This window comes from Coregonus clupeaformis, unplaced genomic scaffold (assembly GCF_020615455.1).
Source record: "Coregonus clupeaformis isolate EN_2021a unplaced genomic scaffold, ASM2061545v1 scaf0403, whole genome shotgun sequence".
Classification (NCBI taxonomy): Eukaryota; Metazoa; Chordata; class Actinopteri; order Salmoniformes; family Salmonidae; genus Coregonus; species Coregonus clupeaformis.
Window position 1 is genome coordinate 126240 of NW_025533858.1, and position 261052 is coordinate 387291.

The 261052-nt window shown below is 42.3% G+C and overlaps 5 protein-coding genes, 4 long non-coding RNA genes and 4 pseudogenes across 11 annotated transcripts; 7 read left to right on the plus strand and 6 right to left on the minus strand.

Moving 5' to 3' along the window:
• Nucleotides 1-4867: 4867 nt before the first annotated feature.
• Nucleotides 4868-162830, plus strand: LOC121576322 (annotated as a pseudogene).
• LOC121559702 lies at nucleotides 11170-16513 on the plus strand. Its single transcript, XM_041872820.2, has 6 exons — nucleotides 11170-11483; nucleotides 13766-14020; nucleotides 14421-14762; nucleotides 14866-15202; nucleotides 15328-15391; nucleotides 15511-16513. The coding sequence occupies exons 1-6, from the start codon at nucleotides 11429-11431 to the stop codon at nucleotides 15736-15738; spliced, it is 1281 nt and encodes a 426-aa protein (XP_041728754.1). The 5' UTR covers nucleotides 11170-11428; the 3' UTR covers nucleotides 15739-16513.
• On the minus strand, nucleotides 53890-58568 carry LOC121577389 (zinc finger protein 345-like). Its single transcript, XM_045215248.1, has 3 exons — nucleotides 58482-58568; nucleotides 57354-57525; nucleotides 53890-56131 (listed from the first exon to the last, which is right to left on the minus strand). Exons 1-3 carry the CDS (start codon nucleotides 58518-58520, stop codon nucleotides 54609-54611), a joined length of 1734 nt encoding a protein of 577 aa, XP_045071183.1. The 5' UTR covers nucleotides 58521-58568; the 3' UTR covers nucleotides 53890-54608.
• Nucleotides 155862-158861, minus strand: LOC123484685. 2 transcript variants are annotated; one of them, XR_006658632.1, is made up of 3 exons: nucleotides 158306-158861; nucleotides 157861-157920; nucleotides 155862-156192 (listed from the first exon to the last, which is right to left on the minus strand). It is a non-coding gene; the product is annotated as an uncharacterized LOC123484685 (long non-coding RNA). The 2 variants fall into 2 exon arrangements; XR_006658633.1 differs by lacking the exon at nucleotides 158306-158861 and adding an exon at nucleotides 158041-158297.
• A 10197-nt stretch (nucleotides 162831-173027) lies between the features above and the next one.
• On the minus strand, nucleotides 173028-174245 carry LOC123484689. Its single transcript, XR_006658641.1, has 3 exons — nucleotides 174168-174245; nucleotides 173371-173427; nucleotides 173028-173083 (listed from the first exon to the last, which is right to left on the minus strand). It is a non-coding gene; the product is annotated as an uncharacterized LOC123484689 (long non-coding RNA).
• Nucleotides 174246-184244: 9999 nt separating this feature from the next.
• Nucleotides 184245-202677, plus strand: LOC121576319 (zinc finger protein 271-like). The gene is made up of 4 exons (XM_045215247.1): nucleotides 184245-184694; nucleotides 197132-197306; nucleotides 200324-200788; nucleotides 200873-202677. The coding sequence occupies exons 1-4, from the start codon at nucleotides 184686-184688 to the stop codon at nucleotides 202396-202398; spliced, it is 2175 nt and encodes a 724-aa protein (XP_045071182.1). The 5' UTR covers nucleotides 184245-184685; the 3' UTR covers nucleotides 202399-202677.
• Nucleotides 202678-211573: 8896 nt separating this feature from the next.
• LOC121576316 lies at nucleotides 211574-216100 on the plus strand (annotated as a pseudogene).
• A 33-nt stretch (nucleotides 216101-216133) lies between these two features.
• Nucleotides 216134-220268, plus strand: LOC123484681 (annotated as a pseudogene).
• Nucleotides 220269-228448: 8180 nt separating this feature from the next.
• On the plus strand, nucleotides 228449-232360 carry LOC123484683 (zinc finger protein 91-like). The gene is made up of 3 exons (XM_045215246.1): nucleotides 228449-228533; nucleotides 229338-229491; nucleotides 229844-232360. The coding sequence occupies exons 1-3, from the start codon at nucleotides 228495-228497 to the stop codon at nucleotides 232201-232203; spliced, it is 2553 nt and encodes an 850-aa protein (XP_045071181.1). The 5' UTR covers nucleotides 228449-228494; the 3' UTR covers nucleotides 232204-232360.
• LOC123484686 lies at nucleotides 229400-238155 on the minus strand. 2 transcript variants are annotated; one of them, XR_006658636.1, is made up of 4 exons: nucleotides 238074-238155; nucleotides 237171-237294; nucleotides 236970-237078; nucleotides 229400-229449 (listed from the first exon to the last, which is right to left on the minus strand). It is a non-coding gene; the product is annotated as an uncharacterized LOC123484686 (long non-coding RNA). The 2 variants fall into 2 exon arrangements; XR_006658637.1 differs by lacking the exon at nucleotides 229400-229449 and adding an exon at nucleotides 236412-236540.
• A 250-nt stretch (nucleotides 238156-238405) lies between these two features.
• LOC123484688 lies at nucleotides 238406-239310 on the minus strand. Its single transcript, XR_006658640.1, has 3 exons — nucleotides 239279-239310; nucleotides 238684-238851; nucleotides 238406-238497 (listed from the first exon to the last, which is right to left on the minus strand). It is a non-coding gene; the product is annotated as an uncharacterized LOC123484688 (long non-coding RNA).
• Nucleotides 239311-239354: 44 nt separating this feature from the next.
• On the minus strand, nucleotides 239355-241078 carry LOC123484682 (vascular endothelial growth factor receptor 2-like). Its single transcript, XM_045215245.1, has 4 exons — nucleotides 240887-241078; nucleotides 240506-240741; nucleotides 239402-239454; nucleotides 239355-239361 (listed from the first exon to the last, which is right to left on the minus strand). Exons 1-4 carry the CDS (start codon nucleotides 240957-240959, stop codon nucleotides 239355-239357), a joined length of 369 nt encoding a protein of 122 aa, XP_045071180.1. The 5' UTR covers nucleotides 240960-241078.
• Nucleotides 241079-255952: 14874 nt separating this feature from the next.
• On the plus strand, nucleotides 255953-259879 carry LOC123484684 (annotated as a pseudogene).
• Nucleotides 259880-261052: the final 1173 nt, after the last annotated feature.

A 261052-nucleotide genomic window follows, 5' to 3' on the forward strand; every position in this document is an offset into this window, starting at 1 on the left:
ACTTAAGGAAAGCTTTGACTATGTACAGACTCAGTGAGCATAGCCTTGCTATTGAGAAAGGCCGCCATAGGCAGACCTGGCTCTCAAGAGAAGACAGGCTATGTGCCCACTGCCCACAAAATGAGGTGGAAACTGAGCTGCACTTCCTAACCTCCTGCCAAATGTATGACCATATTAGAGGCACATATTTCCCTCAGATTACACAGATCCACAAAGAATTTGAAAACAAACCCAAATTTCATTAACTCTCATTTCTACTGGGTGAAATACCAGTGTGCCATCACAGCAGCAATATTTACAAATTGCATGACCCTCCCCTGGAATATTTTCTTCAGGGGATGTAGTATTTAAAGACGTATTTCGTTTCCTTAGGGAGACAAGAACATTGGGCAGGATTTAGATCTTCACTATCTCTGGTCCACACTCCAGTCCAGTTGGTGGCGGTATTGCACCTTAAAGTTGGTTGCCAACAACTAAATAAAATGCACAGAAGATAAAACCCATATTTATGTTTATTTATTTTCCGTTTTGTACTTCAACTATTTGCACATAATATGACATTTTAAATGTCTTTATTCTTTTGGAACTTTTCTCATTTTAATGTTTACTGTTCATTTTCTTAATGTTTAATTCACTTTTGTTCATTATCTATTTCACTTGCTTTGGCAATGTAAACACATGTTTCCAATGCCAATAAAGCCCTTGAATTGAAATTTAATTGAGAGGAAGAGATAGAGTGATCTTCTGCACAGATTGTGCCAGACCTGGGCCCTGACAGTTAATCTCAGTAAGACCAAAATGATGGTGTTCCAAAAAAGGTCCAGTCTCCAGGACCACAAATACAAATTCCACCTAGACACCGTTGCCCTAGAGCACACAAAAAATGATACATACCTCGGCCTAAACATCAGTGCCACAGGTAACTTCCACAAAGCTGTGAACGTTCTGAGAGACAAGGCAAGAAGGGCCTTCTATGTGTAGTAGTGTGATGTTGTTCCCCTAGATTATGCACCAAGTTGCACACAAGGACCAGTTCAAGTAGGCCAGATCAAGAGGGGATGTTAATAATTTAGTAATAATAATAATTCAATGTGTTTTCTTTATTTAATTACAGCTGCATAGCTAATGTTATTTTTCGGTGTACAATATTTTTTTTGATATCTATATTGTAAATACACCTAATTGTAAAAGTTTGGTATATTTTGGTTTGGTCCATCGCGGGTTATCTGTACTTACGTACCCTCTTATTATTCTCTTTTGCCTGACCTTCAACTAGCAAGGTATGCTGTCCTTGGCTCCGTAATTGGTCAATATAAAACTGTGGTAAAGTTACACAAAGTGCTGTTACGCAACTATAGGTTTTGTTACTATGTGGACAATATAAACGATTTATGTTAACAACTTTCACAGAGCTTGCTAATTAGGGTACCTATTGTAACTCGTGAGTATTTGGGACAGTGTTTGAGTGAGTTTCTATGTGCTCACGCAGGTGCCTGAGAGCTGTGACTGTACCAAGGGCTAACATATTGTGTGTTGTCTCTTTGTGTGCAGGTCGAATAAAAATGATCCAACCATCAGAAGTAAAAGTACACAACGCAGAACGAACCACGCTACAAATGCCATCAAAAGGAACATCAAATTCGACATACCAATTAGGATCTGGTAAAAAATACTTGAATCAGTTATAGAACCCATTGCCCTTTATGGTTAAGAGGTCTGGGGTCCGCTCACCAACCAAGAATTCACAATATGGGACAAACACCAAATTGAGATTCTGCATGCAGAATTCTGCAAAAATATCCTCAGTTTACAATGTAAAACACCAAATAATGCATGCAGAGCAGAATTAGGCCGTTACCCGCTAATTATCAAAATCCAGAAAAGAGCCGTTAAATTCTACAACCACCTAAAAGGAAGCGATTCCCAAACCTTCCATAACAAACCCATCACCTACAGAAAGATGAACCTGGAGAAAAGTCCCCTAAGCAAGCTGGTCCTGGGGCACTGTTCACAAACACAAACAGACCCCACAGAGCCCCAGGACAGCAACACAATTAGACACAACCAAATCATGAAAAAACAAAAAGATAATTACTTGACATATTGGAAAGAATTAACAAAAACACAGAGCAAACTAGAATGCTATTTGGCCCTAAACAGAGAATACACAGTGGCAGAATACCTGACCACTGTGACTGACCCAAACTTAAGGAAAGCTTTGACTATGTACAGACTCAGTGAGCATAGCCTTGCTATTGAGAAAGGCCGCCATAGGCAGACCTGGCTCTCAAGAGAAGACAGGCTATGTGCCCACTGCCCACAAAATGAGGTGGAAACTGAGCTGCACTTCCTAACCTCCTGCCAAATGTATGACCATATTAGAGGCACATATTTCCCTCAGATTACACAGATCCACAAAGAATTTGAAAACAAACCCAAATTTCATTAACTCTCATTTCTACTGGGTGAAATACCAGTGTGCCATCACAGCAGCAATATTTACAAATTGCATGACCCTCCCCTGGAATATTATTTTTTTTTTACAAAAATCTCCCCCTGACTGAAATTGAAAAAGCATGACCCTACCCCGGGAAACACAGTAATTGCATACATTTCTGCCTGTCCCTAAAGTATAATGGATTTATACTATAGTCCAGTTGGAGGCGGTAATGCAAGATATTGGATGCTAACCACCATTAAAGTCCACTGAAGAAGAAGAGGAAGGAGGAGGGAAGAAGAAGAAGAAGAAGATCTGGATGTGTTGTAGGTTGTTGTGGGCCAAATGGGAGAGCCTCGTAAATGGCGTTCCTTGATAAAGCAAGAAACAGATGTATGTCAGGAGAAGTGCAGTATTATCATAAGGAGACTTATATTGGAGGGAAAAGGAGAGGCAGAGGAGGTCTAAGAGAGAGAGGGAGGAAGATTGTAAGGTTGAGTCGGTTAAAAATGGCGGAAAAAAGGGAGAAGGTTTGTTAAAGAAGAATGGTAGAAAATGTAAGCAGAGTGAGCTGAAGACAGGAGAAGAAATGGAAGTGAATGAGGGTGAAGTATCGGAGGTAGTTGGTGTGGTGAAGTACTCGGAGGCCGAGGCTTGCACAGAGGGTCAGGATAAAGATGACAGTAGGAGTGAAGTTTTTGGAAAAAGTGGACCCTTGCCTTTTGGCTGATCCATTTGTGGTTTCAAGATGGGTGAAAAAAGCTTTGTGTATAGTGGAATCGGTGAGGGTAACCAGAAGTGGTCTAGTGATAATTGTTTGTGTTTCGTTGGTCAGAGGGAGAAGGCGCTCAGATTTACACAAATGGGGGAAACAATAAGAAAAGGCCACCATTGAAAGGAGTGATTACTGGGGTAGCAGTAAATGTAAAAGTGGACCAACTGAAGGGGAAGATTCCCGGTGTTTTTGATGCTCGTCGTTTGGTGCGACGCAAACAGGGTGGTGAGAGTGGGGAAACAGAAGAGTCATTGTCTGTTCTTTTTAGTTTTGAAGTTGAGTCTTTGCCTGACAAAGTGAAGTTAGGATATATCAGTTATCCTGTACGAGCTTATGTGCCAAATACATTACAATGTTACAGGTGTCAAACTTATGGGCATGTGGCAGCAGTATGCAGGAGGGAGGTTCCAAGGTGTGAGTATTGTGCAGAAGGGCATGAGACAAAGGAATGTGGAGCATTGGGGAAAGTAGTGGTATGTGCCAAATGTAGGGGTGCCCATGGGGTTGGGGTTCAGAAATGTCCCGTGCGAGAGAGGCAGGTTGAGGTTTCCAGGGTAAGAGTAGTGAAAAAGTTGTCGTATGCTGAGGCAGTGAAGAAAGTAGAGGAAGATGGGTCAAGTGGGAGGAGTGGTGAGTAGTAGATATGGTCCTCTGTAGCTCAGCTGGTAGAGCACGGCGCTTTAGAGCACGGCGCTTGTAACGCCAAGGTAGTGTGTTCGATCCCTGGGACCACCCATACACAAAAATGTATGCATGCCTGACTGTAAGTCGCTTCTGCTAAATGGCATATTATTATTATTATTATATGTACCAATACAGAGGGATAGTCCAACAAGTGATTATATGTTTCAGTAAGATTAGATTTTTAGCATTTATAACAATGATTATTAATTGTACTGCAGGGATGGAACGTAAATTGAAGAAAATTGAGGTTGTGGTGGCAGCTGCAGAGAGGTATTTGGGTGTGCGAGACTTGACATCAGAAGACTTACAGGGAGGGTTAAGTGGTGATGTCCTATCATTTCAGGTTGAGGGCATGAGGTAGGAATTAATATATTTAAATAGTGGAGTAGGGTGGTGTTAATTATTAATAATATTTTTGAATTTGTGATTATAGTGTTAGACGGTAGGGTATTTCTTTACTTCATTTCATTTTTCAAACAGAATATAAGGGAGTTGTACTCCAGTCTAGTAGGTGGCGGTAATGCAACCGCCGTTAAACATCAACGAAGAAGAAGGAGACTAATTTCGTCATTGCAAATCTTTTCCTATACGTGAGATAATTTACTTGTTCTCTGTAATATCGTATAGCGTTGGAATGCAGGGATGGAACGTAAGTCACAGAAAATTGAGATTGTGGTGGCAGCTGCAGAGAGGGATTTGGGTGTGTGAGACTTGACATCAGAAGAGTTAACATGGAGTGTTAAGTGGTGATGTCCTATCATTTCAGGTTGAGGGCATGAGGTAGGAATGAATATATTTAAATAGTGGAGAAGGGTGGTGTTAATTATTAATAATATTTTTGAATTTGTGAGTGTAGTGTTAGATGGTAGGGTATTTCTTTACTTTATTTTAATTTTCAAACAAAATATAAGGGAGTTGTACTCCAGTCTACTAGGTGGCGGTAATGCAACAAATTGGATGCCAACCGCCGTTAAACCTCATCGAAGAAGGAGACGAATTTCTTCATTGCAAATCATTTCCTATATGTGAGATAATTTACTTGTTCTCTGTCATATCGTATAGCTTTGGAATCGTGACATGACCTACTGTGGAGGAAAATATGCAGGTTTCTGGACTCATACCCTGACTCTGAGAAGGGATTGCGTTACGATTAGTTTAGGAACCGCGTGACCTAACATGACAACGTGAACGCGATTGTTCTACAGTCTGCTGGGTGAGGCGTTATACGTTCCTCCATTCATTGCCGAATGGGATTCCTAGATCCTCCTTTCTCTAATATCTCTGCAACGAGCTCTTAAATCGAGATAGCTGTGTATTTTGCTATTGCATGACCAGTGTGAGCCAGAATGTCTGATGAAGAAACAATAGCTTTCCCAATGGATCCGGTAGGTCGGGTTTCCTTTTAACAGTATAGGCCTGCTGTATAAAATGTACAGGCCTAGTTTTTATCATATTTGTCCCCTGTAGCTCAGTTGGTAGAGCATGGCGCTTGCAACGCCAGGGCTGTGGGTTCGTTTCCCACCGGGGGGCCAGTATGAAAATGTATGCACTCACTAACTGTAAGTCGCTCTGGATAAGAGCGTCTGCTAAATGACTAAAATGTAAATGTAATCCTCCACATTCATCTGTTTCGAGTTAATGGCTGGACAAAAAAAAGACTGTAAAACTTGTTGGGATTTTTTTTCCTTCAGCAAGGTAACCTACTACTATATCATGGGTAGGAATCTGTGTCTAGTACTTAATGATCTCTCCCTCCTCCCAAAGTGTGCACTTGTTCACCTCCACTGATTTGAAAATCAGATTATCCATTATATGACCAGATACTCGGAAGTGGCCACTCGCAATGAAAATACACCATCTTCTGTGGGGTGTATCGGCGGTTGTCATCGAAAGTTATGGTGCATTATGCCACCTACTGTAATGGAGTGTGGGCCAGAGACAAGGATCGAGGAACTAAATCCTATATGACAGCCTTGTTTCTCTTAAAAAATATAAATATTTGAGACTGTATCTAACGATGTTCTACACAGTATGCTTATCAAACTCAATTCCTGTACCCCAATGTCCCTCATACAGTTTCAGTCTCTCTCTTTCCCTATCATACTGCCCACACTGTATCAGTACATGCTCCACTGTCTCTGTTTCCTGACTGTTATAATAAATATGGTGGAAACTCTGACTAGCCCATGCCTCCACCAACCCAATGCTATTAGATTTGTGGGAAGTAGTGAATGATTGAACATTTCAGGAAAAATGAGATATTCTAGGGATAGACCCAAATCAATCAGAGGTGTAGACTAAATTAATCAAATGTTTGGTTTAATGATAAACTGTTTAATATTTATTGTGGCCAACAGGACAAAGCTAGCCCGTTCCCCTCCACCCTCCCGGAGTCCCCAGGTCAAACACCTCCTGGTACCGCTTTACTGCTGGGTCTGGTCGACTACAGGAAAACACCGGGGCAGAGTGGAACTGAGAGAGGAGGAGGAGAAGAGAAGGAAGATGGAGATTTGATTTCATTAAGTAAGAACCATGGTGTGTAGATTAGACTACAGTCTGCTTCTGTAACAATAGTGGAAGTGCATAAAGATGGCGGCCCGCATGTACTTACCACAAATTCCTTGTTTTGCTAAGTTCACTGTATTGTACATTGCTCTCCTTTACTGTTTTTTTGGGATGGTCATTAGCACAGTAAACATAATCCCAATTTTAGCTTCAAGACAACGGACATTTGAAAAACGGAAAAAGTAGATTGTGTTGATTTATTGGAACATTGTTCAATGTTGCACACCGTAGTTTCATAACTCAGTGGATAGTGCTAAAACAATGATGTCATATCAGAATTCTAACATATTTATGCACTTTAGTCATTCATTGATTAATTATATATTGATGAAAATATCTGGGTAGTTCCACCCATTTTTAAAAGTGTAACTTGGTCCCAAAATTTTTTTTGCCTAAATGTAACATTCTCTCGTAAAGATGTTCAACTTAATAAAAAACATATTTTACCATCTCAAGACATAGAATAAAAAAAATATTGTAGTAAGTGCCTATATAACAAATAAAGTAACAGGGGACTACTGAAAACTAAAAAAACACTGGATTACATGGATAAAATAGTCCTTTAAATCAGCCATAAAACAGCTTGTGACAGGGGGAATGGAAGCTTGTTTTGTGTAACAGGGAGTGTCAATTTAATGCAATCTTCACAGAAAATCGTAATAGTTGAAACATGTCTAGCATATCTACGTATGGGTAAAAGGGTTGACATGCTCAGTTTTCCACCACAAAACAGCAGTAAATTGACAAAAAGAGTAGAACCAGCTTATTTGTTTTATAATTTTTTTTAATAGAAAAAATGCCAAGGGGGTGAATACTTTTGCAAGCCACTGTAATAAAGCAGAACAGGTGTATATATACTGAGATCATGTGACACTTAGATTGCACACAGGTGGACTTTATTTAACGATTATGTGACTTCTGAAGGTAATTGGTTGCACCAGATCTTATTTAGGGGCTTCATAGCAAAGGGGGTGAATACATATGCATGCACCACTTTTCCATTATTTATTTTTTGGAATACTTTGAAACAAGTTATTTTTTTCATTTCACTTCACCAATTTGGACTATTTTGTGTATGTCCATTAAATGAAATCCAAATAAAAATCCATTTAAATTACAGGTTGTAATGCAACAAAATAGGAACAACTTCAAGGGGGATGAATACTTTTGCAAGGCACTGTATTCAGGAACATGTTAAGACCCTCAGAACCTACCTTCAATTACCGCTGTTGACTCATCAGTAGTAAAGATTTGTTTGTCTTTTTGTCCATTCAATAACAATAGAGCTATACACGTGCCTTGTGTCAACAGGATGTTGTATCTATATACCTTATGTCATGCCTTATGTCTGCAGATGAAGAGGTGCCAGTGAATGTCCCAAGAGACTGCTGGCAAATCCTTGTATGCCATGGGTTGTATGTGTACTTATGTTAGCAAATGTTGTATACAACAATAAAGTTAAAAGTCACACACAATGTAGGCTACAAACGTATTACAACGGTATCAGGCCAATCCGTCTCCTGGAGGTATGCTGGGTGTGCAGACTTCTGTTCCAGCCCTGCACTAACATACACTACATTACCAAAAGTATGTTGACACCTGCTTGTCGAACGTCTCATTCCAAAATCATGGGCATTAATATCAAGTTGGTCCCCCCTTTGCTGTTATAACAGCCTCCACTCTTCTGGGAAGGCTTTCCACTGGAACATTGCTGCAGGGACTTGCTTCCATTCAGCCACAAGAGCATTAGTGAGGTCGGGCACTGATGTTGGGCGATTAGGCCTGGCTCGCAGTCGGCCAGTCAAGTTCTTCCACACCGATCTTAACAAACCATTTCTGTATGGACCGCGCTTTGTGCATGGGGGCATTGTCATGCTGAAACAGGAAAGGGCCTTCCCCAAACTGTTGCCACAAAATTGGAAGCACAGAATCGTCTAGAATGTAATTGTATGCTGTAGAATTAAGATTTCCCTTCACTGGAACTAAGGGGCCTAGTCCGAAGCATAATAAACAGCCCCAGACCATTATTCCTCCTCCACCAAACTTTACAGTTGGCACTGTGAATTTGGGCGGGTATTGTTCTCCTGGAATCCGCCAAACCCAGATTCGTCCGTCAGACTGCCAGATGGTGAAGCGTGATCAGAGAACGCATTTCCACTGCTCCAGAGTAAAATGGCGGCGAGCTTTAGACCACTACAGCCAACACTTGGCATTGCACATGGTGATCTTAGGCTTGTGTGCGGCTGCTCGGCCATGGAAACCCATTTCATGAAGCTTCCGATGAACAGTTCTTGAGCTGACTTTGCTTCTAGAGGCAGTTTGGAACTCGGTAGGGAGTGTAGCAACCGAGGACAGAGCTCTAAGACGTTTCCACTTCACAATAACAGCACTTACAGTTGACCGGGGCAGCTCTAGCAGGGCAGAAATTAGCCAAACTTACTTTTTTGAAAGACACTGAGCTCTTCAGTAAGGCCATTCTACTGCCAGTGTTGTCTATGGAGATTGCATGGCGGTGTGCTCGATTGTATACACCTGTCAGCAACGGATGTGGCTAAAATAGCCGAATCCACTAATTTGAAGGGGTGTCCAATACTGTTGTATATATAGTGTATCTGTGACCAACAGATACATATCTGTATTTCCAGTCATGTGAAATCCAGACATTAGGGCCTAAATAATTTATTTCAATTGACTGATTTCCTTATATGAACTGTAAGTCAGTAAAATCTTTGAAATTGTTGCATGGTGCGTTGATATTTTTGTTCAGTATATATAAATGCATATCAAACAAGAATATATATTCAATTAAATGAATACAGCATTGTAATATTATTGATGCCTTTCTCTCTCCTATTGATGCCCAAGCCTCAAAACGAGAAACACATGAAGACATAATTTGGAATTTGGAATAAATGTTAAACTTTGTATTGGTTTTCCTGTACCTGTGCATGAGTCCTTAAAACACAGTACATTGTACAAAATAAGTCAGTCCCAAGTGAGGGACATCTCAAGGAGATTAACTTCCAACATTTAGAAGCTTGATCAGTACATGAGGGCACATTTTGTCATGACCGCCACAGTGTTTTTTATACACAGGACAGGAGTTTACACATTTTTGTTCTAGCCCTTGACAAACACCTCCTTTAACTAATTGTGGTCTAAATTGAAGACTTGCACACAGTGCAATTCACTGGGACAGAAAAACATGTCTGTATTTAAGAATGAGCTTACAATGTTCAGACATATCTGCATGATAAACAATAACCGGGGTGAATCTACTTCTGTTTAACATTCTTGCGGCGAATACAACAGGTGTAAACCTTACAGTGAAATGCTTACTTACAAGCCCTTAACCAACAATGCAGTAAAAAATAAAATAAAATAAAGTGTTAAGTACAAAATAAAAAATAGCAAATAATTGGTGATTATCCTGGTGGCTGGGAGGTTCACAATAAGGGTGAGGTGTCCTTCAAGGTGGAACAAGCAGAGACAAGGGGGGAGAAATTAACCTCACTGTCGGGACTGATGTGTTATCATGTGTGCACCTGCGATTTCCATGAATCTGATTGGTCAAGACATGTAAAGAGCCTGCAGCAGCACTCCTATGTGAAGGACAGAGATATTTTGTGTGAGTTGACAAATCATGAGGCAAATCGGTCTAAAAAACAGCACTTTGTCCCCTTTGCAACTATATATTCTATTAAACAAAATTGAATGCTGTGGCAAATGCCGCCTCGTCACACGTTTTCTGGCAGCCCTGATGCAACGTCTTCAATGTATTCTGCCTGGAACCCGACCAATAATAGATGTCTTCTTGCATCAAAAGGAAGGAAATTACAGCAACTTGTGTCGTGTCAACCACTCACTTACTTCTCCTTTCCATACTGCCAGTGAGTTGTCTTACAAAACCTCTCCACTTCCCTCTGTAAGTACACTTGAAGATATCTTATAATATAGTGTTTTATAGTATGTTTTTAGTGATAAACCATATTCTCCTGGGTAATGATAATGAAAGGGACCCATGTCTGAATGCTATAGGATTGTAAGAATAAAGCAATAAATTGATTATTATGTGTAAACAGTGCTACAGACAGATCTGATGAATAAGTAATTGTTCCCCTCTCAATTGATTTATAAGGTGTAGTTATTCACCAGCTATAGAGTGAGTTGTTGTTTATGTTTCTAAGACTGCAGGGTGGGTGTGATGTGGAAAATGATCACTATACTTATTAAAAATCAAAGTTCTTCCAGAATCTTTGTAGAATCAAGATAGACTTTATTACATATAGCAACGAAAGCCGAGCTGGTCTGCAGAGCAACTCTCGTCTACCTCTCAGCTCTCCGTTTATATAGTCATATTCACATACATCTTAGCTTAAAGCCCCTCCCTCTTGGGTTCCCCCACCACCATCCTCAGTTTCCCCGTCTCTACCGCTCCGGCCACTTCCTTAGTCTATGATAGCGGCTAAATTTGACTTTTATTCAGTTTATAATCAATAGTAGTACCATCAATCAAGCCCTTGTCATGCACAAATAATCATGTTCAGTTTAAACTCTGTTCAACCCCAGCTCACCCTGGCTTGACCTGAAGATTGATTGTTGGACATGACAGGTCCACACTCAATCTCTCAAACATACCCAAACCCAACTCCTCTCTCCCCTCCGGTTATGCTGTAATTACTCAGGATTAGTCTGAACTCTATTCAACTCTGGCTCCGCTCTCAGGACTTTGTTTGAGGAGAGAGGCATTAGGCAACAGTCTGTTTTCAGTCTCTGATAAGGTAGGACAGCCATGGATTAAGTAAGAGCGAGGAATTCAACCCGAGGTCAGATCCCCATTTCACACACACACAAACCCAGTGAAAGGAACCAATTAAGTTCTTGCCTAGCAACAGAGAATTCTGACTATATGTTCGTCATGTCTGTGATTAACTTTGTTTATCCAATCTTCATCAGGTGATGCAACAATGGCCTTGAGAACAGCAGGAAGTGTGTTTGTGGTCTTTCTCTTGTCAGTGGCAGGTACTGTATGGTCACGTTCTTAGATTTTTAATATTCCTCTTATGATAGTTATCCTTGTTGCTATTCAATGTACAGACAATTATAAAATGCCATGAAAAAGTTCATGGCATTACAGTGGGGGAAAAAAGTATTTAGTCAGCCACCAATTGTGCAAGTTCTCCCACTTAAAAAGATGAGAGAGGCCTGTAATTTTCATCATAGGTACACGTCAACTATGACAGACAAATTGAGGAAAAAAATTCCAGAAAATCACATTGTAGGATTCTTAATGAATTTATTTGCAAATTATGGTGGAAAATAAGTATTTGGTCACCTACAAACAAGCAAGATTTATGGCTCTCACAGACCTGTAACTTCTTCTTTAAGAGGCTCCTCTGTCCTCCACTCGTTACCTGTATTAATGGCACCTGTTTGAACTTGTTATCAGTATAAAAGACACCTGTCCACAACCTCAAACAGTCACACTCCAAACTCCACTATGGCCAAGACCAAAGAGCTGTCAAAGGACACCAGAAACAAAATTGTAGACCTGCACCAGGCTGGGAAGACTGAATCTGCAATAGGTAAGCAGCTTGGTTTGAAGAAATCAACTGTGGGAGCAATTATTAGGAAATGGAAGACATACAAGACCACTGATAATCTCCCTCGATCTGGGGCTCCACGCAAGATCTCACCCCGTGGGGTCAAAATGATCACAAGAACGGTGAGCAAAAATCCCAGACCCACACGGGGGGACCTAGTGAATGACCTGCAGAGAGCTGGGACCAAAGTAACAAAGCCTACCATCAGTAACACACTACGCCGCCAGGGACTCAAATCCTGCAGTGCCAGACGTGTCCCCCTGCTTAAGCCAGTACATGTCCAGGCCCGTCTGAAGTTTGCTAGAGTACATTTGGATGATCCAGAAGAGGATTGGGAGAATGTCATATGGTCAGATGAAACCAAAATATAACTTTTTGGTAAAAACTCAACTCGTCGTGTTTGGAGGACAAAGAATGCTGAGTTGCATCCAAAGAACACCATACCTACTGTGAAGCATGGGGGATGAAACATCATGCTTTGGGGCTGTTTTTCTGCAAAGGGACCAGGACGACTGATCCGTGTAAAGGAAAGAATGAATGGGGCCATGTATCGTGAGATTTTGAGTGAAAACCTCCTTCCATCAGCAAGGGCATTGAAGATGAAACGTGGCTGGGTCTTTCAGCATGACAATGATCCCAAACACACCGCCCGGGCAACGAAGGAGTGGCTTCGTAAGAAGCATTTCAAGGTCCTGGAGTGGCCTAGCCAGTCTCCAGATCTCAACCCCATAGAAAATCTTTGGAGGGAGTTGAAAGTCCGTGTTGCCCAGCGACAGCCCCAAAACATCACTGCTCTAGAGGAGATCTGCATGGAGGAATGGGCCAAAATACCAGCAACAGTGTGTGAAAACCTTGTGAAGACTTACAGAAAACGTTTGACCTGTGTCATTGCCAACAAAGGGTATATAACAAAGTATTGAGAAACTTTTGTTATTGACCAAATACTTATTTTCCACCATAATTTGCAAATAAATTCATTAAAAATCCTACAATGTGATTTTCTGGATTTTTCTTCCTCATTTTGTATGTCATAGTTGACGTGTACCTATGATGAAAATTACAGGCCTCTCTCATCTTTTTAAGTGGGAGAACTTGCACAATTGGTGGCTGACTAAATACTTTTTTCCCCACTGTATATGAACTATAACTCAATAAACTCTTTGAAATTGTTGCATGTTGCGTTTATATTTTTGTTGAGTGCAATAATAATTGAATAAACCAATTTAATAAATGAATGGGTCTACTACTGTTTTAGATGTTCTGGGTCAGAACTGTTTCAATGAGACTTACACGCATCAGAGTATCTGCATTGAAGGGCTCAACAGTGGAACTGCCCTGCACATATAAACATCCAAGTTATCATGTTGTCTCAGAACCAAACTGGTATATCCAAGAGAAATGTAATGCGGCGCCTAAAATCCTGAGCTCAGTGCCAGAGTATGCAGGTCATGCTGAGTACCTTGGGACTAAAGAGAAAGAATGCAACCTTAGAATCACAGACCTAAGAGAGAGCGATTCAGCTGACTACAAGTTCAGATTTAAAACACAGTATGCAGAATGGGGGAACTGTCACAGATAACATATAATATCTACTACTTCTACTACTACAACTACTATTACAAATATATTAATTGTAATCCAATACAATATCATATTGCAAGTTATAATAATTAAAAATACATTCACTTTTCGTTTTTCTAGTCCCCTTTCATTCAGACCTGCAGGTGAAGGTGTCTTCCTCCACAGAGGAAAAGAAGAGAACACTGACCTGTAGCACCACCTGTCTTCTGACCGACAACCCCAAACCCACCTACATCTGGTTCAAGAACGGACAACATCTCCATGACCCTACTTCCCAACAATACTCTTTGAACACTCTAGTGGTCTGGCGTTACTCTGCAGACAGTTACTCCTGTACTGTAAAAAGCCATGAGGATTTTCTCGCTCCTACAGTGTGTGAGTCTGGACTCCCCTATAATAATCATCTTAAGTATCAACTATTAAGGCCTGTGGACAAATAGTAGAACATGTGGGGAAAAACAGACAAATCTGTGAACTCTTGGATAGTAACATTAGTAAAAATTATACCGTATAATATACAAGGTAGAAAATGGCTGATGGTATGTTATCTTGTTATACCGTTTTAGAATTCTATATTTTTTAATCCATTTTAGAATAAGGCTGAAACGTAACAAAATGTGGAAAAAGTCAAGGGGTCTGAATACTTTCCGAATGCATTGTATGTGTCTATATTTTGTATTTATTTTAAATGAACCAGTCCAATGCATCTAAAACACTTGAAAATAGTCTCATTATCGTTTCAGGAATTGATACATTTTGATACATTTTGTTTCAGGTGTTCATGGTCAGAGATGTATGAATGTGACTTACACCCATCAGAGTATCTGTGCCTTGAAGGGGTCAACAGTGGACATTACCTGTACATATAGACATCCCAGCTGGCATAACGTCACAGAAGTATCCTGGTTCAACAAATGGGATTCTGGAGTTACTGCAGATCTAAGCCAGGACCCAGAGTATGCAGGTCGTGTGAAGTACCTTCCAACTACAGACAAACACTCCACCCTGAGAATCACAGACCTGAGAGAGAGTGACTCTGCTGAATACAAGTTTAGATTTACAACAACTGAGGTAAAATGGGGATACAGCTTCCCTGGAATAACTCTGAATGTCACAGGTAATTCTGCCATTACAGTATTATATAATCTAGTCTAAGTCATTATATTATTGGTGGAAATGAAGATGATTGAGCTCTTTTGTCTTCATTTACCCCTTTTCAGACTTGCAGGTGAAGGAGACTCCTGCCACAGAGGAAGGGAAGGTGACACTGACCTGTAGCACCACCTGTATGCTAACTGACAACTCCAACCCCACCTACATCTGGTACAAGAACAGACAACGTCTCACCAACACAAACACACAAGATAACTACCTCTCCCTAGACCAAATCAGCAGTGAGGATGCAGGCAGCTACTCCTGTGCTGTAAAAGGCTACGAGAATCTCCGTTCTCCTGTTACATTTGTTGGGGAACCAAAGTCTTTGAAGAATCCAGTTGTAGGAATCATAGTGGTTTTTCTGTTTCTCATCATCTGTCTCTTTGGGTTCATGTGGTTCAGGTGAGTGAGAAGAATTTACCCTTTTTCACATTCTGTTTTGTACTCGATCAAATATTGCTTGATTGATTGATTGTTGATTGATTTATTAATTGATTGATTCATGCATTCATTAATTCACAAAACAGGATGAAGGACTCCAAATCCATATTTGACACACAAGACAGGAGAGACACAGTAGAGAATGGACAGGTGAGTCTGTTGGAATCAGCTGACTGAGAACTACATTGATCTGTGTATAGATGGACTCAACGACTGTGGTAATATTTAATTTTTCACCCCTCATGTTGTCTGTCTTCTCTCCCCATCAGAGAGACTCTAATCCAGTGTATGACAACATCTCAGGCATGGCCATGGCCCCTACTGCAGCACAGAGACCGTTCACAGACGAGCAGGATGACGTTACCTACGCCAGCATCCAACACAGAAACCAGGAAGTGCCTCTGTACTCCACCGTCCCACCTTCCCATCCCCAGAAACAGGACCAGGATTTCCAATACGCTACTGTGAAATTCAACAGCCCCAGTGCTGCTCAATAGACATTGGGTTGGATTCAATCCAATTATGGATTATAGGCATTGCAGCTTTTAATGTAATGCTTTTTTTTTTTTTTATGCTTTTTGAAAATGCTATATAATTACTCAATTAGAATTACTTAGATTTTGGCTTGAACTATCCCTTTAAATTTAAGTATATGCAAAACTGTGCAGTCCATATTCTAATGTTCTATTATGGTGCAGTGATGTAGGAGGGGGAAAAAATTGTTCATTTTTTACATTAACTTCTTTGTTGTTGTAATATCCCAAACGGACAGTTTCAGCATTAAGGGTTCCAGCTTTAAATAACACAATATAACCAACTTTATTCATGAGGTGTCTCCTCCCGTTGCTCCCCTCCGGCGCTCTGATTCGCCGGTCTACTGAGCCACCGGTCTGAGCGCACCACCTCGGCGTCAGCTCTGCATCACCCTTCAGTCCCTCAGTACATCTAGATAGTGAACCACAGACCTCACACTCTTCTGTTTCACACAGCCAGTAAGGTCCCCTACCAAACCTCTCTCTCTTCACCAGGTAAGTACACTTGATAAGACATTATACCTCACCATTCTAGTTTTTATTGGGGATTTCTTCTGCAGAACACATGCTTGAATGTGAATGGTATTGTAAAATGTACTGGAGTGTGGTTTCATATATTTTGTTTTGTTTAGCATTGTTTTTTAAACACTTTATTTTTGTAATGTTTATTTGTATTGTGTAGAGGAGACCAGGATATGTTGTTGCCCTGTGTCCCAACACTCAATGTTATAGTCATGGTCCTGAGAATAAAACAGGTTTAAAACAAACAAACATGTGTCTTACAGTGCTACAGGTCTGTTATAATAAGTGCTTTTTCCTGCTTAATTGGAGTATAAGGTTTAGTTATTCACCTGTTATAAAGTATATTTTAGTTGTTTACCTTCATGTTTCTAAGACTGCAGGGAGGGAGATGCAACAATGGGCTTGAGAACAGCAGGAATGGATACATAGGCCTGTGGTTTACACACATCTCTCAGCAACTGTGTAACAAACTGCATCAGAGTTAGCCTAACCATTCCCGGTACGCTATCCTATAATAACCACAATATAGTTAGCTTAACCATTCCCAGTACGCTAGCCTATAATAACCACGATATAGTTAGCCTCACCATTCCCGGTACGCTAGCCTATAACATTTACATTTACGTCATTTAGCAGACGCTCTTATCCAGAGCGACTTACAAATAGGTGCATTCACCTTATAGCCAGTGGGATAACCACTTTCCAAATTTTTTGTTTTTTTAAATATTTTTTTTAAAATATAATTTGTACATTTTTCTTTTATTAATTATTATTATTATTATTATTTTTTTTTGGGGGGGTTGGAGTAAAGGGGGGGGTAGAAGGATTACTTTATCCTATCCCAGGTATTCCTTAAAGAGGTGGGGTTTCAAATGTCTCTGGAAGGTGGTGAGTGACTCCGCTGTCCTGGCGTCGTGAGGGAGCTTGTTCCACCATTGGGGTGCCAGAGCAGCGAACAGTTTTGACTGGGCTGAGCGGGAACTATGCTTCCGCAGAGGTAGGGAAGCCAGCAGGCCAGAGGTGGATGAACGCAGTGCCCTCGTTTGGGTGTAGGGACTGATCAGAGCCTGAAGGTACAGGGGTGCCGTTCCCCTCACAGCTCCGTAGGCAAGCACCATGGTCTTGTAGCAGATGCGAGCTTCAACTGGAAGCCAGTGGAGTGTGCGGAGGAGCGGGGTGACGTGAGAGAACTTGGGAAGGTTGAACACCAGACGGGCTATAATAACCGCGATACAGGCCCAATACACCGGTACAGGACTAATGATGATACTAGTCTATAATAACCACGATACAGGCCCTATACACCGGTACAGGACTAATGATGATACTAGTCTATAATAACCACGATACAGGCCCTATACACCGGTACAGGACTAATGATGATACTAGTCTATAATAACCACGATACAGGCCCTATACACCGGTACAGGACTAATGATGATACTAGTCTATAATAACCACGATACAGGCCCTATACACCGGTACAGGTCTAACGATGATACTAGTCTATAATAACCACGATACAGGCCCTATAGACAGGTACAAATATCAAAAAGCTTTATAAAAGCAAACTCAGACGTCAGCTTCAGGTGGTCCTCTAACGAATTGGATGGTCTCACTTCCCTTGGTCAAGGCCTCATCCCTCTCTTGCACAGCCTCAGGATCGGCACTTGGCAAGTAGGTCGCCAGTGGGATGACAGGGATTGAAGCCCTCAACGTCACCAGCCGCTCCATCGTCAGCCGTCTCCTAACTGCATCTAAAGCCTGTCTCCTCTGTGCTCTGTTGAGCTCTATGTGTGAGTCCATGTGCCGGTCCAGCCTGCTGAAATGGGTGGAGCATCCTGTCACTGGACACAGCTCCTGCCTGATATTGACATGGCCCGACTGCCAATGACAAAGGAGCACCCTCTCCTCCGTGTTCCTCACATTGTGTACCAGCCATGTATCCATGTATCAATTGTGGTTGGAGTCCTGGGTCTCTTCAAGGGTTGCCTGGGTCTCCTCAAGGGAGGCCCGAGTCCTCTGGAGGGTGGCCCCATGTGGGCAAAATGAACCATACGCTACAGGTTAGCTATACTCACACCCCTGTGAACGTGTGCCAAATTCCATCACTCTGAGTCAAACGGATCAAGAGATATAAATATGTGCTTGTTGTAGCGCCACCGTGTGGTCGATCTGAATGTGCTAAGATATGTTGAGTCTTGACAGTGTTAGGAACATGTGTATCAATATCCATGTCTGATTTATATGCATTTATATTTTGTTTAGCATTGTTTTTTAAACACTTAATTTTTGTAATGTGTAGTAGTATTGTGTAGAGGAGACCGGGATATGTTGTTGCCCTGGGTCCCAATACTCAATGTTTTATTCATGGTCCTGAGAATAAAACAGGTGACAGTATCCCCCCTCTCCAGCCGCAGTACGACGCCGGCCAGAAGGATGGCCCCGATGGTGAGGAGCGGGCCGTTCTGGACGGCGAAGGTGGAACTGGGATGATGTTGTGATCTTGAATGTCGTCCACCGGAACCAAACACTGCTCCTCTGGACCGTACCCCTCTAGGTACTGGAGCCAACCCCCACGATGTTGGGAGTCCAGGAGGGATCTGACTGCATAGGCGGGGCTTCCCTCGATGTCCAGGGGAGGCAGAGGGGGACGGCATCAGCCAGGGGACCAGGAACCACCAGCCTGAGGAGGGAAATGAGAAAAGAGGTTGAGATACAGCAGTTAGTGGGGAGCTGTATTCAGTAAGTAGCCTCATTGACCCCCCCGGAGGACTTTGAATGGCCCCACAAACCGGGGGCTCAGCTTCCGGCAGGGCAGGCGGAGCGGAAGGTTACCGGGCCGCCCCTCTGCTCTAGTGGACCCTGGGTTAGGGCGCACCGGACACCTCTGAAGCTGGTGCCCCTCCTGGCCACAATAGGAACAGAGCCCCAGCTGTCTCCGGCGACTCGGAGAGGTGTGTGGCCACTACCTCCATTGGTTCAAGCTCTGCCTCAGGACAGCCAAAGTAGGGAGGCGAGTGGCGATAACCTTCTAACCTCCCGAAGAAGGTTATCCAAACAGATGGCCATCGAGATGAGAGCATCCAAGGATATGTTGTCATCCCGACATGCCAACTCCGTCTGGACCTTCTTGCGCAGACCACTACGGAATAGAGTGCAGAGAGCCGGCTCATTCCATCCGCTGGAGGCTGCCACAGTGCGAAAGGTGAAGGCGTACTCCGCGTCCTCCGGTCTGGGCACCCTACCGGAGCTGGAAAAGTCACTCACCTCCCTCTCTACCCTCTGGAGGATGGTCGAAGACCGCCCTGAACAGATACATTAACCTCTAATACGAACCCGGCTCCTCATCTCTCCCAGACGGCAGTAGCCCACTCCAACGGCTGTCCGGTCAGCAGGGAAATTACCGTGGCAACCTTGGACCCCTCTGTGGTGGGGACTCCCGTCTGATAGACGAAATAGAGGGAGCACTGGAGTAGGACGCCACAGCATTTCGATGGAGTACCGTCATATTTCTCCGGAAGGGACAGTCGGCCATCGCTGACCTGGGCGGACGACTGGGTAGTCTGGGGGGCTGGCTCACTGTGACAACCTGTGGTTGGAGGACCTCTGATAGGGGTATGGAGAACCTCGCTGGTGGTGTCGAGGCGGTGGAGAACGCGGAGGACCTCCTCCATGGCCGTACCCAGTCTTGCCAGCTGGTCGTGGTGTTGATGGAGTAGATGACCTTGTTCGTTAACTGTCTGGAAGAGGGTTGAATCTTCTGCTGCTTCCATATTGGGAGGTGTTATTCTGTAACGTGTACACCGGTAGTCAGAAATCAGGTGCAGAAAGTGAGTGTTAATACTGAACAGATACAAAAGCACAAACATGGGAAGTGTACTGAACGTGAGAGAAAAAGCAATAACACCTAAGGACTGATGACAACAGGGGCTAAATAAAGAGGAAGTAATCAGGGAAGTGATGAAGTCCAAGTGTGCCTAATGATGAGGCGCAGGTGTACGTAATGAAGGTTGCCAGGTGTGCGTAATGATGGGTTGCCAGGACTGGTGGTTAGTAGACCGGCGACGTTGAGTGTCGGAGAGGGGGAGCGGGATTAGACATGACAATCGTCAGATTGGGGGAGGAGAAGAGGTAGGGGGCCTACGTGGGTAACTGGGGGGCCATGTCTTTGATGGGTAACTGATTAATAAAAAATAAACTGCATAATAAATAAATGTGACTGGTCAATTTTGTGAGTCAGGGGCTGGGCCCAAGCCCAAGACACATTTTATATCCAACCATAGGAGGTCACGCTCAATGTTCAAAATACACCAGAGTGCATAATTTAGCCATAAAGGATCAATAATTTCAAAGAAATAACTGTGGATTAAGTTTAAGTTTTATCACAAGCACATACAGGTAACTGCCGAGCCCTTTCCCAACAATGCAGAGTTGAAATGTAAGAAAAAAATTAGCTAGGGAAAATAGTAACACATTAAAATAACAATAACGAGGCTATATACCGAGTCAATGTGCAGGGGTACAAGGTAGGTAATTTTGGAAATATGTACATGTAGGTAGGGGTAAAAGTGACTAGACAATCAGCACATGTGTAATGTTGAGATGGAATTGCCAATCAGTAAAGCAGAAGCCAATGGGTTAATAAGAACAGTGGTTAAAAACAAATGGTAAGACTTGTGGAACAAGGAGAGAAAGGGAAGACACCTGTATAAGGTGGGGGCAGGGAGGTCTTCAGGCCGAGAGAGAAGTGTAGACACAAGGCTGACACTGGGACACACATGGAAATTGGTGGGGAAACATCAGACTGGGAGGTATGATCATTGTCCGGAGGAGCTGGAGACAGTGGAACAGTGCCAGAAATATGTGAGGGAAAGGGAGCGATTGTTATTCGTTTTGAGGAGTAATGGGGTTGAAGAGCCAGGATTAAGTGAACTGCTGGGGAAAGCTTCAGGGGATGTAGTATTTAAAGACGTATTTCGTTTCCTAGGGAGACAAGAATATTGGGTAGGATTTAGACCTTCACTGTCTCTGGTCCACACTCCAGTCCAGTTAGTGGCGGTAATGCACCTTAAAGTTGGTTGCCAACCACCACATAAAATCCACAGAAGAAGAAGAGCGAGCGCAAGAGAGATAGAGACAGAGAGAGAGAGAGAGAGAGAGAGAGAGAGAGAGAGAGAGAGAGAGAGAGAGAGAGAGAGAGAGAGAGAGAGAGAGAGAGATAATTCACTCACCAAGAATTAACAAAATGGGACAAACACCAAATTGAGACTCTGCATGCTGAATTCTGCAAAAATATCATCTGTGTACAATGTAAAACACCAATAATGCATGCAGAGCAGAATCAGGCCAGAATTAGGCCAATACCCGCTAATTATCAAAATCCAGAAAAGAGTCGTTAAATTCTACAACCACCTAAAAGGAAGCGATTCCTAAACCTTCCATAACAAAGCCATCACCTACAGAGAGATTAACCTGGAGAAGAGCCCCCTAAGCAAGCTGGTCCTGGGGCTCTGTTCACTAACACAAACAGACCCCACAGAGACCCAGGACAGCAACACAATTAGACCCAACCAAATCATGAGAAACCAAAAAGATCATTACTTGACACATTGGAAAGAATTTACAAAAAAACTGAGCAATTTAGAATGCTATTTGGCCCTAAACAGAGAGTACACAGTGGCAGAATACCTGACCACTGTGACTGACCCAAAATTAAGGAAAGCTTGGACTATGTGCAGACTCAGTGAGCTTAGCCTTGCTATTGAGAAAGGTCGCCATAGGCAGACCTGGCTCTCAAGAGAAGACAGGCTATGTGCACACTGCCCACAAAATGAGGTGGAAACTGAGCTGCATTTCCCAACCTCCTGCCAATTGTATGACCATATTAGAGACACAGATTTCCCTCAGATTACACAGACCCACAAAGAATTTGAAAACAAATCCAATTTTGATAAACTCAAATCCAATTTTTGGAACATGCTTTTTTTTGCACCGAACAAGAGCACACAGCACAGAGCAGGAGATATGAAGTGCAGATAACAAACCCTTAGGAGACACCATGGAAAAATATTCAACAGGGATGAAAAGAAAGGCGGAGAGAGACGGAGATACTGAGACTAACGTAAGTCTCCCGAAAGCTAAGACGAGGAAATATGATGAAGCGTATGTAGCGCTTGGCTTCACTGTAACTACGGTGGGAGACGAGGAAAGACCGGTATGTTTACTGTGTCTAAAAAATGTTGGCAGCGGACAGCATGAAGCCAAATAAATTAAGGCGTCACTTAAAGACATTACACCCCAATCACGCAGATAAGCCGCTTGAGTTTTCAGCGAAAACGTGCCGAAAATTGCAAACAATCGTCCCGCTTTGTGAATGCTACTTCAGTAAACCAGCGAGCACTGTTAGCATCATATAAGGTGGCGTACCAAATTGCTCAGTGCAACAAAAAAAACACTCCATAGCAGAGGAGCTGATACTGCCTGCAGCATTAGACATGGTCTCTGTCATGCTGGATGACGCAAGTGCTGCAAAAATAAAAACTATCCCTCTGTCCAATGACACTGTCGCCAGACGTATAAATGACATTGCTAACGATCTTAAAGAACAGCTGGTAGATAAACTCAAAGACAAACGTTTTGCCTTACAGTTCGATGAAGCAACTGACAGCAACAAAGACTGTTTGTTTATCGCTAATGTACGTTTTGACATGACAAACTCCCTGTGTGAGGATCTACTTTTTCGTAAATATGTCAGAGACAGAGCCACAGCTGAAGAGCTATTCAAAATGCTGGACTGCTTCCTGACTGAGAATGGGCTAAAGTGGGAGAACTGCATTGGTGTTTGCAGTGATGGTGGACAGACCATGGCAGGGATGAGAAAAGGACTTAGGGCACTCATCAAGAAGGCCTCACTTAATGCTGAGTGGACACACTGTGTTATACACAGAGAAGCACTGGCATCAAGGCACCTTTTATCTGAATTAAGTGAGGTTATGACTGACATTGTAGGTGTAGTCAATTTTATAAAGACCAGACCACTAAAAACAAGAGTCTTCTCTGCTATCTGTGAGGGAGATGAGAGCTGAACATCAAGCTGTGCTGTTTCACAGTGAAGCAAGGTGGCTGTCACGAGGAAAAGTCTTGTCCCGAGTTTTTGAGCTCAGAGAGCAGATAAGAATGTTTTCGGAGCAGGAGCACAAGTATGACCTCGCAGAAAAATTTAGTGATGAGAACTTCCTGGCAAAACTGGCCTACCTGAGTGACATATTTGGAAAGCTAAATGAACTAAATCTACAGCTTCAAGGGAAAGATAAACACCTCCCTCAGGTCACAGACAAGATCAGCTCTTTCACTCGAAAGCTTGCAATGTGGGGTAGGCGACTTGATGAAGGAAATACTGATTCATTCGAGAACCTGCATGAATTTGTTGACACTACTGACTATGATGCCACCTCAGTGATTCCATATATTAAGGAGCATATTTCATCACTGATGGGATTCTTTAAAAAGTACTTCCCTGAAAACAGTTCCCAATATGACTGGGTGAGAGATCCTTTCAATGCAACATCTTATCTTTGTGAGACTGGCTTCTCTGCTGTTGCTGCACTGAAGACCAAGTACAGGTCCCAGCTAAACATTGAGCAGGAGCTGAGAATTGCAGTATCATGCTTCAAACCCCGCTTCGAAAAGCTGTGCACTGCAAAACGTGCTCATTGTAGCCATTAATCCTGACTTCCTCATTTTGATTTAAAAAATAATAATAATCAGCACAAATTGTTTTATTCATTTTTGTTTTATAGGTCAAAGTGTTTCATATATTGTGCTCCTGAGTTAATGTTGCTGATCAATTTGAATGTATTATTATTTATTGATTATATTTTATTTTATTTTTCAGTATCAAATGGTCAAAAAAAATTTACAGTTTAAATAAGGTTATAATTTTTTTTTACATTTCAGGCAAATTTATGCACTTTTAGTATTTTCTGTTACAGACTAAAAAACAATGTTAATAAAGTTATTCTTTGTTGTAAGTTGATCTATATTTTTCTTTTTACTTTTTTTGTTTTCTTTAATGTTAATAAGGATACAATGTTATGCAGAGGTGTACTTATAACAATTTTATAGACAAATTATACTATTTACAGTTGCGGCGGAGAGTTGGGGGGCGCGAAATGTTTACTTCTTCCTAGGGGGGGAGTAACAGAAAATAATTGAGAAGCACTGCTGTAAGTTAACCCAATAATTAATTGCCAGCGATTGCCTTCTAATATGTAATGACCATGAAAATAAATTTATTTAAAAATGTAAGGCAGTCAGGAAGAGCCAAGATCAGGTGGGATAATTCTAGCCAATGAGAGGGCAGATATGCATTTTAATAACATGGATAGCATGTGTTTGAAGTATTTGATACCATTCCACAAATTCCGCTCCAGCCATTAAAGGGTTCTTCTGCTGTCCCCATAGGAGAACCCTTTTCAGTTGCAGGTAGAACCTCTTTGGTTCCAGGTAGAACCCTTTACATTAGGAAAACTGTTTAATGAACACTTATGAGTATGGTGGGCTGAATTTTCTGGACTTTCCTACCTTAAATAATACTTTTAAGATCAATTGGATAAAACAATTCCTAAGAAGACCCACTTCTATGTGGAACTTTATTCCTCATCATCTCTTTTCTACTTTTTGTGGCCTTAACTTCACGTTGGTTTGCAATTATAATATTGACAAAGTTCCAGTGAAACTCCGCTTTTCATCAGCAGGTTTTCTTGTCATGGTCCTTAATTTAGAAGCATAATTTCTCCCCACATGTATATTATATCTGGAATAATCGGCACATATTGTATAAAAATACATCTTTATTTTTAGAAAATTGGTTCCGAAATAATATCCTATTGGTGAGCCAACTTGTAAATGCAGAGGGTCTTTTACTTATATAAGAATAATTTGTATCACTTTACAAGATCCCTGTAACGCCTAAAGATTTTGCAATTGTTTTAGATGCCATTCTCTCAGGTGTTGCTTTATTATTCAGGAACATGTTAACCTCTATGGGATCAGTGTCCCGTATACGGGCCGGTTGAGCTAACGTACGCTAATGTGATTATCATTACTGTTGTAAGTAACAGCAACATTTCCAGGACATAGACATGTCTTATATGGGCAGAAAACTTAAATTCTTGTAAATCTAATTGCATTGTCCAATTTACAGCAGCTATTACAGTGAAAAAATACCATGCTATTGTTTGAGGACAGTGCACAACAACAACAAAAACTTATCACGGCAACTGGTTTGATACATTCACCTCTGAAGGTAAATAATGTACTTACATTCAGTAATCTTGCTCTTATTTGTCATCCTAAGGGTCCCAGAGATAAAATGTAGCATAGTTTTGTTTGATAAAATCCATTTTTGTATTCAAATGTAGGAACTGGGTTCTACAGTTTGAACACCTGCTGTCTCTGGCTCCACACCCACCCTGCCCGGCTATCTAGATGTGTGAAAGTTAGTGTATAAGCTAATGATCCATCATGTATGACATTCCTGGGAGTGTGTAAACTTACATTTTGTATTACCATATCATTTTTGTATGTTCTCTATAGTTATGTACTTGAAAATGTATCAATTGACAAATTTGGCACATTTGGGCAGACTTGATACAAAATAGTCCAGTATTGCAATGTTTTACTGGATCAATCTGAAACTTTGAACACACACTGCTGCTGTCTAGTGGCCAAAATCTAAATTGCGCCTAAACTGCAATATTATATTGTGGCCTTTCTCTTAAGTTTCAAAGATGATAATTAAAAAAAAAAAATGTTTGTATTATCTTTTACCAGATCTAATGTGTTATATTCTCCTACATTCATTTCACATTTCCACAAACTTCAAAGTGTTTCCTTTCAAATGCTATCAAGAATATGCATATCCTTGCTTCAGGTCCAGAGCTACAGGCAGTTTGATTTGGGTATGTCATTTTAGGCGAAAATTGAAAAAAATAGGTTTTAAGACCTGACCCTCAGAACCTACCTTCAATTACCCCTGTTGACTTATCAGTAGGTAAGATTTTATTTAATTTTGGTCCATTCAACAACAATAGAGCCATACGTATATTCAAATTGTACAATTTGTAATGACCACCCAGAAACGGTGTTGCATCTTTTTTTGCATTGTATTCAAGTAAATAATCTGTGGCAAGACATCAGTAGATTTATGATGGAACATATTTATGAATATTTAACCCTATTATGGAGAGATGTACTGCTTGGATTCTTTACCTACCATATAAATCATTTGAACCAATTTTATGTAATTAATTTCAGTGTTCTTTTGGCCACATTTCATATTCACAAATGTACATTTACAAACAAAGTACCCCTTTTTCTTACCTTATAAAAAGACATTGAACAATATTTTAAGACAAATAAATACTGTACCAACAAAAAAGCTGTTAGAATTATAAATGTTTGAATGTCCTTCAAGGGCTTTGTGTAATGTGTTATTGTACCCCCTAGCCCCGCCCCTAGCCCAACTTGTCACACCCTGATCTGTTTCACCTGTCTTTGTACTTGTCTCCACCCCCCTCCAGGTGTCGCCCATCTTCCCCATTATCCCCAGTGCTCTTCTTCCTGGAGCAAGAGGCAGAGTTCAGCACACCTTCTGCCCAGTTGTTCGTCCGTCACTGTCACCGTACCTGGAAGAGAGCCCGGGCCGCTCTTCTCAAGACCACCTCCAGGTACCGACGACAGGCGGACCGCCACCGGACCCCTGCTCCCAGCTACCGTCTTGGGCAGAGGGTATGGCTCTCCACTCGGGATCTGCCCCTCTGGGTGGAGTCCCTCAAACTTTCCCCATGTTTTATTGGTCCTTTCCCCATCTCTAAAGTTGGTCCTCTGTAGCTCAGCTGGTAGAGCACGGCGCTTGTAACACCAAGGTAGTGGGTTCGATCCCCGGGACCACCCATACACAAAAAAATGTATGCACGCATGACTGTAAGTCGCTTTGGATAAAAGCGTCTGCTAAATGGCATATATAAAGTTCTTAGCCCCTCTGCTGTTCGTCTTCTGTTGCCCCGTACCCTCCGTATACATCCCACTTTTCCTGTGTCCAGAATTAAACCCATGTCTCATAGCCCTTTGTCTCCTGTTTCCAGGAAGGTTTTTTTTTGTTTAGGTCATATCCTGAGTCGTGATACAACTGTCATTTGTATATTCTTTATGTATACTTGTGTTCCCCGTGTACCTTTCGTATTGATTTCTTGTAGTTAATAAAATAAAATAAAAAGATATGCCTGTTGAGGTACTCCCTCTTTGCACATGTTCCAAGTGGCTGTCAGGTTAAACTAGATGATAGCAGACAACAGGATTTTTAGTGAAAGGGGTGTTGACAGTTGTTGTGCGTTTTTGACTTTACACGACTTTTATAGATCAGGTGAAACTTTTTGACATAAGATTAGCATACATGAATCGTGAGGCAATTATTTGTCCTAACTAAATTCAGTTTTGATATTTAAATATATGTTTTATTGCTCTGGTCTAGGGGCGCATCCGTTGCAGCCTTCAGAATGGAATTTTCCATTCTGAACACAACAAATTAGGGAAATATGAATTAAGTCTTTCTGGCATAAGATAATTGTTGCGGTTCGAACTAGGAAGCTAATGCAAAGTGAACATGGTGCCTGGCGACAGAGTACAGGGGGAAGATGGCGGAGGCGGATGTTTTGTTTGAAACTGATGGAGCGTCGAGTGGAGATGAGAAGGAATGGATTACAGTGGAGAATAAAAAGGAAACTACAAGTAAAGTGGTCATGGAGTGTTTAGTAAATCCAGGCGTAGTTCTGCATCATTTTTAGTCAGAGTGAGTGTTGGTAGTTGGATTAGAGACATCAGTAAATGTAACTCTCCAACAGGATCCTGACAGGTTGCATGTTAAAAAGGTGGACTTCCTATTGTTTATTGCAGGGGCGCAACTGTCACTGTGGATTGGGGGGCATGTCCCCCCCACATTCTGAAATTGCATTTTTGTGCTTTAGGACCATGTGGTCGGGTAGGCTGTTTGGAGTGTTTACCGGCTGGATTTAGGACCGTGCAGACACCACAGAGCGGGCTGACAGGCTGGCTGGACCAGCATGGGAGAGTTGAGAATAGTTCAGTGTGTACGTGTTGCGCTCTTTCGCCAAGTTGTAAAAGGAAGCAGAACAGAAACTGGTTGCTCTTTAGTTGACTGATGTAGCTGGTAAGGTAACTGCTGTTTAATTTAACAGAGAAAAACCTTAACTAGTGTTTATTCCCAGTGCTGAGCTAGTATTGTAACTGACATGTAACGTTAGGTAATGTTTTATCCCCTCTCTACTAAGGTGAATTAATAAGCTACGCTAGCGAGTTGCTACCACAACCAGGTCAGCTCTAGCCTCTAGTTATGTCAGATAGTAATAATAGCCACCTCATATCGCTATCTAACAGCTGTTGTTTGTATGGAAATGTTTTGTAGGCTTTGTTTTGTCCTGTTTCAAAAGTAAATGAACTTGGCAAGCTTTCACCAGTAGTGTTAGAGAGAGAGCTGGCCAAAAGTTGGCTAACATTAGCTATTATTTTTGCCTCAATCAAACTAGACCTTAATCAAATGATGAAACCATCGGCCAAACGATTGAAGATTGATATTCTGACATTTTTCAGTGCAATGAGAGTTTTATTGGACAGTATGGCAATGTAACGTTATTGATCTGTCAGTTTCCCTAGCTAATTCCCTACTTTTCACACTGACACAGTAATAAACAGCTCTAATGTTACAGGCTTCACTGTCATGGTGCGCACCGGTTTCTTCATCCCGCTCCCACACACACCTGCTGATTTTCTGTCCGACACCCGCCCGCTACTGCAAGAACTGGTCCAGAACCCAATCTCAGTCCCGCAATACTATTTTAGGCGTATGTGACGCAGCTCACATGCCAGCCATGGTCCCAGCAATTTTGCGGCCTATAGGCAGTATCAAATGCGAAAAAAATAACTTCAGAAATAGGTTAAATTACCAGAGATTCTCACATGGCCCTTATATTGTATACAGGGCTATGTCAGGCAATATGCTAAATGTAATTTGAAGAGAGCAGAGTTGGAGAGACTTGAACTTTATCTTGAGCTGTTTTTACAGCCTGCCTTTTAGGATAGGAGTGGGAAGATTTTCAGATGGAGAAATAATGGGTGATCAATATTTAGGCCTATTTCTAGGCAATTTAGTAAACTATAGCCTAATCATAGGCCTATTTAGGAAGTACATTTCCTTGGAAAGATAACTGCCCCGTGCTTCTTCGCAATGCTTGCTCACCATAGTAGCCTAACCTACAGTGCATACGGAAAGTATTCACACCCCCTGACTTTTTCCTTTTTATATTTGTTTTGCTATTTTTTATTTTTTAAACATCAGATATACCTTTAAATTAAAGATGGGAAGGAAATTGTGTTGGGAGAGAGTTTAGTTATTGACTAGACTGGTGTGGGTTGGGCGTGCAGGCGGCTCAAGCTGGCTGGTCAGTCTGGCTGAAATTTGATATAGAGGATGTCTTAATAAAGACAATCAAAGGTCTTTGTATTTTTTCAAGAGTTGTTCATTTGTTAGGCTATTGGTTAAAGGTGCAACACAATATTTATTATTGAATTACCTTTGATCTAGTTCAGTCTTATTAATTACTTAAAAACATTTTTTTATGATCTCTTACCTAGCTTGATGACTGTGGGCATTTTTGCTTCCTTTTTGTTCCTCTTGTGTAAAGATGTGGGAAATGACCTTTAGATGCCCATCAAAATTCTGGGGGAGAAAACCAAAGTGGCGCCTGTTGTTTATTGCATTGGTTTTAAAATGCACTGTGCAAACAAAGAAGAAATCTGAGAAAATAGGCATCAATTTTGAGTACAGCTGAACGTTTTTTGGGACTCAGGGATTTTACAGCAGAGACATTACAAGGAATCCTGTCGATATATGTTCCGTCCACACAGGCCCCTGAGCCTATGAAGGAATGTGATTTGTATTATCAAAGAAGGGGTGGGACATTTTGTGATTAAATGTTTGTATTGTATATGATGTTGGTACTGTATTTCCCCGCCCTCAGCCCCCCTTTCCCGCAATGGATATTTTTATTTTTCGTCCACTACCCGTACAGTATGTGGCAACAACACAAAATTAGGTGTAGTCTGCCGTAAACCTTAAAGAAGAAGAAGACAACAGCAAAGCAGACTAAGTGTACTGTTGTTGCCGACAACATTTCATGTCATACAGAGAAACAGTAGCTTCCACAATGGATCCGGTAAGTCTGGTTTTAACATCATAGGCCTGCTGTATTGTATAACATGTCTAGGCCTAATTTTCATCATCTTTGATCTTCCACATTCCTGTGATCGGTTTAATCGGCTGGACAAAAAAAATTACGGTAAACTTGTTTGGATTTTTTTAACTTCAACAAAGTTTAGGAATCTGTGACTATGACCTAATTATCTCTCCTTTCTCGCAAAGTGTGCACATGTTCCCATACCTTCATAATTTTGAACACATTCGACATTATTTGACCAGATACTCAAGTGCAGGTCTAACAAAGAAAATACATGTCTTCAAAAATGGAAGGCAATCGTGAAGTGGCAAGATCAGGTGGGACCATTATAGCCAAGGAGAGGGCAGATATGCGTGTTTCCACTAGTTGCCACAAAGTCAAACGTCTATATCGCAGTGCTTAATTTGTATTTCGGGAGGTCCCGGAACACATAGTGAGCGCGAGAGTGGTGGTTATCCGAGGGGCTCTGAGGTACCGGAACACATTGAGAAAAAGTGTCAAACACAACATAGCAGCAGACAGAGTAAACAGCTAAGTAGTGTCGTGTATTGGGATTATGCTTTTGTTAAATGTTTTTAAGTGGAACTGAAAGAATGTTGATTTTAGTATCAAGAGGGAATGTTTTAGTGTAACGCCACATACAACAGACAGGAAGTGTGTTGTAGACAGGGGAGACTGGTGATTGGCCAGAAGAGGGAGCCCATCTTTTTGCATTGTTTATAAGTAGGGGCTAAACGAAGGAGAAGGCAGAGCGGCCATTCTGAGGCGTCGCTCTCCGGATGTCATGTCATCTGTCACTTATGCTGAAGCTTTTGATATGAATAAACCTTATGATCAAAGTTCAGTATGAGCGGACTCCTTTGTTTATCAGCAATAATTGCCACCATTCACCCGATACGACAGTAGCCTACTATCTATGGTGGTGAAACTGACAGCACTCTCCAAGGTGCTGATTAATTCAAAGCATTTTAGATGTCACTGCAGTATGCCCACATACTTGAGTATAGCTGCGGGGCTTACACAAGTACGAATTTCTTAAATGCTAATTTTCTAGACATCAATGTACAGCAACATTTTTAGACGACACTTCAGAAAACCCGTCATATGCATATACACACATACTCAACTGTAGCGGGACTACCCATACGTAAATATGTATGCCCACATTACTGTAAGTCGATTTGAATAAAAGCGTCTGCTAAAAGGCATATTATTATGTACCCAAATTTCATATAATTTTCTAGACATCAATATAGCAGTAAAACAAATATCGGAATATAAATTCAAATAAAATATATCAATGTAGGCTACATTAGAACACACATCAGAATATATAGGCCTCCTGCCTATGTGATAATATGAAACATATATTCAGATTACCTTCACAGCACAGAACAAGTTTGTAAAGAAAAAATAAACGCCTACCTTAGTTTTCAAAACCTCCCACAATGACTCTCCCCATGTCAAGTCCATTTAACTCCTGAGAGTACATTTCTTGCTCAAAGCCATGAGCGGGCCTGTGGCTGTGACGTTTAGCCTCATTCTGAGGCTGTTCTGAAGACTCTGGCTGTAGTGTCTATTTTTTCATTTTGAGTGTTAACTATAACCTGGGTGTCCTCTTTAGCCTTGTCTACAAGGCTTGCTGCCATCAAATATGCCTTGGTTGGGGCATGTTCAAAAACCTATTTTCTGAGGGCTCTTTGTTGTTTTACATCTGGGGCAGAGGATGTTACTGTACATTCCATCCACTCTTTTGCTAGTTTAATCCCTCCAGTCTTTTCTAGACCCAAGCTCCCTACCTTTTTGCATGTTGTACAGGCCAACTTTGAATTATAAATGACAAGCCAGGGGTTTTACGTTTGCTTGTTCTTGACCTGCAAATTGCACCAGCTCCGAGCACTTAGTCGGTGGATGAACTATCCCCCTACCCCCAGCTCCCCGTCTCCCTCTCCCGCTGAGTCTGACTCGCTACTCTGCCTACTAGCTAGTGGAGGTGCCGGTGGTGATGCTGAACTGGTGGGATTAAAAGCGCTGCTAGCTAAGGCATCGCCACCAGGAACAGTTTGCCCCTCACTCCTCTCCTCAGGCACTGACAGTTCTCTGGCTCGTTTTGGGTTCGATTCACCATCTTTCTCTGGATTTCTGGACTTCAAAAATGTAATCAAACTCAATTGCCTTTTCTTATCCAGTTTTTTATTTGGCTTTCCCACGATTCAAATTCAGTAGGGAGACGACTAGCCTAGGCTACGTGACGTCAATACGTAGGGACCTCTTAACTAGCTGACCGCCACTACCAACACCTGTGTCAAGATCAGTTACTTACCCCACCGGCCCTCCCCATAACCTCTATGTACAATTAAGAGAGCAGGTCTGGGATCAGTGTGGCAGGATAGGATGATTACACAGAAAGATCACCGCGCTTTTACATGGTCTTTCTGGGGGGCGGGAGAAATAACGAGGAGGAAACTTGACTTAACAATTAATAAATCATGCTGCGAGAGGTACCACATCCTGGCAAATAGTGCCACCACCCCGCTGACCAGATGCTCTCGGGGTATGCAAGAACACATGGTCAGACGAGGAGAGAGCAGTAGGAGTAGCAGTGTTTTCTGTGGTAATCCATGTTTCCGTCAGCGCCAAGAAGTCGAGGGACTGGAGGGTAGCATAGGCTGAGATGAACTCTGCCTTGTTGGCCGCAGAACGGCAGTTCCAGAGGCTGCCGGAGACCTGGAACTCCACGTGGGTCGTGCGTGCAGGGACCACCAGGTTAGAGTGACAGCAGCCACGCGGTGTGAGGCGTTTGTATAGCCTGTGCGGAGAGGAGAGAACAGGGATAGACAGACTCATAGTTGACAGGCTACAGAAAATGGCTACAATAATGCAAAGGAGTTCGGAATGAAATGAACTAAACATCTGGGAAAGCGAGAGAGCGGGGTCTCCCTCACTTACGTTTCACTGAAACACTTAAATATAACTCTCCCAACTTCCACTTTAGAAATTATAATTGTTGTAAACTACAGCGGTTCAATGTTTTCTAGGAATAGACTAACTTAGTTTATTCAGCTAACTTGGTACAGTATTCTTCCGTGAAAACCGTCCAGGGCACCGAATCCTATGACACCATAGCCAACTAGCATGCCAACCTCCAATAACACGGTTTAGCACCAATACTCGGTTACAACAAACCACCAGTGTGTTAACACGCCAAGCAGATCATTCGTGTCCGTGTCTAACGTTGTGTAAAGTTTTGGGTTAGTTTTGACAGTTTGAGTGAGTCCGTCGTCAACTTATTCAGCCAGTTAGTTAGCTAGAATAGTTAGCATACTAGCTAGCCATTGCTCTCTGCCAACGAAAAAACCCTCCTCCCACGGCACGAACACATAGAGAGAGCCAAGCTAACGTTAACTAGTCACCCATGTCCCGAATTCCCTTGAACGACTCTGGTTACCAGTATGTAAAAACAAAACACAAATGTAGGTTATAACTTACCCTTAGTAGCTACTGTTAGCCAGTTAAGTGCAAAGCTAGCCACTGAATCGATTCAGCCAGTTTGCGTCTGTTCGCTAGGTCGTTCCAGCTATTGTTTAGTTAGCTATCCAGGTAGCAACAAGCTAGCTACATTTCGAGTACAGTAGCTACTAACTACCTAACGTTAACGCTTCAGATAATGAGGTTAGAAAAACAGCTGAATGGTAGACAGCTAGCTGGCATAATTACAGGTACTCTTAAGCATGAAATAACATTGGAAACAACTATCCACAGTTGCTAATAGTTACCAGTAGCTACCCGCTAGCTAGTCCAGGTAGTGAGTTAGCTAGCCTCGTGCTTCACCGGGCTCAGCCGAATACAATACTTACCTACAATAATTACCTGCAATAACCTACGATAACTACCTAGAATACCTAACTACAATCTAAATACATGGTTTAAGCTTTACTCGACACCATATAAGCCAAGCTTACCTCCCGCCAGAGAGAGACACAACCTCACCCGACGACTCCGATGAAAACCAATACACCTTAGCCAAATACATTTAAACTCAGTTTTTCACAATTCCTGACATTTAATCATAATAAAAATTCCCTGTCTTAGGTCAGTTAGGATCACCACTTTATTTTAAGAATGTGAAATGTCAGAATAATAGTAGAGAGTGATTTATTTCAGCTTTTATTTATTTCTTCACATTCCCAGTGGGTCAGAAGTTGACATGCACATAATTAGTATTTGGTAGCATTGCCTTTAAATTGTTTAACTTGGGTCAAAGGTTTTGGGTAGCCTTCCACAAGCTTCCCACAATAAGTTGGGTGAATTTTGGCCCATTCCTCCTGACAGAGCTGGTGTAACTGAGTCAGGTTTGTAGGCCTCTTTGGTCGCACACACTTTTTCAGTTCTGCCGACAAATTTTCTATAGGATTGAGGTCAGGTCTTTGTGATGGCCACTCCAATACCTTGACTATGTTGTCCTTAAGCCATTTTGCCACAACTTTGGAAGAATGCTTGGGGTCATTGTCCATTTGGAAGACCCATTTGCGACCAAGCTTTAACTTCCTGACTGATGTCTTGAGATGGTGCTTCAATATATCCACATCATTTTCCTTCCTCATGATGCCATCTATTTTGTGAAGTGCACCAGTCCCTCCTGCAGCAAAGCACCCCCACAGCATGATGCTGCCACCCCCGTGCTTCACGGTTGGGATGTTGTTCTTCGGCTTGCAAGCACCCCCTTTTCCTCCAAACATAATGATGGTCATTATGCCAAACAGTTCTATTTTTGTTTCATCAGACCAGAGGACATTTCTCCAAAAAGTGCGATCTTTGTCCCCATGTGCAGTTGCAAACCGTAGTCTGGCTTTTTTATGGCGGTTTTGGAGCAGTGGCTTCTTCCTTGCTGAGCGGCCTTTCAGGTTATGTCGATATAGGACTCGTTTTACTGTGGATATAGATACTTTTGTACCTGTTTCCTCCAGCATCTTCACAAGGTCCTTTGCTGTTGTTCTAGGATTGATTTGCACTTTTCACACCAAAGTATGTTCATCTCTAGGAGACAGAACGCATCTCCTTCCTGAGCAGAATGACGGCTGTGTGGTCCCATGGTGTTTATACTTGCATACTATTGTTTGTACAGATGAACGTGGTACCTTCAGGCGTTTGGAAATTGCTCCCAAGGATGAACCAGACTTGTGGAGGTCTACAACTTTTTTTCTTGGCATATTTCTTTTGATTTTCCCATGATGTCAAGCAAAGAGGCACTGAGTTTGAAGGTAGGCCTTGAAATAGATCCACAGGTACACCTCCAATTGACACAAATGATGTCAATTAGCCTATCAGAAGCTTCTAAAGCCATGACATCATTTTCTGGAATTATCCAAGCTTTTTAAAGGCACAGTCAACTTAGTGTATGTAAACTTCTGACCCACTTGAATTGTGACACAGTGAATTATAAGTGAAATCTGTCTGTAAACAATTGTTGGAAAAATTACTTGTGTCATGCACAAAGTAGATGTCCTAACCGACTTGCCAAAACTATAGTTTGTTAACAAGACATTTGTGGAGTGGTTGAAAAACGAGTTTTAATGACTCCAACTTAAGTGTTTGTAAACTTCCGACTTCAACTGTATATATTTATTTTGCCGTTAATGTATTGAAGACCTATTTCAGCAAGTAACCAAATTTTTGCTGGCTTTGCTAGCCATGTTAATGATGAGCTAACTAGCACCGTTGGTCACTGCACTACAAAGTCACGCTAGCTATTGCCAGCAGGTGATTTGCTAGCAGGTGACTTATTGAAATTAAGTGAATGTTTATTTTCTTACTACCTTAAAATGTTTATATAAAAGGGTTGTACTTGTGCTCTGTATTTATGGATTAATATTACTTCACATTGAGGGTATGTATCACTACTGTTGCTCCTATCTAAAATATATATTGTGTCCGACTCCTACCTAACCAGTGAACGTGTGGCTGTGACCGTCCTGTCAATGCCTGTCATCACTGTTTGCTATCTTTTACTGCAGATAAAAACTGAGTCAACCTGAAGTGTGGGTGTCCGTGTGCCTTTCTTCTGGGGGGATATGTGAAGTTGGTTACAGATGCTCCCAAATCAATCAGAGGTTTAGACTAAATTAATACAATATTTAGTTTAATATTAATCTATGTAGAATACTTCTTGCGGCCAACAGGACAAATCTAGCTCGTCCCCCTCCACCCTCCAGGAGTCCCCAGGTCGACCACCTCCCGGTACTTTACTGCTGGGTCTGTCGACTGCAGGAAAACACCGGGGCAGAGTGGAACTGAGAGGGGAGAAGGAGAAGAAGAACATGGAGATTTGATTTCATTAAGTAAGAAGCATGGTGTGTGGATTACACTACAGTCTGCTTCTGTAACAATTCATTGATTCATTATATTTTGATGAAAATATCTGGTAATTCCACCCAATGTTGAGAAGTGTATCTTGGTCAAAGAAACCGTTTGATTTCACCTAATTGTAACATTATTTCATAAAGAGCACCTGTTCAACTTCATAAAAACATGTTTTCCCATCTGAAGGGGTTCAATAAAAAAGAAATACTATAGGAAGTGCCTAAGTGCCAAATAAAGTAACAGGGTTGACCGTAACAGGGGACTGCTGAAAACAACAAAACCACCAGATTACATGGGTAAAATAGTCCTTTAAATCAGCCATAAAACCGCTTGTTACATTGGCTATAGGAGCTAGGTTTGTGCAATAGGGAGTGGCAATTGAATGCAATCTTCACAAAAAAAGTTATTGTTAAAACATTTCTAGCATGTCTATGAATGGGTAAGATGCTCAGTTGTCCACCACAAAACAGCAGAGAATTTACAAAAAGAGTAGAACCAGCTCACCTGCTTTTACTCTATGATTTGACTATTAGATGTTCAATGTTTATTTTGCAATTAAGAAACAGTTTCACCATATTAAAACAAGTGTTCAGTTCATGTAACAGGGTTGACCTTAAAATGAGGGACAGATGTAAATTAATCACTAATCACATGAAATAAATAATGTTCAGAAATGTCTGTCAAAGTAACCAAATAACTAGGGCTTTACATGCACACTAATCATTTCCTATTAAACTGATTATGGCAGTAGGCTGAGTATGGTATTAGTCATGTAAACACCTTACTCTGCTTATCTTAATTGCCGTGAGGTCATAACCGAAGTAAGCATACGCCTTAAAGACACCTGGTTTTCTGAGCAATCTTTAGAATTATTAGGACATGTAAACTCTTTAATCAGAGTTATAGTGGGGTATTTAATCTGTACATGTGCTAGCACAAGCGGCGCAAGCTAACTTCTTTTGATCGCGTGCAGCGAGTTAAGAAAAACTGAAAGTATGCAGCTTAAAAATAGTTTTCACATACTCACTTTATAGACTCATAATCAAATATGCTTTAAAAAAAATAACATGGGGTAGAACGTTTAATTTGATTGGCAATTTTTTGCATTTATCAAAGTCCCATCAGGTAGCCTGATTTCAGATGTGTCCATGTAAACAGGATTATTGGAGAAATTGTTCTTCTTTCAAAGCATGTCAGCGTTTAAATCAAACTCCTATACTAATTGACAATTCACAATAATCGTATTATTCTGCGCATGTAACCGTACTCAATGATGGTAAAACTTTGAGAAATTATTGTATTAGGTGGGTTAAAATCTTTCTAGAAGTTACACAGGGTTGACGGAGGGACCTGTCAAAATGCTGATTTGTGTCACTTTAGCAAGTCTTTATTCATATAAAAAATCTGATTAATCGAATTCTCCAAGTGTTCTGTATTAAAGGGCACTTTATTTAATAAAACAAAGATTTAATATTGAATATTGGTGCACAATTATTACTGGAAAAATAACAAAGGCATTCAATTCATGGAAAGACATCTGTTTATGGACCCATATTTGCAAAACTTAATTAACTTAATTATTCAATGTCTTTGTTTCACAGGGGAAAGCCCTCGGGAAAATCGTTGCTCTCTCAGTGGGAGGGGCTTATCTTTTGGTGAACCTCAACAACATCATGATGCTGACAAGAAAGAGAAGAGTCTCTCCAGATCAGAACACCTCAAGAAACACCAGCAGAGACGTATAAGGAAGAAACCTCACCACTGCGGTTCTGACTGTGGGAATAGTTTTGCTAAACAGAAGGAATTGATCATTCACGAACGGATTCACACCGGAGATAAACCGTACCACTGCTCTCAGTGTGGGAAGAGTTTAGCTGCATCTAAAACCTTAAAATCTCATCAGAGAGGGGAGAGGCCTTACATCTGCTTTGATTGTGGGAAATACTTAAATCAATCAGGAGCCCTGACTACACACAAACGTATACACACAGCAGAGAAACCTTATAGTTGTGATCAGTGTGGGAAGAAATGTGCTCTATCCGTAAACCTGACTACACACCAGCGAATACACACAGGAGAGAAGCCTTATAGCTGTGATCAGTGTGGGAAGAGCTTCAATCAATCAGGAGACCTGACTAGACACCAACGCATACACACAGGAGAGAAGCCTTATAGCTGTGATCAGTGTGGGAAGAGCTTCAGTCGGTCAGGACACCTGACTACACACCAACACATACACACAGAAGAGAAGCCTTATAGCTGTGATCAGTGTGGGAAGAGCTTCAGTCGATCAGGACACCTGACTATACACCAACGCATACACACAGGAGAGAAGCCTTATAGCTGTGATCAGGGTGGGAAGAATTTTAGGACGTCAGGATCCCTGATTACACACCAATGCATACACACAGGAGAGAAGCCTTATAGCTGTGATCAGTGTTGTATCTTATTTCATTAACTTATATTATCCATTAAATAATGTAAAATAATGTTTCAACAATAGTAACTGTAAGTCGCTCTGGATAAGAGCGTCTGCTAAATGACTAAAATGTAAATGTAAATGTAGGTGTATATTCATGTGTGAGGGAAATGGTGTTGTCTGAAGAGAGAGTCTTGATTTGTACATCTTGTGGGGGGGTGTTCAGAGCTGTATCAGCGTTGTATCTTATTTCATTAACTTATATTATCCATTAAATAATGTAAAATAATGTTTCAACAATAGTAGGTGTATATTCATGTGTGAGGGAAATGGTGTTGTCTGAAGAGAGAGTCTTGAATTGTACATCTTGTCTCAGACAATCATTGGTTCCTGTAGGTGCTGGTTAGAGATATGAGGGGGAGACGGTCAGACCTTTTGACAGAACGTGCAGAATATGTTCTATAAGTTAAGATAGGAGACGGTGCCAGTCACATGCAGGAACCAAACGTTAATTATGAATTCATTATGAATAATGTAAATCATGCAAATATAATTTCTGTGTAAGCAGTATATAATAGAACTAACGGGACTGCCCCGAACGAGCTCCCGACCGACATGTACTATGGGGCTCCCGAGTGGCGCAGTGGTCTAAGGCACTGCATCTCAGTGCTTGAGGCGTCACTACAGACCCCCTGGTTCGATTCCATGCTGTATCACAACCGGCCGTGATTGGGAGTCCCATAGGGCGGCGCACAATTGGCCCAGCGTCGTCCGGGTTTGGCCGGTGTAGGCCGTCATCGTAAATAAGAATTTGTTCTTAACTGACTTGCCTAGTTAAATAAAGGTAAAATTAAATTATGTTTGTTGGAACCTCTCCAGCTTGCTGATAATAAATAATTATTAATTTAATTTTGTCCCAGGTGGTAATTTCCACGACACGTATTCAACACAAAAATAAATTAAATCCATTATCTTATGTGAAGGAGATGTGTCGCACTGCATGAGGCAAATGGTGGTCATACCAGATACTGACTACCTTTTTTTAAGGTATCTGTGACCAACAGATGCATATCTGTATTCCCAATCATGTGAAATCCATAGATTAGGGCCTAATTCATTTATTTCAATTGACTGATTTCTTTATATGAACTGTAACTCAGTAAAATCTTAGAAATGGTTGCATGTTACGTTTATATTTTGGTTGAGTGCAAGAATAATTGAAGAAACTAATTAATAAATGAATGGGCCTACTATTGTTTTAGGTGTTCTTTGTCAGAACTGTTTCAACGTGACTTATATCCATCAGAGTATCTGTGCTATGAAAAGCTCAACAGTGGAACGGCCCTGCACATATCAACATCCAAGTTATCATGTACTATCAGAACCAAACTGGTATATCCAAGAGAAATGTAATGTAAAATCCTGAGCTCTGTGCCAGAGTATACAGGTCGTGCTGAGTACCTTGGGACTAAAGAGAAAGACTTCACCCTGAGAATCACAGACCTGAGAGAGAGCGATTCAACAAGTTCAGATTTAAAACACAGTATGCAGAATGTGGGTACAGCTTCCCTGGTACAACTGACTGTCACAGGTAATATATAATATATAATTGTAATAATTCATTAGAATCATTCAGACCTGCAGGTGAAGGTGTCTTCCTCCACAGAGGAAAAGTAGAGAACACTGACCTGTAGCACCACCTGTCTTCTGACCGACAACCCCAACCCCACCTACATCTGGTACAAGAACGGACAACATCTCCATGACCCTACTTCCCAACAATACTCCTGGAATAGAGAGAGAAGGGAGGAAAGTGTAGTCACAAGGCTGAGACTGGGACACAAAGAGAGAGAGAGAGCGAGAGAGAGACCACTGTGACTGACCCAAACTTAAGGAAAGCTTTGACTATGTACAGACTCAGTGAGCATAGCATTGCTATTGAGAAAGGCCACCGTAGGCAGACCTGGCTCTCAAGAGAAGACAGGCTATGTACACACTGCCCACAAAATGAGGTGGAAACTGAGCTGCAATTCCTAACCTTCTGCCAAATGTATGACCATACTAGAGACAATTGTTTCCCTCAGATTATGTCGAGTCTCATGAATATTCATGTCATTGCCCCCCTTCCTACTGAAAGAACATTTAGACTCCCGGCACACACCTTGTGAACACTTAAAACAAAGTAACTACTACTGTAGCCAACACATTTCTTGTCCAAGAGAAGTTGTCTGATGAAGAAACAATAGCTTCCACGATGGATCCAGTAAGTCTGGTTTCCTTTTAACAGTATAGGTCTACTGTGTTGTATAAAATGTCTAGGCCTAGTTTTAATCATATTTGATCCACCACATTCCTGTGTTCTGTGCTGATGGCTGGACCAAAAAAAACATGACAGTAAAAGTTTTTTTTTTTTTTCTTCAGTAAAGTAACCTACTACATTATCATGTGTAGGAATCTGTGCCTATTACTTAATTATCTCTCTTTCCTCCCAAAGTGTGCACTTGTTCACATCCACTGATTTGAAAGTCAGATGATCCATTATATGACCAGATACTCAAATGGCCACTCTAACATTGAAAATATGTATTCTTCTGTGGAGTTTATCAGTGGTTGTTATCCAACGTTATGGTGCATTACACCACCTATTGTAATGGAGTGTGGGCCAGAGACAAGGATCGAGGAACTAAATCCCACATGCCAGCCCCGTTTCTCTTTAAAAAGATACCAAAATATTTGCTACTGTATCTAACGATGTTCTACTCAGTATGCTTATCGAACTCAATTCCTGTACCCCCTTCTCCCTCATACTGTATCAGTCTCTCTCGTTCCCTATCATACTGCCCACACTGTATCAGTACATGCTCCACTGTCTCTGTTTCCTGGCAGTAATCACACCTTCCTGTTGGATGCTTTCCTATCACATTTAATGACTTATTCAGCTGGCTGTGTCCCACCCTTAACCTTGTAAGGATGGCCTCCTCTCTTCTGTCCATTCCTACCATCCTCCCCTACCTTACTCTGTACCTGGAATAGGGGCGGCAGGTAGCCTAGTGGTTTAGAGCGTTGGGCCAGTAACCTGAGCCGACAAGGTGAAAAATCTGTCAATGTGCCTTTGAGCAACTTAACCCTAATTGCTCATGTAAGTCGCTCTATAGATAGATGTCTGCTAAATTACTAAAATGTCAACAAATAATAGATGCCTGCCCTTAGTGTCACTGTTTCACTGCTCCTGCCATCTCTGCACCACCACTGTCCATATCATTCCCTTAGTCTCTGCCTTGCTCATTGGCACCTCCACCTCCTGTCTCCTAAGGGCCTGTTTAGCTAGCATATCTACTTCCTCATTCCCTTCCACCCCCATATGGGCCGGGACCTAAGCAAAGCTTATATGGACACCCATCTGTCCCTCCCGGGCATGAATTTGAATTCCCTCATATAGCAGGCCTTGTCTGCTATGTGAGCTAAATTATTGCAGACTCATCAACACTGCACATGAGTCAGAACATATAACTACTCTGTCTGGCTTGACTTCCTCCACCCACTGCATAGCCAACAGTACGGCCATCAGCTCTGCCATGTACATAGCCAGGTGTTCTGTAATAGGTCTCCTGACAGCCACCCAACTTTCCTGTTCAACAAAGGCTGATCCAGTCCTACCTGTCCATGGGTCTTTTGATCCATCTGTATATATGTCCAAAAAATACAGATTTACAGTTTCCAGTCACCTATTAAATAACAACAGATGGATCAACCCCCTCGCTGTCTTTCCGTACTCTCTCCAACACTTGTAAATCAACTACTGGAGGTGAGAGTAGACATGGTGGACTCACAGGGATAGGTACCGTGGGGCTAAAGTCCCTGCCATACAATCCCATCTGCCTTGCCTGCTTATCACCCACCCACAAAGCTTTTATTCTGTCCATGTTCATGCTCCCAACTTTTCTGTAGCACCCCTTTTGTGGGTGAGACCAGTGGTGGAAAAAGTACCCAATTGTCATACTTGAGTAAATGTAAAGATACCTTAATAGAAAATTAAGTAAAAGTGAAAGTAACACAGTAAAATACTACTTGAGTAAAAGTATTTGGTTTTATATATACTTAAGTATCAAAAGTAAATGTAATTGCTCAAATAAAGTTAAGTATTAAAAGTAAAAGTATAAAAAATGTAAAATTCCTTATATAAAGCAAACCAGACTTCATAATTGTCTTGTTTTTTTAAATTACGGATAGCCAGGGGCATGCTCCAACACTCAGACATCATTTACAAACAAAGCATGTGTTTAGTGAGTCTGCCAGATCAGGGGCAGTAGGGATGACCAGGGATGTTCTCTTGATAACTGTGTGAATTAGGACATATTCCTGTCCTGCTAAGCATTCAAAATGTAATGAGTACTTTTGGGTGTCAGGGAAAATGTATGGAGTAAAAAGTACATTATTTTATTTAGGAATGTAGTGAAGTAAAAGTAAAAGTTGTCAAAAATATAAATAGTAAACTACAGATACCCCAAAAAACTACTTAAGTAGTACTTTCAAGTATTTTTATTAAGTGCTTTACACCACTGGGTGAGACAACCCATGTTCCAATAATTAATTGCCTTCTAATATGTAACGGCAATGAAAATAAATGTCTTAAAAAATGAAAAGCAGTTGGGAGGAGCAAGATGAGATGGGACCATTCTAGCCAATGAGAGGGCAGATATGCATGTGAACAACAGGCACAACGTTTTTTTGGTATGTTCATTAGCACAGTAAACATGATCCCAATTTTAGCTTCAAGACACCGAACATTTGAAAAACTGAAAAAGTAGATTGTGTTGATTTATTGGAACATTGTTCAATGTCGCACACCGGATTTTCTAAACTCAGTGGATAGTGCTATAACAATGACGTCATTTCAGAATTCTGCACTTTATGCACTTTAGTCATTCATTGATTAATTATATATTGATGAAAATATCTGGGTAGTTCCACCCATTTTTAAAAGTGTAACTTGGTCCCAAAAATTGTTTAGCCTAATTGTAACATTCTCTCATAAAGACCACATTACCATCTCAAGACACAGAATACATTTTTTTTTGTAGTAAGTGCCTATATACCAAATAAAGTAACAGGGGACTACTGAAAACAAAAAAAACACTGGATTACATGGATAAAATAGTCCTTTAAATCAGCCATAAAACAGCTTGTGACAGGGGGAATGGAAGCTTGTTTTGTGTAACAATTAAATGCAATCTTCACAAAAAATCTTAATATTTGAAACATGTCTAGCATATCTAAGTATGGGTAAAAGGGTTGACATGCTCAGTTTTCCACCACAAAACAGCAGTAAATTGACAAAAATAGTAGAACCCGCTCACCTGCTTTTACTCTATGATTTGATTATTAAATGTTCAATGTTTCTTTTGAAACATATTTTTTTAAAGGAATAGTTTCGCCATATTAAAACGAGAGTTCAGTTCATGTAACAGGGTTGACCTTAAAATGAGGGACAGATGTAAATAAATCACTAATCACATTCTTAATAATCTTCAGAAATGACTTTGTCAAAGCAACAAAATAACTAGTGCTTTACAATGAGTATGTTTACATGCACACTCATAATTTGACTTTAAACTAGTTATGGCAGTAGGCTGAGTATGGCATTAGTCATGTAAACACCTTACTCTGCTTATCTTAATTGGCTTAAAGTGACAATCAAAGTAACGCTGTTAAAAACACCTGGTTTTCTGAGCAGTCTTTCGAATTATTAGGACACTTAAACGCCTTCATCAGATTCATATAGGCATACAGTGCCTTGTAAAAGTATTTATCCCCCTTGGCGTTTTTCCTATATTGTTGCATTACAACCTGTAATTTAAATGGATTTTTATTTGGATTTTATGTAATGGACATACACAAAATAGTCCAAATTGGTGAAGTGAAATGAAAAAAATTACTTATTTCAAAAAATTACAAATAAATAATAACGGAAAAGTGGTGCGTGCATATGTATTCACCCCCTTTGCCATGAAGCCCCTAAATAAGATCTGGTGCAACCAATTACCTTCAGAAGTCACATAATTAGTTAAATAAAGTCCACCTGTGTGCAATCTAAGTGTCACATGATCTCAGTATATATACACCTGTTCTGAAAGGCCCCAGAGTCTGCAACACTACTAAGCAAGGGGCACCACCAAGCAAGCGGCACCATGAAGACCAAGGAGCTCTCCAAACAGGTCAGGGACAAAGTTGTGGAGAAGTACAGATCAGGGTTGGGTTATAAAGAAATATCCGAAACTTTGAACATCCCACGGAGCACAATTAAATCCATTATTAAAAAATTGAAAGAATATGGCACCACAACAAACCTGCCAAGAGAGGGCCGCCCACCGAAACTCACGGACCAGTTAAGGAGGGCATTAATCACAGAGGCAACAAAGAGACCAAAGACAACCCTGAAGGAGCTGCAAAGCTCCACAGCGGAGATTGGAGTATCTGTCCATAGGACCACTTTAAGCCGTACACTCCACAGAGCTGGGCTTTACGGAAGAGTGGCCAGAAAAAAGCCATTGCTTAAAGAATAAAATAAGCAAACACGTTTAGTGTTCGCCAAAAGCCATGTGGGAGACTCCCCAAACATATGGAAGAAGGTACTCTGGTCAGATGAGACTAAAATTGAGCTTTTTAGCCATCAAGGAAAACGCTATGTCTGGCGCAAACCCAACACCTCTCATCACCCCGAGAACACCATCCCCACAGTGAAGCATGGTGGTGGCAGCATCATGCTGTGGGCATGTTTTTCATCGGCAGGGACTGGGAAACTGGCCAGAATTGAAGGAATGATGGATGGCGCTAAATACAGGGAAATTCTTGAGGGAAACCTGTTTCAGTCTTCCAGGGATTTGAGACTGTGACGGAGGTTCACCTTCCAGCAGGACAATGACCCTAAGCATACTGCTAAAGCAACACTCGTGTGGTTCAAGGGGAAATATTTAAATGTCTTGGAATGGCCAAGTCAAAGCCCAGACCTCAATCCAATTGAGAATCTGTGGTATGACTTAAAGATTGCTGTACACCAGCGGAACCCATCCAACTTGAAGGAGCTGGAGCAGTTTTGCCTTGAAGAATGGGCAAAAATCCCAGTGGCTAGATGTGCCAACCTTATCGAGACATACCACAAGAGACTTGCAGCTGTAATTGCTGCAAAAGGTGGCTCTACAAAGTATTGACTTTTGGGGGGTGAATAGTTATGCACGCTCAAGTTTTCAGTTTTTTTGTCTTATTTCTTGTTTGTTTCACAATCAAAAATATTTTGATTGTGAAACAAACAATGTTGTGTAAATCAAATTATGTGTAAATCAATTATGTGTAAATCAATGTTGTGTAAATCAAATGATACAAACTCCCCAAAAATCCATTTTAATTCCAGGTTGTAAGGCAACAAAGGGGGGCGAATACTTTCACAAGCCACTGTATTTAATCTGCGCATGTGCTAGCACGAGCAGCACAAGCTTCCTTCTTTGCGCGAGTGCAGTGAAAAACAAAGTATGCATCTTAGAAATAGTTTTCACATTCAAACTTTGTATTTCCGGAATCAAATATGCTTATCAAAAATAACATGGTAGGAATTTTCTGCATTCATCAAAGTCCCATCAGGTAGCCTGATTTCAGATGTCCATGCTATTCAATATCTTTGTTTCACAGGGGACAGCCCTAACCATTGCTCTCTCAGTGGAAGGGGCTTATCATCTGGGGAGCCTCAACAACAACATGATGCTGACAAGACGTCTCTCAAGAAGAGTCTCTCAAGATCAGAACGTCTTAATAAACACCAGCAGAGTACTTATAGGGAAGAAACCTGACAACTGCTGCTTTGACTGTGGGATGAGTTTTGCTAAACAGAAAGGATTGATAATTCACCAGCGGATTCACACTGGAGAGAAGCCTTATAGCTGTGATCAGTTTGGGAAGAGTTTTTCTCAATATTTCACCCTGACTACACACCAGATCACACACACTGGAGAGAAACCTTACTCCTGTCTATGTGGAAAGAGCTTTGCTCGTTCAGGGTCACTGATAAAACACCAGAAAGCACAAACATGTTCTTTCATCTCCCTCCTCTCCGGCATTGGTTCCAGATCTCTAAATAAAGTTTCAATAGAAAACATCTTGTAAAGAGTCATCTATCTCCTATTCTCTAAGAGTTTACTAAGTCTGATTAACATGTAGCATAAATGCAACTCTGGATGCTGTGTGTGTGGTGGGGTGGGGGTGTTCAGGGCTGTATCTTATTTCATTAACTCCTATTATCCATGAAATAATGTTATAATGTTTTTACAATACTAGGTGTGTATTCATGTATTCAATAAATCAATCAATTAAATCCATTATCTGCGCAACAATGTCTGCTTATCACATTGTTTCTTTAAACTGTAATAATAATCTAAATTTTATAAGGATCATAGGCCTCTTGTATAATTAGTTTGGTCCTAAAAGATGTTCACATATTTATTGTATATCCTGTGGTGGAGAAATTACAAGATTATGTTATAATACTGTTTATGCGTCGAATGGTTGTTTTATGCAGTAGAATAGGGTTCTTATTAATTATTATTATTATTATTATTATTTAATTTTTTTGGGGGGGGTGGTAGAATAGCTTTAATATTGCAGATAGATTGTAACTTCCATCAATGTAATTGTCTGCATCACTTTTAATCCGCCATGTTTTTTTCCCCTCGCAAATATACATATATATATATATATAATATAATATAATATAATATATATATATATATATATATATATATATATATATATATATATATATATATACACACACATACATATACACATACATACAGTGGGGGAAAAAAGTATTTAGTCAGCCACCAATTGTGCAAGTTCTCCCACTTAAAAAGATGAGAGAGGCCTGTAATTTTCATCATAGATTTTTTTTCCAGAAAATCACATTGTAGGATTTTTAATGAATTTATTTGCAAATTATGGTGGAAAATAAGTATTTGGTCACCTACAAACAAGCAAGATTTCTGGCTCTCACAGACCTGTAACTTCTTCTTTAAGAGGCTCCTCTGTCCTCCACTCGTTACCTGTATTAATGGCACCTGTTTGAAGTTGTTATCAGTATAAAAGACACCTGTCCACAACCTCAAACAGTCACACTCCAAACTCCACTATGGCCAAGACCAAAGAGCTGTCAAAGGACACCAGAAACAAAATTGTAGACCTGCACCAGGCTGGGAAGACTGAATCTGCAATAGGTAAGCAGCTTGGTTTGAAGAAATCAACTGTGGGAGCAATTATTAGGAAATGGAAGACATACAAGACCACTGATAATCTCCCTCGATCTGGGGCTCCACGCAAGATCTCACCCCGTGGGGTCAAAATGATCCCAGAACCACACGGGGGGACCTAGTGAATGACCTGCAGAGAGCTGGGACCAAAGTAACAAAGCCTACCATCAGTAACACACCATGCCGCCAGGGACTAAAATCCTGCAGTGCCAGACGTGTCCCCCTGCTTAAGCCAGTACATGTCCAGGCCCGTCTGAAGTTTGCTAGAGTGCATTTGGATGATCCAGAAGAGGATTGGGAGAATGTCATATGGTCAGATGAAACCAAAATAGAACTTTTTGTTAAAACTCAACTCGTCGTGTTTGGAGGACAAAGAATGCTGAGTTGCATCCAAAGAACACCATACCTACTGTGAAGCATGGGGTTGGAAACATCATGCTTTGGGGCTGTTTTTCTGCAAAGGGACCAGGACGACTGATCCGTGTAAAGGAAAGAATGAATGGGGCCATGTATCGTGAGATTTTGAGTGAAAACCTCCTTCCATCAGCAAGGGCATTGAAGACGAAACGTGGCTGGGTCTTTCAGCATGACAATGATCCCAAACACACCGCCCGGGCAACGAAGGAGTGGCTTCGTAAGAAGCATTTCAAGGTCCTGGAGTGGCCTAGCCAGTCTCCAGATCTCAACCCCATAGAAAATCTTTGGAGGGAGTTGAAAGTCCGTGTTGCCCAGCGACAGCCCCAAAACATCACTGCTCTAGAGGAGATCTGCATGGAGAAATGGGCCAAAATACCAGCAACAGTGTGTGAAAACCTTGTGAAGACTTACAGAAAACGTTTGACCTGTGTCATAGTTGACGTGTACCTATGATGAAAATTACAGGCCTCTCTCATCTTTTTAAGTGGGAGAACTTTCACAATTGGTGGCTGACTAAATACTTTTTTTCCCCACTGTACATATATAAACATATCCTTTAAAAAATATATATTTCCCTTTATTACTTTCCAACCCCACCACCCCTTCCCTAATTGGAGTAAACTAGTGAACAACAATGCTTAGGCCTCTACTTCCAGCTTATACATACTATATACATTTTATGGACACAGTCAATTTTACAATAATTATATTTTGTTAGTTTTTTCTCCTGAACTTCCTCTACCCTCAACCTCTCCGATCATTTTCATGATGTCCATCCGGTATGCTTCTTTATGCCATATCTTTCTAACTGTGCTCTTTCACAAAGCTCTCAACCTATAACCTACAGTGGGGAGAACAAGTATTTGATACACTGCCGATTTTGCAGGTTTTCCTACTTACAAAGCATGTAGAGGTCTGTAATTTTTATCATAGGTACACTTCAACTGTGAGAGGCAAAAATCCAGAAAATCACATTGTATGATTTTTAAGTAATTAATTTGCATTTTATTGCATGACATAAGTATTTGATCACCTACCAACCAGTAAGAATTCCGGCTCTCACAGACCTGTTAGTTTTTCTTTAAGAAGCCCTCCTGTTCTCCATTCATTACCTGTATTAACTGCACCTGTTTGAACTCGTTACCAGTATAAAAGACACCTGTCCACACACTCAATCAAACAGACTCCAACCTCTCCACAATGGCCAAGACCAGAGCACTGTGTAAGGACATCAGGGATAAGATTGTAGACCTGCACAAGGCTGGGATGGGCTACAGGACAATAGGCAAGCAGCTTGGTGAGAAGGCAACAACTGTTGGCGCAATTATTAGAAAATGGAAGAAGTTCAAGATGACGGTCAATCACCCTCGGTCTGGTGTTCCATGCAAGATCTCACCTCATGGGGCATCAATGATCATGAGGAAGGTGAGGGATCAGCCCAGAACTACACGGCAGGACCTGGTCAATGACCTGAAGAGAGCTGGGACCACAGTCTCAAAGAAAACCATTAGTAACACACTACGCCGTCATGGATTAAAATCCTGCAGCGCACGCAAGGTCCCCCTGCTCAAGCCAGCGCATGTCCAGGCCCGTCTGAAGTTTGCCAATGACCATCTGGATGATCCAGAGGAGGAATGGGAGAAGGTCATGTGGTCTGATGAGATAAAAATAGAGCTTTTTGGTCTAAACTCCACTCGCCGTGTTTGGAGGAAGAAGAAAGATGAGTACAACCCCAAGAACACCATCCCAACTGTGAAGCATGGAGGTGGAAACATCATTGTTTGGGGATGCTTTTCTGCAAAGGGGACAGGACGACTGCACCGTATTGAGGGGAGGATGGATGGGGCCATGTATCGCGAGATCTTGGCAAACAACCTCCTTCCCTCAGTAAGAGCATTGAAGATGGGTCGTGGCTGGGTCTTCCAGCATGACAACGACCCGAAACACACAGCCAGGGCAACTAAGGAGTGGCTCCGTAAGAAGCATCTCAAGATCCTGGAGTGGCCTAGCCAGTCTCCAGACCTGAACCCAATAGAAAATCTTTGGAGGGAGCTGAAAGTCCGTATTGCCCAGCGACAGCTCCGAAACCTGAAGGATCTGGAGAAGGTCTGTATGGAGGAGTGGGCCAAAATCCCTGCTGCAGTGTGTGCAAACCTGGTCAAGACCTACAGGGAAACGTATGATCTCTGTAATTGCAAACAAAGGTTTCTGTACCAAATATTAAGTTCTGCTTTTCTGATGTATCAAATACTTATGTCATGCAATAAAATGCAAATTAATTACTTAAAAATCATACAATGTGATTTTCTGGATTTTTGTTTTAGATTCCGTCTCGCACAGTTGAAGTGTACCTATGATAAAAATTACAGACCTCTACATGCTTTGTAAGTAGGAAAACCTGCAAAATCGGTAGTGTATCAAATACTTGTTCTCCCCACTGTATATACTTATTATGGACACAGTATGCTTTACATTAGTTATCTTTTTATTAGTTGTTAGTTGTTATTAGTCCCATCCTTCATCTCCATTCAACACCTCCCATCTATCTCTTAACACCGTCCATATTGGATTTCTATTTGCCATATATTTTTCAACTGTACTGTGATGTTTCACAAAGGTTCTGAACCCTTCTATTCTCATTGTTTCTACAGATTGTACATTGACTGTACACATTTTTGCTAAAAGTATTATTATATTATTGATCGATTGACTATGACTTTTCAGATCACCCAGTAGTGCTATCTGTAGGGTTAGATCCAAGTAAATATTGCAATCCTTCAGCCATTCCTGGACCTGTGTCCAAAAACAAATGATTTAATGATTCTGTCTCTTCTCAGTAAAATCTGCAGAGCTGGGAATATAGTATCCCCCATATAAATAACATTATATTGGTAGCAAGAATTTTGTATAATAATATAAATTGAAAAATTCTAAGTTTTGAATCCGTCGTCGTTTTGCGTATCAATTCATAAACACTATGCCATGGAATCGGTACATCAAAAATCTCTTCCCAACTATTTTGCAATCTACAGTTGAAGTCGGAAGTTTACATACATCTTAGCCAAATACATTTAAACTCAGTTTTTCACAATTCCTGACATTTAACCCTAGTAAAAATTCCCTGTCTTAGGTCAGTTAGGATCACCACTTTATTTTAACCATGTGAAATGTCAGAATAATAGTAGAGAGAATGATTTATTTCAGCTTTTATTTCTTTCATCACATTAACAGTGGGTCAGAAGTTTACATACACTCAATTAGTATTTGGTAGCATTGCCTTTAAATTGTTTTACTTGGGTCAAACGTGTCGGGTAGCCTTCCACAAGCTTCCCACAATAAGTTGGGTGAATTTTGGCCCATTCCACCTGACAGAGCTGGTGTAACTGAGTCAGGTTTGTAGGCCTCCTTGCTCGCACACGATTTTTCAGTTCTGCCCACAAATATTCTATAGGATTGAGGTCAAGCCATTTTGCCACAACTTTGGAAGTATGCTTGGGGTCATTGTCCATTTGGAAGACCCATTTGTGACCAAGCTTTAACTTTCTGACTGATGTCTTGAGATGTTGCTTCAATATATCCACATAATCTTCCTTCCTCATGATGCCATCTATTTTGTGAAGTACACCAGTCCCTCCTGCAGCAAAGCACCCCCACAGCATGATACTGACACCCCCGTACTTCACGGTTGGGATGGTGTTCTTTGGCTTGCAAGCTTCCCCCTTTTTCCTCCAAACGTGGACCAGAGACAGTGAAGGACTAAATCCTGCCCAATATTCTTGTCTCCTTAAGGAAACGAAATACATAATTAAATACCACATCCTCTGAAGATTTCCCCAGCAGTTCACTTAATCCTGACTCTTCAACCCCATTACTCCTTAAAATGAATAACAATCGCTCCCTTTCCCTCACATATTTCTGGCACTGTTCTACTGTCTCCAGCTGCTCCTGACAATGATCACACCTCCCAGTCGGATGTTTCACCACCAATTTCAATGTACTATTGAGCCTTGTGTGTCCCAGTCTCAGCCTTGTGACTACACTTTCCTCCCTTCTCTCTCTATTCCAGGAGTATTGTTGGGAAGTAGGGTCATGGAGATGTTGTCCGTTCTTGTACCAGATGTAGGTGGGGTTGGGGTTGTCGGTCAGAAGACAGGTGGTGCTACAGGTCAGTGTTCTCTTCTTTTCCTCTGTGGAGGAAGACACCTTCACCTGCAGGTCTAAATGATTCTAATGAATTATTACAATTAGATATGATATATTACCTGTGACAGTCAAGAGTTGCTCCAGGGAAGCTGTACCCCCATTCTGCATCCTGTGTTTTAAATCTGAACTTGTACTCTCAGGTACTGTGATTCTCAGGGTGCAGTCTCTCTTTAGTCCCAAGGTACTCAGCACGACCTGTATTCTCTGGCACCGAGCTCAGGATTTTAGCCACCTCATTACATTTCTCTTGGACATATGATATGTGCAGGGCAGTTCCACTGTTGAGATTTTTATAGCACAGATACTCTGATGGGTGTAAATCATGTTGAAACAGTTCACCTAAAACAGTAGTAGGCCCATTCATTTATTCAATTTGTTTCTTCAATAACTATTGCACTCAACAAAAATATAAATGCAACATGCAACAATTTCTAAGATTTTACTGAGTTACAGTTAATAAAAAGAACTGTCAATTGAAATAAATGAATTAGGCCCTAATCTATGGATTTCACATGATTGGGAATACAGATATGCATCTGTTGGTCACAGATACCTTTAAAAAAGGTAGTCAGTATCTGGTGTGACCACCATTTGCCTCATGCAGTGCGACACATCTCCTTCACGTAAGATAATGGATTTAATTTATTTTTGTATTGAATACATGTTTAGCGGAAGTTACCACCAGGGACTCAAAGTCAAAATTAAATGAATACATCTTTATTATCAGCAAGCTGGAGAAGTTCCAACAAACTTAATGCACCATAGTACACGTTGGTCGGGAGCTCTTTCGGGGCAGTCCCGTTAGTTCTCTTATAAACTGCTTACACAGAAATTATATATGCATGATTTACATTATACATTATTCATAATTAATTCATAATTAACATTTGGTTCCTGCACATTTCTCCTATCTTAACTTATAGAACATATTCTGGGCGTTCTGCCAAAAGTTCTGACCGCCTCCCCCTCATATCTTTACCCAGCACCTACAGGAACCAATGATTGTATGAGACAAGATGTACATTTCAAGGCTATTTCCCTCACACATTAATATACACCTACTATTGTTGAAACATTATTCTACATTATTTAATGGATAATAGAAGTTTTTGAAATAAGATACAGCTCTGAACACCCCCACCCCACAACACACACACAGCACTCCTACTCCGAGACGCTTGATATATATGGATCCAGATGGTAACCTGTATGCTACACAGGTTACCATGGTAATCAGACTTAGTAAACTGTTAGAGAATGGGATATAGATGACTCTTTACCAGATGTTTTCTATTGAAACTTTATTTAGGGATCTGGAACCGGTGCCGGGGAGGAGGGAGATGAAAGACAACATGTTTGTGCTTTCAGGTGTTTTTTCAGTGACACTGAAAGAGCAAAGCTCTTTCCACATAGACAGGAGTACGGTTTCTCTCCAGTGTGTGTGAGCCGGTGTTTGCTCAGGGTTCCTGATTGATTGAAGATCTTCCCACACTGATCACAGCTATAAGGCTTCTCTCCTGTGTGTATGCGTTGGTGTGTAGTAAGGTTTCCGGATAGAGCAAAGCTCTTCCCACACTGATCACAGCTATAAGGCTTCTCTCCTGTGTGTATGCGTTGGTGTGTAGTCAGGGCTCCTGATTGATTAAAGCTCTTCCCACACTGATCACAGCTATAAGGCTTCTCTCCTGTGTGTATGCGTTGGTGTGTAGTCAGGTGTCCTGACTTCCTGAAGCTCTTCCCACACTGATCACAGCTATAACCCTTCTCTCCTGTGTGTATGTGTTGGTGTGTAGTTAGGGTCCTTGATTGACTGAATCTTTTCCCACACTGATCACAGATATAAGGCTTCTCTCCTGTGTGTATGCGTTGGTGTGAAGTCAGGTCTCCTGATAGATTGAAGCTCTTCCCACACTGATCACAGCTATAAGGCTTCTCTCCTGTGTGTATGCGTTGGTGTGTAGTCAGGTGTCCTGACTTCCTGAAGCTCTTCCCACACTGATCACAGCTATAAGGCTTCTCTCCTGTGTGTATGTGTTGGTGTGTAGTCAGGGCTCCTGACTGATTGAAACTCTTCCCACACTGATCACAGCTATAAGGCTTCTCTCCTGTGTGTATGCGTTGGTGTGTAGTCAGGTGACCGGATAGAGCAAAGCTCTTCCCACACTGATCACAGCTATAAGGCTTCTCTCCTGTGTGTATGCGTTGGTGTTTAGTCAGGTCTCCTGATTGATTGAAGCTCTTCCCACACTGATCACAGCTATAAGGCTTCTCTCCTGTGTGTATGCGTTGGTGTTTAGTCAGGTTTCCGGATAGAGCAAAGCTCTTCCCACACTGATCACAGCTATAAGGCTTCTCTCCTGTGTGTATGCGCTGGTGTGTAGTCAGGTTTCCTGACTGATTGAAGATCTTCCCACACTGATCACAGCTATAAGGCTTCTCTCCTGTGTGTATGCGTTGGTGTTTAGTCAGGGCTCCTGATTGACTGAAGCTCTTCCCACAATCAAAGCAGGGGTAAGGCCTCTCCCCTGTATGAATTCTCTGAGATTTTAAGGTTTTAGATGCAGCGAAACGCTTCCCACACTGAGAGCAGCGGTACGGTTTCTTTCCAGTGTGAATCCGTTGGTAAATGATAAATTCCCTCTGTTTAGTAGAACTCTTCCCACAGTCAACGCAGCAGTGGTGAGGATTCTTCCCTATACATCTCTGCTGGTGTTTGAGACGTTCTGATCTGGAGAGACTCTTCTCTGTCTTGTCAGCATCATGATGTTGTCGAGGCTCCCCAGATGATAAGCCCCTCCCACTGAGAGAGCAACGGTTAGGGCTGTCCCCTGTGAAACAAAGATATTGAATAGCATGTACATCTGAAATCAGGCTACCTGATGGGACTTTGATAAATGCTGAAAATTGCGAATCTAAAAATGTTTACTACCACATGTTATTTTTGAGAAGCATATTTGATTCCAAATTCGGACATATAAAGTTTGTATGTGAAACCTATTTCTAAGATGCATACTTTCGCGCAAATAAAGGAAACTTGCGCTGCTCGTGCTAGCACATGTGCAGATTAAATATGCCTCTATGAATCTGATTAATTTGAAAAATGTCTCTGAAAAACAGGTGTTTTTAACAGCGTTACATCAATTGTCACCTTAAGCTGTTTTGTGGTGGAAAACTGAGCAAGTCAAACCATTTACCCATACATAGACATGCAATAAATCTTTTAACAAATACAAATGTTTGAAGATCGCATTAAATTGCCACTAACTGTTGCAAAAAACAAGCTTCCTGTCACAAGTGAATTGATGGTTGATTTAAAGGACTATTTTACCAATGAATCCAATGGTTTTTGTTGTTTTCAGTAGTCCCCTGTTACTGTCAACCCTGTTACTTTTTTGGCACATAGGCACTTAGTATAGTAATATTTGTGTTGAGATGGGAAAACATGTTTTTTATTAAATTGAACATGTTCTCTTTATGGGTAGGGGAGGGGAGGGAATGGCTGGCAGGGATGTAGCTCAGTTGATAGAGCATGGCGTTTGCAACGCCAGGGTTGTGGGTTCGATTCCCACGGGGGGCCAGTATAAAAAAATATGTATTCACTAACTGTAAGTCGCTCTGGATAAGAGCGTCTGCTAAATGACTAAAAAAAAACAAAAAAATTAAATAAAATAAAAATGACAGAATGTTAAAATTAGGTGAAATATATTTTTTGAATGACTAAAGTGTATAAAGATGGCAGAATTTTTATATAACATCATTGTTTTAGCACTATCCACTGAGTTATGAAACTACGGTGCATAACATGGTTCAGTGTTCCAATAAATGAGCACAATCTACTTTTTTGTTTTTTCATATTGCCGGCGTCTTGAAGCTAAAATTGGGATCATGTTTACTGTGTTAATGACCATACCAAAAAAAACAGTAAAGGAAAGCAATGTACAATACAGTGAACTTAGCAAAATGAGGAATTTATGGTAGGTACATGTGGGCCGCCATCTTTATGCACCTCCACTATTGTTACAGAAGAAGACTGTAGTCTAATCTACACACCATGGTTCTTACTTAATGAAATCAAATCTCCATGTTCCTTCTCTTCTCCTCCTCCTCTCTCAGTTCCACTCTGCCCCGGTGTTTTCCTGCAGTCGACCAGACCCAAAGCGGTACCAGGAGGCTTTTGACCTGGGGACTCCTGGAGGGTGGAGGGGAACGGGCTAGCTTTGTCCTGTTGGCCACAAGAAGTATTAAACAGTTCATCATTAAACCAAATATTGTATTAATTTAGTCTAAACCTCTGATTGATTTGGGTGCATCCCTTGAAAATCTCCTTTTACTTGAAATGTTCAATCATTCACTACAACCCACAAATCTAAGAGCATTATGTTGGTGGTGGCATGGGCTAGTTTCCACCATACTTCTTATTCCAGTCATTTCCTTTCAAACATCGAGGAAGAGGCGAAGAGAGAGGGATAACTGGGCCCAAAATCTGGCTTCTGGCTTATTTGATTGAATATAAATGTCGTAACGATTAGGTTGTTAGGAGTGTATTGGTAAAAGTAGGACACGTGACATCTCGGCAACTTTGAGAAAAAATTAACTTTGTATGGGAGCAGTGCCTGGTCGTCACTAGTTACCAAAAACAAAATCATAAACCACACCATTTCTACAATTGATCTTATTAAAATGTGATTTAAACCTTAACCACACTTCTAACTTTAAGCCTAACCCTAAATAAATAAAAATACGATATAGACGTTTGACTTTGTGATTGTGGTAACTAGTGGAAACACGCATATCTGCCCTCTCATTGGCTATAATGGTCCCATATGATCTTGCCTCTTCCCGATTGCCTTCCATTTTTGAAAACATTTGTTTTCTTTGTAAGAGCGGCCACTTGAGTATCTGGTCAAATAATGGATAATGTGTTCGAAATCAGTTAAGGGATGTGAACATGTGCACCCTTTGGGAGGAAGGAGAGATGTTTAGGTCATAGTCACAGATTCCTAAACATTATATAGTAGTAGGCTACTTTGTTGAAGTAAAAAAATACACATTTTTACCGTCTTGTTTTCTTTTATCCGGCCATTTAAACCGAACATAGGAATGTGGAGGATCAAAGATGACGAAAACTAGGCCTAGACATTTTATACAACACACCTATACTGTTAAAAGCAGACTTACCCGATCCATTGTGGAAGCTATTGTTTCTTTGTATGACATGAAATGTTGTCGCCCACAACAGTACAGTTAGGCTACTTTGTCTTCTTCTTCTTTAAGGTTTTATGGCAAACTACACATATTGGCATATTACCGCCACCTACTGTACCGGCAGTGAACGAAAAATTAAAATATCCATTGTGGGAAATGGAGGCGGTGGGCGTGGGTGGCACCATCATACACATACAAAAATGTTATTCATCCCAAAATGCCAAACCCCTTCAGTGATAATCCAAATCACTACCCTACATAGGCTCAGGGGCTTGTGTGGACAGAACATATATCGACAGGATTCCTTGTAATGCCTCTGCTGTAAAATCCCTGTGTCCCAAAAAAACTTTCAGTTGCACTCACAAGCATTCACAAGTCACAACAATGCCTATTTTCTCCAATTTCTTATTTGTTTGCACTGTGCAGTTTTTAACCAATCAATGCAATAAACGATACAAAGTCCACCTTTTTAACATGCAACATGTCAGGACCCTACGGAGCCCCTTAGGGGTCATGTTGGAGAGGGAAAAAACTGTCAGACTAATCCGTTCCCTCGTTTTTAAAAATCTGTTCTCTTCGATTTTTTTATCCATTCCCTCTGATTTTTGAATCAGTTCTCTTCTATTTTTTTTACCAATTCCCTCTGATTTTTTTCCCATTCCCTCTGATTTTTGAATCAGTTCTCTTATATTTTTTATCCATTCCCTCTGATTTGTTATCTGTTCCCTCAGATTTTTTATCCATTCCCTTGATTTTTTTTTATACGTTCCCTCAGATGTTTCATGTTTTCCATATGAATTCCAAGATCTAATTTGGGGCACACAAGCGTCCAACTTCAAGTTCAATCAATAGACCCCACCCCCGAGTATCAGTCACATAGGCCTATCAGTTTATTCTCTATGGCCTGTAGCAGAACCACAAGATCTGGAGCAGTAGTTGCAATAATCTATTATACAATCCTAAAGTTCAGGGGAATGGCAACAATATCATAGCAGTCTCTTGCCCATGAGGCCTTCCACATGCCAACACACTAGCAATGCCAATGCCAACCCCAACTAGCAACAGGTATAGAATCTTCTCATGAGCTCTGAGTTGAGCGGACATGCTGCCCCTGGTGACCCTTTGGATTTGTGTGTATTGCTAGGTATTACTGTACTGTTGGAGCTCGAAACACAAGCATTTCGCTGCACCTGCGATAACATCTGCAAAAACATGTAGGATAGGCTACTGGTAGTCCCTGTCACGATCGTCAGGGAGAGACCAATGCGCAGCGTTGAAGGTGAACATATTAATATTTATTTAATGATCACACGATCAAAACAACAAACGAAAACGTGACGTCTACGGTTTAAACACAAACCAACACGAACAAGAAACCACAAACACAAAGTGAAAGACAGACAGTAAAATATGGCTCCCAATCAGAGACAACCAGCTGACACTCGTTGCCTCTGATTGGGAGTCACTCAGGCCAACATAGATAGACAACGACTAGAACCTAAACAAAATAAACACCCTGGCTCAACATACGAGAGTCCCCAGAGCCAGGGCGTGACAGTACCCCCCCCCCAAAGGCGCGGACTCCGACCGCGCCAACCAACCACAACAGGGGAGGGACCGGGTGGGCACTCCGCCTCGGCGGCGGATCCGGCTCCGGACATGACCCAGGCACGGGTTGTGCTGGACTGACGACGCGCACCCCTGGCTTGGTGCGTGGAGGAGGAACGGGCCTTACCAGGCTGACGACGCACACCGTAGGCTTGGTGCGTGGAGCAGGGACAGGCCGGACTGGGCTGACGAAGCACACCACTGACTTGGTGCGGGGAGCAGGAACGGGCCGAGCCGGGCTGACGAAGCGCACCACTGCCTTGGTGCGGTGAGCAGGAAGGGGCCGGACCGAGCTGACGAAGCGCACCCCTGACTTGGTGCGGGGAGCAGGAATGGGCCAGACCGGGCTGACGAAGCGCACCCCTGACTTGGTGCGGGGAGCAGGAATGGGCCGGACCGGGCTGACGACGCGCACCCCTGACTTGGTGCGGGGAGCAGGAATGGGCCGGACCGGGCTGACGACGCGCACCACTGACTTGGTGCGGGGAGCAGGAATGGGCCGGACCGGGCTGACGACGCGCACCACTGACTTGGTGCGGGGAGCAGGAACGGGCCGCGCCGGGCTGACGAAACCCACCACTGACTTGATGGGAGTGGCAGGAACAGGCCGGACCGTACTGGGAACACACACCACTGGCCCTGCGTGGGGATCAGGAACAGGCCGGACCGGACTGGCAACACACGCCAGTACCTCTCGCCGTGCCTCTACAACCTCCTTCCCCCTGGTGACCAGTGACTCCCGTAACCTGGCGGCCTCCTCTGCCAACCCGCTGGACCGCTCTATCGCGGCCTCCTGCTGCCCCGACGTCGTGAGCCCCCCCCTAAAAATTTTCTGGGGGTCTCTCCTCCCCGTGGGCCAGGCCTCCATCGTTCTCGCCCAACTCTCGCTCCTCTGTCTCCAACTCCCGCCATTCAGCTCCTCAATGGGCTTGACCCAGTCGAAGCTCTTCCTCAACTGGTCCCAAGTCCACCCTCTCTGCTCCTCACTAGGCTTGACCCAGTCGAGGTTGCCACGGAGATCTGCTAGGGATTGCTCCTGGACACGCTGCTTGGTCTGGTTTTGGTGGTTTCTTCTGTCACGATCGTCAGGGAGAGACCAATGCGCAGCGTTGAAGGTGAACATATTAATATTTATTTAATGATCACACGATCAAAACAACAAACGAAAACGTGACATCTACGGTTTAAACACAAACCAACACGAACAAGAAACCACAAACACAAAGTGAAAGACAGACAGTAAAATATGGCTCCCAATCAGAGACAACCAGCTGACACTCGTTGCCTCTGATTGGGAGTCACTCAGGCCAACATAGATAGACAACGACTAGAACCTAAACAAAATAAACACCCTGGCTCAACATACGAGAGTCCCCAGAGCCAGGGCGTGACAGTCCCACATTATGGTGAAATAGAACTATATTTGTTTTCTTATTTTGGCACTTGTAGGGCTTGATATGTTCATGATACCTCATTATTATTATTTCTACCTCAAATGGATGAATTGGACGCTACAAAGAGACCTGGAAGAGTCACCTGATCCACCCCTCAAAGAACGAGAATGTCCCCCATGGTCGGCCCGATGTCATGCACACAGTTCCAGAGTTGCATGATACATTACTTGTGTGGTGTGTCACAAAAGGACATAACCAGCTGCGAGGACCAGTGTGACCACCGTCATGACATAGCTTGTGATTAGGATGTGCACACCCTGTACTCCTACATCATGGCAGAGAACAATCTTGCTGTTCCTGTGGATGCATACATGGCCATTGACCTCTACCTCGCGCTAAGGGAAGAGCTGTTAGTACTTTTAAACCCCTGAGAGTCCATGGTGGTATGCTTGACTGAGACTGTAGGCCAGGGGCGGTGTGTTCAATAGGGCGATATGGGCGACGCACTGCCAAACGGGAAAAGGAAGGGATTTTTTTTCTAATCAATTATATCACGGCAACAGTAGTTATCAGTGTTGTAATCTAGACGTCTGATCTGCCACAGTGCCACACTGCCACTAAATGTCCAATCAGGCTAAAGTCGTGCTTCAAATGGCTCCCCCCCCTTTTGGGGCGATTTCAGTCAGGTTGAAAATCGCCCAGAAGTCTGTCATAGACTCCCATGTAAAATCTATTTTTTTCAAATTTCAGAGCTTTCAATACAATCTCTATGGGTGTCTGAGGGCTTGCACTTACGCGCTTTCGTCATACGTAACGTAACCATGAACGTAACTAAGAAAAGAGCGGGTAGCAGCCTCAATCAATTCACTACTACTATCAAAATGGCTAGGCTTCAGTGCAACTCGATTGTGTCTTTGAAAGAAGTTCCTTTTTGTCGGCGAACAAATGAAGATAAATTGGCAACGAAACAATTAGGACCTCCCAGACCAAATTTAATAATTCAACAGGTTTCTACTAAAGGCGGAAAGTCCTACACCCGAGGATTTTCCAAAAATTGGTACGAACGAAAAAAGACATTGCCACTCAACTGGATGAGGGATACAGGCTAGCTGTCCGCCGCCACAACGATGAGGTTAGTGTTGATAATCACAAGTTTACTGGAGAACTGAGACCAAGTAGAGACTTTGGACAGGGTGGATATGGTATAATAAAGGCAGTTTATTCAGAGGTAAAGATATCTGGAATCGCGTGCACGGACCCGTTCGTCAAACTCTTAGGGAGCTATACATTAAGCCCCATTACTTACCATATCAGATAAGAGAAATTGCTGCAGCTACATATATTTTACATCCTGGCCCTACATAGTTCACTATTTGCATCACTTACCAAAATATTACATGTGGTCATATATGCTTGGAAAGTGGAGATGCCATAGAACGTCAAAAAAGTAAACATTGCTGGAGACACATTGCCGTTTTGGAGAAGACATCGCGTTTGCTAGCGAAGAGATTTGTTGTGGCAAATGAACTTGGGCTGGGAATTGCCAGGAACCTCACGATAAGATATATGCATTGCGAGTCTCATGATTCTATACGTATTGCGATTCGATACTGTGATTTTATTGCGCACCATATGTCTGTTGCAGAGGGATCAGAAAGCCATGAGAACGAGTTTTGATCAGTCATGGAAATAAAAGTGCTGAAAACAAATTGGCTCCCAATGTGAAAAGATTGAGAACAAGCTATGAAGGAACAATAATGGTGTTTTGGTGCAGGTACAGCCAACTAGCGCTAAAATATTGCGATATTGTCAATACAGTATATCGTAAAGTATCACTATGTAACTCGATTTCTTTCACCCCAATCCCTCAAATTAACGGTAAATAACTGAATTGTTTGCCCCACATTTAGCTAAGATGATTAGCTAGCCAGCTAAAATGTTTTATTTAGTTAGCAGTCGCATCTACAATAGTTTACTGTCAATAACGTCTCCAAAAATGACGTGGTGTCTCCAATTGTGTTGACATTTTACAATTGCGATGCGCATCCATGAGTATCCACTTTCTGTAGCTCAGCTGGTAGAGCACTGCGCTTGTAACGCCAAGGTAGTGGGTTCGATCCCGGGACCACCCATACACAAAAATGTATGCACGCATGACTGTAAGTCGCTTTGGATAAAAGCGTCTGCTAAATGGCATATTATTATTATTATTATTATTATTATTATTATTATTATTATTATTATTATTATCTGAAGAGAGCCCCGAAACATTGTGTGCAGACATTTTATGCAATAAATGAAGTAGGTTGAATCTAGTAGTTCTGATCTTCTGATTGGTCCTGATGAGTTGGGCGAGGTCCCCTCCAGGCTAGTGTCACTGTTGCATTGGCTCTGAGTCGGGTTCTCTGTCTTCAAATGTTCAGCCTAAGAGAGGGGATTTTTGTGTGTGTGTGTGTGTGTGTGTGTGTGTGTTTAACAGTGATGATGTGTGTGTGTGTGTGTGTGTGTGTGTGTTTAACAGTGATGATGTGTGTGTGTGTGTGTTTGTGTGTGTGTGTGTGTGTGTGTCCTCAGAGCAAGAACTCGTGAGTTGGAAGAACTGAGAGGCCTATGGCGTGGGTGTTGTCCTTGGCCACCTGCTGACAAGGCTGACAAGATAGGACCCTTTTGTCCATTGTTATTGGATAGGAACAGAACTTATAACCAGCTCCTGACCTAAATAGATCTTAGCACAACATTTTACTCAACATATCATATTCCATATTCACTATAACAAATATATTTACTACGACATTAGCAAGAACCGCCACATCCTCAGCCGGCTAATCCAGTGTGTGAAGTTTTGCGGAGTGTTTGAGTTAGCTTTGCGAGGCAAAGATGAAACTGAGGGCTCCACCAACCCTGGTAAGCCAACACTTTTGAGATCAGTCAATAAATGCTTCTGGTATTGACTTATATGCTGCCCCTGTCTTCATGTTGTTGCTGGACATATCTTTTTTAAAATGTGTGTAGGTCACCAAAACATCAGAAAAATTGCCCCCCCTGAGAATTTTTTCAGGAGCCGCCACTGCTGTACGCATATTTCATTCTCCCTCTACTCCCTTCACCACTCAGAAATATACTAGGGATTTACCAGTCATATTATTTGAGAATCAATGGATATGAATTGTGCCTTTAAGTAACAGTATATTTCTACATATTCCGAAAAAAATATTAGCAATGTTGACTTTTGTTGTCAATTGCCCTTTTAGTTTATGAAAATGTAAACCCATGAACAGAAACTTTGGACTAAAACACATTTTTTACACAGTTTTTACAAACTAGGCTACTCCTGAGTGGCGAGTGCTGTCACGAATTCCGCCGAGACTGCTCCTCCTCCTTGCTCGGGCAGGCTTCGGCGTTCATCGTCCCCGGAGTACTAGCTACTACCGCTTGATGTCTCGATGTTTGTTTGGTCTTGTCTTGTTAGTGCACCTGTTTCGTGTTATGTATTGATTAGGTCACCTATAAGTTTCCTTTAGTTTTGTTTGCAGTTGTGTGTGATTGTCCGCCTGTCCGTTGATGTTTATATTTGTTCTCGTGTTTATAGTGTATTTACGCACTGTATGCGTAATCGCTCGCCTCCAGTGTTTGAGGCCCGTTATTTTTGTATTGTCTGTTTGACTAGTAAAGTCGTTTTGACTGAGCTTCTGTGTCCTGCGCCTGACTCCAACACCGCATCCACATCAGCTTGTGACAGAATCACACACCTATACTATGGAGTCAGCAGGAGCAGCGGCGGCGACCGAGTCGCTGGAGGATCGGGTCAGCTGCCAGGACGCCAGGATCCAGCAACTCGGCTCCGCCATGCAAGAGGTGATGAACACCCTGCGCCGATGGGAAAGGGGAGGCGTGCCCACACCTCCTCCTACCTTACCACCACCATCGGCCAGCCCCACCAGAACAGCTCCGGAATCCAGTGGGATTCGGCTCTCGCTCCCGAGGGCGTATGATGGCACCGCAGCCGGGTGTCAGGGGTTCCTCCTTCAGGTGGAACTCTACCTGGCCACCATACACCCGGCGCCCTCGGGATACGAGAGCGTTTCCGCCCTCATCTCCTGTCTCTCCGGCAAGGCGTTGGAGTGGGCCAACGCCGAATGGAGTGGAATAGACGCCGCCACCATCAGCTACGCGGAGTTCTCCCGCCGCTTCAGGGCTGTGTTCGATCACCCTCCTGAGGGTAAAGCAGCGGGGGAGCGTCTGTTCCACCTCCGACAGGGAAAGAGGAGCGCACAGGAGTTCGCCCTGGATTTCCGGACTCTAGCGGCGGATGCGGGGTGGAATGAGAGGGCCCTCATCGACCACTATCGGTGTAGCCTACGTGAGGACGTTCGACGAGAGCTGGCCTGCAGGGACACCACTCTATCCTTTGACCAGCTGGTGGACATGTCCATCCGTCTGGATACCCTGCTGGCCACCCGCGGACGTCCCGAGTTGGGGCCGTCCATTCCATCCCCCAGCATTTCCGAGCCTAGCCCTATGGAGCTCGGGGTGCTGGCGCTAGAGAGAGGAGGAGAGAGAGCCCGAGGGGGGCCCTGCACCAACTGTGGCCGTGGAGGACACATTGCGGCTAGGTGCTGGGGAGGGTCTCCAGGGAGTCGGGGCAACAGGTCACGCACTGGGGAGTCATTCCAGGTGAGTAGGCGCCCCACTCACCCAGAGCTCTCTGTTGTTCACTTGTGTATACCTGTGGTATTTCCTCAGGTTGCATCTCATTCCCAGCATAAGGCGCTAGTCGATTCAGGCGCAGCTGGGAATTTTATTGATCGGAAATTTTGTATTAAGTTAGGGATTCCCCTCCTGCCCGTTGATGCACCCTTCCCTGTCCATGCCCTAGATAGCCGCCCGTTGGGATCTGGGTTGATTAGGGAGGTCACAGCGCCACTAAAGATGAAGACGCAGGGGGGTCATGAGGAGATCATTCAGTTGTACCTGATCGACTCTCCTGCGTATCCCGTGGTGCTGGGGCTTCCTTGGTTAATCATCCATGACCCCACCATTTCGTGGCAACAGAGGGCTCTCAAGGAGTGGTCTGACCAGTGTGTTGGGCAATGTTTAGGTGTTTGCGTTGGGGCGACCACGGTGGAGAGTCCGAACCAAGTGCCCACAATGCACATTCCCCCTGAGTATGAGGATTTGGCACTCGTGTTCAGCAAGACTAGGGCGACGCGATTGCCACCTCATAGACAGGGAGATTGTGCGATAAACCTCCAGACAGGTGCGGCACTCCCGCGGAGCCATGTGTATCCTCTGTCTCAAGAGGAGACGGCGGCTATGGAGACATACAGTGGGGAAAAAAAGTATTCGGTCAGCCACCAATTGTGCAAGTTCTCCCACTTAAAAAGATGAGAGAGGCCTGTAATTTTCATCATAGGTACACGTCAACTATGACAGACAAATTGAGAAAAAAAATCCAGAAAATCACATTGTAGGATTTTTAATGAATTTATTTGCAAATTATGGTGGAAAATAAGTATTTGGTCACCTACAAACAAGCAAGATTTCTGGCTCTCACAGACCTGTAACTTCTTCTTTAAGAGGCTCCTCTGTCCTCCACTCGTTACCTGTATTAATGGCACCTGTTTGAACTTGTTATCAGTATAAAAGACACCTGTCCACAACCTCAAACAGTCACACTCCAAACTCCACTATGGCCAAGACCAAAGAGCTGTCAAAGGACACCAGAAACAAAATTGTAGACCTGCACCAGGCTGGGAAGACTGAATCTGCAATAGGTAAGCAGCTTGGTTTGAAGAAATCAACTGTGGGAGCAATTATTAGGAAATGGAAGACATACAAGACCACTGATAATCTCCCTCGATCTAGGGCTCCACGCAAGATCTCATCCCGTGGGGTCAAAATGATCACAAGAACGGTGAGCAAAAATCCCAGAACCACACGGGGGTCCTAGTGAATGACCTGCAGAGAGCTGGGACCAAAGTAACAAAGCCTACCATCAGTAACACACCACGCCACCAGGGACTCAAATCCTGCAGTGCAAGACGTGTCCCCCTGCTTAAGCTAGTACATGTCCAGGCCCGTCTGAAGTTTGCTAGAGTGCATTTGGATGATCCAGAAGAGGATTGGGAGAATGTCATATGGTCAGATGAAACCAAAATATAACTTTTTGGTAAAAACTCAACTGGTCGTGTTTGGAGGACAAAGAATGCTGAGTTGCATCCAAAGAACACCATACCTACTGTGAAGCATGGGGGTGGAAACATCATGCTTTGGGGCTGTTTTTCTGCAAAGGGACCAGGACGACTGATCCGTGTAAAGGAAAGAATGAATGGGGCCATGTATCATGAGATTTTGAGTGAAAACCTCCTTCCATCAGCAAGGGCATTGAAGATGAAACGTGGCTGGGTCTTTCAGCATGACAATGATCCCAAACACACCGCCCGGGCAACGAAGGAGTGGCTTCGTAAGAAGCATTTCAAGGTCCTGGAGTGGCCCAGCCAGTCTCCACATCTCAACCCCATAGAAAATCTTTGGAGGGAGTTGAAAGTCTGTGTTGCCCAGCGATAGCCCCAAAACATCACTGCTCTAGAGGAGATCTGCATGGAGGAATGGGCCAAAATACCAGCAACAGTGTGTGAAAACCTTGTGAAGACTTACAGAAAACGTTTGACCTGTGTCATTGCCAACAAAGGGTATATAACAAAGTATTGAGAAACTTTTGTTATTGACCAAATACTTATTTTCCACCATCATTTGCAAATAAATTCATTAAAAATCCTACAATGTGATTTTCTGGATTTTTTTTCCTCATTTTGTCTGTCATAGTTGACGTGTACCTATGATGAAAATTACAGGCCTCTCTCATCTTTTTAAGTGGGAGAACTTGCACAATTGGTGGCTGACTAAATACTTTTTTTCCCCACTGTACATAGCCGAGTCCCTGAGACAAGGATACATACGGTCCTCCACTTCCCCTGCGTCCTCAAGTTTCTTTTTTGTGAAGAAGAAGGATGGAGGGTTGCGCCCGTGTATTGATTATCGTAGTCTAAATCAGATCACTGTTAAATACAGTTACCCTCTTCCTCTGATTGCGAGTATGACTGAATCATTACGCGGAGCGCGTTTCTTCACAAAACTGGATCTCAGGAGCGCCTATAACTTGGTGCGCATTAGGGAGGGAGATGAATGGAAGACGGCATTTAGTACCACCTCAGGTCATTATGAGTATCTCATCATGCCATGCGGGTTGATGAATGCTCCTTCAGTTGATGAATGCTCCTCCAAGATGGCGTAGTAGTGCAGTTTGTTTTTGTCGTATGTCTGTAAATAGCCTGTAAATACCCTATTTTTCTGTATTTTTCGTACATATTTCCCTATCAGACTTTTCATCCTTCTACAAAATATACTTTCATGCAACCCGCCTCACTCAATGTGGAACGGATTCTATTATTGACTTACCTTTATCTAGAATCTAGAATCTCCAGTTGAAACTAGCTAGCCAGCTAACTAGCTACTTGCTATTAGCCACAGCTAGCGGTATTTCACCCAGAACATTTGATTTTTTTCTGCGGGATTAATTTTAATCACTGGACATTAATCACCGGATATTCGGCCAGTCTGCACAGCGCGTTATCGACCCAGAACTTATCAGTTTTTCCGCCGGAATTACTGAATCACTGGACCTTTAACTCCGGATTCATCGCTACCAGCTAGCTACAACAAAACGGACGCTGTGGTCTGGCTAATCATCCTGAGCTAGGCCCATCTCCCGGCTATCTACCTCTCTGTCAACCGGACGGGACCACCTAGTGTTGACACGGAGCCCCGCCGATCCTACACGACTGTTCCGCCGACGAAATCGTCTGATGTGGTTACGACGTTAACCACGAAGTTTCCATCTGCTAGCCCCGGCCCGCTAGCACACGCTAGCCGTGGCCTCTTACTCACTAGTGCTTTACCACCGGACCTTATGATAACTCAGCTATACAGCTGATGTCTGCTGGACTGTTCCTTTTTATGGTACTACATCCTGTTTATGTTTAGCCTCAGCCCAAACATGGTTAGTTTATTGTTGTTTCGGTTATTTCTAATTGTACTATATCACTGTAGACCCCCCAGCCTAGCTAAACCTGCCTTAGATAGCTCCTTTGCCCCTCCCCCTATACACGCGGAGACCGACTCAATTGATGCCTCCAGCGATGCTATCTCTTTCATTGTTACCCAACGCTTAGGTTTACCTCCACTTTACTCATATCCTTCCATATCCTTGTCTGTACATAATGCCCTGAATCTTTTCTATAACACCCAGAAATCTGCCCCCTTTATTCTATGTACCCAACGCACTAGAAGACCAGTTCTTAAAGCCTTTAGCCGTATCCTTATTCTAGTCCTCCTCTGTTCCTCTGGTGATGTAGAGGCTAACCCAGGCCCTGCAGCCCTCAGTATCACTCCTACTCCCCAGGCGCTATCATTTGCTGACTTCTGTAATCGCAAAAGTCTTGGTTTCTTGCACATAAATATCAGAAGTCTACTTCCTAAGTTTGAGTTATTCACTGCGTTAGCACACTCTGCCAACCCTGATGTTCTAGCAGTGTCTGAATCCTGGCTCAGGAAGGCCACAAAAAATTCAGAAATGTCCATCCCCAACTATAACATTTTCCGTCTAGATAGAACTGCCAAAGGGGGTGGAGTTGCAATCTACTGTAGAGATAGCCTGCAGAGCTCTATCATACTATCCAGGTCTGTGCCCAAACAGTTTGAGCTTCTACTTCTAAAAATCCACCTTTCCAGAAATAAGTCTCTCACTGTTGCCGCTTGCTACAGACCCCCCTCAGCCCCCAGCTGTGCCCTGGACACCATATGTGAATTGATTGCCCCCCATTTATCCTCAGAGTTCGTACTGCTTGGTGACCTAAATTGGGATATGCTTAATACCCCAGCCATCCTACAATCCAAGCTAGATGCCCTCAACCTCACGCAAATTATCAACGAACCTACCAGGTACAACCCTAAATCCGTAAACATGGGTACCCTCATAGATATCATCCTGACTAACATACCCTCTAAATACACCTCAGCTGTCTTCAACCAGGATCTCAGCGATCACTGCTTTATTGCCTGCGTCCGTAACGGGTCCGCGGTCAAATGACCACCCCTCATCACTGTCAAACGCTCCCTAAAACACTTTAGCGAGCAGGCCTTCCTAATTGACCTGGCCCAGGTATCCTGGATGGATATAGATCTCATTCCGTCAGTAGAGGATGCCTGGTTGTTCCTTAAAAGTAATTTCCTCTCAATCTTAAATAAACATGCCCCATTCAAAAAATACAGAACTAAGAACCGATATAGCCCCTGGTTCTCCTCAGACTTGACTGCCCTTGACCAGCACAAAAACATCCTGTGGCGTACAGCATTAGCATCAAATAGCCCCCGCGATATGCAACTTTTCAGGGAAGTTAGGAACCAATATACACAAGCAGTCAGGAAAGCAAAGGCTAACTTTTTCAAACAGAAATTTGCATCCTGTAGCACTAACTCCAAAAAGTTTTGGGACACTGTAAAGTCCATGGAGAATAAGAGCACTTCCTCCCAGCTGCCCACTGCACTGAGGCTAGGAAACACTATCACCACCGATAAATCTACAATAATCGAGAATTTCAACAAGCATTTTGCTACAGCTGGCCATGCTTTCCATCTGGCTACCACTACCCCGGCCACCAACTCTGCACCCTCTGCTGCAACTTGCCCATGCCCCCCCCGCTTCTCCTTCACACAAATTCAGACAGCTGATGTTTTGAAAGCGCTGCAAAATCTGGACCCCTACAAATCAGCTGGGCTAGACAATCTGGACCCTTTCTTTCTAAAACTAGCCGCGAAATTGTCGCAACCCCTATTACTAGTCTGTTCAACCTCTCTTTCATAACGTCTGAGATCCCCAGAGATTGGAAAGCTGCCGCGGTCATCCCCCTCTTCAAAGGGGGTGACACTCTAGATCCAAACTGCTACAGACCTATATCCATCCTGCCCTGCCTTTCGAAAGTTTTTGAAAGCCAAGTTAACAAACAGATCACCGACCATTTCGAATACCACCGTACCTTCTCCGCTATGCAATCCGGTTTCCGAGCTGGTCATGGGTGCACTTCAGCCACGCTCAAGGTCCTAAACGATATTATAACCGCGATTGATAATAGACAGTACTGTGCAGCCGTCTTCATCGACCTGGCCAAGGCTTTCGACTCTGTCAACCACCGCATTCTTATTGGCAGACTAAATAGCCTTGGTTTCTCAAATGACTGCCTCGCCTGGTTCACCAACTACTTCTCAGATAGAGTTCAGTGTGTCAAATCGGAGGGCCTGTTGTCTGGACCTATGGCAGTCTCTATGGGGGTGCCACAGGGTACAATTCTTGGGCCGACACTTTTCTCCGTGTATATCAATGATGTCGCTCTTGCTGCTGGTGACTCTCAGATCCACCTCTACGCAGACGACACCATTTTTTATACATCTGGCCCTTCATTGGACACTGTGTTAACAAACCTCCAAACGAGCTTCAATGCCATACAACAATCCTTCAGTAGCCTCCAACTGCTCTTAAACACTAGTAAAACTAAATGCATGCTTTTCAATCGAACGCTGCTGGCACCCGCCCACCCGACTAGAATCACCACTCTCGACGGGTCTGACCTAGAGTATGTGGACAACTACAAATACCTAGGTGTCTGGTTAGACTGTAAACTCAACTTCCAGACTCACATAAAGAATCTCCAATCCAAAGTTAAATCTAGAATCGGCTTCCTATTTCGCAACAAAGCCTCCTTCACTCATGCTGCCAAACATGCCCTCGTAAAACTGACTATCCTACCGATCCTTGACTTCGGCGATGTCATTTACAAAATAGCCTCCAACACTCTACTCAGCAAATTGGATGTAGTCTATCACAGTGCCATCCGTTTTGTCTCCAAAGCCCCATACACTACCCACCACTGTGACCTGTACGCTCTTGTTGGCTGGTCCTCACTACATGTTCGTCGTCAAACCCACTGGCTCCAGGCCATCTATAAATCACTGCTAGGCAAATCCCCGCCTTATCTTAGCTCATTGGTCACCATAGCAGCACCCACCCGTAGTCTGCGCTCCAGCAGGTATATCTCACTGGTCATTCCCAAAGCCAACACCTCCTTTGGCCGCCATTCCTTCCAGTTCTCTGCTGCCAATGACTGGAACGAATTGCAAAAATCTCTGAAGCTGGAGACTCTTATCTCCCTCAATAACTTTAAGCATCAGTTGTCAGAGCACCTTACCGATCACTGCACCTGTACACAGCCCATCTGAAATTAGCCCACCCAACTACCTCATCCCTATATTGTTATTTATTTTGCTCTTTTGCACCCCAGTATCTCTATTTGCACATAATCTCTTGCACATCTAGCATTCCAGTGTTAATACTATTGTAATTATTTTGCACTATAGCCTATTTATTGCCTTACCTCCATAACTTGCTACATTTGCACACACTGTATATATATTTTCTGTTGTATTTTTGACTTTATGTTTTTTACCCCATATGTAACTCTGTGTTGTTTTTATTGCACTGCTTTGCTTTATCTTGGCCAGGTCACAGTTGTAAATGAGAACCTGTTCTCAACTGGCTTACCTGGTTAAATAAAGGTTAAATAAAAAAAATTAAAATAAAAGTCTTCCAATCATTTGTGGACGAGATCTTCCGGGACCTGCATGGGCAGGGTGTGGTAGTGTACATTGACGACATCCTAGTGTACTCTTCTACACGAGCCGAGCATGTAGCCCTGGTGCGCCGAGTGTTGGGGAGGCTGTTGGAGCATGACTTGTATGTCAAGGCAGAGAAATGTCTGTTTTTCCAGGAGTCCATCTCCTTCTTGGGTCATCGGTTGTCCGCGTCAGGGGTGAAGATGGAGATTGACCGTGTGTCAGCCGTGCGTAACTGGCAAACCCCAACCACTGTTAAAGAGGTGCAGCAGTTTTGGGGGTTTGCCAATTACTACCGGAGGTTTATCCGGGGTTTTGGACAGGTAGCAGCTACAATTACTTCCCTGCTGAAGGGGGGCCCGGTGCGTTTGCAGTGGTCGGCTGAAGCGGACAGGGCGTTTGGTAAACTGAAGGACCTGTTCACTTTGGCTCCAGTGCTGGCGCACCCGGACCCCGCTTTAGCGTTCCAGGTAGAGGTGGACGCGTCAGAGGCCGGGATTGGGGCAGTACTGTCGCAACGCTCAGGCACGCCTCCTAAGCTCCATCCCTGCGCTTTTTATTCTAAAAAGCTCAGCCCGGCGGAACGTAATTATGACGTAGGGGACAGGGAGCTGTTAGCCGTGGTTCAAGCTCTAAAGGTGTGGAGGCATTGGCTTGAGGGGGCTCAACACCCTTTTCTCATTCTGACTGATCACCGTAACCTGGAGTACATCCGGGCAGCTAGGAGATTGAACCCTCGTCAGGCTAGGTGGAACATGTTTCTGACCCGGTTTATGTTTAAGATAACCTACATCCCAGGGTCCCAGAACGGTAAGGCAGACGCCCTGTCCAGGCGGTATGACACAGAGGAGAGGTCCATTGAGCCCACTCCCATACTGCCGGAGTCTTGTCTGGTGGCACCGGTGGTATGGGAGGTCGATGCGGAAATTGAGCGGGCGTTATGCACCGACCCTACTCCCCCAGTGTCCAGTGGGTCGGACGTACGTGCCGCTCGAGGTCCGTGATCGTCTCATTTATTGGGCTCATACGTCACCCTCCTCTGGACATCCAGGTATTGGCCGGACAGTGCACTGCCTTAGTGTTAAGTACTGGTGGCCAACATTGGCTAGGGACGTGAGGGTTTATGTCTCCTCCTGCTCGGTGTGCGCTCAGTGTAAGGCACCTAGACACCTGCCCAGGGGGAAGTTACAACCCCTGCCCGTTCCACAACGGCCGTGGTCTCACCTCTCGGTGGACTTTGTTACGGACCTTCCCCCTCTCAGGGGAATACCACTATTCTGGTCGTTGTGGATCGGTTCTCTAAGGCCTGTCGTCTCATCCCAATGCCGGGTCTCCCTACTGCCCTACAGACTGCTGAGGCTTTGTTTACCCATGTCTTCCGGCACTACGGGGTTCCCGAGGATATAGTGTCTGATCGGGGTCCCCAATTCACCTCTAGAGTCTGGAGGGCGTTCATGGAACGCTTGGGGGTCTCGGTTAGCCTGACCTCGGGGTTCCACCCTGAGAGTAATGGGCAGGTGGAGAGAGTGAACCAGGATGTGGGTAGGCTTCTGAGATCATATTGCCAGGGCCGGCAGGAGAAGTGGTCGGGGTATATTCCCTGGGCAGAGATGGCTCAGAACTCTCTTCGCCACTCCTCTACTAACCTGACCCCTTTCCAGTGTGTGTTAGGGTATCAGCCGGTTCTGGTACCATGGCATCAGAGCCAGATCGAGGCTCCTGCGGTGGATGAGTGGTTTCAGCGCTCGGAGGAGACGTGGAACGCTGCACACGTCCATCTGCAGCGGGCCATCCGTCGGCAGAAGGCGAGCGCCGATCTCCACCGCAGTGAGGGTCCAGTATACGTACCTGGAGATCGAGTCTGGCTCTCGACTCTAAACCTGCCCCTTCGCCTGCCCTGCCGGAAGCTGGGTCGGCGGTTTGTGGGGCCATTTAAAGTCCTGAGGAGATTGAACGAGGTTTGCTACAAGTTACAACTGCCTAATGATTATCACATTAACCCCTCGTTCCATGTGTCTCTCCTCAGGCCGGTGGTAGCTGGTCCACTCCAGGACATTGAGATAAGAGAGACTCCTCCGCCCCCACTGGACATCGAGGGGGCTCCGGCGTACTCGGTCCGGTCCATCGTGGATTCGAGACGTCGGATGGGGGGTCTACAATATCTCGTGTAGTGGGAGGGGTACGGCCCGGAGGAACGGTGCTGGGTGCCTAGGAGGGACATTTTAGATCCATCCCTCCTGACTGAGTTCCATCGTAGTCATCCTACGCGCCCTGCTCCACGTCCTCCTGGTCGTCCCCGAGCCCGGGGTCAAGGGGGGGGTACTGTCACGAATTCCGCCGAGACTGCTCCTCCTCCTTGCTCGGGCAGGCTTCGGTGTTCGTCGTCCCCGGAGTACTAGCTACTACCGCTTGATGTCTCGATGTTTGTTTGGTCTTGTCTTGTTAGTGCACCTGTTTCGTGTTATGTATTGATTAGGTCACCTATACGTTTCCTTTAGTTTTGTTTGCAGTTGTGAATGATTGTCCGCCTGTCCGTTGATGTTTATATTTGTTCTCGTGTTTATAGTGTATTTACGCACTGTATGCGTAATCGCTCGCCTCCAGTGTTCAAGGCCCGTTATTTTTGTATTGTCTGTTTGACTAGTAAAGTCGTTTTGACTGAGCTTCTGTGTCCTGCGCCTGACTCCAACACCGCATCCACCTCAGCTTGTGACAAGTGCGCACTGTGGAACCGCGGTTTAAAAAAAAAGAAGTGAAGGCAGAGCCCTTACACTAATTATTGATCGTTTTTTGGCAAATGTAGATGCATTAGAAACCTCAGTTTCTTCTTTCAGATTGTCTATACAAATCTAAACATCTAGGCTGTATGGAATTAGAAATTATGATTTGAAAAAAACTAAAACAGAACAAACGCTCTGTTTCCTGGCTCCATATAGACCAAAATGACATGCTGTTCATCAGCCTTTTCAGTCACAATTGCACAATTGATAACATTGTCAACCTTCAGATTATTCTCAACTTAATATATTATTATATGTGTGAAAATAGTTTTGATATTGTGTAGGTGTAGTTTTGATGGGCATGTTGGGTGAAGGGGCAGGGAGGAAAAAAACATGCATTCCCAAAAACTGCTTATAACATCAATTCTGCTTGTGTTTTGTGATATTGAAATTGTAACAATGTCAGTGTGTTTGTAAGAAAAGTCCAGGATGAGGACAACAGGGAAGACACTGTACAGCATGTGTGTTCTTCAGCAGTCTGGGGGCTTCTTCCTAAGTCACTCTTGGTCTCAACACAAGGACATCTGCACCTGTTTAAGAAAGTAAGACAGGGTAAAACATAACATTGTGAATGTAGTTGTTGAATGTGTTGTCAACATATCTTGTGGTGGAAGGGTTGGGTGAGGTAGCCTGGTGGAACAAGACAGATACATGTGTACCGCTCCCCAATAACATAACTACCATCCTCCCTGGTCACTTTTGACAGTTCAACCCCTAATGCTACATTATTGATTTGAGCAAGTTCATTGTGTGTGTGTGTGTGAGAGAGAGAGAGAGAAAATGTCCCACTTACATTTAAATTATGTCCATCACCCACACATTGGAATCCAGGACCTGGTTGAATACCTCTGACATCTCAAGGTATGATGTGTAGGTGTTGGGGATCTCAAAAACACATCCGCAGGTGTGTGATTGGGGGCTTCTCACAAAGTCACTCTTGGATTCAACAAAGCGGATGTGAATGGCTGAAGACACAAGGACGTCTGCAACCTGTATAAGAAATTAAGACAGAACAAAGAAACACTAAATCACATTTGCATTTAACCTCCGTAGAAGCAATATCAAACAAACACATGCTAGGAGGTGGGCTACTTAATTATTATTGTTCAACATTGATGTTACCTGTGCAAAATCGGAGAAAGTGCTTTAGGCGGTCGGTTGAGCAGTTGCGTATGTACTTCTTTAAAAAGTCCATGATCGTTTGTTTCCTCTTGGTTAAGGTATTGTGTTTAACAGCTGCAGCAACTCTTTTGCTTATTGGTGTGAGGCTCCCCAGCACCTCATCCAAACCCCCATGAGGCATCTTCAACCTTTTCAGTATGCCGTTCCAGCACTCAGCAATGTAGGCAGGATCTTTAATGATTTATTTGTGGGCAACTTCAAGCAACGTCTTCTGCCAGTTCATCTCATTGATCAGAATCTTGACATCATGTTCTTCAAGAAAATCCAACAAATCGTCACTTCCAGCAACTGACGAGTAATCTAGGATTGACTGTTCGACGATTACCTTTTCCTCACTTGGTATGGACTGCAAAAGTGTTGCCAAGAGGTCTTCAGATTTGATCTGTTTTCCAAGACAGTGTTGCAGAAATGGCTTGGCCAATGCCATAGGGAAGTAGCCTACCATGTTATATCCAAGGACCATCACTTTTGCAACAATTTCCCATGAGTCCTTCATGTCATGCCTTGTCATGGAAATTTGTATTGTGGTCCCACTTGTGCACTTCCTCATTAATTTGTCCCAGTATTCACTGAAGGCGTCCCTCAGCACTCCACCATGGTCCTCACCTTTCTCTGTGGTCCCGTTGGGTAGAACCATTTCTATCTCTAAAATGGAGTCTTCTACAGAACCACACCCATCTTGAAAGGCAGCATTCAGGTCTTCGAACAAATTTCCTCTACGAATTCTGATTCTGGTATTCTTGGTGGGGGTGGGGATGGGCCTCTCGGAGTTGAAAATAACAGCTTTGAGCAAGTAACTTGATTTGATGTATGGTTATAGTGGATGGGATGAATAAATTAAGATTGAAAACATAGATGGCTCAATTAAAGCAAGAATCCTTAATTGAAACAATAACAAAGCGCCCAACCCCGCCCCTCTGTTTTGGTAAAAAGCTGAGGAATGGGCTTAGAGAAATGTAACAACTCTCAAATTCATACACAGAGCTATGGATGCAAGGAATGACCATCTGTTATGATGAGTTTCTCTGGCATCAAGTAATTCAGTATGCTAGGAGATACATAAACACTTACATGGAGACTTGATGCAAAGTATTTAATATCGCGGTACCGGGTTCACATAGCAAATGGCACGTGGGTGGCCCATTTGCTATCTGAACTCCTGAACAAAGCAAATCTCTTAGCTTATATACTTGTTTGCAAGCTAATTCTATCCAACAGTTGCCAACCATTATTGAGTGTCACTCCTCACCACAATAGGATCACCCTATATGGTATCGTGTTGCAGGATATGGTATCGTGTTGCAGGATATTCCATCACGTACTCCTTCTAAGATTAGCACCAGTGGCCCCCCAGCTATCTTGGCACGCATACCTTCTGGCACCCACCAGTGACAGAAATAAATACATGTAATGTGTCATCCTCCAAATCCTATGCAGCTCACAATATCAAACATTAACTAATCCTGTATAAAAGACGAAATATCAATCCACATTTTCTTTCTTTTCATGTTGTAAGTAAAATTCCACAGATAACATTACTTAAACCAAACAAACCAAACATACAAATGAATTACTAACCTCATGACATCATCCCAGAAAATACATTGATTCATGACAATTTCTAAGTTACATCTCTAGCTGTAATCACTAATCCCATCCTGTATTTCTCTAATATTTCCCATAGCTTTAGTTAACTTCACAAAACCTTCCTATTCTGATGGCAAGTATGTACAACATGCATCTCCCCCTATAATCACATACATTCCCCCTTTATCTACTGTAATAGCATCCAATGCTATGCGATTATCAATTGCATATTGTCCAATGAGTGACATTTCAGACCCAGTTGCTTGAAAACCCAAGACTGTTAGTAGGTACCAGGTTTAGTCTGAACTCTGTTCAACACTAAATCCGTTCCCACAATATGCCTGAGGAGAGATACAAAGGATAACACTCTGGTTTCAGTCACTGATAGATCAGTACAGCCTTGGATTAGTTAGGATTGAGGAATTCAACCCAAGGTCAGATCAGATAAAAATAGCATTAACATTCCTATGTCACACACACCAAACCCCATGATAGGAATCAATTAAGTTCTTGCCTAGCAACCGAGATATGTACCACTGTAAAAATCCACATCAATCCCCCCTCTTTGGGAATTAATAGTCCCATATCAATACCTCCAAATACTTCAAATGTATATAGTGACTAATATGTGAATACGGTAACCTAATAATCACCATGTTCATGATATCAATTATTTCACTCCATGCATCAACCGCTGTTTGAGGAGCATGCAGCCTCTCACTGTGTGACAGGTGATATTCCACCATGGGCTCTCCAATTATGTTCTTGCAGCTACCCAGTGCTTAATTTGGGAAACCAAGTGAAATCTGTTCGGGAACATCGATGTTTTCACAACTAAACATATTTCATTAAACTGTTGCGAGCCCCTCTCTCTGCCTGCTGGAGAGAGGAATGAAGGAGAGAGAGGAGATGGAAACCCAGGGTGGTGAGATATTCTGTAGCTAAAGGTAATGTGTCAGCCTTTTAATTATGAAAATATAAAAAATGCCCTATTCAAAATCAAATACAAATTCACTTAGTAGGCTTAGCCGCCCTGCACAATCAATGAACCAACAGCATTGCTTAGGCATGATGAAAATGTGTGTGTTGTATAGCACACTGTATTACTTATACAACTAATATAAGGACAGGACATGAGACGGGAGTATAAATTAACATGGGCATTGTTTTAATGCGTTTCACAGGAAGAACATTCCAAGCATTTCAACGTAGGTAAGCAGGGGGTTATAGGTGCCCTAAAGGGACAAAACTAGAATATCAATACACAACATATTCCTCCCCCTTTACTTTTGATGACTCATAAGGAAAAAGTAAATATTCACTGTTTTGCCTATTGTTTTCTTAATGTAAAGAAATGAACTTTTCAGAATAACCTTTTCTAAACTAGGGATAGAGGGTAGACTGCCTCAGTCCCCAGACTTAACCCTGGGGTGTATTCTGCCCCAATATCGGAGGTTAGTCTGAACTAAATAGTCAACCTGACAGGGGGTCGTCTTTCTCTTGCAGGGTAATGACGACGTACAGGTGAGTCTACAGTCACATTATATCTGAGTCTGAGTGGTGTTGGTGTATGCTCAGACTGGGGTGCAACAGTAGTCATCTCTGAGGTCTGTTCCTGGCAACAGTTGATCCACGTGTCTCCTCCAGATGATGTTTTCCGGTGTGTGAACTGTGTAGGACACAGGCCCTGTTTGTGCAACCACTTTGGCTGGTATCCACTTTGGACCTTTGCAGTAGTTTCGAGCAAGAACTCTCTCTCCAGCTATGAAGCTTCTGTCTTTTGCTTTGCTCCGTCTCTCCACCTGTGCTCTCTGTTGCGTCTGTACAACCTGTCTCGCCTTTGGAGGTCTCAGGAGGTCGAGTCACGTGCGAAGCTGTCTTTTCATCATGGCTGACGCGGGTGCCACTTTGGTTGTAGTGTGGGGAGTGTTTCTGTAGGTTAACAGGAAGGTGTTTAGACGACTATTGAGGGAGCCGTTCCCTTGTGATGATTTTAAAGCTTGCTTTATCGTTTGGACAAACCTTTCAGCGAGGCCGTTCATTGCAGGGTGATACGGCGCTGACTTGATGTGTTGAATTCCATTTGCTTCAATGAATGACCGGAACTCTTCAGACACCAGTTGGGGGCATTATCACTAACGAGTTGTGTTGGCAAGCCGAAGCGACTGAAAATTGACCGTAGCTCTTCGATGGTTCTCTCCGCTGAGGTGCTCTTCATCACTGTGACCTCAGGCCATTTGCTGTGTGCGTCAACTACGACTAAGAACATACGATCCTCCAGTGGGCCTGCATAGTCTATGTGGACCCGCTCCCAAGGCTCCTCTGGGAAGTCCCATGGGTGTGGTGGCGCTAGCTGAGGCATGTTCCTCATCTTTTGACATGCAGAACATGACTGCATCCAGACCTGGCCACCAAAAGTAGCTGCGTGCAATCTCCTTCATTCGCACCATGCCACAGTGCCCTGAATGGAGTTCTTCAAGCACCTGCCTTCTCAGTGGCAGTGGTATAATGACTCGAAAACCCCATAGCAAGCATCCAAACTGAACTGTGAGCTCGTTTCTCCTCACTAGGTAAGGTTGTAGGCTGTCCGACATCTCTCCTTCTTTTCCACGAGTGACAATGTCCACGACCTCAGACATCACTGGATCAGTGTGGGTGAACTTTTTCACTTGGACAGATGTAACTGGGGCGTTCGTCACTTCCGTGAAGTAGAAGATTTCAGCCTGGGAGTGCTCAGTGTGTGCGACAGGTAAGGGAAGCCTTGAGAGGCCATCTGCATTGCAGTGCTGCTCAGACCTTCTGTACTTGATATCATACAGGTGAGCAGATAACAATAACGCCCATCGCTGCATGCAGCTGGCTGCAAGCGACGGAATGCCGGTGTGGGGACCAAATATGGAGGTGAAGGGTCTATGCACAGAACATTTCTTAACTCCAAACACAATGGCGAGGGCTTCACGCTCTATCTGTGCATAATTGCTCTCGGCTTTGCTTAAGGTCCGTGATGCGAAAGCAATTGGCCTTTCTTCACCTGATGGCATGATGTGTGAGACAACCGCACCAACGCCATAAGGCGATGCATCACATGCCAACTGTAATGGCAAGTTGGGGTTGAAGTGGGTTAGGGCCTCTGACTGAGCTAAGGCTGTTTTCACTTTCTTGAAGGCCTCCTCACATCTGTCTGTCCACTTCCACTGTTTGGCTTTGTTCAAAAGCTCATGCAGTGGCTTTAACATGTTAGCTAGGTTTGGCACAAACTTTGCGTAGTATGTCAGTAGTCCTAAGAATGATCTCAGCTGACTCACGTTCTGTGGGGATGGAGCTTCTGCAACGGCCTTCACCTTCGATGGCGCCTTGTGGAGCCCCAAGCTGTCGATGACGTGGCCTAGGTACTCAACAAAGGGCCGGAAAAACTCGCATTTGTCCTTCCAGACCCTCAGACCGTACTCCTCCAATCTCTGTAGTGTAGCGATCAGGTTTCTCAGGTGCTCCTGCTCTTCTTTGCCGGTGATGAGTAGATCATCGAGGTAACATTGGACCCCAGTGAGCCCGCTCAGTATCTGGTCCATAGCTCTCTGAAACAAGGCCGGAGCTGAGGTGATTCCAAAAGGAAGCCTCCGGTACCTGTACAGTCCTTTGTGAGTCACTATGGTTAACAGTTCTTATGACTCTTGGTCCACATGCATCCTTAGATAGGCCTGACATACGTCTATCTTACTGAATTTTTGTCCTCCAGCTAAACCAGAAAAGAGGTCGTCAATGAGGGGTAGTGGATATTTTTCAGCATCAAGACTGGGTTAATGGTGACTTTGAAATCACCACAGAGTCTGAGTGATCCATCTTTTTTTATGACTGGAACAACGGGTGAATCCCATTCACTAACATTCACTGGATCCAATACTCCACTCTCGACTAGTCTGTTTAGCTCAATTTCAACTTTTGGTTTTATGGCGTATGGTACAGGTCTAGCTTTGAAGCATTTTGGCTTGCTGTCTGGTTTCACGGTCAGTTTAACTGTTGTGTCCTTCATACTGCCAAGTTCTCCTTTGAACACATCCGCGTGTTTCCTCAATATCCCTTGTAGGTTTGTGTCCTCTTTGCAACCATGTGAATTTCCTGCCAGTTTAGTTTGATCTTTTCCAGCCATGTGCATCCTAGCAATGCTGGATGGTTGCCTTTCACAATGTAGAGTGGTAGCTTTACCTTCTGTTTGTTGAGCTCCACTGTAACAATCACGCTTCCTCTCACTGGAACAATCTCACCGGTGTATGTTTTCAGCGTCATCTTTGTGGGCTGTAGTGTGAGGTGATGTAGTTTCTCCTTGTATACAGCCTCAGACAGCAGAGATATGGCTGCTCCAGTGTCCACTTGCATCCGTACTGCGTTTCCATCCAGTAGCGGTGTCACCTAGTACCCGTAACCATTGTCTGAAATTGACATAACATGCAAAGATTCTTCCCCTTCAGACAGGGTATCACTTTGTTCATCCTCTGTGTGCTCCATTTTATGTACTTTATTTTTGTACTTCTTGATTGTGCAGGGCGGCTAAGCCTTTGTTCAGTACTTTTGTTTGATTGTGTCTTTTTGTTTTTACATGCACGTTCGATGTGACCCTTTTTACCACAACTTCTGCAGTCTTTGCACCAACACTCCTCTGCTTGGTGACCTGGTTTCCCACAGCGATAGCATGGCTTCCCACCTCCTGCCTTGTTTTTTAACTCCATAGACACATTATGTACTTTGGTCGATGCACTTAGCTGTTGTGCGTCTTTATTTGCCATTTCCATTGACGTACTCACTTCTATTGCTCTCTGCAATGTTAAGTTACTCTCAGTCAAAAGGCGTTTCTGAATTGCCTCGCTGTGCATGCCACACACTAACCTATCACGTATAGTGTCACTGATTGATTGCCCAAATTCACAGTGTTCAGATAACTGTTTCAATACAGCCATGTAGTATCGAGTAAATGCTGGCAATTATTGCTGATAAACAAAGGAGTCCGCTCATACTGAACCTTGATCATAAGTTTATTCATATCACAAGCTTTCAGCATGAGTTACAGGTGTCAAGATCACCCGGAGAACGGCATCCCCCGAATTGCAATGGCCGCTCTAACCTCTTCTTCGCTTTTTACCCAGTATATATAATCTTCCCAAGATAGGGGTGGCTCCCTCTACTGTCCAATCCCCTGTCTACAACACACACTTCCTGTCTGTTGTATGTGGTGTTACACTAAAACATTCCCTCTTGATACTAAAATAAACATCCTCAAAGGTTCCACTTAAACCCATTAAGAAAGTCATAATCTTAATACACTACAGCCACAAACTGTGAGATTGATTCCCCCTCCTCTTGATTTCTCTTATGAAACCGGAATCTCTCTGCGATTATCAGTGGTTTTGGAGAATAATGTCCTTTTAAAGGTAGCCACAATTTCATCATATGATTTATCACCAGGTTTTTCAGGTGTTACTAGGCTGCACAGTAGATTTAATGTTTTTCCTCCCATAACAGTCAAAAATGTTGGCACAACGACTTCAGCTTTAATTCCATTTGCCAACACAAAGTACTCAAAACGTTCTGTGTAAGAACTCCATTGTTCCACAGATTCATCAAATGTTCCTATATTTCCAATCAATGCAGACATTTTCGGTTTGTTTTTCTTTCTTTTAACTCACGATGACTTCACTTTCTCCCGCAGCGAAACTCTTCCTATCCCTCGAGGCTCTCGTTGCCGTGACATCAAAGGCTAGCTAGCATCACTCGACTAGCTAGCTCCACGTTATGTTTGCGTCTTTCTACAGCGAGAAAAATAAATAAATAACAAATTTAACTCAGACTTTCTGTCGAAGACGATGAGCACAAACTTGAGAACGTTTCTTCCTCGTCGCCAGTTTTGTTGTATAGCACACTGTATTACCTATACAACTAATATAAGGACAGGACATGAGACGGGAGTAGAAATTAACATGGGCATTGTTTTAATGCGTTTCACAGGAAGAACATTCCAAGCATTTCAACGTAGGTAAGCAAGGGGGGGTTACAGGTGCCCTAAAGGGACAAAACTAGAATATCAATACACAACAGTATGCACTCACTAACTGTAAGTCGCTCTGGATAAGAGCGTCTGCTAAATGACTTAAATGTAAATGTAAAAAAATATCAGGCACAATCCTTGCATTAACCTTATATGTTTCAACCAGTAAGTTTCAAAAGTTTCTACTCTAAATTTTTATTTATTTATTTCACCTTTATTTAACCAGGTAAGCCAGTTGAGAACAAGTTCTCATTTACAACTGCGACCTGGCCAAGATAAAGCAAAGCAGTGCGATATAAACAACAACACAGAGTTACATATGGAATAAACAAAACGTACAGTCAATAACACAATTGAAAATCTATATACAGTGTATGCAAATGTAGTAAGTTATGGAGGTAAGGCAATAAATAGGCCATAGTGCAAAATAATTACAATTATGTAAGTGTATCCTAACACATTAAAATAATGTATCGCTGTTTCAACCATAATATCTATTTAAGACAGTTATCTCGCGATTATACAAGCAATACCAGTCATGCTGAAAATAGTTTCAACATCTTTAGTTACTAATATATTCTAATAATTTACTTAAATCACTCAGTCATCTTATAAATCATAACCAAAACCAAATTACTTATCTCAACCAAATTTAAAATGACAATCCTTAGTGATTCACATTGGTCCTATCACTCAAAATTAAAACCCTGAACTTTATCTGTCAGAATGTACACTTATATTAACATACAGTATAAATATCCATAATTCTAGTATGACCTACAGATCATTATCTCAATCCATTCTTAGTACTATTAATTTAGCAGTGTATATACCTCCTACATCAACCTCATACCCAAATTACCCAAATCAATCCACATGTATTATTGACACAGCTAACCACCCCTTCATTCCCCGCCACTCAATCTTCTGGCGTCTCTTCATTATATTCTTCAGACAGCTTCATCGTTCAAAATGGATTGCCCATGACAATGTCCCAACTTAAATGTCTCATCTGAGCAGCTACCATCTCTACCCCCCATTCTGTATGGTCCATTTGCCAATCAGTATACCAACAACATGAGAAATGTTGTATTTGAACAGATCTCTCTCCATCCTCACTCCTCGTGGACTCCTGTCCCACTCCCGAGAAAAAAAGGCATGAGAGAAAAGCAGTATATAGCTTCGATTGGCTGTTGTAGACCGGTTGCAAGTAGAAGTGGTGCTGTACAGGAACGTCTTCAACGCCTCTGATGCTCATCTTCAGCCGGTTTAGAGTTTTTTTTTTTAGTTTTTTTTAAATTTACATTTAAGTCATTTAGCAGACACTCTTATCCAGAGCGACTTACAGTTAGTTAGTGAGTGCATACATTCTTTTTTTCTTTTTCATACTGGCCCCCCGTGGGAATCGAACCCACAACCCTGGCGTTGCAAATTGCCATGCTCTACCAACTGAGCTACATCCCTGCCGGCCATTCCCTCCCCTACCCTGGACGACACTGGGCCAATTGTGCGCCGCCCCATGGGTCTCCCGGTCGCAGCCGGCTACGACATCTCTAGGTTCACACCATTCTAGGTCGAATTATCCCTGCTATACATCAATACACCATCTCTATTTACCTCAAGAGAAGACAGAACATAACATTTTAGTTGAGTTCATTTCTAATCCAAGAAATCCATATAAACATTGACTGTATGACAAATTATTATGTTTTACCAATTATTCTTAATACCAATTTCTAATATACTCCCCTTATCACCCTATCAACTACACCGCAGATTCACAGGATCGGGAAGTTAGACCTCAATTTCTGTTAGGGAAAGCCTCCACAGACAGATAAATGAATGGTGTGAAAGTCAGGTGATTCTTGAAGATCTTGAAGTTCTTGGATGTTCTTGGAAGTCTGTCCCTCCGCCGAGGGAATCAGCCAGAGCACGTAGCTCATCAGTAGCATTCCCATTGCCATTGTATTCTGGCCAGCTCCATCATCCTCAGTTCTCTCATCTCTAGGTCATCGGTTTCCTCGTGGGCTCTGTTGCAGTGGTTTAGATGATACCAGGTCGATCTCCCCTCTATCCGTACAGCCGTTGGTGTAGCCTGGGTGATGATGTATGGTCCCGTTAGCTATGAACCTTCTTCCGTCACTAGGGTCTCGGATCATACAAATTCCTTCTCCATTTATCAACATCGTTCTGTGGAGTGTGTCCTTCTAGCAGCATACCAATAGGGAAGTTGAGAGTAACTGCTGCAAAGACACACAGATACAGACACAAAAGAAAACAATACTCTGCAGTGGCGGTGCCATCTTCCTCCTCTGGGTTTGGAACACTCCTACAGTGGGACACATGGACGCAGGTATCTCTCTCTGCTACTTTCCCCTCCAACGAGGTAGCCAGCAACACCTAGTACTGACCTCCCCACCTTGGGTTTGTCCATCTCTTATTTCTGTAATCCTTTACTGCCAATCTCCAGGGCGCAGACAAGGCTCATATTCTCCTGCTAGGTTGGGCGGAGAAGCCTTCACCCGTGGGAAGAAAGTCTTAAGAACATTGTTAGGTGAGACACCGTATGCTACTATACCCTGTCTTCTTATCAGTCAGGAGAAGCCTTGAGATTAGGAAGTGCTCATTCTTGCATCTTATATGTCACGAGTTTCAGAGACAGGCCTCCTCTACACCCTGCCTCCTACCACAAATAAACTTGCACCTAAAACATTTAATCTAACTCATAACACATGAATTACTACTGCTCATATTCTTAATACAGTTTGCATATTTACCAAAAAGCCCCATGCGACCAGTACTTCCCCCCTTTGGACACATGACTCACAACGTGATTCATGCGTTCAAAAAACAAAACAACAACATTGCCTGTTAAACCAAAATAATAAATGAAATTAAAATGACAACCTTTGATAATACCTTAACTTAATTGTATCCCATAAGGTAATTCAAGGAATAGTAAAATTGACTAGCGACAGGTGTCCCTCATTCAGGACTAGCTCTCTCACTCTGTCCTTGTCATGGTCCGAATGATATATAGGACTATTGCCAAATTATAAACTTCTTCATAATTATCAGTATTATAAATGACCCTCAACTCGGTGTAATAAATTACCTTAAATTCCTCATCCTATGTCTCTCGGTTTTCCAGTGTGGGTGATCAAATCACACTAGAAAGTCAGGACAGAGGTCAGAGGTCATTCAAACACTTCAAAAAAGTATTTCATTCTATAGTAGACTAATCATTAACAACAGTCAAAACATTTCATACATTTTATATCCCAAGCGTACAGTAAGTCCTCATTACATTTATTCTCAAAAGAAATCACGTGTTTACCCACAACTCACTCAGAAAACGTATCATCTCTAACCCCTTAAAACCCCCTAAAATCAAAACAAAAACCCTATATAACCATCATACTAGGTGGGTTGTGTGTGGTTATTTGAAAAATCATACAGTAAAACAACAAACAAAAATGGCCAGGCCTTATTTCATTCGTTAGCTCCCTCTTATGACCTAATCCGGATATCTTCATACTTATCAAACTGCCTAATGTAACTAACACCTCTTCCCAAGACCACATACACGGGAACATCTGTAAAAGATAATGAAAGCCCTTTTCTCTTGGAAAATAAAGTTTACAAATTGTTAACATTTACTCTTAATCATCAACAAGCATGGCGACGATAATTTCACTGTCTTCCCTTAACTCAATTATGGAAAAAGTGACCTGCTCACAATGCGTCTCCTGTGTGATCATGGTGACTGGTACCCTGACTTCCTTTATCAACCCGGACCCTAATGGTCGACTATCAAATGCTCTGATGGGGCGTGGAATGGATAGGGGAACTAATGAAATGCCCTGGCGGCGTGCAAAAGTTTTATCCATAAAGTTCCCAGCTGCGCCTGAATCTACTAGCGCCTTACACTTGGGAACTCTCATGTAATCAGGAAAGTATATGGGTATGGTACAGTGCGCAGCAGAGGGCTCTGAACAAGTGTGGGTGCTCAATACCTGGGGTGATGCGAGAGTTCCCTGCCGGCCGCCTCCTGACCCAAAAGAGCGCTGACGACAACGTGTGGTGGAATGTCCCTTCATGCCTTCCGATTGGCACTGGCGCTGTCGTCCTCCGCTCTCTCTGTTCACGGCAACACCCAGCTCCATGGGCTCTGGATCCGCGTCGGTCGGGACGGGAACGGGCAGCCCTCCTCCAGGACGTCGTCTGGTTGCCAGCAGGTTGTCCAGATGAATGGCCATGTCCACCAGTTCGGTAAAAGACAAACTGGTGTCACTGCAGGCTAGCTCCCGTTGGACGTCCTCCTGTAGATGGCACTGGAGCTGGTTGATCAGGGCCTGCTCGTTCCACCCAGACCCTGCTGCCAGGATCCGGAACTCCAGCGCGAACTCCTGTACTGTCCTCGTCCCCTGCCTCAAGTGGACCAGCTGCTCACCCGCCTCTCGACCCTCGGGCGGGTGATTGAAAACCGCCCGATCCCTGTAGTTCTCCAACACGGCTCCTCCTTCTCTCCAAACCGCGTTGGCCCACTCCAGGGCTTTCCCCGAGAGGCAGGAAATGAGGACGGACACCTGCTCTCGATCTGATGGCGCCGGTCTGACACTGGAGCAGTACAGCTCCAGTTGGAGAAGGAATCCCTGACACACAGCCGGCGTCCCATCGAATGCCCGAGGTCGGGATATCTGGATCCCTCCGGGTGCTGTGATGTAGGTGGCTGGATCCGGTTGTCCAGCTGGTCTCGACAGATCGGTTCCTCTTCTCTCCAGGCGTTGGACGACCTGAAGAACACGATCCATCGCTTCCCCCAAGCTGGCCAGCATCGTGGAATGCTCCTGGATCCTTGCCATGATTCCAGGTGTGCGGTCTTCTCCCGCTGACTCCATAGTGGGTGAGTGATTCTGTGATGAGGCGTAGTATAGAGGCTTGGGCCTTCAGCAAATGACTTGTGTGAGAATGATACTATGAAGACATAGAAGAGCCTTGTCTAGAATAACAGCCTGAGCTGCAAAATAGAAAGTAAATATGATTTAGGCTAGGCCTATTCCACTATCTAAATATGCCATGCTGTTGTGTGTTATTGAATGGCAATCATGTAACCTAATGAATCACACCTTTTCCAGTATCTGGGAGCAGGGACTGTAGGCCTTATATTAGGCATTTTGACTGTTGTATTTGAGAATTCCACTCTGAATGTAGGCTTGTTATAGCCTTTTGCGTTGCACAACCCCATCACGCAGAGGCTATATCCATATCAATAAATGAGACAAAACTAAATATTGATTAAGTCTTGGCTATAACCTGTCCTGAGTTTAATAGCCAAGGGGTCCCAAATGGTCAAGACGATCTATAACCTATTCTTATTGCCAGATCTGTTTTCCCTATCAGCCCCTGCATGTGCTCCTTCAACTATTTTGTTTAAAATGTATTTAGAGGCTATATTTAGAGGCCTGTGAGCTAGGGTTTCTTTTTAAGGGGAGGCCTATAATAAAAACGGTTATAAAATGTCACGGTTTCGGCCGAGGCTGCTCCTCTTCCTTGTTCGGGCAGGCTTCGGCGGTCGTCGTCTCCGGAGTACTAGCTGCCACCGTTCTATGTTTCATGTTCGTTTGGTTTTGTCTCTTTGTAACACCTGTCCCTTGTTTGTGTTTGATTATGTTCCCTATTTAGTTTCGTTTGTTTGGGTCAGGTGTTATGCGTGATTGTATTTTGTCAGCTTGCCACAGAGGAGTTTGTTCTCTCTCGTTTATTGTCATTTTCGAGAGTTCGCACTGCGTGCGCTTTTTTCTTGTTTTCCGCACTGTGTTTGTGCGTAATTGTTCGCGCCCGCCCGGTTGGGTTGGCGACTCTTTACCTGTTTTTGGAATTACTAAAGTCTGTTGAAGTCATCCTGGTTCCTGCGCTTGATTCCCTACACTCATCCACACACAGCACTCTGACAGAATCACGCATCATTCCATGGAATCAGCAGGAGCGACCGCGCCAACAGCAGGTATGGAGGAACGTCTTCGTGGGCAGGAGGATCGGATTAACCAGGTCTGTCATGCCCTGGAGGGGGTGATGAACACTCTCCACCGATGGGAAACCAGCGGGGTACCCACGACCCCACCCACCGAACCATCCCCATCGGTCAGTCCTCCTGTCCCATCTCCGGAACCCAGTGGGATTCGGCTCTCGCTCCTGAGGGCGTACGACGGCTCCACTGCCGGGTGTCAAGGGTTCCTGCTGCAAGTGGAGCTCTACCTCGCCACCGTACACCCGGCGCCCTCGGGACACGAGAGCGTCTCAGCCCTCATCTCCTGTCTCACCGGCAAGGCGTTGGAGTGGGCCAACGCCGAATGGAGGAGAATGGACGCCGCTACCACTACCTATGCGGAGTTCTCCCGCCGCTTCCGTGCTGTGTTTGACCATCCACCAGAGGGGAAGGCGGCGGGGAGCGTCTGTTCTACCTCCGACAGGGGATGAGGAGCGCCCAGGACTTTGCCTTGGAATTCCGGACTCTAGCGGCCGATGCAGGGTGGAATGAGCGGGCCCATATAGACCACTTCCGTTGCAGCCTCCGGGAGGACGTCCAGCGAGAGTTGGCATGCAGGGACACCTCGTTGACCTTTGACCAACTTGTCGACATGGCCATTCGGCTGGATACCCTGCTCGCCACCCGTGGACGTCCCGGGTGGGGTTCGCCCATTCCACTCTCCAGCACCTCCGAGCCGAGCCCTATGGAGCTCGGGGGTGCTGGCGCTAGAGAACGGAGGAGTAGGAACCCGAGGGGGGCCGTTCCCTGCACTAACTGTGGCCGTGGAGGGCACACCGCGGCTAGGTGTTGGGGAGGGTCCCCGGTGGAGGAGAAGGCAGGTCACGCATTGGGGGGTCCCCCCAGGTGAGTAGGCGCCCTACTTACCCAGAGCTTTCTGTCGTGCACCTAACCTTGCCTGTTTGTTTTCCACAGGTTGCACCTCGTTCCCAGCATAAGGCGCTGGTAGATTCAGGCGCAGCTGGGAATTTTGTAGATCGCCAGTTTTGTATAGAGTTAGGGATTCCCCTCCTTCCAGTTGATAAGCCTTTCCCTGTTCATGCCCTAGATAGCCGTCCGTTAGGGTCTGGGTTGATTAGGGAGGTCACAGCGCCCCTTCAAATGATGGCGCAGGAGGGTCATGAGGAGACGATTCAGCTCTATCTGATTGACTCTCCTGCGTATCCGGTAGTGCTGGGCCTTCCCTGGTTGATGACCCATGACCCTACTATTATGTGGCGAGAGAAAGCTCTTAAAGGGTGGTCTGCCCAGTGTGAGGGGCGGTGTCTGGGTGTTTCCATAGGGGCGACCTCGGTGGAAAGTCCGAATCTAATGACAGCACTGCATATTCCCCCGAGTATGAGGATTTGAAACTGGTGTTTAGTAAGACTAGGGCGGCGCAGCTGCCGCCTCATAGACGGGGGATTGTGCGATAGATCTCCAGTCAGGAGCAGCTCTCCCGCGGAGCCATGTGTATCCCTTGTCTCAAGAGGAGAGGAAGGCAATGGAGACGTACATCGCTGAGTCTCTGAGACAGGGATACATACGGGCCTCCACTTCACCCGCTTCCTCGAGTTTCTTTTTTGTGAAGAAAAAGGATGGAGGTCTGCGCCCGTGTATTGATTACCGCGGTCTCAATCAGATTACGGTGAAGTACAGCTATCCACTTCCTCTGATTGCGACTATGACGGAGTCACTGCACGGTGCGCAGTTCTTTACAAAATTGGATCTCAGGAGCGCATATAACCTGGTGCGCATTAGAGAGGGCGATGAATGGAAGACAGCGTTTAGCACGACTTCCGGACACTACGAGTATCTAGTCATGCCATATGGGTTAATGAATGCTCCCTCAGTCTTCCAATCCTTCGTCGATGAGATTTTCCGGGACATGCAGGGACAGGGAGTAGTCGTGTACATCGACGACATTCTGGTGTACAGTCCTACCCGAGCAGAGCATGTAGCCCTGGTGCGCCGAGTATTGAGGAGGCTGTTGGAGCATGACCTATATGTCAAGGCAGAGAAATGTCTGTTTTTCCAGAAGTCGGTCTCCTTTCTGGGTTACCAGTTGTCTGCGTCAGGGGTGAAGATGGAGGTAGACCGGGTGTCAGCTGTGCGTAATTGGCAGACCCCAACCACTGTGAAGGAGGTGCAACAGTTCTTGGGTTTTGCGAATTATTACCGGAGGTTTATCCGGGGGTTTTGGACAGGTGGCAGCTCCCATAACGCTCTCTGTTAAAGGGGGGTCCGGTGCGCTTGCGGTGGTCAGCTGAGGCGGACAGGGCTTTTGGGAGACTGAAGGACCTGTTTACCTCGGCGCCGGTGTTGGCGCATCCGGATCCCTCTTTACCGTTCCAGGTAGAGGTGGACGCGTCAGAGGCCGGTATAGGGGCCGTTCTTTCCCAACGTTCTGGCACTCCACCTAAACTCCGTCCCTGTGCGTTTTATTCTAAAAAGCTCAGTCCGGCGGAGCGGAATTATGACGTAGGAGACAGGGAGCTGTTAGCCGTGGTACAGGCCCTAAAGGTGTGGCGGCATTGGCTCGAGGGGGCTCAACACCCTTTCCTCATTCTAACTGACCATCGTAACCTGGAGTACATCCGGGCAGCTAGGAGACTGAATCCTCGCCAGGCCCGCTGGACTATGTTTCTAGCCCGGTTTGTGTTTAAAATCACATACATCCCTGGGTCCCAGAACGGGAAGGCAGATGCTCTGTCTCGGCGGTATGACGCGGAGGAGAGGTCCGTTGAGCCCACGCCCATACTACCAGAGTCTTGTCTGGTTGCACCGGTGGTGTGGGAGGTTGATGGCGAGATCGAGCGGGCGTTACGCACCGACCCAAGTCCTCCACAGTGTCCAGTGGGTCGGACGTACGTTCCGCTCGAGGTACGCGATCGCCTCATTTGTTGGGCTCATACGTCCCCCTCCTCTGGCCATCCAGGTATCGGCCGGACAGTGCACTGCCTTAGCACGAAGTACTGGTGGCCAACGTTAGCTAGGGATGTGAGGATTTATGTCTCCTCCTGTTCGGTGTGTGCCCAGTGTAAGGCGCCCAGACATTTGCCCAGGGGTAAGCTACAACCCCTGCCTATTCCACAACGACCCTGGTCCCACCCTCTCGGTGGATTTTGTTACCGACCTTCCCCCTCACAGGGGAATACTACCATCCTGGTCGTTGTGGATCGGTTCTCGAAGGCCTGTCGTCTCCTTCCCATGCCGGGTCTACCCACTGCCCTACAGACCGCTGAGGCTCTGTTTACCCATGTCTTCCGGCATTACGGGGTACCCGAGGATATAGTGTCTGACCGAGGCCCCCAGTTCACCTCCAGAGTGTGGAGAGCGTTTATGGAACGGTTGGGGGTTTCGGTAAGCCTTACCTCGGGTTACCACCCGGAGAGTAATGGGCAGGTTGAACGTGTTAACCAGGAGGTGGGTAGGTTTCTGAGGTCTTATTGCCAGGGCCGGCCGGAGGAGTGGGCGAGATACGTTCCGTGGGCCGAAATGGCACAGAACTCTCTCCGCCACTCCTCCACCCAACTAACCCCTTTCCAGTGTGTGTTAGGGTACCAGCCGGTTCTGGCACCTTGGCACGAGAGCCAGATCGAGGCCCCTGCGGTGGATGAATGGGTACGGCGCTCGGAGGAAACATGGAACGCTGCCCACGTACATCTGCAGCGGGCCATCCGTCGGCAGAAAACGAGCGCCGATCTCCACCGCAGTGAGGGGCCTGTGTACGCACCTGGAGATCGAGTCTGGCTCTCGACCAGAAACCTGCCCCTCCGCCTGCCCTGCCGGAAGCTGGGTCGGCGGTTTGTGGGGCCATTCAAAGTCCTGAGGAGGTTGAACGAGGTGTGTTACAGGTTAGAACTGCCTATTGACTATAGGAATATTAACCCCTCGTTCCATGTGTCTCTCCTCAGGCCGGTGGTAGCTGGTCCACTCCAGGAGTATGAGATAGAGGAGACTCCTCCGCCCCCGTTGGACATTGAGGGGGCTCCGGCGTACACCGTGAGGTCCATCCTTGATTCGAGACGCCGGATGGGGGGTCTTCAATATCTCGTGGAGTGGGAGGGGTACGGCCCGGAGGAGCGGTGCTGGGTGCCAAGGAGGGACATATTGGACCAGTCCCTGCTGACCGAGTTCCATCGGGGTCATCCTGCGCGCCCTGCTCCGCGTCGTCCGGGTCGTCCCCGAGCCCCGGGTCGGCGCACGGCTGGAGCCGCGCGTCAAGGGGGGGGGTACTGTCACGGTTTCGGCCGAGGCTGCTCCTCTTCCTTGTTCGGGCAGGCTTCGGCGGTCGTCGTCTCCGGAGTACTAGCTGCCACCGTTCTATGTTTCATGTTCGTTTGGTTTTGTCTCTTTGTAACACCTGTCCCTTGTTTGTGTTTGATTATGTTCCCTATTTAGTTTCGTTTGTTTGGGTCAGGTGTTATGCGTGATTGTATTTTGGCAGCTTGCCACAGAGGAGTTTGTTCTCTCTCGTTTATTGTAATTTTCGAGAGTTCGCACTGCGTGCGCTTTTTTCTTGTTTTCCGCACTGTGTTTGTGCGTAATTGTTCGCGCCGCCCGGTTGGGTTGGCGACTCTTTACCTGTTTTTGGAATTACTAAAGTCTGTTGAAGTCATCCTGGTTCCTGCGCTTGATTCCCTACACTCATCCACACACAGCACTCTGACATAAAACACAAATAGAGTTCTAAAATCATCCCGTAAGACACAAGTACCTAGAATGATAGCCTAAATTGCAATGCCTACAAGTTGAAGGCATATTTTTTATTAGGCCTAAATTAAACATTGCATTATTAAAATTATAGGCTAAAGAACTTTGGAGAATTTAGATAATTTTGAATACACACATGGATTTCAATAAACAAATGGATAAGACTGTTCTATTCTCTTTGATTTAGTTCCTATTGCAACTCAGACAAATGACAGAATGGATGATATACTGACTGACTGACTGACTGAACTGAATGAAGGATTAATTAAATGTTCAAATATGTTGGAATGATGAGTTGCAAGCATCATGCATGCTCTGCACTTTATTTGGCTAGTAGGCAAACAGGCCTACATTAGGGTATAATGACTCTATGGCTGCATGCCTCCAGAAGGGCATCTTCTGAGGCGGAGGGGTGCTTTTACTAAGGTGCATGGTGCTGTGGTGCTGCATGGAGATCACAAGCTCTTCAACTGGGCAGCAGTGTCGCAATGGAGGGAATAGCCTATACGGAGACTACCTAAGACCACTGCAACATAGTTATTGTAAAGTGTGGGAATAAGCTTATGCCAGACTTGGCCTACGTTTAACCTTTCCCTTGTTAATTTCAAAGTCCATATGTTCATGACCCGATTCATATAAATCATGTCAAATTATTTTAAATTCATATTCCTACAGAATATGCTTTGGCAAGATTTTGAGTGATTAAATACATTTCAAAATATTCTAAAATAAAATATTTTGAGTGGCAAAAGACTCCACTGGTCATACATTATTCATAGATTCTCCAAACATCGATTATTATTATATGTTTCATTATTCCTGGTATATACTACTGGCTATGATTGCAGACAGAGCTATATCTTGTGGAAGGATGAAATAGTATGAATAAATTAATCAAAATAACGTTTTGATTAATGTCTATGATTGCAGACAGAGCCCAGAGAATGGGATGGTGCAATATCGAATTAGTCATTTAAGTGATAATGCCCGAGAAGCCGTTGTTTGGAGGATATATTGGCACAGGTGTTTTCAGACCCGAGATGAGTTGTCAGGCCCGAGTCGGGACTATATCTTCCACAAGATATAGTCCCAACACAAATCTAGGGTTGCTACCCAAGCCGGCTGGTCGTTTGTTCTAAATGTTCCATTGCCATACTGGCTGTCAACATTCTTATCCCTTGCTTGCTAGCTAACCAACTATGGCTAACTTACAGTCACGTCAAAAAGTGCAGCCAGAATATCAGCAAAGTAGCTGCATTTGCATTTGTTTTAAGCTGTTTTCTAGTGACATTTATTTAGATACATCCATAGCAATGAGCTAATGAGGCGCGATTTCTCCTGGCATAGAACATTTATTCACTTGTCAGGACACTGTTGTTCAGAGGAGCTAGCCAACAACACAGCTAATACAATCGCTTCAAACTGTAGCTGGAAAGACTGCAAACTAGATGCACTTCGTTTTGATTTACCTTTTTTCAATTGACATATCTTTGTATATATCATTTAAAATGATATCAGCTGATTAATGATTTAGACTGGCTGAGAAATGCTGCCTGCCTGTCTGTCTCGTCCCGACTCCCAACACATTACTATGAGACAGCTGGAGATCGAATTTGAATATTGAAACAATGTTGCAAATGTCGGAGAGACAGACAGAAAGGTTTATACAAATCTCCGCTATTGAAAAGTAAATGTTAGTGTAAAATAAATGTGAAATAACGTTTTACAGTGGAGATCAAGTTTATAAAGTGCCTGGCTGGGCTGATGAGACAGTGGATTGCACAGTCAGATAAATAAATAGTAAATAGGCATTTTAAGGTCATAGATTTAGCTGGTGGTAACTTGTGGAATAGACACCGGCTGGAATGAGGTTTTAACCAATCAGCATTCACGATTGATAAGGTGCATGCATGGGGATGTCCACGTCACCCAGAAATATACCCATGCTGTAGTGATACACCTAGCGGACTGAAACTTCACTGTTGTAGGCATAATACAGCTAGTTCTATCTAGACTTGCACTGGCAAACAAATCCATTACATTAGCTACTGTGGTATCTGATGAATTTATGACTTTGCTAATGGTTTCAAATGGTTTTAGAGGATGTTGACTCAGCTTAAGGGGAGCATCTGGGGAGTAGTTCTATAGGGGCACCCTAAAGCCGAGGAAGTCTGTTAGGTGGAGTCCTGGGATTGGTCTGTAGGGAACACCCATATCAGGTTACATAGGATGAATACAAGGGTTAAAACAGAGGACGGGGAGAATAACATATTACAGATTTGGGTCGTTGTTCTCCAGATATCGGCAGATATCTGTAAATTGACGCTGGAATACTTTGATATAAATAAACCTTTATAATCAAAGTACAGTGTCAGCGGAATTCTTGTTTCACAGCATCTCAGCATAGTTTTCTCGACACCACACTACCTAAATGTAAAGTAAACTCAACTGAGGAGTAATAGCGAGTGGAGACTTTTCATTTGAAAACATGCCGGCTACCTCTTTCCGGTTTCCCTGACTTCAGGATTTTTTATACAGTGTTATGCTTGTTGGCGTAGCACTCCTTACAGGCCGTTTGGTGTATGTTTTTTTTTGTTGGTGAGATGAAACTGCCAAAACTCTGAAAGGTATTATTGTATGTCAGAATTGTAACACAAGATTTGTTCTAGCCTAAAATGTTAGTCCGTAATCGTAACATGGTGTTTGTATGTTCACCGATGAAATTTCACGGTTATGTTTTATGTCTCACTCATGGCTTTTCTTACGATCCTAACAATTTACGTATGGATTTTCTTACGATCCTAACGATATGTACGTTCAACCTTTTGGCAGCTATCTGGCTCCATAGTTTTGGATCGATCGAGATACCAAGGAGATCTGTCTGAAGTCTCTATGAAAATCATAGATGTGTTAGATGAGGTGGCGTTGGTGAAAATATCAAGATGTATTCATTTTTTTATTTGTTTGTATGTCCAAGGAGCAGAAGGAGCGTGCTTTGCACCTGAAAAAGATATTGGATTGGAATGTGTCGTGTGGATCTGTGAAGCAGGGCACCTATCAAGGGGGTTATCTCTGGAGTGGCTCTAGAAGTGAGTGCAAAGGATGTAACTGAAGAAGTAGATGTAGTGGTTGATGCACGCTGACTGACCCGTATGGTGATGGAGTGAGGAAGACCATTCCATCCATTATTTTGTTCTTTGAAGAAGAGTCTCTCTCTTCGTACGTATATTTGGGTTATGTGAGATATCCTGTAAGAGCCTTCATGCCCAAACCCTTGCAGTGTGATAAATGTAAACTATTTGGACGTGTGTCAAGTGTATGTAGACGGGAGGCATATTGTATGTCAGTTGAGGCGAAGTGATGCAATTGTGGTGGCGAGCATGCACCAGAACTCATGAAGTGCCCTGTTAGGGTGAAGGAGACCCAGGTGGCAAGAATAAGGGCTGTCCAGCATGTCTCCTATCCGGAGGTGGTGAGAATGGAAGAAGGAAGTAACGTTGAAGACCATGGTAGTTGGATTAGAAACATCATTAAATGTAACTCACCAACAGGATCCTTACATGTTGCACATTTAAAAAGGTGGACTTTGTATAATTGATTGCAGGGGCGCAACTTTCACTATGGACGGGAAAACATATGGAAAGATCTCTAATGTTACAGGCTTCACTGTCATGGTGCACACCGGTTTCTTCATCCCGTTCCCACCCACACCTGCTGGGCTTCTGTCCGACTCCCACCCGCTACTGTAAGAACTGGTCCCAAACCCAACCTCAGTCCAGTAATGCTATTTTAGGCGTATGTGATGCGCTCTATAGGCAATATCAAAAACATAAAAAAATAATGTAAGAAATTGGTTAAATTACCATAGATTATATGTTTTTACAGGGCTATATCAGCCAATATGCACTTTATCTTGAGCTATTTTTAGAGCCTACCTTTTAGGAGTGGGAAGATTTTCAGACGGAGAAATAATGGGTGATCAATATTTAGGCCTATTTCTAGGCAATATAGTAAACTATAGCCTAATCATAGGCCTATTAAGGAAGTACTTTTCCTTGGAAAGATAACTGCCCCGTGCTTCTTCGCCCATGCATAGGCTATAGCCTACTCTATTTAATTGAGGCCACACGTGCACCTAATCTCGCAGGTATGGCTACTGAACTGGAAGCAGCAAGAATGATGACAGCAACATGTTTTCAATAGTCCTATAGGATATAGCCTACCTTTTAGGAGGACGATTTGCAGGCAGAGACAAATAGATGGGTAATCAATACTTATTGATAATGAGAAGGTGCAATGCTCGCTCACCATAGTAGCCTAACCTATTCAGACCTAAGTATTCAGACCCCCTGACTTTTTCCACATTTGTTATGTTACAGCCTTATTCTAAAATGGATACAATTTTTTTCCCCTCATCAATCTACACACAATACCCCATAATGACGAAGTGAAACAGGTTTGTAGATTTTTTTGTGCTAATTTATCGAAATAAAAACATCAGAAATAGCTTTTTTACATAAGTATTAAAACAATTCAAGATGGGATGGAAATTGTGTTGGGATTGAGTAGAGTTATTGACTAGACTGGTGTGGGTTAGGCGTGCAGGCGGCTCGGGCTGGCTGATCAGACTGGCAGAAATTTTATATAGAGGATGTCTTAATAAAGACAATCAAAAGTCTTTGTATTTTTTCAAGAGTTGTTCATTTGTTAGGCGATTGGTTAAAGGTGCAACAGAATATTTATTATTGAATTACCTTTGATCTAGTTCAGTCTTATTATTCACTTACCTAGCTTGATGACTGTGGTCATTTTTGCTTAATTTTTGTTCTAAATGGAGACGGCATATTGGATTGTGTAAAAAGGCGTAAAATGACCTTTAAATGCCCATCAGAATTCTGGGGAGGACCCCCATACAGGTTATGATCCCACCACTTATAAAACCAAAGTGGCACCCCTGGTTTATTGCATTGGATTTAAAATGCACAGTACAAACAAAGAAGAAATCTGAGAAAATAGGCATCAATTGTGAGTGCAGCTGAACGTTTTGGGGGATTTTACAGCAGAGGCATTACAAGGAATCCTGTCGATATATGTTCCGTCCACACAGGCCCCTGATCCTATGTAGGGATGTGATTTGGATTATCACTGAAGGGGTGGGGCATTTTGGGATTAATTAAATGTTTGTATTGTGCGACTGTATTTCCCCGGCCCTGGCCCCCCTTTCACGAAATGGATTTCTTTTTTTCGTTCACTACCCGTACAGTAGGTGGCAGCAATTCAAAAATAGGTGTAGTCTACCATAAACCTTAAAGAAGAAGAAAACAACAGCAGCCTATCTGTACTGTTGTTGCCGACAACATTTCATGTCAAATAAAGAAACAGTAGATTCCTTAATGAATTGGGTAAGTCTGGTTTTAACGTTATAGGTCTGCTGTGCTGTATAAAATTTATAGGTTTAGTTTTCATCATCTTTGATCCTCCACATTCCTGTGCTCGTTTTAAACGGCTGGATAAAAAAAAACCCTGACGGTAAAACTTGTTTGGATTAAATTTTTACTTCAACAAAGTAGCCTACTACTATTCATGTTTAGGAATCTGTGACTATGACCTAATTATCTCTCCTTTCTCCCAAAGTGTTCACATGTTCACATCACTTCACTGATTTCGAACACATTATCCATTATTTGACCAGATACTCAAGTGGCCGCTCTAACAAAGAAAATACATGTCTTCAAAAATGGAAGGCATCGGGGAAGAGGCAAGATCAGGTGGGACCATTATAGCCAATGAGAGGGCAGATATGCGTGTTTCCACTAGTTGACACAAAGTCAAACGTCTATATCGCAGTGCTTAATTTGTATTTCGGGAGGTCCCGGAACACATAGTGTGCACGAGAGGGGTAGTTATCCGAGGTGCTCTGAGGTACCGGAACACATTGAGAAAAGAAAGTGTCAAACACAACGTAGCAGCGCAGCAGAAAGAGTAAACAGCTAAGTAGCCTACTATCTATGGTGGTGAAACTGACAGCACTCTCCAAGGTGCTGATTAATTCAAAGCATTTTAAATGTCACTGCAGTATGCCCACATACTTGAGTATACTTTCGGGGCTTACACAAGTCCGAATTTCTTAAATGCTAATTTTCTAGACATCAATGTACAGCAACATTTTTAGAAGACACTGCAGAAACCCGCCATATGCATATCCACACATACTCAGCTGTGGGGCTCACATACCCACATTTCAAATAATTTTCAAGACATCAATGTAGCTGTAGAACAAATATCGGAATATAACTTAAAATAAAATAAATAAATGTAGGCTACATCAGAACACACATATCAGAATATATAGGCCTTATGCCTATGTGATAATATGAAGGACATATTCAGATTACCTTCACAGAACAAGTTTGTAAATAAAAAATAAAGTCCTACCTTAGTTTTCAAAACCTCCCACAATGACTCTCCCCATGTCAAGTCCATTTAACTCCTGAGAGTACATTTCTTGTCCAAAGCCATGAGCGGGCCTGTGGCTGTGACGTTTAGCCTCCTTTAAGGCTGTTCTGAAGACTCTGGCTGTAGTGTCTATTTTTTCATTTTGAGTGTTAACTATAACCTGGGTGTCCTCTTTAGCCTTGTCTACAAGGCTTTCTGCCACCAAATGTGCCTTGGTTGGAGCATGTTCAAAAACCTATTTTTCTGTGGTCTCTTTGTTGTTTTGTTGTTTTACGTCTGAGGCAGAGGATGTTACTGTACATTCCACCCACTCTTTTGCTAGATTAATCCCTCCAGTCGTTACTAGACCCAAGCTGCCTACCTTTTTGCATGTTTTACAGCCCAACTTTGAATTATAAATGACAAGCCAGGGGTTAAACGTTTGCTTGTTCTTAACCTGCAAATTGCACCAGCTCCGAGCACTTTGTCAGTGGATTAACTATCCCCCTACCCCCAGCTCCCCGTCTCCCTCTCCTGCTGAGTCTGACTCGCTACTCTGCCTACTAGCTAGTGGAGGTGCCGGTGGTGATGCTGAACTGGCAGAATTAGCAGCGCTGCTAGCTAAGGCATCGCCACCAGGAACAGTTTGCCCTTCACTCCTCTCCTCAGGCACTGACAGTTCTCTGGCTCGTTCTGGGTTCGATTCACCATCTTTCTCTGGATTTTTGCACTTCAAAAATGTAATGAAACTCAATTGCCTTTTCTTATCCAGTTTTTTATTTGGCTTTCCCACGATTCAAATTCAGTAGGGAGACGACTAGCCTAGGCTACGTGACGTCAATATGTAGGGACCTCTTAACTAGCTGACCACCACTACCAACACCTGTGTCAAGATCAGTTACTTACCCCACCGGCCATCCCCATAACCTCTATGTACAATTAAGAGAGCAGGTCTGGAATCAGTGTGGCAGGATAGGATGATTACACAGAAAGATCACGGCGCTTTTACATGGTCTTTCTGGGGGGCGGGAGAAATAACGAGGAGGCAACTTTTTAAATAAATATGCCATTTAGCAGACACTTTTATCCAAAGCGACTTACAGTCATGCATGCATACATTTTTTTGTGTATGGGTGGTCCCGGGGATCGAACCCACTACCTTGGCGTTACAAGCGCCGTGCTCTACCAGCTGAGCTACAGAGGACCACAACTTGACTTAACAATTAATAAATCATGCTGCGAGAGGTACCAGGTCCTTGCAAATAGTTGCCAGAACAAACAGTCAAAAAATAAAAAAAAAAAAAAAAAAAATCTGATAGGTGCCTGATGCTGTTCCGGAAGGATCCGGCTAAAATTAAGCTCTGCTATATCGTATTTTTATTTATTTAGGGTTAAGCATAAAGTTAGAAGTGTGGTTAAGGTTAGGTTTAAGATCACATTTTAATAAGATCAATTGTAGAAATGGGCGTGGTTTGGCTTTGTTTGTGGTAACTAGTGACGACCAGGCACTTCTCACATACAACGTTTTTTTCTCTCAAAGTTGCCGAGATGTCACGCGTCGTACTTTTACCAATACACTCCTAACAACCTAATCGTTACAAAATCTCGAGTGTCTCCCGAGTGGCGCAGTGGTCTAAGGCACTGCAGCACAGTGCTAGCTGTGCCACTAGAGATCCTGGTTCGAATCCAGGCTCTGTCCTAGCCGGCCGTGACCGGGAGAACCATGGGGCGGCGCGCAATTGGCCCAGGGTAGGGGAGGGAATGGCCGGCAGGGATGTAGCTCAGTTGATAGAGCATGGTGTTTGCAACGCCAGGGTTGTGGGTTCGATTCCCACAGGGGATATGAAAAAATAAAATAATGTATGTAAGTCGCTCTGGATAAGAGCGTCTGCTAAATGACTAAAATGTAAAATTTATATTTGATCAAATAAGCCAGAAGCCAGATTTTGGGCCCAGTTATCCCTCTCGCTTCTCCTATTCCTCTGTGTTTGATAGGAAATGACTGGTATAAGAAATATGGTGGAAACTAGACCATGCCTCCACCATCCAATGCTCTTAGATTTGTGGGTTGTAGTGAACAATTGAACATTTCAGGTAAAAGGACATATTCGAGGGATGCACCCAAATCAATCCGAGGTTTAGACAAAATGTATAAAATATTATTTTTAATGTTAATCTATGTAGAATACTTCTTGCCGCCAACAGGACAAATCTAGTCAGTCCCCCTCCACCCTCCAGGAGTCCCCAGGTCGACCGCCTCCCGGTACGTTACTGCTGGGTCTGGTCGACTGCAGGAAAACACAGGGGCAGAGTGGAACAGAGAGAGGAGAAGGAGAAGAAGAACATGGAGATTTGATTTCATTAAGTAAGAACCATGGCGTGTGGATTAGACTAAAGTCTGCTTCCGTAACAATTCCTTGATTCATTATATATTGATGAAAATATCTGGTCATTCCACTCAAATTTGAGAAGTGTAACTTGGTCAAAAACAACTTTTGATTTCACCTAATTTTTACGTTCTGTCATAAAGAGCACATGGTCAACTTCATAAAAACATGTTTTCCCATTTCTAGAGGTTAAATACAAAATAAATACTATAGTAAGTGTCCATGTTGACCGTAACAGGGGACTACTGAAAACAACAAAAACCCTAGTTTAAATTGGTAAAATAGTCCTTTAAATCAGCCGCAAATTCGCTTATGACAGGGATAATGGAAGCTAGGTTTATGCCATAGGGAGTGGCAACTGAATGCAATTTTCACAAAAATATGTAATTGTTAAAATATTTCTACCATGTCAGTTTTGGGGTAAAAGGGTTCAATTGCTCAGTTTTCCACCACAAAACACCAGAGAATTGACAAAAGATTAGAACCAGCTCACCTGCTTTTACGCTATGATTTGACTATTAGATATTCAATGTTTCTTTTGCAAAACAAAATAAGGAATAGTTTCACCATATTAAAACTAGAGTTCAGTTCATGTAACAGGGTTGACCTTAAAATGAGGGAGAGATGTAAATAAATTATTATAATAATAAGCCATTTAGCAGACGCTTTTATCCAAAGCGACTTACAGTCATGCGTGCATACATTTTTGTGTATGGGTGGTCCCGGGGATCGAACCCACCACCCTGGCGTTACAAGCGCCGTGCTCTACCAGCTGAGCTACAGAGGACCAGCTGGTAAATCACTAATAACATTCATAATAATGTTCAGAAATGACTTTGTCAAAGCATCAAAATAACTAGTGCTTTACAATGAGTATGTTTACATGCACACTCATAATTTGACATTAAACCAGTTATGGCAGTAGGCCGTGTATGGCATTAGTCATGTAAACACCTTACTCTGCTTATCTTAATTGGCTTAAGGTGACAATCCAAGTAACGCTGTTAAAAACACCTGGTTTTCTGATCAATCTTTCGAATTATTAGGACACATAAACGCCTTAATCAGATTGAGGCATATTTAATCTGTGCATGTTCAGCACGAGCAGCACTAGCGTCCTTATTTTGTGCGAGTGCAGTGAGTTCAGGAAAAACTGAAAGTATGCATCTTAGAAATAGTTTTCACATACAAACTTTATATATACCGAAATCGGAATCAAATATGCTTATCAAAAAATAACATGGTCGCTGTGGTAGTACGTTTATTTTGATTGGCAATTTTCTGCATTTATTAAAGTCCCATCAGGTAGCCTGATTTCAGATGTACATGCTATTCAATATCTTTGTTTCTCAGGGGACAGCCCTAACCATTGCTCTCTCAGTGGGAGGGGCTTATCATCTGGGGAGCCTCAACAACAACATGATGCTGACAAGACGTCTCTCCAGAAGAGTCTCTCCAGATCAGAACGTCTCAATAAACACCAGCAGAGACTTATAGGGAAGAAACCTCACCACCGCTGCTCTGACTGTGGGAAGACTTTTGCTCAACTGAGAAAATGTATAATTCACCAGCGGATTCACACTGGAGAGAAGCCTTATAGCTGTGATCAATATGGGAAGATCAATAAATCAAGAGACCTGACTATACACCAACGCATACACACAGGAGAGAAGCCTTATTGCTGTGATCAATGTGGGAAGAGCTTCAATCAATCAAGAGACCTGACAATACACCAGCGGATACACACAGGAGAGAAGCCTTATAGCTGTGATCAGTGTGGAAAGAGCTTCAATCAATCAGGACACCTGACTATACACCAACGCATACACACAGGAGAGAAGCCTTATAGCTGTGATCAGTGTGGGAAGAGCTTCAATCAATCAGGACACCTGACTACACACCAACGCATACACACAGGAGAGAAGCCTTATAGCTGTGATTGGTGTGGGAAGAGCTTCATTTATTCAGGACAACTGACTATACACCAACGCATACACACAGGAGAGAAGCCTTATAGCTGTGATCAGTGTGTGAAGAGCTTCATTCATTCAGGACACCTGACTACACACCAACGCATACACACAGGAGAGAAGCCTTATAGCTGTGATCAGTGTGGGAAGAGCTTCAATCAATCAGGACACCTGACTACACACCAACGCATACACACAGGAGAGAAGCCTTATAGCTGTGATCAGTGTGGGAAGGGCTTCAATGATTCAGGACAACTGACTACACACCAACGCATACACACAGGAGAGAAGCCTTATAGCTGTGATCAGTGTGTGAAGAGCTTCAGTCATTCAGGATCCCTGACTAAACACAAGCACATACACATAGGAGAGAAGCCTTATAGCTGTGATCAGTGTGGGAAGAGCTTCAGGAAATCAGGACACCTGACTACACACCAACGCATACACACAGGAGAGAAGCCTTATAGCTGTGATCAGTGTGGGAAGAGCTTCAGGAAATCAGGACACCTGACTAAACACAAGCACATACACACAGGAGAGAAGCCTTATAGCTGTGATCAGTGTGGGAAGAGCTTCAGGAAATCAGGACACCTGACTACACACCAACGCATACACACAGGAGAGAAGCCTTATAGCTGTGATCAGTGTGGGAAGAGCTTCAGGAAATCAGAACACCTGACTACACACCAACGCATACACACAGGAGAGAAGCCTTATAGCTGTGATCAGTGTGGGAAGAGGTTCAGGAATTCAGGACATCTGACTACACACCAACGCATACACACAGGAGAGAAGCCTTATAGCTGTGGTCAGTGTGGGAAGAGCTTCAATCAATCAGGTTACCTGATTACACACCAACGCATACACACTGGAGAGAAACCTTACTCCTGTCTATGTGGAAAGAGCTTTGCTCATTCTGGGTCACTGAAAAAACACCAGAAAGCACAAATGTGTTGTGATTTAACTCCCTCCTCTCCGGCACCGGTTCCAGATCCCTAAATAAAGTTTAAATACATGACTCTTTACAATATGTTTTCTATCTCCCATTCTCTTAACAGTTTACTGAGTCTGATTACCATGGTAACTTGTGTAGCATAATATGCAGCTCTGGATCCAAATGTATCAAGCGTCTTGGATTAGGAGTGTTGTGGGGTGGGGATGTTGAGGTGGGTGGGGGTTTTCAAAACGGTATCTTATTTCATGAACTTCTATTATCCATTAAATAATGTAGAATAATGTTTCAACAATAGTAGGTGTATATTAATGTGTGAGGAAAATAGCCTTGAAATGTGCATCTTGTCTCAAACAATCATTGGTTCCTGTAGGTGCTGGGTAAAGATTTGAGGGCGAGACGGTCATGTCCCCCTCATAACTTTTGGCAGAATGGCCAGAATATGTTCTATAAGTTAAGATAGGAGATGGTGCCAGTCATATGCAGGAACCAACTGTTAATTATGAATTAATTATTAATAATGAATAATGTAAATCATGCAAATATAATTTGTCTGTGTAAGCAGTATATAAGAGAACTAACGGGACTGCCCCGAAAGAGCTCCCGACCGACGTTTACTATGGTGCATTACGTTTGTTGGAACCTCTCCAGCTTGCTGATAATAAATAATTATTCATTTAATTTTGGCTTTGAGTCCCTGGTGGTAATTTCCACGACACGTATTCAATACAAAAATTAATTAAATCCATTATCTTACGTGAAGGAGATGTGTCGCACTGCATGATGCAAATGGTGGTCTCACCAGATACTGACTACCTTTTTTTTAAGGTATATGTGACCAACAGATGCATATCTGTCTTCCCAATCATGTGAAATCCATAGATTATTGCCTAATTCATTTATTTCAATTGACTGATTTCTTTATATGAACTGTAACTCAGTAAAATCTTAGAAATGGTTGCATGTTGTGTTTATATTTTTGTTGAGTCAAGAATAATTGAAGAAACTAATGAATAAATGAATGGGCCTACTATTGTTTTAGGTGTTCTGTGTCAGAACTGTTTCAACGTGACTTACATCCATCAGAGTATCTGTGCTATGAAGGGCTCAACAGTGGAACTGCCCTGCACATATCAACATCCAAGTCTCAGAACCAAACTGGTATATCCAAGAGAAATGTAATGAGGTGCCTAAAATCCTGAGCTCAGTGCCAGAGAATACAGGTCGTGCTGAGTACCTTGGGACTAAAGAGAAAGCCTTCACCCTGAGAATCACAGACCTGAGAGAGAGCGATTCAACTGACTACAAGTTCAGATTTAAAACACAGTATGCAGAATGGGGGTACAGCTTCCCTGGTACAATTGACTGTCACAGGTAATATATCATATCTAATTGTAATAATTCATTAGAATCATTCAGACCTGCAGGTGAAGGTGTCTTCCTCCACAGAGGAAAAGTAGAGAACACTGACCTGTAGCACCACCTGTCTTCTGACCGACAACCCCAACCCCACCTACATCTGGTACAAGAACGGACAACATCTCCATGACCCTACTTCCCAACAATACTCCTGGAATAGAGAGAGAAGGGAGGAAAGTGTAGTCACAAGGCTGAGACTGGGACACACAAGGCTCAATAGTACATTGAAATTGGTGGGAAAAATCCTTCTGGGAGGTGTGATCATTGTCAGGAGGAGCTGGAGACAGTGGAACAGTGCCAGAAATATGTAGTAAGTTTTAGTAAGTTTTAACCAGGTAAGCCAGTTGAGAACAAGTTCTCATTTACAACTGCGACCTGGCCAAGAAAAAGCAAAGCAGTGCGATAAAAAACAACAACACAGAGTTTCATATGGGGTAAACAAAACATAAAGTCAAAAATACAACAGAAAATATATATACAGTGTGTGCAAATGTAGCAAGTTATGGAGGTAAGGCAATAAATAGGCCATAGTGCAAAATAACTGCAATTTAGTATTAACACTGGAATGATAGATGTGCAAGAGATGATGTGCAAATAGAGATACTGGGGTGCAAATGAGCAAAATAAATAACAACATGGGGATTAGGTAGTTGAGTGGGCTAATTTCAGATTGGCTGTGTACAGGTGCAGTGATCGGTAAGGTGCTCTGACAACTGATGCTTAAAGTTAGTGAGGGAGATAAGACTCTCCAGCTTCAGAGATTTTTGCAGTTCATTCCAGTCATTGGCAGCAGAGAACTGGAAGGAATGGCGGCCAAAGGAGGTGTTGGCTTTGGGGATGACCAGTGAGATATACCTGCTGGAGCGCATACTACGGGTGGATGTTGCTATGGTGACCAATGAGCTAAAATAAGGTGGGGATTTGCCTAGCAGTGATTTATAGATTACCTGGAGCCAGTGGGTTTGGCGACGAATATGTAGTGAGGACCAGCCAACAAGAGCGTACAGGTCACAGTGGTGGGTAGTATATGGGGCTTTGGTGACAAAATGGGGTAATGGGGTTGAAGAGCCAGGATTAAGTGAACTGCTGGGGAAATCTTCAGGGGATGTAGTATTTAATTACGTATTTAGTTTCCTAACGGAGACAAGAATATTGGGCAGGATTTAGACCTACACTGTCTCTGGTCCACACTCCAGTTCAGTTGGTGGTGGTACTGCACCTTAAAGTTGGTTGCCAACCACCATATAAAATCCACAGAAGAAGAAGAAGAAGAAGAAGAAGAAGAAGAAGAAGAAGAAGAAGAAGAAGAAGAAGAAGAAAAGAGAGAGAATAGAGAGAGAGAGACAGACCACTGTGACTGACCAAAACTTAAGGAAAGCTTTGACTATGTACAGACTCAGTGAGCATAGCCTTGCTATTGAGAAAGGCCGCCGTAGGCAGACCTGGCTCTCAAGAGAAGACAGGCTATGTGCACAATGCCCACAAAAGGAGGTGGAAACTGAGCTGCAATGACCATATTAGAGACATGCTTACTTCAGATCACACAGACCCACAAAGAATTCGAAAACAAACCCAATTTTGATAAACTCCCATATACACTGCTCAAAAAAATAAAGGGAACACTAAAATAACACATCCTAGATCTGAATGAATGAAATAATCTTATTAAATACTTTTTTCTTTACATAGTTGAATGTGCTGACAACAAAATCACACAAAAATTATCAATGGAAATCAAATTTATCAACCCATAATTTTGAGGGTGACTCTGGATTTGGAGTCACCCTCAAAATTAAAGTGGAAAACCACACTACAGGCTGATCCAACTTTGATGTAATGTCCTTAAAACAAGTCAAAATGAGGCTCTGTAGTGTGTGTGGCCTCCACGTGCCTGTATGACCTCCCTACAACGCCTGGGCATGCTCCTGATGAGGTGGCGGATGGTCTCCTGAGGGATCTCCTCCCAGACCTGGACTAAAGCATCCGCCAACTCCTGGAAAGTCTGTGGTGCAACGTGGCGTTGGTGGATGGAGCGAGAGATGATGTCCCAGATGTGCTCAATTGGATTCAGGTCTGGGGAACGGGCGGGCCAGTCCATAGCATCAATGCCTTCCTCTTGCAGGAACTGCTGCATTATCTTGCATTAGGAGGAACCCAGGGGCAACCGCACCAGCATATGGTCTCACAAGGGGTCTGAGGATCTCATCTCAGTACCTAATGGCAGTCAGGCTACCTCTGGCGAGCACATGGAGGGCTGTGCGGCCCCCCAAAGAAATGCCACCCCACACCATGACTGACCCACCGCCAAACCGGTCATGCTGGAGGATGTTGCAGGCAGCAGAACGTTCTCCACGGCGTCTCCAGACTCTGTCACGTCTGTCACATGTGCTCAGTGTGAACCTGCTTTCATCTGTGAAGAGCACAGGGCGCCAGTGGCGAATTTGCCAATCTTGGTGTTCTCTGGCAAATGCCAAACGTCCTGCACGGTGTTGGGCTGTAAGCACAACCCCCACCTGTGGACGTCGGGCCCTCATACCACCCTCATGGAGTCTGTTTCTGACCGTTTGGGCAGACATATGCACATTTGTGGCCTATTGGAGGTCATTTTGCAGGGCTCTGGCAGTGCTCCTCCTGCTCCTCCTTGCACAAAGGCGGAGGTAGCAGTCCTGCTGCTGGGTTGTTGCCCTCCTACGGCCTCCTCCACGTCTCATGATGTACTGGCCTGTCTCCTGGTAGCGCCTCCATGCTCTGGACACTACGCTGACAGACACAGCAAACCTTCTTGCCACAGCTCGCATTGATGTGCCATCCTGGATGAGCTGCACTACCTGAGCCACTTGTGTGGGTTGTAGACTCCATCTAATGCTACCACTAGAGTGAAAGCACCGCCAGCATTCAAAAGTGACCAAAACATCAGCCAGGAAGCATAGGAACTGAGAAGTGGTCTGTGGTCACCACCTGCAAAACCAGTTCTTTATTGGGGGTGTCTTGCTAATTGCCTATAATTTCCACCTGTTGTCTATTCCATTTGCACAACAGCATGTGAAATGTATTGTCAATCAGTGTTGCTTCCTAAGTGGATAGTTTGATTTCACAGAAGTGTGATTGACTTGGAGTAACATTGTGTTGTTTAAGTGTTCCCTTTATTTTTTTGAGCAGTGTATATTGGGTGAAATACCACAGTGTGCCATCACAGCAGCAAGATTTGTGACCTGTTGCCACAAGAAAAGGGCATTTGTCAGAAAACGAACTACAGTGATGGAAAAAAGTATTTGATCCCCTGCTGATTTTGTACGTTTGCCCACTGACAAAGACATGATCAGTCTATAATTTTGATGGGAGGTTTATTTGAACAGTGAGAGACAGAATAACAACAAAAAAATCCAGAAAAACGCATGTCAAAAATGTTATAAATTGATTTGCATTTTAATGAGGGAAATAAGTATTTGACCCCTCTGCAAAACATGACTTAGTACTTGGTGGCAAAACCCTTGTTGGCAATCACAGAGGTCAGATGTTTCTTCTAGTTGGCCACCAGGTTTGCACACATCTCAGGAGGGATTTTGTCCCACTCGTCTTTGCAGATCTTCTCCAAGTCATTAAGGTTTCGAGGCTGATGTTTGGCAACTCGAACCTTCAGCTCCCTCCACAGATTTTATATGGGATTAAGGTCTGGAGACTGGCTAGGCCACTCCAGGACCTTAATGTGCTTCTTCTTGAGCCACTCCTTTGTTGCCTTGGCCATGTGTTTTGGGTCATTGTCATGCTGGAATACCCATTCACGACCCATTTTCAATGCCCTGGCTGAGGGAAGGAGGTTCTCACCCAAGATTTGATGGTACATGGCCCCGTCCATCGTCCCTTTGATGCGGTGAAGTTGTCCTGTCCCCTTAGCAGAAAAACACCCCCAAAGCATAATGTTTCCACCTCCATGTTTGACGGTGGGGATGGTGTTCTTGGGGTCATAGGCAGCATTCCTCCTCCTCCAAACACGGCGAGTTGAGTTGATGCCAAAGAGCTCGATTTTGGTCTCATCTGACCACAACCCTTTCAACCAGTTCTCCTCTGAATCATTCAGATGTTCATTGGCAAACTTCAGACGGGCCTGTATATGTGCTTTCTTGAGCATGGGGACCTTGCGGGCGCTGCAGGATTTCAGTCCTTCACGGCGTAGTGTGTTACCAATTGTTTTCTTGGTGACTATGGTCCCAGCTGCCTTGAGATCATTGACAAGATCCTCCCGTGTAGTTCTGGGCTGATTCCTCACCGTTCTCATGATCATTGCAACTCCACAAGGTGAGATCTTGCATGGAGCCCCAGGCCGAGGGAGATTGACAGTTATTTTGTGTTTCTTCCATTTGCGAATAATCGCACCAACTGTTGTCACCTTATCACCAAGCTGCTTGGCGATGGCCTTGTAGCCCATTCCAGCCTTGTGTAGGTCTACAATCTTGTCCCTGACATCCTTGGAGAGCTCTTTGGTGTTGGCCATGGTGGAGAGTTTGGAATCTGATTGATTGATTGCTTCTGTGGAAAGGTGTCTTTTATACAGGTAACAAACTGAGATTAGGAGCACTCCCTTTAAGAGTGTGTTCCTAATCTCAGCTCGTTACCTGTATAAAAGACACCTGGGAGCCGGAAATCTTTCTGATTGAGAGGGGGTCAAATACTTATTTCCCTCATTAAAATGCAAATCAATTTATAACATTTTCTACATGCGTTTTTCTGGATTTTTTTGTTGTTATTCTGTCTCTCACTGTTCAAATAAACCTACCATTAAAATTATAGACTGATCATTTTTTTGTCAGTGGGCAAACGTACAAAATCAGCAGGGGATCAAATACTTTTTTCCCTCACTGTAGTAGCCAGTTGTTGTTGTCCATGGTGGAATCATATCTAACCCACAGACTCCTGAAGCTTATGTTATGTCCCCACATGAGCTCCCGAGTCTAGCTAACATGACATTAGCTAGCGTCGCGAATTAGCATTTCGCTTCCTAGCTAAGCTGTTTCATGACAAAACGGATGATATGAATCAAACACTGTAGCTAGCTGGCAAGCCATCCTCGGTGACAATGTTATTGTGGAGCAGTAATGTCAGATTTGTGTTTTAATTTTATGTTAACTATCATTGAAGTTGATGTTTACTACTGGTTTCAGATCTGAAGCAAGATAAATTACCCGCCATGTTTTGGGTTTTGTTAAGGGTCAGAGTGACGTCAAGCACTTAAGAAAGCACAACCAATCATCCGAATTCTGCCATCTTATGCACTTTAGTCATTAATTTATTATTTATATATTGATGAAAATATCTGGGTCATTCCACCCATTTTTAAAAGTGTAACTTGGTAAAAAAAACAACGTAATTTTAACATTCTGTAATAAAAATCACATGTTGAACTTCATACAAAACACGTCTTCCCATCTCAAGACATTGAATAACATTTTTACTATACTAAGTGCCTATGTGCCAAATAAAGTAACATGATTGAACATAACAGGGGACTACTGAAAACACAACCACCAGATTACATGGGTAAAATAGTTTTTTAAATCAGCCATAAAACCGTTTGTGATAGGGGGAATCGAAGGTTGTTTTGTGAAATAGGGAGTGGCAATTGAATGCAATCTTCACCAAAAAATGTAATTGTTAAAATATTTCTGGCATGTCTATGTATGGGTGAAAGGGCTGACTTGCTCAGTTTTCCACCACAAAACAGCAGTAAATTGACAAAAAGAGTAGATCCAGCTCACCTGCTTTTACTCTATGATTTGACTTATATTGTGGTATCGAGTAAAAGTTGCTAGTCATTGCTGATAAACAAAGGAGTCCGCTCATACTGAACCTTGATCATAAGTTTATTCATATCACAAGCTTCCAGCATGAGTTACAGGTGTCAAGATCACCCGGAGAGCAACGTCACAGATTGCAATAGCTGCTCTAACCCCCTCTATCTCCAGCATATACTTATAAACAATGCAAAAATATGGGTTGCTCCCTCTGCTGTCCAATCACCTGTCTCCCCTGGTGCGTCACCCTACAAATGGCTACTTTTGAACTAAGATAAACATCCCCTCTGGTTCCATTAAGAAAGTCATAATCTTAATACACTACATAGCCCCCCTTCGAGACGAACTAAAGTCTCGAAAACAAACAGAATAGGATTATGACAAGTAACAATTTATCTTATTGAGTATCTTTAACATTAAACCAAAAAAACATTTCCCTCTAGAGTGTAAATACCTTTCTATGAAATATGAACTAATGTTTATGGAGTGTGAATACATTACTATGAAATATGAATAAATGTTTATGGAGTGTGAGAGCGAAAAACTGTCTGGCAGCCATCTTTCCAGATATCCATCCATCAATCAAGACAGTAAAATTCTCTCACGGTCCCTCTGCCCCAGGCAACCACCTAGGTACTCCCGATGAATTCATAAATCTTTATCAATGCATTTGAAACTATGATGCAATTAAATACACATGTAAGCCCCTGCAAACAAAATACTATCCAAAAAATATCCACACCAAGGCTGGTCAACCCATCGGACCCTACCGTGGACCTCTATACCTGCCTAGACTCCCTGTCCCTAAGCATTCACGAAATAAACAAAAACATCTAAGATCCCCACATGTATCCAATAACATCAAATATCATTCTACAAAAATTTATACAACAGTCATGACACAACAGTCATGACAAAGCATAAGATTGACACATACTCGATAGAGGTTGAGCGACCGTCTCTAAAATGTTTGGTGCTGGAATTCTCAACAGACATGGACCCTCAAGATTCCTCCCTGATCTTACAGAATGAGCTAGCTGCTGGAACCAAAGATTCCTACCTGCCCATCCATTTTTAATTTTCACAACAGAAGAATCAAACCACATGCCTTCCATTTAGTTTCTCTCTTCCCTAACGAGCGGTACTGATCAGATACCTCTCCTTGTCTGTCATTAAAATCAAAGACCTCATCCTGTACCTCCATGATAGTATCCTTCACTATTTCAGATGAATCTATATTCTTCTCTACCACTATCTGCTTTCCTATTTTAACCCTAATAACAGTCTTTTCCTCTAAAATTGCTGCTGGAGCTATTGGTTCCCTTGTAATCAAATGCGATATATTTATGGCTTTAATAACTATCAATGTTGAAAGAGTTGAATTGCTTCTCACTGTTGTTTTAATATACTGAAGTGTTAATGTCATTGTTGTTACTTCATCTATTTTCCCTATGACTTTTAACTCCTTACTTGTATTTCCCTCTATCACCACTAGTGTCACTTAATTTTTTTTTTTGCTCTCCGTCCTACCTCTAATCCCTGACTTTCAAACTTTTGATTATAACAAAATACACCTATAATTACCTTGATCTCCCTGCTGGGAACTTTAAATATAGATACTCAATCACCCTCAATATTCTCTTATCATTCAGCAACGCATATTTTCTCAATGCATCTGCTCCTAACAGATCTAAACTCCTACCATATCTATCTTCCCACTAAACTCTAAAATGTCCTTCACCACTGTTCTCTCTCTCTTACTACTAACTTTGAAACTTAGCTTACTGTCTTAGAGTTCCTTCAACCCTAGTTCTCCTAACTTTTTTAATCTAATCTTTTCTCCTAACCTTTAAAAACCCTTTTCCACTGATTTATTCACAAAATCCTTTACCACCAATTTTTTGAATATGTGATTGGGAAGTCCCCACCTGCTTCTGACTGCTTTACACACAGACTTGGCAAACGATCAAACATCCTTTAGCCTAGTTTGAAATCCCTTTCCCCCCTTGGTGTAGGAATGTAACCAAGAATAACAGTCACCCCTTGTAACTTTATTTTTCAGACAGATTGTCTAATAGGCAGTCTAATAGATTATCATCCTTCCTATGATATTATCTTTTTAAGCAAATATGATTCCCAAAAACCCTATTCTTTTAAAATCTTCTACCAGACAGCCGTCTAGTGTACATCTTATTGTACAGTTCAATTTACACAATGCATCTCTTTCCAACAATGCAATAGGTATATGTTCTAATATTAGTATGTCTATTTTAATTTATTTTTTATTTTTATAGAAGAGCTCAATTGGTTCCTTAAGAGTAATTAGCTGTTTTACTACCTCAAATCCCTATCCTAATTAGTTAATTTTACATAGTGAGATGTTTAACCTATTTAGGCTGAACACAGATAAAAGCTTTTCCACTATTCACCTCTCCTAGTCCTTTGTTTTTACTTCAATTGTTAGATATTTTTCTTCCTAATTGGTGCTACCAGCTGACACCCCCCTTCGTATCTTCTAGGCTCTAGAATCCTTGAAGGGTTCACCTAGAGAACAGGTGATCTTCACTTGCTCCTTTATCTTCCTCAGAAATTTCCTCTGTTGTTTCCTCCTGGCGCATTGCACTCACAGGTAAAGTAACCAATCTGTCCACAATTATAACACTCTTCTGAAAGTTGCTGGAAGTGTGGCTGAAATCTTCCTCCTCCTTCTAAGCCTTCTCGTCCTCTTCCTCTCCAATTCTGTGTCTGTCCAGAAACTGGCTGTGGATATGAAACACCTGGTACCGCCCTTGGTGGCTGGTACAATTGCATTTGACCTTGTTCAGTTGAAGCTATGGCAGTGATTGTTGATTTGGTTCACTCTGATTCTTCATAACCAAAGCTTCTCTTCTCCTTCTCCACCAGTTGTATGATTGAGTTTTTGAGAGTTTCTTCGTCCTGTTCTTTCTTGTTGTTGACATATCAGGATTCTTCAACAGCTTATATTCTATGTTTTGCCCTCGAAATATCATCTTCCATCATCTTCTTACTATTGGCCTTTTCCCTTGGCCTCACTGTATTCTTCTCTTAGTTTCTAGACATCTCGGTTTTTCTTACTTCTGGAGTTTTGGATTCATCTTTCTGGTCGTTTCTGCTTGTCCTCTATCTATTATTCGTTCATCTTCATCTCTGATGCAATAATCACCCTCCTGGACGATCACTGGAAGCTGAGGATAAACATCCCTAAGCTCTACTTCCTTCTCATAAGGTGGGTGTCTTTTTGCTGAATCCGTGTGTGAGAAAGGTGTACTAACTTCTGCCATTAGTTTTTCTGTCGCCTTCTCTTCCTTTAGCCTTTTCTCTATACCTTTGTTTATCTTATCGCTGGAATCTTTTATCAGTTTTTGTTTGAGAATGAAGGGCAACTTTTGTTTCATTTGCCGGATAACCTAGCAATACTTTAGTTAAAGGATTACTATCTTGTACTATATCAACAGGTGTAATCACCTTCATAGCCTTGATGTCGTTTTTCCCCTTGTACCAACTCTTTTATATTCCTTTATTGTGAATTATTTTATTTTAGACTATATAGCCTATGGCTTCCCCCCTTTAATTATTAATATAAATATATATATTTTTTTTTTTTAATCAATCAAACAAATATGAATATTAAAAAATTCTATTAAAATTTTGTATTCAAAAAACATTTAATTAAAATAAAAAATCAATTAAAAAATCAATTAAAACATTATGAATAATTAAAACACTTTTTTTTTTTTTCTATATTCCTATTTTACCAATTTATCAATTAGTGGCTATCTTACCACATCCCATCAGGAAAGTAAATGCAAGTAGTCAACTTCAGACTACAATACCCATAAACCCCCTTGCTTTATAAGCACCTAATTATCTTAATTTTACAGAATAATGTCAGTACTTAATTTCCAACACAACCCCTAATCAAGCCAAGTGATTCACAGAAACTCCAAAATGCAAATTTTATTCAAATGATCAGTCTGTTGCCAAGCCTCTGTGAAATTGTCATAACATCAAATATCCTGTAGGGGAAGATTTTGCAAACAGAACCAGCCTCTAAACCTTTTGACTCGATCCTCCCCTTGTCACGTGATGTCACGTCAGCACCTCTCTTTCTTTCTCTCTCTCCTCTCGTCTCGTCCTATCGTTCCTCTCATATGACAAAAGAACAGAGACACAGAAAAAGATTTTAGTAGTTAATGCAATCACTGAGTTACTTACAGCATTCAATATTCCTCCAGTCACATTCGCTCTAAGAATCAACTCAGGAATCGCATTCAAATAGCTCAATAACATTTTTATTTTATTTATTTATTTAATTATTTTTATTTTTAATCCGTCAACATCTCTCTCTCATTTATCAATTCAATAGGTCACAAAACCAGTTTCATCTTTAACCAACAGACAACGTAACAACTAGAATACACCATTAGACTCTAAGTGTCTAATTCTTTGTTCCTCCATCTGTGTCTGTTTCTCCCTGCAGCACAGTCTAACAGAAATATGACCTATTTACCCAAAATCCCCCTTGTTGTAGTTTTAGTAAAACCCCTCGTGTTGTAGTTTTAGTGCCGTAAAATCAAACGCATGCGCGGTACATTCATCAATACGATTTCACCATGGAAGCAGCTCCAGACAACAGAACGTTAGCATTCCGCTATAGCTCTCTCTTTTACCCCTTATAGACAAACAATAACACTTAACAGTTCACAAGACACCAGGCACCAAGCCCAAGCTAACTAAACACATTTCTGATGGCTCGTCCCATTCCTATGGACCACCAAGGAAGAAATATTAATCATAACCCGCATCCAAAATTGGCATGTAGCATGATTAGCATTTAGCATTAGCATTTAGCATTAGCATGTAGCATGAAGCATAATTAGCAGGCCACGTTAGCATTTCTCCCTCCGCTGTACCGTAAAATTCAATTTGTTAGCTAAATTTATGCTACCACGAGATCTGTGGAATCGACACGAGAGATTGCGTCAAACAAGCCGTTCGTCAACCGCCAGCTGAGAGGCAACATTCATCATCAATATACCACGGTCCCCAGCCCATAGGGCTGACCTAAAACACATCTAACGCGTATCAGGATTTTCTGGCCCACCTTTATAGGTCGCCTGTCTGCCAGGGCTTTTCCCATGATTTACAGCGGCTCTAAGTTACATACACATCAGCCTAGGCATTCCTTATTCCTCTCTCAATCGATTGTTCTTGAACTGTTATTCAAGCAAAATCTCTCTATAGACACTCTATAGGCTCTCTCTCCCCCCTTTTGCACTGTCTACCAGGGCAACCAAATTTATAATGATTAGCCAGACCCCCAGTTCTCAGCAATAAAGCAACATAAAGCACACTTCGGTCCTAATGGTACATCTCTCCAGTGTACACAAATAGCATCCAAACTAACAAACTCCCAAAGCTGTGAGAAAAAAACTCACCCTTTTTTGGCCATGACTTCAGAAGGAGTTAGCTTGGCGGCTGAATGAAACAAAGAAGAGATGCAGTCCCTCCCTTTTCGTGACGCCATTCTGTGGTATCGAGTAAAAGATGCTAGTCATTGCTGATAAACAAAGGAGTCCGCTCATACTGAACCTTGATCATAAGTTTATTCATATCACAAGCTTTCAGCATGAGTTACAGGTGTCAAGATCACCCGGAGAGCAACGTCACAGATTGCAATAGCTGCTCTAACCCCCTCTGTCTCCAGCATATACTTATAAACAATGCAAAAATATGGGTTGCTCCCTCTGCTGTCCAATCACCTGTCTCCCCTGGGGCGTCACCCTACAAATGGCTACTTTTGAACTAAGATAAACATCCCCTCTGGTTCCATTAAGAAAGGCATAATCTTAATACACTACAATATGCTCAATGTTTATTTTGAAAACACGTTTTTTTAAGGAATAGTTACAAAATATTAAAACGAGAGTTCAGTTCATGTAATAGGATTGACCTTAAAATGAGGGACAGACGTAAATGAATCACAAATCACATTCATAGAAATCTTCAGTGATCTGAAACCAGACTGTTGCTCTTTGCCTCCCTCCTTAGGAGCCATGAAATGAACAATAACATGTTTTGACAGAATGTAAACTTTCTGCACTCCCCCTTGTCTCACTAAGAAACTTTACATACACTTAGTTCCTATCCTCCCTCCATTGATCCCAACATATACATTCCTTATACATGGAACATAATCAATAAGTTCTAGTATGATAACATGAATAGGTATATTTCAAGCTAGAATCCAACACATGCACATAATTTGACATTAAACCAATTATGGCAGTAGGTTGAGCATGGCATTAGTCATGTAAACATCTTACTCTACTTATCTTAATTGACTTAAGGTGACAATCGAAGTAACGCTGTTAAAACCACCTGGTTTTCTGAGCAATCTTTAGAATTATTAGGACACTTAAATGCCTTGATCAGATTCATAGAGGCATATTTAATCTGTGCTAGCACGAGCAACGCAAGCTTCCTTCTTTTGCGCGAGTGCAGTTAGTTTGGGAAATAGTTTTCGCATATAAACTTTATATTTCCGAATTCTGAATCAAATATGCTTCTCAAAAATAACATGGTCGCTGTGGTAGTACGTTTATTTTGATTGCCAATTTTCAGCATTCATCAAAGTCCCATCAGGTAGCCTGATTTCAGATGTCCATGCTATTCAATATCTTTGTTTCACAGGGGACAGCCCTAACCGTTGCTCTCTCAGTGGGAGGGGCTTATCATCTGGGGAGCCTCAACAACATCATGATGCTGATAAGACAGAGAAGAGTCTCTCCAGATGGGCACATTTCAATAAACACCAGCAGAGATGTACAGGAAAGAAACCTCAACACTGCTCTTTTGACTGTGCGAAGAGTTTTGCTAAACATAGGGAATTGATCATTTACCAGTGGATTCACACTGGAGAGAAACCGTACTGCTGCTCTCAGTGTGGGAAGCGTTTCGATGCGTCTAAAACCATAAAATCTCAGAGATATCATACAGGGGAGAGGTCTTACCCCGACTTTGATTGTAGGAAGATCTTCAGTCAATCAGGAGCCCTGACTGCATAATGTTTCACCAATACTAGGGTTGTACTGATGTATTAATTTGATTACTAAATTAAATCCATGATCTGCTCAACAACATCTGTTTGTCACTTCATTTATATGTTGCTTTTTATATGGACCAGAGACCTGTTCTAGAATAAGTTTGCTCCAAAAAGATCTAGACATATTTATTGTAAAACCCTTTACCAGATTTTAGTGCAGCTGATGGGACATACAGTGAGGGAAAAAGGTATTTGATCCCCTGCTGATTTTGTACGTTTGCCCACTGACAAAGAAATTATCAGTCTATAATTTTAATGGTAGGTTTATTTGAACAGTGAGATACAGAATAACAACAAAAAAATCCAGAAAAACGCATGTCAAAAATGTTATAAATTGATTTGCATTTTAAAGAGGGAAATAAGTATTTGACCCCTTCTAAATCAGAAAGATTTCTGGCTCCAAGGTGTCATTTATACAGGTAACGAGCTGATATTAGGAGCACACTCTTAAAGGGAGTGCTCCTAATCTCAGCTTGTTACCTGTATAAAAGACAGCTGTCCACAGAAGCAATCAATCAATCAGATTCCAAACTCTCCACCATGGCCAAGACCAAAGAGCTCTCCAAGGATGTCAGGGACAAGATTGTAGACCTACACAAGGCTGGAATGGGCTACAAGACCATCGCCAAGCAGCTTGGTGAGAAGGTGACAACAGTTGGTGCGATTATTCGCAAATGGAAGAAACACAAAAGACCTGTCAATTTCCCCCAGCCTGGGGCTCCATGAAAGATCTCACCTCGTGGAGTTGCAATGATCATGAGAATGGTGAGGAATCAGCCCAGAACTACACGGGAGGATCTTGTCAATGATCTCAAGGCAGCTGGGACCATAGTCACCAAGAAAACAATTGGTAACACACTACGCCGTGAAGGACTGAAATCCTGCAGCGCCCGCAAGGTCCCCCTGCTCAAGAAAGCACATATACATGCCCGTCTGAAGTTTGCCAATGAACATCTGAATGATTCAGAGGAAAACTGGGTGAAAGTGTTGTGGTCAGATGAGACCAAATTCGAGCTCTTTGGCATCAACTCAACTTGCCGTGCTTGGAGGAGGAGGAATGCTGCCTATGACCCCAAGAACACCATCCCCACCGTCAAACATGGAGGTGGAAACATTATGCTTTGGGGGTGTTTTTCTGCTAAGGGGATAGGACAACTTCACCGCATCAAAGGGATGATGGACGGGGCCATGTACCGTCAAATCTTGGGTGAGAACCTCCTTCCCTCAGCCAGGGCATTGAAAATGGGTTGTGGATGGGTGGCATTGAAAATGGGTTGTGGATGGATATTCCAGCATGACAATGACCCAAAACACACGGCCAAGGCAACAAAGGAGTGGCTCAAGAAGAAGCACATTAGGGTCCTGGAGTGTCTCCAGACCTTAATCCCATAGAAAATCTGTGGAGGGAGCTGAAGGTTCGAGTTGCCAAACATCAGGCTCGAAACCTTAATGACTTGGAGAAGATCTGCAAAGAGGAGTGGGACAAAATCCCTCCTGAGATGTGCGCATACCTGGTGGTCAACTACAAGAAACGTCTGACCTCTGTTATTGCCAACAAGGGTTTTGCCACCAAGTACTAAGTAATGTTTTGCAGAGGGGTCAAATACTTATTTCCCTCATTAAAATGCAAATCAATTAATAAAATTTTTGACATGTGTTTTTCTGGATTTTTTTGTTGTTATTCTGTCTCTCACTGTTCAAAAAAACCTACCATTAAAATTATAGACTGATCATGTCTTTGTCAGTGGGAAAACGTATAAAATCAGCAGGGGATCAAATACTTTTTTCCCTCACTGTACATAAGTACAGAAGAATGCAGCTATAGGAATTGTAGTTGTGGTTCTCATCCTCTGTCTCTCTGGCTTCATGTGGTTCAGGTGAGCATCTTTCTAAGACTTATCTTTCACTTTATCATTTTTATTTGTTACTAACTTGATTGTTATTAAATGATTTATTCATTCATTTGTGTAAAAAACATGAAGAAAGCCCCCAAAACGTTAGTTAAACCTGTAGTCCGCACACAGACAGTGTCAATGTTACAATCAACTAACATTAGTTAGCTAACATTCGAGGGTTGACTGTTCTCAAATATTTGTGCAGTGTAAAAATAAAATGTTGGTAATTGGTGTAGTCTGACTACTGCAGTAGGCTACTGCTTGTCCATGTGGTAGCTAACAGCAGAAACCCAGATGAGAGAAAGGTGAAAGCATCCAGGCAGCAGAGATGAGCTTGTCATTAGCTAGCGAACGTTAGCTATATTGTAGCTATAAAGCATTATGTTTACTGTTATTTTGAAATTACATCTTTATTTTATTGTATACAAGTTATATACATTGATAAAAGGGGGTTAGTTATAAGTACGGTATATTTGGCTGTAGCTTAGTTTAGTTTTTGACCAGGGAATTACTTTTGAATTAGGTTTGATTCACAAGTTGCAAAGACTTGCATAAATAGCTCTTTGTCATATCTGTGCTGGTAGTGTACAGCAGTTGCCATTATAGAAGCAGTGAAAAAACCGGAACCAGTAATTCCCAGACATCCCCTCACTAGAGAATGGCCTGTTGAGATACTCCCTATTTGCTCATCTGTTCCAAGTGGCTGTCAGGTTAAAGTAGATGATAGCAGACAACAGGAGTCTTAGTGAAAGGGGGTGTTGTTGAACGTTATTTTGACATTACTCGACTTTTACAGATCACGTAAAATGTTATCCAGGAAATGTCTGTATATTCTGCGGTATTTAAATATATGTTTGATTGCTCTGGTCTAGGAGTGCATCAATTGGAGCCTTGAGACTGGAATTCTCTCGGCAACCCCCTAATCCTTATCTGAACACTGTGACAACAAAGTAACTGTATATGGTTGAGGCAGCGATGCCAGAGTCCCCTGGTGCGAGGAGTACGGTGGAAGTAACTTTAGAGAAAGATTCGGTTGGAGAGCCTCGTAAATGGCATCCCTTGAGAAAGCAAGAACAAGATGTATGTCAGGAGAAGTGCAGTATTATCATAAGGAGACGTATATTGGAGGGAAAAAGAGAGGCAGAGGAGATCTAAGAGAGAGAGGGAAGAAGATTGTAAGCTTGAGTGGGTTAAAAATGGCGGAAAAAAGGGAGAAGGTTTGTTAAAGAAGAATGGTAGGAAATGTAAGCAAAGTGAGCTGAAGACAGGAGGAGAAATGGAAGTGAATGAGGGTGAAGTATCGGAGGTGGTTGGTGTGGTGAAGTACTCAGATCCCAAGGCTTGCACCGAGGGTCAGGATAAAGATGAGTCTGTGACAGTAGGAGTAAAGTTTTTGGAAAAAATGGACCATTGTCTTTTGGCTGATCCATTTGTGGTTTCAGGGTGGGTGAAAACAGATTTGGGTACAGTGGAATCGGTGAGGGTAATCAGAAGTGGTCTAGTGATAATTGTTTGTGTTTCTGCTGGTCAGAGGGAGAAGGCGCTCTGAGTTAAACAAATGGGGGAAAGAAATGTGAATTGTTTCGCTCTCAAGAAAAGGGCACCATTGAAAGGAGTGATTACTGGGGTAGCAGTAAATGTAAAAGTGGACCAACTGAAGGGGAAGATTCCCGGTGTTTGTGATGCTCATCGTTTGGTGCGACGCAAACAGGGTGGCGAGAGTGGGGAAACAGAAGAGTCATTGTCTGTTCTTTTGAGTTTTGAAGTTGAGTCTTTGCCCGACAAACTGAAGTTAGGAAATACAGTGGCTTGCGAAAGAATTCACCCCCTTGGCATTTTTCCTATTTTGTTGCCTTACAACCTGGAATTAAAATGGATTTTTAGGGAGTTTGTATCATTTGATTTACACAACATGCCTACCACTTTGAAGATGCAAAATAAAAAAAATTGTTAAACAAACAAAAAATAAGACCAAAAAAAATAGAAAACTTGAGCGTGCATAACTATTCACTGGTTCGTGTGTTTTGGCAGGTTTGTTGTGGTGCCATATTCTTTCCATTTTTTAATAATGGATTTAATGGTGCTCCGTGGGATGTTCAAAGTTTCGGATATGTTTTTATAACCCAACCCTGATCTGTACTTCTCCACAACTTTGTCCCTGACCTGTTTGGAGAGCTCCGTGCTCTTCATGGTGCCGCTTGCTTGGTGGTGCCCCTTGCTTAGTGGTGTTGCAGACTCTGGGGCCTTTCAGAACAGGTGTGTATATATACTGAGATCATGTGACAGATCATGTGACACTTAGATTGCACACAGGTGGACTTTATTTAACTAATTATGTGACTTCGGAAGGTAATTGGTTGCACCAGATCTTATTTAGGGGCTTCATAGCAAAGGGGGTGAATACATATGCACGCACCACTTTTCCGTATTGTATTTTTTAGAATGTTTTGAAACAAGTTATTTTTTTCATTAAACTTCCCCAATTTGGACTATTTTGTGTATGTCCATTGCATGAACTCAAAATAAAAATCAATTTTTAGGAAAAACGCCAAGGGGGATGAATACTTTCGCAAGGCACTGTATAAGTTATCCTGTACGAGCTTATGTGCCGAATACATTACGTTGTTACAGGTTTCAAACTTATGGGCATGTGGCAGCAGTGTGTAGGTGGGAGGTTCCAAGGTGTGAGAAGTGTGCAGAAGGGCATGAGACAAAGGAATGTGGAGCATTGGGGAAAGTAGTCGTATGTGCTAATTGCAGGGGTGCCCATGGGGCTGGGGATCAGAAATGTCCTGTGCGAGAGAGGCAGGTTGAGGTTTCCAGGGTAAGAGTAGTGCAGAAGTTGTCATATGCTGAGGCAGTGAAGAAAGTAGAGGAAGATGGGTCAAGGGGGAGGAGTGGTGAGAGTAGTAGATATGTACCAGCACAGAGAGATAGGTCAACAAGTGATATATGTTTGAGTAAGATTGGATTTTTAGCATTTATAGTAATGGTTATCAACCCGCTCCTCCGCACACTCCACTGGCTTCCAGTTGAAGCCCGCATCTGCTACAAGACCATGGTGCTTGCCTACGGGCTGTGAGGGGAACGGCACCTCCGTACCTTCAGGCTCTGATCAGTCCCTACACCCAAACGAGGGCATTGCGTTCATCCACCTCTGGCCTGCCGGCCCCCCTACCTCTGCGGAAGCACAGTTCCCGCTCAGCCCAGTCAAAACTGTTCGCTGCTCTGGCACCCCAATGGTGGAACAAGCTCCCTCACGACGCCAGGACAGCGGAGTCACTCACTACCTTCCGGAGACACTTGAAACCCCACCTCTTTAAGGAATACCTGGGATAGGATAAAAGTAGGTCAGTTTGTGGTCTGTGGTGATGTTGTTGATCTCTGCTACCACGTCAACCAACCTCCCTACAGCCGGAGGGATCCTCCTGTACCCTAACACCCTGAGAGAGAAGGATCAGTATCTCACTTCATTGGTTTCAGCATGGCTTGTCCTTAGATAGAAAATGACATCACAAGCTTGAGCTGGGTCACTCCGGACTTCTGCACTGAGAATCACAGAGAGAGAGAGAGACGAGCTACCATGGCAATGCTTCACACTCACACCATTGCAACACCACGCAAACCAGCATCGTCGTCATCATCATCAACACATTTTCAGTCGGAACACTTGAAAGAAGAGGAGTGTGAGTCATCATAGCTTTAACCTAACACACACAGAGTACACACATGGAAACTGAGTTTACTCAAACGCAAACATACACGCACACACACACACAGACACACACATGATTCACACTGGGTTACTCAGTAAAACTGAAAAGGTCATCTGGTTGGCTTGTTTTCATCCTGCAGTTATTTTATTAATCCACTAGTGGTCTCTCTACACCTGACTCAAAACACCTCAACTACAGTCTATTAATCCACTAGTGGTCTCCCTACACCTGACTCAAAACACCACAACTATAGTCTATTAATCCACTAGTGGTCAATCAACACCTGACTCAAAACACCACAACTACAGTCTATTAATCCACTAGTGGTCTCCCTACACCTGACTCAAAACACCACAACTACAGTCTATTAATCCACTAGTGGTCACCCTACACCTGACTCAAAACACCACAACTACAGTATATTAATCCACTAGTGCTCTCTCTACATCCGACTCAAAACACCACAACTACAGTCCATTAATCCACAAGTGGTCTCCCTACACCTGACTCAAAACACCACAACTACAGTCTATTAATCCACTAGTGGTCTCCCTACACCTGACTCAAAAAACCACAACTACAGTTTTTTTATCCACTAGTGGATGGTTAGCTAGAATGCTAGCCATGACCCTCACAGAGACGTCCTTGCAAAACTGACCACATAGCGCACCTGGACGGCCCCGCTAGGGGGAGCCCTTGAGTGCATGTTGAACTAGATGCGGAAGTTGAGCGAGACATCTGCATCTACCTCAGAGTTATAGCTGCCTTTCCGGTAAGCTAGTGTCGTATCGGATGAATGGTGGCCATTATTGCTGTCAACAAAGAGTCCGTTTTATGCTGCATCGTGTTAGAGGCTTTTATTAAAATCACGAGGTTACAGCATAAATGACAGGTGACATGACACCCGGAGAACGGCTCCCCCGATTGCCATGGCCGTTCTGACTTCTTCTTCGTTTAACCCCCCTATTTATAAACAACGAAGCTGACCTCTTCTGGCCAATCCCCAGTCTCCAAGACACTTCCGGTCTGCTGGATGTGGCGTTACACCCAAAACATTCCCTCTTGCTACTAACACAACCAACATTCCATTTCTTCATGAAAAACATTTAACAAAGGCATAATCTTCAGATACTATATTCCCCCCTTCGAGACGAACTAAACGTCTCGAAAACAAACAGAATAGGATTATGACTAGTAACAATTTATCTTATTGAGTATCTTTAACATTAAACCAAAAACATTATTCTCTAGAGTGTAAATACCTTTCTTATGAAATAACTGTTTATGAAGTGTGAATACATTACTATGAAATATGAACAAATCTATGGAGTGTAAGAGCGAAAAACTGTCCGGCAACCTTCATCAATCAAGACAGTAAAATTCTCTCACGGTCCCTCTGCCCCAGGCAACCACCGTCGGTACTCCAGATAACCTCATTAACCATGTAAATGCATTTGAAACTATGATGCAATTAAATACACATGTAAGCCCCTGCAAACAAAATCCTATCCATAAACATCCACTTGCAAGGCTGGTCAACCCATTGGACCGTACAAGTGGAACTCTCCCTGCCTAGACCTTCTGTCCCTAAACATTCACGAAATAAACAAAAACATCTAAGATCCTCACATGTATTCAATAACATCAAACATCATTCTACAAAATTAATACCTGAGACTATTACACAATTATGTATTACACATGTCTATATTTCATTGCAGACACTGGAATGTAGTCCACTACACTTCATCTCCCTGTAGTCTTGACTTCCAATGGATTGTTGATGATGGAATCGGCCACACCCTCCTTGTTTCATCTCCTCCAGTCATATTGTCCCTTCATATTGTCTTTGTTTGAGTATTTCAATCTCCACATGTTCTCCCAAATGCTTCTGGAATGAAAAGAAAAGAAACGACCAAACAGTATCTTTTGCAAAACAACCCTTTCAAATTAAACATCAATATCCACTAGGAATATAACAATGATATATAAATGATGCATGAATCACATAAACCTATTCCCCCCTTTGATTCATAAATCATACCAACATCACCCCAATATTGAAAAAAAAAAGAAAAAATCATCAAATAATCAAAAATGATATTTATCCATCAGTTCCACTTGTCCATCTTTATCCAGATCAGGAACAGTCAACACCGGCATCTGAGTGTTGTCTCCAGGAATCACTCTCCAACCTATCTCAATATCATAGCTTTCTCAAAGGTCAGTAACAAATTACAAACATCACACAGTGTTATCAAAGCTGAAACTAAAATCTGATCCATCACTGCCCCTACTGGCCTAATTGATTTTGCAACCAAGTCTTCTCAGATTTCCCAATCCTTCAATGCATCTATAACCCCAGTGATATTATCTGAACTATCTGGACTCAAAGTGTCTACTATTATCAATATGATCTTCCCAAATGTTACACCATACCATGAATAAAGTCCCCCCTTCTCCCTTAGACTTATCCTTTAATGATAGGCTTGAAGACTATGACATGTCGCCATGTCACCCTTTTAACCCTAGATTTAGCTGTGTCCGGTGCTATCCCTCTTATAATGGTAAAACCTCATATGGAAGCTTCAACGTTGACATGTAACAAAATCCTTTCCATCCATAATGTAAGAATATATATTTTATCATCACAAACCCACCAAATATCTCTAAAATTCTCCATAGTCACATTGTCAGGCAAAAGCTAATATTTTAACCCTCAAAGTCCTGCTCTTCTCACTAACTGGTCCACAAAAATTACATCATATTTGTCATCTCTAACCTTATGTTCATGCTTATCCAAAGTCATCATACAATCATCACAATCTGATATTCCCATAAACATACCCTTTACCTCATATGTTTTATTAGAACAAAAACAACTTTTAGCCCTCAATGTTTCACCTGAATACTTCAGGGTTCCGTTGTTACCTGATTTTCCTTTCCCATTTAACAATTCCCATAGGGTAATTCATTTAACCAAGAACACTTAAACCTAGGCTTAAACCACTGTTCTGACAACGACATTATTTTATCTGTCAATGACTGTTGCCAATACCACAGTCATGACAAAGCATAAGACTGACCCATACCTGATAGAGGCCGCGCGACCGTCTAACATGTTTGGTGCTGGAATTCTCAACAGACATGGACCCTCAAGATTCCTCACTGATCTTACAGAATGAGTTAATATATCTCTAATTTCCACAACAGAAGAACGAGCGGTACTGATCAGATACCTCTCCTTGTCTGTCATCAAAATGAAAGATCTCATCCTGTCCTCCATGATGAATCTATATTCTCTCTACTACTATCTGTTCTCCTATTTTAACCCCATTCGTACTATCATTGACAGCACTCTCCATCCGTAACATAACCCATGAGTCTAAAATTCCCCATTTAATTTCAGAAAAGTTGTTGTCGATGTCATACTCCCTCTTTTGCTATTGCCATCGTATCACTAATCCCTTCCAAAGTTACCATTAAAGTAGTTGACTTAATTGCTGTATCAACCCTAATTACTTCTAGTGCAAAAGTTCCCATTATCCTCTGTGTATTATCTACTGTTGGAGTGACTACTGTAATCTACTCCTCCTGAACTCCTTCGGTGACTGCGGAAGCTTCAACAGATTTCAAATCTTCCATTATAGGCATCACTTTACGAATTACATAGCCCTTTAACCCATAATTCTTAACCGGAACAACTTCTAATGCTTGCCCTAGATAAGTACACATATATTCTCCCTGACCTTTCTCTGTAACATTACGCAACATAAGTGAACAGTCACTCCTAACCTCTTCCACTTCATATCGTTGTACAACCTATCCCTCCTTTGACTAGGTGCAACAGCTTCTACTCCTGGTCCTGATAACAATACTTATTCTCCATAATTATCTCTCCATATGGGAGGAACGTCCCCATCCTAACCCCTAATAAGTATTTTTTCCCCTAAAATTGGTGCTGTATTGGTTCCCTTATAACCAAATGCGATATATTTATGGCTTTAATACCTATCAATGTTGAAAGAGTTAACTTGCTTCTCACTGTTGTTATAATAGACTCACGTGTTGATGTCCTTAGTTACTCCTAATTTTCCCCAGTTTTCCCCTAAGACTTTAAACTCTTTACTTGTACTTCCATCTATCACCACTAGTGTCACTTTTTCCCCAAATCTCAGTCCTTTCTCTAAATCCCTGACTTTCAAACTACAAAATACCCCTATAATTACCTTGATCTCCCTGCTGGGAACTGTAACTATAGATACTCAATCACCCTCAATCTTTTCTTATCATTCAGCAACACATACTTTCTCAATGCATCTGCCCCTAACAGATCTAACCTCCTACCATATCTTCCCACTAAACTTCTAAAAATGTCATTCACCACTTCTCTCTCTGTCTTACTACTAACTTTGAAACTTAGCTTACTGTCTCAGAGTTCCTTCAACCCTAGTTCTCCTAACTTATTTTAATCTAATCTTTTCTCTCATACCATTTACAACTTTTCCCCCTGATTTTCCACAAAATCCCTTACCACCAAATTTTTAGAATATGTGATTGGGAAAGTTCCCCACCTGCTTCTGACTCATTACACACAGACTTGGCAAACGTCTAAACACCTTTTAGCCTAGCCTGAAATCTCTTAGTGTAAGAATGTCACCCAGAATAAACAGTCACCCCTTTTAACTTTTCAGACAGATTGTCTAATAGACAGTCGTCTAGTGTACATTTTATTGTACAATTCAATTTAAACAATGCATCTCTTCCCAACACTGCCATAACAGTATCTTCTAATATTAGTACCTTAAGAGTAATTAACTGTTTTACTACCTCAAATCCCTATCCTAATTCGTTATCAATTAGTGAGATGTTTAACCTCTTTAGGCTGAACCCAGATAAGTTTTCCCCTATTCACTATCACTTCTAATGGTCGGTTGTTTTTACTTCAATTGTTGGCTATTTTCTCTTCTTCTCTAATCGATGCTCTCAGCAATGCACCCCTTCGTCTCTTCTAGGCACTAACAGGTGATCTTCACTTGCTCCTTTATCTTCCTCTGTTGTTTTCTCCCGACTCATTTCCATCACAGGTAAAGTGACCCACCTGTCCATAATTATAACAGTCTTCTGAAAGTTGCTGAAAGTGTAGCTGAAATCTTCCTCCTCCTTCTATTTCTTCTCGTCAATTCTGTGTCTGTCCAGAAACTGCCTTTGGATATGAATCAACTGGTACCCCCTTGGCTGGTACAATTGCATTTGATATTGTTCAGTTAAAGCTGTAACAGTGATTGTTGATTTGGTTCACTCTGATTCTTCATAACCAAAACTTATCTTCTCCACCCGTTGTATGATTGAGTTTTCAGAATTTCTTCGTCCTGTTCTTTCTTCTTCTCCAATTCTTGAGATCCTCTCAGCAGTTTCTCCTCTTCTGTATCTTCAGCGTCTCGAGCTGTTCCTCTAGCTCTCTTACCTCTCCCAAAGTCGTCGCTTCCTCCAGGCCTGATACGCCTCGGTCTATATCTCCTATTTCTTCTTTGCCAGTCATTGTAGGATAAAATCCTCTTGAACATAAAGCACCCTTAATCTCCAAATCTTCATCGCTTTCTTCATCAGAACTCGAATCTCTTGTCTCCTTCTTCGTTCAACTTTCATCAGAGATCAAATCTCGTGTACCCTTCTTCGTTTCTCTCTTGCCAACTTCCTTCTGATCACAGAGTCATATCCACCCATGCATGACCTCTCTCAATCACTCTCATCTTCATCATCCTCATCTTCTTTAAGTTCCCAGACATCTCGGTTTTTCTTCCTTCTGGAGTTTTGGATTCATCTTTATCGTCGTTTCTGCTTGTCCTCTATCTATTATTCGTCTTCATCTCTGATGCCATAATCACCCTGCTGGATGATCACTGAAAGCTGAGGATAAACATCCCTAAGCTGTACTTTTTCTTCTCGTAAGGTGGGTGTCTTTTTGCTGAATCCGTATGTGAGAAAGGTGTACTAACTTCTGCCATTAGTTTTCCTAACACTACTTTCTAACCCTACTTTAATTAAAGAATGACTATTTTAATCAATTTTCCCCTATATCAAGCCTTTTATATTCCTTTATTGTGAACTATCTTATTTTAGACTGTATAGCCTAAGGCTTCCCCCCTTAAATTATTAATATAACCCTAAACAACTCCAAATAAATCCAAATAAACTCCAAATAAATCAATTAAAAATCATGAATAATTAAAACCAATTTTTATTCCTATGTCACCAATTTATCAATTAGTGTTGGCTATCTTACCACAACCCATCCAATGCAAGTAAATGTAGTTAGTCAACTTCAAAGCAATCCCCCAAAAACAAAGCCTTCTAACCTTACAACCCTTCAATACTCCAATTCCCATAACCCCTTGCTCTATCAGCTCTAATTATCTTAAATTTACAGAATAGTCAATCCTTGATTCCCAACACATCTGTAATCAAACCCCAGTGATACACAGAGCTTCCAAAATGCAATTTTTAATGAAATAGTATTTGCCAAGCCTATGTAAAATTGTCATAACATCACATATCTTGTAACAGTCTCAAAACCTTATTTTTTGACTTGATCCTCTGCCGCGTCACGTGATCACTTCCTGTATCTCCTCGCTCCCCCTCTCTCCTGTCTCTCATGACAAGGGACAAAGACACAGAAACAGCTTTTAGTAGTTAATGCCATCACTGAGTATTTCCAACCATTCAATATTCATTCGTTCTACATTATTCACTCTAAGACTAAACTCAGAACTAAATAGATCGCTCAAAAACATTTTTATTTAATTTTAATCGTCTTTTAATTATTTAATTCAATTCCTTATACTTCGCCAACATATATTTACTGTATAAATTCAATAGGTCACAAAACAAGTTTCATCTTTAACCATCGCCGTTTAAACTAGAATACTCGTGTTAAAATTTCTCCTCTGTCTGTCTATTTTCCCTTGCAGGGTAACGCCAAATGGGACCTATGACCTTAACCCACCATTTTGTTTTGTAGGCTCAGCGCGACCTCATGTCGTAGTTTTAGCCCCGTAAAATCAAGCACATGCGCACATCCATTCAAAAATACCTTTTCACCGTGGAAGGAAGATTCTCTACTCTCTCTCCCCAAACAGACAGAATAACACTCCAGCTGTAACTCCCGTTTCCCCCTTATAGTCAAACAACATTTAACAGCGCTCACAAAACATATAACCTGACTTACACACAGAGACAAATTTAAGAGACTTTAATCCATCGCAATGGAATCTCTAAGGATACGTTAGCATGTAGCACACAACACAATTAGCATTTAGCATTAGCCTCTAGCTACGATGTACCATGTAGCATGAAACACACTCCCATTTAGCCTTAACCTTAGCTTTAGCCTCTAGCTAACTGCGGCCTACCCAGCCCTAAGTAACCTGCACCGTGGCCAAATCATTGTCCATTATTATCAATATCTCCGCCTAACTTTATGCTGCCGTAAGTTCTGGATAGTCATAGAGAGGTTACCCCATGCATTATAGTTCGTCAACCATACGATGAGTATATAACATGCATATAATCCGTCCAGCTTATAATTCCCAGAATTAACCTTACAACACCGAACGCGTTGCAAGGATTTCATGGCCCATTCCTAAAGAATCGCCTCGCTTCGAGGTCTTTACCAGATTCACGGTGCCCTAAAGAATGCGCATATCGGCCTTCTCTAAATCCTCATTGTCACCCGTTACCAATGAAATCTATCTTAATGCTCTAAATCCTCATTGTCACCCGTTACCAATGAAATAACATTTTAGCAGACTCCAGTCGACCGCAATAACGCCACCGAGGCAAGGTCATATGGAACATCTCTCCAGTGTACACAAGTCATATCCAATCTAACAAACTCCGAAGCGGTAAGAAAACACTCACCATTTTTTTTTGCCCTGCTTCAAAGCGAGTTAGCCTGGCGGTTGACTGAAACAAGGAAGAGACGCAAACCCAGCCCCACGTTGGGCGCCATTATGTCGTATCGGATGAATGGTGGCCATTATTGCTGTCAACAAAGAGTCCGTTTTATGCTGCATCGTGTTAGAGGCTTTTATTAAAATCACGAGGTTACAGCATAAATGACAGGTGACATGACACCCGGAGAACGGCTCCCCCGATTGCCATGGCCGTTCTGACTTCTTCTTCGTTTAACCCCCCTATTTATAAACAACGAAGCTGACCTCTTCTGGCCAATCCCCAGTCTCCAAGACACTTCCGGTCTGCTGGATGTGGCGTTACACCCAAAACATTCCCTCTTGCTACTAACACAACCAACATTCAATTTCTTCATGAAAAACATTTAACAAAGGCATAATCTTCAGATACTATACTAGCCTATAATAACCATGCTATAGTTAGCCTAACCATTCCCGGTACGCTAGCCTAAATAACCACAATATAGATAGCCTAACCATTCCCGGTAAGCTAGCCTAAATAACCATGACATAGTTATCCTCACCATTCCTGGTACGCTAGCCTATATTAGTCCTGAGTGGCGCAGTGGTCTAAGGCACTGCATCGCAGTGCTAACTGTGCCACTAGATCCTGGTTTGAATCCAGGCTCTGTCGCAGCCGGCCGCGACCTGGAGACTCATGGGCGGCGCACAATTGGCCAAGCGTCGTCCAGGGTAGGGGAGGGAATGGCCGGCAGGGATGTAGCTCAGTTGATAGAGCATGGCGTTTGCAACGCCAGGGTTGTGGGTTCGTTTCCCACAGGGGGCCAGTATAAAAAAATAAATGTATTCACTAACTGTAAGTCGGTCTGGATAAGAGCGTCTGCTAAATGACTAAAATGTAATATGTAATAATAACCACGATACAGGCCCTATACACCGGTACAGGACTAATGATGATACTAGTCTATAATAACCACGATACAGGCCCTATACACTGGTACAGGACTAATGATGATACTAGTCTATAATAACCACGATACAGGCCCTATACACTGGTACAGGACTAATGATGATACTAGTCTATAATAACCACGATACAGGCCCTATACACCGGTACAGGACTAATGATGATACTAGTCTATAATAACCACGATACAGGCCCTATACACCGGTACAGGACTAATGATGATACTAGTCTATAATAACCACAATACAGTCCCTTTAGACAGGTACAAATATAAAAAAGCTGTATAAAAGCAATCTCAAAGGTCAGCTTCAGGTGGTCCTTTAATGAAATGGATGGTCTCACTCAGAATCGGCGCTTGGCAGTTGCAGGAATAAACTTTGAAGCCAACGTCCTCCTCTTCCTCTGCCAAAGGAGGTGAATCTAAAAAGTCTCTTTTTGCCTTGCAACCTTCACAATATCCAAGTCGGTCGCCAGTGGGATGACAGGGATCGAAGCTCTCAACGTCACCAGCCGCTCCATTGTCAGCCGTCTCCTAACCGCATCTAAAGCCTGTCTCCTCTGTGCTCTGTTGAGCTCTATGTGTGAGTCCATGTGCCGGTCCAGCCTGCTGAAATGGGTGGAGCATCCCGTCACTGGACACAGCTCCTGCCTGATATTTACATGGCCCGACTGCGAATGACAAAGGAGTACCCTCTCCTCCGGGTTCCTCACATTGTGTGCCAGCCACGTATCCATGTATCCATTGTGGTTGGAGTCCTGGGTCTCTTCAAGGGAGGCCCGGGTCCTCTGGAGGGTGGCCCCATTACGTCAGAAGAACAATATGCTACAGGTAACTATACTCACACCCCTGAGAACGTGTGCCATATTCCATCACTCTGAGTCAAACGGATCAAGAGATATAAATGTGTGCTTGTTGTAGCGCCACCGTGTGGTCGAGCTGAATGTGCTTAGATATGTTGAGTCTTGACAGTATTTGGAACATGTGTATCAATATCCATGTCTGATTTATAAGCGTATATCTGCCACACCACGCCCAAATGAATGCTTATTGGTCAGTAGCGGCCATTTTGTTATATCCACAATAATGGCATTATTTAGTGCATGTAGCTGTACTCAGTCTCTCCTTTACTTTTAGCCAAGAGAGACTGGCATGCATAGTATTGATATTAGCTCTCTGATTACAGTAAAGAGAAAGACAATAACTGCTTAAGCATCCTGTTTTGAATTCATGACGAAATAATTGCACCAAATCAAATCAAATTGTATTCGTCACATGCGCCAAATACAACTGGTGTAGACGTTACCGTGAAATGCTTGCTTATGAGCCAAGAGTTTAAAAATGTAATAGTAACACAAAAGGAATAAAATACACAAGATGGAGCTTTATACAGGGAGTACCGTACAGCCTTAGCCTGATTATGCAATCATTTGGATCAGTTATGGGTCTATTCTCCACAGTTTACAAGGTCCAGAAAGGTACATTTGCAGGCTACTCATATGGTGGACTTTGATCACACCATCGCGCTCTCTCCCTTTCCTTTCAAATTCACAGCCAGGGGCTTATTTATTACAGAAACCGTTTATAACCAAAGAGCAAACAGAGCAAACAGAGCAAAACAGAGCAAAATTAGAGTTTCTATTGGACAAATTCAGGTAGGTTCCTCCCCGTCTCATTTGCTTCCGATTAAGAAACATTTAGCAACAGAATCAACGGAATGAATGTGCCACAGTTCTTTTGGTTTCTTTATTTTACATTCAGCAAGCAAGAGCAAGCTGTAGTAGTAAACAAAAAAGCTCAAAATAAGTGTTGCTTTTCCTGGGACTCCAAGAGCTAAAGAGTAATTATTAGGAATAATGAACAATATGAAATGACAGGCAGCCTAGGATAAACATAACACTAGAAAAAGGAGACTGTTGGTAGAAACTACTCCAAAACCCGATTTAATCCATTAACTTTTTTCCACATTGAGGAACAATCTCCTTTCGACTTCAAAATTCCATTTAACTTCTCTAGACTCTCTTCAGCGGACAGAGACTGCAAAGAAACCCTTAAATTATTGTGAAGATATATGTTTTTCATGAGCTGTGGTCCTGGCATAATTGTGTGACGCCATCAGGGCAGGATTAATGCAGGGGCTTACCGGGGCTGAAGCCCCTGGGCCCAGGCCCGTGGGTGGCCAAAGAGGCAACAAAACATGTACAATAATAAAGCAATTTACACATATACACAGTACCAGTCAAAAGTTTAAACACACCTACTAATTCCAGGATTTTTCTTTATTTAAACTATTTTCTACATTGTGGAATAATAGTGAAGACATCAAAACTATGAAATAACACATATGGAATCATGTAATAACCAAAAAAGTGTTAAACAAATCAAAATATATTTTATATTTGAGATTCTTCAAAGTAGCCACCCTTTGCCTTGATGACAGCTTTGCACTCAGGAGCCCACTCTCATTGTAAACAGCCTGCTGCTGCTTGCTGCCGCTTTGCTAACCGTTGTAACGTATACACCTGGAGTCAGAAAGCAGGTGCAGACGGTGAGTTTTAATACTGATCCGATACAAAAGAACAAACATGGGAAGCGTATTGAACGTGAGAGGAAAACCAATAACACCTAAGGACTGATAACAACAGAGGGCTAAATAAAAAGGGAGTAATCAGGGAAGTGATGAAGTCCAGGTGTGCCTAATGATGAGGCACAGGTGTACGTAATGAAGGTTGCCAGGTGCGCGTAATGATGGGTTGCCAGGACCGGTGGTTAGTAGACCGGCGACGTCGAGCGTCGGAGAGGGGGAGCGGAAGTGGACGTGGCAATTGTCAGATTGGGGGAGGAGAAGAGGTAGGAGGCCTACGTGGGTAACTGGGGGGCCATGCCTTGATGGGTAACTGATTAAGAAAAAATAAACAAATAAACTGCATAATAAGTAAATGTGTCTGGTCAATTGTGTGTCAGGGGCTGGGCCGAAGCACAAGAGGCAAAACAATATAATAAAAAGTATGTATTTTCTTCCCTCTTTTTAAAATGATTTTATCCAACCACAGGAGCTCACTCTCAATGTTCAAAATACACCAGAGAGCATCATTTAGCCACAGAGGACCAATAGTTTCAAAGAAATAACTGTGATTTAAGTTTACATTTTATCACAAGCACATACAATGTAACTGCCGAGCCCTTTCCCAACAATGCAGAGTTAAAAAGTAAGAAAGAAATTAGCTAAGGAAAATATTAACACAATAAAATAACAATAACGAGGCTATTTACCGAGTCAATGTGCAGGGGTACAAGGTAGTTTAGGTAATTGTGGTAATATGTACATGTAGGTAGGGGTAAAAGTGACTTGACAATCAGCACGTGTGTAATGTTGAGATGGAATTATCAATCAGTAAAGCAGAAGCCAAGGGGTTAATAAGAACAGTGGTTAAAAACAAATGGTAAGAGTTGTGGAACAAGGAGAGAAAGGGAAGACACCTGTATAAGATCCAGGAAAAGGTGGGGGCAGGGAGGTCCTCAGGCCGAGAGAGAAGGTAGGAAAGTGTAGTCACAAGGCTGAGACTGGGACACACAAGGCTCAATAGTACATTGAAACTGGTGGGAAACATCCTACTGGGAGGTGTGATCATTGTCAGGAGGAGCTGGAGACAGTGGAACAGTGCCAGAAATATGTGAGGGAAAGGGAGCGATTGTTATTAGTTTTGAGGAGCAATGTGGTTGAAGAGCCAGGATTAAGTGAACTGCTGGGGAAAGCTTCAGGGGATGTAGTATTTAATGATGTATTTCGTTTCCTTAGGGAGACAAGAATATTGGGCAGGATTTAGACCTTCACTGTCTCTGGTCCACACTCCAGTCCAGTTGGTGGCGGTATTGCACCTTAAAGTTGGTTACCAACAACTAAATAAAATGCACAGAAGATAAAACCCATATTTATGTTGATTTATTTTCCCTTTTGTACATAATATGAGATTTGAAATGTCTTTATTCTTTTGGAACTTTTCTCATTTTAATGTTTACTGTTCATTTTCTTAATGTTTAATTCACTTTTGTTTATTATCTATTTCACTTGCTTTGGCAATGTGAACATATGTTTCCCATACCAATAAAGCCCTTTGAATTGACATTTAATTGAGAGGAAGAGAGAGAGATAGAGAGATCTTCTGCACAGATCTTCTGCACAGATTCTGCACAGGTGTTCCAAAAAAGGTCCAGTCGCCAGGACCACAAATACAAAATACCACCTAGACACCATTGCCCTAGAGCACACAGAAAACTATACATACCTTGGCCTAAACATCAGCGCCACAGGTAACTTCCACAAAGCTGTGAATGATCTGATAGACAAGGCAAGAAGGGCCTTCTATGCCATCAAAAGGAACATAAAATTCGACATACCAATTAGGATCTGGCAAAAAATACTTGAATCAGTTATAGAACCCATTGCCCTTTATGGTTGTGAGGTCTGGAGTCTGCTCACCAACCAAGAATTCAAAAAATGGGGCAAACACCAAATTGAGACTGCATGCAGAATTCAGCAAAAATATCCTCCATGTACAATGTAAAACACCAAATAATGCATGCAGAGCAGAATTAGGCCGATACCTGCTAATTATCAAAATCCAGAAAAGAGCCGTTAAATTCTATAACCACCTAAAAGGAAGCGATTCCCAAACCTTCCATAACAAAGCCATCACCTACAGAGACATGAACCTGGAGAAAAGTCCCCTAAGCAAGCTGGTCCTGGGGCTCTGTTCACAGACCCCACAGAGCCCCAGGACAACAACACAATTAGACCCAACCAAATCATGAGAAAACAAAAAGATAATTACTTGACAAATTGGAAAGAATTAACAAAAACACAGAGCAAACTAGAATGCTATTTGGCCCTAAACAGAGAGTACACAGTGGCAGAATACCTGACGACTGTGACTGACCCAAACTTAAGGAAAGCTTTGACTATGTACAGACTCAGTGAGCATAGCCTTGCTATTGAGAATGGCCGCCGTAGGCAGACCTGGCTCTCAAGAGAAGACAGGCTATGTGCATACTGCCCACAAAATGAGGTGGAAACTGAGCTGCACTTCCTAACCCCCTGCCAAATGTATGACCATATTAGAGACACAGATTTCCCTCAGATTACACAGATCCACAAAGAATTCGAAAATAAACCCAATTTTTGATGAACTCCCATATCTACTGGGTGAAATATCATAGTGTGTCATCACAGCATCAAGATTTGTGAAATGTTCCCACAAGAAAAGGGCTTCTCCCAGTGAATAGCTTTTGTACTTTAACCATTTGCACATCGTTACAACACTGTATATATACATAATATGACATCTGAAATGTCTTTAATCTTTTGGAATTTCTGTGAGTGTAATGTTTACTGTTTCTTTTTTTGTTTATTTCACTTTTGTTTATTATCTAATTCACTTGCTTTGGAAATGTTAACACATGTTTCCCATGCCAATAAAGCCCCTTGAATTGAATTGAGAGAGAGAAAAGAGAGAGATAAGAGAGAAGAGAGAGAGAGAGAGAGAGAGAGAGAGAGAGAGAGAGAGAGAGAGAGAGAGAGAGAGAGAGTTGTAAGATGGTAATTCAAAACGTAAATTCCAAAATGGGGACAAATACTGACAATTAATCAATTACAAATGACTTGACCCTCCCCTGGACAAAAAAACAACAACTAAACTTTCCCCCTGACTGAAATTGAAAAAGCATGACCCTTCCCGGGGAAATACAGTAATTGCATACATTTCTGCCTGTCGCTAAAGTATAATGGATTTATACTATAGTCCAGTTGGAGGCAGTAATGCAAGATATTGGATGCCAACCACCATTAAATCCACTGAAGAAGAAGAAGTTTACGAATTTCGTCATTGCAAATCTTTTCTGGGATGTGTGATAATTTACTTGTTTTCTGTAATATCGTATAGCTTTGGAATCGTGACATTAACTAGTTTGGAGGAAAATATGCAGGTTTCTGGACTCATACCCAGACTCTGAGAAGGGATTGTGTGACTATTAGCTTAGCAACCGTTACGATTAGTTTGGCAACCGCGTGAACCAGCATGACAACGTGAACGCGATTTTTCGACAGTCTGCTGGGTGAGCCGTTATACGTTCCTCCATTCATTGACGAATGAGATTCCTAGATCCTCCTTTCTCTAATATCTCTGCAATGAGTTCTTGAATCGAGATAGCTGTGTATTTTGCTACTGCATGACCAGTGTGAGCCAGAATGTCTGATGAAGAAACGCTGAAGAAACAATAGCTTCCCCAATGGATCTGGTAAGTCTGGTTTCCTTTTAACAGTATAGGCCTGCTGTCTAAAATGTCTAGGCCAAGTTGTTATCATATTTCATCCTCCACATTCCTCTGTTCCGTGTTAATGGCTGGGCAACAAAAAAAAGACTGTAAAACTTGTTGGGATTTTTTTACCTTCAGCAAGGTAACCTACTACTATATCATGTGTAGGAATCTGTGTCTAGTACTTAATGTGTTCACCTCCACTGATTTGAAAATCTGATTATCCATTATATGACCAGATACTCGGAAGTGGCCACTCAAAATTAAAATACATCTATTCTGTGGGGTTTATCAGCGGTTGTCATCCAACTTTATGGTACATTACGCCACCTACTGTACTGGAGTGTGGGCCAGCGACAGGGATCGAGGAACTAAATCCTATATGACAGCCCCGTTTCTCTTAAAAAATGTAAATATTTGAGAATGTATCTAACAATGTTCTACTCAGAATGCTTATCAAACTCAATTCATGTACCCCAATATCCCTCATACAGTTTCAGTCTCTCTCTTTCCCTATCATACTGCCCACACTGTATCAGCACATGCTCCACTTTCTCTGTTTCCTGGCATTAATCACACCTTCCTGGTGGATGCTTTCCTATATAATAATAATATGCCATTATTTAGCAGACGCTTTTATCCAAAGCGACTTACAGTCATGCGTGCATACATTTTTTGTGTATGGGTGGTCCCGGGGATCGAACCCACTACCTTGGCGTTACAAGCACCGTGCTCTACCAGCTGAGCTACAGAGGACCACATTTAATGACTTATTCAGCTGGCTGTGTCCCACCCTTAGCCTTGTAAGGATGGCCTCCTCTCTTCTGTCCATTCCTACCATCCTCCCCTACTTTACTCTGTACCTGGAATAGGGGCGGCATGTAGCCTAGTGGTTTAGAGCGTTGGGCCTGTAACCCGAGCCGACTAGGTGAAAAATCTGTCAATGTGCCTTTGAACAACTTAACCCTAATTGCTCCTGTAAGTCACTCTAGATAACATTGCCTGCTAAATGACTAAAATGTAAACAATGAATAGTGTCACTGTTTCACTGTTCCTGCACCACCACTGCCCATATCATTCCCTTAGCCTCTGCTTTGCTCATTGGCACTTCCACCTCCTGTGTCCTAAGGGCCTGTTTAGCTAGCACATCTACTTCCTCATTCCCTTCCACCCTCACATGGGCCGGGACCCAAGCAAAGCTTATATGGACACCCATCTGTTACTCCCGGGCATGAATTTGAATTCCCTCATTTAGCAGGCCTTGCCTGCTATGTGAGCTAAATGATTGCAGACTTATCAACACAGCACATGAGTCAAAACATATAACTACTCTGTCTGGCTTGACTTCCTCCACCCACTGCATGGCCAACAGTACGGCCATCAGCTCTGCCATGTACACAGCCAGGTGGTCTGTAATACGTCTCCTGACAGCCACCCCACTTTCCTGTTCAACAAAGTTTCCAGCATGTCACGTGACCTACTTTTATCAGTACACTCGTAACAACCTAATCATTACGAAACGTATATTTGATCAAATAAGCCACATGTCGCCTCTTCCTCTCTGTTTTGAAAGGAAATGACTGGTATAAGAAATATGATGGAAACTCTGACTAGCCCATGCCTCCACCAACCCAATGCTATTAGATTTGTGGGAAGTAGTGAATGATTGAACATTTGAGGAAAAATTAGATATTCTAGGGATGCACCCAAATCAATCAGAGGTGTAGACTAAATTAATCAAATGTTTGGTTTAATGATAAACTGTTTAATATTTATTGTGGCCAACAGGACAAAGGTAGCCCGTTCCCCTCCACCCTCCAGGAGTCCCCAGGTCAAACGCCTCCCGGTACCACTTTACTGCTAGGTCTGGTCGACTGCAGGAAAACACTGGGGCAGAGTGGAACTGAGAGAGGAGGAGGAGAAGAGAAGGAAGATGGAGATTTGATTTCATTAAGTAAGAACCATGGTGTGTAGATTACACTACAGTCTGCTTCTGTAACAATAGTGGAGGTGCATAAAGATGGCGGCCCACATGTACTTACCACAAATTCCTCGTTTTGCTAAGTTCACTGTTTTGTACATTGCTCTCCTTTACTGTTTTTTTGGTATGGTCATTAGCACAGTAAACATGATCCCAATTTTAGCTTCAAGACGCCAGCAATTTGAAAAACTGAAAAAGTAGATTGTGTTGATTTATTGGAACATTGAACAATGTCGCGCACCGTAGTTTCAAAACTCAATGGAGAGTGCTAAAACAATGACTTAATGTCATAAGTCTGCCATCTTTATGCACTTTAGTCATTAATTGATTAATTATATATTAATGAGAATCTGGGTAGTTCCACCCATTTTTAAAAGTGTAATAAAAAAAAGAATTCACCTAATTATCATTTGATCATAAATAGCACATGTTCAACTTCATAAACATGTTTTTCCAATCTCAAGACATTGAATAAAACTATTACTATACTAAGTGCTATGTGCCAAATAAAGTGACATGGTTGAACGTAACAGGGGACTGCTGAAAACAACAAAGCCAGTGCATTACATGGGTGAAATAGTCCTTTAAATCAGCCATAAGACCGCTTGTGACAGAGGGAATGGAAGGTTGTTTTGAATGCAATCTTCCAAAAATGTTTTACTTGTTAAAACTTTTCTAGCATGTCTATGTATGGGTGAAGGGGTTTACTTGCACAGTTTTCCACCACAAAACAGAATAAAATTGACAAAGATTAGGACCAGCTCACCTGCTTTTACTCTGTGATTTGACTATTAGATGTTCAATGTTTCTTTTGCAAACATATTTTTTAAGGAATAGTTTCAACATATTAAAATTAGAGTTCAGTTCATGTAACGGGGTTGACCTTAAAATGAGGGACAGACGTAAATTAATTACTAATCACATTCATAATAATCTTCAGAAATGACTTTGTCAAAGAAACAAAATAACTAGTGCTTTACAATGAGTATGTTTACATGCACACTCATAATTGGACATTAAACTAGTTATGGCAGTAGGCTGAGTATGGCATTAGTCATGTAAACACCTTACTCTGCTTATCTTAATTGGCTTAAGGTGACAATCGAAGCAACGCTGTTAAAAACACCTGGTTTTATGAGCAATCTTTAGAATTATTAGGACACGTAATCGCCTTAATCAGATTCATGTAGGCATATTTAATCTGTTCATGTTCAGCACGAGCAGCGCAAGCTTCCTTCTTTTGCGAGAGTGCAGTGAGTTCAGAAAAACTGAAATTATGCATCTTAGAAATAGTTTTCACATACAAACTTTGTATATCCGAAATTGGAATCAAATATGCTTATCAAAAATAACATGGTCGCTGTGATAGTACGTCTATTTTGATTGGCAATTTTCAGCATTTATCAAAGTCCCATCAGGTAGCCTGATTTCAGATGTCCATGCTATTAATTATCTTTGTTTCACAGGGGACAGCCCTAACTGTTGCTCTCTCAGTGGGAAGGGCTTATCATCTGGAGAGGCTCAACAACAACACGATTCTGACAAGACGTCTCTCCAGAAGAGTCACTCCAGATCAGAACCTCTCACTAAACACAAGCAGAGACTTATAGGGAAGAAACCTCACCACCGCTGCTCTGGCTGTGGGAAGAGTTTTTCTAAACAGACGGAATTGATGATTCACGAGCGGATTCACACTGGAGAGAAACCTTATAGCTGTGATCAGTGTGGGAAGAGCTTCAATTATTCAGGAGCCCTGACTGTACACCAGCGCATACACACAGGAGAGAAGCCTTATAGCTGTGATCAGTGTGGGAAGAGCTTCAACGAATCAGGAGCCCTGACTACACACCAACGCATACACACAGGAGAGAAGCCTTATAGCTGTGATCAGTGTGGGAAGAGCTTCAATCAATCAGCACACCTGACTATACACCAGCGCATACACACAGGAGAGAAGCCTTATAGCTGTGATCAATGTGGGAAGAGTTTCAATCAATCAGGAGACCTGACTACACACCAACGCATACACACAGGAGAGAAGCCTTATAGCTGTGATCAGTGTGGGAAGAGCTTCAATCAATCAGGAGCCCTGATTACACACCAGCGCATACACACAGGAGAGAAGCCTTATAGCTGTGATCAGTGTGGGAAGAGCTTCAATCATTCAGGAACCCTGACTAAACACCAGCGCATACACACAGGAGAGAAGCCTTATAGCTGTGATCAGTGTGGGAAGAGCTTCAGTCAATCAGGAGACCTGACTCTACACCAGCGCATACACACAGGAGAGAAGCCTTATAGCTGTGATCAGTGTGGGAAGAGCTTCAATCATCTAGGAGCCCTGACTACACACCAACGCATACACACAGGAGAGAAGCCTTATAGCTGTGATCAGTGTGGGAAGAGCTTCAACGAATCAGGAGCCCTGACTACACACCAACGCATACACACAGGAGAGAAGCCTTATAGCTGTGATCAGTGTGGGAAGAGCTTCAATCAATCAACACACCTGACTATACACCAGCGCATACACACAGGAGAGAAGCCTTATAGCTGTGATCAGTGTGGGAAGAGCTTCAGTCAAACAGGAGACCTGATTACACACCAGCGCATACACACAGGAGAGAAGCCTTATAGCTGTGATCAGTGTGGGAAGAGTTTCAGGATTTCAGGACACCTGACAACACACCAGCTCACACACACTGGAGAGAAACCTTACTCCTGTCTATGTGGAAAGAGCTTTGCTCATTCAGGGTCATTGAAAACACACCAGAAAGCACAAACATGTTTTCTTTCATCTCCTTCTTCTCCGGCAACAGTTCCTGATCCCTAAATAAAGTTTCAATAGAAAACATCTTGTAAAGAGTCATCTATCTCCCATTCTCTAACAGTTTACTAAGTCTGATTACCACGGTAACCTGTGTAGCATAATATGAAGCTCTGGATCGATATGTGTCAAGCGTCTAGGAGTAAGAGTGCTGTGTGTGTGGTGGGGTGGGGATGTTCAGAGCTGTATCTTATTTCATTAACTCCTATTATCCATTAAATAATTGTATAATGTAGAATAATGTTTCAACAATACTAGGTGTGTATTCATGTATTCAATAGATCAATAAATTAAATATATTATCTGCTCAACAACGTCAACGTTTTTTAAAACTTTAATAATAATCAACAAAATTTAAGGACCATAGGCCTCTTGTATAATTAGTTTGGTCCTAAAAGATGTTCACATATTTATTGTAAATCCCTTCACCAGGTTTTAGTGTAGCTGATGGGACATACGGAAGTACAGAAGCCATAGGCCTATTAGTGTGGTCAAATGATGTTGTTGCATTTATTTTAACGTATTTTAATTGGGATATCTTTCAGCTTTCCTTATTGTATATTAAGTGTTCTCCAAAAAGATGTTCACACATTTTTATTGTGAATCAAATTATGTTTTGGTTGTTAGGAAGAGGCATCATGGGGACAGGAAGCCAGCTCTGCCCATCAGTACTTATAGGTCATGTCAACCACAGACCTCACACTCTTCTGTTTTCTCACGGCCAGTAATGTCTCCTACCAAACTGCTCTCTCTTCACTCTGGAAATACACTTGATAATATCTTATACCTTACCATTCTACTTTTTATTGGGGATTTGTTACGCGGAACGAATGCTTGCATGTAAATGTAATTGTAAAACACACATCTGCTATGTGGTTTCATGTTTTCTTGTTTTGTTTTTCATTGCTTATTGCATATTCATTTTTTTTAATATGTATTTTTTAAATATTTAATTGTATTATGTAGAAGAGACCAGGATATGTTGTTGCCCTGTGTCCCAACACTCAATTTTATAGTCATGGTCCTGAGGATCAAACAGGTTTAAAACAATCAACAGAGAAACACGTGTCTTACAGCGCTACACATCTGTTATAATAAGTACTTTTTCCTGCTTAATTGAAGTATCAGTTGTAGTTTTTCACCAGTTATAAAGTGTGTTTGTTGTCTATCTTTATGTTTCTAAGGCTGAAGGGAGGGAGATGCAACAATAGCCTTGAGAACATCTGGACTAATATAGAACTCTGTTCCAAGTTGCTGTCAGGTAAAAGTAGACGATAGCAGACAACAGGATTATTAGTGAAAGGGTTGATGTTGAACGTTTTGTTGACTTTACTCGACTTTTATAGATCAGGTAAAATTTTATCCAGGAACTTTCTGAAGTCAGTTAAATGAGATGTGAGACGTTATGTTGTCATAATGTAATTGAGCTTGGATATTTAAATATATGTTTGATTGCTCTGGTCTAGGGGTGCATCAGTTGCAGCCTTGAGACTGGAATTCTCTCCCAGCAACTCCCTAATCCTTATCTGAACACTGTGACAACATAGTAACTGTACTGTAGCCTACACATTTCTTGTCTTAGGAAGAAACGCTGAAGAAACAATAGCTTCCACGATGGATCCGGTGTGTCTGGTTTCCTTTTAACAGTATAGGTCTGCTGTGCTGTATAAAATGTCTAGGCCTAGTTTTCATAATTTTTGCTCCTCCACATTTCTTTGTTCGGTTTAAATGGCTGGACAAAAAACATGACGGTAAAACTTGTTGGGATTATCCATTATATGACCAGATACTCAAGTGGCCACCCTAACAATGAAAATAGATAATCTTCTGTGGGGTTTATCGGCGGTTGGCATCCAACGTTATGGTGCATGAGGCCACCTACTGTACTGGAGTATTGGGCAGCAACAGCGATCGAGGAACTAAATCCTATCAGCCAGCCCCGTTTCTCTTAAAAAATATAACTATTTGCGACTGTATCTAACGATGTTCTACTCAGTATGCTTATTAAAGTCAATTCATTCTCACGCGCTGGAGAGAAACCTTACTTCTGTATTCGCTCATTCAGGGTCACTGAAAAAACACCAGAAAGCACACACGTATCGTTTAAATGGCCAAATGTCCTCATGGAAAATGTCTTAGTGAAGCCTTTGTGTGTAGAGGAGGATGTTGAGGTGGGTGGGGGGTATTCAGGCTGTATCTTATTTAATTAACTCATTGCTTGTCCATATATGTATATATTCCTAAATTCCATTCCTTACTAGTTTCGTGTGTATTGGGTATATGTTGTGAAATTGTTCGATATTACTTGTTAGATATTACTGCACTGTCGGAGCTAGAAGCACACGCATTTCTCTACACCCGCTATAACATCTGCTAAACACGTGTATGTGACAAATAAAATTTGATTTATTATCCATTAAATAATTGTATAATGTAGAGTAATGTTTCAACAATACTATGTGTGTGTTAATGTATTCAATAGATCAATAAATGAATCCATTATCTGCTCAACAACATCTGCTTCTAATTTTATTTATATGTTGTTTTTTATATGGACCAGAGGCCTCTTCTAGAATACATTTGCTCCAAAAAGATCTAGACATATTTATTGTAAAACCCTTTACCAGGTTTTAGTGCAGCTGATGGGACATACAGAAGAATGCAGCTTTAGGAATTGTAGTTGTGGTTCTCATCCTCTGTCTCTCTGGCTTCATGTGGTTCAGGTGAGCATCTTTCTAAGATTTATCTTTCACTTTATCATTATGATTTGTTACTAACTTGATTGTTTTTCTATGATTCATTCATTATTTATTTATTTTTAACATGAAGAAAGCCTCCAAATCTGACACAAGGGACACAGCAGGGAATGGACAGGTGAGTTGAGGTCAAAAAGTATTTGTTTTATTTCAGAACTTTTTATCAGTGCTTGATTAATCTTGCCTGACACAATGGAACCAATGGAATAGTCCCAAGGTATGCTTCTATTGTCTGTCGTTTCTCCTCTCCAGGGAGACTCAGTCCAGTGTATGACAATGTCTCAGGCATGTCCATGGCCCCTACTGCAGCACAGAAGAGCAGGGTGATGTTCACTACGCCAATGTCCACCTCTCTTGCTCCAATAACCAGGAAGTGCCTCTGTACTCCACTGTCCAACTGCCTCAACCCCAGAAAGAGGATGAGGATGTCCAGTACGATGCTATGAAATTCAATTGCCCCAGTGCTGCCACCCGGTGAGCAAGTCCAGCAAGTCCAGCCATTACAACATCTCAGAGAATTTTAAAATTAAATGGTACTTGTGCTTGACAATTAGGAATGCATACAACACTTGTATGTTAAGTAGACCAGCAGTTGTTTGGTTTAAATGTGTTAACATCTACATGATGACTTAAAATGAGACCCCAGAAGTGAAGATTGATGATGACATGTTGCGTCTCCTTTCATAACAGACCTCAGGCACAAGAAGCTGAGGAGGACCCCTCTGTGCTCTATAGCACAGTCAACAAACCCAGAACCAAGAAGACTACAACCAGACCTGAATAGAAGATGATCTTGTCTGCGTCCCAAATGGTACCGTGTTCGCTCTAGTGCACTATGTAGGGAATAGGGTTCCATTATGGATGCACCCTGAACACCAGAAGACCTGAACATAAGATGACTCTGCCTGGGATTCAATCAAAGTTGCATTATGGTGCGGTGTTGAATTTTAAAGGCAATAACACTTAAGCTGGCATTCGCAGCATTTACCGTGAATGTGATTGTAATCAGGGAAATTGTCTTTAAAAGCTGTGTTGTCGGCAGCATAGAAGTAAAAGTCTTTATATTTTTATTATTACTTTTTATTATTACCACTAATATAATATATTTAATAAAATATTAATATAGTATATAGGGTTTAATATAGTATACTATAGGGTTTAATATAGTTTACTATAGGGTCTAATATTTTTTTAATAAATTTTTTTAGTCATTTAGCAGATGCTCTTATCCAGAGCAACTTACAGTTAGTGAGTGCATATGTTTTTATTCATACTGGTCCCCCGTGGGAATCGAACCCACAACCCTGGCGTTGCAAGCGTCATGCTCTACCAACTGAGCTACATGGGACCATACTATAGGGTTTAATATACAGTGGGGGAAAAAAGTACATATTTTCCACCATAATTTGCAAATAAATTCATAAAAATTCCTACAATGTGATTTTCTGGATTTTTTTTCTCATTTTGTCTGTCATAGTTGACGTGTACCTATGATGAAAATTACAGGCCTTTCTCATCTTTTTAAGTGGGAGAACTTGCACAATTGGTGGCTGACTAAATACTTTTTTTCCCCACTGTACACTGCTCAAAAAAATAAAGGGAACACTAAAAGAACACATCCTAGATCTGAATGAATGAAATAATCTTATTAAATACTTTTTTCTTTACATAGTTGAATGTGCTGACAACAAAATCACACAAAAATGATCAATGGAAATCAAATGTATCAACCCATGGAGGTCTGGATTTGGAGTCACCCTCAAAATTAAAGTGGAAAACCACACTACAGGCTGATCCAACTTTGATGTAATGTCCTTAAAACAAGTCAAAATGAGGCTCAGTAGTGTGTGTGGCCTCCACGTGCCTGTATGACCTCCCTACAACGCCTGGGCATGCTCCTGATGAGGTGGCGGATGGTCTCCTGAGGGATCTCCTCCCAGACCTGGACTAAAGCATCCGCCAACTCCTGGACAGTCTGTGGTGCAACGTGGCGTTGGTGGATGGAGCGAGACATGATGTTCCAGATGTGCTCAATTGGATTCAGGTCTGGGGAATGGGCGGGCCAGTCCATAGCATCAATGCCTTCCTCTTGCAGGAACTGCTGACACACTCCAGCCACATGAGGTCTAGCATTGTCTTGCATTAGGAGGAACCCAGGGCCAACCGCACCAGCATATGGTCTCACAAGGGGTCTGAGGATCTCATCTAGGTACCTAATGGCAGTCAGGCTACCTCTGGCGAGCACATGGAGGGCTGTGCGGCCCCCCAAAGAAATGCCACCCCACACCATGACTGACCCACCGCCAAACCGGTCATGCTGGAGGATGTTGCAGGCAGCAGAACGTTCTCCACAGCGTCTCCAGACTCTGTCACGTCTGTCACGTGCTCAGTGTGAACCTGCTTTCATCTGTGAAGAGCACAGGGCGCCAGTGGCGAATTTGCCAATCTTGGTGTTCTCTGGCAAATGCCAAACGTCCTGCACGGTGTTGGGCTGTAAGCACAACCCCCACCTGTGGACGCCGGGCCCTCATACCACCCTCATGAAGTCTGTTTCTGACCGTTTGAGCAGACACATGCACATTTGTGGCCTGCTGGAGGTGATTTTGCAGGGCTCTGGCAGTGCTCCTCCTGCTCCTCCTTGCACAAAGGCGGAGGTAGCAGTCCTGCTGCTGGGTTGTTGCCCTCCTACGGCCTCCTCCACATCTCCTGATGTACTGGCCTGTCTCCTGGTAGCGCCTCCATGCTCTGGACACTACGCTGACAGACACAGCAAACCTTCTTGCCACAGCTCGCATTGATGTGCCATCCTGGATGAGCTGCACTACCTGAGCCACTTGTGTGGGTTGTAGACTCCGTCTCATGCTACCACTAGAGTGAAAGCACCGCCAGCATTCAAAAGTGACCAAAACATCAGCCAGGAAGCATAGGAACTGAGAAGTGGTCTGTGGTCACCACCTGCAAAACCAGTCCTTTATTGGGGGTGTCTTGCTAATTGCCTATAATTTCCACCTGTTGTCTATTCCATTTGCACAACAGCATGTGAAATGTATTGTCAATCAGTGTTGCTTCCTAAGTGGACAGTTTGATTTCACAGAAGTGTGATTGACTTGGAGTTACATTGTGTTGTTTAAGTGTTCCCTTTATTTTTTTGAGCAGTGTATTTTACTATAGGGTCTACAGTAAGGTTTAATATAGTATACCATAGGGTCTACTATAGGGTTTAATATAGTATACTATAGAGCTTGGAACATTTCTACATGGGTTGCGGGCTCATGGCTTGAGACTGAGCTGTGGCTAAAAGCTTTGCTTTGTATATCTCAAAGGGAACAAGATAATATACCAAACTGGTCATTGCACTGGTTGTTTTTACCTCTTTGAGTGTGTTTTAGCAAGAGGGAACTGTTGCCCATAATGTTGTAGAGTGTGATGGGTCATGGCAAAACAAACTGGGAAATAATTTCTGTAACTTCATGAATGTACAAGACTATACACCCACACTGTTGTTCACGTCAGACACGATTCAGACTTGAGAACTTAACATCGACTTAAGTCCCAAAGTATTGCCTAATGTCCATGTTTTATTGACCTGTCCATGTTAAGTCTACATACAGTGGGGGAAAAAAGTATTTAGTCAGCCACCAATTGTGCAAGTTCTCCCACTTAAAAAGATGAGAGAGGCCTGTAATTTTCATCATAGGTACACGTCAACTATGACAGACAAATTGAGATTTTTTTTCTCCAGAAAATCACATTGTAGGATTTTTTATGAATTTATTTGCAAATTATGGTGGAAAATAAGTATTTGGTCACCTAAAAACAAGCAAGATTTCTGGCTCTCACAGACCTGTAACTTCTTCTTTAAGAGGCTCCTCTGTCCTCCACTCGTTACCTGTATTAATGGCACCTGTTTGAACTTGTTATCACTATAAAAGACACCTGTCCACAACCTCAAACAGTCACACTCCAAACTCCACTATGGCCAAGACCAAAGAGCTGTCAAAGGACACCAGAAACAAAATTGTAGACCTGCACCAGGCTGGGAAGACTGAATCTGCAATAGGTAAGCAGCTTGGTTTGAAGAAATCAACTGTGGGAGCAATTATTAGGAAATGGAAGACATACAAGACCACTGATAATCTCCCTCGATCTGGGGCTCCACGCAAGATCTCACCCCGTGGGGTCAAAATGATCACAAGAACGGTGAGCAAAAATCCCAGAACCACACGGGGGGACCTAGTGAATGACCTGCAGAGAGCTGGGACCAAAGTAACAAAGCCTACCATCAGTAACACACTACGCCACCAGGGACTCAAAACCTGCAGTGCCAGACGTGTCCCCCTGCTTAAGCCAGTACATGTCCAGGCCCGTCTGAAGTTAGCTAGAGTGCATTTGGATGATCCAGAAGAGGATTGGGAGAATGTCATATGGTCAGATGAAACCAAAATAGAACTTTTTGGTAAAAACTCAACTCGTCGTGTTTGGAGGACAAAGAATGCTGAGTTGCATCCAAAGAACACCATACCTACTGTGAAGCATGGGGGGTGGAAACATCATGCTTTGGGGCTGTTTTTTCTGCAAAGGGACCAGGACGACTGATCCGTGTAAAGGAAATAATGAATGGGGCCATGTATCGTGAGATTTTGTGTGAAAACCTCCTTCCATCAGCAAGGGCATTGAAGATGAAACGTGGCTGGGTCTTTCAGCATGACAATGATCCCAAACACACCGCCCGGGCAACGAAGGAGTGGCTTCGTAAGAAGCATTTCAAGGTCCTGGAGTGGCCTAGCCAGTCTCCAGATCTCAACCCCATAGAAAATCTTTGGAGGGAGTTGAAAGTCCGTGTTGCCCAGCGACAGCCCCAAAACATCACTGCTCTAGAGGAGATCTGCATGGAGGAATGGGCCAAAATACCAGCAACAGTGTGTGAAAACCTTGTGAAGACTTACAGAAAACGTTTGACCTGTGTCATTGCCAACAAAGGGTATATAACAAAGTATTGAGAAACTTTTGTTATTGACCAAATACTTATTTTCCACCATAATTTGCAAATAAAATCATTAAAATTCCTACAATGTGATTTTCTGGAAAAAATGTTCTCATTTTGTCTGTCATAGTTGACGTGTACCTATGATGAAAATTACAGGCCTCTCTCATCTTTTTAAGTGGGAGAACTTGCACAATTGGTGGCTGACTAAATACTTTTTTTCCCCACTGTATCTCAAGTCTGAATCTGGCCTTCATACACATCTAGCAATTAACATAGAAATTGTTTAGATTTTTTGCAAAATGCAATATTTATCATGAGAATGATTTTGGGTGAAACTATCCCTTTTTAAACAAAAGTATATGCTGGGCTTGATTTCACCAAGTACGCTCCATGTATTAAATAACACAATATAATCAGCTTTATTTAATGAGGCCTAACAATAAATGTGCACAGTGATTTAAACATCACGTCCATTCACCAGACTAGAATAGACCTACACATAGTCTGTCTGAAATGGCATCCTACTCTCTATATAATGTTGGTTGACATTTGGGATGCAGCTATCTTCTCTAACAGTTAGAAGCCAAACAAATGATACCAGGAACTCCAAATGTCATCGTGTCACTCTTGTGGATTGCCGATGCAATGAAGTCACACAAATCATATTCGACATAGTCATGCGTCGTGACAATTTCTTTTGACGGTTGAAGTGTTGTCGTGAAGTGTGCGTGGCAACAACTACACTCTTACAAAAAAATTGTGCTATCTAGAACCTTAAAGGGTTCTTCGGCTTTCTCCATAGAAGAAACCTTTGAAGAACCCCTTTCGGTTTCAGGTAGAACCTCTTGGGTTCCATGTATAACCCAAAAGGGTTCTCCTATGGGGACTGCCGAAGAACCCTTTTTTCTAAGAGTGTACCCTGCATGTGTCACAGGTGTAACGAAGGTCATATAATGAGTGACATCATCCTCGCCTCCATGGCGGCTACACTGTCCTTCCTGGCAACGGCTCACAGTTCTGAGCACGGTCGCTAGGCGACGGTCCAGGGCAGAGAGGTGCAGCTCAGAGAGGGGCCACGAAGAATAGAGGATCGTGGAAAAGAGAGTCCCTCATGACGTCACAGAGACTGTAGCAGGGAGAGGAGACGTAGACACGCAGGAGGGTGGAGCGACGAATCCTAGAGGGAGAAAGAGAGCGAGAGAGAAATGGAGTGGAAGTTGAGAAAGAAGAGGAATAAATTATATTTTACATTTATCATGTTCTTTCCTCTAGCTGCTATACATATGAGTATATATATTCATTATAACACAACTTAATCATGCACCCAGTGGTGACCCGTCATTCAGGGCAGGTGGGGCAGAGCCTGTTTTGAGCCCCACATTTTTAACCCCCCCAAAAAAATAAACGTATATATTTTTTTTGGGGGGTAGCCTGTTTTGCATGTTATTTTGGCATTAATACGTGTTAAATATCAGTTTGCAAACAATGTAAAATATATAATTGAGTTAATAAAGCTGCATACTAACATGGTCTCTTTTTTGTTTTCTTAAGTAAGGCAGTGCAGAAAATACGGAGCGTTGCGCCGTGATTGGCTCAGTGTTCTGTCACTCATGGGGACACTACATCAACGCCAAGTCTAAGCATAGACCTCAAATTCAAGCCCCTTGGGTGCTGCCATAGAGCTACATTAGAAGTGCCCATCCAAGAACGCTCAAGGTCATTGGCCACAGATAAAATGACGTCAAAACACGTTATATCTACAGTGGCTTTGATTGGACTGATCATGTCAACATCATACTTTCAAAATCTTAGCTAGCAGTCATCATCATGAATCAAGTCGACAATCTACTGGCAAATCCTCCTTAATCCTTGTCATAGAAAGAGAAATAATGAAGAGAAATTATAGATAAAACGTATCGGTGCTCATCGGCCATTGGACATAAACATTACACAAGTTGGAAGGAATCAGTGGCTAACTGCAAGCATTGCAAAGCAATCACTAGCCTGCTATTCAGTGGAGTGGCTGTGTGGTCCCAAGTCTAAGATTAGAAACATTCAACGTATCGGTGCTCATCGGCCATTGGACATAAACATTACACAAGTTGGAAGGAATCAGTGGCTAACTGCAAGCATTGCAAAGCAATCACTAGCCTGCTATTCAGTGGAGTGGCTGTGTGGTCCCAAGTCTAAGATTAGAAACATTCAACATTGGCCATGCTGTCAATTAAGCATGATTTGTGTCGCGCTCAAAACAACTGTTAACTCGGAACTGCAAAATCCCACGAAGGACCGCCGCGCCACCTTCCTGTTCAAGTGAGCAAAACACAACAAGGCGAGTCCAAAAATGTATTCTATGCTGCTGCATAAATGATGTAATATGCCAGGGAGATATGTATGCTGTAGCTAAGAAAGTAATACTAAGTGTATGTTGTGTAGTAAGCTGTTAGTAGCACGTGTCTCACCCTAATAATTTGGTCTATTTTCACCTACTGATCTGACTTGGCGTGCCCATGTAGCCTATAACCTGTTTTTGGGAAATGTTATCAAATATTGTAAGAGCTTTCATTGTTTTTTTTAAAGGCAGAAAATGAGGCTGAATGAACTGTTATCGCTGCCAGACAAGGCTCCGTGATAGCCAGGTGTAGCAGTAGTAAGGTGTTGGGACTCTGCTGTTGGGACAGCTTTATGCAGGCCCTAACAGTTTGTGGGCACCGTTTGTCACAGGTATAGTGCAATTAATGTATTGTTTAGTGTTGTGTTGTGGCTTTGCTGACATGCATCCCACTTTGTTATTTATTTTGACCCCACCAAGATTTACATGTCACTGCATGCACCCATGTTTTACCTGCAGCACTGCTCCAGAGGTGTCAGGATAGAGGGTTCATCTTTAGAGTGGCCTCCAAACCTGTAGTCCGCACACAGACAGTGTCAATGCTAACGTTAGTTAGCTAGCATTCGAGGGCTGACTGTTCTCATATATTTGTGTAGTGTAAAAGTAAAATATTGGTAATTGGTGTAGTCTTACTACTGCAGTAGGCTACTGCTTGTCCATGTGGTAGCTAGCAGCAATACATCCAGACGAGAGAAACGTGAAAGCATCCAGGCAGCAGAGATGAGCTTGTCATTAGCTAGCTAACGTTAGCTATATTGTAGCTATAAAGCATTATGTTTACTGTTATTTTGAAATAACAACTTTATTTTATTGTATACAAGTTATATACATAGACAGAAGGGGGTTAGTTATACATACAGTATATTTGGCTGTAGCTTATTTTAGAAGAAAGACTTACGTTAATTTTTGACCGTAGAATTACTTATTAATAAACGGATGCACCCGTTGTAAAGACTTGTATAAATAGCTCGTTGTCCTATCTGTACTGGTAGTGTACAGCAGCTGCCATTATAGCAGCAGCGAATAACCGGAACCAGTCATTCCCAGACACCCCCTCAGGAGAAATAGGCCTGTTGAGATACTCTCTCTTTGTGCATGTGTTCCAAATGGCTGTCAGGTTAAAGTAGACGATAGCAGACAACAGGATTCTTAGTGAAAGGGGGTGTTGTTGAACGTTTTCTTGACATTACTCGACTTTTATAGATCACGTAAAATGTTATCCAGGAACTTTCTGAAGTAAGATTAGGCTACATGAGACGTTTATTTGTCCTAACTTAATTCAGTTTTGATGTTTGATTGCTCTAGTCTAGGGGCGCATCCGTTGCAGCCTTGAGAATGTCATTTTCTCTCGGCAACTACCTAGTCATTATCTGAACACTACAACAAAGTAGTCTAACTGTACTGTAGCCTACAACATTTAATGTCATACAAAGAAACAGTAGCTCCCACAATGGATCGGGTAAGTCTGGTTTTAACAGTATAGGCCTGCTGTATTGTATAAAATGTCTAGGTCTAGTTTTCATCAAATTTGATCCTCCACATTCCTGTGTTCGGTTTAAACGGCTGCACACAAAAAATTACGGTTGTTGGGATTTTTTTTCCTTCAACAAAGTAGCCTACTACTATATCATATTTAGGAATCTGTGACTCTGACCTTATTATCTCTCCTTTCTCCCAAAGTGTTCACATTCCTTCACTGATTTCGAACACATTATCCATTATTTGACCAGATACTCAAGTGGCCGCTCTAACGAAGAAAATAAATGTCTTCAAAAATGGAATGTGGAAGAGGCAAGATAAGCCAATGAGAGGGCAGATAATCGGGTTTCCACTAGTTACCACAGCCACGAATATATAGTATTTGTATTTATTTAGTGTTAGGCATGAAGTTAGAAGTTTGGTTAAGGTTATGGTTATAATCTAATTTTAGTAAAATTGATTGTAGTAATGGGCGTGGTTTATACCTTTGTTTGTGGTAACTAGTGACGACCAGGCACTACTCCCAGATAAGTGTTTTTTCCCCCTCAAAGTTGCCAGGATGTCAGGTGTCCTACTTTTACCAATACACTCCTAACAACCTAATCGTTACGAAATTTATGTTCGATCAAATAAGGCATAAACCAGATTTTGGGCCCAGTTATCCCTCTCGCTTTGCCTCTTAGTCGCTGTTTGAAAGGAAATGACTGGTATAAGAAATATGGTGGAAACTAGCCCATGCCTCCACCAATCCAATGCTCTTAGATTTGTGGGTTGTAGTGAACAATTGAACATTTCAGGAAAAATTAGATATTCGAGGGATACACCCAAATCAGAGGTTTAGACTGAATTAATAAAATATTTGGTTTAGTGTTAATCTATGTAGAATACTTCTTGCCGCCAACAGGACAAATCTAGCCCGTCCCCCTCCACTCTCCCGGAGACCCCAGGTCGACCGCCTCCCGGTACTTTACTGCTGTGTCTGGTCGACTGCAGGAAAACACCGGGGCAGAGTGGAACTGAGAGAGGAGAAGGAGAAGAGGAACATGGACATTTGATTTCATTAAGTAAGAACCATGGTGTATGGATTAGACTACAGTCTGCTTCTGTAACAATTCATTGATTCATTATATATTGATGAAAATATCTGGTCATTCCACCCAATTTTGAGAAGTGTAACGTGGTAAAAAAGAAGAAAGATTTCACTTCATTTTAACATTCTGTCATAAAGAGCACATGTTCAACTAAATAAAAAAGCATTTTGCAAAAAATTTTTGGGATCAGTTTAAAACAAGTGCTCAGTTCATGTAACAGGGTTGACCTTAACATGAGGGGACAGGCGTAAATTAATAACTAATCACATGAAATAAATAATGTTTAGAAATGACTTTCAAAGTAACCAAATAACTAGGGCTTTACATGCACACTAATAATAATTTCCTATTAAACTGATTATGGCAGTAGGCCGAGTATGGCATTAGTCATGTAAACACCTTACTCTGCTTATCTTAATTGCCGTGAGGTCATAACCGAAGTAAGCATACGCCTTAAAGACACCTGGTTTTCTGAGCAATGTTTAGAATTATTAGGACATGTAAACGCTTTAATCAGAGTTATAGCTGTGTATTTAATCTGCGCATGTGCTAGCACAAGCCGCGCAAGCTTCCTTCATTTGATCGAGTGCATAGAGTTTGGAAAAACTGAAAATATGCAGCTTCGAAATAGATTTCACATACAAACTTTATTTGTCCAAACTCAGAATTAAATATGCTTAAAAAAATACATGGTGGCTGTGGTAGAACGTTTATTTTGATTGGCAATTTCAGATGAGTCCATGTAAACAGGATTATTAGGAAAATTGTTCTTCATTCAAAGCATGTCAAGGTTTAAATCAAATTCTTATACCAATTGACTATTTAAATTAATCGTATTATTCTGCACTTGTAACCGTACTCAATGATGGTAAAACTTGGAGAAATGATTGTATTAGGTGGGTTAAAATCTTTCTAGAAGTTACACAGGCTTGATGGAGGGACTTTTCAAAATGCAGAATTGTCACATTAGCAAGTCTTTATTCATATAGAAAATCGTATTAATTGAATTCTCCATGTGTTCTGTATTAAAGGGCACTTTATTTAATATAACAGAGATTTCAAATTGAATATTGGTGCACAATTTCTACTGAAAGAATATCAAAGGGATGCAAAAGGCATTCATTTTGTGGAATGACCCATCTGTTTATGGACCCATGTTTGCAAAACCTAACTATTCAATGTCTTTGTTTCACAGGGGACAGCCCTAATCGTTGCTCTCTCAGTGGCAGGGGCTTATCATCTGAGGAGCCTCAACAACATCATGATGCTGACAAGACAGAGAACAGTCTCTCCAGATCAGAACACCTCAAGAAACATCAGCAGAGACGTAAAGGGAAGAAACCTCACCACTGCTGCTCTGACTGTGGGAAGAGTTTTGCTAAGCAGAAGGAATTGATAGCTCACCAGCGGATTCACACCGGAGAGAAACCGTACCACTGCTCTCAGCGTGGGAATCGTTTCGCTGCATCTAAAACCTTAAAATCTCGCCAGATAATTCATACAGGGGAGAGGCCTTACCCCTGCTTTGATTGTGGGAAATGCTTCAATCAATCAGGAGCCAAGACTACACACAAATGCATACACACAGGAGAGAAGCCTTATAGCTGTGATCAGTGTGGGATGAGTTTCAGGAGGTCAGGACACCTGACTACACACCAACGCATACACACAGGAGAGAAGCCTTATGGCTGTGATCAGTGTGGGAAGAGCTTCAGGAAGTCAGGACACCTGACTACACACCAACGCATACACACAGGAGAGAAGCCTTATAGCTGTGATCAGTGTGGGAAGAGCTTCAATCAATCAGGAGCCCTGACTACACACCAACGCATACACACAGGAGAGAAGCCTTATAGCTGTGATCAGTGTGGGAAGAGTTTGCTCGAGATTCCACACTGACTACACACCAACGCATACACACAGGAGAGAAGCCTTATACCTGTGATCAGTGTGGGACGAGTTTCAGGAAGTCAGGAAACCTGACTACACACCAACGCATACACACAGGAGAGAAGCCTTATAGCTGTGGTCAGTGTGGGATGAGCTTCAATCATTCAGGATCCCTGATTACACACCAACGCATACACACAGGAGAGAAGAAGCCTTATAGCTGTGATCAGTGTGGGAAGAGCTTCAATCAGTCAGGACACCTTACTACACACCAGCGCATACACACAGGAGAGAAGCCTTATAGCTGTGATCAGTGTGGGAAGAGCTTCAATCATTCAGGAGACCTGATTATACACCAGCGCATACACACAGGAGAGAAGCCTTATAGCTGTGATCAGTGTGGGAAGAGCTTCAGTTAGTCAGTGTCCCTGATTACACACCAACGCATACACACAGGAGAGAAGCCTTATAGCTGTGATCAGTGTGGGAAGAGCTTCAGGAAGTCAGGAGCCCTGAGCACACACCAACGTATACACACAGGAGAGAAGCCTTATAGCTGTGATCAGTGTGGGAAGAGCTTCAGTCAATCAGTGTCCCTGATTACACACCAACGTATACACACAGGAGAGAAGCCATATAGCTGTGATCAGTGTGGGAAGAGCTTCAGGAAGTCAGGAGCCCTGAGCACACACCAACGCATACACACAGCCTGATATACACCAGCTCTCACACACTGGAGAGAAACCGTTCTCCTGTCTATGTGGAAAGAGCTTTGCTCATCCAGGGTCACTGAAAAAACACCAGAAAGCACAAACATGTTTTCTTTCATCTCCCTCCTCTCCGGCAATGGTTCAAGAACCCTAAATAAAGTTTCAATAGAAAACATATTGTAAAGAGTCATCCATCTCCAATTCTCTAACAGTTCACTGAGTTTGATTACCATGGTAACCCGTGTAGCATAATATGCATTTGGGGGGTGGGGTTTGTTCAGAGCTGTATCTTATTTCTTGAACTCCTATTATCCATTAAGTAATTGTATAATGTAGAATACATTTTCAACAATACTAAGTGTGCATTCAATTGATCAATAAATTAAATCAATTTTCTGCTCAACAACCTCTGCTTATCACAATTTAAAATATTTTTAAAATCTATTATAACAATCTTTTTTTATAAGGAGCATAGGCCTCTTGTATAATTTGTTTGCTCCTAAAATGATGTTCACATATTTATTGTAAATCCCTTCACCAGGTTTTAGTGTAGCTGATGGGACATACGGAAGTACAGAAGCCATAGGACTATTAGTGTGGTCAAATTATGTTGTTGCATTTATTTTAAAGAATTTTAATAGTGCTATCTTTCAACTTTCCTTATTGTATATTAAGTGTGCTCCAAAAGATGTTCACACATTTTTATTGAGAAGCGAATGATGTGTTGGTTGTTAGGCAGAGGCATCATGGGGGCAGGAAGCCAGCTCTGCCCATCAGTACTTCTAGGTCATGTCAACCACAGACCTCACACTCTTCTGTTTTCTCACGACTACTAAGGTCTCCTACCAAACTTCTTCTCTTCACTCTGGAAATACACTTGATAATATGTTATACCTTAACATTCTACTTTTTATTGGTGATTTGTTACCCAGTCTATTTACATTGACACCCCCCCCTTCCCCTCTTGGTGTTTACACTGCTGCTACTCGCTGTTTATTATCTCTGCATAGTCACTTTACCCCTACCTACATGTACAAATTACCTCGACTAACCTGTATCCCCGGAAACGGAAAATGTCTTACCGACCCAAAGACTCTAGATAACTACCTGTACCTAGACCCAGTCAGCAGTGAGGATGCAGGCAGCTACTCCTGTGCTGTAGAAGGACCTGAATATCTCCACTCTCCTAGACAGGTGAGTCTGCTGGAATCAGTTGACTGAGAACTGCAGTGGTCTGTGTAGAGATGGACTCAATGACTGTGGTATTACTTTATTTTACTCTCTCACATTAGGGAGACTTGAGTCCTGTGTAGCCTGGCGAAAGTAAACCCAGCACAGGATACAAAACTAATTTGGGGTTGTTTATTCTGTGAAAGCTTACATTTAAAAAAATGATAATGTAAGGTGGAAATCACCGCAAGGTGAAGTCACCATGAAGTAAAGTTCAGTCTAAATCACCATCAAGTGAAATAAATCTGTTAGTAAAGTGCATAAAAACAGTCAGAGTACAATAAGTACAAAGTGAAATGCATAAACGGTAGTGGCTGTGCTTTCTACAACAAAAATACAAGAAAATACAAAGACCACAATGTTCAGTTAGAATAGACTTTCTAACATTTCAAATGTCTGAGTACAAGATGTCCATCAACAAAATGACATTGTGCATGAAAAACTAAAATCCATTGTCATCAAATACAATATGAATACTTACAAACACACTGTCCACGTGATACCCTAAACCCACATGCAACAGTAGATCCTCATCTCACCCAGACCCCCATCTCTCCACAATGTGGTTCTGAGAGCACTGGTATTCAGTTAGCAAGAAGCTAAAATCCTCATGTCAATCTTAAATTATCAACAGGATAACATGACCATCTGGCATAAATATTAAAAGACAAACTCTTATACATTGCAGATGATGCAAAATATGATATATTTCGGTACAACAGTAAGATTTAAAAAAATTATTATTTACCTAAAGTAATACATCTAAAGTAATATTTGACCCATAATGGATTACAACAGCTCTTTAATGTAATTGCTTGCTCTCACTCTTACACAATGTGCAGGCTCAATCCCATAACACCCTCTACACATTATTTACTGATCTCTTAAATGGATATCTAGTGGATAGAAATGAATACAGCAATGTGCATTTACCACCTGGCTACATCAGGCCATGACCCCTACTGCAGCAAAGAGAGTGGACACAGGCGGACAGGATGATGTTCACTACACCTGCATCCACCACAGAAACCAGGAAGTGCCTGTCTGTTGCAAAATAGACTGTTTTTGAGTCACATTGATGGTTGTTGTGTTGTTGAGATGCGAGTAGAGAGCGCTGTAGTACAGTACACTGGAAACACCAGGTTTTAGTGTAGCTGGTGAGACATACAGAACTACAGAGAAACCATAAGCCTATTGTTACAGTCCAATTATGTTGTTGCATTTATTTTAAAGGATTTTAATATGGATATTTTCCAACTTTCATTCTAGTATAGTACGTGTGCTCCAAAAAGATTGTTTATAAGCACTTCAGTGACGTGTTGTTTGTCAGGAAAAGGCATCATGGGTGCAGGAAGCCAGATCTGCACCTTCTTAGACCCTCAGTACATCTAGTTGGTGTCAACCACATAACTCACAGTCTTCTGTTTCACACAGCCAGTATAATGTATCCAACCAAACTCCTCTCTTCACTCTGGAAGTACCTTTTACATTACCATTCTACCTTCTCTTGGTGATTTGTTCTGCAGAATGAACACCTTCCTAATATTGAGTTGCACCCCCCCATTTGCCCTCAGAACAGCCTCAATTCATTGGGGCATGGACTCTACAAGGTGTCGAAAGCGTTCCACAGGGATGCTGGGCCATGTTTACTCCAATGCTTCCCACAGTTGTGTCAAGTTGGCTGGATGTCCTTTGGGTGGTGGACCATTATTGATACACAAGGGAAACTGTTGAGCATGAAAAACCTAGCAGTGTTGCAGTTCTTGACACAAACCGGTGCGCCTGACACCTACTACCATACCCCTTTCAAAGGCGCATGATAAATCTTTTGTCTTGCCCATTCACCCCCTCTGAATGGCACACATACACAGTCCATGTCTCAATGCTCAAACATTCTTCTTTAACCTGTCTCCTCCCCTTCACCTACACTGATTTGAAGTGGATTTAACAAGTGACATCAATAAGGGATCGTAGCTTTCACCTGGTCACCTGGGCAGGTGTTCTTAATGTTTTGTATACTCAGTGTAGACTAATGTCTTAAAGAGGAAGTATAGTTCTGTATCAGCTACTTGTGTCCTGACCAATGTTCACTCTGTTTTGGGGCACTGAGCAAATTTTTGGTCTTGTGAGCGGAAACATGAACATTGTGAGAATTTGTGCAACTTACGGCGTGCATTTACAGTGAATACTGAGGCTTTACCCTTACAGTTTTAGACAGTAGCCAGTAGGCAATTGTGGCTATTTGAGCATAATGTAGGCCTAACAATAAAACCAATGGAGCCAATCCCATAACATTTTTACATGGAAATAGCTTTTGATTTCTATGATATAGCCTACAGTAGCCTATATGTGGTATTCAATGCAGGCCTACATTGCATGAGAATTTAAAAAACGTTTTTACCTTAAAGGCTTGACATTAATTACAGATTTTTTTACTTGGTCTGTAACACCATGGGCTAAATAGGTGCCTGTAAATTGCATTGTGTTGCATGATGCAAGAAACCACTATACAAAATAAAACGAAGTATTATTACCATACAGAGAATTAGACAATGTAGGCTACCCCTCTGCCTATTGGCGTATTTGCATGGTCAAGCCTGTCTCAAAATACAACACTACCCCTTTAATTAAGACATAAGCTTTTTACCTAACTGGCTTTTTAAAGACCTCTTGAAATGTAGCCTACACGTTTAATGTTCTTGTAGGAAGCAGTAACATTTCTGACTTATACTTATCTATAACTGGCCTAATAACTCGCTAACTAAAATGTCTGCAGCATTGAAGGTCACCAAGAACACAGTGGCCTCCATCATCCTTAAATGGAAGAAGTTTGGAACCACCAATACCCTTCCTAGAGCTGGTCGCCTGGCACAAACTGAGCAAACCGGGGAGAAGGGCCTTGGTCAGGAAGGTGCCATGAATCCGATGGTCACCCTGACAGAGCTCCAGAGTTCGTCTGTGGAGATGAGAGAACCTTCCAGAAGGACAACCATCTCTGCAGCACTCCACCAATCAGGCATTTATGGTAGAGTGGCCAGAGGGAAGCCACTCCTCAGTAAAAGGCACATGACAGCTCATTTGGAGTTTGCCAAAAGGCACCTAAAGGGCTCTCAGACCATGAGAAAGAAGATTTTCTGGTCTGATGAAACCAAGATTAAACTATTTGGCCTGAATGCCAAGCGTCACGTCTGGAGGAAACCTGGCACCATCCCTACGGTGAAGCATGGTGGGGGCAGCATCATGCTGTGGGGATGTTTTTCAGCGGCAGGGACTGGGAGACTATTCTAGGATCAAGGGAAAGATGAACGGAGAAAAGTACAGAGAGATCCTTGATGAAAACCTGCTCCAGAGCGCTCAGGATCTCAGAATGGGGCGAAGGTTCACCTTCCATCAGGACAATGACCCTAAGCACACAGCCAAGACAACGCAGCAGTGGCTTCGGGACAGGTCTCTGAATGTCCTTGAGTGGCCCAGCCAGAGCCGGACTTGAACCCGATCGAACATCTCTGGAGAGACCTGCAATTAGCTGTGCAGCAACACTCCCCGTACAACCTAACAGAGCTTGAGAGGATCTGTAGAGAAGAATGGGAGAAACTCCCCAAATACAGGTGTGCCAAGCTTGTAGCGTCTTCCCTAAGAAGACGTGAGGCTGTAATCGCTGCCAAACGTGCTTCAACAAAGTACTGAGTAAAAGGTCTGAATACTTATGTAAATGTGATATCAGTTTTTTAAAATATAAATATTCAAAAATGTCTATAAATATGTTTTTGCTTTGTCATTATGTGGTATTGTGTGTAGATTGATGAACAATTTAATCCATTTTGGAATAAGGCTGTTATGTAACAAAATGTGGAAAAAGTCAAGGGGTCTGAATACTTTACGAATGCACTGTATATAATATGAATGTTTTGCTTCATATGATTAGAATTGTTGTCAAGTAATGTAATACGGTATGTTTTTAATCGCAGGTCTGCAGGTGAATGCGTCTTCTGCCACGGTGACAGAAGGAAAGTCAGCGCTACTGACCTGTAGAACCACCTGTACTCTGACTGACAACCCCACCTACATCTGGTACAAGAACGGACAACTCGTAAACAACCAAAATAACTACCTGTTCCTACACCCAGTCAGCGGAGAGGATGCAGGCAGATACTCCTGTACTGCAAAAGGATACGAGAATCTCCACTCTCCTGAAGAGACTCTCACTATCATTTGTGAGTATTTGTAAATAAACTTCACTTGTACTGTGTGTGTGCTCTTACATTTTTTACATTTGAGTCATTTAGCAGATGCTCTTATCCAGAGTGACTTACAGTTAGTGAGTGCATACATTTTCATACTGGCCCCCCGTGGGAATCGAACACACAACCCTGGCGTTGCAAGCGCCATGCTCTACCAACTGAGCTACATGGGGGGCCTTCTTGTATTAACTAGAGTTCTTTAAACCCCTAACATCAGCTCTGAGGACAGTGGAGAATACTACTGTGAAGCTCTCAACATTATAGGGAGAGAGACTTCCAACCATGTCCATATTAATGTTTCATGTAAGTATTGCATGTTATATACATTGATTTGACAGAAGTATTTTCTAACATCATGTATTAATGATCCTGCAGCAGTGTTTCCCTGGGTTCCTGTGGTGGGGGCTGTCCTGACTGCAGGAGCTCTTCTAGTCACCATCTGCTGCACTCTGAAGAGGTCAGCATTTAATTTACATGTATTGTATTTGTAACATATCAACCCCTAAAGGTCAGTAGAGAGCAGAACTCACTCTGTCCCTCTTTACAGGAGATCCACAGGAGGAAGTGATGCCACAGCAGACACAGGTGATTATATCAGTTAAAACTCCACCACCACACATGTTCACATTAATTTACTACATTTCTACACCCTGGTTACACCTCCACCTCCACACCTGGTGACATGAATTTACTACATCACTACACCCTGGTTACACCTCCACCTCCACACCTGGTGACATTAATTTACTACATTTCTACACCCTGGTTACACCTCCACCTCCACACCTGGTGACATGAATTTACTACATCTCTACACCCTGGTTACACCTCCACCTCCACACCTGGTGACATTAATTTACTACATCACTACACATTCTCTTTCTGTATTATCTTATTGTTGTTATCTTGAAATGTATTTCTCCACAGAGTGTCCATCCTGACCCAAACATGAGGACCACATCCCCTGATTACGTCAACCTGGCAGTAAGTCCTTTATAATATATTAATTTATGTATTTTGTTTTATATATAGCTGTAAGATCTTAATTTGATCACCCTGTTAAAGGATAACTTTTAATGTATTTGAAGTTTGAAAGGCTTCTGTCCGTTATTTATAATCCATATACAGTGAGGGAAAAAAGTATTTGATCCCCTGCTGATTTTGTACGTTTGCCCACTGACAACGAAATGATCAGTCTATAATTTTAATGGTAGGTTTATTTGAACAGTGAGAGACAGAATAACAACAAAAAAATCCAGAAAAACGCTGTTATAAATTGATTTGCATTTTAATGAGGGAAATAAGTAGTTGACCCCTCTGCAAAACATGACTTAGTACTTGGTGGCAAAACCCTTGTTGGCAATCACAGAGGTCAGACGTTTCTTGTAGTTGGCCACCAGGTTTGCACACATCTAGGAGGGATTTTGTCCCACTCCTCTTTGCAGATCTTCTCCAAGTCATTAAAGTTTCGAGGCTGACATTTGGCAACTCGAACCTTCAGCTCCCTCCACAGATTTTCTATGGGATTAAGGTCTGAAGACTGGCTAGGCCACTCCAGGACCTTAATGTGCTTCTTCTTGAGCCACTCCTTTGTTGCCTTGGCCGTGTGTTTTGAGTCATTGTCATGCTGGAATACCCATCCACGACCCATTTTCAATGCCCTGGCTGAGGGAAGGAGGTTCTCACCCAAGATTTGACGGTACATGGCCCCGTCCATCGTCCCTTTGATGCGGTGAAGTTGTCCTGTCCCCTTAGCAGAAAAACACCCCCAAAGCTTAATGTTTCCACCTCCATGTTTGACAGTGGGGATGGTGTTCTTGGGGTCATAGGCAGCATTCCTCCTCCTCCAAACACGGCGAGTTGAGTTGATGCCAAAGAGCTCCATTTTGGTCTCATCTGACCACAACACTTTCACCCATTTCTCCTCTGAATCATTCAGATGTTCATTGGCAAACTTCAGACGGGCATGTATATGTGCTTTCTTGAGCAGGGGGACCTTGCGGGCGCTGCAGGATTTCAGTCCTTCACGGCGTAGTGTGTTACCAATTGTTTTCTTGGTGACTATGGTCCCAGCTGCCTTGAGATCATTGACAAGATCCTCCCATGTAGTTCTGGGCTGATTCCTCACCGTTCTCATGATCATTGCAACTCCACGAGGTGAGAACTTGCATGGAGCCCCAGGCCGAGGGAGATTGACAGTTATTTTGTGTTTCTTCCATTTGCGAATAATCACACCAACTGTTGTCACCTTCTCACAAAGCTGCTTGGCGATGGTCTTGTAGCCCAGCCTTGTGTAGGTCTACAATCTTGTCCCTGACATCCTTGGAGAGCTCTTTGGTCTTGGCCATGGTGGAGAGTTTGGGATCTGATTGATTGCTTCTGTGGACAGGTGTCTTTTATACAGGTAACAAACTGAGATTAGGAGCACAACCTTTAAGAGTGTGCTCCTAATCTCAGCTCGTTACCTGTATAAAAGACACCTGGGAGCCAGAAATCTTTCTGATTGAGAGGGGGTCAAATACTTATTTCCCTCATTAAAATGCATATCAATTTATAACATTTTTGACATGTGTTTTTCTGGATTTATTTGTTGTTATTCTGTCTCTCACTGTTCAAATAAACCTACAATTAGAATTATAGACTGATCATTTCTTTGTCAGTGGGCAAACGTACAAAATCAGCAGTGGATCAAATACTTTTTTCCCTCACTGTAATAATCCACATTTCCTGTTGCTGCAGGATTATTTTCCTGCTGTAGCAAACTCTCAAATTAAGATCCTACATCTGTAGTATTGAGTGTTTGTGTATTTCATCTCTCTCTTTCTCTCTTTCTTTACAAAGAGTGTCCATCCTGATCATAACAGTGACACATACACAGCTCTGAACATGAGGACCGGGTCCCCTGATTATGACACGCTGGCAGTAAGGATCTTGTGATTTAGTGTGTGTGTGTCTGTAAACATGTTAGATATAGTGGTGTGTAAAATGTTCATTCCGTGTGTCTTCTTTCAGAGTGTGACGACTCCCCCAGTGATATAGCCATTAAGAGAGACGCTCAGCCCTCCCATTATGAGAACTGGAGAAAACCACCACAGAACCTGGACTAAAGAAAACCACCACTGAACTGGACTGAAGAGAACCACCACAGAACATGGACTGAAGTGCTATGGCACCAAAACCAAAGCTAGGCCTTACACCTCTATTCTCTTAACAATCATATTGCTACCACATCTAGAAGTTTTCCAGACCATGAACTTCAACTTTTGAGTGAATGCTGTATTTGAATGATCTGTCCTTGTTATGATAGTAATCTACAGTATATTGACAGTATATATCAAGATTTTACTTCTGCTCTTTATCATTGGGATTTTGCATTTCTGTATTTTTGATTACACAAAAACTTTTCTCAGCGACTAACATGGATAATATTGATAACAGCATTTAATATTTTTTGCTCTAGGACCGAGTGCTCCTGATATGTTTAATGATTTACTTGGTATTGCTGTCAGTCATTATTGCACAATTGCCTTTTATGAAAATATTATATTACGCAATACCATATTGTTCAGTGTAATAATATTCTATGTTTGATTATCAAATTATTCTCTACTACCTTTTTTAGACACATTGTGGTTCAGGATCAATAAACTACAGTGAGTGTACAAAACATTAGGAACACCTGCTCTTTCCATGTCATAGACTGACCAGGTGAAAGCTATGATCCCTTATTGATGTCACTTGTTAAATCCACTTCAGTCAATGTAGATGAAGGGGAGGAGACAGGTTAAAGACGGATTTTTAAGCCTTGAGACAATTGAGACATGGATTGTGCATGTGTGCCATTCAGAGGGTGAATGTGTAAGACAAAATATTTAAGTGCCTTTGAACGGGGTATGGTAGTAGGTGCCAGGTGCACCGGTTTGTGTCAAGAACTGCAACACTGCTGGGTCTTTCATGCTCAACAGTTTCCCGTGTGTATAAAGAATGGTCCACCACCCAAAGGACATCCAGCCAACTTGACACAACTGTGGTAAGCATTGGAGTCAACATGGGTCAGCATCGCTGTGGAACACTTTCGACACCTTGTAGAGTCCATGCCCTGACGAATTAATGCTGATACAAGGATCCTATATTAGGTACTACTACAGTGCTAGCTAGCTACATATGGTTTTACAGTACTAATCATTTTCGTGAATGTACAGGGTCCATTTTTGACCAAAGACAATCCAGACTAAGAATTGACTAAAGGTCAGATCATAATGAATACTAGTATTATATGGACATAGTTGACCTGATCCTAGATCAGCACTCCCAGGCAACTTTCAGGCATTTTGTTTCCACAACAGCCCTTCCATGGGAGAGCATCCTCACCTGGCGGACAGTGGCCCGTTTCTAAAAGACAGGAAGAGGTCTGCTGGAGCTGCTGGAGTTAACCACACACAGCAATGGTGTTGGTCAGGTGACCCACTCCCTTCTCAGGGTTGGAAAACAAAATAGATTAGTTGAAAGCCACACTGTCAGGTCAGGATTAGATGAACCCCGAACTAATATAGAAAATAATGTATTCCAAACTTCTGAACATGCAACAGCCCCCTTACAATGTCTGGTACTGTCCCCTGAGGCAATATAATCATTCTCTGTTGTAAGTCTTCTGACCATGATAACATTTAATTTAATTGAGAAAGGTCAAGTCAAATGTGAGTGTGCGTGTCTGCCTGCCTCTGTCAGTCAGTTGTTACTCAAAGCATATTCTACCTCGATCAGTAGAGCGTTGCATGGTGATGAACTTGGCTGACTTCTTCCTGGCCTCAGTGATGGTCAGAATCAGGGGGATCTGATAGGTGCTCACCTCTCCTGTAATAGATTGAGGGGAGACCACAATAGAAGTGTTGAATGCAGAATAAAGCATCTCTCGTGGTGATTGGATGTCAAAAAAATCCTTGCCGACAGCTAAGAAGAGTTGCTATTTTTATGCTAGTCCCAGATCTGTATGTCCACTCACCCACATCTACTAATCATAGACCAGGGGGTCAATCTGAAATTATAGAAAGGATGATCAGAGAGAGAGAATTCGTCATCAGAGTAGGAGTGCTGATCTAGGATCAGGTCGACTCTGTCCATATAATACTAGTATTCATTATGATCTGACCTTTGGTACATTCTTTGTTTGGATTGTTGTCTTGGGTCAAAAATGGACCCTGTACATTCATGAAATATGATTAGTAAAGGAGGGCTCTCCTGCTAGCACTGTAGTAGTACCTAATACATAGAGAATACTTGTATCGGCTGTTATAGATTCATTTTATGACGATGAGCACCTACATTTGCTCCAGTATTAAAGTTGCCTTCCAGTGGCCACCACCACTCCTCCAGCCACATCTGGAACTCCAAGAGACAGACAAGAGAGAGAGAGAGAGAGAGAGAGAGAGAGAGAGACACACTGAGTCTGAGAGCTGGGAAAATAGATAAATGTAAAACAAATGTTGCTTATTCATAGGTTGCACCTCAGTCAGCGGGTCGCGTCATGTCATTGTTATGAATATTCTCCAAGCCTCCCTCTGCCGTTGGTGCATAGACATGCACAAAAGTCACGATGGATGGAGGCTAATGACTATTTTGTCTAAGTAACACTATAGTGCCCTAGAAATTTGATGACATTGCTAAAGTAGACAAATGTGTAGTAGGAAACAACTTTGACATCATTATCATGTCGTCAAATGGATGGCAATGTTGTCATTAGCTAACAAGTTCATGAAAAATAGCTAGCAATGCTAACGGCAGCTAGCAAAAATGTGGTGGTATCCCCTCAATCGTAGCTATCTAGCTAACGTTATGCTGCATATCTAAAGTCAATCTGGCGACATCAAAATGACAAAAGGTTTTCTTACTCATTATTTGCCATAACTTTTTTGAAGAAATCAGCACTCATTGACGACGCATTGAGTAGAATGCTCGATCAGTCGGACATGCTTCTCAGACAGGAGCTTGCTTGTTCGTTCTTGTCTGAGAATAGCCATAGCTAGCTACCACAGTGATCCCCTTGAGAGTAGCTAATTTCAGTGCATCATTCATATGGCTTGCTAGCTAGTGTAGGAGCTCCCTAGGTGAGTCCTCTTTACCTTTACTGGACTCAGGCTGAGATATGCTGTCAATGTTCACTTCATGGATCTCCTTTCTTGCCACAGTGTGACTGAAAATAAAATAAGTACATACAACGTTTACCAATTGTGAGGAGACTGTTTACCCTGGATGGAACATGTATGACAGGGCAAAAATCAAGACATATTTCACACAAAAGTAGGATGGATGCATAATGCATACAATTTTTGGTGATAGTGTCGTATATGAAGATTATGACGTTGTTAATGTTTTTAAGTGGAACCGGAGAGGACGTTTATTTTAGTATCAAGAGGGAATGTTTTCGTGTAACGCCACATACAACAGACAGGAAGTGTGTTGTAGACAGGGGATTGGACAGTAGAGGGAGCCACCCACATCTTGGGGAGATTATATATACTGGGGGGAAAACGAAGAAGAGGTTAGAGCGACCATTGCAATCTGGGGCGTCGCTCTCCGGGTGGGCATGACACCTGTAACTCATGCTGAAAGCTTGTGATATGAATAAACTTATGATCAAAGGTTCAGTATGAGCGGACTCCTTTGTTTATCAGCAATAATTGCCAACATTTACTCTATACTACAAATGGCGTCACGAAAAGGGAAGGACTGCATTTACCTCTTTGTTGCATTCATTGCCGCCAAGCTAACTCCTTCTGAAGTCATGGCCAGATAAGGGTGAGTTTTTCCTCACCGCTTTGGGAGTTTGTTAGTTTGGATGCTATTTGAGTGTGGACTGGAGAGATGTACCATTAGGACCGAAGTGTGCTTTGTGTTGCGTTATTGCTGAGAACTGGGGGTCTGGCTAATCATTATAAAATTGTTTGCACTGATAAACAGCGCAAAAGGGGGGAGAGCCTATAGATTGGCTATAGAGATGTGTTGCTTGAATAGGAAGTCAAGAACAATCAGGGGCCAAGATATGTATACAAGTTAGGACATTGCAGGATTTGATAAGCCCTCGGAACAAACGAGGCGACCTCTCGGGTGGGCCATAAATCCTAATAACGCATTCGGTGTGATTAGGTGTGTTCTGGGAACACGGGGTTTTGGAATATACATTCTATTGATGTTACCTCTCAGCTGGTGGTTGACGAAGCATTTGTCTGAAGTAACCTCTCATAAAATATCCAGAACTCACGGCAGCCTAAAGTTAGTAGGAACAAAGAAAAGTAATTTAAGGCGCAATGTCGGGTACATTGTTTTCATGCTACATGGTGCATACAGGCTAATGCTAATGCTAAATGCTAATATGCTGCATGCTAACATGTGACCTTAGAGGTCCACTGCGATGGAATAAAGCCTCTTAAATTATGTTTGTGTGTGTAGAATTTCGGTTCTAGGTTTTGTGAGCGCTGTTAAATGTTGTTTGACTATGAGGGGAAAACGGAGGTACAGCAGGACTGTTAAACTGTCTGTTTGGGTTGGGGAGAGAGCTAAGAATCTCCCTTCCACGGTGAAAAAGTATTTTTGAATGTATCGCGCATGCGTGTGATTTTACTAAACTACAACACGTTTGATTTTACTACACTAGGTTACGACACGGGGGAGTTTACGGCACTAGATTATGACACGTTTGTTTTACGGCACTAAACTACAACACGTTGTTTACTAAAACTACAACAAGGGGGATTTTGGGTAAATGGGTCATACTTCTGTTACACTGCAGGGGGAGACAGAGACACAGACGAGGGAACAAAGAGGAGAGATTTTAACACGAATGGAATCTTCTAGTTGTTACATCGGCTGTTGGTTAAAGATGAAACTGTTTTTGTAACCTATTGAATTGATAAATGAGAGAGATATATGTTGACTGATTAAAATAAATAAAATAAAATGACGGATTAAAATAAAATAAAAATGTTATTGAGCTATCTATATTTATTCCTGAGTTGATTCTTAGAGCGAATGTGAACGAAGGAATATTGAATGCTGGAAATAACTCAGTGATTGCATAAACTGCTAAATTCTTTTTCTGTTTCTATGCTCTTTTGTCATATGAGAGGCGATAGGACGAGAGGAGAGAGAAAGAGAGGAGGGGCTGGCGTGTACGTGACGCGACAGAGGATCGAGTCAAAAGGTTTCTTTGGTGCTGTTCTGTTTACAAAATCTTCCCCTACAGGATATTTGATGTTATGACAATTTCACAGAGGCTTGGCAAAATACTCATTCATTAAAATTTGCATTTTGGAGTTTCTGTGCATCACTTGGGTTTGATTAGGGGTTCTGTTGGAAATCGAGTACTGACATTGTTCTGTAAAATTAAAATAATTGGGTGCTTATAGAGTAAGGGGGTTTATGGGTATTGTAGTGATTGTAGGGTTAGAGGGCTTTGTTTTTAGGATTGCTGTGAAGTTGACTACTTGCATTTACTTTCCTGATGGGTTGTGGTAAGATAGCCACTAATTGATAAATTGGTAAGATAGGATATAGAAATAAAAAATAGATTTTTTATTTTAATTTAAAAGATTTTTGAATAAAAAATTTAATTGAATTTTTTTTTTTTTTGGGTTGTTTGGTTTATATTAATAATTAAAGGGGGGAAGCCATAGGCTATATAGTCTAAAATAAAATAATTCACAATAAAGGAATATAAAAGGGTTGTTACAATGGGGAAAAACGACAGCAAGGCTATGAAGGTAATTACACCTGTTGATATAGTACAAAATAGTAATCCTTTAACTAAAGTATTGCTAGGTTATCCGGCAAATGAAACAAAAGTTGCCCTTCATTCTCAAACAAAAACTGATAAAAGATTCCAGCGATAAGATAAACAAAGGTATAGAGAAAAGTCTAAAGGAAGAGAAGGCGACAGAAAAAACTAATGGCAGAAGTTAGTACACCTTTCTCACACACGGATTCAGCAAAAAGACACCCACCTTATGAGAAGGAAGTAGAGCTTAGGGATGTTTATCCTCAGCTTCCAGTGATCATCCAGGAGGGTGATTATTGCATCAGAGATGAAAATGAACGAATTATAGATAGAGGACAAGCAGAAACGACCAGAAAGATGAATCCAAAACAGAAGTAAGAAAAACCGAGATGTCTGGAAACTAAGAGAAGAATACAGTGAGGCCAAGGAAAAAGGCCACTAGTAAGAAGATGATGGAAGATGATATTTCGAGGACAGAACTTAGAATATAAGCTGTTGAAGAATCCTGACATGTCAACAACAAGAAAGAACAGGACCAAGAAACTCTCAAAAAACTCAATCATACAACTGGTGGAGAAGGAGAAGAGAAGCTTTGGTTATGAAGAATCAGAGTGAACCAAATCAACAATCACTGCTACAGCTTCAACTGAACAAGGCCAACCGCAATTGTACCAGCCACCAAGGGCGGTACCAGTTATTCCATATCCACAGCCAGATTCTGGACAGACACAGAATTGGAGAGGAAGAGGACGAGAAGGCTTAGAAGGAGGAGGAAGATTTCAGCTACACTTACAGCAACTTTCAGAAGAGTGTTATAATTATGGACAGGTTGGTCACTTTACCTGTGAGTGCAATGCGCCAGGAGGAAACAACAGAGGAAATTTCTGAGGAAGATAGAGGAGCAAGTGAAGATCACCTGTTCTCTAGGTGAACCCTTAAAGGATTCTAGAGTGCCTAGAAGATACGAAGGGGGGTGTCAGCTGATAGCACCGATTAGAGAAGAAGAGAAAATATCTAACAATTGAAGTAAAAACAAAGGACTAGGAGAGGTGAATAGTGGAAAAGCTTTTATCTGTGTTGAGCCTAAAGAGGTTAAACATCTCATTATGTAAAATTAACTAATTAGGATAGGGATTTGAGGTAGTAAAACAGCTAATTACTCTTAAGGAACCAATTGAGCTCTGCTATAAAAATCAAAGAGAAATTAAAATAGACATACTAATATTAGAACATATACCTATTGCATTGTTGGGAAGAGAGGCATTGTGTAAATTGAACTGTACAATAAGATGTACACTAGACGGCTGTCTGGTAGAAGATTTTAAAAGAGTGGGGTTTTTGGGAATCATATTTGCTTAAAAAGATAATATCATAGGAAGGATGACAATCTATTAGACTGCCTATTAGACAATCTGTCTGAAAAATAAAGTTAAAAGGGGTGACTGTTATTCTGGGTTACATTCCTACACCAAGAGATTTCAGGCTAGGCTAAAAGATGTTTAGTCGTTTGCCAAGTCTGTGTGTAAAGAAGTCAGAAGCAGGTGGGGACTTCCCAATCACATATTCTAAAAATTAGTGGTAAAGGATTTTGTGAATAAATCAGTGGAAAAAGGTTTTTAAAGGTTAGGAGAAAAGATTAGATTTAAAAAAGTTAGGAGAACTAGGGTTGAAGGAACTCTAAGACAGTAAGCTAAGTTTCAAAGTTAGTAGTAAGAGAGAGAGAACAGTGGTGAAGGACATTTTAGAGTTTAGTGGGAAGATAGATATGGTAGGAGTTTAGATCTGTTAGGAGCAGATGCATTGAGAAAGTATGCGTTGCTGAATGATAAGAGAAGATTGAGGGTGATTGAGTATCTATACTTACAGTTCCCAGCAGGAAGATCAAGGTAATTGTGGGTGTATTTTTTATAATCAAAAGTTTGAAAGTCAGGGATTAGAGGTAGGACTGAGAGTTTAAAAAAAAAGGTGACACTAGTGGTGATAGAGGGAAATACAAGTAAGGAGTTAAAAGTCTTAGGGAAAATAGATGAAGTAACAACAATGACATTAACACTTCAGTATATTAAAACAACAGTGAGAAGCAATTTAACTCTTTCAACATTGATAGTTATTAAAGCCATAAATATATCGCATTTGATTATAAGGGAACCAATAGCTCCAGCACCAATTTTAGGGGGAAAAAGACTGTTATTAGGGTTAGGATGGGGACGTTCCTCCCACATGGAGAGATAATTATGGAGAAGAAGTATTGTTATCAGGACCAGAAGTAGAAGCTGTTGCACCTAGTCAAAGGAGGTATAGTTTGTACAACGATATGAAGTGGAAGAGGGTTATGAGTGATTGTTCATTCATTTTGCGTAATGTTACAGAGAAAGATCAGGGAGAATATATGTGTACTTATCTAGTGCAAGCATTAAAATTTGTTCCGGTTAAGAATTATTGGTTAAAAGGCTATGTAATTCGTAAAGTGACGCTTATAATGGAAGAGTTGAAGTCTGTTGAAGCTTCCACAGTCACCAAAGGAGTTCAGGAGAAGTATATTACAGTAGCCACTCCAACAGTAAATAATACACAGAGGATATTGGTAGCTTTCCCACTAGAAGTAGTCAAGGGTGTAATACATCAACTAAATCAACTACTTTAATGGTGACTTTGGAAGGGATTAATGGAAAGTAAATGGAAAGTGTCTCTGCCAAACCCCTCGCGACAAGCTGAAATCGCCGCTGCAAACACCTTAATGGTGGCGTGCGATCGCTGCTTATCAAACATAGACTGCAGGAAAGAGAGAACACTCTCAACCTGACAGCTCATGGGGTCTACATTCTCTGTGACGCACCACTGTGAAAAAACTTTCCATTTACTGGCATACACCCTGGAAGTGGAACTGGCACGTGAACCCTGTATGGTCCTGATTACTGAATCAGATAACCCACAGCGCTCTAGCCTGTCCCTCTCAGGAGCCAAGCCTTCAGTGGTTGGCCGATTATGGGCAATTGCTCTATCGAGACCCCCGCCTGAGACAACGCGTCCCGTCGATGTGGAATTGGCCAAGGTGGCGCAATCAACATCTGACTCATCTCCGCAAACCATGGAGCCCCTGGGCGATCGGTGGCTATCAATATTATTGACAGCCCTCCTGATCTCACCCTGTCTAACAGTGGGAGAATGCAGGACAGCGGAGGGAATGCAAACAGAAGAACTCTCGGCCACGGGTGGTGCACGAATGCGTCCCTTCCCAGTGGCGGTTAGTCCTGTTCCCTCAGAGAGAACCATAGGGGACAATGCGCGTTCACGCGTGACGCGAATAAATCCACCTCGGCTCTCCCGAACTGTTCCCAAATTTGGAGAACAATGTCCGGATGCAGACGCCACTCGTCGTCTCGAGGACCCCCTCGAGACATGAGGTCTGCTCCTACGTTCAAGTAGCCCGGAATGTGTGCTGCTCTCAATGAGTGAAGGTGCTCGTGAGCCCACAGCCACAATTCCTCTGCCGACCAGTGGAGAGCAGGAGACCTGACTCCTCCCTGGCGATTTATGTGGGCTACTGTGGTCCGGTTGTCTGACCAGACCAACACATCGCGACCACGAAAGGTAGACGCGAAGTGGGTCAGAACCAGTCGAACCGTTTCCAACTCCAAGAGGTTGATGTGGCAACTCGAAAGAGGCCACACACCTCCTATCGCTTGGGTCTGACATGTCCCTCCCCATCCAGTCAGAGAGGCATCTGTAAACACTGGAATGTAGGAGGACACTTTGCCTATCGGGACTCCGTGCGTGAGAATGCGCGGGTCTCTCCAATAGTTCAGATCTTCACTGAGCGAGAGAGGAACCACCACCAACCGATGACGTTGACGCACTGGGTCTAGTCTTAGTTGGGCGAGCCATCGCTGCATCCTGCGCATGCGCAGGAGTCCCAGCGGAACCACGGAATGGGCTGACGACATGAGACCCAAGAGTGACATGACTGACAGCGCCGTTACCGTGTGATTAGGACGACACTTTCTCAGGGATAGCAACAAGGCTACCCTTCGAGGGTCCGAAATTCGAGCCCTCATCATTACAGTGTCTAGCTGTATCCCCAGACAATCTGATGACTGGGCCAGGGCGCGCTCTTTTTCCAATTCACAGCGAACCCCAGACGTGTGAGATGAATCACTGTCTGTGTTGTGTGAGTGATCGCCAGCTCTGCTGACGGGGCGAGAACCAGTAGGTCGTCTAGGTAGGCTAGTAGCCTTATTCCCTGACGACGCAACGGTTCCAATACCACCTCCACACACTTGGAAAACATGCGAGGTGCCAGGGCGTACCCGAATGGCATCCTCGTGTATTCGTACGCCACCCCTTGAAAAGGCGAATCGCAGAAACTTTCTGTGACGCGGCTGCACCGGCACATGAAAGTACGCGTCCTTTAGGTCTATGCTTGTACAAAAGTCTCCTTTCTGGACACATTCCAGTAGACGTTTTGTCGTGAGCATTCGGAAGGGCCGTTTGGTTACGCTCTCGTTGAGAATGCGTAAATCCAATATCGGCCTCATTCCCCCCGTCTTTTTGTGCACCAGGAAGTAGGGCGAATATAGCCCTTTGTTCCTTTGCTCCTGGGAAACTACTGTGACCGCCTCCTTCGCCAAAAGTTACGTAATCTCTGACACCAGAGCGGCCACTTTTTCGGGCGTTTTCATCACCGTCTCCACCACTCCCCTGAATGGGGGCGGTGTCCGATGGAATTGGATGGCATAAACCTTCTGCAACGTCTGGTCTAGCCAGCGTGAGAGGGTACAGCTTCGCCGCCACTCCCAGCAATGCAGAGAAAGCGGGCGAGCGCGAAGCTGTGGTACATTCAGTAGGAAGGACCTGTATTCCTCGATGGCCCTTGCCGCCGCTGTTCCCCAGCACTGAGGTGGTGGAACAGCCCAAGGCGGGCCTCCCGTGAAAGGGAGAGGAAACATCAGCGCGTTCTGAGAGAAACGGGGGCGCCAATACGTTGGTTAAACCCATAACCGTAGTGTTCCGGCCCTCCGTGAACGCAGCGCGGATCTGAACTGCACTGACCGGGGCTATAGCCTGCGACAGAGCACCATCCCCAGAAAGCGATTGCGTCATCATTCCAGAATCTGGCTGTGACTGCAGTTCGCTATGAGAGCCCTTCACTACAGTACTCCTAGGAGTCTGTAATGTGAGGTCTCTATGAGGTAACCCAAGGCGGCGCCTTGATACCTTCTTAACATTCACCTTCTGTGTGTGCTCAGCTCTGCACCCTTGGTGGGCTGAACTACACTCAGCGTGGTGAGCATCAGCGCATTCTGAGAGAAACGGGGGCGCCGATACGTTGGTTACGCCCGTAACCGTAGTATTCCGGCCCTCCGTGAACGCAGCACGGGTCTGAACTGCACTGACCTTAGTCTGAGCCATCCCCGAATAGCGGTTGCGTCATACTGTCATTATCTGACTGAGACTGCAGCCTGCCATGTGAGACACTCCTGAGCGGCACTCAGAGTGGTAAGAGAGAGAGAGTGAGGTAGGGCGAACGCTCTCGGATGTATTATGGAAAAGGGCTCTTTTTTGACAAAGTCAGGTGGAGCCAACTCTTTATTACATATCACATCAACAACAACATTTTCACCCATCCCCTCAACCGAAGGGTGGGGGGGAATAGCGGCCACGTTCCACACTGTCGTTGCGCCGTCTTCTATCCACTCCCCCACGTCCCGTCATGTGCGCCGTCTCTTGTGGCCGTCCTTAGGCTGCCAGGTCGGCGTCTTGACAACCTCCCTTGCCGGCTGCGTCATCGGGGCCACCGTGGCTGCTGGGGGGGCGGGGCCCGCTAGTTCAAAAGCGACGTCCTGTCTGCTTCCTTCATGGTCGTCAATGACAACCAGAGGTGTCGTTCCGCGACCACCGAAGTGGCCATGGACCTCCCCACGCAGACAGCCAAAGCCTGAGTTAGGTGGAGAATAGCGCCAGAAATTCTGGACGCCTCCTCCACCTCCTCCCAGTCCAGGTTGGTCTTACCCGTGGTTAAACGGGACAGAGCGGCCGCTAGGAGGGCAATATTATTAGCTGCTGCTACAGCTTGGGCTCCCAACGTAAAAGACTTCTCTCACAGCTGCGCTGTGAGACAGTCCTTCTGCGTCGGGCAAAGGTGGCTTTCTTAGAAGAGGGCCAGGGACTCGAACCCGGTACGAGAGACGCAGCCATGGCGCTCTCTAACCTGGGGATTCACTCTGGTGAATGGGAGGTATGATTTGGCCGGCGAACGCGCCGCCAAAGGTGCCTCCCATGAGCCCTCAATGTATTTTGCCAGTGAGGGCATTGCTGGAGCCAATGGCTCTGCCGCTCTCCTTGGCCGGGAATAGGGGCCGCCCTCCATCATATCCACCTCCGGTGCGGAGGGAATAGGGGGCAGCGCTATTTCCAAACGTCGGGCAGCCCTCTCAATGAGTCCGGGAAAATCCGAACGCAGAGAGGCTGCAGCGAAGGACAGGGCTTCTGATCTCTCAGAGCCCGTGTCGTCATCGCCTAGGGAACTGCAATCCCTCTCACTCTCCAAAGGAAAGGGGGGCTTGAACGTGTGGGTCAGAGGGTCGGATTGTTCCATCGGAATATCCGCCTCCTGCCCATAATCTCCTGAGTCGGCGCCATCTGATGATGCCTCTGAAGCAGAGGCTAGCACCGACAGCACGTCCTGTAGAGGAAAATCCTCCCTAAAAAACGGCCAGCGCTGCTTCCTCTCCTTTAAAGAAAGGAGGGTGCAGGAGGCGCAATTAGGGGGATTGCTGATGCCCTCCTTGGCGTGCTGTGAACCCAAACACACGAAACATAAGTCGTGGGAGTCCACAGCCGCCATGGAGGAGCATCGGCATTGAGCTCTGAAAAGAGCTTTTAGGGGTGGAAAATGTCCTGGTGTGCTCATTGTAGGACGACGTCGATGAACTGGAAATCGACGGCGTTTCTTCGTCCTGAGTCTTCTCTTCGTCTCCTCGTGGCTTCTTCAGTCTAGTCCAGTCGCTGAAGATAAAGGGAGGGCTGATTGAGGTGAGGCATCCCCTCTTATAGGGACACCTGTACTCCTATTGGCTGCAGGTGTGTGCATAATTTTGTCTCAGGCTGATGCTGCCTTAGGGCAGTGGGTAAACCAATAGGAGCAGAGCTCCCCTATGGGGCGGAGCTCCACGATATAGAACCCATATTTATGTTTATTTATTTTCCCTTTCGTACTTTAACCATTTACTGACAAATACTGACATTTAATCAATTACAAATTACATGACCCTCCCCTGGAAAAAACAACAACTAAACTCTCCCCCTGACTGAAATTGAAAAAGCATGACGCAATCCCCCGGGAAATACAGTAATTGCATTCATTTCTGCCTGTCCCTAAAGAATAATGTATTTATACTATAGTCCAGCTGGGGGCAGTAATGCAAGATATTGGATGCCAATCACCATTAAAGTCCACTGAAGAAGAAAAAGGAGACGAATTTGTCATTGCAAATATTTTCCGATATGTGAGATAATTTACTTGTTCTCTGTAATATCGTATAGCTTTGGAATCGTGACATTATCTAGTGTGGAGGAAAAGATGCAGGTTTGTAGACTCATACCCTGACTCTGAGAAGGGATTGCGTGACGATTCGTTTGGCACCCGCGTGACCCAACATGACTACGTGAACGCGAATGTCCGACAGTCTGCTGGGTGAGGCGTTATACGTTCCTCCATTCATTGCCGAATGAGATTCCTAGATCCTCCTTTCTCTAATATCTCTGCAATGAGCTCTTAAATCGAGATAGCTGTGTATTCTGCTACTGCATGGCCAGCGTGAGCCAGAATGTCTGATGAAAAAACGCTGAAGAAAATGTGGCTTCCCCAATGGATCCGGTAAGTCTGGTTTCCTTCTAACAGTATAGGCCTGCTGTATAAAATGTCTATGCCTAGTTTTTATCATATTTGAACCTCCACATTCCTCTGTTCCGTGTTAATGGCTGGACAAAAAAAATAAAAAGACTGTAAAACTTGGGATTTGTTTTCCTTCAGCAAGGTAACCTACTACTATATCATGCGTAGGAATCTGTATCTAGAACTTAATGATCTCTCCTTCCTCCCAAAGTTTTCACCTATGAAAATATATCTTCTTCTGTGGGGTTTATTGGCGGTTGTCATCCAACGTTATGGTGCATTATGCCACCTACTGTACTGGAGTGTGGGCCAGCGACAGGGATCGAGGAACTAAATCCCAGAGGTGGGACAAAGTCATTGTTATGCAAGTCACAAGTAAGTCTCAAGTCTTTGCCCTCGAGTCCCGAGTCAAGTCGAGTCAAAGATGAGGCAAGTCCCAAGTCGAGTCAAAAGTCAAAGCCATCAAGTCTCAAGTCGAGTCCAAAGTCCTACCATTTTAGTTTCGAGTCATTTCAAGTCCTCTTACCACAGAAATAAAATGTATACAAATCATGTATGTCTGTAAGATTTGTATTTATTTAAACCTTTTTATACAATAACATTAATCAAATACAGCAAAAACAACATTTAATTTTCACAAAAAAAATGCTTGTATTTGAACAGCATATTGCACTAGAACAATGCAAGAAGAGGAGAGAGAAGAGAGGAGAGAGAGAGAGAGAGAGAGAGGAGAGAGAGAGAGAGAGGAGAGAGAGAGAGAGAGAGAGAGAGAGAGAGAGAGAGAGAGAGAGAGAGAGAGAGAGAGAGAGAGAGAGAGAGAGAGGAGAGAGAGAGAGAGAGAGAGAGAGAGAGAGAGAGAGAGAGAGAGAGAGAGAGAGAGAGAGAGAATGGTTTACGGGGAAGGACAAACACCAAAGCTCTGGAAGTAAAAACAGTGTGGGAACCTGCACTGCAAATGAACAGATCTTACTCCATGTGAAACTCCTACCACAGGAGAGAGAGAGCTGTGTGGACAGGTGATGAGCAGAGAGTGAGTGTGTGTGCGCGCATGCGTGCTGTGGACAGGTGGAGGGAGGCCCCTATACTGCATTGCATTTGCAAAAGATCAAATTGGCCAAAAGTCTGTCAGTCATTTGTGCACGATGGGGACGCAGAATGATGCCACCATGGCTGAAAACTCGCTCCACTGGAGCACTAGAAGCAGGCACTGCCAAGACTCGGATGGCTACTTGAAAAGAGTGAAGGAAGAGTCTTACTGTTCAGTGCCCAGAACAAAAGGGCATTCTGTCCTTCTGCCATGTCAATGTAGTGACTTAGCTGTACTGCTGGTGGGGGTCCCAACATCCCTTTTCTGCCTCTTATGGTATGCAGCAAACAGCCCCTTCTCCTTCCATGTCCTCTAGTTCTTCTTCAGCAGGCACCGGCACAGGCTGCTCTGTCTCTGCAGCATCTTGCAGGATCAATTCTAAAAATAAAAATAAAAACGTGTCACAACAGCAGAAACAAAAGAGCCCTTATTTCTGATGTTGATGATACTGTTCAAGACTGAAATTTTTTATTATTGTTAAAGTCAGATTAATATCACATTAGATCCTATATCAGATTAAGATCAAATTATTGCACGTTGCATTTAAGTTGCATTGCAAGTCAATAATATTTACCTTTAACTCGTTGTGCCACCTCTGCCTTGATGTCACGGTTGACCAGCACATGGGGCTCAATCCACAGCAGACAAAAAGGCTGGATCCAAGGCAGCTGCTTTCAGGTAGACTGTGTCTGAAAAGGGGGCAGTGATCCCTTCTTGAGACTGGGCCATTTTTACATTAATGAAGATCCCAAGAAATCTTTTTTCAGGGATGCCTGCAGACCTCTGACCAGGCCACTCAGGAAACGAACTTGAGGCTTCAGCTTCTCAAGATGGTGATTGAGGGACAAGATGGATGGAACAACTGCACTGATTGTAATGACTTTCTCCCCCTGTGTCAAATCAGTTGCTTCTCCGAGCGGTTTTAAGATGTCCACCAACTCCTTCAGCAGATTCCACTCTCGTGGTGTGAATGACAATTCTTTATGCCCGGCCTTCTCAAGAACTGCGCAGAGCTTTGCTGATCACAATGAAGGACTGCTTTTACCTGCCGCAGTGTGGAATTCCACCTCGTGCTCACTGAGCGGGATGCCTCTGTGCTCCCCAAATTCACCATCGAAGATGTCTTTAAACGTTGTGCTTGTGTGGAGCAGGAGCTAAGTTTTGATAACTTGGAGAGAGAAGGACATGCCGCTTTGTTTCTTTCAAACCGTCTCCCACAACCAGCTGCAGTGTGTGTGCAAAACACTGCAGGCGCTGTTTCTTTGCCATAGCAGCATCGACGGTTTGCTGGTCTTCTTGGGTTAAGTCATGCCATAGCTCAGGATCATCAAGATTATCTCCAGCATCTTCATCTTCCTCCTGTTCGTGGGAAGCAGACTGTAAATGCCTTTGCGCATGTTAGCAGCATTGTCACTAATTATATAGTCCAATTTAGCTTTGATGTTGTATTCATCACATATTGCCTCAAATTGGTACAGATTCGACTCTGCTGTGTGAGAGCCTTTGAAGCGGTTGCAGGCCAAGAGATTAGTCTTTAGCTGTACCCTCTCTGCATCTCGCTCCCATCCAGTACAGTGACACCAAGGAATCCCCTCATCTTTCGATCAGACCAAATGTCCACAGTGACTGAAACATGGTCAGTGTTGCTCAATTGAGTTTTTAACTTTGACCGTCTCTCCTCAGCAAGGCTCTCTGTTTTTGTGGTCAGCGTTCGCGACATACTGGGGTATACTTGCTGTCCAGCACAGCCAGAAAGTGGCGAAAGCTCTTATTTTCCACAATAGACAGAGGGAAATTGCAATCAATAATCAAGTCAGACAGTATCGCATTGGAGATGACCTTCTGCTGTGGGTGGGTCAGGCTGTAACGCCTTCTACGAGTGTCAAGGAATTGTGAGATTGAAGGCTGTTGTGGTTCATCTACGATGATTTTGTTCATCTGGTATTCTTCATACCTGTAACAGAGAAGAATATGAAACAGATGTCAGAAAATCCTTTACACCACACATGTTGTATTTGAAACTACTCTTTACTCATATCAATGTTGTTGTGTTAATATTCATTGCCATTGTACACTACGGTTTACGATAATACATTTCAGTGTCAGTGTATGCAATATTAAGAATATTTTCACTGCTTCAAAATTCATAAGAAAGCCTTTCCCTCAAGAAACTGAAGTCATTATGCTTTATAGCAGTGGTTTTCAAAGTGGGGACGGGGACCCTTGGGTGCCGCGAGGTTCTAGGGGGCCATGGCAAGTTGGCATGAAAAGTATAGAAAAACAAAATAATTGAATAAATTAAATAACTAAAGTAAACCAAATTAAACCAAAAATAAGCTAAACAATATTCCCATTAGTTAAGAACTGCACTATAATAATCTATTGCATCTCTGAACATTACTACTATAATCGTTATTATTTTATTATATACTGTATATATCCCAGTGGTGCGCTGCCTCACAGACCTACTGTAGACTACGGTAGCACTCTGTCCATGCACTGTCTGCTGTTTGGGCATGATATGAAAAGGGAAGGCTAATGGTGGATCTACTGTGACTGTGTTATCATTTTCCTCTTTACAATGTATACGTCTTACTATGTTTCCTGTTGTACTTGGATGGGTTTAAGGGATGCACCAACTACATCCGAGTTGTGAAAGAGGGGTGCATTCATTGTTTAATTGTGATATTTTGTCTTCAGCGACAGTTCAGCTTAGTTGTGATTAACCAAAATTACATAAACGACCTCAATGAGGCAGCACACCAGCAACTCTGAAACTGAATTCTAAAAGCGAACGTGAAAAACGGCTAACGTTGCTTAATGCTTAATATACTAAGACAGTAATATTATAAGACCAAACTCTGCAAATATCATATTAATAAAGCATACTATGTACAAAACATCAGATGAGCCCAGAATACATAGTAGCCTACATAAGACATGTTAAGCCTTTTCTTATAATGGTTTTCTATGGGAGGAAAACACTTAACGTGTTGTTAAACGTGTTTGCGTTCATATTCTGGCCTCATCTGATGTTTTGTACATTTAGTATATCTTTATTAATATGATATTTATAGTTTGGTCTTTTAATATTACTGTCTCAGTATATTAAGACACGTTAAGCCTTTTCTTATAATAGTTTTCTATGGGAGGAAAAGCGTAACGTGTTATTAAACGTGTTTGCGTTCATATTCTGGGCTCATCTGATGTTTTGTACATAGTATACTTTATTAATATGATATTTACAGAGTTTGGTCTTTTAATAACACTGTCTTAGTACATTAAAAGAGCGTTAAGCGTTTTTCACGAAAGCGTTTTAGAATGTCCATATACTAGCAGTTCAAAAATCCATATTTTTGTAAGCATGAACCAGCAAAGGGAGACGTGCGTTTGTCTCGTTGATACAGTAAATATGCAGCAGCTAGCTAGTAAGTTACGGTACATCCGATAAGGTGCGTAGCATTCGTTTCCAAAACTTACCTTTCTTTGTGCAACTTCAGGTGTCGAACAAAGTTGGACGTTGTGGCAGCTCCGTCTGTAATCTTCGATCCGCATGTTTTGCAGATTGCAACTCGTTTTTTGTCGACTACCTCGTAATTTTATAGCCAAACCAAACTATCTTCGGTATCATTTTGACAACTGGCGCGTTGTTGCTTGATGTGCTTCATTGGTTGTCTTGCAATGTGCCTGCTTAGATGCTGTCGAATCAAAACAACGTGGGACTACAGTGATTGGATAACGTGCAGGCAGCTGCAGCTCTCTGTATGCATACAGGTGGATGGTGCACATTTTTTTCACAGATGCAGATAAACGGACCGAGCGGCGCGGCCGTGTGAAAATTTTTTCCCCAGTTTTCATGGGAAGTAGCAAGTCTTCTCGAGTCATAAGGCGCAAGTCCAAGTGAAGTCACGAGTCATTGATGTTAAAGTCCAAGTCGAGTTGCAAGTCTTTGTACATTTTGTCGAGTCGAGTCTGAAGTCATCAAATTCATGACTCGAGTCTGACTCGAGTCCAAGTCACATGACTCGAGTCCACACCTCTGCTAAATCCTATATGACATCCCCGTTTCTCTTAAAAAATATACATATTTGAGACTGTATGTAACGATGTTCTACTCAGTATGCTCATCAAACTCAATTCCTGTACCCCCTTCTCCCTCATACTGGATCAGTCTCTCTCTTTCCCTATTATACTGCCCACACTGTATCAGTACATGCTCCACTGTCTCTGTTTCCTGGCAGTAATCACACCTTCCTGTTGGATGCTTTCCAATCACATCTAATGACTTATTCAGATGGCTGTGTCCCACCCTTAGCCTTGTAAGGATGGCCTCCTCTCTTCTGTCCATTCCTACCATCCTCCCCTACTTTACTCTGTACCTGGAATAGGGGCGGCAGGTAGTCTAGTGGTTTAGAGCGTTGGGCCAGTAACCCGAGCCGACTAGGTGAAAAATCTATCAATGTGCCTTTGAGTAACTTAACCCTAATTGCTCCTGTAAGTCACTCTAGATAAGAGTTTCTGCTAAATGACTAAAATGTAAACAATGAATGGATGCCTGCACTTAGTGTCACTGTTTCACTGTTCCTGCCATCTCTGCACCACCGCTGCCCATATCATTCCCTTAGCCTCTGTCTTGCTCATTGGCACCTCTACCTCCTGTCTCCTAAGGGCCTGTTTAGCTAGCATATCTACTTCCTCATTCCCTTCCACCCCCACATGAGCCAGGACCTAAGCAAAGCTTATATGGACACCCATCTGTCTCAGCCGGGCATGAATTTAAATTCCCTCATATAGCAGGCCTTGTCTGCTATGTGAGCTTAATGATTGCAGGCTTATCAACACAGTACATGAGTCAGAACATATACAGTGGGGAGAACAAGTATTTGATACACTGACGATTTGGCAGGTTTTCCTACTTACAAAGTATGTAGAGGTCTGTAATTTTTATCATAGGTACACTTCAACTGTGAGAGATGGAATCTAAAACAAAAATCCAGAAAATCACATTGTATGATTTTGAAGTAATTGATTTTCATTTTATTGCATGACATAAGTATTTGATACATCAGAAAATCAGAACTTAATATTTGGTACAGAAACCTTTGTTTGCAATTACAGAGATCATATGTTTCCTGTAGGTCTTGACCAGGTTTGCACACACTGTAGCAGGGATTTTGGCCCACTCCTCCATACAGACCTTCTCCAGATCCTTCAGGTTTCGGGGCTGTCACAGGGCAATACGGACTTTCAGCTCCCTCCAAAGATTTTCTATTGGGTTCAGGTCTGGAGACTGGCTAGGCCACTCCAGGACCTTGAGATGCTTCTTACGGAGCCACTCCTTAGTTGCCCTGGCTGTGTGTTTCGGGTCGTTGTCATGCTGGAAGACCCAGCCACGACCCATCTTCAATGCTCTTACTGAGGGAAGGAGGTTGTTGGCCAAGATCTCGCGATACATGGCCCCATCCATCCTCCCCTCAATACGGTGCAGTCGTCCTGTCCTCTTTGCAGAAAAGCATCCCCAAAGAATGATGTTTCCACCTCCATGCTTCACGGTTGGGATGGTGTTCTTGGGGTTGTACTCATCCTTCTTCTTCCTCCAAACACGGCGAGTGGAGTTTAGACCAAAAGGCTATATTTTTGTCTCATCAGACCACATGACCTTCTCCCATTCCTCCTCTGGATCATCCAGATGGTCATTGGCAAACTTCAGACGGGCCTGGACATGCGCTGGCTTGAGCAGGGGGACCTTGCGTGCGCTGCAGGATTTTAATCCATGACGGCGTAGTGTGTTACAAATGGTTTTCTTTGAGACTGTTGTCCCAGCTCTCTTCAGGTCATTGACCAGGTCCTGCCGTGTAGTTCTGGGCTGATCCCTCACCTTCCTCATGATCATTGATGCCCCACGAGGTGAGATCTTGCATGGAGCCCCAGACCGAGGGTGATTGACCGTCATCTTGAACTTCTTCCATTTTCTAATAATTGCGCCAACAGTTGTTGCCTTCTCACCAAGCTGCTTTCCTATTGTCCTGTAGCCCATCCCAGCCTTGTGCAGGTCTACAATTTTATCCCTGATGTCCTTACACAGCTCTCTGGTCTTGGCCATTGTGGAGAGGTTGGAGTCTGTTTGATTGAGTGTGTGGACAGGTGTCTTTTATACAGGTAACGAGTTCAAACACGTGCAGTTAATACAGGTAATGAGTGGAGAACAGGAGGGCTTCTTAAAGAAAAACTAACAGGTCTGTGAGAGCCGGAATTCTTACTGGTTGGTAGGTGATCAAATACTTATGTCATGCAATAAAAAGCAAATTAATTACTTAAAAATCATACAATGTGATTTTCTGGATTTTTGTTTTAGATTCCGTCTCTCACAGTTGAAGTGTACCTATGATAAAAATTACAGACCTCTACATGCTTTGTAAGTAGGAAAACCTGCAAAATCGGCAGTGTATCAGTGTGCAGCAACAGCAGAGAAGCCAGTCTAACAAAGATATGATGTTGCAAAAGGAAGAAGAATGCCCATGGCCCTCTGCCCTAAGAGTGGATACTGCCTCTCTACACTCAGCCAGAATTCACTCAGTGTCTGTGATGTGAACCTCAGTCTCAATGTGGAGTCAGACGTTATATCAATGAACTGGTCCTCCTCTGCAGAGCTGAAACCAGTTGGAGCTGGTGCATTGAAAGGATCTCTCACCCAGTCATATTGGGAACTGTTTTCAGGGAAGTACTTTTTAAAGAATCCCATCAGTGATGAAATATGCTCCTTAATATATGGAATCACTGAGGTGGCATCATAGTCAGTAGTGTCAACAAATTCATGCAGGTTCTTGAATGAATCAGTATTTCCTTCATCAAGTCGCCTGCCCCACATTGCAAGCTTTCGAGTGAAAGAGCTGATCTTGTCTGTGACCTGAGGGAGGTGTTTATCTTTCCCTTGAAGCTGTAGATTTAGTTAATTTAGCTTTCCAAATATGTCACTCAGGTAGGCCAGTTTTGCCTGGAAGTTCTCATCACTAAATTTTTCTGCGAGGTCATACTTGTGCTCCTGCTCCGAAAACATTCTTATCTGCTCTCTGAGCTCAAAAACTCGGGACAAGACTTTTCCTCGTGACAGCCACCTTGCTTCACTGTGAAACAGCACAGCTTGATGTTCAGCTCCCATCTCCTCACAGATAGCAGAGAAGACTCATGTTTTTAGTGGTCTGGTCTTTATAAAATTGACTACACCTACAATGTCAGTCATAACCTCACTTAATTCAGAGAAAAGGTGCCTTGATGCCAGTGCTTCTCTGTGTATAACACAGTGTGTTCACTCAGCATTAGGTGAGGCCTTCTTGATGAGTGCCCGAAGTCCTTTTCTCATCCCTGCCATGGTCTGTGCACCATCACTGCAAACACCAATGCAGTTCTCCCACTTTAGCCCATTCTCAGTCAGGAAGCAGTCCAGCATTTTGAATAGCTCTTCAGCTGTGGCTCTGTCTCTGACATATTTACGAAAAAGTAGATCCTCACACAGGGAGTTTGTCATGTCAAAACGTACATAAGCGATAAACAAACAGTCTTTGTTGATGTCAGTTGCTTCATCGAACTGTAAGGCAAAACGTTTGTCTTTGAGTTTATCTACCAGCTGTTCATTAAGATCGTTAGCAATGTCATTTATACGTCTGGCGACAGTGTCATTGGACAGAGGGATAGTTTTTATTTTTGCAGCACTTGCGTCATCCAGCATTGACAGAGACCATGTCTAATGCTGCAGGCAGTATCAGCTCCTCTGCTATGGAGTGTTTTTTTTTGCACTGAGCAATTTGGTACGCCACCTTATATGATGCTAACAGTGCTCGCTGGTTTACTGAAGTAGCATTCACAAAGCGGGACGATTGTTTGCAATCTTCGGCACGTTTTCGCTGAAAACTCAAGCGGCTTATCAGCGTGATTGGGGTGTAATGTCTTTAAGTGACGCCTTAATTTATTTGGCTTCATGCTGTCCGCTGCCAACATTTTTAGACACAGTAAACATACCGGTCTTTCCTCGTCTCCCACCGTAGTCACAGTGAAGCCAAGCGCTACATACGCTTCGTCATATTTCCTCGTCTTAGCTTTCGGGAGACTTACGTTTGTCTCATTATCTCCGTCTCTCTCCGCCTTTCTTTTCATCCCTGTTGAATATTTTTCCATGGTGTCTCCTAAGGGTTTGTTATCTGCACTTCATATCTCCTGCTCTGTGCTGTGTGCTCTTGTTCGGTGCTAAAAAACCCTACTCCCTGCGGCAAAAAAAAAGCATGTTCCCCGGGGTCACACGCGCCCCCCCTGGCATCGCTCCGAGCCCCCCCAGGGGGACGCGCCCCACTATTTGAGAAGGACTGCCTTAAGCCAATTAAGATAAGCAGAGTAAGGTGTTTACATGACTAATGCCATACTCAGCCTACTGCCATAACTAGTTTAATGTCCAATTATGAGTGTGCATGTAAACATACTCATTGTAAAGCACTAGTTATTTTGTTGCTATGAAAGTCATTTCTGAACATTATTATGAATGTTATTAGTAATTCATTTACGTCTGTCCCTCATTTTAAGGTTGATATGATGAGTTTCTGTGGTATTAAGGGATTCAGGATGCACTAATATAACTAAACACTTAGATGGAGATTTGATACAAGGTATTTAATAATACGGTACCGGATTCAACATAATAAGATACAAGTAAGTTGCCTCTTGTTATCCGAATGATAGACCCAGAGATCTGTTTATATACTTGAGTGTAAACAAGTTCTAACCAACAGTTGCCAACCATCATTGGGTGTCACTCCCAACCCCGATGGTATCAGTTTGCACCCCAGTCAGGACATTCTATCACGTACTCATTCTAAGATTAACAGCAGTGGCCCCCCAGAATTCCTGGCACCCAGACTATCTGGCACACATCAGTGACATAAATAAATGGAATGTCCTCATCCTCAAATCCTATGTAACACGTAGTATCAAAGGTAAACTGTGATGGAAATGTTTGTTAAACCTTTATCATGCTTTTTCTTTAAGCTTAATTGCTTCTGCCTTGATTCTGAGATGATTGATATAACTAGATCATATGAGATGGGATTGTGTGTGCAGGGGTATGGGCCTGTTTCTAACTGTTCTGTGGCTGTGGATGTGCAGCATAGGAACCTAGTTTTAGGGAAGTATGGACATGATGTCAGGGTGCACAGCCAAGAGCTGAAAGGTGAGACCTATGCTTTCCTGCTGGTCAGAAGGGAAAGAACCGGTTCCTCTCAATCTACTGAAACCAGAGCAAAGTGTTAAATCCTGCGCTCTAATGATAAAGCTGTTGTCCTGGCTAAGGGCTGTTGCTGAGCAAAAGGTTCAAACTTGGTGTGTGTGTGGGTGTCAAGCCCCACATCATCTAGGTAGACAGCGAAATACGCTTTCTTGCTCGGGTCAAGGGGCCATTAATCTACTATTGAGGAACTATGTCTGGGGAGATTTCCTGTTGTTTTGGCACGTATTATCCTCAGAATGAGACAACCTTTTACCAGTTAATCTGCACCCCAGTTTCGTCTCATTGTCCAGCACATACACACACCAAGATCACAAGTTTTGTACATGCTTGCATAAGATGACTTGCCTAGATAAGGTTTCTGTACTCCTCGTGTCATTCCAGCTCTCTGGCGTACACCTTAGAAGTGCATGTCCGACCAGCTCCATTATTGCAGTAATTAATTGGTAAATAAAGTATAAATGTTTGAAGAAATAAAAAAACTCTCCTTATTGGGTAGAATTTCCACAACACAACCCTGTTACATGAACTGAACTCTCGTTTTAATATGGTGAAACTAGTCCTTTATAATATATACAGTGGGGGAAAAAAGTATTTAGTCAGCCACCAATTGTGCAAGTTCTCCCACTTAAAAAGATGAGAGAGGCCTGTAATTTTCATCATAGGTACACGTCAACTATGACAGACAAAATGAGAAAAAAAATCCAGAAAATCACATTGTAGGATTTTTTATGAATTTATTTGCAAATTATGGTGGAAAATAAGTATTTGGTCAATAACAAAAGTTTCTCAATACTTTGTTTATATACCCTTTGTTGGCAATGACACAGGTCAAACGTTTTCTGTAAGTCTTCACAAGGTTTTCACACACTGTTGCTGGTATTTTGGCCCATTCCTCCATGCAGATCTCTTCTAGAGCAGTGATGTTTTGGGGCTGTCACTGGGCAACACGGAATTTCAACTCCCTCCAAAGATTTTCGATGGGGTTGAGATCTGGAGACTGGCTAGGCCACTCCAGGACCTTGAAATGGAATGTAATACGTCTCCTGACAGCCACCCCACTTTTCTGTTCAACAAAGGCTGATCCAGTCTTACCTGTCTTTGGGTCTTTTGATCCATCTGTATATATGGGCAATTTTTTTTGATTTTACAGTTTCCAGGCACCTTTTAAAGAACTCTCATGGATCAACACCATCCCTGTCGTTCCGTGCTCTCTCCAACACTTGTAAATCAACTACTGGAGGTGGGAGTAGCCATGGTGGACTCACAGGGATAGGTACCGTGGGGCTAATGTCCCTGCCATACAATCCCATCTGCCTCGCCTGGTTATCACCCACCCATCCAAAGGTTTTATTCTGTCCACGTTCATGCTCCCAACTTTTCTGTAGAACCCATTTTGTGGGGTGAGACAACCCATGTTCCAATAATTAATTGCCTTCTAATATGTAACGGCAATGAAATATATGTCTTAAAAAATGAAAAGCAGTTGGGAGGAGGCAAGATCAGGTGGGACCATTCTAGCCAATGAGAGGGCAGACACGCATGTGAACAACAGGCACAACGGTTTCCACTAGTTACCACAAACACAAAGTCAAAAATGTATATCGTAGAAATTCATGAAAACAAAAATGTGCTTTTTTTATTTTAAGTTAGGGTCAGGCATAACGTTAGAAGTGTGGTGTGTGGTTAAGGTTAGGTTTCAAATTACATGTTTTTTTTTGGGGGGGGTTACGTTTCCAGCATGTCACGTGACCTACTTTTATCAGTACACTCATAACAACCTAATCATTATGAAACCTATATTCGATCAAATAAGCCACAAGTCGCCTCTTACTCTCTGTTTTGAAAGGAAATGACTGGTATAAGAAATATGGTGGAAACTCTGACTAGCCCATGCCTCCACCAACCCAATGCTATTAGATTTGTGGGAAGTAGTGAACGATTGAACATTTCAGGAAGAATTAGATATTCTAGGGATGCTCCCAAATCAGTCAGAGGTGTAGACTAAATTAATCAAATGTTTGGTTTAATGATAAACTGTTTAATATTTATTGTGGCCAACAGGACAAAGCTAGCCCGTTCCCCTCCACCCTCCAGGAGTCCCCAGGTCAAACGCCTCCCGGTACTTTACTGCTGGGTCTGGTCGACTACAGGAAAACACCGGGGCAGAGTGGAACTGAGAGAGGAGGAGGAGAAGAGAAGGAAGATGGAGATTTGATTTCATTAAGTAAGAACCATGGTGTGTAGATTAGACTACAGTCTGCTTCTGTAACAATAGTGGAGGTGCATAAAGATGGCGGCCCACATGTACCTACCATAAATTCCTCATTTAGCTAAGTTCACTGTATTGTACATTGCTCTCCTTTACTGTTTTTTTGGTTTAGTCATTAGCACAGTGAACATGATCCCAATTTTAGCTTCAAGACAACAGCAGTTTGAAAAACCGAAAAGTAGATTGTGTTGATTTATTGGAACATTGAACAATGTCGCGCACCGTAGTTTCAAAACTCAGTGAATAGTGCTAAAACAATGATGTCATATCAGAATTCTAACATCTTTATGCACTTTAGTCATTCATTGATTAATTACAGTGGGGGAAAAAAGTATTTAGTCAGCCACCAATTGTGTTGTTCTCCGACTTAAAAAGATGAGAGGCCTGTAATTTTCATCATAGGTACACGTCAACTATGACAGACAAAATGAGAAAAACAAATCCAGAAAATCACATTGTAGGATTTTTAATATATTTATTTGCAAATTATGGTGGAAAATAAGTATTTGGTCAATAACAAAAGTTTCTCAATACTTTGTTATATACCCTTTGTTGGCAATGACACAGGTCAAATGTTTTCTGTAAGTCTTCACAAGGTTTTCACACACTGTTGCTGGTATTTTGGCCCATTCCTCCATGCAGATCTCCTCTAGAGCAGTGAAGTTTTGGGGCTGTCGCTGGGCAACACGGACTTTCAACTCCCTCCAAAGATTTTCTATGGGGTTGAGATCTGGAGACTGGCTAGGCCATTCCAGGACCTTGAAATGCTTCTTACGAAGCCACTCCTTCGTTGCCCGGGCGGTGTGTTTGGGATCATTGTCATGCTGAAAGACCCAGCCACGTTTCATCTTCAATGCCCTTGCTGATGGAAGGAGGTTTTCACTCAAAATCTCACGATACATGGTCCCATTCATTCTTTCCTTTACACGGATCAGTCGTCCTGGTCCCTTTGCAGAAAAACAGCCCCAAAGCATGATGTTTCCACCCCCATGCTTCACAGTAGGTATGGTGTTCTATGGATGCAACTCAGCATTCTTTGTCCTCCAAACACGACGAGTTGAGTTTTTACCAAAAAGTTATATTTTGGTTTCATCTGACCATATGACATTCTCCCAATCCTCTTCTGGATCATCCAAATGCACTCTAGCAAACTTCAGACGGGCCTGGACATGTACTGGCTTAAGCAGGGGGACACGTCTGGCACTGCAGGATTTGAGTCCCTGGCGGCGTAGTGTGTAACTGATGGTAGGCTTTGTTACTTTGGTCCCAGCTCTCTGCAGGTCATTCACTAGGTCCCCCCGTGTGGTTCTGGGATTTTTGCTCACCGTTCTTGTGATCATTTTGACCCCACGGGGTGAGATCTTGCGTGGAGCCCCAGATCGAGGGAGATTATCAGTGGTCTTGTATGTCTTCCATTTCCTAATAATTGCTCCCACAGTTGATTTCTTCAAACCAAGCTGCTTACCTATTGCAGATTCAGTCTTCCCAGCCTGGTGCAGGTCTACAATTTTGTTTCTGGTGTCCTTTGACAGCTCTTTGGTCTTGGCCATAGTGGAGTTTGGAGTGTGACTGTTTGAGGTTGTGGACAGGTGTCTTTTATACTGATAACAAGTTCAAACAGGTGCCATTAATACAGGTAACGAGTGGAGGACAGAGGAGCCTCTTAAAGAAGAAGTTACAGGTCTGTGAGAGCCAGAAATTTGCTTGTTTGTAGGTGACCAAATACTTATTTTCCACCATAATTTGCAAATAAATTCATTAAAAATCCTACAATGTGATTTTCTGCAAAAAAAATTACAGGCCTCTCTCATCTTTTTAAGTGGGAGAACTTGCACAATTGGTGGCTGACTAAATACTTTTTTCCCCCATTGTATATATTGATGAAACTATCTGGGTCGTTCCACCCATTTTTTAAAGTGTAAAATGGTAAAATAAATACAAATATTGTTCACCTAATTAACATTTGGCCATAAATAGCACATGTTCAACTTCATAAACATGTTTTCCAATCTCAAGACATTGAATAAAACTATTACTATACTAAGTGCCTATGTGCCAAATAAAGTGACATGGTTGAACATAACAGGGGACTACTGAAAACAACAAAGCCAGTGCATTACATGGGTGAAATAGTCCTTTAAATCAGCCATAAAACCGCTTGTGACAGAGGGAATGGAAGGTTGTTTTGAATGCAATCTTCCAAAAATGTTTTACTTGTTAAAACATTTCTAGATTGTCTATGTATGGGTGAAAGGGTTTACTTGCACAGTTTTCCACCACAAAACAGAATAAAATTGACAAAGATTAGGACCAGCTGACCTGCTTTACTCTATGATTTGACTATTAGATGTTCAATGTTTATTTTGCAAACATATTTTTTAAGGAATAATTTCAACATATTAAAACGAGAGTTCAGTTCATGTAACGGGGTTAACATTTAAAATGAGGGACAGATGTAAATTCATTATTAATCACATTCATAATAATCTTCAGAAATGACTGTCAAAGCAACAATGAGTATGTTTACATGCACACTCATAATTTGACATTAAACTAGTTATGGCAGTAGGCTGAGTATGTTATTAGTCATGTAAACACCTTACTCTGCTTATCTTAATTGGCTTAAGGTGACAATCCAAGTAACGCTGTTAAAAACACCTGGTTTTCTGAGCAATCTTTAGAATTATTAGGACACGTAAACGCCTTAATTAGATTCATGTAGGCATATTTAATCTGTGCATGTGCTAGCACGAGCAGCGCAAACTTCCTTCTTTTGCACGAGTGCAGTGAGTTTGGAAAAAGTGAAAGTATGCATCTTATAAATAGTTGACATGTCCGAATTCGGAAACAAATATGCTTCTCAAAAATAATGTGGTCGCTGTGGTAGTACGTTTATTTTGATTGGCAATTTTCAGCATTTATCAAAGTCCCATCAAGTAGCCTGATTTCAGATGTCCATGCTATTCATTATCTTTGTTTCACAGGGGACAGCCCTAACCATTGCTCTCTCAGTGGGAAGGGCTTATCATCTCGGGAGGCTCAACAACAACATGATTCTGACAAGACGTCTCTCCAGAAGAGTCACTCCAGATCAGAACGTCTCACTAAACACAAGCAGAGACGTATAGGGAAGAAACCTCCCCACCGCTGCTCTGGCTGTGGGAAGAGTTTTTCTAAACAGACGGAATTGATTATTCACGAGCGGATTCACACTGGAGAGAAGCCTTATAGCTGTGATCAGTGTGGGAAGAGCTTCAATCATTCAGGAAACCTGATTACACACCAACACATACACACAGGAGAGAAGCCTTATTGCTGTGATCAGTGTGGGAAGAGCTTCAATCAATCAGTACACCTGACTACACACCAACGCATACACACAGGAGAGAAGCCTTATTGCTGTGATCAGTGTGGGAAGAGCTTCAGTCATTCAAGAAACCTGATTACACATCAGCGCATACACACAGGAGTGAAGCCTTATAGCTGTGATCAGTGTGGGAAGAGCTTCAATCAATCAGTACACCTGACTACACACCAACGCATACACACAGGAGAGAAGCCTTATTGCTGTGATCAGTGTGGGAAGAGCTTCAATCAATCAGGAGCCCTGACAACACACCAACGCATACACACAGGAGAGAAGCCTTATAGCTGTGATCAGTGTGGGAAGAGCTTCAATCATTCAGGAAACCTGATTATACACCAACGCATACACACAGGAGAGAAGCCTTATAGCTGTGATCAGTGTGGGAAGAGCTTCAGGAACTCAGGACACCTGACTACACACCAACTCACACACACAGAAAATAAACCTTATAGCTGTGATCAGTGTGGGAAGAGCTTCAATCATTCCGGATCCCTGACTACACACGAGCGCATACACACAGGAGAGAAGCCTTATTGCTGTGATCAGTGTGGGAAGAGCTTCAATCAATCAGGAGCCCTGAGAACACACCAACGCATACACACAGGAGAGAAGCCTTATAGCTGTGATCAGTGTGGGAAGAGCTTCAATCATTCTGGATCCCTGATTACACACCAACGCATACACACAGGAGAGAAGCCTTATAGCTGTGAGCAGTGTGGGAAGAGCTTCAATCTATCAGGAGCCCTGACTACACACAAACGCATACACACAGGAGAGAAGCCTTATAGCTGTGATCAGTGTGGGAAGAGCTTCAGTCATTCAAGAAACCTGATTACACACCAGCGCATACACACAGGAGTGAAGCCTTATAGCTGTGATCAGTGTGGGAAGAGCTTCAATCAATCAGGAGCCCTGACTACACACCAACGCATACACACAGGAGAGAAGCCTTATAGCTGTGATCAGTGTGGGAAGAGCTTCAACAAATCAGGAGCCCTGACTACACACCAACGCATACACACAGGAGAGAAGCCTTATAGCTGTGATCAGTGTGGGAAGAGCTTCAATCTATCAGGAGCCCTGACTACACACCAACGCATACACACAGGAGAGAAGCCTTATAGCTGTAATCAGTGTGGGAAGAGCTTCAGTCATTCAGGAAACCTGATTACACACCAGCGTTTACACACAGGAGAGAAGCCTTATAGCTGTGATCAGTGTCAGATGAGCTTCAATCAATCAGGAGCCCTGATTACACACCATCGCATACACACAGGAGAGAAGCCTTATGGCTGTGATCAGTGTGGGAAGAGCTTCAATCATTCAGGATCCCTGATTACACACCAACGCATACACACAGGAGAGAAGCCTTATGGCTGTGAGCAGTGTGGGAAGAGCTTCAATCATTCAGGATCCCTGATTACACACCAACGCATACACACAGGAGAGAAGCCTTATAGCTGTGATCAGTGTGGGAAGAGCTTCAATCAATCAGCACACCTGACTACACACCAACTTATACACACAGGAGAGGAGCCTGATTTACACCAGCTCTCACACACTGGAGAGAAACCTTACTCCTGTCTATATGGAAAGAGCTTTGCTCATTCAGGGTCATTGAAAAAACACCAGAAATCACAAACATGTTTTCTTGCATCTCTCTCTTCTCCGGCACAGGTTGCTGATCCCTAAATAAAGTTTCAATAGAAAACATATATAGTAAAGAGTAATCTCCCATTCAGTAAGTGTTTACTAAGTCTGATTACCACGGTAACCTGTGTAGCATAGTATAAAGCTCTGGATCGATATGTGTCAAGCTTCTCGGAGTAGGAGGTTTGTTTGTGTGTGTTGTGGGGTGGGGGTATTCAGGGCTGTATCTTATTTCATTAACTCCTTGTATAATGTAGAATAATGTTTCAACAATACTAGGTGTGTATTCATGTATTCAATAGATAAATAAATTACATTCAACATCTGCTTCTCTCTTCATTTATATGCTGTTTTTTAAATGGATCAGAGACCTATTCTAGAAGACGTTTTCTCCAAAAATACATATTTATTGTAAAACCCTTTACCAGGTTTTGGTGCAGCTGATTGGGACATACAGAAGTACAGAATAATGCTGCTATAGGAATTGTAGTTGTGGTTCTCATCCTCTGTCTCTCTGGCTTCATGTGGTTCAGGTGAGCATCTTTCTAAGACTTATCTTTCATTTTATCATTTTGATTTGTTATTAACTTGATTGTTTTTCAATCATTCATTCATTCATTTTTTTTTTTTATATGAAGAAAGCCTCCAGATCTGACACAAGGGACACAGCAGGGAATGGACAGGTGCGTTTAGGTCAAAAAGTGTTTGTTTTCTTTCAGATCTTTTTATCAGTGCTCGATTAATCTTGCCTGGCACAATGGAACCAATTGAATAGTCCCAAGGTATGCTTCTATTGTCTGTCTTTTCTCCTCTCCAGGGAGACTCAGTCCAGTGTATGACAATGGCCTCACTGCAGCACAGACGAGCAGGGTGATGTTCACTATGCCAATGTCCACCTCTATTGCTCCAATAACCAGGAAGTGCCTCTGTACTCCACTGTCCAACTGCCTCAACCCCAGAAAGAGGATGAGGATGTCCAGTAAGACGTTGTGAAATTCAACCCCCCCCCAGTAAGAAGTTGTGAAATTCAACCCCCCCAGTGCTGCCATCCAGTGAGCAAGTCCAGCCATTACAACATCAAGATAATTTTTTAATTAGATACTTTTTTATTTAGATGGTACTTGTGCTTGACAGTTAGAAATGCATAAATTTGTTGTTATGCAGACCAACAGTTGTTTGTTTTAAACGTATTAACATCTACATGATTACTTAAATGAGACCCCAGAAGTGAAGATTGATGATGACATGTTGTGTCTCCTTTCATAACAGACCTCCGGCACAAGTAGCTGAGGAGGACCCCTCTGTGCTCTATAGCACAGTCAACAAACCCAGAACCAAGAAGACTACAACCAGACCTGAATAGAAGATGATCTTGGCTGCGTCCCAAATGGTACCTTGTTCGCTCTAGTGCACTATGTAGGGAATAGGGTTCCATTATGGATGCACCCTGAACACCAGAAGACCTGAACACAAGATGACTCTGCCTGGGATTCAATCAAAGTTGCATTATTTTAAAGGTAATAACACTTAAGCCAAGCTCCGCAGCATTTACCTTGAATGTGATTATAAACGTCAGGGAAATTGTCTTTAAAAGCTGCGTTGTCGGCAGCACAGAAGAAATAAGTCTTTATATTTTTATTATTTTTATTATTACTACTAATATAATATATTTAATATAATATTAATATTAGTATATTAGTTTAATATAGTTTACTATAGGGTCTACTATAGGGTTTAATATACAGTGGGGGAAAAAGGTATTTAGTCAGCCACCAATTGTGCAAGTTCTCCCACTTAAAAAGATGAGAGAGGCCTGTAATTTTCATCATAGGTACACGTCAACTATGACAGACAGAATGAGGGAAAAAAATCCAGAAAATCACATTGTAGGATTTTTTATGAATTTATTTGCAAATTATGGTGGAAAATAAGTATTTGGTCAATAACAAAAGTTTCTCAATACTTTGTTATATACCCTTTGTTGGCAATGACACAGGTCAAACGTTTTCTGTAAGTCTTCACAAGGTTTTCACACACTGTTGCTGGTATTTTGGCCCATTCCTCCATGCAGAAAAAAAAGATCTCCTCTAGAGCAGTGATGTTTTGGGGCTGTCGCTGGGCAACACGGACTTTCAACTCCCTCCAAAGATTTTCTATGGGGTTGAGATCTGGAGACTGGCTAGGCCACTCCAGGACCTTGAAATGCTTCTTACGAAGCCACTCCTTCGTTGCCCGAGCAGTGTGTTTGGGATCATTGTCATGCTGAAAGACCCAGCCACGTTTCATCTTCAATGCCCTTGCTGATGGAAGGAGGTTTTCACTCAAAATCTCACGATACATGGCCCCATTCATTCTTTCCTTTACACGGATCAGTCGTCCTGGTCCCTTTTCAGAAAAACAGCCCCAAAGCATGATGTTTCCACCCCCATGCTTCACAGTAGGTATGGTGTTCTTTGGATGCAACACAGCATTCTTTGTCCTCCAAACACGACGAGTTGAGTTTTTACCAAAAAGTTATATTTTGGTTTCATCTGACCGTCTTGCACTGCAGGATTTGAGTCCCTGGCGGCGTAGTGTGTTACTGATGGTAGACTTTGTTACTTTGGTCCCAGCTCTCTGCAGGTCATTCACTAGGTCCCCCCGTGTGGTTCTGGGATTTTTGCTCACCGTTCTTGTGATCATTTTGACCCCACAGGGTGAGATCTTGCGTGGAGCCCCAGATCTAGGGAGATTATCAGTGGTCTTGTATGTCTTCCATTTCCTAATAATTGCTCCCACAGTTGATTTCTTCAAAACAAGCTGCTTACCTATTGCAGATTCAGTCTTCCCAGCCTGGTGCAGGTCTACAATTTTGTTTCTGGTGTCCTTTGACAGCTCTTTGGTCTTGGCCATAGTGGAGTTTGGAGTGTGACTGTTTGAGGTTGTGGACAGGTGTCTTTTATAGTGATAACAAGTTCAAACAGGTGCCATTAATACAGGTAACGAGTGGAGGACAGAGGAGCCTCTTAAAGAAGAAGTTACAGGTCTGTGAGAGCCAGAAATCTTGCTTGTTTGTAGGTGACCAAATACTTATTTTCCACCATCATTTGCAAATAAATTCATTAAAAATCCTACAATGTGATTTTCTGGATTTCTTTTCTTCTCAATTTGTCTGTCATAGTTGACGTGTACCTATGATGAAAATTACAGGCCTCTCTCATCTTTTTAAGTGGGAGAACTTGCACAATTGGTGGCTGACTAAATACTTTTTTTCCCCACTGTAGTTTAATATAGGGTATACTATAGTATAGTATATGGTTTAATATAGTATACTAAAGGGTTTAATATAGTATACTATAGGGTCTACTATAGGGTTTAATATACTATACTATACTATAGGGTTTAATATATTATGCTATAGGGTCTACTATAGGGTTGAATATGGTATACTTTAGGGTGTACTATAGAGCTTAATATAGTATATTATAGGGTGTACTATAGGGTTTAATATAGTATACTATAGGGTGTCCTGTAGGGTTTAATATAGTATACTATAGGATTTAATATAGTATACTATAGGGTGTACTATAGGGTTTAATATAGTATACTATAGGGTGTACTGTAGGGTTTAATATAGTATACTATATGGTTTAATATAGTATACTATAGGGTCTACTATAGGGTTTAATATAGTATACTATAGGGTTTAATATAGTATACTATAGGGTCTACTATAGGGTTTAATATAGTATACTACAGGGTTTAATATAGTATACTATAGGGTCTACTATAGGGTTTAATATAGTATACTATAGAGTCTACTATAGGGTTTAATATTGTATACTATAGGGTGTACTATAGAGCTTAATATAGTATAGTATAGGGTTTAATATAGTATACTATAGGGTCTACTATAGGGTTTAATATAGTATAGTATAGGGTCTACTATAGGGTTTAATATAGTATACTATAGGGTTTAATATAGTATACTATAGGGTTTAATATAGTATACTATAGGGTTTAAAATAATATACTACATGTGTCGCAGGCTCATGTCATGAGACTGAGCTGTTGCTAAAAGCTTTGCTTTGTTCATCTGAAAGGGAACAAGACAATACCAAACCGTGATTAAGCAGTTTTTTTTCTTTTTTTGCTCATTGTGTGTGTTTTAGCACGAGGAAACTGTTGCCCATAATGTTGTAGAGTGTCATGGGTCATGGCACAACAAACTAGGGAATCATTTCTGTACCTTCATTAATATACAAAACTATACACCCCCATGTTGTTCACGTCGGACCCTATTCAGACTTGAGAACTTAACATCAACATAAGTCCCTAAATATTGCCTAATGTCCATGGTAAGTCTACACATCAAGTCTGAATCGGCCATTCATACACAGATTTTTTGTAAAATGCAATATAATTTATCATGCAAATGATTTTGGGTTAAACCATCCCTTTTTAAACAAAAGTATATGCTGGGCTTTATTTCACGGAGTACGCTCCATGTATTAAATAACTATAAATAACACAATATAATCAACTTTATTTAATGAGGCCTAACAATAAATGTACACAGTGATTTAAACATCCCATCCATACACCAGACTAGAATAGACCTACAAATAGTCTGTCTAAGATAACATCCTATTCCCTATATAATGTCGGGTGACATTTCAGATGCAGCTATCCTCTCTAACAGATAGAAGCCAAACAAATGATGTCAGGAACTCCAAATGTCATTACGTCACTCTTGTGGATTGCTGACGCAATGATGCATAAATTACTTGTTATGCAGACCAGCAGTTGTTTGTTTTAAACGTATTAACATCTACATGATTACTTAAAATGAGACCCCAGAAGTGAAGATTGACATTGTGATGCGCCATGACATGTTTTATTTTGACAGTTGAGGTGTTGTCGTGGAGTGGGCGTAGCAACAGTACACTCTTAGAAGAAGAAAAAAAGGTGCAATCTAGAACCTTAAAGGGTTCTTCGGCTTTCTCCATAGGATAACCCTTTTTGGTTCCTGGTAGAACCTCTTTGGTTCCAGGTAGAACCCTTTTGGGTTCCATGTAGAACCCTTTCTACAGAGGGTTCTACCTCGAACCCAAAAGGGTTATCCTATGGGGACAGCCGAAGAACCCTTTTGGAATGATGATTTCTGCATGTGTCACAGTTGTAACCAAGGTCTTAAAATGAGTGACGTCATCCTCGCTTCGTCCATGGCGATATACGCTGTCGCTCCTGGCAACGGCTCACGGTTCTGAGCACGGTCATAAGCGACGGTCCAGGGCAGAAAGGTGCAGCTCGGAGAGGGGCCACGGAGAATAGAGGATCATAGAAAAGAGAATCCCTCATGACATCACAGACTGTACTGGGGCAGGGAGAGGAGACGCAGACCTTTACATGACCAAACAACACCCTTTACATGTGACTATATTCATGATAACACAACTTATTGCACCTTAATGCTTAATCGTGCACCCATGTTTTACCTGCAGCACTGCTCCAGAGGTGTCAGGATAGAGGGTTCATCTTTAGAGTGGCCTCCAAACCTGTAGTCTGCACACAGACAGTGTCAATGTTACAATCAACTAACGTTAGTTAGCTACTATTTGAGGGCTAACTGTTCTCAAATATTTGTGCAGTGTAAAAATAAAATGTTGGTAATTGGTGTAATCTGACTACTGCAGCAGCCTCCTGCTTGTCCATGTGCTAGCTAACAGCAAGATATCCAGACAAGGAAAAACGTGAAAGCATCCAGGCAGCAGAGATGAGCTTGTCATTAGATAGCTAACGTTAACTATATTGTAGCTATAAAGCATTATGTTTACTGTTATTTTGAAATAACATCTTTATTTTATTGTATACAAGTTATATACATAGAAGGGGGTTAACTATAAATCCAGTATATTTGGCTGTAGCTTAGTTTAGAAGAAAGACTTATGTTTATTTTTGACCGTAGAAGAATTACTTATGAATTACATTAAAGTCATTTAGCAGACGCTTATCCAGAGCGACTTACAGTTAGTGAATACAATTTTTTTTTTATGTTTGTGTTTTTATACTGGCCCTCCATGGGAATCGAACCCACAACCTTGGCGTTGCAAACGCCATGCTCTATCAACTGAACTACATCCCTGCCGGATCCTCCCCTACCCTGGACGACGCTGGGCCAAGCGCGCGAGTCTCCCGGTCGCGGCCGCTGCGACAGAGCCTGGATGAATAAACTGATGCACCCGTTGTAAAGACTTGTATAAATAGCTATTTGTCCTATCTGTGCTGGTAGTGTACATCAGCTGCCATTATAGCAGCAGCGAAAAACCGGAACCAGTAATTCCCAGACACCACCTCAGGAGAGATAGGCCTGTTGAGATACTCCCTCTTTGCGCATTTGTTCCTTGTTCTTCTTCTTCTTCTTCTTCTTCTTCTTCGTCTTCGTCTTCTTCAATGAGGTTTAACGGCGGTTGGCATCCAATTTGTTGCATTACCGCCACCTACTAGACTGGAGTACAACTCCCTTATATTTTGCTTGAAAATTAAATTTAAATAAAGAAATACCCTACCATCTAACACTACACTCACAAATTCAAAAATATTATTAATAACTAACACCACCCTTCTCCACTATTTAAATATATTCATTCCTACCTCATGCCCTCAACCTGAAATGATGGGACATCACCACTTAACACTCCCTGTAACTCTTCTGATGTCAAGTCTTGCACACCCAAATACCTCTCTGCAGCTGCCACCACAACCTCAATTTTCTTCGACTTACGTTCCATCCCTGCAGTACAATCAATAACCATTGCTATAAACGCTAAAAATCCAATCTTACTGAAACATATATCACTTGTTGACCTATCCCTCTGTACTGGTACAGATCTACTACTCTCACCACTCCGCCCCCTTGACCCATCTTCCTCTACTTTCTTCACTGCCTCAGCATATGACAAGTTCTTCACTACTCTTACCCTGGAAACCTCAACCTGCTTCTCTCGCACAGGACATTTCTGATCCCCAACCCCTTGGCCACCCCTACAATTAGCACATACCACTACTTTCCCCAATGCTCCACATTCCTTTGTCTCATGCCCTTCGGCACACTTCTCACATCTTGGAAAGTCCCTCCTGCATACTGCTGCCACATGCCTATAAGTTTGACACCTGTAACATCGTAATGTATTCTGCACATAAACTCGTACAGGATTACTTATATATCCTAACTTCACTTTGTTAGACTCAACTGCAAAACTCAAAAGAACAGACAATGACTCTTCTGTTTCCCCACTCTCGCCACCCTGTTTGTGTCGCACCAAACGACAAGCATCAGAAACACCGGGAATCTTCCCCTTCAGTTGGTCCACTTTTACATTTACTGCTACTCCAATAATCACTCCTTTCAATGGCGCCCTTTTCTTGAGAGCGAAACAATTCACAATTCTTTCCCCCATTTGTTTAACTCTGAGCGCCTTCTCCCTCTGCCCAACAGAAACACAAACAATTATCACTAGACCACTTCAGGTTACCCTCATCGATTCCACTGTACCCAACTCTTTATTCACCCATCTTGAAACCACAAATGGATCAGCCAAAAGGCAAGGGTCCACTTTTTCCAAAAACTTCACTCCTACTGTCAACTTTATCCTGACCCTCTGGGCAAGCCTCGGCCTCTGAGTACTTCACCACACCTACCACCTCCAATACTTCACCCTCATTCACTTCCATTTCTCCTCTTGTCTTCAGCTCACTTTGCTTACATTTCCTACCATTCTTCTTTAACAAACCTTCTCCCTTTTTCACGCCATTTTTTACCGACTCAAGCTCACAATCCTCCTCCCTTTCTCTTGTAGACCTCTGCCTCTCTTTTTCCTTCCATTCCTCCTCCGTCATCCAAGTATACGTCTCCTTATCCCACAGCTGTCTGTGAGACGCCATGTTTCTTCATCCAGCAAAAACAGAAAATACAGCTCCAGACGCCGTGCCGTCCACCTTCCAACTTCCCCAACCCAGCGCAGTACTGCCGCGCATGTGTTCCAAGTGGATGTCAGGTAAAAGTAGACCATAGCAGACAACAGGATTCATAGTGAAAGGGGTGTTGTTGAACGTTTTCTTGACTTAACTCAACTTTTATAGATCACATAAAATGTTATCCAGGAACTTTCTGAAGTAAGATTAGGCTACATGGGATGTGAGACGTTTATTTGTCCTAACTTAATTCAGTTTTGATTATTTAATTAGATGTTTGACTGCTCAGGTATAGGGGCTCATCAGTTGCAGCCTTGAGAATTTAATTTTCTCTCTGCAACTCCCTAGTCATTATCTGAACACTACAACAAAGTAGTCTAACGCCATTTACACAGATGGACAGGATGTACTGGGACAACATTTGTAGTGCAGGAATGTGGCTGTATATATGGCGGAGCTGATGGCCATACTGTTGGCCTTGCAGTGGGTGGAGGAAGTCAAGCCAGACAGAGTAGTTATTTGCTCTGATTCTTGTGCAGTGTTGACAAGTCTGCAGTCCTTTAGCTCACGTAGCAGGCAAAAGCTGCTTTATGAGGTACTACAAACCCATGGCAGGATTAGACAGATTGGTAGACAGATAAGATTTACTTGGGTTCCAGCCCATGTGGGGGTTGAGGGGAACGAGACAGTAGATGAACAGGCTGAACAAGCACTTAGTAGTGGGGATGTTGATGTTGTAGTTTCAATGAGCAAAGCAGAGGCAAAAAGCCTGATATGGACAGGGATGGTGCAGAGATATCAGGAGCAGTGGAATAGAGATACTAAGGGCAGGCATTTATTTCAAGTACAGAGGAAAGCGGGGGGGCAGGAAGGGACAGAAGAGAGGAGGCTATTTTTACTAGATTAAGGGTGGGACACAGCTAGTTGAATAAGACTTTAAATATGACAGTAAAGCATCCAACAGGAAAGTGTGATTATTGCCAGGGAACAGAGACTGTAGAGCATGTATTACTACAGTGTGGGCAGTATCAGAGGGACAGAGAGAGGCTGAGATCTAGTATGAGGGAGAAGGGGATACAGGACATTAGTTTAACGAGTATATTGAGTAGAACTTTATTAAATATAGTCTCAAATATTTTGATATCTTTTTTAAGCAAAACGGAGCTGGCACGTAGAATATAGTTTTTTCCTGTCTTAGGCCCACACTCCAGTACAGTAGGTGGCGATAACGTTGAATGCCAACCGCCGATAAACCCCACTGAAGAAGAAGAAAGTAGTCTAACTGTACTGTAGCCTACAACAATTCATGTCTTACAAAGAAACAATAGCTTCCACAATGGATCGGGTAAGTCTGGTTGTAATAGTATAGACCTGCTGTGTTGTATGCACACAAAAATGTATGCGCATGTTGATAGTTTTATAAGTTTTAAAATGTCTAGGCCTAGTTTTCATCGTCATTGATCGTCCACATTCCTGTGTTAGGTTTAAACGGCTGGACAGAATAAAAATGGACGGTAAAACTTGTTGGGATTTTTTTTCCTTCAGCAAAGTAGCCTACTACTATATAATGTTTAGGAATCTGTGACTATTACCTAATTCTCTCTCCTTTCTCCCTAAGTGTTCACATTCCTTCACTGATTTAGAACATATTATCCATTATTTGACCAGATACCCAAGTGGCCGCTCTAACAAAGAAAATAAATGTCTTCAAAAATGGAAGGCAATCGGGAAGAGGCAAGATTAGGTGGGACCATTATAGCCAATGTGAGGGCATATATACTTACTACAGCCACAAAGTCAAATATCTATATCGTATTTTTATTTATTTAGGCTAAGGCGTAAGGTTAGAAGTGTGGTTTAGGTTAGAGTTAAAATCACTTTTTAATAAGATCAATTATATAAATGGGCGTGATTTATGACTTTGTTTGTGGTAGGGACAACCAGACACTACCCAGCTAAAGTGCCGGGATGTCACGTGTCCTACTTTTACCAATACACTCCTAGCAATTTAATAGTTACGAAATTTATGTTCCATCAAATAAACCAGAAGCCAGATTTTGGGCCCAATTATCCCTCTCGCTTCGCCTCTTCCTCACTGTTTGAACGGAAATTACTGGTATAAGAATTATGGTGGAAACTAGAATTATGGTGGAAACTAGCCCATGCCTCCACCAATCCAATGGTCTTAGATTTGTGGGTTGTAGTGAACGATTGAACATTTCAGTATAAAGGAGATATTCGAGGGATGCACCCAAATCAGAGGTTTAGACTGAATTAATGAAATATTTGGTTTAATGTTAATCTATGTACAATACTTATTGCGGCCAACAGGACAAAGCTAGCCCGTCCCCCTCCACCCTCCAGGAGTCCCCAGGTCGACCGCCTCCTGGTACTTTACAGCAGGGTCTGGTCGACGGCAGGAAAAACCCAGGGCAGAGTGGAACTGAGAGAGGAGAAGAGGAACATGGAGATTTGATTTCATTAAGTAAGAAGCATGGTGTGTGGATCAGACTGCAGTCTGCTTCTGTAACAATTAATTGACTAATTATATGCTGATGAAAAGATCTTGTCATTCCACTCAAATTTGAGAAGTATAACTTGGTCCCAGAAACGTTTGATTTCACCAAATTGTAACGTTCTGTCATAAAGAGCAGGTGTTCAACTTAATAAAAAACATGTTTTCCCATTTCAAGAGGTTAAATAAAAAAGAAATAATATAGTAAGTGCCTATGTTGATCGTAACAGGGGACTACTGAAAACAACAAAACCCCTAGTTTACATTGGTCAAATAGTCCTTTAAATCAGCCTCAAATTCGCATATGACAGGGATAATGGAAGCTAGGTTTATGCAACAGGGAGTGGCAATTAAATGCAATTTTTACAAAAAAATATACTTGTTAAAATATTTCTACCATGTCAATTTATGGGTAAAAGGGTTCACTTGCTCAGTTTTCCACCACAAAACACCAGAGAATTGACAAAAGACTACAACCAGCTCACCTGCATTTACTCTATGATTTGACTATTAGATATTCAATGTTTCTTTTGCAAAAATTGAATAGTTTCACCATATTAAAACTAGAGTTCAGTTCATGTAACAGGGTTGAACTTAAAATGAGGGATAGATGTAAATTAATCACTAATCACATGAAATACATGATCTTCAGAAATGTTTGTCAAAGTAACCAAATAACTAGGGCTTTACATGCACACTAATAATTTCCTATTAAACTGATTATGGCAGTAGGCCAAGTATGGCATTAGTCATGTAAACACCTTACTCTGCTAATCTTAATTGGTGTGAGGTCATAACCGAAGTAAGCATATGCCTTTAAAAACACCTGGTTTTCTGAGCAATCTTTAGAATTATTAGGACATGTCAACACTTTAATCAGAGTTATAGCGGTGTATTTAATCTGTACATGTGCTAGCACAAGCGGCGCAAGCTAACTTCTTTTGATCGGGTGCAGTGAGTTCAGAAAAACTGAAAGTATGCAGCTTAGAAATAGTTTTCACATACAAACTTTATTTGTCCAAACTCAGAATTAAATATGCTTCCAAAAAATGACATGGCCTCTGTGGTAAAACGTTTATTTAGATTGGCAATTTTTTTTTGCATTAATCAAAGTCCCATCACGTAGCCTGATTTCAGATGTGTCCATGTAAACAGGATTATTAGAGAAATTATTCAAAGCATGTCAGCGTTTAAATCAAACTCCTATACTAATTGACTATCCACAATAATCATATTATTCTGTGCATGTAACCGTACTCAATGATGTTAAAACTTGGAGAAATTATTGTATTAGGTGGGTTAAAATCTTTCTAGAAGTTACACAGGGTTGTCGGAGGGACTTGTCAAAATGCAGAATTTTGTCACTTTAGCAAGTCTTTATTCATATAAAAATCTGATTAATCTAATTGTCCATGTGTTCTGTTTTAATGGGCACTTTATTTAATATAACAGAGATTCAAAATGTTATATTGGTGCACAATTTCTACTGAACAAATATAAAAGGGACGTAAAAGGCATTCATTTCGTGGAACGACCCATCTATTTATGGGCCCATGTTTGCAAAATCTAACAATTCAATGTCTTTGATTCACAGGGGACAGCCCTAATCGTTGCTCTCTCAGTGGGAGGGGCTTATCATCTGGGGAGCCTCAACAACAACATGATGCTGACAAGACAGAGAAAAGTCTATCCGGATCAGAACACCTCAAGAAACACCAGCAGAGAGGTGTAGGGAAGAAACTTCATCATTGCTGCTCTGACTGTGGGAAGGGTTTTGCTAAACAGAGGGAATTGATAATTCACCAGTGGATTCACACCGGAGAGAAACCGTATCACTGCTCTCAGTGTGGAAATAGTTTCACTGCATCTAAAACCTTAAAATGTCATCAGAAAATTCATACAGGGGAGAGGCCTTACCCCAGCTTTGATTGTGGGAAATGCTTCTATCAATCAGGAACCCTGACTAAACACAAACGGAAACACAAGGGAGAGAAGCCTTATAGCTGTGATCAGTGTGGAAAGAGCTTCAATCGATCAGGAACCCTGACTACACACCAACGCATTCACATAGGAGAGAAGCCGTATAGTTGTGATCAGTGTGGGAAGAGCTTTGCTATATCCGGAACCCTGACTAGACACCAGCGGATACACACAGGAGAGAAGCCGTATAGTTGTGATCAGTGTGGGAAGAGTTTTGCTCACAATTTCACCCTGACTACACACCAACGCATACACACAGGAGAGAAGCCTTATAGCTGTGATCAGTGTGGGAAGAGTTTTGCTCTAGATTCCACCCTGACTACACACCAACGCATACACACAGGAGAGAAGCCTTATAGCTGTGATCAGTGTGGAAAGAGCTTCAATCGATCAGGAACCCTGACTACACACCAACGCATTCACACAGGAGTGAAGCCTTATAGTTGTGATCAGTGTGGGAAGAGCTTTGCTCTATCCGGAACCCTGACTCGACACCAGCGCATACACACAGGAGAGAAGCAATATAGTTGTGATCAGTGTGGAAAGCGCTTCAATCAATCAGGAAAACTGACTGAACACCATCACATTCACACAGGAGTGAAGCCTTATAGTTGTGTTCAGTGTGGGAAGAGCTTTGCTCTATCCGGAACCCTGACTAGACACCAGCGCATACACACAGGAGAGAAGCCATATAGTTGTGATCAGTGTGGAAAGCGCTTTGCTCTATCCGGAAACCTGACTTTACACCAGCGCATACTCACAGGAGAGAAGCCATATAGTTGTGATCAGTGTGGAAAGAGCTTTGCTCTATCCGGAAACCTGACTTCACACCAGCGCATACACACAGGAATGAAGCCTTATAGTTGTGATCAGTGTGGGAAGAGTTTTGCTCAAGATTCCAACCTGACTATTCACCAGCTCATACACACAGGAGAGAAGCCTTATAGCTGTGATCAGTGTGGGAAGAGCTTCAATCAATCAGGAACCCTGACTAAACACCAACGGATACACACAGGAGAGAAGAATTATAGTTGTGATCAGTGTGGGAAGAGTTTTGCTCAAGATTCCATCCTGACTATTCACCAGCTCATAGCACACAGGAGAGAAGCCTTATAGCTGTGATCAGTGTGGGAAGAGCTTCTATCGATCAGGAACCCTGACTAAACACCAACGGATACACACAGGAGAGAGCCTTATAGTTGTGATCCGTGTGGGAAGAGTTTTGCTCAAGATTCCACCCTGACTGCACACCAGCGAATTCACACAGGAGAGAAGCCTTATAGCTGTGATCAGTGTGGGAAGAGCTTAAATCGATGGAACGAACCCTGACTAAACACCAACGCATACACACAGGAGAGAAGCCTTATAGCTGTGATCAGTGTGGGGAAGAGTTTTGCTCTAGATTCCACCCTGACTACACACCAACGCATACACACAGGAGAGAAGCCTTATAGCTGTGATCAGTGTGGAAAGAGCTTCAATCGATCAGGAACCCTGACTACACACCAACGCATTCACACAGGAGTGAAGCCTTATAGTTGTGATCAGTGTGGGAAGAGCTTTGCTCTATCCGGAACCCTGACTCGACACCAGCGCATACACACAGGAGAGAAGCAATATAGTTGTGATCAGTGTGGAAAGCGCTTCAATCAATCAGGAAAACTGACTGAACACCATCACATTCACACAGGAGTGAAGCCTTATAGTTGTGATCAGTGTGGGAAGAGCTTTGCTCTATCCGGAAACCTGACTAGACACCAGCGCATACACACAGGAGAGAAGCCATATAGTTGTGATCAGTGTGGAAAGCGCTTTGCTCTATCCGGAAACCTGACTTTACACCAGCGCATACACACAGGAGAGAAGCCATATAGTTGTGATCAGTGTGGAAAGAGTTTTGCTCAAGATTCCAACCTGACTATTCACCAGCTCATACACACAGGAGAGAAGCCTTATAGCTGTGATCAGTGTGGAAAGAGCTTTGCTCTATCCGGAAACCTGACTTCACACCAGCTCATACACACAGGAGAGAAGCCATATAGTTGTGATCAGTGTGGAAAGAGCTTTGCTCTATCCGGAAACCTGACTTCACACCAGCTCATACACACAGGAGAGAAGCCTTATAGCTGTGATCAGTGTGGGAAGAGCTTCAATCAATCAGGAACCCTGACTAAACACCAACGGATACACACAGGAGAGAAGAATTATAGTTGTGATCAGGTGTGGGAAGAGTTTTGCTCAAGATTCCACCCTGACTATTCACCAGCTCATACACACAGGAGAGAAGCCTTATAGCTGTGATCAGTGTGGGAAGAGCTTCATCGATCAGGAACCCTGACTAAACACCAACGGATACACACAGGAGAGATGCCTTATAGTTGTGATCCGTGTGGGAAGAGTTTTGCTCAAGATTCCACCCTGACTGCACACCAACGCATACACACAGGAGAGAAGCCTTATAGCTGTGATCAGTGTGGAAAGAGCTTCAATCAATCAGGAACCCTGACTAGACACCAACGCATACACACAGGAGAGAAGCCTTATGGCTGTGATCAGTGTGGAAAGAGCTTCAATCAATCAGGAAAACTGACTGAACACCATCACATTCACACAGGAGTGAAGCCTTATAGTTGTGATCAGTGTGGGAAGAGCTTTGCTCTATCCGGAAACCTGACTAGACACCAGCGCATACACACAGGAGAGAAGCCATATAGTTGTGATCAGTGTGGAAAGAGCTTTGCTCTATCCGGAAACCTGACTTCACACCAGCGCATACACACAGGAATGAAGCCTTATAGTTGTGATCAGTGTGGGAAGAGTTTTGCTCAAGATTCCAACCTGACTATTCACCAGCTCATACACACAGGAGAGAAGCCTTATAGCTGTGATCAGTGTGGGAAGAGCTTCAATCAATCAGGAACCCTGACTAAACACCAACGGATACACACAGGAGAGAAGAATTACAGTTGTGATCAGTGTGGGAAGAGTTTTGCTCAAGATTCCACCCTGACTATTCACCAGCTCATACACACAGGAGAGAAGCCTTATAGCTGTGATCAGTGTGGGAAGAGCTTCTATCGATCAGGAACCCTGACTAAACACCAACGGATACACACAGGAGAGAAGCCTTATAGTTGTGATCCGTGTGGGAAGAGTTTTGCTCAAGATTCCACCCTGACTGCACACCAACGCATACACACAGGAGAGAAGCCTTATAGCTGTGATCAGTGTGGAAAGAGCTTCAATCAATCAGGAACCCTGACTAGACACCAACGCATACACACAGGAGAGAAGCCTTATGGCTGTGATCAGTGTGGAAAGAGCTTCAATCGATCAGGAACTCTGACTAAACACCAACGCATTCACACAGGAGACAAGCCTTATAGATGTGATCAGTGTGGGAAGAGTTTCAATCATTCATTATCCCTGACTAGACACCATCGCATACACACAGGAGAGAAGCCTTATAGCTGTGATCAGTGTGGGAAGAGCTTCAATCATTCAGGATCCCTGACTACACACCAACGCATACACACAGGAGAGAAGCCTTATAACTGTGATCAGTGTGGCAAGAGCTTCAATCATTCAGGAAACCTAATTACACACCAGCGAATACACACAGGAGAGAAGCCTTATAGCTGTGATTAGTGTGGGAAGAGCTATCATTCAGGAGCCCTGATTACACACCAGCGAATTCACACAGGAGAGAAGCCTTATAGCTGTGATCAGTGTGGAAAGATCTTCAATCGATCAGGAACCCTGACTAAACACCAGCGCATAGACACAGGAGAGAAGACATAGAGCTGTGATCAGTGTGGGAAGAGCTTTGCTCAAGATTCCAATCTGACTTATCACCAGCGCATACACACAGGAGAGAAGCCTTATAGCTGTGATCAGTGTGGGAAGAGCTTTGCTCTATCCGGACACCTGACTACACACCAACGCATTCACACAGGAGAGAAGCCTTATAGCTGTGATCAGTGTGGGAAGAGCTTTGCTCTATCCGGACACCTGACTACACACCAGCGAATACACACAGGAGAGAAGCCTTATAGCTGTGATCAGTGTGGGAAGAGCTTTAATCAATCAGGAGCCCTGACTACACACCAACGCATACACACAGGAGAGAAGCCTTATAGCTGTGATTAGTGTGGGAAGAGCTATCATTCAGGAGCCCTGATTACACACCAGCGAATACACACAGGAGAGAAGCCTTATAGCTGTGATCAGTGTGGAAAGAGCTTCAATCGATCAGGAACCCTGACTAAACACCAACGCATTCACACAGGAGAGAAGCCTTATAGCTGTGATCAGTGTGGGAAGATCTTTGCTCTATCCGGACACCTGACTACACACCACTGAATACACCCAGGAGAGAAGCCTTATAGCTGTGATCAGTGTGGAAAGAGCTTCAATCGATCAGGAACCCTGACTAAACACCAACGCATACACACAGGAGAGAAGCCATATATCTGTGATCATTGTGGGAAGAGCTTCATGGCGTCAGGAAATCTGACTACAAACCAACGCATACAAACAGGAGAGGAGCCTTATTGCTGTGATCAGTGTGGATAGATTTCACCCTGACTATACACCAGCTCACACACACTGGAGAGAAACCTTATTCCTGTCTATGTGGAAAGAGCTTTGCTCATTCAGGGTCACTGAAAAAACACCAGAAAGGTATGTATTCAATAGATCAATACATTAAATCCATTATCTGCTCAACAACGTCTACTTATCACATTAATTTGATGTTTTTAAATCTATAAAAAGAACCCATTTTTTATAAGGACCATAGGCCTCTTGTGTAATTAGTTTGGTCCTGAAAGATGTTCACATATTTATTGTAAAACCCTTCACCAGGTTTTAGTGTAGCTGATGGGACATACGGAAGTACAGAAGCCATAGGACTATTAGTGTGGTCAAATTATGTTGTTGCGTTTATTTTAAATTGGGATATCTTTCAGCTTTCCTTATTGTATATTAAGTGTTCTCCAAAAACATGTTCACACATTTTTATTTTGAATCGTGTTGGTTGTTAGGAAGAGGTGTCATGGGGACAGGAAGCCATCTCTGCCCATCAGTACTTATAGGTCATGTCAACCACAGACCTCACACACTTCTGTTTTCTCACAGCCAGTAAGGTCTCCTACCAAACTTCTCTCTCTTCACTCTGGAAATACACTTGATAATATCTTATACCTTACTATTCTACTTTTTATTGGGGATTTGTTACGCGGAACGAATGCTTGCATGTAAATGTAATTGTAAAACATACATCTGCAATGTGGTTTCATGTTTTCTTGTTTTGCATTGCTGATTGCATATTCATTTTTTTTTTATATGTATTTTTTAAATGTTTAGTTGTATTATGTAGAAGAGACCAGGATATGTTGTTGCCCTGTGTCCCAACACTCAATGTTATAGTCATGGTCCTGAGAATAAAACAGGTTTAAAACAATCAACAGAGAAACACGTGTCTTACAGTGCTACACATCTGTTATAATAAGTACTTTGTCCTGCTTAATTGAAGTATCAGGTGTAGTTTTTCACCAGTTATAAAGTTTGTTGTCTATCTTTATGTTTCTAAGGCTGAAGGGAGGGAGATACAACAATAGCCTTGAGAACATCTGGACTAATATAGAACTCTGTTCCAAGTTGCTGTCAGGTAAAAGTAGACGATAGCAGACAAAAGGATTCTTAGTGAAAGGGGTGTTGTTGAAAATTTTTGTTGACTTTACTCGACTTTTATAGATCAGGTAAAATCTTATCCAGGAACTTTCTGAAGTAAGATTAGCCTACATGAGATGTGAGACGTTACGTTATCATAACTTAATTGAGTTTTGATATTTAAATAGATGTTTGATTGCTCTGGTCTAGGGGTGTATCAGTTGCAGCCTTGAGACTGGAATTCTCTCCTGGGGGAATTCTCTCCCGGCAACCCCCTAATCCTTATCTGAACGCTGTGAAAACAAAGTAAACGTACTGTAGCCTACACATTTCTTGTCTTAGTAAGAAACAATAGCTTCCATGATGGACCCGGTAAGTCTGGATTCCTTTTAACAGTATAGGTCTGCTGTGCTGTATAAAATGTCTAGGCCTAGTTTTCATCATTTTTGCTCCTCCACATTCCTGTGTTTGGTTTAAATCGCTGGACCAAAAACATCTGACGGTAAAACTGGTTTGGATTTTATAATCAGGAATCTGTGATATTACTTAATTACCTCTCCTTCCTCCCAAATTGTGCACTTGTTCACATCCACTGATTTGAAAGTCAGATTATCCATCATATGACTAGATACTCAAGTGGCCACCCTAACAATGAAAATAGATCTTATTCTGTGGGGTTTATTGGCGGTTGGCATCCAACGTTATGGTGCATGAGGCCACCTACTGTACTGGAGTTTTGGCCAGCAACAGAGATCGAGGAACTAAATCCTATCAGCCTGCCCCGTTTCTCTTAAAAAATATTATTATTTGCGACTGTATCTAACGATGTTCTACTCAGTATGCTTATTAAACTCAATTCCTCCTCACACACTGGAGAGAAACCTTACTCCTGTCTTTGTGGAAAGAGCTTTGCTCATTCAGGGTCACTGAAAAAAACACCAGAAAGCACAAACATGTCGTCTAAATGGCCAAATGTCATCATAGAAAATGTCATAGTGAAGCCTTTGTGTGTAGAGGAGGATGTTGATGTGGGTGGGGGTATTCAGGGCTGTACCTTAATTAATTAAATAACTCCTATTATCCATTAAATAATTGTAGAATGTAGAATAATATTTCAACAATACTAGGTGTGTATTCATGTGTTCAATTGATCAATAAAATTAATCCATTATCTGCTCAACAACATCTGCTTCTAATTTCATTTATATGTTTTTTTTTTATATATGGACCAGAGGCCTCTTCTAGAATAAGTTTGCTCTAAAAATATCTAGACATATTTATTGTAAAACCCTTTACCAGGCTTTAGTGCAGCTGATGGGACATACAGAAGTACAGAAGAATGCAGCTTTTGGGATTGTAGTTGTGGTTCTCATCCTCTGTCTCTCTGGCTTCATGTGGTTCAGGTGAGCATCTTTCTAAGACTTATCTTTCACTTTATAATTTTGATTTGTTACTAACTTGATTGTTTTTCTATGAATCATTCATTTATTTATTTATTTTTAACATGAAGAAAGCCTCCAAATCTGACACGAGGGACACAGCAGGGAATGGACAGGTGAGTTCAGGTCAAAAAGTATTTGTTTTCTTTCAGATCTTTTTATCAGTACTCGATTAATCTTGCCTGGCACAATGGAACCAATGGAATAGTCCCAAGGTATGCTTCTATTGTCTGTCGTTTCTCCTCTCCAGGGAGACTCAGTCCAGTGTATGACAATGGCCCCACTGCAGCACAGACGAGCAGGGTGATGTTCACTATGCCAATGTCCACCTCTCTTGCTCCAATAACCAGGAAGTGCCTCTGTACTCCACTGTCCAACTGTCTCAACCCCAGAAAGAGGATGAGGATGTCCATTGCGACATTGTGAAATTCAACCCCCAGTGCTGCCATCCGGTGACCAAGTCCAGCCATTACAACATCTCAAGATATTTTTTATTAGATGGTACTTGTGCTTGACAGTTAGGAATGCATAAATTAGTTGTTATGCATAAATTAGTTGTTATGCAGACCAGCAGTTGTTTGTTTTAAACGTATTAACATCTACATGATTACTTAAAATGAGACCCCAGAAGTGAAGATTGATGATGACTGTTGTGTCTCCTTTCATAACAGACCTCCAGCACAAGAAGCTGAGGAGGACCCCTCTGTGCTCTATAGCACAGTCCACAAACCCAGAACCAAGAAGACTACAACCAGACCTGAATAGAAGATGATCTTGGTTGTGTCCCAAATGGTACCTTGTTCCCTCTAGTGCACTATGTAGGGAATAGGGTTCCATTATGGATGCACACTGAACACCACAAGACCTGAACACAAGATGACTCTAATTGGGATTCAATCAATGTTGCATTATTTTAAAGGTAATAACACTTAAGCCAAGCTCCGCAGGGAAATTGTCTTTAAAAGCTGCGTTGTCGGCAGCACAGAGGAAAAAATTATTTTTATTTTTATTATTACTACTAATATAATATTTAATATAATATTAATATAGTATACTCTAGTATATAGGGTTTAATATAATATACTATAGGGTTTAATATAGTTTACTATAGGGTTTAATGTAGTATACTATAGGGTGTACTATAGGGTTTAATATAGTATACTATAGTGTCTACTATAGGGTTTAATATAGTATACTATAGGGTCTACTATAGGGTTTAATATAGTATACTATAGGGTTTAATATAGTATACTATAGGGCCTACTATAGGGTTTCTCTTGAGAGCCAGGTCTGCCTACGGTGACCTTTCTCAATAGCAATGCTATGCTCACTGAGTCTGTACATAGTCAAAGGTCAGTCACAGTGGTCAGGTATTCTCTGTTTAGGGCCAAATAGCATTCCAGTTTGCTCTGTGTTTTTGTTAATTCTTTCCAAGGTGACAAGTAATTATCTTTTTGTTTTCTCATGATTTGGTTGGGTCTAATTGTGTTGCTGTCCTGGGGCTCTGTGGGGTCTGTTTGCTTAGGGGACTTTTCTCCAGGTTCATCTCTATGTAGGTGAAGGCTTTTATGGAAGGTTTGGGAATTGTTTCCTTTTAGGTGGTTGTAGAAATTAACGGCTCTTTTCTGGATTTTGATAATTAGCGGGTATCGGCCTAATTCTGCTCTGCATGCATTATTTGGTGTTTTACATTGTACACAGAGGAGATTTTTGCAGAATTCTGCATACAGTCTCAATTTGGTGTTTGTCCCATTTTGTGAATTCTTGGTTGGTGAGCGGACCCCAGACCTCACAACCATAAAGGGCAATGGGTTCTATAACTGATTCAAGTATTTTTTGCCAGATCCTAATTGGTATGTCAAATTGCATGTTCCTTTTGATGGCATAGAAGGCCCTTCTTGCCTTGTCTCAGATCATTAACAACTTTGTGGAAGTTACCTGTGGCGCTGATGTTTAGGCCGAGGTATGTATCATTTTTTGTGTGCTGTAGGGCAACGGTGTCTAGGTGGAATTTGTATTTGTGGTCCTGGAGACTGGACCTTTTTTGGAACACCATCATTTTGGTCTTACTGAGATTAACTGTCAGGGCCCAGGTCTGGTACAATCTGTACAGAAGATCTCTCTCTCTCTCCCTCTCTCTCTTTCTCCCTCTTCCACTCAATTACATTTCAATTCAAGGGCTTTATTGGCATGGGAAACATGTGTTTACATTGCCAAATCAAGTGAACTAGATAACAAACAAAAGTGAATTAAACATTAAGAAAATGAAGAGTAAACATTAAAATGAGAAAAGTTCCAAAAGAATAAAGACATTTCAAATGTCATATAATATAGTATACTATAGGGTCTACTATAGAGCTTAATATACTATACTATAGGGTCTACTATAGGGTTTAATATACCATACTATATGGTCTACTATAGGGTTTAATATACTATACTATAGGGTCTACTATAGGGTTTAATATAGTATACTATAGGGTCTAATATAGGTTTTAATATAATATACTACAGGGTCTAATATAGGGTTTAATATAGTATACTATAGGGTTTAATATAGTGTACTATAGGGTTTACTATAGTGTACTATAGGGTTTACTATAGGGTTTAATATAGTATACTATAGGGTTTAATATAGTATACTATAGGGTTTAATATAGTATACTATAGGGTTTAATATAGTGTACTATAGGGTTTACTATAGGGTTTAATATAGTGTACTATAGGGTTTACTATAGGGTTTAATATAGTATACTATAGGGTTTAATATAGTATACTATAGGGTTTACTATAGGGTTTAATATAGTATACTATAGGGTTTAATATAGTATACTATAGGGTTTACTATAGGGTTTAATATAGTATACTATAGGGTTTAATATAGTATACTATAGGGTTTAATATAGTATAGTATAGGGTCTACTATAGGGTTTAATATAGTATACTATAGGGTTTAATATAGTATACTATAGGGTCTACTATAGGGTTTAATATAGTATACTATAGGGTTTAATATAGTGTACTATGGGGTTTACTATAGGGTTTAATATAGTATACTATAGGGTGTACTATAAGGTTTAATATAGTATACTATAGGGTGTACTATAGGGTTTAATATAGTATACTATAGGGTGTACTATAGGGTTTAATATAGTGTACTATAGGGTTTACTATAGTATACTATAGGGTTTACTATAGTATACTATAGGGTTTAATATAGTATACTATAGGGTTTAATATAGTATACTATAGGGTTTAATATAGTATACTATAGGGTTTAATATAGTATACTATAGGGTTTAATATAGTGTACTATAGGGTTTAATATAGTATACTATATGGTTTAATATAGTGTACTATAGGGTTTACTATAGGGTTTAATATAGTATACTATAGGGTGTACTATAGGGTTTAATATAGTGTACTATAGGGTTTAATATAGTGTACTATAGGGTTTACTATAGTATATGTAGGGTTTAATATAGTGTACTATAGGGTTTAATATAGTATACTATAGGGTTTAATATAGTTACTATAGGGTTTACTATAGTATACTATAGGGTTTACTATAGTATACTATAGGGTTTAATATAGTGTACTATAGGGTTTACTATAGGGTTTAATATAGTATATTATAGGGTTTAATATAGTATACTATAGGGTTTAATATAGTATACTATAGGGTTTAATATAGTGTACTATAGGGTTTAATATAGTATACTATAGGGTTTAATATAGTATACTATAGGGTTTAATATAGTGTACTATAGGGTATACTATAGGGTTTAATATAGTATACTATAGGGTTTAAACCCTCTCCTGAGTGGCGCAGTGGTCTAAGGCACTGCATCGCAGTGCTAGCTGTGCCACTAGAGATCCTGGTTCGAATCCAGGCTCTGTAGCAGCCGGCCGCGACCGGGAGACTCATGGGCGGCGCACAATTGGCCCAGCGTCGTCCAGGGTAGGGGAGGGAATGGCCGGCAGGGATGTAGCTCAGTTGATAGAGCATGGCGTTTGCATCGCCAGGGTTGTGGGTTTGATTCTCACGGGGGGCAGAAGAAAAAAAAGAAAAATAATATATATATATATATATATATATATATATATATATATATATATATATATATATATATATATGTATGTATTCACTAACTGTAAGTCGCTCTGGATAGAGCGCTGCTAAATGACGTAAATGTAAATGTAAAGGTAATATAGTGTACTATAGGGTTTACTATAGGGTTTAATATAGTGTACTATAGGGTTTACTATAGGGTTTATATAGTATACTATAGGGTTTAATATAGTATACTATAGGGTTTAATATAGTATACTATAGGGTTTACTATAGTATACTATAGGGTTTAATATAGTGTACTATAGGGTTTACTATAGGGTTTAATATAGTATACTATAGGGTTTAATATAGTGTAGTATAGGGTTAATATAGTCTACTATAGGGTTTAATATAGTATACTATAGGGAAAGTGTACTATAGGGTTTAATATAGTATACTATAGGGTTTAAAAGTCTACTATAGGGTTTAATATAGTGTACTATAGGGTTTACTATAGGGTTTAATATAGTATACTATAGGGTTTAATATAGTATACTATAGGGTTTAATATAGTATACTATAGGGTTTAATATAGTGTACTATAGGGTTTACTATAGGGTTTAATATAGTGTACTATAGGGTTTACTATAGGGTTTAATATAGTATACTATAGGGTTTAATATAGTATACTATAGGGTTTAATATAGTGTACTATAGGGTTTAATATAGTATACTATAGGGTTTAATATAGTGTACTATAGGGTTTAATATAGTATACTATAGGGTCTACTATAGGGTTTAATATAGTATACTATAGGGTCTACTATAGGGTATAATATAGTATACTATAGGGTTTACTATAGGGTTTAATATAGTATACTATAGTGTTTAATCTTGAAACCATAAATGGATCAGCCAAAAGGCAAGGGTCCACTTTTTCCAAAAACTTCACTCCTACTGTCACAGACTCATCTTTATCCTGACCCTCTGGGCAAGCCTCGGCCTCTGAGTACTTCACCACACCTACCACCTCCGATACTTCACCCTCATTCACTTCCATTTCTCCTCTTGTCTTCAGCTCACTTTGCTTACATTTCCTACCATTCTTCTTTAACAAACATTCTCCCTTTTTCACGCCATTTTTTACCGACTCAAGCTCACAATCCTCCTCCCTTTCTCTTGTAGACCCTCTGCCTCTCTTTTTCCTTCCATTCCTCCTCCGTCATCCAAGTATACGTCTCCTTATCCCACAGCTGTCTGTGAGACGCCATGTTTCTTCATCCAGCCAAAACAGAAAACACAGCTCGAGACACCGTGCCGTCCACCTTCCCCAACCCAGCGCAGTACTGCTGTGAAAGTGTTCCACACATAAAATGTTATCCAGGAACTTTCTGAAGTAAGATTAGGCTACATGAGACGTGAGACGTTTATTTGTCCTAACTTAATTACGTTTTGATATTTAAATAGATGTTTAATTGTCAGGTATAGGGGCTCATCAATTGCAGCCTTGAGAATTTAATTTTCTCTCTGCAACTCCCTAGTCATTATCTGAACACTACAACAAAGTAGTCTAACGCCATTTACACAGATGGACAAGATGTACTGGATCAACATTTGTAGTGCAGGAATGTGGGGTGGCAGTCAGGAAACGTATTACAGATCATCTGGCTGTATATACGGCGGAGCTGATGGCCATACTGTTGGCCTTGCAGTGGGTGGAGGAAGTCAAGCCAGACAGAGTAGTTATTTGCTCTGATTCTTGTGCAGTGTTAATGAGTCTGCAGTCCTTTACCTCACGTAGCAGACAAGACCTGCTTTATGAGGTGCTACAAACCCATGGGAAGATTATACAGATGGGTATAAAGATACGTTTTACTTGGGTCCCAGCCCATGTGGGGGTGGAGGGGAAGAGGCTGAACAAGCACTTAGCAGTGGGGATGTTGATGTTGTAGTTTCAATGAGCAAAGCAGAGGCAAAAAGCCTGATATGGACAGTGATGGTGCAGAGATGGCAGGAGCAGTGGAATAGAGATACTAAGGGTAGGCATTTATTTCAAGTACAGAGGAAAGTCAGGGAGGGGAGGACGGCAGGAAGGGACAGAAGAGAGGAGGCTATTTTTACAAGGTTAAGTGTGGGACACAGCCAGTTGAATAAGACTTTAAATATGATAGTAAAGCATCCAACAGGAAAGTGTGATTATTGCCAGGGAACAGAGACTGTAGAGCATGTATTACTACAATGTGGGCAGTATCAGGAGGAGATCTAGTATGAGGGAGAAGGGGATACAGGAAATTAGTTTAACGAGTATATTGAGTAGAACTTTATTAAATATAGTCTCAAATATTTTTATATATTTTTTAAGCAAAACGGAGCTGGCACGTAGAATATAGTTTTTTCCTGTCTCAGGCCCACACTCCAGTACAGTAGGTGGCGATAACGCACCATAACGTTGGATGCCAACCGCCGATAAACCCCACTGAAGAAGAAGAAAGTAGTCTAACTGTACTGTAGCCTACAACAACTCATGTCTAACAAAGAAACAATAGCTTCCACAATGGATCGGGTAAGTCTGGTTGTAATAGTATAGACCTGCTGTGTTGTATAAAATGTCTAGGCCAAGTTTTCATCGTCATTGTTCGTCCACATTCCTGTGTTAGGTTTAAACGGCTGGACAGAATAAAAATGGACGGTAAAACTTGTTGGGATTTATTTTCCTTCAACAAAGTAGCCTACTACTATATAATGTTTAGGAATCTGTGCCTATGACCTAATTATCTCTCCTTCCTCCCAAAGTGTTCACATTCCTTCACTGATTTCGAAAACATTCTGCATTATTTGACCAGATACTCAAGTGGCCGCTCTAACAAATAAAATAAATGTCTTAGAAAATGGAAGGCTATCGGGAAGAGGTTAGATCAGGTGGGACCATTATAGCCAATGAGAGGGCATATATGCGTGTTTCAACTACTTACCACAGCCGCGAAGTCAAATATCTATATCGTATTTTTATTTATTTAGGGTTAGGCATAAAGTTAGAAGTGTGGTTTAGGGTAGGGTTAAAATCACATTTTAATAAGAGCAATTGTTTAAATGGACGTGATTTATGACTTTGTTTGTGGTAGGGACAGATTTTGGGCCCAGTTAACCTCTCGCTTCGCCTATCCCTCGCTGTTTGAAAGGAAATGACTGGTATAAGAATTATGGTGGAAACCAGCCCATGCCTTCACCAATCCAATGCTCTTTGATTTGTGGGTTGTAGTGAACGATTGAACATTTCAGGATAAAGGAGATATTCGAGGTGTAGACTCAATTAATAAAATATTTTGTTTAATATTAATCTATGTAGAATACTTATTGCGGCCAACAGGACAAATCTAGCCCGTCCCCCTCCACCCTCCAGGAGTCCCCAGGTCGACCGCCTCCCGGTACTTTACTGCTGGGTCTGGTCGACGGCAGGAAAACACCGGGGCAGAGTGGAACTGAGAGAGGAGAAGAGGAACATGGAGATTTGATTTCATTAAGTAAGAAGCATGGTGTGTGGATCAGACTGCAGTCTGCTTCTGGAACAATTAATTGACTAATTATATACTGATTAAAATATCTTGTCATTCCACTTAAATTTGAGAAGTGCAACTTGGTCCAAAAAAACTTTTGAAAAAAAATCTGATTAATCTAATTCTCCATGTGTTCTGTTTTAATGGGCACTTTACTTAATTTACTTAATATAACTGAGATTGAAAATGTTATATTGGTGCACAATTTCTACTGAACAAATATAAAAGGGACGTAAAAGACATTCATTTTGTGGAACGACCCGTCTGTTTATGGGCCCATGTTTGCAAAATCTAACAATTCAATGTCTTTGTTTCACAGGGGACAGCCCTAATCGTTGCTCTCTCAGTGGGAGGGGCTTATCATCTGGGGAGCCTCAACAACATCATGATGCTGACAAGACAGAGAAAAGTCTATCCGGATCAGAACACCTCAAGAAACACCAGCAGAGAGGTATAGAGAAGAAACTTCATCATTGCTGCTCTGACTGTGGGAAGAGTTTTTCTAAACAGAGGGAATTGATAATTCACCAGCGGATTCACACCGGAGAGAAACCGTACCACTGCTCTCAGTGTGGGAATAGTTTCACTGCATCTAAAACCTTAAAATGTCATCAGAGAATTCATACAGGGGAGAGGCCTTACCCCAGCTTTGATTGTGGGAAATGCGTCTATCAATCAGTAACCCTAACTGCACACCAACGCATTCACACAGGAGAGAAGCCTTATCGTTGTGATCAGTGTGGGAAGAGCTTCAATAAATCAGGAACCCTGACTAAACACCAACGGATACACACAGGAGAGAAGCCTTATAGCTGTGATCAGTGTGGAAAGAGCTTCAATCGATCAGGAACCCTGACTAAACACCAACGGATACACACAGGAGAGAAGCCTTATAGCTGTGATCAGTGTGGAAAGAGCTTCAATCGATCAGGAACCCTGACTAAACACCAACGCATTCACACAGGAGAGAAGCCTTATAGCTGTGATCAGTGTGGAAAGAGTTTTGCTCTAGATTCCACCCTAACGGCACACCAACGCATACACACAGGAGAGAAGCCTTATAGCTGTGATCAGTGTGGGAAGAGCTTCAATCAATCAGGAACCCTGACTAAACACCAACGGATACACACAGGAGAGAAGCCTTATAGCTGTGATCAGTGTGGGAAGAGCTTCAATCGATCAGGAACCCTGACTAAACACCAACACATTCACACAGGAGTGAAGCCTTATAGTTGTGATCAGTGTGGGAAGAGTTTTGCTCTAGATTCCACCCTGACTGCACACCAACGCATACACGCAGGAGAGAAGCCTTATAGCTGTGATCAGTGTGGGAAGAGCTTCAATCGATCAGGAACCCTGACTAAACACCAATGGATACACATAGGAGAGAAGCCTTATAGCTGTGATCAGTGTGGGAAGAGTTTTGCTCTAGATTCCACCCTGACTGCACACCAACGCATACACACAGGAGAGAAGCCTTATAGCTGTGATCAGTGTGGGAAGAGCTTTAATCGATCAGGAACCCTGACTAAACACCAACACATTCACACAGGAGAGAAGCCTTATAGTTGTGATCAGTGTGGGAAGAGCTTTGCTCTATCCGGAAACCTGACTAGACACCAGCGCTTACACACAGGAGAGAAGCCTTATAGCTGTGATCAGTGTGGGAAGAGTTTTGCTCGAGATTCCACCCTGACTGAACACCAACGCATACACACAGTAGAGAAGCCTTATAGCTGTGATCAGTGTGGGAAGAGCTTCAATCAATCAGGAACCCTGACTAGACACCAGCGCTTACACACAGGAGAGAAGCCTTATAGCTGTGATCAGTGTGGGAAGAGTTTTGCTCAAGATTCCACCTTGACTGCACACCAACGCATACATACAGGAGAGAAGCCTTATAGCTGTGATCAGTGTGGGAAGAGCTTCAATCATTCAGGACAACTGACTACACACCAACGCATACACACAGGAGAGAAGCCTTATTGCTGTGATCAGTGTGGGAAGAGCTTCAATCATTCAGGAGCCCTGATTACACACCAGCGAATACACACAGGAGAGAAGCCTTATAGCTGTGATCAGTGTGGGAAGAGTTTTGCTCACAATTTCACCCTGACTGCACACCACCGCATACACACAGGAGAGAAGCCTTATAGCTGTGATCAGTGTGGGAAGAGTTTTGCTCAAGATTCCACCCTGACTGCACACCAACGCATACACACAGGAGAGAAGCCTTATAGCTGTGATCAGTGTGGGAAGGGCTTTGCTCAATCCGGAAACCTGACTACACACCAGCGAATACACACAGGAGAGAAGCCTTATAGCTGTGATCAGTGTGGGAAGAGCTTTGCTCTATTCGGATACCTGACCACACACCAGCGAATACACACAGGAGAGAAGCCTTATAGCTGTAATCAGTGTGGGAAGAGCTTCAATCGATCAGGACACCTGACTACACACCAGCGAATACACACAGGAGAGAAGCCTTATAGCTGTGATCAGTGTGGGAAGAGTTTCTATCATTCAGGAGCCCTGATTACACACCAGCGAATACACACAGGAGAGAAGCCTTATAGCTGTGATCAGTGTGGCAAGAGCTTCATGGCGTCAGGAAATCTGACTAGACACCAGCGCATACACACAGGAGAGGAGCCTTATAGCTGTGATCAGTGTGGATAGATTTCACACCAGTTCATACACATTGGAGAGAAACCTTACTCCTGTCTATGTGGAAAGAGCTTTGCTCATTCAGGGTCACTGAAAGCACAAACATGTTTTCTTTCATCTCCCTCCTCTCCAGCACCGGTTCCAGATCCCTAAATAAAGTTTCAATAGATGGAGTCATCCATCTCCCATTCTCTAACTAAGTCTGATTACCATGGTAAGATGTGTAGCATAATATTCAATAGATCAATAAATGAAATCCATTATCTGCTTAACAAAGTCTGCTTATCACATTAATTATATGTTTTTAAAATCTATAATTGTAATCTATTTTTTATAAGGAGCATAGGCCTCTTGTATAATTAGTTTGGTCCTGAAAGATGTTCCCATATTTATTGTAAAACCCTTCACCAGGTTTTAGTGTAGCTGATGGGACATACGGAAGTACAGAAGCCATAGGCCTATTAGTGTGGTCAAATGATGTTGCATTTATTTTAACTTATTTTAATAGGGATATCTTTCAGCTTTCCTTATTGTATATTAAGTGTTCTCCAAAAAGATGTTCACACATTTTTATTGTGAAGCGAAGGATGTGTTGGTTGTTAGGAAGAGGCATCATGGGGACAGGAAGCCAGCTCTGCCCATCAATATTTATAGGTCATGTCAACCACAGACCTCACACTATTCTGTTTTCTCACGGCCAGTAAGGTCTCCTACCAAACTTCTCTCTATTCACTCTGGAAATACACTTGATAATATGTTATACCTTACCGTTCTACTTTTTATTGGTGATTTGTTACGCGGAACGAATCCTTACATGTAATTGTAAAACACACATCTGCTATGTGGTTTCATGTTTTCTTGTTTTCTTGTTTTGCATTGCTGATTGCATATTCATTTTTTAAAATATGTATTTTTTAAATGTTTAGTTGTATTATGTAGACGAGACCAGGATATGTTGTTGCCCTGTGTCCCAACACTCAATGTTATAGTCATGGTCCTGAGAATAAAACAGGTTTAAAACAATCAACAGAGAAACACGTGTCTTACAGTGCTACACATCCGTTATAATAAGTGCTTTTTCCTGCTTAATTGAAGTATCAGGTGTAGTTTTTCACCAGTTATAACGTGTGTTTGTTGTCTATCTTTATGTTTCTAAGGCTGAAGGGAGGGAGATGCAACAATAGCCTTGAGAACATCTGGACTAATATAGAACTCTGTTCCAAGTTGCTGTCAGGTAAAAGTAGACAATAGCAGACAAAAGGGGTTTTGTTGACTTTACTCGACTTTTATATATCAGGTAAAATTTTATCCAGGAACTTTCTGAAGTAAGATTAGCCTACATGAGATGTCAAACGTTATGTTATCATAACGTAATTGAGCTGGATATTTAAATAGATGTTTGATTGCTCTGGTCTATGGGTGCATCAGGTGCAGCCTTGAGACTGGAATTCTCTCCCGGCAACCCCCTAATCTTTATCTGAACGCTGTGACAACAAAGTAAATGTACTGTAGCCTACACATTTCTTGTCTTAGTAAGAAACAATAGCTTCCATGATGGACCCGGTAAGTCTGGTTTCCTTTTAACAGTATAGGTCTGCTGTGCTGTATAAAATGTCTAGGCCTAGTTTTCATCATTTTTGCTCCTCCACAATCCTGTGTTCGGTTTAAATGGCTAGACCAAAAAAAACATGACGGTAAAACTGGTTGGGATTTTTTTTCCCTCAGCAAAGTATTGTATACTATATAATGCGTAGGAATCTGTGTCTAGTACTTAATGATCTCTCCTTCCTCCCAAAGTGTGCACTTCTTGACATCCACTGATTTGAAAGTCAGATTATCCATTGTATGACCAGATACTCAAGTGGCCACCCTAACAATGAAAATAGATCATATTCTGTGGGGTTTATCGGCGGTTGGCATCCAACGTTATGGTGCATGAGGCCACCTACTGTACTGGAGTATTGGGCAGCAACAGGGATCGAGGAACTAAAGTCTATCAGCCTGCCCCGTTTCTCTTAAAAAATATATTCATTTGCGACTGAATCTAACGATGTTCTACTCAGTATGCTTATTAAACTCAATTCCTCCTCACACGCTGGAGAGAAACCTTACTGCTGTCTTTGTGGAAAGAGCTTTGCTCATTCAGGGTCACTGAAAAAACACCAGAAAGCACAAACATGTCGTCCAAATGGCCAAATGTCATCATGGAAAATGTCATAGTGAAGCCTTTGTGTGTAGAGGGGGATGTTGATGTGGGTGGGGGTATTCAGGGCTGTATCTTATTTAATTAACCCCTATTATCCATTAAATAATTGTATAATATTATTATTATGTTATTATAATGTAGAATAATGTTTCAACAATACTAGGTGTGTATTCATGTATTCAATTGATAAAAATTTTTAATCCATTATCTGCTCAACAACATCTGCTTCTCACTTCATTTATGTTGTTTTTTATATGGACCAGAGGCCTCTTCTAGAATACATTTGCTCCAAAAAGATCTAGACATATTTATTGTAAAACCCTTTACCAGGTTTTAGTGCAGCTGATGGGACATACAGAAGTACAGAATAATGCAGCTATAGGAATTGTAGTTGTGGTTCTCATCCTTTGTCTCTCTGGCTTCATGTGGTTCAGGTGAGCATCTTTCTAAGACTTATCTTTCACTTTAGCATTTTGATTTGTTACTAACTTGATTGTTATTCAATGATTCATTATTTTTATTTATTTTTTTAAACATGAAGAAAGCCTCCAAATCTGACATAAGGGACACAGCAGGGAATTGACAGGTGAGTTCAGGTGTCACGGCTGTCAGTGAGATGCAGTTGAAGAAGTCAGGCGCAGGACACGGAACTCTCGGAAACGTGCCTCCATAGGGCTCGGCTCGGAAGTGCTGGGGGATGGAATGGACAGCCCCAGCTCCGGACGTCCGCGGGTAGCCAACAGGGTATCCAGGCGAATCGACATGTCCACCAGCTGATCGAAGCTTATAGGTTGGTGTCCCTGCAGGCCAACTCTCGACGAACGTCCTCTCTTAAGCTACACCGGTAGTGGTCGATGAGGGCCCTCTCATTCCATCCCGAATTGGCAGCCAGAGTCCGGAAGTCCAGTGCAAATTCCTGCCCGCTCCTCCTCCCCTGTCTGAGGTGGAACAGACGCTCACCCGCCGCCTTCCCCTCCGGGGGATGATCGAACACCACCCTGAAGCGGCGGGTGAACTCCGCATAGTTCACAGTAGCGGCGTGTATTCCTCCCCACTCGGCGTTGGCCCACTCCAGTGCCTTGCCGGACAGACAGGAGATGAGGGCGGACACGCTCTCGTATCCCGAGGGTGCCGGGTGAATGGTTGCCAGGTAAAGTTCCACTTGGAGCAGGAAACCCTGACACCCGGCTGCGGTGCCATCATAAGCCCTCGGGAGCGAGAGCCGAATCCCACTGGACTCCTGATGTGAGACGATAGGAGTGGCCGAGGGTGGTGGTATCGTTGGAGGAGGTGTGGGCAAACCTCCTCTCTCCCATCGTCCCAAGGTGTTCATCACCCTATCCATGGCGGCACCAAGATCTTGAAGAATAGCTGCCTGTTGTAGGACGCGCTCCTCGAGTGATCCGGTCGGTGCCGTCGTTCCTGCTGACTCCATGTTGTGGTGTGTGATTCTGTCACGGCTGTCAGTGAGATGCGGTTGAAGAAGTCAGGCGCAGGACACGGAACTCTCGGAAACGTACTTTAATCCGATATTGAAAAGATGAACACAGAATAACTCCACACAGGGAGGAAAATACCCGCTCACAAACAACATACGTGAAGGAAAAACAATCACACACAAGATCCCGATGAGAGACGTGGGTAATTATAGGGCAACAATCAAACATAATGTGAAACAGGTGTAAACAATACAGACAAGACTAGACAGACACCGATAACATCGATCGGCAGCAGCTAGTACTCCGGGGACGACGAACGCCGAAGCCTGCCCGAGCAAGGAGGAGGAGCAGCCTCGGCAGAATCCGTGACATCAGGTCAAAAAGTATTTTTTTCTTTCAGATCTTCATCAGTGTTCGATTAATCTTGCCTGGCACAATGGAACCAATGGAATAGTCCCAAGGTATGCTTCTCCTCTCCAGGGAGACTCAGTCCAGTGTATGACAATGGCCTCACTGCAGCACAGACGAGCAGGGTGATGTTCACTATGCCAATGTCCACCTCTCTTGCTCCAATAACCAGGAAGTGCCTCTGTACTCCACTGTCCAACTGCCTCAACCCCAGAAAGAGGATGTCCAGTACGATGCTGTGAAATTCAACTCCCCCAGTGCTTCCATCCGGTGAGCAAGTCCAGCCATTACAACATCTAAGAGAATTTAAAAATTTGATTGTACTTTTGCTTGACAGGTAGGAATGCATAAATTACTTGTATGCAGACCAGCAGTTGTTTGGTTTAAACATATTAACATCTACATAATTACATAAAATGAGAACCTAGAACTGAAGATTGATGATGACATGTTGCGTCTCCTTTCATAACAGACCTCCGGCACAAGAAGCTGAGGAGGACCCCTCTGTGCTCTATAGCACAGTCAACAAACCCAGAACCAAGAAGACTACAAGCACACCTGAATAGAAGATGATCTTGGCTGCGTCCCAAATGGTACCTTGTTCCCTCTAGTGCGCTATGTAGGGAATAGGGCACCTGCCCCTCCAAAGGTCTGTGCACAGCCTGTGCATGATGCACCAATGAACACAAACAAAAAGCACAGAATAAACATAAAAAGAAGCTTACGTGTCACATGGAAAAGGATGTTTCGTGAATCTTGTCCCGCTTTGTTAGAAGTCAAGCATCTGTAGAGAGCGTGGACCTTGGCTTTCTGGATCTTTAGAGAACTCACAGTCTGCAGACAAACATGAGCTTTACCGTTATTTTACTGATTCATTGATATCATAAATGACTGCGATCACTTAGAGAGGAAGGAATGGTCTTGACCTTGTGTAAGTGATCTGTGTTAGTGCTAATTGGATCGATAAGATTCTCCTGCCCTGTGGTATTGCTGATGTCCCTCTATTTGGTACAGCCCTCCAGCTTGACCCCAAAGTTCACCACTCCTGACCTGTAGGACAAAACCAAGCTCACTCAACTGACACACTGCTATAATCAGACACAGAATATCAATATAAGCACAGCACCGTACATACACAAATAAACATGCACACACAAATGTAAAAAGACAACTATGATCTTTATAAATACAATATGTAGGTCTATGGGTTTATTGGTCCCTGTTCACAGCTGGGAGATGGTTATTTCAGGAGAGGTTATGTCATTTATTTACAGACTGGAGTGGGTAGGACCGTCAAACAAACACACACCACGAGAGAGAGCGAGAGAGAGAATGTAAAACGGGGAGCTAGAGATGATTGGAGTGATGGTGGTAGGTAAGGATTGAGGGAAGATGAGGAGGTAGAGATGGGGTTTCACAGGAAGAAGCCTTTAGACAGAGTATTGCAATTGAACAACAGGAAACCCTGACCAGGACTGAGGAAGTGCTTGGATGTGCAGGCTGAAGATAAGGCCTTACTGATGGTATGTGCTGTGGACTGGACCATACACTCCATCAACAATCCTCACATTACTGCATACCTGAGGGGCCCATTCACTAATCACAACCCATTCTGAAGCCCCAGCTCTACCCAATCACAATCTTCCTAAGAGACTCAATCATCAAAGTTCTCTTGAATACAAGGCTAAGCATAAGATTCTCCATAGAGAATACTGGGATCATATGGAAAACACATACAACATCATACAAACACACAAAGATAAGCTTGGTCTTCATGTTTTTCTCAGTCTAACTCACCCTGGTGTTGTTAAACTATGCACACAACTTACTGTGAGAAGTATGAAGCACATCCACTTATCTGATGCAGGTCAGAGGGCACACTCATTGTCTCTGTTAATGCTTTCATCAACATCTAGAATGCTGTTTTTCCTCCACAGAATCAACAACCTGTTGACAATGACCATCTGAGGACCATCAGGGTGAGGTTACACACACGCGCACGAACACACACACACACACACACACAGTGAATGTGAGACTTACTGGAAGATGATTGGGCAGTCCTCTCTGGACATCCACTGCCATTGGATGTGTGGGGGGGTGGGGATTCCACGGGCGGTGCACCTAAGGGTGGGGCTGCTGCCATACATGTGGACATCCATGTCCATGGCAACCCCCTTCTCAATGATATGGGGACGGAATGAGGAGACATGAACCAAGACTTGACAGGTGCAAACTCCACATGGCCCTGGGCTAAGAGCAGTATGAACGAGGCAATGGTCACATCACAATTTAAGTCTAAGACAGAGGTACAGTATAAAGGAGAAAGAGAGGGGGAAATTATAGGACAAAGGGGAGGGAGGAGAGAGAGGGGAGAGGAAGAGAACTGGAGAGAGTAGTGAGAGAGGAATGGTAGAGAGGAGGGGAGGAGGTACATACCATTGACCAAGACCTGGACAGAGCGACTCTTCTCTTCTTTTCTTATCTTATTGGTCAAGACCACGGTGTAATTCCAGGCATCGTTCTCAGTAATTTCAAGCATTGTGAGAGTCCCTGGCAGGTTTAAATCGATAGTCATCCTTACTGATAGGCTGGCCATTCTTGTACCTGCAGAAATAAGGACAGGTTACATTTACATGACTTAGAATACAATACAAACTACTGCAAGTATATATATCATTACTGTACATGATCAAAGTACCATCTGACTGTAGGTTCTGCGTAGGCGTCGAACTTGACTGGTATCTTAGTGGTCTGGCTAACGTTCACCCCCAGAACCTTAACCCACTTGTGGTCATCGAAAACAATAAAAGGCTTTTCTAATGACAACAAAAACAACACAAGCGTCATCAGAACAATTCAATGTCACAAAATAACATAATGGATTATTGTGCCAAAAAAACAGACCAGGGGAAATATTCAATCTAAACCAACAAGAGGATATCCGCAAAAAAAGTGTACTCTGGAAAACCTCCGGACTATGTACCTTGGACAACTGATGTGGCTTAAATCACTAAGAACCTGATGTACCTACCATAGACCATGAGAGATGTAGATGCACATTTGTCCACTGGAGGCTGTGCATTTGTATTCTCCTGTGTAGTTGACAGTCACATTCTCCACTATTAGTTTATTGGAAAGCTCTAGATGGTTCCACAGCTTCTTCTTGTGTGACGTGGTATAGGCCCGCACAGAGCCATTCACTGGGGCCTGCAAGAGGGGCAAAAGGGAGAGCGAGGGGATAAGAGCTCCATAAATCAACCTAAAGACTGGTATAGGGGAGAGTGGGTAAGTTGAGCAATTTTCTACATTCAGCTTCACTCTGTCAAGGGAAATATAGTATTCTTTCTAACAAAGATATCTACATATATTTCAGGATGTTGTGTATCCCTGGAAATAGTATGAAGTCATGTAAACATTACAGTTTTGAAAATATAGCTTGTCCGGGTATGGGGTAAGTTAAGCCGCCTACACATTTCACAATCACAATCGCTTTTTTGTCTTTTAATCATTTTTAACATATTTGAACACAGGCGTAACACCAAACAAACAGTTTGTACTTTTTAAAACACTTTTAACATAGGCCAAGCCCTGTTGTTACCTCATATCCCAGCACTAATGCCTTGCATTACTTCTGGGAAGAAAACACCTCAATTTGCTCAACTTGCCATTGGCTCAACCATTGGCTCAACTTACCCCAAGGCAAACATTTTGACTATATTAGCCCACACAGCTACAAGGATGCACTTTCATGCTAGGTTTAGGACCTCATATTGAAGCTTATAGAGACCCCAACTGTTGTATAGAACAATCTTACAATTATCTACTTTGGTTTAGATACAAGCATCATGAAACCTCTAACACAATAAATGTATTTGTCTTGGTGAAAATCTTTTATTTTTTTTATCTAACTTGCTTACCATTTTTTCCATGTGGTTTCTTCCTTCACAGACTCCATGAAATGATGACCTCTATTTAAATATTTGATCAAATTATTAATTTTGTGTTTGTTTCCTAAAAACAAGGGTGGCTCAACTTAACCCATTTGTCGCAACCTACCCCAGTCTCCCCTAAGCGTACATGAGAAGATGATACCATGAACTATATAAGGGCAGCCTTGAACTGAAGTTGTGTTTTTTTAAAAAGTTCCTGAAAGCAGTGTGATGAGTAACATGTCTGTCAATAAAGCCTAAGTCAGTGATTTCATGTTGATTTAGTGATCACAGTCGGTCTATAAGGGTGGGCAATGCAGGGTACTGACCAGGCTGAGAGGGTGTGTCCAGGTGAAGTCAATGGCAACGTTGAGCTCTGTGTTGACAGTGCAGTTGAGCACCAGTCTCTCCCCCACAGACAGCCTCTCATGTGCCGGCGTCAGGGTGAGGTTATGGATCTTATATCCTGCGGAGAAGGGAGGGGAGACACTGCGGAGCGGTGAGCAGACTATTGTTCTCCTGAGACTCACAAACACACACAGGGTACATGCATGCAGACAATACACTTAGATAAACACACACATACATTAAGTTATGTAAACACAAATAAATACAAACTTGACACTTTGAATGAGACCTTGGCAAGGTAAGTGATGCATAGAGTGGATCAAACAGGATTCATACACTAAACTAAAACCTAACCCACTTACCAACAACAGCAACCATGTAGAGAGGTGATTTGTAGGTCTGGTTGCGTATGTGTGTCTGACAGAAGACCAGCATAGCTGATCAGGTGACTGGGAACTGAGAAACCCTTCATGCTTTCCCAAAACATATCCTTCCCGTTCGGATAGAGTTCTTTCTTGGGAAACTTCTGATGAAGAGGTCACACAAAATATATATATACAGTGGGGGGAACAAGTATTTGATACACTGCCGATTTTGCAGGTTTTCCTACTTACAAAGCATGTAGAGGTCTGCAATTTTTATCATAGGTACACTTCAACTGTGAGAGACGGAATCTAAAACAAATATCCAGAAAATCACATTGTATGATGTTTAAGTAATTAATTTGCATTTTATTGCATGACATAAGTATTTGATCACCTACCAACCAGTAAGAATTCCGACTCTCACAGACCTGTTAGTTTTTCTTTAAGAAGCCCTCATGTTCTCCACTCATTACCTGTATTAACTGCACCTGTTTGAACTCGTTACCTGTATAAAAGACACCTGTCCACACACTCAATCAAACAGACTCCAACCTCTCCACAATGGCCAAGACCAGAGCGCTGTTTAAGGACATCAGGGTTAAAATTGTAGACCTGCACAAGGCTGGGATGGCCTACAGGACAATAGGCAAGCAGCTTGGTGAGAAGGCAACAACTGTTGGCGCAATTATTAGAAAATGGAAGAAGTTCAAGATGACGGTCAATCACTCTCGGTCTGGGGCTCCATGCAAGATCTCACCTCGTGGGGCATCAATGATCATGAGGAAGGTGAGGGATCAGCCCAGAACTACACGGCAGGACCTGGTCAATGACCTGAAGAGAGCTGGGACCACAGTCTCAAAGAAAACCATTAGTAACACACTACGCCGTCATGGATTAAAATCCTGCAGCGCACGCAAGGTCCCCCTACTCAAGCCAGCGCATGTCCAGGCCCGTCTGAAGTTTGCCAATGACCATCTGGATGATCCAGAGGAGGAATGGGAGAAGGTCATGTGGTCTGATGAGGCAAAAATAGAGCTTTTTGGTCTAAACTCCACTCGCCGTGTTTGGAGGAAGAAGAAGGATGAGTACAACCCCAAGAACACCATCCCAACGTGAAGCATGGAGGTGGAAAAATCATTCTTTGGGGATGCTTTTCTGCAAAGGGGACAGGACGACTGCACCGTATTGAGGGGAGGATGGAAGGGGCCATGTATCGCGAGATCTTGGCCAACAACCTCTTTCCCTCAGTAAGAGCATTGAAGATGGGTCGTGGCTGGGTCTTCCAGCATGACAACGACCTGAAACACACAGCCAGGGCAACTAAGGAGTGGCTCCGTAAGAAGCATCTCAAGGTCCTGGAGTGGCCTAGCCAGTCTCCAGACCTGAACCCAATAGAACATCTTTGGAGGGAGCTGAAAGTCCGTATTGCCCAGCGACAGCCCCAAAACCTGAAGGATCTGGAGAAGGTCTGTATGGAGGAGTGGGCCAAAATCCCTGCTGCAGTGTGTGCAAACCTGGTCAAGACCTACAGGAAACGTATGATCTCTGTAATTGCAAACAAAGGTTTCAATAACAAATATTAAGTTCTGCTTTTCTGATGTATCAAATACTTATGTCATGCAATAAAAAGCAAATTAATTACTTAAAAATCATACAATGTGATTTTCTGGATTTTTGTTTTAGATTCCGTCTCTCACAGTTGAAGTGTACCTATGATAAAAATTGCAGACCTCTACATGCTTTGTAAGTAGGAAAACCTGCAAAATCGGCAGTGTATCAAATACTTGTTCTCCCCACTGTATGTCCAAACAATACAGATTTACCGTTTCAGGTGTCTTTTTAAAGAACTAGCATGGATCAACCCCCTCTCTGTCTTTCTGTACTCTCTCCAACACTTGTAAATCAACTACTGGAGGTGGGAGTAGCCATGGTGGACTCACAGGGATAGGTACTATGTGGCTAAAGTCCCTGCCATACAATCCCATCTGCCTTGCCTGGTTATCACCCACCCATCCAAAGGTTTTATTCTGTCCATGTTCATGCTCCCAACTTTTCTGTAGAACCCCTTTTTGTGGGGTGACACACCTCATGTTCCTGTAAGTTAACCCAATAATTCATTGCCAGCGATTGCCTCCTAATATGTAATGGCAATGAAAATAAATGTCTTTAAAAAATGGAAGGCAGTCGTTACCACAAACATAAAGTCAAAAATATACATCGTAGAAATTCATGTAAACAGAAATGTGCTTTTTAGATTTTAAGGTTAGGGTCAGGCATAATGTTAGCAGTGTGGTCATTGGGGAGTAAAAAGTACAAACAAAAAAAATGAAACAGGGACTCGCTCCTGCAGGTTCATGCTCTACAACATCCGTATAGTACGATCCTACTTCACACAGGAAGCAGAGCAGATCCTAATCCAGGCGTTTCTCATCTCCCGTCTGGACTACTGCAACTCAGTATCAGGTCATTAACATAAAAATATATATATTAAATGTTCTTATTACATGCTAGAACAAAACAAATATAGTGTTGAGTTTTTGCTCTCATCTGATTGGCAGGTAATCCATCAATCAACTACAAAGTAGCAGTAGGTGGGATCTCCACTCATAACAATAGTAACAATGCAAAACAAAACGTTTTACAATAAGATTCACATGGATACATTAATTCATATCATATCCTGGTCTCTTCTACATAATACAACTAATGAATATGCAATCAGCAATGTAAAACAAAACAAGAAACATGAACCCACATTCCAGATGTATGTTTTACAATGACATTCACATACAACCATTCGTTCCATGTAACAAATCACCAATAAAAAGTAGAATGGTAAGGTATAAGATATTTCCAAGTGTATTTCCAGAGAGAGAAGAGAGCAGTTTGGTAGGAGACCTTACTGGCCGTGAGAAAACAGAAGAGTGTGAGGTCTGTGGCTGACATGACCTATATGTACTGATGGGCAGAGCTGGCTTCCTGTCCCCATTTTTTTTATTTTACCTTTATTTAACTAGGCAAGTCAGTTAAGAACAAAGTTCTTATTTACAATGACGGCCTACACCTGCCAAACCCGGATGACGCTGGGCCAATTGTGGGCTAATTGTGCGCCGCCCTATGGGACTCCCAATCACGGCCGGTTGTGATACAGCCTGGAATCGAACCAGGGGGTCGCCTCAAGCAAGTGACGCCTCAAGCACTGAGATGCAGTGCCTTAGACCACTGCGCCACTTCCTGCCCCCATGATGCCTCTTCCTAACAACAAACACGTTCGATTCACAATAAAAATGTGTGAACATCTTTCTGGAGCACTCTTAACATACAATGAGGAAAGTTGAAAGATATCACTATTAAAATCCTTTAAAATAAATGCAACAACATAATTTGACCACACTAATAGTCCTATGGCTTCTGTACTTCTGTATGTCCCATCAGCTACACTAAAACCTGGTGAAGGGATCTACAAGAAATATGTGAACATCTTTTAGGACCAAACTAATTATACAAGACGCCTACGATCCTTATAAAAAATAGATTATTATTATTATAGATTTAAAAAAATATAACTAATGTGATAAGCAGATGTTGTTGAGCAGATAATGAATTACATTTATTCATCTGTTGAATACATGAATACACACCTAGTATTATTAAAATATATTTATAAGACTGTTTATATTTATTTATAGACAGTTACAAGGCTTCTCTCCTGTGTATAAATTTGTGTGTAGTCAGGTCTCCTGACCGATTGAAGCTCTTCCCACACTGATTACAGCTATAAGGCTTCTCTCCTGTGTATAATTGGTGTTTAGTCAGGTCTCCTGATTGACTGAAGCTCTTCCCACAATCAAAGCAGGTATAAGGCTTCTCCCCTGTATGAATTCTGAGATTTAAGGTTTTAGGTGCAGCAAAACGCTTCCCACACAGAGCAATGGTAAGGTTTCTCTCCGGTATGAATCCGCTGGTGAATGATCACTTCCTTCTGTTTAGCAAATCTCTTCCCACAGTCAAAGCAGCAGTGGTGAGGTTTCTTCCCTATAAATCTCTGCTGGTGTTTCTTGAGGTGTTCTGATCTGGAGAGACCCTTCTCTGTCTTGTCAGCATCATGATGTTGTCGAGTCTCCCCAGATGATAAGCCCCTCCCACTGAGAAAGCAACAGTTAGGGCTGTCCCCTGTGAAACAAAGATATTGAATAGCATGGACATCTGAAATCAGGCTACCTGATGGGACTTAATTGCCAATCAAAATAAACGTACTACCGCAGGGACCATGTTATTTTTGAGAAGCATATTTAATTCAGAATTCGGACATATAAAGTTTGTATTTGAAAACGATTTCTAAGCTGCATGCTTTCAGATTTTCTTAACTCACTGCACTCGATCAAAAGAAGGAAGTTTGCACCGCTTGTGCTAGCACATGCACAGATTGAATACACCACTATAACTCTGATTAAAGAGTTTACATGTCCTAATAATTCTAAAGATTGCTCAGAAAACCATGTGTTTTTAACAGGTTGCTTCGATTGTCACCTTAAGCCAAATAAGATAAGCAGAGTAAGGTGTTTACATGACTAATGCCATACTTGGCCTACAGCCATAACTAGTGTAATGTCAAATTATGAGAGTGTATGTAAACATACTCATTGTCAAGCACTAGTTATTTTGTTGCTTTGACAAAGTCATTTCTGAACATTATTATGAATGTTATTAGTAATTCATTTATGTCTGTCCCTCATTTTAAGGTTGATATTATGAGTTTCTGTGGTATTAAGGAATTCAGGATGCACTAATATAACGAAACACTTAGATGGAGATTTGATGCAAGGTATTTCATAATACGGTACCGGATTCAACATAATAAGATACAAGTAAGTTGCCTCTTGCTATCCGAAAGATAGACCCAGAGATCTCTGTTTATATACTTGAGTGTAAACAAGTTCTAACCAACAGTTGCCAAGCATCATTTGGTGTCACTCCCAACCCTGATGGTATCAGTTTGCACCCCAGTCAGGACATTCATCACGTACTCATTCTAAGATTAACACCAGTGGCCCCCCAGAATTCTTGGCACCCATCAGTGACATAAATAAATGGAATGTCCTCATCCTCAAGTCCTATGTAACACGTAGTATCAAAGGTCAACTGTGATGGAAATAGTGGAATGACCCAGATATTTTGATCAAAATAGAATTAATCAATTAATGACTAAAATGCATAAAGATGGCAGAATTCTTATGTGACGTCATTGTTTTAGCACTATCCACTGAGTTATGAAACGACGGTGCACAACATTGTTCAATGTTCTGTTAGCAGTTGATGTTATTCTTCAATAACACATACCCCAAAGCAAATCAGGGGGAGAAAAATATATTTATTAAAAGAGAACAAATCATAGTTGTTATGCTGGAAAGTAGATGGTAGATCTTCCTCCTTCCCTGTCCTCAGTTTCTCCACTGGAAAAAAAGTAAACGTCTGGTTTCAAGATAAATTGATATTTCACTTAGATTTCCCTAAGTAAGCATGTCCACTTTTTCCTGAAAATTGGGACATTTCACCTAGATATCCCTAATATGATGACTGCTGTGTACAACATAGAAGCTCATCAGGTTCTGATCATCTTACTATGCTTCTTCACCCGAGATCAGCCCCCGACTGCTAATCAATCAGTTCTTTATTCTCCAGGCTCTGCTTTGTCATCAAAATGGACAATCTTACAATGAGTGACATGTACGGATTTGTGATTTTCCCTGGACTTTCAATGCTGACCTTGTTATGAGTAAAACTTGATAAGGACCTTACCATTTTGGCCCTAATGTCTCTGTTACATATTTTTTTACCATTATCCACTGTTATGGCACTATGTCATGTCCCCCCTCAGGAGTTATTCCCCACGCCTCTTTTACTTGTCTGTCTATGATTTCTTGAATCAGAATTTTAGCTGTGTGTTGTGCGTTCCTTTCTTAGTAGGGTAGGCTTCAACCCATCGTGAGAAACGATCAACAACAACCAGCACATCTTCCTGTAGTCCACTATCACCCGCCAATCACCATTCAATTTTTTCCCCCTGGCTATACTGGGCTATTAGAGGCAGAATGTGTATTTTCAACAATACCAATGTCCCATAGATCTTTAATCACTACTTTAGTGGCGGCAATAGCTTTCTTGATAACGGGATATTGTTTTGTGCAAGGTGGGGCAACACCTGTCAAGAACACTGGTTCCATATCCAAAGTTCCACACAAATTTTTCTTCATAGTCCAAATAGCATGGTTCTGAACTGTAGATTCCTGCAGTTGTCTAATTTGCCAAGTCACCTTTCCTTCAGAGATGTTCAGTGTAGAGTCAAGTTGCATAATAACATCAAGGCCTAAGATAGGTTGTTCAAAGGAGCCTATCCACACCCCTGCATCAATCTTCCTTGGACCAATAGAAATTGATAATGGTTTGGTCTGCTTCATATCTGTCTTCACCCCCCACTCCTGTTGCTCTCATCTTCTTGCCTGTGTACTGAGGACATTTATTTTGCATAAGATATGGGCAATACAGTGACTTCAGCACCTGTATCTACTAAGAAATCTACTGCAAAGTTGTTAACCATCATGTTCACATATATTCCATCCAATTTTAGTATGTACAACAGCTGAGATGGGACCTAAGAGGGGGTCTGTGAGTTTCCATCCACGGCATCCAGCAAACTCTGCTGCTGAGCCGTAGAGAGCTTCTTACATTTCTGCATCAGCATTGTGTCGTTGGGGATGTTGTCCTGTTTCCATATTCCCTTAGACGGAACCTGCTTCTCCTGGCCACTTCTCATACGGACACGTTTTCTTTTCCGACATTCTTTTTGCCAGTGACCAGAAGTCCCGCAATAATGACATACACCAGGTTTCTCTTCTGCGGAACGAGTAATGTTGTTGGTTTCACTCGGAACCTGCACAACTCTGATGACAGCCGTTTTATTATGTTGATTGATGTTTCTGTCCAGTCGTGACAGCCTGTCAATGATGTCGCCATAATTTTGTCTCTCCCAATCAGCAGTTGTGGAAACAAAAGTTTTGCGCAAATCATCATATATGGATTGCATCAATGTATGTGTGATTGCCCCATTTTTGGATGAGTTGAGTGCATTTTCATCTTCCATGTCGGGTAACCCACTGTATCTAACCACCTCTGCTCTAAACCTTTCTTCAAATTCAGCAAACGGTTATTTCGGTTTTTGGATACATTTGGTTATCTCTCCCCAATTGGTGGTGGCATTGGTCAGACCCTTAAGGAAAACATGTATGGCTCTCCATCCATCGGCCACATCTTGCTCTTCACCACCCACAGCGCTATAAACCTTTTCTTCAAATACACCATGTTCACGGGTGTTCAAAACAAAGCCTAACAACTGTAACCCATCATATGGATGTAGATTGTAGAGTTTTTTTAATCGCTTTAAATGGTTCCACGTCTTCATACCCACGTCTCGTGGTTGCTTCAAAGTCTTTGACCATTCATCCACGTTTTGGAGATGCTGATTTATGTGTGATTACTGTCACCGGGGGTTTGTCTTTACTCCCTTTAACAGCCTGTGTTCTGATTGGCCTAAGACATCGTTTGTCACCGCTGTCAGAATCTGTTGACTCAAAGCCAGGCAGTGCTGACCAGATGCTTGAAACCCGATCTGCCTTGCACAACTCAGCATGAGGGTAGAACAGAGAGCCCACAGGTGGGGGACAAGTCTTCCTTTAGCACTCCTGCAATTGTTGAATTTCCTCTTTTAATGTTAGTATCTGTTCCCCAAGAGCCTTCAAACTCTCTTCACCTCTTTGCTAGAACTTAATTGGGTCATTTCACTGTGTGTGTGTGTGGGTGAAGTGGGAATCTGACCTAGGGTCGAATTGCTCGCTCTTACTTAAATCCATGGCTGTCCTACTTTATCAGAGACTGAAACCAGACTGTGGCCTTTTGCCTCTCTCCTCAAACAAAGTGGAAAGAGCAACCAGGGTTGAGCAGAGTTCAGGCTAAACCTTTGTCTCTCCTTGGCTATATTCTTGATTGATTACAGCATGATGGGGTGGGGTTTGTGTATGTTTGAAAGATTTAAGTATGGACCTGTCATGTCCAACAATAAGTCTTCAGGTCAAGCCCGGAGAGCCGGGTTAAACAGAGTTTAAACTAAACATGAGTGTTTTTGCAAGATAAGGGATTGAATGATTGTATTACTATTGATTCTGAACTGAATGAAAGTCTAATTTAGCCGCCATCATAGACAAAGGAAGTAGGCGGAGCGATAAAGAGAGGGAAACTGAAGAGGGAGGGATTTTAAGCTAGGGTGTGTGTGAAGGAGACTATATAGCTAGGGAAGAGAGAGAGAGAGAAAAGGGGGCTACTCTGCAGACCAGCACGGGCTTTGTTGAATTGAAATAAAGTCAAATCTTGACTCTACAAAAACTCTGGAAAAACTTTGATTTTTAATAAAGTATAGTGATTAATTTCCACAACACCATCCTCCCCTACTTTACTCTGTACCTGGAATAGGGGCGGCAGGTAGCCTAGTGGTTTAGAGCGTTGGGCCAGTAACCCGAGCCGACTAGGTGAAAAATCTGTCAATGTGCCGTTGAGCATCTTAACCCTAATTTCTCCTGTAAATCGCTCTAGATGACATTGCCTGCTAAATGACTAAAATGTAAACAATGAATAGATGCCTCCCCTTAGTGTCACTGTTCCACTGTTCCTGCCATCTCTGCACCACCACTGCCCATATCATTCCCTTAGCCTCTGTCTTGCTCATTGGCACCTTAACCTCCAGTCTCCTAAGGGCCTGTTTAGCTAGCATACAGTGGGGGAAAAAAGTATTTAGTCAGCCACCAATTGTGCAAGTTCTCCCACTTAAAAAGATGAGAGAGGCCTGTAATTTTCATCATAGGTACACGTCAACTATGACATACAAAATGAGAAGAAAAAAAATCCAGAAAATCACATTGTAGGATTTTTAATGAATTTATTTGCAAATTATGGTGGAAAATAAGTATTTGGTCACCTACAAACAAGCAAGATTTCTGGCTCTCACAGACCTGTAACTTCTTCTTTAAGAGGCTCCTCTGTCCTCCACTCGATACCTGTATTAATGGCACCTGTTTGAACTTGTTATCAGTATAAAAGACACCTGTCCACAACCTCAAACAGTCACACTCCAAACTCCACTATGGCCAAGACCAAAGAGCTGTCAAAGGACACCAGAAACAAAATTGTAGACCTGCACCAGGCTGGGAAGACTGAATCTGCAATAGGTAAGCAGCTTGGTTTGAAGAAATCAACTGTGGGAGCAATTATTAGGAAATGGAAGACATACAAGACCACTGATAATCTCCCTCGATCTGGGGCTCCACGCAAGATCTCACCCCGTGGGGTCAAAATGATCAAAAGAACGGTGAGCAAAAATCCCAGAACCACACAGGGGGACCTAGTGAATGACATGCAGAGAGCTGGGACCAAAGTAACAAAGCCTACCATCAGTAACACACTACGCCGCCAGGGACTCAAATCCTGCAGTGCCAGACGTGTCCCCCTGCTTAAGCCAGTACATGTCCAGGCCCGTCTGAAGTTTGCTAGAGTGCATTTGGATGATCCAGAAGAGGATTGGGAGAATGTTATATGGTCAGATGAAACCAAAATATAACTTTTTGGTAAAAACTCAACTCGTCGTGTTTGGAGGACAAAGAATGCTGAGTTGCATCCAAAGAACACCATACCTACTGTGAAGCATGGGGGGTGGAAACATCATGCTTTGGGGCTGTTTTTCTGAAAAGGGACCAGGACGACTGATCCGTGTAAAGGAAAGAATGAATGGGGCCATTTATCGTGAGATTTTGAGTGAAAACCTCCTTCCATCAGCAAGGGCATTGAAGATGAAACGTGGCTGGGTCTTTCAGCATGACAATGATCCCAAACACACCGCCCGGGCAACGAAGGAGTGGCTTCGTAAGAAGCATTTCAAGGTCCTGGAGTGGCCTAGCCAGTCTCCAGATCTCAACCCCATAGAAAATCTTTGGAGGGGAGTTGAAAGTCCATGTTGCCCAGCGACAGCCCCCAAAACATCACTGCTCTAGAGGAGATCTGCATGGAGGAATGGGCCAAAATACCAGCAACAGTGTGTGAAAACCTTTGACCTGTGTCATTGCCAACAAAGGGTATATAACAAAGTATTGAGAAACTTTTGTTATTGACCAAATACTTATTTTCCACCATAATTTGCAAATAAATTCATAAAAAATCCTACAATGTGATTTCTCTCATTTTGTCTGTCATAGTTGACGTGTACCTATGATGAAAATTACAGGCCTCGCATCTTTTTAATTTGGAGAACTTGCACAATTGGTGGCTGACTAAATACTTTTTCCCCCCACTGTAGTATACAATAGGGTTTAATATAGTCTACTATAGGGTCTACTATAAGGTTTAATATAGTATACTATAGGGTTTAATATAGTATACTATAGGGTCTACTATAGGATACTATAGGGTCTACTATAGGGTTTAATATAGTATACTATAGGGTCTACTATAGGGTTTAATATAGTATACTATAGGGTCTACTATAGGGTTTAATATAGTCTACTATAGGGTCTACTATAAGGTTTAATATAGTATACTATAGGGTCTACTATAGGGTTTAATATACACTGCTCAAAAAAATAAAGGGAACACTAAAATAACACATCCTAGATCTGAATGAATGAAATAATCTTATTAAATACTTTTTTCTTTACATAGTTGAATGTGCTGACAACAAAATCACACAAAAATTATCAATGGAAATAAAATGTATCAACCCATGGAGGTCTGGATTTGGAGTCACCCTCAAAATTAAAGTGGAAAACCACACTACAGGCTGATCCAACTTTGATGTAATGTCCTTAAAACAAGTCAAAATGAGGCTCAGTAGTGTGTGTGGCCTCCACGTGCCTGTATGACCTCCCTACAACGCCTGGGCATGCTCCTGAGCCAACTCCTGGACAGTCTGTGGTGCAACGTGGCGTTGGTGGATGGAGCGAGACATGATGTCCCAGATGTGCTCAATTGGATTCAGGTCTGGGGAACGGGCGGGCCAGTCCATAGCATCAATGCCTTCATCTTGCAGGAACTGCTGACACACTCCAGCCACATGAGGTCTAGCATTGTCTTGCATTAGGAGGAACCCAGGGCCAACTGCACCAGCATATGGTCTCACAAGGGGTCTGAGAATCTCATCTCGGTACCTAATGGCAGTCAGGCTACCTCTGGCGAGCACATGGAGGGCTGTGCGGCCCCCCAAAGAAATGCCACCTCACACCATGACTGACCCACCGCCAAACCGGTCATGCTGGAGGATGTTGCAGGCAGCAGAACGTTCTCCACGGCGTCTCCAGACTCTGTCACATCTGTCACATGTGCTCAGTGTGAACCTGCTTTCATCTGTGAAGAGCACAGGGTGCCAGTGGCGAATTTGCCAATCTTGGTGTTCTCTGGCAAATGCCAAACGTCCTGCACGGTGTTGGGCTGTAAGCACCTGTGGACGTCGGGCCCTCATACCACCCTCATGGAGTCTGTTTCTAACCGTTTGAGCAGACACATGCACATTTGTGGCCTGCTGGAGGTCATTTTGCAGGGCTCTGGCAGTGCTCCTCCTGCTCCTCCTTGCACAAAGGCGGAGGTAGCAGTCCTGCTGCTGGGTTGTTGCCCTCCTACGGCCTCCTCCACGTCTCCTGATGTACTGGCCTGTCTCCTGGTAGCGCCTCCATGCTCTGGACACTATGCTGACAGACACAGTAAACCTTCTTGCCACAGCTCGCATTGATGTGCCATCCTGGATGAGCTGCACTACCTGAGCCACTTGTGTGGGTTGTAGACTCCGTCTCATGCTACCACTAGAGTGAAAGCACCGCCAGCATTCAAAAGTGACCAAAACAGCCAGGAAGCATAGGAACTGAGAAGTGGTCTGTGGTCACCACCTGCAAAACCAGTCCTTTATTGGGGGTGTCTTGCTAATTGCCTATAATTTCCACCTGTTGTCTATTCTATTTGCACAACAGCATGTGAAATGTATTGTCAATCAGTGTTGCTTCCTAAGTGGACAGTTTGATTTCACAGAAGTGTGATTGACTTGGAGTTACATTGTGTTGTTTAAGTGTTCCCTTTATTTTTTTGAGCAGTGTAGTATACTATAGAGCTTGGAACATTTCTACATGGGTTGCGGTCTCATGGCTTGAGACTGAGCTGTGGCTAAAAGCTTTGCTTTGTATATCTCAAAGGGAACAAGATAATATACCAAACTGGTCATTGCGCTGGTTGTTTTTTAGCTCTTTGCGTGTGTTTTAGCAAGAGGAAACTGTTGCCCATAATGTTGTAGAGTGTCAACAAACTAGGGAATAATTTCTGTAACTTCATTAATGTATAAGACTATACACCCACACTGTTGTTCACGTCAGACACGATTCAGACTTGAGAACTTAACATCGACTTAAGTCCCAAAATATTGTCTTTTGTCCATGTTTTATTGACTTGTCCATGTTAAGTCTACATATCTCAAGTCTGAATCTGGCCTTCATACACATCTAGCAATTAACATAGAAATTGTTTAGATTTTTTGTCAAATGCTTTTGTAAAATGCAATATTTATCATGAGATTGATTTTGGGTGAAACTATCCCTTTTTAAACCAAAGTATATGCTGGGCTTGATTTCACTAAGTATGCTCAATCTATTAAATAACACAATATAATCAGCTTTATTTAATGAGGCCTAACAATAAATGTACACAGTGATTTAAACATCACATCCATACACCAGACTAGAATATACCTACAAATAGTCTGTCTGAAATGGCATCCTATTCCCTATATAATGTTGGTTGACATTTGGGATGCAGCTATCCGCTCTAACAGTTAGAAGCCAAACAAATAATGCCAGGAACTCCAAATGTCCTTATGTCACTCTTGTGGATTGCCGACGCATTGACGTCACACAATTAAATCAACGCTATGGTGATGCTTCGCGACAATTTCTTTTGACGGTTGAAGTGTGGTCGTCGAGTGGGCGTGTCACACTACACTCTTTGAAAAAAATTGCTTTTTAGAACCTTAAAGGGTTCTGCGGCTTTCTCCATAGGAGAACCTTTGAATAACCCTTTTGGGTTCCACCTGGAAATTAATATAATTAATAATGTCCCCTGTAGCTCAGTTGGTAGAGCATGGCGCTTGCAACGCCAGTGTTGTGGGTTCGTTTCCCACGGGGGGCCAGTATGAAAAATGTATGCACTCTAACTGTAAGTCGCTCTGGATAAGAGCGTCTGCTAAATGACTGTAAAATGTAATACATTATATTTTTCATTTCGTCAAACCCACTGGCTCCAGGCCATCTATAAATCACTGCTAGGCAAATCCCCGCCTTATCTTAGCTCATTGGTCACCATAGCAGCACCCACCCGTAGTCTGCGCTCCAGCAGGTATATCTCACTGGTCATTCCCAAAGCCAACACCTCCTTTGGCCGCCATTCCTTCCAGTTCTCTGCTGCCAATGACTGGAACGAATTGCAAAAGTCTCTGAAGCTGGAGACTCTTATCTCCCTCAATAACTTTAAGCATCAGTTGTCAGAGCACCTTACCGATCACTGCACCTGTACACAGCCCATCTGAAATTAGCCCACCCAACTACCTCATCCCTATATTGTTATTTATTTTGCTCTTTTGCACCCCAGTATCTCTATTTGCACATAATCTCTTGCACATCTAACATTCCAGTGTTAATACTATTGTAATTATTTTGCACTATAGCCTATTTATTGCCTTACCTCCATAACTTGCTACATTTGCACACACTGTATATATATTTTCTGTTGTATTTTTGACTATGTTTTTTTACCCCATATGTAACTCTGTGTTGTTTTTATTGCACTGCTTTGCTTTATCTTGGCCAGGTCGCAGTTGTAAATGAGAACCTGTTCTCAACTGGCTTACCTGGTTAAATAAAGGTGAAATAAAAAAATAAATAAAAATTTTACCATGTGCTCTCCTCTAGCGTTTCTGCCCGAACAACACCCTTGACATTTGAGTATATATATTCATGATAACACAAGTTATTGCGCCTTAATGCTTAATCATGCACCCATGTTCCTATTTCGCAACAAATCCTCCTTCACTCATGCTGCCAAACATGCCCTCGTAAAACTGACTATCCTACCGATCCTTGACTTCGGCAAAAATAGCCTCCAACATAGCGCTCCAGCAGGTATATCTCACTGGTCATCCCCAAAGCCAACACCTCCTTTGGCCGCCATTCCTTCCAGTTCTCTGCTGCCAATGACTGGAACGAACTGCAAAAATCTCTGAAGCTGGAGACACTTATCTCCCTCACTAACTTTAAGCATCAGTTGTCAGAGCACCTTACCGATCACTGCACCTGTACACAGCCCATCTGTAATTAGGCCACCGAAATACCTCATCCCCATATTGTTATTTATTTTGCTCATTTGCACCCCAGTATCTCTATTTGCACATCATCTTTTGCACATTTATCATTCCAGTGTTAATTACGAAATTGTAACTATTTTTGCACTATGGCCTATTTATTTATTGCCTTACCTCCATAACTTACTACATTCGCACACACTTTATATTTTCTGTTGTATTTTTGACTTTATGTTTTGTTTACCCCATATGTAACTCTGTGTTGTTTTTAATCGCACTGCTTTGCTTTATCTTGGCCAGGTCGCAGTTGTAAATGAGAACTTGTTCTCAACTGGCTCACCTGGTGAAATAAAATAAAAATCTTGATACTCCCTCTTTGCGCATGTGTTCCAAGTGGCTGTCAGGTTAAAGTAGACGATAGCAGCCAACAGGATTCTTAGTGAAAGGGGGTGTTATTGAACGTTTTCTTGACCTTACTCGACTTTTATAGATCACGTAAAATGTTATCCAGGAACTTTCTGAAGTAAGATTAGGCTACATGAGACGTTTATTTGTCCTAACTTAATTCAGTTTTGATATTTACATAGATGTTTGATTGCTCTAGTCTAGGGGCGCATCCGTTGCGGCCTTGAGAATGGCATTTTCTCTCGGCAACTCCCTAGTCATTATCTGAACACTACAACAAAGTAATCTAACTGTACTGTAGTCTACAACATTTCATGTAATACAAAGAAACGATAGCTTCCACAATGGATCGGGTAAGTCTGGTTTTAACAGTATAGGCCTGCTGTGTTGTATAAAATGTCTAGGCCTAGTTTTCATAATCTTTGATAATCCACATTTTTGTGTTCGGTTTAAATGGATGGACAAAAAACCTCACGGTAAAACTTGTTGGGAATTTTTTTCCTTCAACAAAGTAGCCTACCACTATGTCATGTTTAGGAATCTGTGACTCTGACCTTATTATCTGACCTTTCTCCCAAAGTGTTCACATTCCTTCACTGATTTCGAACACATTATCCATTATTTGACCAGATACTCAAGTGGCCACTCTAACAAAGAAAATACATGTCTACATTAATGGAAGGCAACCGGGAAGAGGCAAGATCAGGTGGACCATTATAGCCAATGAGAGGGCAGACATGCGTGTTTCAACTACTTACCACAGCCACGAAGTCAAACGTCCAAATGGTATTTTTATTTATTTAGGGTTAGGCATAAAGTTAGAAGTGTGGTTAAGGTTAGGGTTAAAATCTAATTTTAATAAGATTCATTGTAGTAATGGGCGTGGTTTATGACTTTGTTTGTGGTAACTAGTGACGACCAAGCACTACTCCCATATAAGTGTTTTTTTCCCTCAAAGTTGCCGGGATGTCAGGTGTTCTACTTTTACCAATAAACTTCTAACAACCCAATCGTTACTAAATTTATATTCGATCAAATAAGGCATAAACCAGATTTTGGGCCCAGTTATCCCTCTCGCTTCGCCTCTTCCTCGCTGTTTGAAAGGAAAGGACTGATATAAGAAATATGGTGGAAACTCTGACTAGCCCATGCCTCCACCAATCCAATGCTTTTAGATTTGTGGCTTGTAGTGAACGAGTGAACGTTTCAGGAAAAATTAGATATTCGAGGGATATACTCAAATCAGAGGTTTTATTAATATAATTAATAAAATATTTGGTTTAGTGTTAATCTATGTAGAATACTTCTTGCGGCCAACAGGACAAATCTAGCCTGTCCCCCTCCACCCTCCAGGAGTCCCCAGGTCGACCGCCTCCCGGTACTTTACTGCTGGGTCTGGTCGACTGCAGGAAAACACCGGGGCAGAGTCGAACTGAGAGAGGAGAAGGAGAAGAAGAACATGGAGATTTGATTTCATTAAGTAAGAAGCATCGTGTTTGGATTAGAATACAGTCTGCTTCTGTAACAATTCATTGATTAATTATATATTGATGAAAATATCTGGTCGTTCCACCCAATGTTGAGACGTGTAACGTGATTATTATTATTTATTTTTTTACGTTGGATTTCACCGAATTTTAACATATTGTCATAAAGAGCACATGTTGACCTTCATAAAAAAGCATTTTGCTAAAAAAAATTAAGGAACAGTTTTAAACAAGTGTTCAGTTCATGAAACAGGGTTGACCTTAAAATGAGGGACAGGCGTAAATTAATAATTAATCACATAAAATAAATAATGTTCAGAAATGACTTTCAAAGTAACCAAATAACTAGGACTTTACATGCACACTAGTCATTTCCTATTAAACTGATTATGGCAGTAGGCTGAGTATGGCATTAGTCATGTAAACACCTTACTCTGCTTATCTTAATTGGTGTGAGGTCATAACCGAAGTAAGCATACGCCTTTAAAAACACCTGGTTTTCTGAGCAATCTTTAGAATTATTAGTACACGTAAACTCTTTAATCAGAGTTAAAGTGGTGTATTTAATCTGTACATGTGCTAGCACAAGCGTTGCAAGCTAACTTCTTTTGATTGAGTGCATAGAGTTTGGAAAAACTGAAAATAGGCAGCTTCAAAATAGTTTTCACATACAAACTTTCTTTGTCCAAACTCAGAATCAAATATGCTTTTAAAAAATAACATGGTAGCTGTGATAGAACGTTTATTTTGATTGGCAATTTTCTGAATTCATCAAAGTCTCATCAGGTAGCCTGATTTCAGATGTGTCCATGTAAACAGGATTATTAGGAAAATTGTAATCCATTCAAAGCATGTCAACGTTTAAATCAAACTCCTATACTAATTGAATATTCACAATAATCATATTATTCTGCACATGTAACCGTACTCACTGAAGGTAAAACTTGGAGAAATGATTGGGTAAACACTTTTTTAGATGTTACACAGGGTTGAATGAGGGACTTGTCAAAATGCTGAATTTTGTCACTTTAGCAAGTCTTTATTCATATGAAAAATCTGATGAATTGTATTCTCCATATGTTCTGTATTAAAGGGCACTTTATTTAATATAACAGATATTTAATATTTAATATTGGTGCACAATTTCTACTGGAAAGATATCAAAGGGATGCAAAAGCCATTACATTCATGGAACGACCCATCTATTTATGGACACATATTTGCAAAACCTTACTATTCAATGTCTTTGTTTCGCAGGGGACAGCCCTAATCTTTGCTCTGTCAGTGGGAGGGGCTTATCATCTGGGGAGCTTCAACAACATCATGATGCTGACAAGACAGAAAAGAGTCTCTCCAGATCAGAACACCTCAAGAAACACCAGCAGAAATGTATAGGGAAGAAACCTCACCACTGCTGCTTTGACTGTGGGAAGGGTTTTGCTAAACAGAGGGAATTTATCATTTACCAGCGGATTCACACTGGAAAGAAACCGTACCGCTGCTCTCAGTGTGGGAAGTGTTTCGCTGCATCTAAAACCTTAAAATCTCAGAGAATTCATACAGGGAGAGGCCTTACCCCTGTCTTGATTGTGGGAAGAGCTTCAGTCAATCAGGAGCCCTGACTAAACACCAACGCATACACACAGGAGAGAAGCCTTATAGCTGTGATCAGTGTGGGAAGATCTTCAATCAGTCAGGAAACCTGACTACACACCAGCGCATACACACAGGAGAGAAGCCTTATAGCTGTGATCAGTGTGGGAAGAGCTTCAATCATTCAGGACACCTGACTAAACACCAACACATACACACAGGAGATAAACCTTATAGCTGTGATCAGTGTGGGAAGGGTTTTGCTCAGGATTCCACCCTGACTGCACACCAGCGCATACACACAGGAGAGAAGCCTTATAGCTGTGATCAGTGTGGGCAGAGCTTCAATCGTTCAGGACACCTGACTGCACACCAACGCATTCACACAGGAGAGAAGCCTTATAGCTGTGATCAGTGTGGGAAGAGCTTCAATCATTCTGGACACCTGACTACACACCAACGCATACACACAGGAGAGAAGCCTTATAGCTGTGATCAGTGTGGGAAGAGCTTCAATCAATCAGGACAGCTGACTATACACCAACGCATACACACAGGGAGAGAAGCCTTATAGCTGTGATCAGTGTGGGAAGTGTTTCAATCAATCAGGTTACCTGATTACACACCAACGCATACACACTGGAGAGAAACCTTACTCCTGTCTATGTGGAAAGAGCTTTGCTCATTCTGGGTCACTGAAAAAACACCAGAAAGCACAAATGTGCTGTGATTTAACTCCCTCCTCTCCGGCACCGGTTCCAGATCCCTAAATAAAGTTTAAATACATGACTCTTTACAATATGTTTTCTATCTCCCATTCTCTAACAGTTTACTATGTCTGATTACCGTGGTAACTTGTGAAGCATAATATGCAGCTCTGGATCCAAATGTATCAAGCGTCTTGGAGTAGGAGTGTTGTGGGGTGGGGATGTTGAGGTTGGTGGGGGTTTTCAAAGCTGTATCTTATTTCATTAACTTCTATTATCCATTAAATAATGTAGAATAATGTTTAAATAATAGTAGGTGTATATTAATGTGTGAGGGAAATAGCCTTGAATTGTACATCTTGTCTCTAAAAATTTGAGGGGAGACGGTCATGTCCCCCTCAGAACTTTGGCAGAACGCCCAGAATATGTTCCATAAGTTAAGATAGGAGACAGTGCCAGTCATATGCAGGAACCAACTGTTAATTATGAACTAATTATGAATAATAAATCATGCAAATATAATATGTCTGTGTAAGCAGTATATAAGAGAACTAACGGGACTGCCCCGAAAGCGCTCCCGACCGACGTGTACGTGCATTAAGTTTGTTGGAACCTCTCCAGCTTGCTGATAATAAATAAATATTCATTTAATTTTGGCTTTGATTCCCTGGTGGTAATTTACGACACGTATTCAATAGAAAAATAAATTATCATCCATTATCTTACGTGAAGGGAGATATGTCACACTGCATGAGGCAAAGGATGGTCACACCAGATACTGACTACCTTTTTTTAAAGGTATATGTGACCAACAGATGCGTATCTGTATTCCCAATCATGTAAAATCCATAGATTAGAGCCGAATTCATTTATTTCAATTGACTGATTTTTTTATATTACATTTTACATTTTAGTCATTTAGCAGACGCTCTTATCCAGAGCGACTTACAGTTAGTGAGTGCATACATTTTTATTATATATATTTTTTCATACTGCCCCCCCCCCGTGGGAATCGAACCCACAACCCTGGCGTTGCAAACGCCATGCTCTACCAACTGAGCTACATCCCTGCCGGCCATTCCCTCCCCTACCCTGGACGATGAACTGTAACTCAGTAAAATCTTAGAAATGGTTGCATGTTGCGTTTATATTTTTGTTGAGTGGAAGAATAATTGAAGAAACTAATGAATAAATGAATGGGCCTATTACTGTTTTAGGTGTTCTATGTCAGAACTGTTTCAACGTGACTTACACCCATCAGAGTATCTGTGCTATGAAGGGCTCAACAGTGGAACTGCCCTGCACATATCAACATCCAAGTTATCATGTTGTCTCAGAATCAAACTGGTATATCCAAGAGAAATGTAATGAGGTGCCTAAAATCCTGAGCTCAGTGCCAGAGTATGCAGGTCGTGCTGAGTACCCTGGGACTAAAGAGAAAGACTGCACCCTGAGAATCACAGGCCTGAGAGAGAGCAATTCAACTGAGTACAAGTTCAGATTTAAAACACAGTATGCAGAATGTGGGTACAGCTTCCCCTGG

What these genes read in the sequence shown, in the direction of transcription:
- LOC121559702 (XM_041872820.2), top strand. Translation starts at nt 11,429, where the DNA reads ATGGCCTTGAGAACAGCAGGAAGTGTGTTTGTGGTCTTTCTCTTGTCA. An exon ending in CTTTCTCTTGTCAGTGGCAG is followed by an intron (nt 11,484 to 13,765) that starts GTACTGTATGGT and finishes TCGTTTTTCTAG; the next exon opens with TCCCCTTTCATTCAGACCTG. An exon ending in TTTTCTCGCTCCTACAGTGT is followed by an intron (nt 14,021 to 14,420) that starts GTGAGTCTGGAC and finishes ATTTTGTTTCAG; the next exon opens with GTGTTCATGGTCAGAGATGT.
- LOC121577389 (XM_045215248.1), bottom strand. Translation starts at nt 58,520, where the DNA reads ATGTCATACAAAGAAACAATAGCTTCCACAATGGATCGG. An exon ending in TAGCTTCCACAATGGATCGG is followed by an intron (nt 57,526 to 58,481) that starts GTAAGTCTGCTT and finishes TGTGGCCAACAG; the next exon opens with GACAAAGCTAGCCCGTTCCC. An exon ending in TTCATTAAGTAAGAACCATG is followed by an intron (nt 56,132 to 57,353) that starts GTGTGTAGATTA and finishes TTTGTTTCACAG; the next exon opens with GGGACAGCCCTAACCGTTGC.
- LOC121576319 (XM_045215247.1), top strand. An exon ending in TTCATTAAGTAAGAACCATG is followed by an intron (nt 197,307 to 200,323) that starts GTGTGTAGATTA and finishes TTTGTTTCACAG; the next exon opens with GGGACAGCCCTAACCATTGC. An exon ending in TTCAAGAAACCTGATTACAC is followed by an intron (nt 200,789 to 200,872) that starts ATCAGCGCATAC and finishes ACCTGACTACAC; the next exon opens with ACCAACGCATACACACAGGA.
- LOC123484683 (XM_045215246.1), top strand. Translation starts at nt 228,495, where the DNA reads ATGTCTAACAAAGAAACAATAGCTTCCACAATGGATCGG. An exon ending in TAGCTTCCACAATGGATCGG is followed by an intron (nt 228,534 to 229,337) that starts GTAAGTCTGGTT and finishes TGCGGCCAACAG; the next exon opens with GACAAATCTAGCCCGTCCCC. An exon ending in TGGAGATTTGATTTCATTAA is followed by an intron (nt 229,492 to 229,843) that starts GTAAGAAGCATG and finishes TTTGTTTCACAG; the next exon opens with GGGACAGCCCTAATCGTTGC.
- LOC123484682 (XM_045215245.1), bottom strand. Translation starts at nt 240,959, where the DNA reads ATGCTGGTCTTCTGTCAGACACACATACGCAACCAGACCTACAAATCA. An exon ending in CTACATGGTTGCTGTTGTTG is followed by an intron (nt 240,742 to 240,886) that starts GTAAGTGGGTTA and finishes TGTTTATCTAAG; the next exon opens with TGTATTGTCTGCATGCATGT. An exon ending in GGACACACCCTCTCAGCCTG is followed by an intron (nt 239,455 to 240,505) that starts GTCAGTACCCTG and finishes CCCCTCTTGCAG; the next exon opens with GCCCCAGTGAATGGCTCTGT.